The 259578-nt window shown below is 36.5% G+C and overlaps 7 protein-coding genes and 2 long non-coding RNA genes across 20 annotated transcripts; 4 read left to right on the top strand and 5 right to left on the bottom strand.

Moving 5' to 3' along the window:
- Nucleotides 1–7664: 7664 nt before the first annotated feature.
- LOC139777731 (uncharacterized) lies at nt 7665–10407 on the bottom strand. The gene is made up of 3 exons (XM_071715321.1): nt 9125–10407; nt 8773–8898; nt 7665–8604 (listed from the first exon to the last, which is right to left on the bottom strand). The coding sequence occupies exons 1-3, from the start codon at nt 9238–9240 to the stop codon at nt 8535–8537; spliced, it is 312 nt and encodes a 103-aa protein (XP_071571422.1). The 5' UTR covers nt 9241–10407; the 3' UTR covers nt 7665–8534.
- A 4168-nt stretch (nt 10408–14575) lies between these two features.
- Nucleotides 14576–26548, top strand: LOC139777733 (uncharacterized). Its single transcript, XR_011719423.1, has 3 exons — nt 14576–14861; nt 15123–15243; nt 24555–26548. It is a non-coding gene; the product is annotated as an uncharacterized lncRNA (long non-coding RNA).
- A 9523-nt stretch (nt 26549–36071) lies between these two features.
- LOC139777734 (uncharacterized) lies at nt 36072–63007 on the bottom strand. Of its 4 annotated transcripts, XM_071715327.1 has the most exons (13): nt 62721–63007; nt 61503–62137; nt 60723–60918; nt 59211–59375; nt 49616–49743; nt 49365–49490; nt 47938–48292; nt 47283–47454; nt 47075–47174; nt 46583–46757; nt 45863–46006; nt 44286–44528; nt 36072–43388 (listed from the first exon to the last, which is right to left on the bottom strand). In XM_071715327.1, exons 2-13 carry the CDS (start codon nt 61866–61868, stop codon nt 39046–39048), a joined length of 6513 nt encoding a protein of 2170 aa, XP_071571428.1. In that variant the 5' UTR covers nt 61869–62137; nt 62721–63007; the 3' UTR covers nt 36072–39045. The 4 variants fall into 4 exon arrangements, with proteins under 4 accessions (XP_071571428.1, XP_071571430.1, XP_071571429.1 ...); XM_071715329.1 differs by lacking the exons at nt 59211–59375; nt 60723–60918; nt 61503–62137; nt 62721–63007 and adding exons at nt 51536–51878; nt 53721–54275; XM_071715328.1 differs by lacking the exons at nt 59211–59375; nt 60723–60918; nt 61503–62137; nt 62721–63007 and adding exons at nt 51536–51814; nt 53721–54275.
- A 3336-nt stretch (nt 63008–66343) lies between these two features.
- Nucleotides 66344–68140, top strand: LOC139777727 (uncharacterized). The gene is made up of 2 exons (XM_071715315.1): nt 66344–67418; nt 67999–68140. Exon 1 carries the CDS (start codon nt 66382–66384, stop codon nt 67393–67395), a length of 1014 nt encoding a protein of 337 aa, XP_071571416.1. The 5' UTR covers nt 66344–66381; the 3' UTR covers nt 67396–67418; nt 67999–68140.
- A 397-nt stretch (nt 68141–68537) lies between these two features.
- Nucleotides 68538–119146, bottom strand: Syn (synapsin). 3 transcript variants are annotated; one of them, XM_071715314.1, is made up of 10 exons: nt 119060–119146; nt 113811–114250; nt 111613–111952; nt 110960–111213; nt 110520–110655; nt 110014–110118; nt 79917–80122; nt 79383–79647; nt 79069–79315; nt 68538–78263 (listed from the first exon to the last, which is right to left on the bottom strand). In XM_071715314.1, the coding sequence occupies exons 3-10, from the start codon at nt 111880–111882 to the stop codon at nt 78085–78087; spliced, it is 1662 nt and encodes a 553-aa protein (XP_071571415.1). In that variant the 5' UTR covers nt 111883–111952; nt 113811–114250; nt 119060–119146; the 3' UTR covers nt 68538–78084. The 3 variants fall into 3 exon arrangements, with proteins under 3 accessions (XP_071571415.1, XP_071571412.1, XP_071571414.1); XM_071715311.1 differs by having other exon boundaries at nt 111613–111940; XM_071715313.1 differs by lacking the exon at nt 119060–119146 and adding an exon at nt 118598–118821 and having other exon boundaries at nt 111613–111940.
- Timp (Tissue inhibitor of metalloproteases) lies at nt 83444–109887 on the top strand. Of its 4 annotated transcripts, none has more exons than XM_071715319.1 (5): nt 83444–83909; nt 106606–106732; nt 107108–107190; nt 107308–107538; nt 108215–109887. In XM_071715319.1, the coding sequence occupies exons 2-5, from the start codon at nt 106606–106608 to the stop codon at nt 108434–108436; spliced, it is 663 nt and encodes a 220-aa protein (XP_071571420.1). In that variant the 5' UTR covers nt 83444–83909; the 3' UTR covers nt 108437–109887. The 4 variants fall into 4 exon arrangements, with proteins under 4 accessions (XP_071571420.1, XP_071571418.1, XP_071571419.1 ...); XM_071715317.1 differs by lacking the exon at nt 83444–83909 and adding an exon at nt 95928–96088; XM_071715318.1 differs by lacking the exon at nt 83444–83909 and adding an exon at nt 95935–96139.
- A 3329-nt stretch (nt 119147–122475) lies between the features above and the next one.
- Nucleotides 122476–150905, top strand: LOC139777723 (uncharacterized). Of its 2 annotated transcripts, none has more exons than XM_071715309.1 (9): nt 122476–122924; nt 143746–143982; nt 144654–144766; nt 146194–146303; nt 146434–146512; nt 147149–147285; nt 147742–147888; nt 149203–149419; nt 149853–150905. In XM_071715309.1, the coding sequence occupies exons 1-9, from the start codon at nt 122859–122861 to the stop codon at nt 150049–150051; spliced, it is 1305 nt and encodes a 434-aa protein (XP_071571410.1). In that variant the 5' UTR covers nt 122476–122858; the 3' UTR covers nt 150052–150905. The 2 variants fall into 2 exon arrangements, with proteins under 2 accessions (XP_071571410.1, XP_071571409.1); XM_071715308.1 differs by having other exon boundaries at nt 122479–122924; nt 149203–149425.
- Nucleotides 139532–142285, bottom strand: LOC139777725 (uncharacterized). 2 transcript variants are annotated; one of them, XR_011719422.1, is made up of 3 exons: nt 142103–142285; nt 140007–140197; nt 139532–139934 (listed from the first exon to the last, which is right to left on the bottom strand). It is a non-coding gene; the product is annotated as an uncharacterized lncRNA (long non-coding RNA). The 2 variants fall into 2 exon arrangements; XR_011719421.1 differs by having other exon boundaries at nt 139532–140197.
- Nucleotides 150906–151608: 703 nt separating the features above from the next.
- On the bottom strand, nt 151609–202058 carry LOC139777722 (uncharacterized). 2 transcript variants are annotated; one of them, XM_071715307.1, is made up of 11 exons: nt 201765–202058; nt 201220–201360; nt 160633–160999; nt 159956–160240; nt 159253–159526; nt 158770–158974; nt 158166–158350; nt 157226–157421; nt 156495–156707; nt 156016–156246; nt 151609–155326 (listed from the first exon to the last, which is right to left on the bottom strand). In XM_071715307.1, exons 2-11 carry the CDS (start codon nt 201329–201331, stop codon nt 155154–155156), a joined length of 2241 nt encoding a protein of 746 aa, XP_071571408.1. In that variant the 5' UTR covers nt 201332–201360; nt 201765–202058; the 3' UTR covers nt 151609–155153. The 2 variants fall into 2 exon arrangements, with proteins under 2 accessions (XP_071571408.1, XP_071571407.1); XM_071715306.1 differs by lacking the exon at nt 201765–202058 and adding an exon at nt 201475–201750.
- Between the last annotated feature and the right edge of the window lie 57520 nt (nt 202059–259578).

Here is a 259578-nt window from a genome sequence, read left to right as displayed (position 1 = left end):
AGATCAATTCCCTCTTCTCTGTATAATTTTACATTGATTTTCACCGTTCTTTGTCAAAGGCAAGAAGATGGAAATCTTAAAAAACTTTCCTTGTATTAAACCCTTAATTGCGGCACGCTAAACTGTTCTTTGAAATTATTGACTAACAAACTAGACACCGGATAACAATTACATGAATTTATTATTATATAGTATTATTTTATAATATCGGCCAAATCAATAATCAACAAAAATTAATATATTTGCATCTTGAAATTGTATTTGCTACAGTCGCAAAGAATTGAATCCTACCTAAGTGGTATACGCATGTCATTTCACGCACAATTAAACTCACACTCAATTATCGATTCAAATATTTCCGGTAATACATTTTCCTCGTGTTGCTCTCTTAACAAACACCTCTTGTGGTGAATAGATCCAACACCAAGGTGAAGGAATTGATAGGTCGATCGCGTGCCGCCAATATAAAGGGTGTCACGGCTCGGCGATTAATTATCCCGTCGCTTTCGTCCGTAAATTCTTTTCTACGCGTATTATCGTCATTTGAACGAAACCGGCCGTACATATTCCTGTAATTGCGCCTCTCTCCGAGCGTTCTTTCTCATCGGCAATTCCTCCATTCTACGTTCCGTTCGACGGTCTCTAAAACGAGGCGAAGTACGTCAGATAACGTTCGTTTTCTTGTGCGAGATGGAAAGAAAGAGGAAAAGGGGAATCGGGAGAGGGACAAGATTGAAATGACTAACGGTCCCGCGGTTTGCCAGCGATAAAAGGTACGCCGGTCGACTAATTCGACATTTTAATTTAGACAGGAGGGGAGGAGTTTGTTCTGCACTACACGCTGTGCTAATCGTCGGCGCGAGACCACAGGGAAAATTAAAGAACGTTCGCGCGAAGTGGTCAATTCAAGGGAATGAACGAGCTTAAGGAGAGGAAAGGAGGATTTAAAGATTGAGACCTTCTTTTCGATCTTGAACCATCGCGCTGCGCGAAGTAATACCTTTGGCTGACCAGTCGATTGCGAAGAGATCAAGAGATGAAACGATTACGTATTACAAAGAAATTAAGGTCTTGAAATGACAGATGCATAATGCATTAATACACAAACTACTTGTGCCCCTTAAATGAGCAGTTAAGTGACTTTTCAAATCCTTTTTGCTCTTTCTCTTTTTTCTCTTCCCTTTTTTTTCTCTATAAAATTCAGATCTATATCTTTCTCAATCCTTGTTTCTATTTCCGAGTGCAAATGCATTATGCATAGCGCAAAGCTCTGTTGGCATATACGACATTTAGAACCGCGCAAACAATGTTCACTCTCGGGAGAGCACGTTTCGATCAGAGATCGAGAAAAGCCCCGATACACTATCGGCGCATGGAGCGCGCGAGTAGGATTTGCACAATGGACGAGAGAGCGGTATCTTTGTTGGACCGTTCTGATTGGACTGCTAGAGTCCCGTGCTTATGTTAGTTATGCCGGTGCATTCAGCCGGCGGGACAGAACTGCTTTGTTGCTGGCGTATCACGCTGTAACGAGACCCCCGTATCGACGGTTCTATTCTCCGGATCTCTCTGTCTCCCTTTCCTTCTCTTGCTCCTATGATCGTGAATCCGCCGTAGTTGTCGCGAACGACGCGACGGCTACCTACCTACCGACGATTACTGTCTACCTTTGTGTCTGCGAATCTGACAGCGTTATACGTCGGGAAATTTTCCCGATCCCTCGAGGAAGTTTATGGATAATGGAGTTAAACCTGCGATATATACCGCCGGGCCGGGACGCGCAACGCGCCAGAAAGAGCCGGCTTGACGTTATCTTCCTCCGCGAGATATATAATAACAGTCATTGTGATATTTCAGTCGTGATAAAACCGAAATGTCATAAAGTTTGAACTATTTTGCTGCCAATATTTTGAGAACTACACAAATTATTGCTTAATGACATATAGCAGTTGACATAGTAAACTTATTTTAAGATACGTAGAGTTGATCATCGCCAGTTGCAAAGTAGCATCTTCAAATTCCCATTATCATCTAAATTCTAAATCTTTCTTAATGTAAATAATCTTATCAATGAATATTTATAATTCTCTTAGCACTTAGTAATTCTCATTTTTAGTATAATCTCAACCTTATTTTGAGTATTAAAATTTTAAGAAAATTAATTATTTTTATACAGATCAGATTTTACTCGACATATATATGGCGTATATCATATTGCAAATTCAGAATCCCTAATTCCTGCATGTATGTCTCAAACAGAAATCCGTCCAGCGTCCCTTGCAGCACGAAGCTGCGTTTGAATCATTATCATGCGACTCCGAAGTCGCCAACAGAAAGCCCGGAACAAACGCATTCATCTTACGTGGACCATGGCAAGGGACGCGGCATCAGTTTTATTGTCGCTGTATTTGCTCACTCGCGTCGCGTATGAATGCAAATTTGCTTCATTAAGGTATCGGGGATGCAACGTGAATCGAATAAGTTCACGTCTGTGGCACGGCGGAATGCGCCAATTAAGACAGAGCCTACCGCGCGCGAGAAAATGTAAAAGAAGAACGCCGAAGGAACGTTGACGTTTTCGTTTTACGCCCGGTTAGATTGATAACGTTGAAATACGAACACGAATCTTCGGTTTGGACATGCACTTCGATTGGTCCAATGAGATAGAGAGAGAGAGATTCTTGACATGGTACTTTTAGACGAAGTACAAAGATAGATATGATGAAGATGTAATTTTTATTCGAATCATAAAATATCTTGATCGACAAAGAATTTTCAATTAATTGTTTTATGATAAAAATCTTGGGTACAGAAATTTCTAAATGTTTAAAATATTAAGTAATTATATTTCTTAAATGTTAATGGGAAATAAAATTTTATTTAATATTTAATGGTTAATAATTCAGCTACTTGGCAAAGTAAAAATTATAAAGTTAAAACTAGTAACAATTCCTTTTAATTAAATTTTTAATAGACAATTACTGTTCAAAAATTGATCAAACAATGTGTTTTTATTATATTTTTACATAGTTTATCTATACATTGTGTATAATGTATAAACCATATATTCTTTCATATATTTTGTATAATTTCCTCTATTATATAAACCGAAACTATATCACAAAACTGAAAATACGAAGAAACTAGACAACTCATGATGACAGCAAAGAATACAATTGCGGACAGCGATGTCGGGACTTCTCGCGAGAAACGACTGTTGTCGGGAAAACGCGGCTCGCACGCGAGCCTTTCGCGTGCTTCGTGCGCTAAAATAGTGAATGAAAGTCGGTGGGAACTCACTTTGTGAGCCGGCGTGTAAATAGTTCCGCCGCGCTTTCTCGCGTATGCAACAAATACGCAAAACTCATTTACGGTGCATGCAAAGCGAACGTCTGGCTTCCGGCTAATGTAGAACCTGGGTACCGCGCCTGTTTCATCCGTGAAAGGGAAAAAACGGACGTATCCACATACCTACGTGTTAAGATAGCAATGTGATGTTGAAAAAAACGGTAGTCTAAATACCCTCCAGAAAACTAACACGCCCGACGCATTGCAAGCAGGTATATTAGTTTTGCATTGTGGAAGTACGAGATTGGACTAAATTTTAAAGTTACGATTATATAGATATATCTATATGCGGAGTAGGTACCAATTTTATATGTACGTCAATAATACAGATATATTATGTCATTAAATTATTTAATCATTATTCATTTTTTCATGTAATTTAAATTTTTTGTACGAACTTTTTTCCATATTTAATCTGTTAATAGTTCGCGATGGTTTTACACATTTACTGATATCACTGAAAAATAATTTTAAAATTTGATTAGAGATAGTGCTTACTACCATGATGAAAACTTTTTTCCTATATTATCGATTTTCGCGTATGTCGCGATATCACGAACATAACACTTTTAATATCAGTATGATGTTATTATGTTCCTCAATTAATTAGAATTATGAACTATACATAATCGATTGGTTCAGTCCTGCAATCGCCTTAACTTGCCAAGCAGCTTGCATCGACGAATGGCATTAACTTCATTGAAGTGTAACAAGAGAGCTATACTGTGCCAAACTGCAACAGCAACTAGACATGCACTTTGGCAAACATGTACCTACAATCTAGATAATCGCTCATAATTTAGTGCCATGGTAAGATAGTAATTATAGAATCTCCATTAAACTTACCATCAACTATCTGGAAATGCGTACGGGCGTCTTAGTTCAGATAGCGCGCCCTCGGTAAACAAACTTCCAAGTTTGATAGGGACTTCACGAACTTTGCAAAATGGAGATTCTTGAAAAAAAAAGGCGCGAGATGATGTGCTGAACTTTTGAGCTTCTTGCACAACATTATAATAAAACGACGACCCATGTTGCAAACCTATACATACGCTATGTCTACGAACTTTTAAGCCAAGACGTCTTTTGAAGATTTACCTATCTACAACTTTAACGGACATTTACTACAAAAATTACTACTATTATTATTATTAATTATTGACTGATTTGGTAATTTTAATTAGATATAATTATTAATTACATAGATTTTATTTAAATATTGATATTGTTTAAATTATTCCTTTCTTCAATATAGATTTTTCCGGTGAGTAACTCAAATAATGAATAACACATTTTGTGAATTATCTTATATTATCTACTTTCGCGAATACATTAATCTGTTTATTTCGCGTCGCGATGCACAAAGATAGAAACCACAAACCATCGCAGAATGCGATGTTCGGTGAATTGAGCTGTCTCGTAGAAATCGGATGGCGCGGGTTACGAGTAAACCGACATAAACCTGCGAGCAAATACAAACAGGCTGATTGCCCTCGAAGCTTCCCATCCATCCCTAACCAGTAATTAAACAGGGCAATCTGCACTTCCTATCCACGACAGTACCATGAGCGGTGAGAATGAGTCGAGTCCTTCGAGTGAGAACACCCTACGGAATGAAATAGGTAGAGAGGGAAGAGAGAGAGAGAGAGAGAGAGAGAGAGAGAGAGAGAGAGAGAGAGAGAGAGAGAGAGAGAGAGAGAGAGAGAGAGAGCGCGCACGCGTATGTATGTGTCTGTGTGTGTGTATATATATATGTCAGAAAGAGAAGGAGAGAACCATCTGTGTATACTAAGATTATATTTGGCTTGGTCCATGCAAATTCATGAGTTACCCGACGTCCTGACATTCGGCTAGTTCGGTACGGGTAGACGCAAAGCTGTGTGTTGGCAACAGTTTCGATGACTTAGAACGTCGTGGATCGAAATTAAATTATAAATAGCGAATGTGAGCAGGAAGAAGGATGCGCATCTCCGTATCGGAGGATAAGCATAAATATGCATTGTGGATGTAGCTTTGTGGATGTAGAATTGTTACATTTTCATAAGCTTCTGATGTTTCTACAACAAATATTTAAATAGAGACTGTTTATTATAATTTTTTAAATTGCTATGTTAAATAAAATTATTAAAAAATAAATTATGATTAACTTTGAAACAAAATTAACTTTGAAATAAGATATATTTTATTTTCAAAGCGCAAGATTTGTTTTCACATTCATCTTTTTCAATATATGTCAATATATTTTAATATATGTTTATATATATTTGCATGCTAGAATTAATAATTAATTCATAATAATTAACGAATTTAGCTACTGCGACATACTCCGAACTAATAGTCTGCCATAGTTCTTAACAAAGTTTGTTAGCGGTCAGAAATTGCATCTATCTTCCCGCAGCTTGTCCGGCGGAAACGTATACGAAATAAGTATATATCGTCGGAGTACCCATAGTATGCCGGAAGAATTTCTCCTTATGCAGATCCTAATCCACCTTTGAGACACGAAGAAAACTCTCAAATAAGGAGCATCGGTAAACAGAAAGAATATCAAGTTCGCCGCGCGCGAACGCAGAGACGCGTCGTTTAAATTATTGCGCCTGTAAGACGATGATTATATAGCGCAAAGCAAGTTGAAGCGGTACGATAATACTATAAAAAAAAAACATACTATTATTCCCTGGTAGAATAGTATACAGTAAAAAAAATATACACGAATATTATAACAATTTATAAATATATACACGAAACTTGTAGAGAAATAAATAAACATAAGAAGAAATGTAAAGTACGTTGGTCGCATGATTCAATGGCATACGTTCAGATATTATCAGCACGAGGAATTCCATTTATCCGGAATTCTTCGAAGGCACAATTTATAGTTATTGCCAAATATAATGTTATAGAAAATGTAATAAGTTTCAAAAGTATCTTGATAACTGAGCAAGTTCAGATAATCGTCATTTCGAAAACAAATTTATATTACTAATTGCAAGTTATAAAATTAGCTTAATTGTTGGTTCTTTTTTTATAATATTTATTTTTACAAGTTTGTGTATGTATATTTTATACTACTCTTTTTTAGATATATTAATAGAAATAACTATTAATAGATATATGAATAATACAAGTACACAGAAATATATAAGCCTTATACGGTTGGACTGGATCTTTTTTATGCCTAATAATAATAATATTATTTACGTGAATTTATGTACATATTTCTTCGCCTTAGCAAGTCACGCACGGTTACTATTGCCACTATTATCGGCCTTGAAACGCAATCTTAAACTAAAGCTAGAATAATACAATTATATAATTAAATTAATAATAAATTTAGTAATACCGATATTACTACAAATCTAAAGAAGAAATAACAAATTTCTTCTTCAATATATAGTGTTAATGCATTTTATTTTATCCATTCTCTCATTATAACACTCCAAGAAATAACAGCTGTTTGATTTCACTTTCCGACTTAACGACTTTCCAACGATTGTCTCACTTCTTAAATATATAAATGTATAAATATATTTCTGGAAATGTGAGTGTAAGACTGACCATTTTACGAAGAAAAATTGTCCGAACGAGCTAATGTTTGAGCCTTTTGTGATCACGACACTTCAACTATGCCTTTCTGGACTGTTGCGTATGAAACTGTATTATAAGTAGGACATGTTTCCTCGCACCAACGAAAGCGAGAACTGACGAACACGCTTACGAACACGTCGACTATATACCTGCCTGATTACAAACATTCACGACGATCGATCGGCTGGTTAACGGCTGTCCTTTATGGTACGTTTATTAAACTTTAAATATATGCATCTTATTTCTCTTCTCCAGTCGGTAGATCAGTATCTCTAAATAATTTATGTATCTTTAAATAAAAGTAAAGGTTACTTGTGCTAAAATGTATTCTGGCGGATATCTAGAAAAAAAATTTTGGGCCTTGTGAAATCTTAAACTTAATCTCAAAATTGTATTTATCAAGTCTCTATAACGTGCTTTTATAAATCAGAGAATTATTTGGGTCTTCTGTTCGTTCGAATTTGAATTTCTGATTGAAATCGAATGTTCAGAGAATAGCAACAGACTTATGAAGTTTAAAGATATTGATTTTGATTTTCTATGTATTTTCTATTCCAATTACCTTGCAATTAATAGCAAAAATGCAAGACATATTACATATGCTGTAACATATTTTGTGACTGAAGATGATCTCAATTTTAAACAAATTTCACCAAAAATTGTATTCAAAATGTCGTAAGTGAGAGCTTAAATAAAAAATATACATAATAATAATTTTCTCGGGAACATAGCTTTGTACAATAAATTTTTATTCAATATTTTTAAAATAAAAATTACAATAATCACAACATAACGTAGAATAAAATAAACGCTTTTTTAATTTTTAATATATTCCTCAGCGATGTTGTTGCTAGGTTGCTTACCAAAAGCATCCTAGGGAAGACATTTCGACATCAACATATTCAAATGAATGAACAAAGGAATTTAACCTTCCTAAAGCAATCAAATTTAACAGCCTCTCTTCCGACACATTTATTCAAACATTCCAGGATCTACACGAGCGACGTATAAAGAAACGTATAAATAATGGATGTATAAAGAGAATATATTTAAATTATTTTTTTTTAAATTATATATTTAAATTAAAAAGCTTTTTATATTATTCTGTGTTACGTATTGTAATTTTTATTTTATCAGTCCCAGAACTTTTTCATTAGTCCGACCTTGTATTCTTGCTATATAGGTAAGAAAAGATAAGACAGATAAAAATATTTGGTAATTTTAAAGTTTTTCACGTATTTTTCTACAGTTTATCTTTAACGATTTTTTAATTAAACTATATATCTAACATGTAAAGAACCTTTTTTTAAATAATCTAAATTTATTTCATAAATTATTTCTAATTTATGTCTTAAATTATAAAATCGTGATGACAATATTAAATTATGTTATCAGAATTATTACATTTCAAACATACAAACATTATACTAAGTATATACACCTATAAATTAATTACGATTATTATTTAGATAATTATTTTTATGCAGAAAATCACTGCAGCAAGAAAAAAAGGCAGAAAAAAAGAATGGACGTACCTTCTAATATAATAAAAACCTATATATAATATATCATAAAATTTATAAATTTTACAGATATTTTTAATCTTCTGGATAAACTCCTGTATCGAAGAAGTCTAGTATGCATCTTAATGCTTCGTCTGGTAAATGTCTGAAATAAAAATTATAATTTTATTACAGACATACAGAAAGGAGAGAGAAATAGTGATCATAGTACAACAGTATTTATATTATTAACATATTTATAGTGAATTGTCCTCCGGCTCATTTTGTCGTATATTTAAAAATATATATCTTGAGTGTATTATAATTTACGTACCTTAATATCGTAGATAAGGATAGCCAATGTGAAGGTATGCCTTTGTTTTTGTAATTTAGTCTCTGCGCATCAATTATTGACGAAGCCACGTCTCGCGGTAAAAGTCCTCCCATTAATCGTGGAAATCTATATGGGTGAATAAAATTGAATCACTTGCCATTAATAAATGCCATAAATATCTTATTAATTAAATAATATTGTTGATGTATAAAAAGATCTAATTAACAAAAGGTATGATACTATTGAAATAAAAATTTGATTTCGTCCAATATATGGCAGTGCATAAAAGGAATTAACTGCGTGCGTGATATTGCAAGACATTTATTACAATAGTGTATTGTTGTAAATTTACCTAATTTTAGGCTTTTTACTCAGTCCAGTAAGTACGAGAGCCGGATAAACAGTAGTGAATTTAACAGAGGATTTTCCGTTACTTAATTCATTTAATTCTTCAGACATAGCTTCCATTATTGCTGTAAATCAATATTTTAGATAATTTTCAACAAAATTCATGCATTTTCTGGGTATACCATTTTTATTATATAAATTAAAGCGTTCATTAGCTTCTCGTAGGCTAATTAAATATTGTCGAAAACAACATTTTAAAAGACGATTAATCTATGCTTGAAAGCTAAGATTCACAAATAATAACGAAATAATAAACATATAAAACTGTGTGTTATTTTAATCTCGATATTTGTGTAATACGAATACTATTTCTTAAGTAATATATCAAAATTACATCATAAATACGAAGCAAGAAATTAATTCAGAAATTTCCATCAACGACGTCACATGTGGGGTCCAATTTCTTCGATATAATGACAAAAATCAGGAACGGCCAATTAAATTATTACTATTATTAAATGTTGCCATGATTTATGCGTTTCATGAGCATATCGTTGTCATTATATAAATTAAACTATTCATTATCTGGTTCATAGGTTAGATAAAAATTTGCGAAGACAACATTTTAAAATGTTATCTTCAAATTTTTAAGTAGTCTACGAATAGGTAATGACCAGAATTGAAGGTTTGTAAAGTAGTTAACATACAAAATAATTTGATCTGTTTATTTGCCCAAAGTAGGACTATTTTCTTTATATTTTCTCGCATATGTGCGAGATTGGAAAATCCCCATCCCCAATTAAATTCCAATCGCGCACGTTAAAACTCTCAATTCTACGTTTCCCAAATCTCAAGTGATCACTTTGAGGTATGGATTAACAAATACTAAATTGTAATACGGGTAGGTAGGACAACGGATAAAGTTAAGCGTGTAAAAAATGTCCCTCTCGTGGTGTGCCACCTTGCCGTGGTGAGAGGGCTCCCTGTATCAACGATCCACTGGGGCAGTACCTTTGGCTTTACCGAAGGGAGGGCCCGGTGGGGAGGTACAGGGTCTACGAGCACACCGTACCCTCCTCCCAGTTCGCTGGGAGTGAGGGTACAATGGGGTCCGGCGCTCCCGTCGCGTTGTCTGCCGCGAGACATTACGCTTCGCTCATACGGTCCGTCGCGTGTCCCCCCGCCGCGCCGCGGGACATTTATACCGTTCGGTCGCTCATACGGTCCGTCGCGTGTCCCCCCGCCGCGCCGCGGGACATTTATACCGTTCGGTCGCTCATACGGTCCGTCGCGTGTCCCCCCGCCGCGCCGCGGGACATTTATACCGTTCGGTCGCTCATACGGTCCGTCGCGTGTCCCCCCGCCGCGCCGCGGGACATTTATACCGTTCGGTCGCTCATACGGTCCGTCGCGTGTCCCCCCGCCGCGCCGCGGGACATTTATACCGTTCGGTCGCTCATACGGTCCGTCGCGTGTCCCCCCGCCGCGCCGCGGGACATTTATACCGTTCGGTCGCTCATACGGTCCGTCGCGTGTCCCCCCGCCGCGCCGCGGGACATTTATACCGTTCGGTCGCTCATACGGTCCGTCGCGTGTCCCCCCGCCGCGCCGCGGGACATTTATACCGTTCGGTCGCTCATACGGTCCGTCGCGTGTCCCCCCGCCGCGCCGCGGGACATTTATACCGTTCGGTCGCTCATACGGTCCGTCGCGTGTCCCCCCGCCGCGCCGCGGGACATTTATACCGTTCGGTCGCTCATACGGTCCGTCGCGTGTCCCCCCGCCGCGCCGCGGGACATTTATACCGTTCGGTCGCTCATACGGTCCGTCGCGTGTCCCCCCGCCGCGCCGCGGGACATTTATACCGTTCGGTCGCTCATACGGTCCGTCGCGTGTCCCCCCGCCGCGCCGCGGGACATTTATACCGTTCGGTCGCTCATACGGTCCGTCGCGTGTCCCCCCGCCGCGCCGCGGGACATTTATACCGTTCGGTCGCTCATACGGTCCGTCGCGTGTCCCCCCGCCGCGCCGCGGGACATTTATACCGTTCGGCTCGCTCATACGGTCCGTCGCGTGTCCCCCCGCCGCGCCGCGGGACATTTATACCGTTCGCTCGCTCATACGGTCCGTCGCGTGTCCCCCCGCCGCGCCGCGGGACATTTATACCGTTCGGTCGCTCATACGGTCCGTCGCGTGTCCCCCCGCCGCGCCGCGGGACATTTATACCGTTCGCTCGCTCATACGGTCCGTCGCGTGTCCCCCCGCCGCGCCGCGGGACATTTATACCGTTCGCTCGCTCATACGGTCCGTCGCGTGTCCCCCCGCCGCGCCGCGGGACATTTATACCGTTCGCTCGCTCATACGGTCCGTCGCGTGTCCCCCCGCCGCGCCGCGGGACATTTATACCGTTCGCTCGCTCATACGGTCCGTCGCGTGTCCCCCCGCCGCGCCGCGGGACATTTATACCGTTCGCTCGCTCATACGGTCCGTCGCGTGTCCCCCCGCCGCGCCGCGGGACATTTATACCGTTCGCTCGCTCATACGGTCCGTCGCGTGTCCCCCCGCCGCGCCGCGGGACATTTATACCGTTCGGCTCGCTCATACGGTCCGTCGCGTGTCCCCCCGCCGCGCCGCGGGACATTTATACCGTTCGGTCGCTCATACGGTCCGTCGCGTGTCCCCCCGCCGCGCCGCGGGACATTTATACCGTTCGGCTCGCTCATACGGTCCGTCGCGTGTCCCCCCGCCGCGCCGCGGGACATTTATACCGTTCGCTCGCTCATACGGTCCGTCGCGTGTCCCCCCGCCGCGCCGCGGGACATTTATACCGTTCGCTCGCTCATACGGTCCGTCGCGTGTCCCCCCGCCGCGCCGCGGGACATTTATACCGTTCGCTCGCTCATACGGTCCGTCGCGTGTCCCCCCGCCGCGCCGCGGGACATTTATACCGTTCGCTCGCTCATACGGTCCGTCGCGTGTCCCCCCGCCGCGCCGCGGGACATTTATACCGTTCGGCTCGCTCATACGGTCCGTCGCGTGTCCCCCCGCCGCGCCGCGGGACATTTATACCGTTCGGCTCGCTCATACGGTCCGTCGCGTGTCCCCCCGCCGCGCCGCGGGACATTTATACCGTTCGCTCGCTCATACGGTCCGTCGCGTGTCCCCCCGCCGCGCCGCGGGACATTTATACCGTTCGCTCGCTCATACGGTCCGTCGCGTGTCCCCCCGCCGCGCCGCGGGACATTTATACCGTTCGCTCGCTCATACGGTCCGTCGCGTGTCCCCCCGCCGCGCCGCGGGACATTTATACCGTTCGCTCGCTCATACGGTCCGTCGCGTGTCCCCCCGCCGCGCCGCGGGACATTTATACCGTTCGCTCGCTCATACGGTCCGTCGCGTGTCCCCCCGCCGCGCCGCGGGACATTTATACCGTTCGCTCGCTCATACGGTCCGTCGCGTGTCCCCCCGCCGCGCCGCGGGACATTTATACCGTTCGCTCGCTCATACGGTCCGTCGCGTGTCCCCCCGCCGCGCCGCGGGACATTTATACCGTTCGCTCGCTCATACGGTCCGTCGCGTGTCCCCCCGCCGCGCCGCGGGACATTTATACCGTTCGCTCGCTCATACGGTCCGTCGCGTGTCCCCCCGCCGCGCCGCGGGACATTTATACCGTTCGCTCGCTCATACGGTCCGTCGCGTGTCCCCCCGCCGCGCCGCGGGACATTTATACCGTTCGGTCGCTCATACGGTCCGTCGCGTGTCCCCCCGCCGCGCCGCGGGACATTTATACCGTTCGGTCGCTCATACGGTCCGTCGCGTGTCCCCCCGCCGCGCCGCGGGACATTTATACCGTTCGGTCGCTCATACGGTCCGTCGCGTGTCCCCCCGCCGCGCCGCGGGACATTTATACCGTTCGGTCGCTCATACGGTCCGTCGCGTGTCCCCCCGCCGCGCCGCGGGACATTTATACCGTTCGGTCGCTCATACGGTCCGTCGCGTGTCCCCCCGCCGCGCCGCGGGACATTTATACCGTTCGGTCGCTCATACGGTCCGTCGCGTGTCCCCCCGCCGCGCCGCGGGACATTTATACCGTTCGGTCGCTCATACGGTCCGTCGCGTGTCCCCCCGCCGCGCCGCGGGACATTTATACCGTTCGGTCGCTCATACGGTCCGTCGCGTGTCCCCCCGCCGCGCCGCGGGACATTTATACCGTTCGGTCGCTCATACGGTCCGTCGCGTGTCCCCCCGCCGCGCCGCGGGACATTTATACCGTTCGGTCGCTCATACGGTCCGTCGCGTGTCCCCCCGCCGCGCCGCGGGACATTTATACCGTTCGGTCGCTCATACGGTCCGTCGCGTGTCCCCCCGCCGCGCCGCGGGACATTTATACCGTTCGGTCGCTCATACGGTCCGTCGCGTGTCCCCCCGCCGCGCCGCGGGACATTTATACCGTTCGGTCGCTCATACGGTCCGTCGCGTGTCCCCCCGCCGCGCCGCGGGACATTTATACCGTTCGGTCGCTCATACGGTCCGTCGCGTGTCCCCCCGCCGCGCCGCGGGACATTTATACCGTTCGGTCGCTCATACGGTCCGTCGCGTGTCCCCCCGCCGCGCCGCGGGACATTTATACCGTTCGGTCGCTCATACGGTCCGTCGCGTGTCCCCCCGCCGCGCCGCGGGACATTTATACCGTTCGGTCGCTCATACGGTCCGTCGCGTGTCCCCCCGCCGCGCCGCGGGACATTTATACCGTTCGGTCGCTCATACGGTCCGTCGCGTGTCCCCCCGCCGCGCCGCGGGACATTTATACCGTTCGGCTCGCTCATACGGTCCGTCGCGTGTCCCCCCGCCGCGCCGCGGGACATTTATACCGTTCGCTCGCTCATACGGTCCGTCGCGTGTCCCCCCGCCGCGCCGCGGGACATTTATACCGTTCGCTCGCTCATACGGTCCGTCGCGTGTCCCCCCGCCGCGCCGCGGGACATTTATACCGTTCGCTCGCTCATACGGTCCGTCGCGTGTCCCCCCGCCGCGCCGCGGGACATTTATACCGTTCGCTCGCTCATACGGTCCGTCGCGTGTCCCCCCGCCGCGCCGCGGGACATTTATACCGTTCGCTCGCTCATACGGTCCGTCGCGTGTCCCCCCGCCGCGCCGCGGGACATTTATACCGTTCGCTCGCTCATACGGTCCGTCGCGTGTCCCCCCGCCGCGCCGCGGGACATTTATACCGTTCGCTCGCTCATACGGTCCGTCGCGTGTCCCCCCGCCGCGCCGCGGGACATTTATACCGTTCGCTCGCTCATACGGTCCGTCGCGTGTCCCCCCGCCGCGCCGCGGGACATTTATACCGTTCGCTCGCTCATACGGTCCGTCGCGTGTCCCCCCGCCGCGCCGCGGGACATTTATACCGTTCGCTCGCTCATACGGTCCGTCGCGTGTCCCCCCGCCGCGCCGCGGGACATTTATACCGTTCGCTCGCTCATACGGTCCGTCGCGTGTCCCCCCGCCGCGCCGCGGGACGTTTATACGCTTCGCTCGCCTATACGGTCCGTCGCGCGTCAACGCTTACGCTTACAAAGTTACTTAATCGAATCGTTCATTTAAATGTTTCAGAAAATAACGACGCAGAAGATGACATCGGATCAGCGAGGGAATCCTGCGAAGCTGACATCCCGAGCAGCCTGAGAGGAGGAGGAGGCCTAGGATAGGCATCGGGCATCGGCGTACCAACACTTCTGGTAAATGTTACTTTTTATTTTTTCTAAAGATATTATAGAATCTCTCTTTTCGTTTGTGCTTATTCAGTTGCTACATTAAACCGTGTTTCGGAATTTAAATTAGTAAAAAAAAATATTTTGAAAAATTTGATTCAAGTTGATTCTAACGTAGAAACCTTTTTCGAAGAAGTAATTTAAAATATAATATTAATCTGAATAACGAATAAGATGTTCGATGCGCGTGACACGTATTTAATCGATTCGATTATTTTTATGTTACAGAAAATATCCGCGCGGGAAGGAGCATCATCTTCGCATCGAGGGAACACGAGTGACATCCCGAGCAGCCTGAGAGGAGGTGGAGGCCTGGAAGAGGCATCAGGCGCCGGCGGAACAACATGCGGTAAATATAATCAGTACAAAATTACCTTTTTCAAAAAAGGTAAAAAAAGGGCGCCAAGTACACGCGTGGTTGTTACCTCGGAAAAAAACCAAATGGTAGTATCATTAATTTTATCTCACAAAATTGTCTCACAAAAATTGTCTCACAAAATTGTCTGACAAAAATTGTCACACAAAATTGTCTCACAAAAATTGTCTCACAAAAATTGTCTCACAGAATTGTCTCACAAAAATTGTCTCACAAAATTATTAAATTACAAAATTGTTACTTTATTCAATCCAAGTGATATCTATCTTAACAAAATTATTAAAAACAGAAGTCGTTTTTGTTCGACTCAACTGGCCTAATAATTAATATATTTAAACTCACAACGTTTCGAAAAATTATCTCACAAAATTGTCTCACAAAAATTGTCTCACAAAATTGTCTCACAAAAATTGTCTCACAAAATTATTAAAATACAAAATTGTTACTTTATTCAATCCAAGTGATATCTATCTCGAAAAAAACTAAATAACAAGTGGTATCTATTTAAAAAAAAAATATGTGAAATTTTTTAATACTGCGCCAATTACAAAGAGAGAATATATATATATATATATATATACCTTAACAAAATTATTATTATATCACGAAATTGCGTTACCAAACTCAATCCAAGTGATATATATATTTCAAAAAAATATATGAAATCTTTAAATTACGCCAACTACAAAGAGAATATTATATTGCTTTGAAAAATAATTGTAGTGCAACTACTCTTAAAAAATAAAACAAAATTGTGTTACCTAACTCAACCCAAGTGGTATGTATCTTTGTATTCCTAAGGATCTTTCTATCAACCCAAGTGGTAGTAGTTTTAATTCTCCTTGATAAAATTATAATATTACAAAGAATCGTTTAATCATTTTAATCACAAAGAATTAAAGAGGTAACATTATAAAATAAAAATATTTAATTAAAATAAAATAAATAAATTTTTCTTGTAAAAAACTTGGCGCTGCTTTTTTAAAGTCTATCCAGACAAATTTGCATCGCGCATAAACATAAGCGTAAGAAATTGATTGGTTCAGATATATGTGCAAAAGGAAATAGACCAATCCATCTCTTTATGCATATGCTTATGCACCTATGCAAGTTTGTCTGGATTAACCTTAAAAAAGCAGCGCCAAGTTTTTTACAAGAAAAATTTATTTATTTTATTTTAATTAAATATTTTTATTTTATAATGTTACCTCTTTAATTCTTTGTGATTAAAATGATTAAACGATTCTTTGTAATATTATAATTTTATCAAGGAGAATTAAAACTACTACCACTTGGGTTGATAGAAAGATCCTTAGGAATACAAAGATACATACCACTTGGGTTGAGTTAGGTAACACAATTTTGTTTTATTTTTTAAGAGTAGTTGCACTACAATTATTTTTCAAAGCAATATAATATTCTCTTTGTAGTTGGCGTAATTTAAAGATTTCATATATTTTTTTGAAATATATATATCACTTGGATTGAGTTTGGTAACGCAATTTCGTGATATAATAATAATTTTGTTAAGGTATATATATATATATATATATATTCTCTCTTTGTAATTGGCGCAGTATTAAAAAATTTCACATATTTTTTTTTTAAATAGATACCACTTGTTATTTAGTTTTTTTCGAGATAGATATCACTTGGATTGAATAAAGTAACAATTTTGTATTTTAATAATTTTGTGAGACAATTTTTGTGAGACAATTTTGTGAGACAATTTTTGTTAGACAATTTTGTGAGATAATTTTTCGAAACGTTGTGAGTTTAAATATATTAATTATTAGGCCAGTTGAGTCGAACAAAAACGACTTCTGTTTTTAATAATTTTGTTAAGATAGATATCACTTGGATTGAATAAAGTAACAATTTTGTAATTTAATAATTTTGTGAGACAATTTTTGTGAGACAATTCTGTGAGACAATTTTTGTGAGACAATTTTTGTGAGACAATTTTGTGTGACAATTTTTGTCAGACAATTTTGTGAGACAATTTTTGTGAGACAATTTTGTGAGATAAAATTAATGATACTACCATTTGGTTTTTTTCCGAGGTAACAACCACGCGTGTACTTGGCGCCCTTTTTTTACCTTTTTTGAAAAAGGTAATTTTGTACTGATATCATGCATTTTGTAGTGTTACGCATCCTCTTCTAAAAAGGGCATGTCATCCATACTCGAATCTATCGAAATATTATTGTCGCTTTTCCGCAATGCGGATTAGTTCTCTTGTGCTTACTTCAGGACCGGCTGTCATGGCATATTTTGACAGTTGTGTGGTTAATAGTGTAATAGTAACAGTGAAATATTAAAGTTAAATAGCGCGCGCGTCTATATAATATCTAGTCTTATAAAGAGTATATCTTACAAACAGTATGTACAGATTGTAAAGCTAAAGGTGTTACAGGCTATTATTTCTAAGGAAACAAAAATTTCATAATTTGCTTAGTTTTAGAAATAATAGTTTGTAACACCTTTAGTTTTATACCCTGTATATATTTTGCGATATAAGACAATCGCATTCTAACGTGATTAATGCTAATAAAGTGAAAAAATTTCACTACCACTCTCATCGTCTTTTATAATTAAAATATAATCATTGATATGTAAATTAATAAATGAGAGACATGTTGATGCCACATAAAAAATATGTAATAAAATACAATTGAATTTGGTTTAGAATATCACTGCTAATCATGAAAATACATTGCTGGACATTGTTTTTATGTAAAATGTGTATCTATATTTGATAATAGTTGCTTAATTTTTATTATCAACTTTTTGTAAAAATAATATATAAATATTTCTAGCACCTGTAGGCCATCGTTCTTCTTTCGTAATCATTTTTTGTTTCTCATCAATTTTAGTCCAAGATGTCCCTTCTCTACACATACTTGTATAATCGCCATTCTCAATACATGAACCATCATGAAATATAGCATTCATTACTTTATATTGCTGTTTAGCTATTGATACTTTAGCTGTTGATATGCCATTTAAATTAAATTTCTGTGGTATTTTTATTACTTTATTATCTTGTAATGAAAACAAAATTAAATGAATAATAACCATTTCTTTTGTCAACGTTAATTCATTTTTAAACATTATATCATTTCCTGCACAATGTTCGCATGATTTGTCATGTGATTGACACCAATGTGAAAATGTAGTCTTTAATAAATCATTAAGATCACATTTTTTCTTCAAATTTTTAATAGAAATTGGGACAACTATATTGTTATCAGTAATAATAACTTTTGTATTACCACATGATTTGCACCGACTAGTACAAGTAACTTGATGCTCTATCGGAACATAATTTATTCCATGTCTCTTGTAAAGGTAATGGTAAATGAAACGTTCTACCTTTTACTTTTTGTACCATATTTCTATGAGGCAGTTTTTTGTTAATAACAGTTCCCATTTTAACAACAGTTTGAAAAGCTTTAGCTCTTTGTATAAAAATTTTTTCAAACGTGTTAAGAGATGATATTTCTTCGGGTGTATCACGTACAAATCGATTATTTAAAACGCAATACGCAGGCATTAATCCTTTACGGAATTTTCCTGCACAATAACGACATATGTATTGTGGGGTAATGTTATGTTTTTTTAAATGCGCCATTAAATCTCTCCAAATTGGAATATCTAATTGCGTTTTAAGCTTATTAATTTCAGAGACACTTTTCTTATAACAAAGTCTCTCACATGATGCACAAACATATCGAGGTGTGTCCATGCAGCGTTTGGTAAAAGCCTTAAATGCGTTGCTATAGCGAGAAATGATATCGTCATCACTCAAAATAGTACAACTCTGCTGATGTTTGTACATATTTGCTTTTTCTTGTTCCAAAGTTATAATTTCATTTAATGTGTCTAAATCAGCGGAAGTTAAAGCCTTCTGCAGATTTAACATTTTCCGATAGAAACTTGTTATTTGATAAATGAAACGTTTAATATGTCTCACCTTTGGAAAATGAGGTGATAATATTTGAACACAAAGAAACATCGCTTTGCAAAGTTTCGTATCAATGTAACAAGCATGTGTGTGACCCTTTTTATTTGAATTTTTTATCGTACATGTATGAATCTTTTCTAACAATTGTGGTATTTTGTTTAAAGTACATGTACTTATCGTTTGAAGGAATTTTTCATAACGATCGATTAAAAACGGATCATCAATTGTACACAAGGTATTACATTCCCATGATTTTTTTGCTTGTGCCTGCTGCAAAGGTAATACATTCATAGTTTGACCTTTTACGTTCATTACCAAAGGTTGTGACGAAGTAATGTTACGATATGTGTCGATAAAATAATTTTCAGACGAAGCTGTATGTCGCGATATGCCACATAATGCACGTATTTTATCGTCAATTGTAGAGCATTCTTCGGCAAGAGTCAAACACGCTTCTGATTTATTTTTAAGGGAAGCTAATATTTTATAGATCTTGCGGACAAAACTGTCTCGAATATGCATACACCAACGTACGATTCTTTCGGCTTCTAATCGTCTTTCAATATGATTTCTAGCGCGCTGTCCGCGCGAACGCACTGAGCGGCGAGCGCACACGTATACGCGAGTACGCGTATATATGCTGTCTCTTTTCAGTGTAGCAACACTGTCATGGAGGGGCCCCGGGGGAACGCTCGACATGTTCTCAAATGCCATCTATCGAGGAAAAAAGCAACCGTAGGACGACGACGACGTATCTTAATTAAAATTTACCATTTCAGACTTTGCATCGTAATATCTCCGCTCGTAGGGCACATAACGGAAATATTATAAGAGTAACCCCCCCCCTAATTCGACCCTAAGCTATCGATCAAGCCTACTTAGAACTTGATCCGTTCACTCGTTATCGAGATCTCAACATCTCGAGTACTCGCAACCCGTCGCGTCGCGTAAAAGAGTCACGGTCGGCCTCGCTCCGCGTATACTTGGCGCGAGACACTACCGTGTCTCTTGATAACGCAGTAGACTGCATACCGAATTTGCGTCTTCGTTCCTCGTTGCAGAGAAAGAGAGAGAGAGAGGGGTGTGTGTGAGAGAGAAAGAGAGAGAGGAGGGAGGAGGAAGTAGAGAGAGTGCATTATGCGCGCTCGCAATACCGAGTTAACGCGTGAGTCTTGGAAGGCAAGATATTATGTGGTAATAAGGTTGTTGAATCATTCCCGTTGAAGTCTCATTTCGTATTTAGCGTCGCTGGCTTGCAGAGCGTGAGACGCGGAAATTATTTTGCCGGGAAATAATTTTGCTCTGCTTGTAGGTGCAGAGACTCTAAATCGAGATCTGTTCTAAAATTCCGAGAATCTGAAAGAATTTAAAAACTAATCATGACACTGTAATTTATCACCTTAATCGATAAATTTCAACGTCTTTAATAAATTATAATTAAACCGATTTATCTTTTAATATTACTTATCGATTATATAAAACCTTTTTCACGATAAATCAGCTTTCCTAGAGGAAACATAGGAATGTATGTAAATTCGATGACATTATTATGTCTTGAGATATAATCCAGACGTAGTCTAGAGTAATGTTTCATCAACACTGTCCTATCGTAGATATCGATTCCCTGCTTGATACCGATACTGTTTACTCCAAGAGCAAGCCTTCCATTAACAACGCGTAACATCATGACGTTTCGCGATTAGAATCAGATCCGACTTTCCATACAGAAACTTAACTCTTATCGGAGGAATCTTGAATATTTTTAGATATATAGGGAGAAAAATATGTTTCTCCGTTTTGTTACAATTCCGATACGAGACATTTATTCGCGCAAACAATTGACACAAAATAGGATGCGAAGGCTATAAGTTGCGTCAAATATTTACATTATAATGGTATACGTAACTGTGATTCATTGAGTTCGTACCATTCATTATTAATGGCCGCCGGATTCGGTCTCGGCCGGTGCTATCGCCGGCATTGTGTGTCAGTCCTTCTCGTCGTACACGATGTGTGCCCCTCGCATTAACATAAGCGCCGTATCTCGAGCGGTGTCAGGCGGAGACAGGAGACACCACGGCGACTTCTCCTGTTGCACTCGTCCTGTTCCAATATACCGAACCTTATAAAGCTGCTCTCACATCAGAGTTCTCGTGAGCATTTCTATTGATGTTTTGAAAACTTTTTTTGAAAACTTCGGTGAAAGTACTTATCTACTTTTCGCTTACGCGATAATAGTCTCCTAGATTAGGAGACTAATTAACTAATTTTGCAAGTAATTTAAATAAATAAATAATAAAGTAGTTAGCAATTTCCATAATTATATCATCACAGATAAAATAATTTTAAATAAATATATATTTAGAAAAGAGCAGTAAAAAATTTGGAACGTTTTATGGCTTAAGGCTTAAGGGTAAATAACTTAAAATAAGATGCTAACGAATAAGAGGTATTGCTCTCACACAGTACTTCTTATATCAATTTAATTTTGTTACCCTTATGGTTTTTGTCTATATTTAAAAAATAATTTTTAGATACATATAATTTTATAGCTCAAGTTTTATGTGTGGAAACGAACTGATGTGAAACCAGCTTAATGAAGATCGAAAGAGGCTGCCCGTTCTCCTCGCTCTAATGATGACATCGCCGGACCCGTTCGATGCATTCTAAATGCCGACACGCCTCTAAATTAGTGTCTTCGCTTTGGAGCCTCGAATGCCGCGCGACGTCGAGGTTGTTTGACACGCAAAAAGTGCCGCGGCTTGACTCGCTTCGACTAAATATAGGAGTTCAGTGGAAACTCAGTTGTCGCGTGGTACATATCTTCGAGAGCTGTCCGCTTCATCCGCTGCCAGCTTCCTCGAAGAGGAGAAACATGAGGCTGTAAAGGCGAGGAGAAGATAGTCGCGTTCATTGAGAAGCGAGAACGGCGCGGCGGCTGCTTGTGTGCTTAATGTCGTGCGCTTTCGTTCCTTTTGACGCAATTAGTCGAGCAGACACGGCACTCATGTTAAGAGCGACAGTGCATTTGCGTCACTTACGAAATTGAAGTGTCCGCAGTATATTTGGACAGCTTTTCTATATCGCGCGCAAGATTTAACTTTGAGTTGAATACATTTCGGCGCTTTTAAAATATTTATTTAAAAAGAAAACTTACATCTTATTGGATTTAGTAAATGAATATATCAATATGAGAAATCGATAATACGCAACAGATCATATTATTTTAAGTGTATCTGTTTTTAGCATTAATACTGTTGAAAGGAAATGAATATATATATATATTATTAATTAATATTCAATCGAGAAAATCGAGAACTATATCAACAGTACCATCATGTTTAATGGATTAAATGCCATTGATTGATAAAGTTATATCCTGTAATTGACACAAAGCTATTTCCAGGTCTAATTGATTATCACTAACTATAATGATACGTCTCGATATCTCGGCGTTTCCTGCTGGACTATTATTCCAATACTCGCGATCTTATTTGCTTATTATAAGATGCAGAACGGTATATACAAAAGCAGTATACATATAAATAGAATCATTTTACTATTATTATGAGCGTTAAGAGAAAATATGGTTTATATTTAATTCTTCTTATTTTACTAATTTAAAGATTTTGCATTAATAATATAATTGACTATTAGTACATAAAATAAGAGAAAATACTAACGACATTGTTAGACAACTTGTAAGCTATTAAATATCGCAATTGCGTTATAAGCTCAATTACGTTATAATATCGAAAACGGCACAGATCATTCTATTTTACTTCTCCGTAGCTTGAATTGCGTTCCTCTCGTTATAAGATATCTTATTATAGAACACTTTATTGTAAATATTCATCTGCTAAAGAAAATGCAAGTCTGGCGTACTTATCATGCAGAGAGCTATCCTTCTCGAGTTTACGTCGCTTTCAGTTCACGCAAACGGATTAAGAAGGTGGTCGTCGCGGATTTCAGTACAATCGCATTTCCCGACGTGTGCACGTTGCAGTCGTAACGAGTTTGCTCGTAAATGCTCCGAGTGGCTCCGACCATATCGTTGTGAAATCGCCGCGCATAAACGGATGCATGAACGTATCAGAATATGACGAACGAAGACAATTACCTGAAGTACTGAAACGATAGAGAAACTATTTTTATTATATTTTATGATATATAATATATCGCGGTCACTATAAGTTATTCATATTCTGTTATCAGTTCGAGATACAAATGTCATGGTGAACATTGCAAATATCTTGTATTAGAAATAAAAAATAAGAATAAATTTGCCAAAAATTGCATTAATGCCAAGGAGCAAACTGTTCTAAAAATCCGTAGGATATTTATAATTTACATTTGATCAAATGGAAGTTTGATACTTTGTACAATAACTATATAAAAAATGCGATTACTTTTATCTATACATACGTATACAAAAAATTCTTGAAATTTAAGATATAAAAAGTTATATAACATTACATAAAATATATAAAACCCATACGCACATAATACATATAAGTGTGACCTAATGTAGAGACATCAAACTTTTTTATCTCTTTGTAAGATATTGAAATATTTCGAGTTAATCTTGAAGTACATCTTTCGCGTGCGAGCGTCTAGATACGTAAATCGTGTCCTTCCGCCGCGATCTCGTTTGAATGGGCGCGCACGACGAATGCAAACCGTGCAGACGGTAGCGAAATGAGTTAAAACCGTCCATACGTGCGTTTCGAGAGCAGAGGATGCACTCCTTTTCACGGCGCATCCGGCTTTTGCGACGCTATTCGCGGCCGCGGCTTCCTTTGTGCGTTCTGTGAAGACGCAAATAAAATGCCGCGTAATTTATTCGCCGGTGAGCGAGCAGCCGAATGCGCGAATGCGTATCTGCGGCTTGTCCATCTAAGGAAACGCACGCGATTTTCTTTTACTGCGGTGCACTTCTTTCAAGACAGTTGCACGCATGCGGCCTTTGTTTTTTTTAGCAAAGAGAAATAATCTTTATTTAAATCTCTGAGATCTCAATCCCGCGAGAAGATATAAGATAATAAGAGGTTCGTTATAGAAAATTAGGAAGCACAATTTCAGATCCCTCAATGGATATAAAAAGTGGGCAATTTATTGAAAGAAATTCACATTGTATGACAAAGTAAATCTACCTTTAGTCAGTGCTTGAAGTTAAATTACGAGCAGATACCGCGATAATATGCAGTCTTTAGAATAGACGTCCTATTAATCTCTCCCTCCTCCTCTTTATTCCGAGGTCGCGAATTCTACGATTGACATTCCGCTTTGTAATAATGCCGCGTTCTTTTTGTTACAGGTCGTTACGTTCATGGCGATCCTCCTCGGGAGGTAAGTAAGTAGGAAGTAAGACGATCGTCCACCCTCTCTTTGATCCGCAGTAATAAAAGGAGGGTAATCCTGCACGGAACTCGGCAATATAAAAAGATGTAGCTTCTTAGACATATACTTTCCGCGGGCGTACCCGGAGCAAATAGTTTCGGATGAGTTTTCCCCCGCGGAGAACTTCGCAATCCCGACGAAGGAGCTGACGCGTGATGCACGCGTGACTTCTTATACTTTCCTCTTCTCGGTAAGTCCGTCCTCCTTTTCTCTCTTTCTCTTTCTACCTCTCGCATCGTACAAAACGACGCGACGCCGCGATCCCGTGTCGTGTTCTTTTATCTTCCGGTCGGTGGCACTTTGAGTTCGTGCGGTTTCGCGCCCTCTTTCTCCCCTCCTTCACCCACCGCCGCGGGAATTGTTGAGGAAGTTTGCTTTGACCGGATAAAATGTAATTTTCGGGTACCGTCGACCGCTTTTAGTTTGGAGCGCTTGTCAGCGAAACCAATTTCGTGTTACAAACTCTGAATGGAATTGATGCGGAGCGCAGGAAGGAGAGGAGATTTTTACATTCCTGGAGCAACACTGTGAGCTTCATTCAGTCATGCTTGCGCGCATCTTACGTCCGAAAGTTATTTGATGAAGACCATTGTATCAATACAAATTATTGTGCTTCATAAATGAAAAAAAACATTATAATACGATAAGATTTCCTTTTTGAGAATATTAAATATTTGATAAGATAGCTTTTTTCCAGCTAGCGATCTTTTATTTTTTTTAAATTTCGATTTGTCTTTTAAATGCAGTCACACGTTTGCCAATTTTACTATGGTAAAATTTTAGCAAATTTTACCATGAAAAAGAGAAGACTGCACTGCATTCTGCGTAATATACTAAACATAGTAAGTATATAAATCCCAAGACTTGATGAAGCTCGGCCGTTATTATATTATCATAATACGTGTATCATAGAGTGCGCATAGCTTTCGTTATTTGCTAGCTCAAAGCTGGGGCAGTGTAAAAACTCATTTCAGCGACCACCAACAAGCGGACACTACGTTGCGAAAAATGAATTTTCCTTGCGTTTCGCTAATGAACACAAGGGTACACCACATGATCATGTTATACATAACAGGCATTATCAAGCACGTAGCAAGCGCTCTGGTGCGTATTTTACTGATATACCCTTATATGGGAAGTTCATTATAACATAGACAAACCAGATAAATACCGTAAGCCCCCCAGGCACCAAAGACAGTAAGCTCATTAACAGGGGGAACTAACTTTTAACTAAATATAATTTTACTCGTTACAATGTTGGATTATGCGAGATGCACGAGTGAAATTATAAAACACATTTACCTATTCGATTGTTCATTTATAGGTAAACTCGAATTTTATTTGAATAGATGTACATTTACCGTGTTTTGTCGCGCTTTTAAAATTTCCAAGAAAAGAATATTAAGTAAAACTGATTCTATTCAATTTTATCTTATTAGAATTTTATTATTTTATTCAGATTTTTGCTGCTGAAATAATATCGCGATGTTATAATAACCATAAAAATTTACCCATATCTTTTTCTATGAATTGTTACTACGTGCAACGTTAATATATGAGTTATAGAGTTAATATAGAGAATATGAATATAAGGTAGCATATAATTTAGGCTGATAATAATATTTAATTATATTATTTTGAAAATTTTCATCTTTTTTTTTGATGATAGAATTTAGTTGTACTGAATAAGTATTTAGAATAAATAAGTAAAATTTACATGATTTATATGCCGTTTTTATAATGTGCAATTGGTGTGGCCAGCGAATCTTATAAAATTTAATGGATATTTTGTATCCTTAACTAATTTCTTAGATTCTTAGCAATATTTTTAAAAATCTGTAGTTAATGAGATGTGTGCGAGTTACGATAATATGAACATTTTCAACAAAATACAAATCAATATAATATTTACGTATAATATTCACCTAATATTTATCGGATACTTATTCGATATATCATCTCAATGGATTGGACATTCCGTTTTCATTCTGAATATCTCGGTGCAAGTACAAATCAGTATACTTACGGCATTCCAATATGATATACTGCATTATTTGGTGCATGTTTTATATATACATATATGCTTGCTACAAAGAGACAATCTGCCTTTACTGAGGAGCTTTATTGACCGCAGCTTGTCGCGTAATTCGTCGACATTACGAAGGCGAACCGCGTGCGGCGAAAATTTGCATTATTACGAGAGTATGTCGTGTGGCAACCGGTAAGGTAAGATGTAATCAAGGATGGCAGGTGCGCAACTGCATTTTGGAGACAAGCCGGAATGTCCGAATTTCTTGGAGAAGAGCATCATTAGTCCGTGCTCTCGGCGAGCAAAGGTAGGCATTATGAATTTATGTATGCTCGCGAACTCGATACACACATCGCTATTGAAAATGAACTGAAGTATCCGATTAAGTTTGATGACATGGTTAAGTTGAACTCTGAAGATGGTTTCCATGTTAAGAGCATCTTCTAAATTATTACGATGACGACTATATCAAAAGACCGTGTCCAATGAAGAATCATGATGAATTTGATTCAGAATATTTATTAATACTAAACGTATATTTTTGGGGGTCCGTTTAATACATTATATATTGTCGATTTTTTAAATCATTTTGACTAAATTATTTATTTCGATTTTCTTTTTATACATCTTACTATAATATACATATTATTTATAAAAGTTATATGTTTAATTTAATATCCATTATATAAAAATATAAGGAATATTAAATCAAAAAGATTTATTTGATATAACAGTTCTCAATAGAACAGTTTTATAAAATTTTAATTTAAAAAAATGTAGAACGATTTTTACTTCATCGAAGACGTTAAGCAGTTTCGCCACTCTTCTTAGTATCGTTCCAATATATGTAACCAATAATCTATAATATATTCCTGTCAGGTTTCTTTCGTTCACTCGACGACATCGCGTGCTTGTAGCTCACACAGTGTTGCTTACGTGTACTGCTCTATGAAAATTGTTTACAGCGACGTCGTATGCGTACTCGTAGCTCATACATTGTGTTACGACAAGTACAGTTCAAAGGTTCTCAAAAACTTGTATATATGTATACTCTAAAACAGATATGAAAGCATTCTCGAGAAAATAGTTGTAGTGGAATAATCAGGATTTCAAAGAACCCTGATTATAGCCATCTATTGGTTGATGAGAGATTTACTAGATGACACTAGACACTATAATCTGTCACGTGTTTTCTTGTTTATATCACGAAAGAAATCACTCGAAATATCAGTCGTTCTTACCTCGCACATTAATTGTTAAATGCATTATTGGTAACATATTAATTGTTAAAGAGTTTGCTTTTTTCATCAGGCATTGTTTTTATAGAACTTACTTAATAAGATATAAATTACTATTGTTACTAAGCAACGAGTCGAGTGCTATGATCTGTTTAGCAACAGCAGAGATTATTACACAGGATCAGTCTCGCGGACGGCCATGCACTGTGGTCATTCGTTTCACAAGCGGCCACTATAGTAGTCATTCGTCACGAAGGGGTTAAGGATTTTAAATCCGAGTATTTTATTTTCTCGCAGCCATTTAATCATAGCGTAGAGAAAATTTATATTATTATACATTATATAATATGTAATTATATACATAAATTATAATATAAATTATATACATATTTTGTATATAAGAATTTAAAAATTTGCAAATTTAATATTTTTTAAATTTGTGTCTAACAGGTTTAAGTTTGTGTCTAACAGGCTTTTGCCAAAAAAATCTTAAGCTCTTTTGTTATTCCTCTTTGTATCATTACAATATGTCTCACAATCAGATAGCAAGATGACGTCTAATCGACGTTTTAATAATGTATTATTGACGTTAGAGACGTCATTAGAACGTTATTAATATATCATTTGACGTCATTCTGCTATCTAGTGATAAGAATATAGAAGAGAAATAATACATACATATGTGTACATCTAACTAGAAATGCAGTACCAAAGTTAATAATGACCACATTATGTACTTTGAGATAGGTATAAAAGCAATTTTGAGAAAATTGTAAAACAGTTAAACAGAATTTCAGTTAAATTCTGTTTAGTTATCTAGCGACTAAAGGCAATTTCTGTTCTAGACTAAAATTTTAATATATTCTCGCTAGCTATCTCGCTTTATTTTGCACACAAAATCTAAATTATGCTGATATACAATAGCTGATATACAATAATTTTCAGAAAAATTGTATTTATTATATTAGTAAACAATGAAAACACAGCTTGATCGAGCTTGACGGAATTTGCTTTTTAGTGAAAAACTATTTTGATATGTCCGAATCATATATGAGATGTCTTTGGATTATCACATTTCCTTTTGCAGATATAATATTCTAAATGATATAATATAATAAATAATATCGCGGTTATCTGAATGCTTAAATATAAATATTGATAGCAAGTATTGATAACAACCAATGCAATGTCGCGAAATTTAATAAAATTTTCAATAAGTTAACTCTTGAGTATGATGCTAGTACATAAAAGGCTTAATATCAAGCTAATTTTATAAAGTGTACGTTGGTTGATATATAAAATGGAACTTTCAAACATTTCCGATGCTGTCACTTTCCATTCACTAATTAACTGATGAGTTATTTAGGAATGTATATGATACATACGAATATAGATTATCGTTTTACTGATTGTGAGATGGATTTTCTAAAAAAAAAAAAAAAAAAAAAAAAAAAAAAAAAAAAAAAAAAAAACACTAATATTGTGTAGAGAAATTGATGGTAATTATAGAATATTTTTATAAATACTAGGTTTATATAATCAGCAAATTTTTTAATTTAAATAATAAGAAATATTATACATAAATTAATAAAAAAATTAGTTACTTTTATTTTTACAAAATTTTTTTTATAAATTTGTATACAATTTTCTCACAATGTAATACTAATATATTCCAATAACAATATAAATATAAATTAAGATTTATGATTTATAATATAAAAAGATAATTGGAGACAAATAATGTATTTCAGATTTTTTTAAATTAATGTGCGAAGTAATAAGCTATTTCGACTGACTCCTTTCATGATACAAGCAAGAAAAAGCTTGCGACAGACTTATTGTTAGTAACTAGACGATACTAGACAATAAATCACTGCCTGTCTCGCTTTCTCTTGCTTGTATTACTCGAAATAGCTCGTTATTACTTCGCACATTAATTCTTAAATGCATTATTAACGTAACATTTCGTTGAATTTTAATCAGCGCAAAAAAGTACGAAAGAGATTACAAGACTATTATTTTGATCGTCTTGTTAAAAATCGATATATACTTGATTTTGATATAGATTTATATAATAATAGCACCCTTGAACTTTCAACTATTTTGAAAAATAGGAAAATCGAGATTATTATGGGACTACACACACAACGCCATGCGTTCCAAAATCGAGTATTTTGACTTCTTGCAGCCAACGTATTTCGCGTTTCTTTGTGTATGTAACACACATAATTTAAAAAATATAACGAAGGTTAGATCAAAAAGATTTATTTGATATATTTCTAAAAAGAACAGTTTAAAAAAAAAAAGAATTTTTGATTTAAAAAAATGTGGAACGATTTTTACTTCATCGAAGACGTTAAGGCAGTTCAGTTTTACCACTCTTCTTAGTATCGTTCCAATATATGTAACCAATAAATCTTTTATATATGTTTAATTTCTGCTGTTGCTGAGTCAAATTCTCAACGACGTCGCGTACTTGTAGCTTACACAGTGTTGCTTACGTGTACTGCTCGAATCTATGAAAATTGGTTACAGCGACGTCGTATGCGTACTCGTAGCTCATACACAGTGTTGCTACAGGTACAGTTCAAAGGTTCTTTAAAACTGGCATATATACTATAAAACAGGTATGAAAGCATTATCGAGAAAATAGTCAAACTGGAATAGTCAGGATTTCAGAGAATCCTGATTAAGCCATCTAGTGGTTGATGAGAGAATTACTAGACGACACTAGACAAAAAATCACTATCTGTCACGTGTTTTCTTGCTTGTATCACGCATCGATCTATAGTGGACTGCGCGACGCAAGTCGAAAGTGTGTATCGATGTGCAAGAAGGACAGCAGTCGATTACAGCCAATATCTATCTCTTTCTATTCAACACCTTAATACTGATCGAAAAGAGACAGAGATTGGTCGCATATGCGTTCTATCTGACTCATATTTTAGGACCGTGTTTCGTGTACGAGTAAAGTAAGGATTGCACAGTCCATACTATATAAGGGTGCATTCGGGGAGACGCTATTAACGCTATAAACGCAAACGCTATGAACTTCGTTCGAGGAGCCAATAGCGCGATAGCGATAGCAAGCTCCCCGAACGCAGCTGAGGAGACAATAAGTGCCAATAGCATTTCGTGCCTCACCTCGAAAATAATAGCGAAAATAGCGCGAGTGATGACGTCACGCTGCCTTTACAGTGACGTCATCATCGTATATCACAGCGCCACAAAGCGTCTCCTCGAACAGTTTTGGACGATAATTGTGCTAATAGCGTGCTCCCCGAATGCACCCTAGGTCGATGGTATCACGAAAGGAATCACTTGAAATAGCTCGTTCTTACTTCGCACATTAATTGTTAAATGTATTATTTGTCGCCGATATACGTAATATTTTGTTAATTTTTAGTTTTAGGACAGAAAACTACAAAAGTGTGTAATTACGTAAATATTTTAAATCTACGTCAAAGCCGTGTATATATAGACTTTTAACGATCAAAATAATGATCTTATAATATTTTTCGTAGTTTTTTGTGTTAACTAGAAATTAACGAAACGTTACATATCGAGGACCAATAATGTATTTAAGAATTAATGTGTGAAGTAACAATGAATGGTTTTATGCGGTTTTATTCATGTGGTACAATTAGTATCGTAGCAGAATTTGAGAGAACACTTGTCACTTGACTGTTGTCGCGCGCTGGGGCGCGAACGGGTACAGGAACGCGGTCTCTGGCATTGTCACTCTGCCATTGTGCAGAAGTTAGTCGCTCCGCTGTTACATAATAGTTGGACGACTGTGTTATTCGATTGCATAATTCCAAGTCGGCGGGCCATGTAACGCGCACATAACTCGCGTATGTACCCTGTTGATACCAATTGATTGCCGGCGGGCATCGGATCGGCCACGTTTCCGCATCGTTCCTGACTTGTATCAACATCCGGTACAGTTTTCACGAGATTCGTAAACCGCTGTTTACGATTCGTCATGGGTGTATTGGTGAATTTATATAGAGCGAGAGATCGCAAGTAGTTAGTAGCACAATGTGCATTTAAAATGTGTTCGACATTTTTCTATTTATATTATATTAGCATCTATCAATATGTTTCTCTTTGTTTCCCTAAGAGTGGTTTCTATAAAATTGCCTAAATCGAGATATTGTATAATGGTTTGTCACTAGCAACATGAATTAGTCAAAGATTCTGATAATATTAATATTATAATAATGAGTTTTATTAAATTACTTAAATGAAAACCTTCAATAGTTTACTACTCAGAAACCCATATAGGGTTTTACAATCGGCCCAATAATACTGCGCCAGTACTAGTTGTACTGGCGCAGTATTGGGCCGATTGTAAAACTATATGGAAATATATTTAAATTTTTTAAAAAATTTTTATTTTGCTGCTTGTGATATGTGTATTATTTACTGTTTTATAATTTATAATAATATATGTATTAATAAGACAATTTTAAAAAATTTAATATTTCTAGGTTTTATAAGTAAAATAATACAAGACGTAGATAGCGATATTTTTTAATCGAGATATTGGGACACTAAATATTCTTCCATTATGATTTTATATGAGAAATTTTTGCATATCAAAACTAACGTATTTTAGGAATGCAAAGTACTCTCGTACATTTTTTATAAGTAAAAAAATCAGTTCATATATGATTTATATATCACATCGTACAGTAGCGGAATCAATATATTAACTTGGATGCTCCTGTTTTTCATAGAATTTTCGAAAACTAGTTCACCAAACTTGATCAGATGCATGACTCATATATAGGTATATGCGTCTGCACTTTTCCATTATCTTTGAATCAGTATTCCTTCCGTCGCGTACCATTGCATTAAAATGTAGATTACTGTGCTTTTCGTCTTCTGAACCAGAATTTTCTCCGAAAAATGTCGTCAACATTTTTGTGTGTATATTAGTCAGGTTTCAAATGTAAGAAAGAAATAAAACTGCATCTGCCATACATGACACATGTTACTTAATTACGTGAAAAATTAAGAATAATTATATTGCAAATAGAAAAGTTATTCATTTTATTGTTTGTATAAAAGTTAAAAAGAGACGTACTTTTCTTTTCATTTTATCTAATGTAAAATTAATGGCCTAAATGATAATAATATTATAGTTATTGTAATCACGTAATTATCTTCCAAGAAATAAGCGTAGCGAAACAACGTGTTAACGAGTATATGGTGCCATAATTTATAGCACAAAGAACGGAGATTAATGCGTCTGCATTCTAATGTATATTAATACAACCTCCAATACAATGAATATACATTTTCGTGCGACGCCGGAATTCAACGAAACGCTGAAGAATCGCAAGCGGGAAGTTTGCCAGTTTCTTACACATCAGCGGAAAAATAACGGACGAATGAGAAATCCAAAAACGACATAATAACAGGATTTTATTTGTAGACGACTTTTGCGACCTAGTTTTCCTTGGAAACTGCTCTATTTCAGCTTTAGTATGAATTTGTTTTTATTTCATGTTTTAATAGTAATATTTTGAATTAAATTGACGCTTTTACACAAGAACACTGACACTGAATTAAAGAACCGATAGTCACACAATTGTGTTCAACATTTTCAATCCCAAACGACAGTTATACTCGTTTCCAAGCAGTTACGTAATTCATAAAAATTTTGAGTTACCATGGGTGACACTCGTGAAAAGGAGCGGGAGATTAATGTCCCGAGTTTGAAATCCTGCGGAACTTTTACGTTACTACGCGTACGCCGCGAGAAGGAAAACACTAGTAGCCCGGCTCTTAAATCAGGTGCGATCTGAAATCCTCGTTATCCTCGGTCACGGAGCTCCACGACAAGAAACGTCTCGCGTCCTATTCCGATTTCACGATAGGATTCTTGGGTCCGGATTTAGCGGCACCGAAGATGCACTGTTCGACCACCATAATACGGCGACAAGAAACGCGTCGGAAACCAGGGAACCACGGGGTTTATGGGGTGCATATTACCGATGCAGAGGATGTCGTCGCGCGCGCGCGCGAGTCCCGAGCTCATTTCCATAACGGGTTAGGTACATATTACCGTACGTACGTACGTACGTATCTATATGCGCGCTCGAGTTACGAATAGATGCATCACTCGGCGGATGCATCTTGCGAGAGTTACCTTCGACGCGGTCTGGCCTCGCCCGACTCGACGGAAGCCTCTCGAAATCTAGTGATACATTGCGCATTAATCTCGGGAATCGCCGGTCATTGTGGGGTGGCTCGGCGAAATATGACGATGCCGAGCTATGTGAAGGTCGATATTGCGAATCCCAAGAGGCCGACAAAAGCAGCGGCCCACGGGAAATCTTCGGTGTATTAATTCTTTGCGAATAAACGGATTTTTATTATAGTCTCCAACAAACCGCCCAGTTGGTTACAAAAATGATTATTGGACACATGAAATTTAATTCTTTTAAATTATCGAGGTCTATTTAATAAATATACTCGAAATTATATCTATTATTGGAAAAATATAAACTTGTGAAAAAATATAAACGTTCTAATAGGAAATCGATATTTATTGTGTAATTGCTTTTATGTAATATGAATACCGAAAAAACATTATCAGATATTTCAACTCAGATATTGTGAATTATTGTAGTACGCGCAGCGCGATATGATGTTAAAAACGCTCCGATAAAAGTTCCGATAGGATCTCGTCAATCTCGTCATGAATTTGACTATGGCTAAATTGCCGAATTGTCAGTTTGTCGAGTGGATAAATCGCGCAGTTAGATAATATCGTCAAATGGATAAATTGGCTAACATGTTGCGCTGGCAATAACAGGTTCGCTGAAATGTCGAAAAAAAATTGCCGGGAAAAGTGAGAAAAATCAACCAAATTGGGAAATGAAATACAGGAAAGAGCCAGGGTACTGCATGAGTAGCGCATGTAAAACATGATAGTTCATAACGTTGAACTTCTCTCGTACTAATAAAATGTAAAACGTCCCACCGGAGCGCTCGGGGCGTTCCGCGGTCGCGGGGGAGCGGCGACAAAGTACGCTTATCAACCTTTAATAAAACGACCGTGTTGCATAATTCACGCACTAATTTATGCGGCAACTACTCCCGGCCGTAACGCTAGTGGAAGCCCCGTGTTCCGCACCGGCGAGCATCGTCCGGTTCAATCGCCCGACGGGATCGCGGACCGGAGTACTTTCCAATTCGGCGATTATTTGGACGGGTCTGGGTCAAAGGTTTCGTTGTTTGCTTGCCCGTTTAGCCCGCCGGAGCCTTCGTAATCGCGTGTTTGCCAAGGGAGCCGGCGGACATGTAACCCCGGACACCTCCTGATTGGCAAACATGCATATTTTATCCGCGGCGTCCCTCGCGTTCAGATAACGCGCGTTGCCCGTATCAATTATTCGTACCCCCTTTCCTCTTTCGTCCAGCTCTTCCCCCTTCCCCCTCCTCCTCTGAAATTCGACGCGACTTTCTCTCTCTCTAATGGGGACGAGGTTTTAATTGAAATGTAATCCCAATTAAAACGAATCCGCAATCCTCGACGCACGAGTGCGTGTAATCATGTTAGCGAAATGAAATGTCCACTCGAGCACGAGTATGCAACCGTCGCGGAGAGAACGAGCAGTTTTGCGAACGGTAATCGGACCGTCATCCCCCCCAAACGAAAATAAAAGGAAGCACGAGCAAGTATTTTTGTCCATAAACATGGAATATATTATTGTGCACGATTGTGTGTGTGCATGTGTGTGCTTTGGGTTCTACAAGCAATTGATTTTTAACGTAGCACGCCCGTTGCATGCCGAAATAAAAGTACATAAAATTAATATAATGATCTAAAAAAACAGACATAAAAAACTATTATTGTGAAATTATCCGCGAAATAAAAATATTTATTAACAGAGATATTGATCTTTTACAAACATTGAGCAGTAAATTAATAAAAGTGATTGTGAATGAACATTATAAAATATGAATGTAACAGAGGCAACAGTATTGAAATATTTTTGATAGGATAAATATAGGATAGATATTTATTAATCATTAAGTAGACATTAATTAATTAAATATGTAACCCTTCTTTTGCACTTTATAAAAATTAGATATTTTAATCGGAACCCAGAAATTTTTGTTGAATGATAATTAACAGACACACCGTCAATTTCACTTTCTCAATATATTTATTCAGTTTCTTTATCCATAACGACTTATCGTTTTATGCATTTCAAATATACAGTCTTATATCTGGCGTGACTCGCATTGTCACGTATATACAATATTTTCTCAAAATATTACTTAACAATTTCACACGCGCCCTTAATCCTGAAATACATTTCTTTCTTTTTCTAAATCCACCAGACATTACGTAGGATTTGCGTTTCATCATATGCGCTACGCGATACCTTGCTCCAGGCTATGCGTATTCATCTATCGCAAGTTCCAACCGATCTCCATGTCTTGATCCGTACACTGTAGAAAAAGACTATTCGTTTGTATAATATATGTATATTGCAACGTATATTCCAGTAAATATCGAAAAGTATCGATACCAGAAGTTCGAGAAGCTTAAATAACTTTATAACTGAATTAAATGTACATATTGTCAAGCAGTTTTATTCGCAGGTAAATGTTTAACAAAGTGAACCTAATTTTCATGCAGGATGAAAAGTGCGAAACGCGATGCTGACAACTTGTAACGTTAACAATTGTGTTAACGATGAGATTTTATCCACTAATTTACTCGATATTATTTAATACTATTCCCTTATTTAAACTAGCTTTGTATTTAAACGTGCCGTTGCTCTTTCCGAATACAGCACCTTTGCGGATACTTTCTATATTTCACAGGCATCTGAAACTACTTTCGGATTTCCTGATCGAATCGTACGATGTGGTAATCGAAACGAAGTTAGAATACTATATCTTTCGTACATTCAAGTTTAAGTGTACAATGTAGTATAACTAATATTAAAAGATATTCTCGTAAAAGAAATAATTTATGACAGTAAATTAAATAAAATCTTGCCAGAAAAAATGCATAACGTTATGTAAAAAAGAACTTCCATAAATTTTATAGTGCATGCTGAAACTGTTTTATCAATATCTTCTTACATTTTTTCTTATATTGCAATTGACAAATATGATTGAATAAAATTGATGTTAAAAAAGAATGTTGATTGGAAAATGTAGAAGCTTTTGTAATATGATTATATCTCTGAGAAGTCTAACAAGTAAAATGTAAATTTAAATATTATGTAGATATGTGATTTTTTTGTAGATAATACAATAATCAGAATAATTAATACGCACATATATATAATTGTTATTGGCGATAACTTTAATTAAAATTTTAGCATTAAATTATTTTTTAATGCAATATGGTAGAAGATATACAAACTAAATTTTTCGTTAAATTTTAAAATTAGAGTTAAAGTTAGAGCTAATACTGAAGAATATATCTAAATTAATAATTAAATTATAAACTTTTCTGTTAAGATTATGTTATCGTTCTCTATACTATCACAGATGATTGGGGAAATATTCTAATAGACTAATAAGATGCGTTGAATTTTTAGTGCGTTAATGCGATAATTGTGCAGTAACAAGGAATGAAGTACAATGATCTCTTTGCATATTATAAGTCATAGAAGTATTCATTTTATGGTCAAGTAGGCTATAAATCGGATTAGTTAACATGATAAGGAACATCCGAATCGTTGCAATAAAACAGAAAATTATCCCGTGCGAATCTCTTAACGCGATTCACTTCGTTTATATCGAGTTGAAGCCATTTGTGAGCAAGGATTTTAACTGTAACAGGTTCTTATCTATTCACACTTAAGTTACAGTCCAAGCAAACCGATTCTCAATACTGCGATATTATAAATATTTCTTATTAGAAACATCTAAAAATACTACTTTTATTTTATATAAAAAGATTCTGCATGACCTTGAAGTTATTTGTAACATATAGTCAATATTTGAAATTATATACAATCTTCGTTATATCTAATTTGTAGTGCATAATTCGCTTAGAGTTATCACGAATACATATATGATTAAATTTTTCAAACGTACGAACAAATTAAATTTCATTTAGACAATTTATAAATTTACATCATGTCTTGTATATCGTTTTCTTGTTTGAAAGAATTTTGAATTTCATACTACGGGTAATCGTTTGTTTCAAATATATATTGTTTTGTAATAAGAACTACCAGTAGTATGGCATAATTAAAAAGATGCGAGAAGGATATTTCATAAAATCCTTTAGTTACATTTTAATCTAAGTTGAATATAGCGATCGGTTTGGAAGTCATCTCGTAGGAAATTTTGGCATAGTTCAAAATTGGAGGGAATCGAAGGCATTTCATTGTAATTGTAGCGATTGCAATATGCGAGCGTTTCAAGTGCTATAGTGTTCTTCCAATGTTTTTTTTGCGACAAGCCTGTATAAATGCGAGTATTTGAATAATAAGTGCACATTATCTTTTAATGATGGAATAAAGGACAGGAAGCGAGAAACGTGCGGCTGAATATGGGGATTGGATTTATCATTAATCTGCTTTGCCCGGATTTGCTATTTCATAATCGCGTCAATAACGCACGACGTATTATTTCAGCAATATTCCCAAATTTAATTGCGTTCATGGAGATATTATTTCGCGCTTATCGCGATTACGATATAACGGGGCCTGTATATTTATTTTTATGTTATTTCCGTAACGCCCGTATACCTCTGTCAAAACAAATTTGCGTGCCATTTAAAGAAAAGTGTTTACTCATAATTTACCTGGCCGAGCATTGAAAAATTTACACGACTTTATTTTATCTAATTACCTTAAAGCTACACGTTTATTATTAAGTTAAGCTTATATTGTATAATTTGTTTAATAGTGTCGAGCATAACGATTTAAGAATGTTTAGGCGACAATTTAGGCCCACTTTGTTAAAATTCTGAAAATCGATCATACTTTTTGAAATGCATTTGGGTACGCTTCGTTTCGCGTAAAGTATAAGAAATCTATCGAAACGATTGACTAGCGAATATAGATATCCCTTTTTGCAGCGGTGAACCAGCTGTGCGAATTTCCGTGTAGATTAAAAGCTTCGTCACTTTGACAATTTACTGAGCACTATGGTTTCTTCATTTGGCCGAAGTCAGAGTTCTTTGGCGAATACAGACCTAACTTCAGCGTCAATTCTTTGGGTTTCCTAACATTATTTCTAACGGGGAAAGGACTGAAGTGCGTCTTCGGACTCGGTGTGGTGTCAACATTTTCGTCGTCTTTGTTCGCGTTTTCCAGGTTACCGAGGCTCAGGGTCGATTTCTTGTAACAGTTTGATCCTGGTGTATCGGTCAAATCTCCATACTTGTCAACGTTTATTTTGACCGGAGATTCTGGATGTGAGACGGCAGGCCTTCTCGTTTCTTCCGTCAGATTTGGGGAGAGTTTCGGAGTGTAATGATTTGGACTAGAAGAAAAGTATTCATCTCTGAATTGACGATTGGGTGATAGCACGTTATAGTCGCGATGCCTCATCGGTAGGTACGAACTGATATCCGTTTCGGATTCCATCATCGTGTGCGATAACGTACTTAAGGGCTTGTCATAATCTGTACTTCTGTGAGAATAGTCTTTCGATGACAAAGTACTGTACTTATGATGTTCTGCATCGCTGTAATAGTCCCCGATATTCATGCATTTTTCTTCATTGCTGATATATTTCGTCGGCGTAACTGCTTCGTCGTTACCCTTGCCGTAGTAAGAACTTCCCACGTTTAAGGAAACCGTCGATCTGTTATCCTGGCCGGTCGGCCTTGGCAACTCTTCATCGTATCTCACGCGAAATTCCAGGGATTCTTTCGATAACATCGAGCTTTTCAAATGCAGGTCGTAGGGATCGATAGAAATCCTCGATTTCCGTTCCGTGTACTCGAACGTGAGATCACCTGGTTTGTCGTAAGCAGTGTAAGGACTATCCCGTGGCGATAGCCTATCCGGGATGTCGTAGCTTTTGTAAGATTCATAGGTACTCTTCAACGACGTAGTGTCAAACTGGCTTGTCTTCGGCACATATCTCGTCGCAGTGGGTACTTCCGGATAAGTGGAAGTATCGGAAATGTACGTAATGGGGGACAATCGTTTCGGTGGTATTTCTAGACGCGTGTCTCGTAGCACTTGCACATATGAGATCTTGTCGAGCTTCTCCAGTTCCTTGTAGATGTCTATGTCGCTCTTAGGCGACATGTTTTGCTCGTATTTCAACGTCGCGAATGGAAACTTTTCAGGCTGAATTACAACTTCGTGCGTCGGTTCCAAGTCATTTCTGATCTCAATGGAATCATTAGAGGATTTATAGGAAAATACGTTCGTTGAAATGCTGGTAAGATCGAGACCCTCCGTCTCACTTATGTTCTGGCTTGACGAGTTTTTCTCTAAGTTAATCATACTCGGTGGAGATTCCTCCTCATAGTTCGCCAGCAGTTTAGAAAGTTCCTCGTTTATCTTATGATCTATGAGCGCCTCTCGGGTGTCCAAGTAATCGTTCGATATGATCTCGTCTACATCTAAATGATCAATTTGTTCCGTATCGTCAATAAGAGACAGTTTTGTCAATTCTTCGTTGATCTTTGCGTCAAATTCTGATACGCTGGTAGCACTCATATTATCGAAGTCCTTAAAATTTATTCGTGCCAACTCCTCGTTTATTTCGTGCTCATTCAGACCCATTTTTTCGAGAATCGGACTGAATATTTTAGAAATTTCTTCATTTATCGGACTGATGGTGATCTCCTTGGATATTTCTTCCAGATCCGGTAGACGTTTCTTCGCTTGGCAAGCTAGAATCTTGTGCAATATGGCCGAATTCTCTTGAATAATTTTTAACGCCCGGTCGCTATTTCTGCGTCCGTTGTCGCTTTTCTTCCGGGGTTTTACCTTCGTCCACACACCTACTTTCGATTCTCTGCCGTCATCGGTATCGCTATTACTTTTATTGCAAGCTATGCTCTTCAATATACTGTCGCTATTCTCGTCGATGTTGATTTTAGGACGCACTACATAAGATTTCCTACTCTCACTTGTTATATTTATGTCTGGGATTTCTAATCGGCTCTTTGAGAAACCACTCGCCGAATTGCTAAAGGTATCCTGTCGTCTTGCCTCCAAGTTTTTCATGTCCTCCCAGATATCGCTCGATTTTTTCGTCAACATATTAGTTTCGGGCGATCCATCGCTAAGAGCCTTTGCTTCCAAGTGTTTCATATCCTCGAGGATATCGCTGCATCTCTTCTTCGCCATGGTCGTACTGAATTCATCTATCAAAGCCAAGGATTTTAAATCGGTATATCTTTTTTCCAGACTGCTCGAGCTCCTCTCAGTCAACTTCGATCGATCTCTACGTCTGTAATTGTAATTCAGATAGTGCTTGTCGAGCTTCTCGTGCGGCAATTGAGGCACCACATCTTTTTCCGAAAGCGGATCGTCCGCATTGTCATCAGCGAAATCTCCGCTCTTCGGATAGGACTCGGCGCCGATCGATTCGTAAGGGTTCAAATCAGCTTTGCTCTTCTGTGTGTAACTCACCTTCAGTTCTGTATTCAACGCAAATTGCGTCCTAACATACAAATCACTTCTCTCGGAGATTCCCTCGTTTTCCTTACTCTCGATTGACTTTGTTGAGGGATCTAATTTCGTCTGATATCCCGAGAACTTGGTCGAGTCCTTCGAGCTGATCGATTTCGGATCGGGCGAGGTATCGGCGCTGTCCATACTGCATCTTTGTTTGCCTACACCGTACGGCGAAGGTGTCTTCTGATTAGGATTCGCGATAGGATAAAATGGCGAGGTTGCAGTGCTCAAATCGATCGGCGAATCCGACACGTTGTCTTGGTCTCGTTTCCCATAGTTCGTGGTATATCTTATGGAGTTGGCACTTACGGGCGACTGCAGATCGGAACTGAATGATCTCTCGGAAGACTTAGCTTTGCACGGGCTGCACGAATCACTGGAACTGCTAATCACGAATTTCGGGCTCGTATCGGACTTGTTTCTTAAAGAGTCCGTGCTGATCGGGGTCGACGGACTTGATTTTTCGTAAGACGTTTTCTTCGTAATCGGCCTCGAATCGTCGAGCGCGGTATCCGAATCCACAGAATGGAGAACGAGAGTTTTAGAATCCGAGCTGATGGATGAGCAAGCCGATTTGTCCATTGTGAAATCACGGGAATCCAATCTGACTGGCGTTCTCGGACTCACTGTTAGGCTAGAAGGTTTCGAATCGGGACCCATCGTCTCTCCGGAGCTGAATGATCTCGTGCTTTCGGGAGATTTCGGGCTTTTCTTCAAATTGGAATACGATTTCGTTTGTATCATGAGCTGCTTGTCGCTAAATGCGTCTTTCTTTAAAGTCTCTTCAGGACTCGTCAGATCTTCCGGTTTTATCGCGACATTGTATATTTCGTGCGACAATTTCGTCAATTTGTCATCCATTGTTACCGGGGAAATTGGAAGATGGCCTACAACGTATCTCTTGGAATAAAAAGGCTCTGATTCTGTCGCGACATTCAAAGCTCTGTTATTCACAAAATCCGTGTCACTCGAATCATTATCGCCTTTTGAATCCAAATAAACCTTGCTGGAAAATCTTAAGGAGGATTCAAAGGGCTTGTCATTCGTGTCTAAAAGCGTGATAAATTTATCGTAATTCTTATCTAAAGAGATACTGGTTTGTTCTCTGGAACTATCCCGTAGTATATTCGTAGTAGGTTCCATTATATCCGTCTTAAGGCCTGTACTATTTTTATCGCTAGTCCGAACGATTTCTTTTTTCTCTTCTGTGTCTTTCAGTCGATCCGTTCTATGCGTCAGGATATCATCCGTTGTCTCGAGATTAGATTTAAGGCTTAAATAATCGTAGCTGTTCCCAGTCTTCGACGATCTTGGCGCGTCTTCACTCGACGTATAATCCTGCAACTTCGATTCCGTTTCCTTCGTCTGCGATCTCTCGACTGGACAATCATCAATCGACAGCTCGTCGTTGTCGTGCGCGCTCGGTACTTGAGGGACTGTTGTATTATTGTCATCTTCTGCCGAGAGTCTCCGTATTTGATCGGTGATCTTGGCGATCGAGATTTCAGACAAGGGCGGAGACTTGTCGTCACGTTCGATTCTGAAAATTGTATCCGTCTGCGGTCCTTCGGCCATCGATTCGCTTTTAATATACGAGCGCGCAGGTGTACTCGCCGAGGTCGACGAACCCTCGTAAGCGTGCTTTTCATCGTCCGTCGCCATGACGTAAGAGTCGGACGCTGACGTAAGTTCCTCGCTATCGACGTCACTCAGGCGATCCGGCTCGTCGCACAGCTCCGTCGACGTGCTATCACTGTCACTGTCAGCGGTGCTTCGGCTGGGTGACGTTACAGAAGACGTTTCTGGAGGCGACTGTACAAATGCTGTGCCAATGGCGTCGGCATCTGTAACATAATATCAAATAGAAAATATCAATAAATTGACTACACAGTTCTAAAACTGATTAATCTGAGAGACAAAGATAATAATATCGCAATATTATCACAAATGATAATCGCTAGTCGATAAATGGATGTAATTCTAAAAATATTATAATATATATCTATTATAACTTATGTATTAATCTTGACTCGGGAGGGAAATTATTCGCGCGCGCGAATAGAAAGACGACTTGGCTCGAGAAGGTGTGACAGAACCGGATGTTGACCCTATCTGCCACACCTGCGTCAATACTTGTACTTGCTGATCGAACGTGAAGCAGGTGGTTGTATCTACTCTGGAGCATTGGAGGTTCAGCAATTGATAAGCGTTACCATACCCGTGAGTCTTACCATCAGATGGAAGTTCCATCTTACTCTCTGCTGGTACGCTTGCCATGAGCAGGTCAAAACGATATCGTACGTTCAATACAGTTTTCAATATTGATTTTGTAATATATGCAATTTTGTTATTTCCATAAATTTTTATAAAGACTATTTAGATAAAAATAGTACGTATGTAAAAAATCACTAATTTACTAAAAACACATTTTTGCTATTGATAACGTTGCATTTATAATAGTAATTGTGCATATATATATGTATATTTTTTTGAAAAATTATATTTTAATTATTGCTTAGGTATACACATTTTTTGTTATTTATATGTTCGTACTATTTTGTGTACATATCTCGCATTTTAAATGCCTTCTGTACACTTTTAAGAAATAGTTTGCATATTTCTTACAACATTCTCATAACAGAAATTTTTTATAAATATCTTCACAATATTTTTGAATATACATATATTTGTAAAGATTACTCTTTATTGAATTATTTTTTCTGATGATTAAATGCACTTACCACCAGCGTCGCCTGCTCTTTGCTTCGGCCTTTTCGCGTCTTTCCAGTGAAGCGTGACACCTTGTCTGTCTCTGCGATTTTTTGGGCTGTGAAGGGCTGCCGGCCGTAATTTCGATGTGGCAGTGGCAGACGGCAAACTTAATGGTCGATTCTTTCCACTTACGAGGGCATTTTTACCCATTAACAGATGATTCATGGCTGTGGAAGTGGGCGCAGATACCATCGTCTGTCGCGCGCACGCGGCTATAGAACATAAGGAATCAGTTAGAATAAGAATAGTGCTTGTTTTACTATTAAACAGAGTAGATTGAGAAATAGCCCTAACATTCTTACCTTATATACACGCACACATGCAATCTCCAATAACTATAAATATCGAAAAAAGCACTTTGTGCCTTTATTATATGAAATAAAATCTTTGTTATTGTTCTTCTGTTTCTATTTTTGCAATCGTTTTCTCTTAAAAATATTGATTTATAAAAAAATATTGTCACGTTATAATAGAAGGTTTAGACCTTCCTCTTTCGTATTTTTATAAAATTTATATTATTCAAATAAATGGATAAATTTATATTATAATAAAATAATATAATTCTAATATTTAACAGTTGCACTTATCGTAACGCTAAAATTAATATGTTATAATAATATTGAATATTGTTGATTTACATAACTTTTATTTTTACTGTTACATCCTTTGTCCTTATGACTTATGATTCGTAAATTTCTAGCATATTGATTTCTAATTTCAGTTCTGGAAAGTTTTGTCGTATCTCATACGAAAATTTCACCAACGGTGTCGAGTTTATCGGCACATGCCGGTTAAACGTTATTAATCATACAGATTTCACACACATTTACCTATCAAGAAGGTGTATGACGCGGCTATTTCTAATTGAAGCATATCACGCAGACTTGCAACTCGTGATTTTTACGTGATAGGTCATAATACCTCGAAAGGTTACGACGTTGTTATCGTGTATTCTCGCCCGGATCGAATATGACGATAGTGTCTAGCCGTAAACACAAACGTGAGTTTAGTTTCATTCATGAATATAAAATGAGCTAGCTTACTGGCAAACAGAAGACGGTAAATATCGCTGCTAACGTATCGCTACTCATAAAGCTTTTATAACATGTATCATCAAACCTACGCGCACGTTTTTTGATCGTAAAGATGCACGAGGAACGTGCAACCTAATTTTCGTATATGATTCCAACGTTACATGATAACCTTCTAATAATTTAAAGCAATATTGATAATAGAGAAATTGTTAGAAAACATCATTTCCTTTGTTGCAATATAATATGCATACGTATTCATTATATTGTGCATATCACATTTAATACGATTAATTTATATTTTAATAGCAATTTGATGCTTTTGCATTTGATCTAACAAACTTACACGATGCATTTATATTATAAATTAAAATATTCTATATACAAATGTAATAAAATATACTTTGAAATCATGAATTGAGAGTATCGTTTCTAGAATATAAATTCGAGAAAATGCATCTTTAATTTTTATACTATGCAATTATAGAATGCTTGTTATACTCATTTATTATTACCAGAAAGTATTATGTGCGCTTGCCGTTGCCGTTCTCGTAGTTTTGCATATTGTTGCTTCAGCGTACTAATATCTAAAGCGAGGCGTTCTCGATCACTACTAGGTGCCATCGCTTGTAATGCTCCTATTGTCGAAGGTATACGATCTGAAATTGATTACATTACCATTTCCTTTAACAAAGAGTAAATATTGGACAATAATGTTTTAAGCTTTTGTATTTCTTTCGCGGAAAACAGATTCGCAATTTAAGATAATGGTCGCGTTCAGCAGAACAAACCGCTCAGTAGCAATCGAACGTGATTGGCTCTTGCTTTTAGACTCAACAAATCAGCGTAGCGTGTTGATAAGACGACACTCAACAGTTGTGTCTGTTGAACGCGGTCAATAATTGTATCTATTATTCATCTGCAGAGCATCAGAAGTTTGATTTGCATGCTGTCTTTTAAAGTATTCAAATGTTTGTTAAGTTATAGCTAAGAAATTGATACTTTTAATACAGTCGTAAAAAATATAATATTATAGTATTATATCTATTATTATATTATAATTATACGCGTATTAAAATATATTGATATTCGAAATTTAGTTTGATTTGTAAAGTATTATAGCGATTTATATTTATATATTGAAAGTTAATGTCGAATATGGAGTATATATTGCCATTTTTTTTATTTTAATATTGTTGAGGTAGTCGCGGAATTCGTTAAAAAATGACAATCACCTTTCTTTATACGTTGGGCCATGCTGAACATAGCAGCCGCTACAGCCAATCTTTCATCCTCTTCTGTCTCGCTATCATCGTCATCACTTAGCTTACGCGCCCATGGGGTGATGTTATATCGATGCTTTTCTCTCAAACTTGTTACACCATGCAAGGGTCCCATGCTAACAATGTTCTGCCAAAACAATTCGCAAATAAATTATGTTATTTACAATGTCAAATGCATTGTGCTGATCTACAACCTTGCTTTAAAAGATATTTAAGCTCTAAGCCGTAAGAAATTGACCAATCACAATGGAATGTGAGGAGAATACTCGATTGTGATTGGTCAATTTCTTACGGCTTAGAGCTTAAATACCTTTTAAAGCAAGATTGTAGACCAGCACTAATGGATATAATATAATCGTAAAAACAGGACAAATTTAAAATGACAGTCCTCTGGCTGGGTTACATTATCATTAATCAAATTCTATATGAACGATTATACTCAACCTTTATGAGATTGTTTGTATCGGTGAATTCTAGCATTTCTCTCGTGAGAACTCCCATTATGCTGTAGAACTCGTCCGCCGAAGTTACGGTCATTATGCGACTGTAGAAACAATTAATTATTTTATTTGTAGTATATAATCATTAATGAAATAATATTCATAATTTTGTTATATATTTTTAATAAGTTTAATTTAAATTTACAACTCACTCTGAGAGGCCTTCCCAAATAGCGAGTGCCGTTCTCAGGAGTACTTCATCACCTTCGAGAAATATTAGATCCCAGACACGTAGCACTGCTTCCTGCGGTAAACAGTGGCAGAAAAGTGTAAGGAACCATTGCATGGTGAACACATTCGTGAGCGGTGGTTCGTAGCTACTTCCTGAAAAAACGACGTAATATTATCTATCATAACAATCCATAGTAATCAAGAAAAGTGAGAGATGGAATTAAATTAAATTAAATTATTTGTAACTATATTTGTAACTAAGTAAACTATCTTTCATTTATTTCAATTTAACGAATCTTTTTTAAGTACAAATGTCTTATATATATGATGTTTCTATAAAACAGAATCAATATCGATGTTCTAATTATTTTGATTTAAAGATGTTTTTGTAAATTCTTGTATCTTGAAAATATTTACATGAAAGAATTGAAAGTCTATTGTTACACCACACGTGCTACATAAACTTTTTAAGAAGATAAAATTGTTTTAAATTTTGATCCCACTGGGGATATTCGTTCAGCGAAACTATATACAACTCAATCTCCTGCCATATCAGTGTAATATCTCATCGTTATATACGTCTCTATATTTCTTACGCTTACTCCCATAAGTTTTTATTTCATCAACTTGACTTACCTGTCGCTTTATCCTTCGCATCGGTCTGGAGCGCCTCGAGGTGTTTGGACAATTTCGGCAACCTCGAGCGCAAAAGATCTCGAAACACCGCCATGTCCACAGAGAGACCTCGCAGATTATCGGCGAAATAGCCCTCCGGTAAAACACCCTCTATCAAATATATCATCACTTTCACAGCCGAAGATTCCGCGCGGTCCATTACTTGCAGGACGAGAGCGGCCAGAACATTCAGCCCCTGACAGTAGCCCACGGACTTGTTCCAACGGGCGAAACCGAGTAATACTCGACGAAGCACCGCTTGATTGTCCCGGCCAGCAGCACCGCAAAACAGGCTGCAGCCTGTTCTGTGCAGGTCCTGCGAATTGTAACAACTTTTACGTTGCTGAATTAGCTGGAAATTGCTTCGGTAGCTTTCGAGCCTTGTCGAATCAGCAGAATTAATTAATTACGCAGACCGGCGTAATTTCAGCGAGCTTATTCAAAATTTATCTTAGGCTTTCCATTAAATTTCCATAACATTTGCAAATGAATAGATAATTAATATATTACATCGTCCGTTTGATAAGAGTAAACTAGTAAACGATTGAACAAGAATCAAAAAGCGGCAAATGTTAATTTCGGTCGGAAAATCTTGAAACATAATCTACGTAGACGAACATTAATCACAAAAGCAACCAGTAATTATTAGTTTCTTGTCATTATAGTGATGAATGAGCCGAGCATAAATGAACGTAATTAATAATAATCAGGGCCAGTCTATAAATATATGTAAAATTGATATAACTCAATCTGACGCGATCAAATAAGTATTAGATTGCAGATATTTTTAGACGGGCAACTTGTTCTAATTATGCACCATGCTCGCTTTAATCCAAACCGTATTACGTAACTGACGTTTAGCTTCCTATTTTTAGTTTCCTTAACTTATTCTTTTTAATCAGTTGAAACATTTATGTACTACAGAGTAATACTTGTAACTCGGTGCTTTCGTGCCAAGAGTTTTAAAGCACTTTGAAATAAATGTACCACCATCTTCCTAAATGTTCTTGCTCGGAACTGCGCATCCAGAGATGTTCTCGCGAAATTAACCGGGTCGCCTTTCATTTTAGAGATAACTCAACAAACTGAACATTTCGCGCAGACGGTATCATCAAAGTGTACAAGAAAAGCATATTGTTTACCAGAGCTTCTAGAGTATTTGAATAACTTTAAGCAATCTTTTAGAGGAATTCCCTCACCAAAAGATATCACAAAGATATAGAAGATAGAAACATTATTTAATATTTATTTAATATAACGTTAATGAATGTTAACGTTTATTAAAACATTGCGACAAAGAAGACTTCTTTTCATACAGATATAACTATTTACGTCAAAGTTTGTTATGCGGATTATTAGAACGGCTGAATAGTATTGTAGACACCTACTTTCACGATTTGTATGCCGAGTTCTTCGTCGTCAGGATTACTCCACTCGTTGAAACAGACCTTCTCAGCCTGCTTCCAGTCTACGCCGCGTTGTTCCAGATGACGTTCCGCCAACGTTAGCCACAACTATTGAAGAATATCAAAGTTCATTCCTTATATACTTCTAACTTGAATTCTTTGAATTTTTTATACTTTCTATGCTGTGCATTTTTATGAGCAATCCATCTAAAAGTAAATCGTAGAACACTCACTCTTTTTCGAAATTCCGGTGGTATACCTCCTTGTAATTTGGCAACCATTTTCATCGCGTCTAACCATTGTATGAAACCACTTTCCCCCGGTTGCGGAGTCAAACTGAACCTCATTTTTGTATCTTCGACTGAAATTTAGAAGAAAACCCATCAAACACTTTACTACATAATAATCTACCGTTAAAATACACTCACACGACTAACTAACAAGACAACACTTCATAAACTGCAGTTTTGCATTACATCGTCTACGATATAACTCACAGAAAAAATATTACATCATCTTATAGTGCAAATAAAAATAAATGTTTATTTCAATCGAACCAATAGTCAAGAAAACTTTATTGACATAAATGCGTGAATATTTTAGCGAATCGATAATTTGAATATTTTACTCGAAATTGCAATAGCCACTACCATCCTGTTCAATTCGATACAAGTGACTGAGAACATCGCGAAGTGAAGCAAGCTCGCCTTTAACATTTAGAAGGGGCGTTGCGTGATCGTTTCTATGACAACCTCGGCTGAAAAATTGCTAGTTTGAGTAGAAATAATCCTGCAGAAATTCTTAAGATAATAAACAATCATCCACGCGTTTATGTCGCACGTTAAGCCGCACTTGCCAATGAAACATGCATTGAAAATATTCAATTTCCATGCGAACGAATCGCATGGAAACAACAGCAATTTTGCTTATTGTCACCTCACAGTATCTGCCAATGAACGAGTATGATCACGATGGTATTCTCTTAATGGCTGAATAAACACCGCCAGCCTTGCGCTCTGATGTGTGAAATCGATATTATTTCTGCTTTTATAACAATTTGTATTTTGTTTTGTATTGTTATTGTATGAACCGAACGTATTTCGTTAGGATTGCCACGTGTGCGTTACATTTTACATTGTTTATTGTCTTTGTTTTACCATATTTATATTTTTCTAGAATTTGAACGAAATAGCAAACAAATTATTTGCTGTACGTTGCAGTAAAATAAACACAGGCGCTCTTTTTTACGTTAAAATATTAAAATTTTTCTCAATATTTTTGTTACAAGACCGATTCAATACGGCGCTTGCAATTTATATTTCAAGTGGCTTACTAATTATATATAAGGGTAGCCACAGCGCTATAAATTTTTATTGCTACGACGAATAGCATAGCAATACAATGCTCGTCGAGTTAGCTACAAACCAAACATGTTATACATTAAATTTTATGGATATTCTGGTGTTAGCAAACGTGGAGCACTCTAACTTTAAATACGAGTTACTGCGTTTTGTGAAAATCGTGGTAAATGGATTCGTTATAGTTTAATTCGACAATTTTGCAAACAAATCATACACATACGAAATCTTAACTTTACATAAATTTAGAAAAATAATATTTTACTTACACTTAAATTTAATCTCTAATAAAGGTATGGCTTTAACTACATTAAGTACTTAAGTGTCTTAACGACGAGAATACTCGTTTACGAAGTGCGACATTACTATCCAGCCATATTTTATCAAAACCTTACATGAAATTATCATTCCTTAGATATCATCCCTTCCACCTTAATGGCAACAAAGTACATGCTCATTTAATTATACTTTACACTTTATTTCATACTTGGAAATAAAAACGTTTAACTATATCGTCTTCAGTGGCTGAAAACAAAGCATGCTTGAGCTATATGATACTCTGAACTTGCATTAAGTTAACGTTGCAACACTTAGATGTGCCGTAGTCTATGCTCCCCTGCAGCAGTATTTAACAGAATTTAATTTACGAGCATTTAGCTCACACGTAGTCTGCATGTGTGTATATGTATGTGGTTTTACATTGCTGATTACGCTGTGCGCGTGCGACGTGCGACGTGCGACACACGAGAGAGGACATTAGCATGCGAGATAGATTTACAGAAAATGTCGTTTCACCTTCCAGCTCTTCGTATCTCGGGGCAGAGCCGGTAGCACCGGACGCGAGGTTTTTGAGGGAGTTGAAAAATCCGTTCATCCTCCAATTAGAAGCGCCACTCTCTCTTCTTCATCGTTTCGCTTTCATCTCTCACGTCTTTTATTATGTCGCGCGTACGCCGCTCTCACCCGTTCTCGTGATTCATGATCAGCCGTTCCTCGGTTTATTCTTGTGATATTCTTTTTATTCGCAACGAATCGCGTTGTTCCTCTCGAATACACGATGTTTTTACTGTGACTCTGAAAAGTCGGTCGATCCGTTGACTTAATGTGCTAAGCTTTTGCACGTGCGAAACTATCGTGACTGTATTTAGACAAAGCATTAACGTGAGTTTATAATATATATTTCTTAAATTTATTAATCATAAAGAGCGTTGCAATCTGATATAAATTTGGTAATAATGCGAAAACACTATAAAACACATTATATTAAGTATATAGTATTAATTGAGCATAAGAGTGTGTGTGTCTTTTTTCTAACTTGTATCAAATAACATTTAATTCATTAGAGATCCAGCAAAACATTCCTCTTTGTTCTTTCCGCGTCATATGTATAGCTGTACCACCTGTTACAAGTACCACAATGTAGATATCCACGCACTGCAATACACGTGTAATATATATGTGTCTATGGATTGTGAAAGGTTGCTTTATAGGATCTCATTATTTAGAGCATCGAGTACTATTTGTTAATTACATTGTGTGCATTACACTTACAGTATATAATTTAATACACGCTAATTAACGTTTTCGTTGGTCCATGTAATAAAACCCCCGTTCTTGTTCGCGGTAAAATGCAGATAACCACTGATAAGAATGGCCAAGCTGATAACAAAATCGATTTTGACTTCACCAGCGGCTGATGAAACCGATAAAATGCTCGAGCAGTTAATCCGATCGCGACTGGTTACAATGCAATTAAGAAGATGCATGCGGCACTTAACTTATCGTTCTTTTCCATTTAAAGTTGTATTTATACCATCTACGCAATCATTCCTTTTCAATCAAGCACCGCGCCAGACTGTTAGATGAGTTTTAAGTATTGTCAAATATTGTGAAAGACTAGAATTAAGTTAAAAACAGAAAGAATTTGTGAATTAAGGAAACTCAAATGTTATATAGGCTTTTTATCAGATTCGCGATTTTACTCTCGATGCGAACCGCTTGTGCGTGCATACATAAGTGAAAGAGTAAGAAGCATAGGTATCTTAAATCAGTCACGGTTGTCGTAACCTCGATTTTACACGTTGTGGCTTCCGCTTTGATATGGCTTAAAAATGGATATTAAACCGATAAATCCAGCAATTAGAATCGAATCTTTTACAATTTGCCAAAGCCGAGTATAAATGGAACAGTATGAATTATGACGATTAATTATTCTTTATGGTTATTTTATAACCAATCTTTTAGACTATTATCGAAACGCGAGCGGCGAACCTTGAGGAATGTTTACCTGCATAATTTGCCTTCAGAAGTCCGAAAAGACGCACATTGATACGATTTTCGGTAATTTCGACTCCCTGATGTTTTCTTAATAAGATGCTAAAGACTCATGTCAATCAATTTATATTTCACGAATGCTTTATATCCATCAAAATATGATTCAATATTTCTATAAAAATATATGAAGTAAATTGACATTGAAAGGAAATCAATATGGCTTTTAAATGAAATAAACCGGCATGCTAATTTCAATTCGATAACACGCACATATACTTTTATTGCAGAAAAGGATGATTTACAGATATTAAAAAATTAAAAATGCTATTATAGTGTTTTCTATATTAATTTTAGGTTTTATAAAAAAAATACAAAACGTAGAAATTATTGTTTACTCTTGCCGAATAAAATTTAATTTTAATCGAATATGTTATGCGACTTGTTTGCCCTTTAGCTACGCTACTCTATCCCTTTTTTACCATTATTTTTCCTTTGTCTCTTTAGAGCCTGAATATAGATTGTTCTAGAAATCACGCAAACAGAGTCTTGTCGTTTTATATCAAAGGAGATGGACCCAATACGCGGCGCTCATTTTTTCCCATTAAACGCACGCGTTCGTGAAACGACTGAGATTTAAACGTGTACTTCACCGCCGTTTACCAATCGCAATTTGGACCATCGACGACCAGTCGAAAGTCATACTTACTCGAGAGAGACGGTATTAAACAAACGCAGTACTTTAACACTTCGACAGAACGAGATTAGCGTGTCGTCGGATCGTACCATCTTTACCACGAGACTCGACAGCGCGCTATCGGACAATCGTTGTCGTCGTCGTCGTCGTTGATTATGCAGCACGACACATCAATGCACATCAGTGCACGTACCGTCAAGCACGGATGCATCACGAGCGAACGACCTCGACATGCATATTCGTCGCGCGGCACGACTTTGCGGAATCACCCGGAAACGCGGAGACGTACACTTCGCGTAGGTGGATGAGATCACACTCCCGACATTGCTCCGGATTGCCCGGAAATTTCGCGGCGTCGACGTCGACAGCTGTCCGTAGGAGCGTCTTCGTACGACGAATGCGCCGAGTCAGCTGAACGATAACGGATAGGGTAGCTTGCGCGCGCGCAAAACCCCACAACGTAACGACGGCGAGGAGGTCGCCACGAGGGGCGGCTGCCTCCTCGTGGAATCCTGCAGTAGGCACTACCGTCGTTTTTCCACGAGTCGTCGTTTTCAACCCCGTGGCGGCCGTAGCGATTCTACGTGCTGCCACTCCCGTCACAACGCATGCGCTCGATACACATAGCTACCCTCTTCGCATCGTTTCATCCCCGTCCATTTGATCGTTTCAGAAAGAGTATGCCCGAAATTGTTTCTCTACAATTTAGGTATCTCGATATATCCTAAAAAACTTGTCGAGAAAATCAGACTTCTCTTTTTAAATGCATGAATGCAAGGCGACTATGAGGCGACTATAAGGCGAGCTTTTGACATTTTAAAATTGCTGTTTAAAATACTTTTTTTTTCATATCACGTGGGATTACTTTTCATAACCATCCTATGCGTACTTACATGGAAATTACGTAAGTTGTCGGATTAACGTATGATGTTGTAACGTGATGTTGTAACATGTAAATACCAAATTGTTAAATCCGATTAAGTCGAATTGGGGTTCAAGCGTGCGTAGGAGTTTGCAAAATCACACGTGCAATATCTTTACTTACTAATATTTATACTAGAAAAATATTTCTTGTAAATAATTTATTAATCTTTTTGTTCTTGGCGTTATCGGTAATCGATAATTGATAACATGTCAAATAATAAACATCTATATATTATGGTTTTTATACGTTAAAATATAATGTTGTCAATTTGGACAGTTTGAATGTCTGATGCACTGAAATTCTTCAAGCCTCGAAGAGCCTTACTTTAAGTAAAAAATTAATCTTTGGTATCTAAACGTAGTAAATATCGGCATACGATATGGTGGACTACGGGCTATTAAATTTTTATTACACTGAATAGTTCATTCGTGAGAAGATTAATGGCTACAGACCTCGATTAAGTGGAACAGCGTGACGCGACTTTATCTAATGTGTAATCCCGTACGAGAAGGGATTAATATATGAAGCGAACATGAAGATTAAACCTTGAAAATTTCATATTATTATAGAAACTTCATTATATATGTCCTCGCTTATACATATGCAAAATCACTCATCTTTGCGGGAGAGATTATTTCTCAAAATGTAACGCCACGTGTGACAATTAAAAAGTGTGAAATACATTGGGGATCATAATCCCCAATCTCAATATGACAAAGCTAACTATTATTATAAAATTCATGAAAAGGCTGCATTCCGATATTCACTGTCAGTACTGTGAGAATCTATATTTTTTTTATATTTTACGTCACGTATACTATAGATTTTCAGTACTGACAGTTGCTGACAGTAAATATCGGAATACGGCAAAAATATATTGAGCATGCGATTAACTATAAAAGGAATTTATACATCACATAGAATTTGCAATATATATTCATTTATACTTCTTGTATTTAGAATTCTCGGCAGAGTTTATTGTTGGGAACGAGACAGTTGATCGGTAAATAAATTCACAAATTTAGGATTGATATCGTCATTGATTTTACCGCTTTATGGGTCACTCGAAATAGTTAACACCGTTACGAGAAATCGAAGCTCTGACGGATATGTGTGTATCTGCTGAATCGTTTAATTATAGCTAGAACTTTAAACACATTTGTCTAACGTAGTTGTCCAGATAATAAAAATGCATAAACGACCAAAAATATTTAAATGCATGTTTTGATATAAATATTCCTTAGTAATAAATTTCTTTACGTCGTAAACGTGATGTCTGTATTTTTGGATTAGAGTAAATAATATTTTATATTTATTATCTGTAGCATAATAATTATATTTCATGACTGATAATATCAAATACGATGTGCGAATTCTAAATCGACAACATGTTAGTATCGACGAAACGGTGCACTCGCTGATTCAATGCAATTTGATTAAGTTCGATCCGTGTGGCATGCCAAACTCCTGTTTATTAGTAAGACTGAATTGCGGCTTACTGCTGAGTGAGTATAGCTTCGCACACACTTGAGACTGTAATTTTTCATTATAATGGAATAATAGAGTGATATCTGTAGAAAATTGTCTCGTATTTCATACGCAATATGTGTATAAATACAGCTGACGAAACGAAAGAACCAGGTGTTTTATTCCAAATTCTTTGCTAATTAAAAAAAAACAGCAGAATCTTTGTGAAGTAAAAGATAAAAGGAATTATAATTAAATAAGTATTAATTTTAATTGCCATTTTATTGAAAATAAAATTTTCTTTAAAAAAAAGATATATAAGATAATATCGTTTTTTTTTTTAGATTTGTATTACCAAGTTAACCATTTTTAATTTTTCTATACATTTAATATACATTTACAGTTTTTTTACTAATGTACGTCATGCATAAAACTTCTTATTTAAATATTCATGACCAATTGCCTACAATCTACCGTTATAAGCGTTGCATTATGGAAACGCGATTCAGACAATTCATAATAATCGTTTCGATCATCAGGGAGTTTCCACATCGCGTAGTTCATTACGTGTTTATTCTGTATGAGGACGGTCGTTGAGCTTTTAGCGTTGCTGGGTTAATGGCACGGAAAGTTCATAGGTAATATTTGCGCGTTGGCCCGAGATATCGAATTCGTCTTATCCAGCGTAAAAATGATAGGTCGTTCAAAAATACGCGAGATCAATAAATTACAAGCGGCAGAACAATCGGAGGAAACTGTAGGAAAGATAAAAACGATTTGTCAAGTACATACAAATTCGTGAAATGGTATATGACTTGTGCATTTCTAAAAAAAAAAAGATAAATACGTTTATTGACTCCCCTCAGGGTTGCAAGGCGTTTTGTAGGGACGTTCCCAACCCTTTATTTAATTCTCATCCAATACTACCCTTCTCCTCTCACTTAACCCTTGGACCAACGGCTTAACGTTTCTTTCCGAAAGACGGAGCCCCTTCCAGTTTGCTCCGCACAAGAGCCTATCTTGCACGGAGGGCGCAGCTTTCGGAAAAACATTCCATCTTTACATGGCTCTAGTGGACTCGAACCTGGTTCCTCAGATTACGAGTCTGGCACTCTACCACTAGACCACACTGCCGCCAGTTGACTTGTGCATTTCTATTTTCTCTTTTTTACAAGAATAAAACCATATGAAAAAAACGAAATTCAAGAAAAAAAACTATGTATCTTTACGATAAATTTGATTTAAGAAAATTTATCATCAATAAAATGCTATTTAATCGACAAAATAAAACTAAATCGGATCTAAAAATTGGTGCGTTATTTCTATATAGAACAGTTTGCGATCGCCAAACTGAGTTGTCTTCATCGCTAAATGCATGTCTTTGGAAGCAGCAGAATGTGCCAACGCGAAGTCTTTCGCGAGAGAAAAGTCCGACGACAAAATTGCTCCTTTGCGGCTAAAGTATAAGTCGTTTCTTCTCGCGCATACTCTTCATTGTGGAATTTCCTCGAATTCCTCGTACCGGCTAAACGCCGGTAATTCGCTAGGACGAATGAGGAAAGTTGTGCGTATATCCGGCCGGCGGCGGACGCGCAACAGTATCAAAACTTTATCAATGACGCCACGTCGGAACTTGGCCCACGGTATCGTACGCGGAGCATGCGTGCCTCTCTCGCGGCAAAGTCTAATTATTGATCACCGCATCGCCGCATACGAAAGCTCGTTTCTTCGCGACCACGGCAACTTGATGACGCCACGATTTCTTCGCGACACTCAGATAGCTCTCTCGAGAACTATCTTGACAGTTTGATCGGTATACTACATCGAGTTTCTAGCTCAAATTCATTGCACGATATTCGTCGCTGCAGAGATATAAATTATAATACAATACTATGAAGCCGCGAAACGCGCTCAAGAATTTCTGTCACGTATTCTGTTACAATGGTAATGAGAAAAAACGGTGTAATAACAGAAATGTCAGATAAAAACATATAACAAACGCACATATAACAAACGTTTCAATTTAGCTCTCGATCTATGTAAGTTTGTATCTACAGTACAAAATAAATAATACTATTTTTAATCGCGTCTCTTAAGCCTAAATTAAAATTTTTAATAAGAGTCACACACTTGAAAAATTCTAAAATTAATTGTTGTTCTTTGAGAGAGAACTTCGTACTTATACTCTGAAGAGAAAAGTGAACAGAAGGAGTATACCTAAATCTCTTTGATCTCTTGAGATCTGAAGTTACATTTCTATATAGTGAAACTTACGAAGAAATCGTTAGAATACGTAATTTTGAAACTAAAAGAGTAATTTAAGGTAATTATCTTTCTTTCATGGCAATTGAATGTATTTCTCATTTTAATGTGCAATTATTTAAATGCATGATTATTTATTATATCTAAACAAATAAAAAATTCGAGAATGTAGAATCATGTGAACGGCACTCAATACTATATCATTCTAATCTGCAAAATTTTGTTGAATATTCATTAGACATCTCAGCATATTTTCCGGAATGTACTATAAAAATTGTAGTTTTAGGATGGAACGGTTCAAGAAGCATACAAAACACTTTACAGCAATGTTTTTACATATTTTAACAGTTTTCATGGGATATACCCAGCATAGGAGATAAGCTCCTTTTCCCGGAACAATCATTTACTTTATTCCATAAATTTTTAATCGCAGGTAGTATCTTTAAGTGCTATCTTTCCAGTCTTAATAAATGCTATATTATCTGACAGTCTCAAAAGAAGAAGAAGAAGAAAATAAGCAAATAATTTTCTCTTTGACACAATTAAAATATTTTATATAAAAATTAAAAATAATTATATAAAGTAGCGTTTTGTGTATGCTTTCTTTCGTTCACATATTAATTCTTGATGAATATTGAGTAGTAGTGGATCAGATAAATTAAAGATTAGCATTATTGATAAATTATTTGAATTATTTTTTAGTCTTATATGCAATGAAATATATTACAAATGAATTATATTGCGAAACTTAAGTGCGTACACTAAACTTTGCGCATGCATTGATTCTAAATATATTTCAAAAGACGAGGCATTAACGCGAAAGTATTTAAAGCGAAGGGTTTACTCACTTCTCTTCGCGCTGTGTGCTTGTAGATAGGCCGTGATAATATCGCACTGTTTATCACATTTGGCAGCGAGGTAATCCTTTCGACGCAGCTGGCGGATAAGCAGTCCCCCTGTGTGAATGATGTGGTCGTGTAGAGTCATAAGTAGGATCTGCAGTTCATCCTTTCCTGTGTAAAATATTGACCTTCAACAATTTTTTTTAATTAAATATTATCTAAGTATTATTTTTGTGTGTTTTTTAGTTACTAACATATAATATAATATAATATAGATAATTAATATTTATATATCTATATATCGGCGTAAAATAAGCGTTAAATGGTTAAAAATGTATAATTTTAAGAGGAATTTAATAACATTCTTGTTTACGTTAGTTTTTGTTTCGTATAATCGCAAAGAACATACGTAAACCTTCGTTCTTCTCGTCACTGTTTCATTTCGTTAAAACGTGGTTAATTCCTGGAAAATCCTAAAAGCGCGAAAAAGCACAAAGGCGCGCATATTGCAAACACATCAAATGATGCACGTGCACGTTATATCGCGGCAACCGGTTGCGAGTCATTGCATTATTCATAAAGTCAAGAGTTGTGCGGTATCGAGGAATCTTTGAAAGAAATTTGCACGAACGTCGATGATCCGCAGAATAATAATGGCGTTATTAGAAGAGAACAGGAAAGGAGAAATGCGTATAAACCATTTCGCTCTTTTTTCATTTTTCCGCGCATTAATTCGTCGACGTTGATAATCGTATACGTATCGAACATTTTCTTTTATTATTGTAACATACATATTATCTAAAAGAATATCATTTTACTATAGAAACTTCATTGTATGTTAGGAAGAAACTACCGCACATAGAGAGAGAGAGAGAGAGAGGGGGAGAGAACTAATTCAATTGAAATCAGATCGATCCGCTATCTTTTTTATGGTTTTTTTATGGTAAATATGCAGTAATAATTTTTTATATTATAATGTCAAGTGAAGGCTCCTCCAATCGCACGCAGATAAAAAATTAAAAGACGAAATTGCCGCTTTTATTATTCTGAAATATATGTACATAATAAAGAGATGTTCTGAAAGACTTACAGTTCCATTGCTGAATATAGATTCAGCGATTTTTTAAATATTATCAAAGCAATTTATCGACGATTGCATAAGAGAAACTCATCAAATCTTTCTTGTTATTTACAAAAGCTATATAAACAGCAGCAAAATTTTTTGTAGTTTAAAAGTTCAAGTGCTATGTATTTCTTATATAAATTTATTTCTTATATAAAATTAAAGTGGTTCAGATTGAAAATATATAATATTTATAGCTTGTTTTTTAGCATATTATATATAGGTATCTTAATTTTATTGTAAAGGAACATTTATTCAATTTCCATGTTTACGTAGCTCACAATAATAGATCGTTACTTATTACCGGCGCTTTCAATCGTCGAGATGGATATGAGCTTTCATACGACTATTTTTCCACGACGCTTATGCATCCGGCTTATATCGAATTGTCTTACTTTTCAAAAGCAAACGAGTTTTCTGCAGATATTGATGTTGCGGCCACGTTTTCAAGGACGATGCCGTAGAATCGCTTTCCGAGCGTCTCCTGTCACCCATCGGTATACCGTAAATATCTAGCAACAGTTGATCCACCAACGAGGTAATCACGATTTCTTTCTGCAGCGGAAAATAGCGCAGGGGTGGCGGATATATCTAAAATGCATTTGTTAAGCAACAGTTTAGAATGTTGTTTTTTTTTTCTAGATAAATAATGTGAGGAGACTGATTTAAAGTGATATTGAACATATATAACTAAATTATGGAAAATGTGGAAAAGAAAATTATACATAGTTTATTCTATCTAGTATCATTTCGACGATGATTACTTCTACTATTGTTTGATAGAATTACTAAGTTTCATTATAAGTATATCTTTTTAGCATCTATACTCGTAGCATCTGACATTACCGCCCACGTATCGCGAAACGAGTTCGTAGAAAGCAAATTAAAGAAAGTATTCGATTAAGATGTAATCTTCAAATGTGTGTTGCTCTCAACATGTATTTTACTAACAGATAAACTCGGAGAAACTTTTTATCTAAAGAAGACTGATCAATTCCGAACTGACACATATTCTAACTTTTACGACTTCACAGGCTAATATCTTAAATCGATGTTATTAAATGGAATAAGTAGACTTCATTCATATACTATTCATATTTTTTTATATCATTAACTGGCAAATCTTCTTGGTGGAGATTGATTAATCTTGAATTCCATTTTATGCGAACGTTTACCTTAGGTTTCTTGATGGTTCCCGCATTATGGTTCCCGGCATTCTTATAATTAAACGTGATTACGTTCGGCTGATCTCCCATCGACTTGGAACGTTTTTGCCAGCGCGAGCTCGCGACACCGGCACTTCCAGTCAATCGTTTGTTCAGCTCCATAAAATCTGGTCCGTTCAGAGTCTGCTGTATCAGGTTGCGCTTTTGCCTCCTGCATTCTGGCGGAAAAGGATAGCCCTCCGGTCGGTTAACGAGATTCTGCGTCTGCTGGGTGACGTAGACATCGCCGAACACCCGTTCGTTCTCTACCGCGACGCATTTCACGCGGTAAGTGATTTCCGCGTGCTTCTTCAGCGGCGTCACATTATAGCTCATGATCGTCGTTGAAAACGCGGGTACTCCACGTATTATGCGTTGGTTCCACACGATCACCGTCGCCCCGTGTCCAATTCTCAAGTTTCCCGCATCGCACCATTCACACCGGTGAACTTTGCCACGCTACGAGTGACCACGTGCCGTATAGCGCGTTCGATCAATCTCCAGTTACGACTGCCTTTGTCGTCGTGTTTCCCATAAGTTCAATCCGCGTAATGTAGAAACGGCTTGCCATGGCATACTAAACGCCAGTCATCATTGATACGTTTCTGTATTTGTTCGTATTTATAATAGCAATTCAGGTTATATATATCTGCATACGTTTTTATACCGATTTACCGAGAGTTTTAAAGTTTTATTTTTATTCTGAGCATGGACTCAAGATTTTTATATTCGAAGAAATTTGTCGTAATTTAGCGGCAAGCATTACCGACCAGTCTTTTCTTATAAGTGACAGTTATTACGCAATGTTTTTGCACGTCGTAAGATTTATGTGAAACGCGAAACTTTATACATTTGATATAAATTCGTGTCTATAGCGACAAGAATATTGGAAGTGCTATTACATGCTGCAGTTGCAACTGAATACACAAATGAGTAACCTCGGAACTGACTGCAGGATACGAAAGCGTTGATAAATGATAACCTTCTCCATATACGTCACTAGTTACATCTAATTATATAATATTTTTCTCTATTTTCCGCATTATATTCCACCGAATTCGGACTTTATTGTATTTAAATAAATATGACGTAAGTTTCAAATTAATTTATAAATATATTAAAATACATATAAATAAGATAGACGAATATATTTAACAGATTATTCAAATACAAAGAAAATCTTAATACTTTCGTAATCTCCACTTATTGTTTCAGTATACGACGATTAAAATATGACGCTGTATTTATGAACACGCACTAATTCTCACTTCACTATATGTAAGTTTTATCTTTAACGAACTCAGATATCGATTGCGGTTAAAGAAATTTTACACATATATTTTATTTTAGGATAGCTGAGATGAGTGAACATTGTAACACTGCAATTTTGAAACCTATGTATAAATGCAATTATTTATAAGTTCTTTTAGTTTCTCTTGCGCAACGTATTTCTTATCGCTAGTAATTCCCTTCTGGTAGCCAGACCGCAACTGGAAGTGTCGGTGATGATAATCGTTTCATTAAGTCTATACCTACATGCCTGTTGTCACCCGACTTAGTTAATGGAGGTGGAACTGAAAAATGGGACGTATGCCTTTATTTGTATTCCGTAAACATGTAACCGTAGCTTATAAATAAAACATTCTCGGTACTTTTCCGATAAACGTTGTTTCTTCCATAAACAGGAAAAACATATTAATTTATTATGCAAAAACATGAAATGCGTATTTCATGAATATAACATCGGTTCGTAATTTTTTATTTTGTGTAAACCTATTAGAACAAAAATTGCAGCACTCGTGCTGCAATTCGTCTTTTCTTTAAGAAACGATAGAATTTTTTGTCACATTTAACATTTATTTTATACATATATACATATATTGAAATATAATTTTATATGTCACGTTAATAATTATTTTTAAATTAATTTAAGTTAACACTAAATCTATATGTAGTCTTAAATTATAAGGAAAATAAGCCTAACGATAAGTATATCAGTTAACTTATATAATTTTTATAAAGAACAACTCAGTAATCTATTTCAAACAAAGTTGGCACGTAAAGTAGAGACCATTTGTTTGCTTCACAGACAAAGAAATGATTTATACCTATATATTATCACTGCACTCTGCCTTGGTTAACGATAGTTTGCCGTATTTCACCACCGTTGTCCTCCAAATGGTCAGACAGACCATTTCTATTATCAACGGATACGATAATATAACTGGCACAATATATAGTGCAAACTTTGTTTAAATGCTAAATACAGTCCGGTCGCCTTATAGTCATTCACCTGGTAAGTCTGTTGACCCTAATCAGAGAACTGTTAGAGGGGGCCCGTATCTTTGCCTGTACATGTGCATAAATTTCCATTTCCGTACTTGAAACTTTCCTGCAAATTGGAATATGTTTGCCGCATTGCATAAGAAACTTTGTAATTATTACAGAATGCACAAAAAATTATTACGGAACGCATAACAAATCTATACGAATTTTATATAAATTTATTTTATTAATTTACAAAGTTATATTGTTAAACAGCACAAGCGTTAATCTTTATAATTATATTGCATTATACATTTATTGTAGATAGAGATATTTATACGAAAGACCTTCCAATAAACTATTTATTATTTTGCAGATGTTGGATTATAATCTACTACAATTAATTAAATAATGCATTGGATGTGAATTATTAGCATATGCACCCATGATTATACATCATAGAAAGTTAATATAAGCGTTAGAGCATATGTATATTATCTAGCTTTAATTTATTAGACAGAACGTGAATAGTTAATAATAATCATTATTATATGAAATCCTATTAATTTATCACGACAATAATTCGCAATCTGCGTTGTTGGCTAATTATACGATTAAATTGAAACATAAAATGATTTACAAAATTTAAATAATATAGATAGGTAAAAACTTGTAAATCATCTCAGTGTATATACACATATTTACAATTAGTTATATCAAGAGTTATATACTTTTGTAGGCTATACCATGGTGGAAGAATTTCCACCATGGGCTATACTTTCGTATATATACATTCGTGTTTAATCGATCGCGTATATGCTAGTATCGTTTCTACAGCAACCGAATAATCATGGCTATCTTCTAGAAGTGAATTCAAACGCATAGCGTCTTACTAATTTATTGAGGACTAATTGAAAAAATTTAAATTACCATATTAAATTTATCTAATAGAGAAATGGTCGATATACCGTGCTCTTGTGTTGACGAAAAACTTTCGGATTACCAAGACGAGAAATCATCCGCGCTTGGTCCGCGTACAAACGAGGTTTACCGAACCTACAATCTTCCATCAAGATTTATGTATCCAAGTAAGTTTTCCAGAAGATAGAATATTGATATTGTAAAATAACATTCCATCTCAAGTTAAATTCTCTGGTAAATCGAGGTAATTGGAAATCGTTCAACATGCAATGTGTAGAAACAAGTGAATTTCGTTTTTCTCGGACGCAATTCAATGCAATCTACGTATTTACTGCTCTCAAACTCAATATTGCAAATTCAACTGCGTAATACAATGCCACTGGCTCTTTTTTCAATTAAATTGCTATACGTAATCGGATATTCCTCTCACGCGCTATTCATTTAGACATATCTCGCTGCATTTTCAAAGTTCTCTGCATTATACGTATAAACATGAAAGAATAAAAAAGCTACGCATAAATACGGTGATTGAATTAAAATATGTAATGTAATATAAACGCAAAAATAATTTAGTTAAAATTTTATGAAATAAATGTATAGAAAGTATCATGGAAATCACCGACGGCAAGATTGTTTTTAATGCAAATAATGGATAAAATTAGTTGCAGGTACGAGAGCTTTTCTCATACGAGATAATATGTTGTTTGATTATGTGTTCTGGTTCAGAAGCTAGCACGATAATGTTCGGCTATTAATAAGCCGGCGCAGCCGATCACTGCACTCGTCGAATCTTATCAGCCCATGAGCATTTTTATGTATTTCCCAATGAATCTTTTGCAAGTAACTCGTACACAAAGTTAATATATGTGGACGGAGCGGCGCCTGAATCTTTTATCGCTGCACGTTGTATAAAGTGTGAGATCCTGATAACGGTCTTGTTATTCGTCACCGATAATTCTTCGTCGTTTTCCGGTATGCAGATATATTGGCTTCGTATTGCAGAGCATAGAAGATGAACGTTTCCTAAATATTAATTTATTGCATCGGGAATTTTCTGGAGGAGCATATCTACTGAAATTGTTGTGCAACATAATTTTTATTATTTTATTATTAAACTTACGATGCGATAAATTTATTGTGTTGTTTGATAAAAATATTATTATTATTATTCTCAGTAATTTATAGAAAATATGATTTCATGAATATATATAGAAATGCACACTCATAATATGTTTACTCTCACGTCTATAATTTTACAATTACAAAGAATACACCGGTCTTGCAAACAATGCGAGAAATTTATTAATTAATTTTATTTATTACACGTACTAATGGGTGTTAATTATTGTTGATATGTAATTTCAAAGAGCCATTTAAATTCTACTCGCGTTGTCGAAATTTAGTCGGAGATTAATTGAATAAAGCTTTTTCGCATAATTAACTAATATTAAAAGATAATGTTATCTATCATTATGCGAGGCTTCTATAATTTATAAATTAATTATGAAGTCCAAGATAATGCGGGATAGATTATGTGGTAGATGTGCGTGTAATAACTTATCGCTGATATATATATTCGCTTAATGATACTCGCAAACGTTGTGTACGCGAAGAAATTCCCGGTACATACGAGGTTAGTGCACAATCAGCCTCCGAGCACACCATGTGCTTCCTCCTTCTCATTTATCTTCTCTTATCGGCCAACGTCGCGGATGTTTTCACGGAGGACGCCGACTGTCAGGTTTACAACCACCTGTATGTCTGTTTGGAGAATGGCGGTTTTCTTCACAGCGTCGCTTTTGAGGACGTCAACGCTGTTCAGACGATCGAGGATATCGAGCTACATCTGGAGAATCTCGAGATCATTAACATCACCAGGAATGCCTTCACCGAGGTCGGCAACTCGTCCGCTCTCTATGTACGCGACAATCGACTATCGAGTATCGGCCGGCATTACTTCGACACTCTGAATCAGCTTACTTATTTGGACCTGAGGAATAATACAATCACCAATGTAGAAGATGGTGCTTTCGCAAGTTTGAGCGATCTGGAGACTCTGTTGCTGGATTACAACAATCTCTCGGACTTGCGACCCGGCGTGTGGAGGGGTCTTTCGGAGTTGCACGAGCTCTATATCACCCACAACCAGCTCGCGTTGAGGCGGAACATGTTCAAGGGACTCAGACAACTGGAAACCCTGGTCCTGGACTCGAACGACATACCGGAGATACCGATCGGCGCATTCAATGGACTATCTCATATAGACCTTCTCTATCTGTCGCGCAACAAGATCTCGACCTTGCACCCCGACGTGTTCCGTGGTCTCAGCGAGATAAACGAGCTTGACTTGGGCAAGAATCGACTGAGGGCAATTCCCGCCAATGTCTTTCGGCACATGAAGTCGTTGAACTCGCTCTGGCTGAACGGCAATCAGTTGACAGTGCTAAAGTCCGACGCCTTCCAAGGTCTCGACAATTTGCTATTCCTCTTCTTGAACAACAACGACCTCCGTTACGTCGACATGGCGGCATTCGCGAGAATGAAGAACATAACTGTGGATCCCGGCTTCAGAATACGTGGCTCGTTAGTGGGCGACTTCAGAAAAATCTATGGTCGATATCAGTGCATTAGCGTGGCGTACCAGTTACCGTACGACTGTACAGAGATTGATTCATAGATTCCAGGAACCGGCTGGAGCTCGTAAGCGAGATATTTTTGTATTCACGAACATGCGTCTGAGAAAACCGAAAATAATTTAGATTATAGATATAAATACCTTAGCTATCCACACTTATTTTCGAGTCCTTAATTCGCCACACTCCGGTCCGTGAGATTTTGTCGCATTGCCATTTTTATTCTAATTAATATTTTTAAGCTTGTAGAAATAGAAAATGCAGACTCTGAATAAGATGTTTATGGTAATATCAGGTTAAGAAAACGATTTAAATTTAAACTGAAGTTTTTATAACAAAACTAGAAAATTATGTTATTATGTGACAGCTATAGAAAACCGAAAAACGTTCCACTGGACCGGAGTTTGGCGAGCTAGTGTTAACAATGATATACACATAAGTTCTAGTCTCTAGAGATCTATAATGATTTAATAGATGCTCGAAGATATATCGACATAATGATTCTTGATCACAATTTACAGGAATAATAATTTATATTTGATAAAGAGCTATTTTTTCTTTTACATATGTACGCGGGCAAATATTATGATGTATTATCCTAGTCAGCGTTCATTATTAATTATTAACGATTTTTTAAATTTTTTCAGAAATTTTTAAAGGTTACGGTCAAGACAATCCTCCTCATCCTTGCTATTGGAAAACTTCTATGGATTATGGCTGGTACGCGCCGACAATTCATACAGTGCCGACGTCTTATTATCCCCGAAACAATTTTTTCAGCGCCGAGCTCAATCGCGCGGGGATGTACAGGAATTGTTCTCTCAACACAGAACTCGACAAACCGTTGCTTTAAATTTTACGTCATGTAAACTCGCTTGCTTGACATCTTTAATAACTTGATTATAATGATAATATATAATGTATGATTTAAATATTAATCAATATTTTCGTGTTTTCTCTATGTGTGCACTATTCTCTCTCTTTCTATTATTTTTCAAAATTATTAATTAACATGTTTAATCGCTCTTTTTAGACATATATTTGAAAATAAAAATTGATGCTCAAGAGTCAAAGTTTATTTTCATATGTAACTTCTTTAAACTTTTTAGATGTTTTGTATGTTACGGAGATATGACGCCGATAAAGATACATTGGAATGTAAAAGGAAAATGACAACGCGTGTACGTGATTTTTACGCTTATATATGTTTTTATTATTACAGTTCAGCTTACGTATTGCGTTAAACATAATAATGTAACAGGTTCTACATCGGGGCGTCTTCGAAATACACAACGCCCCGTATCTAATGCATATTATAGATGCTTCGCTTGTGACCATTGCTGCATAATATTGATGATTAATATATCGTTTCGTTTACTCTTTATTTCATTATCGAAACGATTCATCTATACATATTGTCTAATAATCATAAGTTGGAAAAAAAACATTGCGCGTACACAGTGTCATGACGATTACACATAAATATTTATAACATTTCGGTATTTTAGAATCCTTCGATACTCGCATTAATTACTACACGAGTATTTTACATTAATTGTGGTAATATATTAGTAATGGTAACTCCAATGGCAACGTAACGTATATAATATATATTTATGTATATATAACATAATGGACATTTATTAGTCGCGATCTATTGTATTAACACATTTAAGAGTAAGATTTATCACAACACCATAATGACTAGGAAATATTGGAATTGTTTCATAACCTGTTATGACAACAAGGGGGGTAAGTAATGGTTTATACACTCATGTTTTTTTTCTTTTTTGTTATTCAGAAAAACTGCGACGCGTTAATTGCTATTGTTCTATTGATATTTCTGTTCGGTTAATTACGAACCACATCGAAACGTTGAACATTCTAAGAAACTGTTACCGTATACGTCAACCATATAGAAATAGATAAAACGTTTTTTTAATAATACAAAAAATCTCATCATAGTTTTCATCCGTATTTGTATCATTAAATCGTTGTTTTTGAAAAAATATTATATATGAATGATAAATAAAAATACTTGCCGCAATGGATTACCATTTCACAGTCGTGATTAACAATCGAGAAGTCTTAATGGATATATTGCGTTTCACTTTAACGATACAAATTTCTTGTACTTTTATCATAATATATAAAATACCAATACAAAAGTTTTACAAAAAGGCGCAGATATGGATACAGTGCGCCAAAAAACAACGAGTCCAATGCCCTTCTAAATTCAAAATTAAGTCGATAATTTCATCCAATTAATCTTCGATATTTATCGGATGTTTCACATCAAACGCCGTTTTTATATAGTATATAGCATATATTAGGCGAAAAACAGCATGCTTCGACTGAGGTATCTCGTCCCGAAAATGATCTACTCTCTACTTCTACATTTTATCTCGTATTGCGAAAAAGATCTTGACGATCACTGAACGTTGATGCTCGCTGCTCATCGCGCTTTTCGCTCTTTCGCTAATAGAAGTTGCTTAAATTGATCGAATTTTCAAACGAATAGTATATTTAAATTTTTATCGGCGTAACTAATTCACGCTTCACATTTTCAAGATATTTAAGTGATATTTCCGCTATCAATCTTTGATCGAGCGATAAATACACGATATCGCAACGATCATCTCGACGTGCACCTAACTATTAACGTTGCATATCATAGGAATAATTACATATTTGTATTTATATATGCGTTTGCATTTATATATATTTGTCTTTATATATTTATATATATTTATATCTATATATATATATTTATATACTCTTTATATATTTTTATACACGTTCTCGTTAATATTGTACTACACTTCTTCGCGTACTCACTAGAGGCTATAAATTTGTATTCTTACATTTGACTCGTTTTATCTTAGAGCTTCGCCAAACTCTGATAATCCTTAGTAATTAATGATGACAGATAGAACTCGCATTTTATGTGTGTGATCTAATTCCTTCCCCATCGCGTTTAGCGGGGAAAAGCTACTTACTTATACAGATTTTCATCGTACGATAAGATAATTTTAACGCGCGCTAATCTACGGGCGCGCGCGACGTACTACACGGACGTTGCTCTATATAATCCGTCCTTCGATTTCTTTCTTCTATTCCGTTCGTTTCCACCCGTTTCCACCGTTCAGGACACGCATTTGCTCTGTTGATTCGTTGTCCTCTCAGTGAACTACTAAAACTACGCTTATGACCTCAAGTGCCGTTATAAGTTTATCGTTAAAAGGAAACGCCCCGCGTCGTTCGCGATTCCTCTCTCTTAGACTACACTCTTACCGATCTAAATTTTTCTTACATACATTGATCTTGCTCTTGAGATCAGGGAGCTGACCTTCGTAGTCGTAGTTAACTTTTCAATCTTTTATTCCAAATTAATTATCGCGGAAATTATCAAATGAGAAGTCCGATCAAATCTTACTATTTCATAAGATGGGAGAATTCATTAATCTCAATTTCGGATAAATTATGTAAAGATATTTACCTTTTATTTTTTAAAATTACCTAACTGACCTTCGATGCAATTAAATCTAATCCATTTGATGGAAAGTATGCAAGTTGCAGTAAACCATAAAATATAAAATAACAGCGACGTTATCGAATCTATTCCAAAATGATATTTAATAAATACAAGCATATTAAAGTTCTGTAATTGGAACAGATATCAAAAAGGCCGCCATTCATTCGGACCCTCAGAACAGCCACACCTTGCATTTATCTTCTATTACGCTCGAGATCACCGCAATCCGTAACGAATCATCCGCTCGTACTCATCATCCATTACAACTCTATCATTTCTTTTTTTTTCTCACGACGATTGAATCGCACGCACTTCGCGCGCAGTAATGTCAGAAGTCATCACCGTTGGTATTCAGCCTCGATTCAAGGTTCGTCGGAACGTCGGCCGCCGCGTGAATGTCAGCCAATTCGAAAGTCACGGCGGTTTTCGAGCACGTGGCGGCCAACGAGTCGATCATGGACCTCGATTCAACCCTTTCTCCCGCGTGGGTGGTCCGTTCGTGGTCATCGAAACGTCACATTTCGATTCTCCCTTCCTCTCTTTGGGAGCATGATCAACGTGTTGCGGTATATCCGGCAAGCGTTTCGCTCGAGAAAGCGCGACGAGCATGGCCGCCCTTTCGTCGAGTGTCTACTAATCTACGTATCTGTTTTGGATTATACGTGTATTATATTTTGCATAATCCAACGCTCTGGTCGATTATGTTAATTTTTACGATCCCTAACGAATCTACATGAATTAGTTAGACCTGTGTGGAAATCCTTCTGAAATCTTAGAGCGATAAATATCCTTAATATATTTTGCTTTTCTGTACTCTGTACCCTGATTCTGTAACTCTTAACGGCAGTGTCGTTATTGTCGTGTTGTCGTTGCGCAGGTATACTACATGGTAAAAAAGCTGCGCAACGACAATACAACGATAACGATATTGTCGTTAGAGTTACAGAATAGGGCTACTGGCACGATAGGCTAACTTTAATTATCATTGTCATCTCATTAATGGCACTGCTGCTCGAGGTCGAGCCACGGCCTCCTGAAGTTTGGCCTTCAGGTCTCTTAACAATAATGACTATTAATGATAACGGATTAAATAACATTGACATTATACCGTACAGTAATGTTACTTATATAGCGTTACGATACGATTACATTTTTTTTGTGTATGCGTGTATGTATATGATGTATGTGATTGGATGTCGTCATACTTGTAGAACTCGTCACTACATACTGGGCTAGCACGCATTGAAATCAAGGAGGTAACGCACAGTACTAGGCTGCGATGTATATATATTTCGTCGCGCCTATACACGCCTACTTATTGGTCGCTATTATCTTCACTTTTCGCGCCTCGAGTTACCATCCGACTTTAACATTAAATTCGTTACACACAGAAATACGCATTGAGTATTATCGAGAGACGAGCCCGTCGTGTAATCGGGGGTAAATCGATGATGCGTACTTTATCCTATTGGCCTACCACAGCTCAGATGCGAAATAAAAGCGTACAACCGCTGAAAATGCGCTTCTTGCCGTTTTCGTTGTCAATCACTTATAAAGTTAAAAATTTTGGTGTTTTGCGCGGCCATGATTAATTGTTTATCGAGTACGTTCCGGAAAATAGCTACGTAATGCTACCAAATGCAAGAAGATAACACAACTTCTCTATCTCTTCTATATCGAGATTTTCGCGTTTTCGAAATGTAACAATCCGATTGCTTAATTTTTAATTTTAACTGTGCAGTAGTTGCATAGAGTCTTGTGTGACATTAGTATGAGAACCAGTTCTCATAAACGTCAGTTAAAGTAGCTTTCTAATTAACGTTATAAGAACGATCTTAACAATTAGCAGACAATTAGCAGAGACATTTTTGTTAATCTTAAGACACCACATGTTGTGTAATTCGTAATAACACACGTATAGATTTAATATATACCTAACTATTCTATCACTTTTGTTAGAAGAGAAAGAGTAAAGGGGATAATGCTAGGATTGTAACGACCCCATGCCACTACTGTTGATCTAAAGCAAACGGAAGAGAAAGAAAGGAGGCACTGAAGCTCAGCGATTGTACCACCAAGATGATATGTACGTAAGAGATTTCTCCTCGATGTACAGTGACGAATGCTCAGAAAGCACAGTGAAGGATATATATATATGTATATATATGAGCGTAATCTAAAGGCGTGAAACATGCGCGAATCCATAACTTATTGCACGATCCTCTCGCGATAATCAAAGGATAATCGTCGAGAGTATGGGGATTACACTATTACGAAACTTGTTTCTGCTTTTTCAGTAAGCTCGCGCTCCCTCTTGGACGAAAGAGGGAACATGGGCTTGCAATTGCGAACGATTTGCGATGCTAAATCGTCCATAATTGCATCTCGTTATATTCACAACGATCGATATTATGGAAATCACTAATTTACTACAGTATCGGTGTAGTGACGTCCTCCGTTTATCGTTACACTTACAATACGAATTACTTCGTAACTGTATTTTTATGAATCTCGAAGGTTAAACGAAGGATCTCGCGTTATCTAACAGGTTCTGATATAGTCACAACACTTTTAGGACTTGCGATCCTAAAAACAGAAATGACGTCAAACGTAGATAAATCCCATCTCTGAAAGATGATTAGAAATGAAATTACGGTGAATTCCCATTAAGGCGATTTTATATGAAGTATAGTATGCGTGCTGTATATGCACACACACACACATATATATTGTAACGCGAGATCAATGAGACCGACTTTAATTTCGCAGTGATGGAAAACGCTATTTATTATCGGTATTTTCACTGTTCGTGCTGTGGTCACGTATACACAGCTACACGAAGAGTATCCTAAAGAGTTGAAGATGCGGTATGGTTACCGTGCTAATCTACGGATATTGCTGGTGCGTTTACTTGAACTACGGTGCAATCGGTGCATTCGAAATGAAAATGAAAATACTGCTGCTCACGACACCACACGGTCACCGTAACTAAACGCCACTGTATAACGCTCTGATAAGTTATGATCCAAGCAACAAAATGCACGACGCTGTATCGCTATTTAATCAAGATCAACGTTGCAATTGTTCGAACGATCGTTTTGCGACAGTTGCATATTGAGCTTACAGCTTTGTATTTATATTTAAGCGTAATATCAAATGATATGTTGCAAATAAAAAAATTTGCTTTAAATTAATTTAATATAATTAAGTTACTAAAATACTCTTAATAATTGAGCTATTAGTATTAGCAAACGCTACTGATCAAACAATATATTTTCACTTTTATGAAAATTTATCACATAATTATAATTTTTTCTAAACTTTACCCAATACTTGATAATAACTGATGTTTAAATAGTGGTATAGCATCTGACAAGTCTTTGAAAATTTTCTTCAAGATCTTTCAACGCTGCGAAATAAGATTTTCGAAGATCGAAAAACATTGAAAATAATTGAAGAGACTCATTAATTATGCGTATAAAAATTTTCTAAGAAAAGCGATCAGTCGAACGAAATACGGACTCAAAATTCTCCTTCCTACAGACAATCCCGAAGATCACAGTTACAAGGATTTCTCCGAACAATCGAACCCTAACTCTATCCGTTCTGCCAATTGCAATCGGCGTCAGTGATTTGACTAGGCTGCATCGCGTAATCATACGCTGCCGCATCTAGCTCCTACTTTTTATCTAGTGCCTAGACTCGCACCCCTGAGATATTCTTCAACCTGTAACCGCGTCTATACGCATCTAGCGCTGATCGATTGACCTCCGCGCAGTGACGTGATTATGATTGTTTGATTGCTCTTCTCCGTACCGTGGCGTCAGCTCTGAAAATGGAATTGAACATCTGTTTTGTGTGCGTCAAACTGTTAAACCTTTCGTGCAATCTTTGCGTCCCTGTTTGACCCTTAATCGCACAACTTTTTTTCCCAATCACAAGACTCGCTGAACGCGAAATAATTTTTTTTCCAGTGCGAGAAAAATGAAAAAGAGACTTCTAATGTACGAATTACATTTAGATATTTCCAAGGATTCGCAATTATGTTTACAGAAATATAACTACGTCAAACTATTTAAAAGAAGAATGTTAGAAGCTAAGACATCTGTTTCACTTGTACGAGATCCGCTGCAGAAATAATTCGGTTCGCAACGTATGGAAGACAATCTACCGTTATGTATTGCAGAATTGAAAATTGCTAGGATCGCGATTGTTAGAATCTCGATGAAAATTATGATACATACAAGAACTTACTTTTATGTAACGTGTTCTTGCATCTCGATACTGCGTTCATGTTGTAACGAATGTAAGCTTGGACGGTACGCACACTTCTCCGCCGCGGTGAACATCAATGAAGAAACAGTGTGTCTCAGCGAATGTACAAATGCAATGAGATCGAGCTTTATAAAAAGTACAAACGAGTCAAAAGTATCACGTGGTAAAGTGCAATGTCTGCTCAAAATACCTACTTCATTCTGCTTGTCGCAGAAATTTACCAACGTCATTGTAACTTACGTCTCCCGAAAATTATTTTTATCCTCTACATTTTTCAATTGTCTTCTGATATCATGAAAAACGTGATACGAAGGACACTTTAGTGTCAAGGCACATGAAAATCAAACTGTCAGTTACTTATTACTTATGCAGTTAGAAAACCGCGAAAGAGATACGACGAAATCGTGTAATGTCAGATTTTCGTTACATAGAGTTTTCTAAATGAAGCGCTGAGAATATAAAAAAAAAATCGATAGCGCTAATCGGGTTCTTTCGAAAGCTAAACAGAATCCGTCCAATTTCGAAAAATTTAAATCCAGAGTTTTGTTTAGAAAATCTAGACGTTTTACTTTTTATATTGCGAATTTTCAGATTACGTATGAATTTTTCTGCTCTGTCACTGTTATTTCACATTAATCGTATTTAATTTCTTTTTATCATGACACAATAATAACTTTAAATTTATTTATTTACTTATTTATTTTACATAACTAATGACTTGATCGATTTATATCGTCAGCGCTTCAAATAAGATTATACTTTCAAATAAATCGCCCTCCTCGTCAGTCATTTAAATTTACGTCCTTTTTTTTATCTCTATCAACTGATTACATATTAATTGATATTTCTCAAATGTTTTATCACATTTGGCAACTGCTTGCGTCAGCAGAATTTCAATTCGCAATAATTATTGCGTAATCTATCCTCTCTTCAGAGCTGAAACCACGGTCGATTGTCTCTCTTGATCTCTTCTTTAGTCTTATTTTATTAAGATAAATCTGCGATCATTCGATGAAAACTGCCTTTTCTTCGTACTGTACTCCGCATAGTTTTAATTATGCTTAACTGGTATACCTCGACGGTATTACGTTCAGCCTGTTTACACACACATATGCGTATATGTATATATTTGCAGATCTATGTGTCGGGATAATATTCTGTTTCGCGTTGCACAATCGCATGCCGGATTTTCAATCTATTCTATTTCGATATTTCGTTTGCTTTCCTCGCGCCAAAGATCCATCGCTTATACGATTCCGGATTTTCGATCTATTCGACCGTTTATTTTCGTTTCTCGCGCCAAGATCCATCGCTTATACGTTTCCGGATTTTCAATCTATTCGACCGTTTATTTTCGTTTCCTCTTTGTTAACATCCACATCCTTTATAGGATATTTCCTATATAGAGTTTTCTTATTGCTAAAAACCCAGCGACCAAATTTTCATGAATTTTCCACCGACGGCGTGGTCGCTCTGTGCAGCACTAATGACAACCCGCGACGTGCGAAAATTTAGGAAAAGAAAATGTCGCCACTTTCAGGATGCGCGATAAATTTTTATCATTATTAGGAAATCTATACACGCTAGATATTCTCGTTAAAAATTTATTAGTGTGCCGCGAATTAATTCTTTATCGTCAGATAAAGAATTCGCGGATCTCGATTTGGATCTGGAAAAACTCGACGTTTCGCGATTTCGAAAAAATTTCGCCCATCCCTTGGTTATCTTAAAACTACTTGTGCGCTTAATAATAGAGACAATTACATATACGTCCTCCCGACTTTTGTAGTCCTAGATGAAACCAAACGACCGCTTGCAGTCTCGGTTAGCCAAATGTTCAGAATAATGCCCGAATCTCCTCTTTTTTTATCGTCTTCGATTAACTCGAATGACATAGGCGTACGAATATTTTTACAAACACTGCGAGATCGCCCAAAAGACGCCCATTGCCTGCCTTAATTTATATCTCGCAATGCCTTTTCCCTTAATGACAATATGACACACGACGATCCGAACGTTAAGCCTAAAAGTGGATGCTCGAAGTAAAACCGGTTGAGGAGATGCCAGGGGCCTACGGAGCGATTCCTGCTTTTATATAGTGAGAAAGCGCGCTTATTGTTGACGCAAACATTTCACTGGATATCGCGGTAGCAATCAACTGACATCAAGCTGACATTAAATGAGTTGCCATCTTCTTCGACCGAACTTGCCTAACTTTTATTTCATTCGCCAGTGTACACGGATTATATAGAACCTACTTTACTCTCCAATGTACCTATACATACACATGATCATGATGCTTTCAATATACAGTACCTACCTCGCTACTATATAACGCGTTAGCTTATTAAATTGTTTAAAGAGAAAATCTTCGTTTTTCAGGTTTTTTTCCTGATTAATAATCATTACCGGCTTGTTCTCCGCTTTGCCTCCGATTGACTTTCATAATTAAAGCGCTAAAAATGCAAGCCCAGGTCCAGGGCTTTAAAGGAATTTGAAGCAAGTACCCAGAGAGTTGCTTTAGAATCCTAAATCATGTGATTCGATCTATTTGTACTTTTAACACTTTAATTAAGAAAAGCCTTCATTTTCCGATAACTTTCTATTAAACTTAAATGATTAGTGCATTCGCGTGGCATGCAGTTTCGCGAGTTTTCTATGACAATCTGCAAATATATAGATATCTACATGCTCCGCGTCAACTTCCGCATGATTGGCGCGTCGAGCATGATGCGCTTCAGTCGTGGAACATGCTTAGCGATCGTCGGAGAATTTCGTGAGTTCGTGCTACTGGTGTCGACGAGGTTGCCGACGAGGTTGCCGACGAGGTTGCCGATGAGGTTGCTGGCTTATTATCATTAGCAACCTCATCGCGAGAGTGCCCGACGTCTACACTCTCGCTACGTCGGCCTATTCTTGTGGCCTACATGTCCCCAAAGATGCCTGCAAATGTCTTTCGCAGATTCTTCATCGTGTCCTCGGTGTCTTCACCCTGGGCCTGCGACTGGCTGCCTTGTCGATGGAACGGCACTCTGGATGTCGGTGGTTCTTCCGTGCGTCGGCTGACGGACGGCGCGCTGCTTACCGTGCTTGATTGAGAAGCTACGAGAATTGAAAGTATGAAATTTTATGTCAAATAAACGTGTCTTAACATATAAAACAGCACTCAATAGAGAGTAAAGTATTTGATATTTACGTGAGGGATATAAAAAAACAAAACAAATATTTTCCAATTGATTGATTTAGAGGTACAATCTTATTACGTATCTTAATGCGCAGTATTTCCGGTTAAAAATAGCAGAATAAACATTCCAATTTTTAATGTGATTTTGAAGTAAGAAATATTCGAGCTGTGCATTCGAAATCTTAACACACATAATAGTTTATTAATAATATTCATCTTTAACAGTTTTGCTTTTATACCACTTCTCTCTTGAAATAGAATAAACGCGAATGTGCTAATTTGGAAAACTTCTATATTTTAAATTAATCAGATTTTGTTGCAATATATCAATTTCGATTACATTACAATTACAATCAACTTGTAATTAGCTATTTAAATTCGCTATTATTTCTATTTACATCGAGTTAGACATATCACACATGTCACCTAGATTAACGGGATGCCTATCTCGGAGGGCAAGCAATACTCTTTCACGTGCGTAGATTGCTTCACACGATAGCCAGAAGTCACGATTCCCATCTGATTCTCCCTGAGAGATCAGGAAGTGGAGACAATCGCTACAGCATTTTAGCGAAGGCTGAATCTATCGATTCGGGACCACTTCGAATCACGACAGATCAGGGGCGCCAATTCGAGTTCCATTTCTTCCGTCAAGTTTATTGTGAATCCGAACATTTCATTCACATTATTTCTGAGAAATTGCAAAAAGATATAAGTATATACCTTGAGAATCACGCCGTTGCAACTGATGATGACTATCCGAGGCGGTGACATCGCTCGTCATCGGTACGGTAGAACCTACGGAACCTAAGCTTCCTATACTGGCCATAGAGCCTATACTTTCGTGGGATCTCAAGGGTACAGCTGGAGGTGCAGTTCGATCTTCTACCGGACTGCCCACCTGACTAGAACTCGACATTGAACCCCGCGAGGCGGTCTTCGTCAACACGCTCGGAGGTCGACAGTAAACCTGCGGATCGGATATTTTAATTGATGGATAGATCCCAATCGCGTAATCGCTCACGATTTCCACGCACCTGCATCTTCGCGGTGACCAAATCCGCGATGTGACGTCGATCCTCTTCCTGAGAGTCACCCATTAAGGATAGCGCGCTGTCGTTGACCTCGATAATGTGCTCCCGGCCGTCCTTGCCCACCAGCAATTCAATCGCGCAGATATCCAATCCTCCAAATAATTGTCCCACATGATCGACCCATGTGCGATGTCGCTCGCTCACGGAAAGCTGTTCCAGCATAGCTGATCCGGTGTTCGATTTCCAATTGCCGCTTATGCTTTTTCGCCTATAGAAATATATTACAAGGATCAATTATTACTATTAATTATTTAATATACAAACAATGTGGCTAAATTCTTTGTAATTATCATTATTAATTAAAACTTAGTAGAGAAAACCTCCAAAAATTTGGAAGAACGTGCTATCTTATTCTTGAAATTCTTTTAAGAGTTTTAAAATAATTTCTCTGATTATTTAAATTTTTCCGGAGTTTAGTTTTCAGTTTTTGACACTTAAAATGTTATGCTCTCTTATCTTTGTATTTCAATGACTTACATGAAAGCCTTGTAATTGTTCCCGATTTTCTGCACGTGCACGTCGTACTTGGTGTCGATGTAGGGTTCCGCCGTGCAATAAGTGTTCGCCATAGCTGCCAACGAAGCGAGATCTAGAAATTCCTGATTTGTTTCCGCACGGGCTTTGCCGGTTCCGCTGTGGGCGTGGCCCAGTTTCACCACGACAGGATATCGAGATGCACTCACCTGCAATCGGAATAGATAATTGCTCCATGAGTCGTTAAGGAATAATTAGGGTGCAAGCATCCTCTGTCATCTCTCTCGTAATTGCTACCATTCGATTAGTAATCTCTGACCAACGTGATATATATTGCCGCAATTCGCTGTATGCATAATTCAAAACCTGAACAAAATCTCAATTATTGTCTGAAGTCTGAACATATTGTCTATTATATATTTTCCGTTACAAATGACAGTGTTTTCACATGAAAAGTTATATTGTTGGATATAAATCTATTTGAGAGAGAGAGAATCGTCAAAAACATATTTGTAAATATATTTATATTTCATACATATTGCTCTCTAGTGCATTCCATTAAAATTTTCAATATTCAAAAAGTTTTCTACTTAGTCATTTAACATCTGTAGATATAAATAAAATTAAATTAACTGAAAAACAAATTGAAGTGGTGGTACAATTTGTAGAACGTCACGAGATAAAAATTCATGAGTGATGTACTATTTAAATGCAATGTTTTTGTAGTATTTGCCCGCGCGCGCGATAATACAATATTCCTTCATTTAGAATAATGGTAGAATAATTTACGTTCATATTTAGTATTGTCCATAAAATGTTATTTGCCATAAAATTTTAAAAATTATGTTCTCATTTATGATATTATTTCACATAAATTTAACATAATTATGCAAGAATAACATTTTACTTTAGTTTTTTCTTTAATTGTTTTAATACATTAAGCTAATCATATTCACTTTAATTCATATTAATCGAATTAGTAAAGAATTTGAAAAGCAAGAGAGACACGCTTCTCAGGGTATCCCGTTAGCATAGATAACTATGGAATTTCTTCATGTGATAGAAGAAAGACATAAAACGCGACAACTTAAGTGCATACATTGCTTGTTAAATCGGATTCGTATGATATTTATTAGATTCTTCGTTTATATTTAATCTATCTTAGGTACTTTCTATTACTCTTTACGTATCTAATTAATTATCATTTTTTCCATTGCTCGTTGAATTATTATCATACATAAAATAAAAACTGACATCAAGTATAAAGATATATGAATTTTATTAAATTTATAGTAAACGAAAGAAATTTTATATTATCATAATTTTGAATCAAACATTACATAAATAATTAATAATATAATGAATAATACACACGCATAATAATAATTAATAAAATTTATAATATATATAATATTATACACATATGAAAAATATCAAGTTATACTAAACTTGAAATATGTATACATTAAATATTACTAGCTAAAATATAAAAATTATTGATTTAAGTCTCCCTTAAAAATATGATTACAGATTATATTTAGATATACTATGTGATTGCATACATCGCAGTTTTGCGCAATATAACGGTTAAATCATAAACTCGATATTTCAAAACGAATTATTGATTTTGGCTCATCTTGCGAAGTGCTATTTCGCGTGAGCAATAATTTTTTTACTACTACGAGAACGGAATCTCTGCTAAAATAGTGCGTATCTCGCCATTAACGATCTGTTTACAAGCGGTACGGACATGAAAGAGGAAGTGGCTGTTTAGTATCTTGCTCCCATGCTAGTTGAACGGCCGTATCCGGACCCAATCTCCGGCGATATATGTAATATTGCACGTGATATGAGAGTGCTCAATCTGCTCGTGTGAGAGCGCATGTGTTCGTATCGGCATGTGGGTGTTAAAGAAGTGCTTTCTGAGCACCGGTTGAAACGCATATCGCTGCACACGTTTGAAAAGAAACGGCTAAAAGTGTGATTGCGAGAAACGAATGGAAAGAGATTTGCTATAAGAATATTAGAACGGTTAAAAAAAGATATAATTGTTGCTATTTATTTAAATATTGTTATCACTATATGTCGATATTATTAGACAAAAATTGCTAAAGAGTATCGATAGAGAACTGCGTGCACGAAGGAAAAAAAAATTAATTGTGATTAGCGGCATGGGATATCGATGAGTGAATATTAGATGGCGAAATGTATATGCGAATATTTCGATTTCAAAAATAATCGACGATAAAGAAAGGATAAGAAGTAAATGCAAAGATGTCTGATCGAAGGTGGCGACTGTTGCAGCGAGGAGATCTCGAAGTGATCTTGAAGCCGGCGGGCTTGACTCTAGGCAACGGATGTAGAGTGCGGTAGGTAAAAGCTCTCTTGCTGTAGCGACGGAGAACGAGAGAGATAGAGCAGTGGACGTCGATAATATAAGCGGTATTCACAGTCAGGACTTAGTAAGCTTAGATGTAATGCGCGTAAGTCTTGAGACAGGCTGAGATAATCGCATAGTGGGTTTTCAAGGTGGCCTTCAAGGTATATCGCGTTAAATCGTCTTTTTTCTTAAAGTCTCTTCTTAAAATACGGCAGGTATATGCGCACTTTCATAATGGCGTCTCTTGAGAATACAGCCAAAGAAGAAGACAAATAGATCCTAAATGTCAAAAGCTTGATCAAGCAAATACGCAGAACTATGAAATTGAAAATGATTTGAGGTCATCTTCAGAAGTGAAGTAACCTTCATGAATCATGCTGTCCGGCTCGTCTCGATTATGAATACGATCGTATGAAAGAGAGACAGGGAAGTCTTTACTAAAGCAGAATTAATATATCTATATATATATTTCAAAGAGTGAACCGATTATTAATAAATGAATCGTGCAATCAAACGATCTACAGAGGAAAAGAGACATCTCATAGATTGGAATAGCTTTTCAAGAAAATCATCCTCTCGTGTTTTAAATTTAGTATATTTTCTTTTTAATTAAAAGAGAGAATATATTGAGAGCTAAAAATATTATCTTGATCTAACGAACCAATTTCCGACAGAAAGTCACGTACGGTACATTCTTCGTCCGTAAACCGCTGCGGGAGACGGATGAATTAAATTAAACTAGAGCAATCGAAGTGACATTGATCGGAAGACAAGGACGAGTCGTGAGAGATGAGGAACATTTGAAAAAGGAAGAGAAGTGGAAAGGTCGAAAGATTTGTAATCGGTAGGAGCAAGAGGCGAATGCGAACGGGAGATCACAGACCATCGGACGAGGATGGTCGTGCCTCGTCGACAGAGTAACAGAGAGAAAAAACAACGAGGACGGAGAATGCCGGCATCAAAGATCAAAAGAGAGAAGGAAGCGACGAGAAAGAGAACGAACGATGGTGAACGAGTGTGTACGCCGTCCACAGTGGAGAGGGAAGGAGCAAAAGAGAGACCACGAGGTAGACGGACAGGGAAAGCCCAGGGTGAGAGGGACGGGCAGAGAGCACGAGCCAGGAGTCCGACGTAAGAACGTAGGAAGGAACGAGAGCCCGGCGTGTCGCTCGCGCTTGCATTGCTTTTCGAAGCTCGCGCGCGATCGGTCGCACGCTCGCGAGGTACATACGTGCAGGCTCGTGAGACGTAGGCGCACACGTGGAGATAGAGAAAGGGAGAGAAAATCCCTCCAGTCTCGTTCTGCGCTTTCTTTCTCTCTCTCTCTCTCTCTCTCTCTTTCTTTCTCTCGCGATCGATGTTATCTCGCGACGAGGATCCTTCTTCGTGCGCGCGAGAAAGTGGCCGGCTCTTCGAGATCAAGATTGGATCCGCGGAAAAGCGCGAGTGCAGTTTTCTCGGCGGTATCGATCGGTTCCGCAGCTTCGATTCGGTGATTATTATGCTCGCTGATCTGTGAGATCTCGAACGCAGAGAAGAGACAGCGGGAAAAGGCGGAAGAGACTGCGCGGAAGAGTTTTACGGAGGAATCAAGAAAGGGGGGTCACCGGAGAAAGGTAATCTGTACATTGCATTGTCGGATTTTCCACTGTAATTGCAAGTACACGCTTTACATTGCGATCATTCCCGTGCAATTTCCGAACGAGTGCATTGCGAATTGTAAAGGAACAGAACTGTTTGGTTTGAGGTTTAATTTATACGATCAAACGGGATGACATTCATAATCAGATTAGGTGAAATTGAAAAATATTAACTCGAAATTTACCTCTCTTTGTAAACATTTGCGAAAATTAGCTAGAATTGAGAAATATTAAACTCTAAACTCTCTCTGCAAACAAGCGTTTGCGAAAATTTAGATATCTGACGGAATGTAATATAAGAGTATTAGAAGATTTAACATTATTTATAACATTATTTAGAAAATACGTATAGAAATGTATTCGAATATTTGATATTTTAATATTATTTCGATTTTTAATAAACACATTTTAATCTTGTTTTTTAACTTTTGACATTTAATTTATTTAGCTACAGTAGAGACATTTACGTATTTGAAATATTATAATACAAATAGTAATCGTTATTCCATTTACTGATATTACATATGATAGATATGGATATGCTATTAAAAAAAGATATATGTAATATTCTATGTATTAAAATTGTCATTCACAGCTCTATATATTTATTAAATTGAGAAAGAATATATCAATTTTTGTTAGGATTTAGCAACTTTGGGAAATATAACAGAAGTAAGATAGATATACGAATCAAATGATTGTAGGAAGTAAAACGTGGCACCCAACCAGGTTGAATAAATAGAACGCTTGAATGTGTGTGGTCAAACGAGTCGATCTTATGAATGTCGATCCATAAAGGGTTGAACGGGACTCACGTACGATAAATAGTACCCCGTGGGGAATCCACATAGTAAACATAGGAAAATACATAAGACAAATAGACGTGCGATTTTTCGATATGTTGTATGTACGAACATTCAAAGAAATTTCATTTTTGATGATATAAAAATATTATATAGATTTTTAACGATAACATCGGCAAATGCTTGTATTTTATAATATTGATTGTATTTTAGAAATGTTGATTGCGATAAGGATTTCACAAATAGTTGTGAAAATTTTTCAAACATACGGCTATTTACCTAATAAATTTTAATTTTATTCGAGAATTGTCTTAATTTTAATTTATTGGTCGTCTTAGAATGAGATATTTAAAAGAACTTAACGATGTGCAAAGAAAAATGCAGATGGAGTGATGCTCTTTTAAAATAAAATCTTTGTCGTTTAAGATCAACTTTGAGATCTACGCTGTATCTCTACGCGAGATTCATAAATAATGACGTCATTTGCAATTACAATTTGCGATGATACATATATATCCATCGTATGAGTGACGATTAACACAACATCTTGGACGCGCGTTTATAGCTCGCGCCAGTTGATGAATGCTGCAAGGATCATTTTCCTGCAATTGATACTAGTAAACGATTAAAAGCCCATCAGTTAGTAATAGAAGCGTAAAATAATAGAAGAAAAATGAAGGGACAACGTAATGCATTACTGCAAATTTTCCATTCGTGACAAACAACCTCTGACATTGATAAATGATCATCGGCGACTATCGCGCGCATTATAGATATTAAATCTTTTTTTCGACGGATTAAAATCGCGCATATATAATAATAACTAGCCTCGGGTTTCAGAACGTTCTTTGCGAAAATTACGATCTCCACACTCTACGCAATTACTTCGCCTGTGATAAGCTGAAATTGAATTGTGCCGTTGATGACGCTGTCGATTGGCGGCCTAAGTTTAGCCCGCTTCTGGGAAAGCAATTTCAATAAACGGGCCGTAGGAAAATATGAGAGCGCACGTTCGAGACCGCCTCTACAAGCTGGTCCTACTTCTAAGTACATATGTACCTCTCTGTTCACAACGAGTTAACGATCGATTCTCCCACGTGAGTCGTGGGTGACTATTTTCCTGGCAACGGTTCTAGCCTACCCAGCATCCGAAATAACGTATTGCCGCATTTCGTGTCTCACGAGACACGTAATATACCTAAGAAAATGCTTTAGCTGCGCCAAGGGATGAGGCATACGCGCGAATACATTTTATGTAATACATTTCCAGGGACAATTTTAATCTCAAAAAGTATATACGTTTTAAATTATACGTATTTAACATATTCAATTTTTATGTTTATATATTTCTATTAATTAGACTTTATTACAAAGCAACATTATGAACATTATTATTAAGTTGCAGTAAAAAGTATACCTGTTTTTCACGACCGAGTTTCAAGTTAAGTCTCTCGCGTAGCGCGATGCGTTGAGATAAATTCTCGGATGGCCGACGTGACACACTGACATATCGACCTTCGCGTATTCCGTGCAACAAGGCAACGAGTGCACCGTGCGTTAATACGCTGGAGGTTGTCCGATCGATCGAGGAACGCGCTCCGATGCGGGCTAAATAATTGCCATTTCCATTCCGGCGCGGTGCTATCGCGCTCTCGCGCTCGAATCTCATCGCGATTTTTCGCGGCGCGACCGGCACTCATTGTGCGATTACGCGTGAGAGCGGGATATAATTCATCGTCGTGGCGCGCCGTAAATGCGCCCGCCGTATCGCCGTGTATAATATTACGTTTATTACGCGTTACTTCTCGATACACGACGGCCGGTGTGGCGCCAACCAGCCGCGGCCACCACGTACACGCCGCACATTCGGTGCACATTCGCGGATGGGTGCTATCGCGCTCTTTGCGCGTTTTATTTCCTTTCAAGGAATACGTAGACGCGGCCGAGATTCCCTCCCCCCCTCGTGATCCAGCGAGATTAGAACTACGGATCGAGTATTTATAGCCGCGGTACTTCGTGATTGCGCAGGTACGAAACGCGCGAGGAATGCACTTCGGGGATCATCTCGGAGCTGCAATCGCGCGATGGATGCTGGCGAAATATCGTGCGGCAAGACTCAGGCTTGCCTTCGCGACATGGCACACAGTCTCCATCCTACTTTTTCTCTAACGACTCGGCTATCGATTTTCAATAGGTCTCGATATTTATATTCGCTTTTCACGATGTTTCATTAACTTTTACTATTCTGTTCTCCAATACCTCTTTCACGTTTTACAATTATTATTATACTTCATTACTTCTCCTATTTTATTTAATGATATTTGCGATGCCAGTAAGATCATTAAGTACAACATTTTACATAGACATTTTACATAGTCTAGTTATCTGTTATTTTCGAACTTGCTATGTTAACGGTACAAATTTCCTCCTATCTCACGGCACAAACGGTATGCATGAGTTGCCTGATAAATTACGGAAGTTGGCTTCAATCCAGTACCTGCTGATACGTCCCGTCTAAAATTGAGATCTTGTTAAGAAGATCTGCAATATAGAAGCTTAATATAATCATTGAACTAACGGCGCAGTCAGTCATACTAATCGCCAAGTCGCACAGTTCGCTCCAGCGACATTATATACAAACGGTGCCAACCATTGTTTGGCTCTCGAGTTTCTTATCGCGCCGAGATAATTTCAATCGTTCCACTCGGCAGCAGTTACATTCTTAGATCGGTAGACTGCATTTCGCCGGGGCGAGCGATATCCTGCCGCGATAAACGCACGATCATTTGCCGGAGATACCGATCGCACGGAGGAGGAAACGATCCCACGCCGCGTAATAAAACGACCATAATGATCCGCGTTCAGTGACGGCCAGTCGGCGCGCCTCGAGGCATAGGATTAATATCTACCTCGGCAAGAAAGTGCGAATGAATGGTGTCGCGTGAAACTGCGCGACCTCCGCGCGTCTTTCCACCCGGAAACACCGCGGGGCACCGTAGTTCCCACAACAATTAACCATGCGGTTCAAGAACCTTCATCGCGACGCTACACCCGCTAATGAGCAGAAAGAGCAGCCGTTAACGAAGACAGTCCTCGACATCAAAGGTCAAAAGCACAAGTTTGTCGGAAAACTGATTATTTAAGAATTATACAAGATTAGAGAGTGCTGAAAGCTGATTTCACTGCTTTATTAACACCTCACAATAATGACAAGACAAGATAAAAATAGAGTTATATTGAGACACAATAGCGAACACTCCACTCCAATAACGTGTCACGAATGCAGTCACGTTGCAGTCTGAGCGTATAATAGGTGACAATTATCCAAGTTATTGAATCAACCAAACAGGTTTCTGTTGGTTAAATTAAATATCAACCTATCACGTCATCAAGCTATCTTATTCAAATACTGGCCACACGAGTAAATATAGAAAAGTAATAAAAAGGCGAATTCCATTGACATATATTACAAAACGATAAAATATGCCGGAATCGCGTGGATAGTTCTCGTAAACGTTAAGTGGCCGTGTCGTAACTCGAGGAAATCTTGAAAATATTTACTATGTGTTAAGTGGCTCTTAACACGAACATCATAAAACGTCGAATTAAATCGCGCCGTTATTAAACCTCAGCGAAAAGAGATACAGAAGTTTGTGCCATTTTATTAAATAATATAAATACATGGACATTCGTATTTTGTGCGAACAATTCGACAGTAAATTACGCCCGCGCGAATTATTATCTGTGACCTCGACGGCGCGTGTAATCCTTTTACAACCGCGAATTATGAAGTCACATCTGTTATCTGTAGTACCGTTATAATATTCCCGGAGGTGCGGACAGTCTCTCTATGTGTATACGTAAGATGAATCTCCGCCGATGCACGCGGTCGCGCAAAATGTTAATAAGTATCCAGCGGGCATTAAGCACTATCACTATCGAGGGCTAGCTACGGAAGTAATGGGATATCTTCTGTAACCGAGTTCCTCGTTAAACAGTTAATGGGCCCTGATGCAACTAAATCCTACATGGAGCTCAATCTAATTTTATCCTCGTGTGTAAGTACAGCAAAATCTCGTTACAACTTCGCGCAACTACAAATTGAGTTTGTGTCCACAAGTGAATTGGCGCGGCCATTGGTCCGGAATTAACTCAATCCTTGTAGAATTTAGCGCTGACAATGTGTTCCAGGTGCTGTATCTAACAGTCCGTTAGGAATTATAAAGCCGCCTATATATTTCTGGATATACGGCGCCACAACTAGGTTACCGCAAACATCATCCGAAAACTAAAGCTTAGAAAGAGTTTCGAAAATTCCACAATATTTTCAAACTTAATCTCTAGCTTGTGCGTCCTTGCGCATAGTGCCGGAATTTTGAGAGAGAGAGAGAAATTCGCGATATTATTAATTCAATCAGTCGAAGATATATGTATATATGCTTTCGTTGTTTAATATTCGTGTAATACCAAGAGTTAAACCCTGTTATAGCGAAATGTTCCACGTACAATAGTGTCGGCTTAGCCCCGGTCTCCCCTATACGGAGGAATTTCATTATAATACCGTGATATATATTCTACGCCGTATCGTATCGTATTACGCGATACACATCGTGAAAACTCGAACGCTGTAAAGGACGCTCATCATAACCCGCTTTGTGGCGGCCTTGCCCAAAAGTCTGTAAGCTTACGAAATACCACGTGGCCGTGCGGCATCGCCGGGGTGTGGTCTCCGCAGTTTCTCTTGTTACGTCACCGCGAGTACACGGCCGGCGTCTAGTCATGCACTTTTCGCGGTGGTTGTCATTCCTGTTCTGCTCTTCCCTGATGCATTCTGATGCCTTCTGCATCGCATAACTCCGCCCTTACGCGCGGAGGAATCATCCTTCCGTGAATTATACGTGGAGCGCGTTATCGCGGCATTTAATTGGCATTCTCACATATTACTTGGCAGATTCGCCGGAAGGCAAAGCGATTGCATTACATGATGCCGATGTCTTTCGAATGCATTCTGCTACAGCCTCCTTATTTATCAGATACTGTTGCATATATCGCTCATAATTGGATGGAAGCTTGTCATTTATCAGATTGGCATAAAATTGGTGTACTACTATACTATATATCTATATAGCAGTAATTATAGAAGCAATAATTGAAAATAGTCAAAAATATTTATCGTTAGATTAATGAAAACGGCAGTTAGATGGCTATGCTATGTAATTTATATTTGCTATAGCGTCTGTCTGTCTTGTCCTGAATGTATAATACGTCACTGTCTTAATGGCAAAAATTTGCATTTACCGTGCGTCGAATACATCGTCAAAAATTACGCGTCTCGTTCTTATAGTTAATTGGGTATGTGTTCAAGGCCCGATAGCATGAGTAAAGAGCATGCTATAGTTTGTGACATTAGCTATAGAATATGATTGCAGTAATCCATTAAACAATGTGTTATGCAAACCGGATAATTACTATTATTATCGTATTAAGATCCATATCTCAACAGGACAAATTACATTCATATGATTCATATGATTTTTGAAAATATCTTTTATTACGAAGATACGTGCAATTGATTTAAATTAAAACAGACAATATAAAAACATCGGCAGTTTAAAATACATAGTTATATCATTCTATGCGATATTATCTTATTACAAAGATTGATGTCATAATTATATTCTTTTGTAGGCATGTCTTTCAGAATTATCTGAATCTTTTTTTAGAAATAATAAGGTAAATAATGTGAGTTATTTATAAAACCATATCACTTCATACAGTATTCTTAGGAAAGGAAAATAATTTTTGATTTAAAAGCGTCAAGCATTTGAATGAACTCTCGGCTTCGCAAATGCGCACAAGATGAGCCATCGTTCCGTATAATAATTTCAATTGCGCGAAAGACCGTCTCGCGATTTTAGGCCGTCTTTTTGCGGCGTGTGTCAAATGATACCGCGCCGGCCGGCGGTTCTTTAAAGCCGACGACAACGTCTGCCGCCGCGTTCTTTCGTGACCTAACTAATGCGTGGCTCTACTACGTATGACTCAGCAAGCAACAATTTCATTCACCGAGAAACGAGAATCGTGATAAGCTCGTATAAACGCTTTCGCAACGTCGCTTCGGGGAAGAAGAAAATTTCTAGGATGGGAAAGCGTTTTGCTAATTGGAGCCATTCGCTAATCGTGCGATATCTCGCTTTTTTCTTCCTTCTTCTTTGCGGTGCGTGTTCGCTATGAAGACTTTTACTGTGCGTAATGGGAAGCACATGATACTATACCAGTATCCAGTTAGGAATAGAGAATTAAAAGTCGGCAATATTGAAAGTTAAGACTTGGCGTTGACAGTAGATAGTTCAGAGTTTAATTGAAAACCGAGAATTAAAAGCTAACAATTTAGAATTAAATGATTGAGATTAATAATTTGAAATTTATCAACTTTTAACCTCGATCATTTAGTTCTGAATTTTCAACTGAGTTTTCAACTCTTATTCAGTTTTCAATCTTAGACTCAATTTATCTGTTGTTAACGCCAAATCTCAAGTTTCGATTTCCGACTTTTAATTATGTATTCTCTAAGCTAACAATTCAAGTAGAATTGAAATTAAAGTAATGTTGATTGTGCGCTAAGAGCCGAGATTTGAAAGCTGTACGGACCAACTAGCTTTCGAAATTATTGTATTTAGACTTCCTTGGTGAAATCAGTCACGCAAATAGTACATGTGCGTCAATGGTGTTTCGGATTGGTTTCCATCGCCCACTCTTACTCGTACTTAGAAGCGGTCGCAGCGTAGAATGCACGGCACGTCGTGCGAGAATGATTTCATCCACTATTTCCACGGATTCGTGGATTCTTATAGTGGATGGCTGATAGCTTTATTTTCGAAAATGCTTGATGGGACATTATCCCGATACGGACGCGAGATCGGCCTATCAATATCAATTATAATCAGAAAATGTAACGTCGCCCGTTGAATCTCTGTCGCTCGCGTTATTATCAGTTAAACGTGATTTTCGGGAAACGAGGCTTTAAAGTTATATTAATTGTGATGCATGATGCTGATTCGCACAATTTATGGATTGCCAGTAGCATGAGTGGGATCTGCGCCCGTTTTAGAAGTGGCCATTGATCAATCCGCGGTGACGTTGTGATTTATGTTCCATCACAGCTTCGGCATTATTCGAGTGAAGTGGAAACCATCTGGGAGTCCTTCGCACAGTTACTTTGCACTGCAAATCAATTGTTAGCCCTAACCGTCGCGTCGTACCGAAAACGGAAATTTCTTTCCCGCAAGTGTCGATTCATATTTTTAATTAATACCATAACGATCAATTCTGCAGTTCGACATTTGTAACAATGTTTGTACCTTGTACCACGTGTCGAAAGGATAAAAACGAGATTTCAAATAACGCATACGTTATCATTAGGCCAATGCTACTCGATCACTTCATCAAGCTCTTAAAATATAGGATATAAATAATAACACGTTTGTTGGACATCTACTGTTACATTCCCTGAAAGACACCAATAGGACAGATCGCTGCTCTATTTTCCCTTCTTGTCGATATAAATAGATTCTCCGATACTTCGTGACTCGAGACTTGGCTGTTGTTTCGAGTAATTTTATTTTTATTTTTTCCGATGCCGGTGAAAAAATATCTGACCGTCTATTTCGGTTCTTCAGCAGTTCTATATTTTCTTACACACATCGTACGATATCCAAACATTGAGCAGAGTTTCTCGTATATCATAACACACGCATCGAGCAATTGATACTGGCTTTCCCGGCGACAGGATTTAATATTAGCGCATAAACTAATTGGTGCTTTTCCTATATATAAATATATTCAAAATTTCCTTTAAAGTACTGATTTTGAAGTTGACACTTATTAAGTACTTCAGAAACACGAAAATATATGGATACTTCGACTGTCTTATAGTATCAGAATTAGCAAATCTTTGAGGACACATTGACTCTGTATTGTCTTATCAATTAAATCACGACACGCTCCAGATTCACTTCACAAGAATGTCGACATTCTCGGAATGCATGAAGACGTTACATTCCTCCGAACACCCGGTGCAGACGCAGCGGCTAACTTCTTCTGAAGTGGCTGACCACAATTTAAATACGAGAAAGAATATACTCGCACAGTTGCGGTCGTGCGACCTCGCATGGTGGAAATTACAATTTCAGAGTTTCACATAACACACAGCGCGCGCGCGCTTAATTGTTCCCTCACTGGCGAACGCGTACAAATACATGAGAGTGATTAACATCCTGGAACCGATGCTTCGTATATTTTCTTTATACCGCAGGCGGCTTCAAAAGCATTCGAACTCGGTGTCCACCTGACAATTAGGATAGATATTAAAGCAGCGTGGACGACCGCAATCGTAATCCGATTAGTCTCCTGTTTCCGTGTCGGATTCTACACGTAGCACTCGCAGAACAATTCACATTGTATGAAATAATTCGAGACGAGATATGTTCATGAACTTGTAATCTTTCGATTTCAATGTCCTACGAAGCCTTGTGTTCACGATACTAGAAATCACTCCGAGATCTCGGACGGAGAAAGAATTAACCAATTACATTGGTCAATTGACCGAATTGTTTAAATGTGATTGGTCAATTTTTTTTCCGTCCGAGATCTCGGAGCGATTTCTAGCATCGTGGACACAAAGCTTTTTAGAAATATACCGCCGTGAATCTTTTTTCTCCATGGGATAGTATCTATAGATAATATCTTAAAAATCAAAGCAGTATGAACGGTGTAGCATGGCACCATTTTCGTCATAAGCGATCGATAGCCAAAGATAATTTCCACGAAGGCAACGGATAGCTGGATACTTAGATACTACTGCGAGCGAAAACAATATGGAGTCGTCGATAAAAATAAGTTTTGTTTACATTAAGTGTAAATCGGCCGGCGAAACGATGCGGCCGCCCACGTCTGACATAGTTCCGTCTGCAGCTACTGTTTTAAAGATGCAGTGAGGCCTTGAATGTATGCGTGGTTAAAAAAGCGTTGCGTATTTCTTATAGTAATATATAAAATTAGTAACAAGCGAAAGGTCAAAGACTCGTAGAATGGCAAGTTTAAGGTTAAATAGTTCTGAGTTTCTCCGCGTTATGTATGTTAAGTTCAAGTCAATTCATAAGCGTTGCACTTTCACTTTATATATATTAAAATCATATATAACCGGTATCCTATAAGAACATTTAAGTGTGAAATCATCGCGCACGATATGCATTACATTTGTCGCTATTTGCATAACAGTATGATGATTCATACTGTACTGTAAATATTGAAGTACTTTCGCAGATAAACGGACCATCTGTTCTTTAATCTCGTTTCATCAATTTCCTTGTTTGAATATAGATTACGTGTTTCAATACGAATTTCAATACATACCTAACTTTGAACGAGTAACGTAAGGTAATATATAATCGATTTCACAGTATATTTTCTTGAAATCTTTCATAACATTAATTTAACATGCATCATAGATTATTACCATATTTTATTTATTAATAAGACAAATTGTGCTTCATTTTATATTTGGCAGATCTAATCTGTCTACAAGTTTTTCTCAAGATATTAGAATTAAAAAATGTGTTTTTCTTTATATATTTTTTTATCGCAATTCAAACGGGAGTTTTCTTAATTTTGTTCTTCGAGATTGAATATATGTATATGTTCTTGGAATATATGCAAATGTTATTAGCAATGGTGTCAGTCTTCGTTGGTTTAATTGGTGTGCCGGCTTGATTTCATGTACATGTAACTACGCATGTAACGTAACGCAACCACGGGTTTATCTGATGCGCTTCCGAGCATGACGAGAAGCTGCATGACGCAATGTCCAAATTTATGATTAATCGAGCTTATCCACGCGGCTCGCGTATGTGCCTCTGGATTCGCGACTTGTTTTCTACATCTTTATCTCGCGGAAGAGGACAAATATTATCTCAAACGGACAGTGGCAAGTTATTAGAATTTTATTAATAAATTATTCAGTGCCATTAGACGGATTGAGCACGTTTTCTCATAACTTACTTATGTGATTTAGTAACACGAGTTGTGTACTTCCTTTAATTCGCAATTTAATTCACCATTAATTATTTTTTAACCTCTAATTTTTCAAATATTAACTTTTAAGTTAGCAGTTAAATTAAATTTAAATTCTCGTAGAGTTTTACTTAAAATTGAAAAATATAAGATTTTGTTATGTATCTAGGTAGATACAAAAATATTAGGCGATTAAAAAACAATAAAAACTACAGGTATACATAAGAAAATATAAGTGTAAATTACATGCAATATATTATAGAAATTATAAGCTGACATAAGTATGCAGATGTATTCATTTCCGTTAATTTTATTCTCAAAATTTTATTGATCCTTCATAGAAATCGCACTTTCTTTAGCTAGATAAGATATCTCCCTATCTCCATAATAAACCTACATTTCATTTTCACCTTCGCGATACGCAAACACACATATACACACACTATTCATCTATCTTCTTTATAACGTGATTGTTGACTGATCGCCCGGGCGTTAACTGACCCGCTTCGACCCGTGAAATGCAAGGTAATCGCTTGCTTATCTGATGTCTCTCATCCGGATTGTGCTATGCGCGACAATCGAATTCGTCACCGCGCAGGCAATCATCTTTGTTAACATTCATTTTTTTTTATCGAACGAATATACATCAACTTGTTAATATTCTCAAGGCTGTCGAGTGTTTTATCACATCCATCGTTTCAAAACACAATTGAAACGCGTGACATTTTAAAATAATTACAAGCACCATCGATCACCTCTCATCAAAATACGCGTGAGATCGATTATTTAAATTCTCGTAATAATCGTATATCCGTCACACCTGGAGATCGATTTGTTTATCGACGATCCGATCTTTTTGCCGGGAAAAGAAAAGAATAAACGCACTCTCGTCGTTCCTTTCGATTCATTCCCGGGCGCAACGACGGGATACATGACGCAACGTCCGAAAGTCATGATTAATCGAGATTCGATGCGTCTTTGCCGTCCTCTCCGCTCCGCTCCGGGTCTTCCTGTTCCTTTTTCGGAGCACACGCACCGCGCCGGGGAATCGCGAGTGCGCCGTATGCGTGCACCGACGCATCACGCCGCACGCAAACGGCATATGAGCTCAGAGGCCTCCGTTCACGCGTGCACGCATGTTCGGATACTGGCCCCGGCCGCGGAATATAATAGCGGTAATACGATGGAACTGGGGCAGTCTTGCTTTGACGCGCGTCTTAGGAGCTTCCACCTGCTGCGTCGCGCGAGTTTCGGTCACGTTTCGCTCTGACCGTTCTCGAGGTTAGTGTCTCGTTAAGTGACAAATGAAAATACATACGCTTCTCCGTCGCCGTAAGTAGACCTCGAAGAAGAATTCTCCGAATTCTCTTGTGTGCCCAAAGCGTTACCCGAGTACCCGATTAGTGCTCTGCGAACGGTGTTTCGCGAAACAGAACGGTGTTGCGCATCTGTTCGTTGAATGCTCACGTAATTTTCAATTTTATTCACGGATGCCTTGTACTTTTTTTAACCTAATCACGTTTTTTACAATTGATGAAAATAATTATTACATTTGTTCTGATCTGTTTGTTAAATTTATCAAATTATTTCGAATATGTCGTTTTTCTCTCTTTCTCTCTTTCCGTCTACAATGATATTTAAAGCAGATTGAAGACTAAACAACCTCATTCGCCACAACAACATTCGTTTTAATTTCGAATTACCGATCATTATCGAGAAAGATGTTAATTCGCGCGAAAGTGATGTTAATTAGCGCCGTCGTGTAACCGTCCTAATGGATTAATTTCCAGCCATAATGGACTGTAAATAGCGAATGTATTGGGTTGCACTCAACTCGCGCGGCATTACTGTGATGAGCAGAGATACGATGGCCCATTAAGGAGTAAAATACTTTTCCGCTACTCTGTACGCCGCGGCCGTCCACATTTGTTCAATGAAGATGATATGAAGTAAATTTTTCAAGTACTCAACAAGCCGTTTTTATAAACAATTAATTAATATAGTATTTAATTTCATGTGTTATATAATAATTGTGTATCTGCATAAAATTTTCCGAGACAGACACATACACATTCAGTTAAATTCACTTTTTAGACACGTATGCATTTTTCGCGATGCGATCTACTTAAGGGAAAACGTATCCTCGTTTTGCACAGTATATTTTAGTACTCTAATTAATTTTCTGGGTATAACTAACCACCATTTATGGTGTCAGATCGTGCTTGCATCGATCGCGCAGATATTCGATGCATCTGATGGATTGAATATACATATAATTAATACGCGTCTGCATATTACATTGGCGTCGATATCTCACGCTATATAAATTTGCCAGACATGTTCAACATGAACACATTTCCAAAATACCAATTCGTATATAATTTAAATATCTCATACTATATAAATTTGCCAGACGTGTTCAACATGAGCACATTTTCAAAATACCAATTCGTATATAATTTAAATTTTTGCCTCAATTTACAGCTGTCGATTATATAATAATCGTCGAGTTTCACGAAAAGGACGCAATAAATGACATAATTCTATTATTATTGTTAAAATTCATTATTTCAATATTTTATTGTAGATTAATATAAATATTATCCGTGCTAATGACAACATCGATTGGCTCAAATTGTTATAATTTATTGCAAATAATCAATGCTTGTAATTGTAAGTTTTATTTAATAATATATCGCATTGTGTTTAAAAAACACAATGCGTAATTAGATGGCATATTGTTATCTTGTCAAATATAAACATATTCGTCGATCATTCTTGTTACATTTATCTCTATATGTCACTAATTACAATTATTTGGCACGAGTATTAATGATAAACGCGATAACACGACGAAACCTTGAAATCAATATTATGGCCCATCCGTTGGCACATTCGTGTACTTCTATTACGTAACAACGCGGTACGACTCTCGCAGTTCGCGGACCTGTATGCTTATCGTCTGATGTCATAGTTACAATTTCACAATGACTTCAAGTCTGAGGTCTAGTGCGGCGCGTTGCCTAGTGCGGTTTCGGTCTTTTGCGGTTTCATTCAAGAAATATGATATCACTGGTTCTGATACGGAGCGTATATCGATCGGTTTACCTCATCGCCGAATTATCGCCCTTCTTATCATACTTTATATTGTCATTGATTCTCGAGCTTTATTCTCAACGTACATTAGTTTTATTAAAAATACTTTTACTAAGGCAACTCCAATTTGTCCACGTTTTTATTATACAATATTAGATACTTAAAAGCAACGATACATTAAAAGATTTCTTGTAATTCTTGATTCATGGGAAAGAGGGAATACTTCGTTGAAGAGCCTGAAAATTGCGACCGCGAGAAAGATTTCATTTCTACGTACGTTTTTAAGTAATTGCTAAATATACGTTATCACACTATATTCGAAGAAATCGTTCTTCAAGAACAGTTCGGGCCATGTGCAACTTCGATTCGCTATATACGGCGACGGCTTTCGCCAAACGCGATACCGCGGCGTAGACAAAGATCGCACTTGAGAGCCTCTGTCCGGTATTTAGTCTGCGAGATGATAATTACCGACAGCGTAATTGCCATGATTCGCGTGCTCTCGTTAGGTGTTGTGTCCATGCACGCTGGAATTACTGCGCTTCGTGAATCTCGCCCGGCTACCTATAGATTTCATGACACAACCTGCATTTCGGCGCTGGTCTCACGCATGAATAATTTAATGTAATCGAGGGATTAATATAACAGTATTATAGTGGAACAAGCGACGTTTATACATGAATCCTGTGTTTTGCTTATTATTGTTACTATTTATTGTTAGTTATTAGTGACAGTAGAAAAGTCCTTATATTATGATAGAGCTCTTTTATTACGAACATATTAGAATATTTTTATTATTGCTGTCACTATTTGTCTCTATTTAAATATTCAATATTATTATTATTAATTAATTATTTATTTATTTATTTATTTTTTGTTTACACTGATAGCTTCACTCTTGTACTCAATACGAATGCTAACTTGTTCCATATATTCGAAAGGAATTCCTTTTATTCCCCTTCTCGATTGTAATCTCGCGATAACACATGTTTCTCCGATCAAACTAAACTGCATTATCTCTAATTGATTGTTAGACACGGCCGTCAAAACGTTATTACACACCACGTCTACAATCTATTCCGCAAGTTTGATACGAGATATGCTTGACCATTTCGAACAACTGGTTTATTTCAGCTGATCCGGCGAGCTGGTTGCGATATATGCTCCTGAAAATTCGAAAGTTGGTCAGGCTGATTTCCATGCATATAAATAAATACGCGTGCTCTCGCCGGTGATCAAACCGGCACCGGCGACGATGCGCCGAAAGGAATAATCGATGCCGGACCGATTGACGAGGTTGCTCGCTAATTCATTGAGAAAGATTTAACCGCGGCGTGTATACGTATAGAGGGGAACGTTAATGCGATACAAGAGCGCGAGGATTAATGAGTATGTAAATGCGTCCGGGACGAAAAAGGTTGATCGAATAAAGTATATAGGTAGTACGTGCTCGCCGATGCCATCACAAAATAGCGTCAAGCAAAACATGAGGCTTGGAACGCGCTTCTCAGAAGCGTAGGTATTTAAGAAATATGTCAAATATTTATATTTTTCCAATAATGTCCTCGTTTTCCATCGATTTCATGTGTCTCAGTTTCATCAGAATGGTAGCCCAAATTGGATAGAACACAGCTTAATTTAAATGGACACTGAAATAATAGAAAACTGATGTACGATTTCTACACATTTATTTATTGGTTTACTTATATATTATTATGTCATTTCTTACCACTTTCTTAATATCTTAGTTATGAGTTTGCAAGTAAATAAATTGAAATAAATTTTCAAAGTAGTAAAGTTTACTTGAGTGTGTAAACGAATTTATTAAGATTTTATTACTTAATTGCATTCTGTATAACCTTTCAGTTTTAATTGCTTGTAAATTGATGCCTCGATAAATAAATCAGAAAAGGATTGACACCAATATTATAGCTTATGGATTTGTAATTAAAATTTAAATCTATGGTTTAGGCCGTTTAGGGTTAGGGGCTTCCTCTCTATTTGAAAGGTCCAGCAAAATTTGTAATTTAAATAAGTATGCACACTGTTAAATATTAAAGGATAAAATTTAAATCAATATTTTGAGTTAAATAATGTTTCGTTATTTTTAACTGTTATGTGTGTCGAAATTTATTTTATTTTAACACAAAACAATATTATTTTAACTCCATTGGTTTAGTTAAATTAACAACAGATTGAGTAGGAGTAGCGGCGACTTATATAAATAGTTAAAAATGACTCAAATTGAGTATTTGATACTACGACTTTAACAGTGTAATACAATATAAATCTGCTTCTGCGAGGATTAATCCCGCACCTTGTAATTACAATAATTACGACTATATTGAACGTTGTTCACGAGTCAAACCCGCCTGACCAGAAGATCGCACGAGAAAGGAAAATCCTTTGACGCAAAGTGCACCGTGCACCGTGTAAATATGCAAACCATGCCAGCAAGCACGATATTCGACGGTACAGTAATTTTGGTTTACAGAGCGAGTGAATTTAATCGTGATGCCCGCCCATGTGTCGACAATGAGGCTCGTAATTCTCGTCGGGTGAAGGACGCCCGTTCTTTCCGATTTGATGGGATTACCGGTCGACAGGACCGAATCCGTGTCCGCTTCGCGGAGCATGTCACAATGGCGAGCCGTGTTGTGCGCCCGCCGTGACCGTGGACCTCGAAACACGAAGAATCGAGGATTAAGAGGAATGCTATCGTTGTTCGCGCACGACAATCCGAAGCCATAAACGTACGTGGCTACCGTGAAAAAAAGGGGGAATATTTTCATCCGTATGTTTAATTCCAAACGTGCCTCACTGAATTCCCTCTCGATGGTCCATTCAACAGCGAAATTCCACGCTTGACGTTTGACGTCACAAACACAGTTCAAAATTGTCCATAAATCTCGACGAAACGTGCGGGGATTTATATGCGTGAACGAGAGAATGATGCCGAAAGGCGTCCGGATGGCGTTTACGTACCACTCGCCCAGCAGGATGGGTGTTCTCACGATTCGGACAAGTAATAAAAATCGAGCCCATGCATTGGATGAGATTTTAGTGCGCAATCAAACATTAGAGCCGTCTGTGATTTCTTAATAATGAAGAATCGCTTCGGAGATCATCAGCTCGTAAATATTTCGGTATTAATGCGACGTCGTTACCTGTGCGTTTACGATTTCTGCCGAAACACGCGTAAATCATCGGCCGCTATAAGACGGAGCGGGCGAAGGTTGTAATTTTATTTTAATAACTCGTGATATATAATGTTTATAGGGGGAGAGGCGCGCGAGAGACCGCCATGCCGTGGGATACATATTGTTGCCGATGAAAGGAGTAACAAATGTGTTTTACTTGATCACGAGTTTAGTGAATATAATTTTACATTGCGCGCGCGCGATGATAAATAATGTTGTCGTGTTACGCGCAATTAAGAGAACCCGCTTATCTTGCGTCGTGCGTTTTGTTGTATTTCTTTAAGAAAAAAGTGTAAATTGAACAGGTTTTGTTATTTATGGATTTCATCTAGACAAACAGATTCCTACATTATAATAATTGACATTATCATTATTGGTAGAAATCGAATTTCATACGTATTTTTTTAAGTTTACATACTAATTATATATATATATATATATATATAATTCATTGGCTATATATATATATATATATATAGCCAATGAATATTAACTGTAAATTTTTATATCGTTTGTTCTATTCTATTCATCTGTTTACCGAACATTTTTCCATTTTTTCTTTTTTCATATATCTATAGGCTACGTTCCGATATTCACTGTCAGTACTGAAGTTTACGTCACGTACACTATAGATTTTCAATACTAGCAGGAATATCGGAACGCAACCATAGTTAAACAACACTAATTTAATAATACGTGAAAATGATGTGAAAGCGAGTTGAAAAATAACTCGTAATGGTCGCGAGGTATTTACGTAGTGTCTGTATTACGCAGCTTATGGCGGATGTGCGCATCGGGTTACAAATTTCTGCTGAGGGAATCCAATGAGGAAATGTCCAAAGTGCAAAATTCTTCTCGTGCCGCAAGGTGCTGAGTTTGGACATACCTATGTATATTTGATACAATAATGACGCAATTGTGGAATGTTAATGCAGAATAAGGCTGAATTAGCAAGAGAAACAGGTCTGAGGTAGTTATTTTTTTTATACTTTGCTTGAGAGGCCACATTGTGTAGAAAAGAAAGCTGAACAATGCCATACGTATTAACACGCTCATGAAAAAAAAATAAGAAAAATGAAAAATTAATATTTTACGCGAGTAGTTTAACTGCAAAAAAAATTGAGAAATAGACTGTTATAATTTTATATATTTTTACTTATTGAAAAACATTTTAAATAAATCTCAGGGATCCGCTACTCTAAAAGTTCATAATTTCCGCCACGCACTTAGATTATCATAAATAGGAGATATATAACGCGGAGATATAAAGCAGCCCGGTAGTCGTCGACGATAACGATTCTCCACTATAATCTTTCCAGAGTTTAAGGTTAATTGGTGCGGCTCGCTCACATATCTACAATCTGAAGGTTAAAAATCTGTGCGACGGATAGAAGGAAAGAGAGAGAGAAAGAGAATTATGAATCCTAAATTACATTGTACAATTTATCGGATTGCAGCATTATATATAGATACTTCAATACATTATATATTAGTAAAGTAATAACTTCATCTTACTTGTAAAATGACGTGAACTGTTTGATTGCGAAAATTGACTTAATTGACCGTGAGGAATATTGATAATGCGATAACTTGCACTTCGAATAGATTTTCTATCTACTATCGAATTTATATTTAATAATCATTAAATGTTATAGGAGTGCAAAATTATTTGAAGACATTCTTGGCTAGATTAATAATTATTCATTTCTAAGCGAATAAATTTAAATTTAATTGTTCTTTCTTTAAATTATAATTTTCCAAATAAGGATTACGCCGATCAATTAAAAATTAATTGCATAAATTACTCATGATCTTTCATGTTACATAATTTTCCAAATAAGGATTACGCCGATCAATTAAAAATTAATTGCATAAATTACTCATGATCTTTCATGTTACATTAGCCAATCTAATTCTTCATATCTCTAATCGTGAAGAGATCTAGCGGAAAAATGCGCCGCACTCAACATCCATTCGCCACGCGATTTCGCGCGCGACTTTACTCCACGAGTGAAGGCAAGTGCGCATTACGCATACGCGTATAATCGTGCGTATGATTACGATGTTCACCGCCACCATCGTCGGCGGCGGCTTCGCTTATGGGGTCGCGAAGTGAATCCTGAGGCGCGTGACGAATCGCGCGACACCGTGTCATCGCGATGCATCACGAGGCGTGGAACACCGGCAGACGTATGCCGTATTCTTACATATGCGCGCATACATATATACGCACCGTGATATTTATTGTCGCAAACGGAAATAAAAATAATGCGAGTGTATATACAGCATCGGCCGCCTGTGACATCAGCCCCTCAATCAATCCGTTTTGCATGATGATGCATGAAGCGCGTTCGGCGAACGTCGCGCGAGGACACTTATCTGGGTGTGGACGCGGCGAACGTTGCCCATATAAATCCTTTCGCCAACACCGTAGAATCCCGATAATCCGAGCGGTTTAACGGTATGTTCGATCATTACGCTCAATCAAACGTTTAATTCTGGCATCTCAACTCATGGAGAAAAGCTATTCACTTTAAATAGATATTATAATACGAAGAAAATTATCATTTTTAATTAAAAATTTTTTTTATTTTACTGTAATAACGATATATAATATTGTATAATCATTTTTCGCGTCAAAATACAATTTAAGAAGAGTTGACCATTTATAAAATTATCCGCCGTTAATTCTGCTGATTAAAGTAAAGATAAATCTTGCGACATTGTCGTTCGTCGTTCTCATGTATATTTCTTCTTAGAACTCGCATTGATGAAATGAATACGAATCTTTCAAGTGAAACTGTTTCAGACCGCTATCGATTCATAACAAGGCTATCGATGATCCTATGCAAATGCTGCAATGTGAAGGCCACGTTTTATTTTCCTTCTCGCAACTATTCGTGATTCGCGATTAGATGAATATGTTTGTGAGTCTGAAAGGCAAATGTCAACCCGCGATTAACTGAAATGACTGAATCAATTAGAAATAAGTTAATCTTATGAAAACGATGACTAACAAAATTTGTTACGTTATGCTTAGCTATTTTCTTAGATATTAATCAATAATATTATATGTATTACAGATTAATTAATATATTCACATTATTTAATCCATGCTATCAATTATAGTATAAATATATTTAACAATTTATAAAAATAAATTGTACCAAAATTATACTTTGATTGCTTCAAAAATATTACAAAGAAAATTAAACAATGGCATAATAAATTTAATCTATATATAAAATGAATTATATATTTATTAACAAACAGTTATGATTTATTTTAGAAAATAGAAAATATATTTGTTTTACTTTTGAACAATTATCTTTATTGACTCCAATTCTTTTTGTAATTTCTTTTTTACGGATTGATCAAACTTAAGCGCGATCAGTAAGCCTTACTATACGCGATCCCGCTATTTAAACGCGATCGGTAAATTTTCTTGCGGGCAAACCACTTTGGTACATTACTGTAATCAAGAACGAGTCGAGATAATAAATTCGCATAAACACAAATGATGATTACCAGGTCTACGACATTGCGCGTCGCTTAGATCCGCGTACATCGCACACAGAGTGTATCAAGGAAATCGCACATTTTCTTTCGATTATATATAAGCGCGAACTGAAACAAATCTATTTCAATTTTGAAGTATTGTGATTGCTGTTTCTTTTAAAATATAGGAATATATTAATGCACATGTATAAAAATCTGTTATAGTTATTTCTAATAATCCTGGCACTGTGACAAACGAATATATAAAGATAACGCTGAGGGATTCTCAACGATGATATATATCGTTATGGTCGCGGATATACTGGGTATCCCTACATGTGTCTTCATAGCAATAACTGCGCCCTTGTTTCTTTACGATATATATCGCAGTGGATCTCGCAGAGATTTGCCCGAAGAAAGACGAGCGGGCACAAAGCTTCCATGCAAATTGGGTCGGTGTGAAAAAGCCGAAACACCATAAACTCGCAGAACTCGGAATATAAAGCGCCCCTGATATATTCATTCAACCGACTCGTGCGTTTCGTCGTTTATAGCGATTCTATATCTGAATATTGTTACATTTGTTGAACGCACGATGTTCCACATCTCGCACATTTTAGTGTATTTGTGGATTTGTATTTGTCAAATCGACAAACATTTCTAGTGTTATCATACTTCTATCACTCTATCGGAGAATCGCTTCTTTGAATCTTTTTCATAACAAGAGGGATAAGAAAATTTTGATTTATGTATAATTACATCTCTCATATTACATAGAAATTTTTATCCTTTATTATGCGGAATATTGGCGAATGTGTCGTATTCGACAATTTATTTTAAAAAGTGTAACCGTTTTTAATTATAATAATATTGCATGTCAAAAGATTTTTCAGTATTGATAAACATAGCATAGATATCTCTCAAGTGTTATTACAATTAATAGTTGGTACAAGCTGTTCATAATTCAGATTCTTAATGTTTATTTTCATTAAGACGGTAGAGAGACGCATCTCAATGAGACATTTTTGGCCGCGTAAAGTGTTTCTAGATCGCGTTCGACTTTGGTTACCGTTTTGCAGCTATGTTTAGATCAGGTTCAGCTGGCGACGATAAACTAGGTCGGATTAGCGCACTTCCTTGTGCGAGTTCTCCATCTTTTATAGGAAAGAGGATCTATGTTATCTTCTCTCTTCTCATATACTTCATAATTGCCGAGGAATTATTGGATTTCACCAGGTGTCAAGTGAAAATGTTATAACGATTAACGTTTCATTACAATTTTCATGCAATAGTAATATTTAATATTTATTGCATATTGTCAGATTGATACAGACACGGTACAAATATGTTATTTATTGGATCAAAATCTTTGCAATTTAATTATAGTATGTGTACTTGCATCTTGAATGAAAATAATACCATGTTTAATTAATTGGAACCGTTATTTACTGATATATTTATTTAAACGTCACATGTTGAAAATCGTACGCTCGTATGTATGATAATTTGAATATAAAGCTGTAAAGTTCACAATAATATACCGCAACACGATAATTGATTGCTAAATTCCTCGTGATCAGGATGGCTTAATTAAAATTAAATAATGATAATTAATATTACTTCTATGATAAAAGTAATTAAAAAATACCCCACCTATTGTTTATAAATTATCTCCAAGTGAATTTCACTGTGCTTTCAAGAGTATCTTTCGCCACATAACACAACCACGGTTGTCTGAGTAACTTGAATACCCGTAACCGGATTTCGCAGATAAACGGATTTTCCGCATACACAACAGTTTCATTGCGTCGCGTTACGTACGTTTCATCTCACGGTGATTAAATTACATTTGCATTACCTTGACATTAACTGCCGTATACGCGTTGCACTCTTCAAAATTGTACGCAATTGAAGAAATTGAGCGATCAAAGCAATTATTTCGACGTATAATCAATGCGGTTATTTTATTTGTTGTAAGCAATGTATTTCTTTAATTTTCTTCAGATGGGACGACTACTCGTGTGGACGCACTTCTTGCTGCTAACCGTGCTGTTAGCACCGGTGCAGAAAGCTGCGGCATGCAGCTGTGCGCAGGCTCATCCTCAAACCAAGTTTTGTGAATCGGATTTTGGTACGGCAGTAATTTCACGGTCAATAATATCTTTATGATATCAGTTCTTGATATCATAAAGATTATATAGTACGAAAAATATAAAGTATATATTTTTATTATCTATTATCTATTGTGATACCTAAATTATACTTCTTTAACGAATTGTACTACTATCTTATTCTCATAGATATAACGATATTTTAGTGACAGGAATGTTAATATTCAATTTTATGTAATAATTATGAGTTGTACGTATTTTTAATTATACTGACAGCTAACGTATCAGTTTTCTTATAAAATTATACGATTATTGTGCGCTAAATAATAGCGAAAATCACTTTCTGATCTTCGTAAAAGTCGTCGGCCACAGTTAATGATATTCTTTTCTCGTAGTCGTTGTGGTGAGGGTGAAAAAGATTCTTCCCGTGAGCGACTACGAGATCGCTTACAAGGTCAAGATAAACAGGGTGTTCAAGGTGCGTATTATGTGCCGGTGAGAGACGTCATCACGCACGCGGAGAAACGTTCGTCGCGCGTTCATCGCGAAATGCAATCTAGACTTAACCGTACGCCTCTGCTTCTTCCTCCCGCAGTCGAACCCAAAGGCCGACGTGGCTCTGATGCAGAACCTTTTACGGACACCGTCCACGGACTCGATGTGCGGAGTGACATTGAACGTCGGCGATACGTACGTTCTAAACGGAAGAATCGTCTCGGGGAAAGCGTTCATATCGTACTGCGGCCTCTCGATAAGATGGGCCGACACGACTACTAGGCAACGCAAGGGATTGAGACAACTCTATCAACAAGGCTGCGTGTGTGACGTAAGTGTTGGATTATCTTATCGGTTGTCACTTCAAATTTATTCTCTCAATTATTAATTTCCTAATATCGAAGAATATATTAGTATTAAATTTATAGTATTAAATTAGTATTATAATTATTAGAGATCACAAAATGTTCTAATACTAGGCGGCAGTGCTTTAAAATTTTATTACTGAAGATGATTGCCGTAATCCTTTGACAATATTGCTTTTTTTGTGATATATTACATTGTTTGATTATAGCTATTTTGAATTACAATCAAATTTATTATATGGTTAGAAATTAGAGACAGAAGAATTTTTAAGAAATAAATTGGATTGAGATACAAATTTTATCTGGTCATAAATTGAAGAAAGACTTAAATCATACGAAAAATCAAATATTTTCTCGACTGATTCCGTGAAACCGACGCTGACTCACTGTGTGAAGGGTTTAAGGCAATAAATCACGTATGGTGTAAATCTCTGCCAATTTTATACGGTTCGAGAGTGCTTCTCAAAAAATCGAGTGTCCTAAAAATACGTATCCGCGACCGAAGAGTCTGCACACACGCGCGGATATCCGCCCATTTGTTCAATCACGGCTGACTTTTTTCGTGACGCGAGTTTACGCGGCTAAGAATACGAGATCGCGAGAAAGGGCGCGGAAAAAAATGGCCTGGTTTTTGTATCGCAGATTCTGTATACACACTGGAGGCGCAAGGGTGCCGTGCTGGAGTCCAGCGGCGGGAAGAATTGCCTTTGGGAAAGCACACCAGGCCCCCAGGATTGCCAAGAAAAATACGGCGTGTGCATGGCGTCGCCCAGCGGCTGCTCTTGGGTTCCCTCGGTTCCGTACAAGAATTGTATCAAGGAATACCAGCGTAAACGCGAGCAGCAAAGGTCGCGGGAACCTTAATTGGCACTTTCGCATCATGCTCCGCATCGTGTCCTCGTGCGACGGAAAGCAACAGAATTTATCGGGTGTAATACGACGCGGCGTGCCCGCCGGATAATTTGATGACGGGCACGCCGCGTGATCGAGTCACTGAGAGACGAAATAGTTTAGCGGTAGTTTGATGAAAAACTGCATATTTGCAGCACGTGAAAAAATGCACGAGATCCGAACCACTACTATATATTACATGGAATAATTGAGTAACATCAGGATAGTTCAATAATTGGTTACCGCATACACATGGATGCGTGAGGCAAAAAATTCCCCGTTTTTTTAAATACTTTTATTAAAAGCGATAACACTCTGCGGTTTTGTAAACTGACTTTTAGTAGCGCTTTCGAATAAAATCGAATTTATCTAAAAATGACAATGCGTTAGATTTTTGAAGCTGAAAAGTAGACTCCTAAGCTTGTAGCATTTGTGAGGGACGCAATTATATGTATATTAATTATTAATGATGACCTTAATTTTCGTGCTAAATTTTTTTATAGATTTCTATGCCGGGCAGAAACGATATCGAGGAATCGGAATAATATTGTAACAATGCAAGTTAAAAATATGAAATTGTCTAAATTGTTCGTGACTTAGGTTCGATAGCAACAACGTTGGCTAATTTTATCCCGTAATTTATAACGGCAGTTCTGGTTTAACATTGTGGCTATAACACAAACAGAAAAAAAGTATTAGTTAATTATTGGTCTGACCGGCGTTGTAGTGGAACCAACCCTTAATTATTCGATTATTATTATTAACGAGGGGTAAGTTTGCATCGCTTAGGTTTGAAACGAGTGAATATGCATCGCTGAAATATATATGGGTGACCTACTTTCACACGATTATTCTCTCTCTTTCTCTCTCTCTCTCTCTTAACAAGTTGTATATATATTATATATTGTTAATGTATATTGTGTATCGTTAAATTATTCCAATTATTATCGTTTCGCGTTGTATGTAGTCTTAGATGTTGTACAACTTCACTCGTACTTTACTTCGTAATATTTTATGCGCATTTTTAGATCTAAATTAGATTATAGCGTATATATTTGCGTATATATTTGTTGTTTACGTAGATTAATATTCATAATCCGTAAACTATTTTATCAAATGAGAACACTGAATATGCGAATCTATAGCCTTATGAATATATGTAGAAGATTTTGGTGTTGCATTCACATTGTTTCCACTTCTATCATTGTTGCATGCGATAATATAGTTTATCGTTAAACGGAAACATTTTATTTGGATCGAAATTTGGTACAAATTACTAAAAATTTATATGCACGTGCACTTTCGAACGGAAAGAGGCGAACTTTTTTACTTATAATTTAGTTTAGCTCTTAAATGTGGTACTTTTGTAAGTGTTATGTGACATGTAGAATAAAAATAAACGAAAACAGTTGTTCTTATAAGCATATCCACTATTATAATATGCCACATATCATCCTGATAGTATGTTATGATGGTAATTGTTAGTTTTTTTAAAGAAATACGAGGAAATGGAACTTCGAAATAAATATGTGCCGATTGATTTTACTCACCATTTCGCGATGATTGGGGTAATAACTCTGTTCGATCAAGGGGAAGTTGTCTTTACCTAAACGACGCTGCAGTCCCAGCAGGTGAGCAAATACCCAAGGTTTATCCTATTTTATAGAACACGATAGCAATTACCGAACGGTTCACTTATATCGTCGATAAGAAAGACATGCATAACAAAATCAATAGAGGGTATTACATGTGAAGAATCTCAATATATATATACAATATATATTTAAATTTTTATCATCATCCTATTTAATTTTTGTATTTTAAATACAAATTAAATTTTGAAAATTTTTGATATAAGTAAAAATAAAATAATGTTTTGATATATATATATTATATGTATATAAACAAATATATTATATTTGTTAAAGATTCTTACTTATTTGCAGATGATTGAGATTACGAAATTCTTAACAAATTTTATTTTCTGTTTTACATTTGTTTTGCAAATAATTATTAGAAAATTTATAAAGCAGATAATTTTATTGCAATACGTTACCTGAAAGTTGTAAATTGCTGTGAGATTGTTAACGCTGGGTACACCGCCGTACATCAAACCAAGAAGAAGATTCCTGTAATCTTCTCCAGCATCCCGCAGATTTTGACGTATCAATACGAAATCAGGTTTGAAGGATCTGATAACAAATAACAATATCCGTTGCTTAATATTGCTTTAATATTTCGAATTAAATTTTTATTTTGACTGTTTTATTACATTGTTATATTTGTCATTCTATTTAAAAGTTGTTTTATGCATTACGTGCCAAATCAACCTTGTAAGTTTCCAAACTACCATTTTAACTTATTTCTTGATATTTAATTTAATATTGAAATCTAAGATGAATATAGATATAAAATAGCAATGCATTTTAGTTTAATGCAGAGAATTGCTAAAATTGGAATGCAGAAACGCATTCTTATTCTCCAATTTCATCTTACCGAATAACTTTGGTCCCGTTACGATAGACAGCCATGGACACAACGGTGCCCGCCTCGCTTGCCGTCAGGGACAGTTCTCGAAATTCCGCCTGCTCCACGCGGATCTCATAATCGCCATGCAGTCTGCGCCCTCGGAAGTATTTGCTCCAGTCGGTGTTTTGGTCATCGATCACCAGCAGAGTGAAGCATCGGTCTTTGCTGTATGACGAGCCTCTGGTCGCGCCAGATACCGCCGCTCCCAAAATAGAAGCACCCTACGCATCATTTTAACTGTCACACGTTATGACATTCTCGCCTTGCATCATTTTAACTGTCACACATTATGACATTCTCGTCTTGCAACATAGTAACTGGCCAAATAGAAGATTGATTTTTTAATTAAATACTCTATGAAGTGCACGAAAAAAATGCTTTTGAGAAAGTCAAATTTCAAAGTTTCAAGTTTTGCTCTTAAAAAACGTACCTAATTGCGAGATATTGAGAGAAATATTTTGAAATACTATACTTATTCAATCTGGATTATTAATAGCTATATTTTTATCCATAGTTGCAATAGTGGTTAAGTGATGAAGCTATTACTTTTCATTCAAACCGATTTCTGTCAAACAGAAAATGTCAGATAAATGTAGATAAGGAGGATGAAGTCAACTTGCCTGGTCGCGAGCGGCGCCGGTTAAGCTCTGCACTCGCTGGAGCAAGCTCTCCCTTGTCTTCGCCGGCGAGGATGGTGCGCTGGTGGTCCGCGAGCTGGGTCTCAGGTTGAGACTGAGTTCACCGCCGATGGGCTGCGGCGGTCCCTGGGGTGGCGCGCCCGGGATCGGCGGCTGGGACGGCGGCGGTATCGGACCCGGTTGGGATTGCAGAGGTCGGTCCGGCATCGCTTGATACGACTGAGACGAATCCTGTCGGCCCACGGGGGCCATCCCAGGATCCGCGTTGGGCTCATCGTCGAGTTCCGAGCTCAGGTCCCCTGATGAGAACCTGGAAGACAAGCTATGGTGGTCGTCGTGACAGTGACAATCGGTCGGCAGGCCGCGCACTGACGCTGTCGTGTCTGACTGCGCTAAATGCACATCGATCACATACGGTGCTGATGGGATGAGGAGCATGTAGATGACGTCGGCGATGAGGCTGGGCGGTCGCTAATCGGCCGGCGCTGCATGCGTGACGCGGATCTTACGTCTATTTCGGTTGCGAAGTGGACGACGGTCGCTTCAGTTTGAGGTAACATATCCGTTCCTTTTTTCATCCATTAGATGCAATCTTTTTTTCCACTCAAATGGTTTTAAGCGTATTGAATAAAATGAGTATCTAGACGCGAACAATGCCGGGACATCCGCACGAAACCATGCCTTTGCGCATTTACGTCATCATCGATTTGCATTATCGAGCGTATGTGTGGTTATTCGTAAATAACAGCGAGATTTACGTCATAAATAAAAGCGAGAGATGAAAGATGCGATATCGCTGATGGGGGAGGAGAGGTGGCGTTATACTATAACGTTACCGTGTGTAAAACAACGTTAGCGCGATGACTTGATATCGTGACGTGCGTCCAGGCTACTTGCATTTGGGGCAATGCTGGAAGCGGTATTTTTAACGAGCCGCATGCACACATCCATATTTGTCGAACACGGAAGACTTGGAATTATTAATAACAACATTACTTGTGCTCGGACTCTCTGTACTCATTTTAGCGCGACACTTTCGGATAAGCAGAGGTTCCCAAACATCTCGACACGATTTTTTTCGATATTTAAAAGAATCCCCTCTCCTCTTTCAATCGATTAACAGTATTTTAAAGAATTAATTTTAAAGGATCGAAGTTTCGATACTGTAAATATGGAAAAAGTAAAGAAAAGTTTCTTTTGTGTGAGCTTATTATTAATAAAATTCAAATTTTCGCACATCACTTCACATTCACTAGTGTGGGAACCTTCGAGTCGAGTAATTCCAATTTTCAATATCATAACTTTGACATATTATTGCTTGCTTAATGGCCGTCTCAGATAAGTACTTGTGTCCGACTAATTGGACAGAGGAATCTATTTTCTCTTCTCCGGTGTGATGGGGAGCCGTTGAGAATGCACGGAATATTGAGATACCCCGCGCGTCGTTTTAACGGCCGATCATTATCGTGCACACACTAGTGTGCGTAAATTGACTCCGTGTAAGAGCCACTCATAAAAGCAGGATTCAGCTCGGCGATGTGATACACGAGCTTTCATCGGGTATGCCTTTCAACAACGTATTCACTCTCCAGATAAAGCGACGTTTCGATCGAAATGTTTCCATGCCGGATTTTAATTATAGGAATCTCTGGATCCCGTCCGATAACAGAATACGACCAGTAATTACGTTAAAAGCGCATTAAGCGCACAATATAACAGAGTATAGAAGCGTTATTCGCAATTATAAATTATTGCTTACGTGTACACGCATAATGACAGTAACGAGAGAAAGAGACATAAAACACTGAGTCACGTAGATTATTTATTTTTATCCGCAGATCTTTTCTAGAGACTTGTATCATCTTAAATGCATTATCGACTCCATGCGTTCAAGAAATATTCCATAGAACCAATCTGAGGATCGGCAAGTGCTTATGCAATAAAATTGTACTCTGCAGTACAGTTGTATACTGCACAAGCGATCTTGTTCCATGCAGATTCAAGATTCGGGCTGACATTTTTCAGTACATATGCGTCAACAAAATTACGGAAGATATGAAGAAGATAATTTCAATTCTTTGGGCGTATAAACGAGCGCCGTAGATGAAGATCGTTAAATTAATAGGCGCGAGATCAAATGTCAGCTCCACAGTCCGACGTGCATGATACCGGCGACTTACCTCCGTTTCAGGTAGTTGACATTGGAGGTGAAGGACTGACGAAAACTGGAGAATGAAATGTTGCCGGGTGACGGAGCTGTACCACAGTACTTGGCGCAACCGCCGCGGCCGGTAATCTTGATGGTTACACCGGGCTCGCTGCTGCGATGAAACGACTCCCGGTTTCGTTGCTCGGGCTGTTAGCGATCCGGAAGATAACCCGTTTCAGTTCTCTGCCGTTGAGATAGTCCTTGCGTTGCTGATGATGCGACGTCGTCGCGACGCGCGAAATAGGTCGTTCGTTGTGGGTCGATGGATCGTGTCGATAGATCCCAGATCGTTGGGCGGGTTCTCTCTGCTTTGATGCGTCACGGGATAAACTTCAACGTAAGGTAATCCGAAAGGAAAGGATGAAATAAGAGAAGGTGAGGAAGAAGAAAATAAACAATCCAAGTTGAAATCTGTAAGTAAAAGAGAAAACACGATTTAAGTGCCGAGTAATTATTGCCGAGTGTAAATTGTAATTATAGGATTCTTATTTGCGTAAATAAGGGCCTGTTGGTAAACTACCTAATAGTTAAATCATATATATACGTCTTTGTTTATCCTTTACATTAGACAAAGATAAATATATGATTTAACTATTAGGTAGCTTACCAATAGGTTGGAACAACCGGCCCTAAGACTGTAAACGTATAATTGGTCGTATTATTAGCAAATGCATCGAATAATTGTGACATTTTTACGATATTTTTATATGAAACATTTAAATATAAAGATTATTATTAGTTAATGTTTTTCAATATTTGAAAAGATTAAATATAAATATAATTGCACATAATTCTCTAAAGTATATATATTTTACAATTTAACATCAGTCAAAAATAAAACTTATTAAATTTCATTTCTATGGTATTTTCGAATTGTTCAAAACAAATTAATTAGCTTTTTAATCTGAAGATTTAAATTACTACATTCAATTTACTGTAGTCTTTAAATTCTATTAAAGAGACTAGTCAAATGTGCTAATATATCAGATTTCTTAAAGCTCTAATTTAAAGAAGTTTCCCTTTAATTTGAGTGGCTTAAAATAAAATAACCTACTTGTGCTATGAACGACACGCTTTTATTGTCCAAAAGGTCTTTTCATAAATGGTTTCTCTTGTGTATTGGAAACAGTAAGCTAAGATCATAAAACTGGCTTATGTCCTGTTATTTTCTTTATGCCATGCTTTGTGAATGCTTGTGCACATTATTACGACAATAAAGGTTGCGTCAAAGATACGAGATTTATTTTTTTTATGAATGATTCAGACCAGGCACTCGCAGAAGTATGAAAAAAATTCCAATCCAAAAGAAATTCAAAACTCACGAAATAGGTAAGACTACCCTTGCAATAGTACAGCCCATTATAGCTATATAATTAAAAAATCCTTTCTTGAATTTTCTAAAAATTAATGATAAAAAATTGCCGCTCTTAAATCTGCCGCTGGTCATAAAGAACACTTCGAAATCACGTATTGTGCATTAAGGAAATTATGGATGTAACCGGTGCGACCAATGACTCTCGTAATAAAAGGCACGCGAAAATCGATAGTCGGAGCGCGATTTTGCTTGGAATTTCTAAAATGCTTCACGGCATCGCGCGAGTTCACCGGCATTTACGTATTCTTGGAACATACGCGCGGCACGGAAACGCTACTTCTATGGCTTTCTCGTCGATCGTATCACCGGGTAGAGCGGTGATCTTCCTTGAAGAGCTCGCGGGATAATTCTATGCTCACACCGTAGGAAAAGAAGAGGAGATGAGAGAGAGGGAGAAAGGGAGGATAAGCGTCGAGGAAGCAATGATACATTCCGACCGTCCGTATTTGTTTCTTCCGTACTTCTCTGATAATAGCGACGTCCGTGTTTCGCGGAACTAGCAAACTTCGCGTGTAATTTTCAACTTTCTCGGAGCATTGCTCGAGAAGAAAACCTCGCGATTCGATTTGACGATGCAGACAAACATCGCAATAGCTCACAGAATTGTTCCTACACTAGACGTTACACGTCAAACTGAGAGCAAAATAGTTGGTCCTTTTTGTACATCAAAACATTTTATAAGATTTATTATATAACATTGAAATTTAAGAAAAATCTGTTGATTTAGACGCTATAAATATAATTCAGCATTTTTAAATTAAATTTTAGTGGTGAGTTTGCATCAAGATCTTGCGAAGGGAAAATTCTAAATTTACCATAGACCTTGCGGCTGAATGGATATCTGGGTCGTAGGTATTCCGTATTTCATTCCGAGGTTATTCTTTGAAGTCTTAATTCGAGTCTTTGACTTTTTTCCGATATTATAGTGATTTCAGCTTTGTCTTCATGTTTGTTACTTCAGGAGATTCAAATCGCGCAAAGGTATAATTTATATAAAATTACAGGGGAGGATAAAGTAGATGAACCAATGAGAAATAAGTTAATTTCTACTTATAACGACTTCCATGTGATAGTATTTCGCAATTTTCAGCGGGTTAGTGTAATACATTGCATAGAATTATCCTCGCGCCGCGAATAACACCTACCTATTAGACCGCGAAGTGGTAAACGAGTCATTACGTGTTGATGAGTTACGCTCGTGGATACAGCCCATCAAGCATTTTACACGCACAATACCGTTGCATGCATCGAATTCCTATAATAGCTATATGTTACGTACGATCAAGAGAGTCTCAACAATAGCCTGGTATGTGTAATAGATGATAAGTTACCTGATACAAAGTTTTGTAAAGTTAAAAGTTTAAATTGGGATTATGACAACATTTTAATTACAAAATGAAATAGCTCTGGATTGAGATATTTAATCATTATTCTAAAACATATGAGAAAATAATTGATAAATGTCAAAAGAAATATAGCTCATATAAAAAATAATAAAATATTGATCTTAATATTAGGTACTAATTGAAAGTAAGAATGACTATTATTCATTTATATTTTTTATTACGATTCTAAATGAAGATTGTGAATAATAATCCTTTATAAATCTAATGTTAGAAGAGTTACTTAAATACTAGAATCACTTAACGTTAGCAAGTAGGTCACTGTGTAATTTTACACATCCTAATAGGTAGTGTAGGTGGCAATATGATTGTACAGATAATTACAGTCCAATCCTATTCCGACACATTTAATCATCATTAAATTACAGATGGTGTAAGAATCAATACATCCGGCTTACCCAGGTTCTATCCAATCAGACAAACGTCGAAATTTGACACGAGATTTATTCAGCGAAAACAATAAAGTATTTTCATTGTTTTTTATAGAATAAACTTCTGATACAATTATAAAATATTGAAACAGGATATTTTGATCTATATTAATTAAAAAAACATGTTAATTAAAAGTTTGCTACAGCATGATGACGTAAGTATCTATTCATGTGAATAAATGTCACGGATGTATTTTAATAATGTATTAAATTTCGCATTAAATTTAGCGCAAATATCACTTTGTGCATCATATTATAATTATAATTATATCCTCATAATACATGTCCTCATAATTTCAAATGCAAATATACGAGTATTGTACCACCGGTGCTGTCTGAATTCGCGTAATTACGAAGATTTAGATCTCGTTTAAAAGATTGCCGCGTTCTGTCTGTTTTAATCTCTGCATCTAACTCACATTGGAATCCTAATGAAAGTTTTGTTGAAAATTAACATGTCTGAATATATCTATGACATATTTTTCTCAGGTTGAGATAAAATAAATGTTACAGAAAATTGCGTAACAGGAAGAATCTCCACTAATCCGTATATATAGTGTCTTAAAGCTGAAAGATGCAGCCAACTACGGGTATCGAATTTTTATTTAAGTACTTTCAAGACTAATCGATAAACTTGTTGAAAAATAGATGAGTCAGGTTTTTCTTTATTAACTTTTATAGATCGCATTTATTATGTATCGCAATTGACATTTTATAGAGATGGATAAAGACAGATTGTTGTGCAAGATTAATGACTGAATTCATCAGTATTGATTAAATTCAGCAACTTCAAGCTAATCTCCATTCTTTTCCTTCTTTTGAAGCTTTCTTGTAAAAAATTTTAGCTTGAGAAATTTTTCTAGGTTTATCTTCTATCATATCGCGAATTATGATCCAAGTCCACGATATTAAAGACAGTCACTTTTAACCATTCTTATAACAAAGATGAATTTACATGTATTAATGCTAGAACCAGTAAAGGAGCGAATAACGTTTGTAAAGAAATAAGTTTAAAGCGCATAAAGAAAGAGGAGCGCTATCGCGCAAAAGAATATTCTCGTTTACGCTGATCGTTAAGATCCATCCCGGCGGCCATGACTAAAACTTTCTAAGAAAAAGTCGTTTTTATTAATGTCACGACGAAAGGAGAGATCGGGAGAGGTTCGCCGGAGAACTTGAATGTAAAATAAAATTTGTTCCTAAAAAAGAAAAATCAATGAAGGGGTACCGCTTCGTAAAACACACACACGCACATTCGCTACTGCTTTATCGTCTCCCGAAACTCGGGAGTGTGTCACTCCTGCTAAAATTATCGCATTCGTTTCTCGTTTCCCCGGCTATCCCCCCGACTATTTATGACTGAACATCGATTGTACCCCGTCCGACCGAGACACCGGAATCTTGCGCAATGGACGTAAATCCGAAAACTGCACTTGCGTACCAAAATATACACTTCTCATTCAAGGTAGATAACGATCCAATTTATCAACGACCGCCCACACACGTCGACTTGTCGTCGCCGTCAATACGAGAGCGGCGGTAATCTTACCTCGGCGATCTCGCTACGCAAAGATGGTTAATTCGAGCTTTCGCTCAATAAAGCGATCGCTCGTACACTCTATCGCGTTGATTCGTTTACCGTTACGAGGCCCGTGGCGTTTATTGCAAACGACGTTATTGCGACGTTTATCTGCGCGTCTTATCGACAGCCTTATCGAGCGGACTATCGAGAGCGACGTTGAAACTACCCCGAGAGAGGCATCGAAACTACCCCGCTCGGCGAAGACAGCCGTCACGTGAAGGTGGTGCGCGCCACCAGCCTGTCACCTTGCGTACTCCACGGGGCCGGAACCGGCAAAACGATATTTTACGAAAAGGCGTGCTTCCGAGGGAATCGCGACTTTTTTAGGCGGAATCGCCGTTCCTCGGCGAGATCGATATTCCTACGGGGCACGGAATTTGAAAATCTCGCCTGGACTCGTGCGGACTCTCTCAAACTACGGTCACTTACCTGTGTCGCGTGCGTGTACTACCCACTAGTTTGCCGATGAAGCAGTGAGGCTCGGCGGAGAATCGCGAGGGTGTCGCCCGGAGGGCTACCCTGGTCGATATGCTGGCGCCTGCGCAACCCCTTATCATCTACCAAGTACCCCTCGCGTCCCCCTCGCGTGGGGTTCCCTCGCACAGCCCGTCGCGGACGCGTACAATTCCGTACGCGAAGAATGGGCCAGGGTGGGGGGAAACAAAAAAGGAAGGAAGCAACCCCTCGCCTGCCTGTTGGTATTTGTGCGAGATTGTTCGGTGCATGTCAAACGCGGTCCGCCTACTTGCCGACTGGAGATGAAACTTGCTTTTAACGTGCTCTCGCACTCTCTCGACGAGTGCGACTTTCACGTCATTAAGAGCGTCGCCACCCCGAGGAACGAGAGGGCGATTTTTGTAGCGAAAGTTATTTTTTTTTTTTCTTGAAAGCTTGCGAAGAGGTCGAATCGATGACGTAGGAATGACGTTTCTTTTTCAGAGGGGGAAGAATCAAATAACTCGCTGGGAGCGTGGGCGAATGTATGACGGGATTGAATACAACCCCGGACGTTATTAAGAACGCGGAGAGTTTGACATCCCTTGTGAGATTCTATCGACGCGATATTATATGAAGCTATGTTTGAGAAGAAATTTATCAGCGACAATGAACTCTTCGCAATATTGATGTACCTGACAGAGAGTTCTTATTGAAAAGTTTCTTATTGGAAAAAGTCGACACAAAAGAATAACTAAACTGATATTATTAAGAAACGTCTTTTAAATAAAAGATAATACAATTTATTTCAAGAGTAAAAAAAAATATTTTAAGCGAGTAAAAAAGTAAGTAATTGAAAGATGCAGATATCTTTTAGACATTTTTTAATGCTGTGTGCAGCAATATTCTATAATCTCTCTCTATAGTTTACTAGATTGTACAATTATTACAAGGTAACCGATATTATTTTACATACTATGTATATAATTGTGATCGTATCTTTATATAAAGAAGCTCGTCAATAAGACTATATACCTAATACTATATTTGGACTATATAAAGAATGTCAAGGCGATATCATCAAGAATATAAAATTTGTATAAATATTTTACAAGTTCTCTACGGATGAGGAGAGGAGGCCCTATATAACGCGTTCACATTATTTGCATTTAAAGAAGCGTAACCGAGACACTCCCGTTCGTTTCAAGGAAACTTCAATCGATACGCGACAAAGTTCCTCCTCGAATCTCTCGACGAATTCACCGGATGTAGATGAAAGAGCAGTAAGAAGACTTTGAGCTGTCAAACTTCTTATCACGTTGCCAGTAATCCGATAAAAGATCTCACGGATATAAGATGACGTTGCAGTAAATCCACTTCTTTAAATCAGTATTAAGTAACTTTCCCCCCATGTCCAAATACCCGGATACAAAATTAACAAGATGTTAAGATCGATTAAAATTTATATTACGCATAAAAAATTAAAACACGAGAAGAAGAAAGAAAAAGATATACATAGAATTGTTACTAGAATATAAAATATTTTTATAGAATCAAGAGGCACGGTAGTGTCTCGCGCCAAGTACACGAGCAGCGCGAGACCGCCGTGGCTCTTTTACGCGAACGCACGAGTTGCAAGTACCCGAGATTTTGAGATTGTTATAACGTTAACTTACGCATTGTTAATCGCGTTGTACTGTCAAAACCCACCTTTTAAATTGCTTGTTAATTTTATTATCAAAAGACCTTAGTTAGGTATCCATTTATTTTAGAATTATCTTTATTTTATTATGATGCATAACCAACAAAAAAATATTATTATGATACAATAATTTAAATTAAAACTAATCAGTGTCTTGATGTTAATTAAGAATAAAACAATCAGTATTATGAAACTTGAAGTTAAAATAACCTATTATTAATATCTGTGTGCTAAAAGAATTATAAATATCATGTACGTTCATCTTTGAAGTCAGAGAAAAACATTAATTATATAAGTAACATTTCTCATTCGCAGATATTGATGTGTCTACGTAATACAATTGATATTGCAAGTCTCAGATGACAATATCTGTCACTGCAGATTGAGATGTATCGCCAGTATCGCATATTACTCGCGAATGATTACATGCCGCTTCTATTGTCTTGTACGAAGTCTTTGTCTGTAGGTACACTGTGACGTTTTAAATATCGCTTTGATGAAGAATCCGCGACAGCAATACATACGAAACTACGAATAATAGATCGAAATCATCGAAGCCTGTCCTAGAATGTCACAATGCGGATTTTTTAAAGGAAGCCGAGTGTTATCTTCGAAACTGATAGGCACACTTGAAAGATCTGTACGTCTCCTTTAATCACGATAGGTCGAACCAGTCTAGGTCGAGACTCTGCACGGGTCGTTCATTATAATTTTTGAGTCTCTCCGAACCGGTTTTAGTAGTTGTTGCCAGTAGTACGCCAACGTTGTTGTATGTTGTTCTATTTGTTTCATTGTTTCTGGCGTGTATACCTTTAAATCACAGATATCCTGATTCCATTACGTCAGATTTGTGTAATTTATATTTAGCCAATCACGTTCGATACCTAAGTATTTATGGAAGACGATCTGAGGAAAAGAGTGAAGGCAATATGTACGAAAATGCCAATAGTAGTCAAACCAAGATTAATTAAAATCCTCTTCTGTTGGTTAATTAAATAATTAATAAAATAAATATTGTTACCATTGTTTTAAAGATCTTTGAAATATAAGAAGCGATTAATATTAACTCGATGAATTATTAAGTAATTAATTTAGTATTGAATCAGCGAAATAATCGGGTTATTATTTTACGAAAATTCTATACAATTTTCAAGGATTATTAAGAGCAATTTAGCAACCAGACATCTGCAGATCGAAAAGATTGAACAAAGATCTTTTTCTCTCTGAATATAATGTACTGAAAAGATTAGCAAACATAAAGTGGCACAAATTTTTTTAATAACTCGATTCGAGTGATTAGAAGAGTTGTTATTAGCATCTTTTTTTTATTGCTTTTACAATATTACTTAATTGCTTTTACGATGTTATAATATTATCTTGACAATTGTCTAAAATTATCTAAAAATGCTGATTTTATTTTTTGCACGTTGTTGCCGGCAATGCTAACTATACTAACTCAAGAGTGCTAAGCCTAACTTGCACCAAGCTCAACAGTGCTAAGCACCTCGCTGATACATCAGAAACCGCGGTTGCCAACCACTTGCTTGCTCCGTACCGTCCTCTCACGACGGTACCAGCAACCATCCAGCAAGCTATGCTGAGCTATGCTGAATCCGGAGACATGAATGCCCGCATCGCGTATACAGCGGGTCGGATGAAGAGGGAATGGCCACTACGGCCACTTCCATCCCCACCAGAAAGCCGAACATCTGAGCGTCCCTCGGAGTAGCTCGGCGAGCGCAGTCATTATTGCGCCAGTCTAACACCCGCCAGCGATCATCCTCGTCGCCGCGGCCGTGCCGACTTTCCCAGGCGATTTCCGAGGCTACATCGCGGTACCAACGCGTCAGCAAGGGCGTGCGTGCGAGAGGAGAACGGCCTCGTGGCAGGTCTCGTGGTCACCTCGCGGGCGCGCTGAACTATCGCGTCACGGTACCTCGGCGGATACGATGAGACTCTTCTCGGAGAACGAGGAAAATGTGACGTGAGAGACTGGCCTTCGGCTTCGGCGGGTCCTTCGACGAGTGCGACACGCTCTGCGACGCAGTCAGTACGCGCGGGCGGGGGTCATCCGGCAAAATAACCGTCGCGATGAGGAGGTTGCTGCCGACGGCGGCGGTGTGCTGCTGGCTCCTGGTGGCGTTCGATGTCGGCCAGGTAAGTACGAGGAAACTGTTATTCCGAGACAAGAATTCTCCGCAGTTTTCAAACACGCCGTTTCGAACGCGCCGGAAACCGCGCGTTTGCATGCGGATGTGTTGTCAAACAATTCCGCGGGAAACCTAGCTGCATTGACTACCTAACTCCGACCAAAAAACAAACTTGTCATGTCTGCTCCAATGCTTCCATATTTTGAAGCACTGACAGACGAAATTATTTTTACAAATATATTTATGTAGAAAAATTTTGTACTTTATTAAAAAATGATTTTAAAACCATATAATGTCTTATTATAGAAGATAAACAATAATATTGCAAGATAAAGAATAATAATAACAATTTAATATATCTTATGCCGTTTTCTTTTCAATTATAAAAAATTGAGACGTAGCTATAGTATTTCTTAGCATCTCGACCGCGTGAAGAGTTCAGTGCTCAGGATATGTATTACGACATGACCGCGAAGTTTGATCTGCCGGAATGATTACTGTCATTCAAACATCCGGATTCCTGAAGCTGAAGTATTTTAAAGTGTTTCCAGTTTCTTTCGTAACTCTCTCTTTTTCTTTCTTTCTTCCTCAATGTTTTTACTAATTTAAAATTTGATTTTTTCTTATAATTTTACTCATGATATGAATATTGTTATATATTTTTATTATTTTATATTTAAATTAAAATTTCTTTTTCTTATTAAAATCGATTTTAATGAAAGTTAACTAAAAACACAAAAAAATGTTTTGTAGAGAATTTGCTATGGTTTGATTATTTAATATTTTATTCATCATGTTCCGTTACTAAAAGAATTGATTGTAGATTATGTAAAACGTTTACGCATGAAAGAAGATGCAATAAACCTTTGTGATAGTTTTTATATAAATGTTTTCTTAAAGAAAAATCTCATTTTTTACTTTCTTGAGTTATTGAATTTTTTATCTCATGACATAATATTAATATAAAATTGAAGAGCGAATATAAATATCAAGTATAAGTAACAAGTGCAGGTTTAATAAGGGAAAGGTAGACAATATTTTTCAGTGCACGTATATTAATCAATTCGACGAAGATAAAGACCACTTGCTTATAATACTTAAACGAAGAGGATTGATGCTATAGTAAAATATCGCGTGATTAAACATATAGAGAGAAATTTTAAAAATCGTTTCATGATTTGATAAGTTCGTACTGTCTCGTTATTTATCTTCCTCTTGTTTGCTCGCTTTGCTAATATGCATAATGTTTAACGTGACATAGAACGAGAAAGAAAATCATAAATACATAAATCATCGAACAAAAAAACGGCATTCTACAACGCTATGTGCCATGCTGACTCAAATTACATGCAACCGCGATATATCAGCAATGAATATGCAAAATCAATTTATATTTTTGCAGATACATATATTATTCATCAAATGTAGATATCCATCACGATAAAAAGAAGCGAAAATTATATTAATATTTAAGATACTTGATATATAAAAAATATATAAGTAAATATATATTATAATAAAAAATTTAATTATAATATAATTACACTAAATATATACACATATATTTCAGTATTTTTTTTCTTACATTTTGAAATATACATTGCATTTATGCTTTATATATTTTTATTATAGAGCTGATAAAGAATTAGGGAAGACGTATCCAAAATAAAATACCTAAGAATAGTTTGTCATTTTACACATTTTTATTGTACTTAACAAATGAAGAAAGGAGAGGAAGAGATAGAGGGAAAGAGAGAGAGAAACACGAATTAAATATCCGTAACTATTTATGGACGTCACATTCTTCGGCGATTTCCATCGCGTGCGATTATATCGCCAACGAATCTCTGTGCTTAATGTATATATTTACGGCTATACCATCTCTAACTTATTACATACAGCATTAGCAAGACTGCTAATTGCTTCCCGCAATCTTTATAAGAATGCGTTATATATGACTTGATCATTACGGAAGTAGCCGAATAATACGTATTATACGCTACAGTTATTGTAACATAAATTCATTTTCCATTATCTATTATTAATTACATCTTTCTGTGTTTCCGTTTTTTTATACTCCGTCGACACTCTCTGATGAAGCGTTTCATTCGTTGAGACTCATACGAGCGAAGGGAACAATTTGCATTAAAATGTATAGATTTTTCTCATCTTTTCGAACGGCCGGAGCTACATGCCGTTTCTTAAGACGGCTGAACAGGCCACGGATGCAAACTAGTTTCTCGATTTCATCGTCGTGCAACAAAAATATCCAGACGAGAAAAATCGCGATAACGTGAAAGTTGCTATTGCTCGAAAGCGACGGAGTCCTTCGCAATTTTACGAGCACGCGAAAATTTGTCTGACACGCAAATCCTTGAGAATATACTTAAGATATTTTTATATCTTGCAAACAAGAACGCATCGTTTTTTATCATCTTATGTGTGTGTGTGTTCTTTGGCTTCAAGCTGTTGAATAATTTAAAACATCCATGAACCAGGGAAAAAACGTAGAAAAGTAAAAATTTAGAAAAATAAAAAATTCACATTTATCTTTTATCTTTTACAATTAATTAATATCTTTTCCCAATTATGTAATTTTAAGATCACTTCCTCGTCTTTGTCAAGTTGAAAATAAATCACTTTGCCATCAATCAAACGCATTGAGAGGTGAACGCTTCGCGTCGTTCGACTCTTTCGCTCGTTCCGAAACGTATCACGGGACGAAAAGTTCCAGACCTCGGAGTCCGCCTATTACGAGGAGGAATGCACTGGATCCGCGTGTGCACGTGTGTAAGCGCGTGTGCGTGCGTACAGGCGTGCACAACACGTGCGAGAGTGACCACCTGCCTCAGCGCGCCGCGCGCCAGTCCCAGCTTTATATATAGTTAATCAAAAAATCTAATTAACGAGTAGCCGCTCCCGCTTCATGGGCGGTATCCGCATTGTTTATCGCGCATCCCACTGATTACCATTTGTTATCACTAACGTTGCGACCTTTGCGCGCGACCATCCCGAGATTCCACTTCGCTAAAAAAAAAAAAAAAAAAAAAATGAAATGAAACAAACGGTACGTTGCACGTTTACTGCGCGTTTATTTCGCCTGCAATTCGCAGCGTGTTTTGAGCGAGGCAACGAATTTAATATTTCCACCGGGCAACGTGCAAATTAGGCTAATAAGCTGGAAGTCGTCTCGAAGCAAACCATGAAACGAACAAATCTGAGAATCTGTTAATTGGCTGATTTTACTTTGGCACATTTATACCTCATGTTCTCCTTAGCAATAATCATAGTTAATTTATATTCCCTTTTAACCTCTCCTTGCATGCCATTTAATATGCAAAGAATAAATTTTTTAAATGTTTTCTCTTATATTTTTTAGGGTTTATTAACATTACGACACAATTTACTAGATAATTTAGTTGACTTTATTTTTTCTCGATGTAAACTTTATGAAAAATAAAAAGAAATTAATATAAATAAGTTGAACGGCAACAATCATCAACGTAAATATCTATTACGTTTATTTTTACAAATGGAAGACAAATAGAGGATTGTCGCCGGTAGAATCGAGAATTTTAATTGCAAAGATTCGAGCCGCATCTTGAGAAACGCGCTCACGAATTAATTGAGAATACGTGTATGTGAGTTTTTGTGCGAACTCTTTTCCCTTTCTAACATGTCCCTGCGAACAGCCGGAGGACATTACGTCGGGCCCTCGATAGTAGGCGGCCTTATTGAGCGCGCGGCCTTACTCCGCATAGTTGCGCTCTTATACGCTACCGTATTAATATTTATGAGGTCCCCTATGGCACTACGGTAAGATAGTGTGTGTCCTATATAAAGCGACGCGAGAAAGTGATAAATTCGGACCATTGCATAACTGGCCACACATATATACGTACGTACACACTTTAGCGTCGTCTTACATAAGTCGCGACTGCGTCATGTATTGGAGAAAACGAAAGAAATATTCTTCACAAGCGTTCAATGGTACATTATGTTAACTCATCATACCCCGTGCTATTGATTGTAAATAGGACTGTGGGTAGAAGGAATTTGTGGCAACTTATACATAATTTTGCGCGTAAAACTAATAAATTAGAAAGATGTTACATCGCATTTATGAACAAAGACAATGTTATACAAATGCCAGTTGCATTCCTTCGTATTTTCACATCAATTCGAAGTAGATTTGAGGTAAAAAATGGTTGGAAAAGGTTTGCAGATATATAATGTACATGTAAAGGCGTTATTTATATATTATTAATATTTACGTTTTATCATAGCCAACTGAAATATATTTTTTTTACATCCATACTTTCATCTATTATACAAGTAAGATTCGCTGTATAAGAACATTGCTCGCTGCCGCTAGCTTACATTGCCGTCGTCAGTTCTAAGCTATAGCGCACCGGAGCATCTGATCTTTGACATTGTAGAATTGCTACGTTGCGGCGGTTATTTTAGCTTCATTCTTGTATCACGTGAGCGAGATGTAACGTGGCTTTTGACGTGCGTGAGCAACGTCGGATGATCTAGTCATAAACGTAGCTCCTCAATGATGACGCATCGGGACGACGCGCAAGGTAAAATCAACCTAGATTATTTAATTCATGCTCGCCTTGCACATGTCTGCGGTTTCGCTATGCACACACTCGCCGTGTCCCCGCGTGCGCATCGATCAAGCATATAGAAAATCTTTCCCTGCGTCCCGCGGCCTTGTAGCGCACGCGAATGCGAGAGTTTTAAATGTGCACCGCGCGTCGGTCCTCAATATTTTACGAGATGATACTAAATCAACGGATAAAACGCGATTATCTTCGAGAAACATCCTCCTTTACCTTTACTCACCGCTCATTCGTAAATTACTGCTACTCCGGTAGCCAATAAATTACAACTATAAATAGTCACGTTTGCTACTTTTCCCGTGAATGGCGAGATCATTTCTCTTTTGGATAATTTTTATTTCCTACGAATGTTTTATGCAATAATATATGAGGGGGGATAATAATTGTCCTCATATATTTTTCGTTGGTAATATTTTATTTAAGAAAAAAATCTTTCGACAATGAAAGGATTAATACGATATCTACTCTAGTGCGTATGTTAACGGTCGCGATGTTACTCCGGGCGGTCTTAGAAATAGTTTTGCAAATGCCGATTGACATGTTCGAACATACGCTGCGTGGCACGGTACTAAAACTACGTTTAGCCAACATTAGCGTATCTCGTCCCGCTTTATTTTATCGCGTCGCGGAATTTACTGTCGGTAGTCCACTCATTAAATCCGCCACGGCGATGTGTAAATATGTCCGCGGCGATGGGAGAGGTACCTTAAGTTACAATCTATTCAACGTGGAACATAATGTCGTAAATCGACACGGACCGTAGCCGCAAAACATAAAATAAAGTGTCTTTATCACAACGGCCGTGCCGTGCTAAACATATGGTAAAATACCGCAAAGCTGCGATCACAAAATAGCAACTTTCCGTACGTTGGATACTCTCGTTTCCATTCGAGTCGAATACGCTTCGCGTATGTTACTGCGTGGACTGCAGCTCGTTCTTACGCTTTGCTTAATGGAAATCTTTACAGCGTCTTTACCAAACTGATTTCTCTGCCGCGTAAAGTATTAACGAGAAGCCGCAGCAGGAATTATTCTCTATTCAACCGGATAAATGTAAATTGCTAATCCGTTTAACCATATATAGAAATATTCTTGCGGACAGATAAAAATTATTATTGAAAGCATCAGTTCTGTGATTATTTATTTATTATTACGAGTGAGATCTACAAATGATGTACAAACAATAAAGCTGTATTAATTTTTTTCATGTCTACAAAACTTATATATCAATATATATAAGGTACAATGAAGAAATAAAAATTCGCTCGATTTCGTTTCATATTGAAACTTGTGGAAGAATTCTGGATGACGAAACTGAATTTATATATATGTATATATATAAAAGACTGCAAAATATATAATATTGGAATGATATCGGAAATCACCCACGCGTACAGAATCGTATTCGATCGGGAGAGCGTGGCATCAGTGTTCGCGACGATCAAAGAACACTACGCCCGCCTCTCTTCCGATCTCCGTCGTGTCCATTTTCGGAGAACGACTACGGACCAGATAGTTCTGCCTACGCCGCGCGCCGTGCGGCCGCGGCCTACGTGCGGCCGCAGGATAATAAGTCTTTTCTTTAAGGTTGCGAAAGTGCAAGCGGGTATGTAATATCCCGGCCGATCGACCGTTGCAGGCACGGTCGCGGTCGTGCCCGGCGCGTCACTCGTCGCGGTATATCGGGAATCGATAGCGAGAGCACCGCGTCGCGAGACAAAACCGTGAAATATCGCCCCCGTCTGATTTCAGTGTTTCCATGTGGCTTGGTCTCCCCAGACCCCAGATGAGATGAGTAAACTTTGCGGTTTATTCTCGTAAACGTGACGATGCCGATCGAATCGGTGCTCATATCGGCATCCATGAAGCCTGCGAGCTTTAATAGTCGAGAAAGTCTTAGAGTTACATCGATCGAAAGCCCACGAGATTTCTAAGTTATAACATTTCTTTTGCATCCAGTGATATTTAACCAGCTTTAAGGAAACATAAATTCGTGACTGCGGAATGTCAAAAATGTTTGATGAGTTTATGATACACGCTTTCCATTTGGTAACAGAATTGTACTTTTTTGTATGCTATGATAAAAAAATTTGTTTAATCAAATAAATTGATTAATGAATGAAATGTTATACACGTATGTAATATAAATTTTTGCAATTTTTATGCGTTATTTATTCAAGAGTTAGTAATTCGAAGCGTGTTTCCGGAAAGAAACGTGTAGTTAAAATGGCGATGAGTGTGTATTTGTGGAGGACCAAACGAGGCATGAGGCAAAAGCTACGGGATCAGGAAATGGCTGCCTATTCTTGCGGCTCATCAAGCATTGCGTTACGTGATTTATGTATGCAGCCATCCAGTGGTGACGCGAATCGTGGACTGTCCCAGCATTAGGCATTACTTCTTATATGCAGAAATCAACCAGCTGACTAATCATTTAATTATATTTCCAAGATCGACCCGCCTGCACAAATTCCACGCTTAACAGTCATTCCGATTCCGCTACGTCGACATTATCGTGCATTCGGAGAAATTCACATTTACGACACTTGCATACGATGTTATTTTTTTATGCAAAGATGAAAATTTTTACTAACTAAAATAAAGTAAAAATATGATGTAATTTTATGTGCGTCATGATGATATAAAAGCAAAGTAGGTAATTTCTGCAAAAAAAAAACATGTGTGAGATAGCACTGAATTAATGTTGAAATTATTATTTCGAAAGCACAAATAACAAGAATAAACATCAATATAAATCGAAATATTTATTTCCAGAGATTTTTATAATTTGATCTAAAATATATTTTATATACATATACATACTTTTTATAAGAGCACAATACGCATCGTAAAAATATCTTTATAACATCATAACACACGTAGTTCCTCTATCATGTAAAAGTACCCAGAGCAATGTTTGATGAAAGTTAATTATGAACATCCTGACGTGGGGGGGGGGGATAAATGCTAGAAATTCCACATGATGGAGATTGATATGGCCGCTTCTTCTCGCGAGATTTCGGAGTCAGCGAGGCGAGAGGCTCCTGGCGAGAGGAAAAAAAAAAGAGGAGTGCAACCGTAAGAATGTTGGTCTCGCTCGGCGAACGCGTGTAGCGTTACTCGATCCGCGTCGGAAAAATCCGGAGTGCTACTGGGAATCACGCATCGCTTCAGCGATGGTTACGAGTTCTGTGGCGTATCAGAGCAAACGGAAACGGCGTTAATGATGACGCCGCCGCCGCCGCCGCCGCGCGTTTCGACCGAGGCGCGTATTACGCGCCGCATAGTACGCCGATCGTAGGATGCGCGTGTATACAATGCGACGCGATTTCACCGCGCTTTCATAGCTTTTTCATCGTATTATCAAGATGTTACCTAAAACCCTCGTCAACGAAAGCGAGAACGCGCGTAGATCGGCGAAATGCAACATGCCACCCGCGCGACGATTAGGGAGAAAAAAGCGTGCAGTACCCGTTTTTATCCCTCTCGATTGCACGGTATATAGATCGTGATAAATGTTGTCGGTTGGCGAACACGCGTGCAATAAATAATAATGCAATTTTGTCATTGCATGACTCGTGGAAACGAGAATTGTACACTCGGTTGGGGTACGAGCGCTACGCGAAAACCTCGAGATACGACGAATGCAAATTCGAATCGGCGATCGAACCTTTCGAAAATCCGCTCGATCTCATAGCAGGGCCTCTTGTTAAGCAGTAACTAATACTGGTTCAGCACCTGGACCGTATATACTTTCCCGCGTTACGTCTATATCATTACAATATAGATGAAGAAAACGATTTGTTTAATGAATACTAATGCCCATAATTTACACGTGAATACATATTTATTACAGATTTAAAACGTGTTAAAGTAAATGGTCGGCGGCGATTATTGCCGACGTGCACTTTGCAACTTTGGACCGCGACCGGCCGGAGTTGGAAGAATTACGGTATTCATGTAGGCGAACGGGATCGCGGCGTTAAAAAGTTGCGTGAATAAAAGATCGATCGCGATTAACTCTCCCACGGGGGAAGTGTGTAATTTCGAGAAGAATAGCACTGAATACCGTGATTATGAATGCATGTAGGGCGCGTGAGGACTATCACACGTGCCGCACAATTTACGCATTTACGCATGACGGTATCGTCCGAGCAAAAACGGGTCTACCACTAGCGTGAACGCGCTATTGAACTATGGTACCACTCGACGCGTCTCCTCTCCTCTTTTACAAGCACAGGTTAAAAGGGAATTGCTTTGAAAAAGGTGTGAACTCGCGCCGAATAATAATAACGTGAGATTTTCTACTCGATATATTTAATTCTGTCCTCTGGAGTTAAATTCTTTCAAAAGGTATTTTTGTAGAAATTACACAAACTCTGAATTTTTATAAAATTTTGGAATAAACCCAGATTTACAATCTCGAATGATTAAAAGAACTAATTATCTCGTGTTCGTACACAGGGATTGTTTCATCTATTTCTCTTTTTGTTATTATATGAAACTTGAAATGTTCTCTCTTTTTGCGAGCTGCTGCGACACTTTGTAATAATATGAGTTGTTGGAATTCTCCCGTAAATGTACATATTGCTTTCTACCGGATCTAATATTGGATCATTCTATTGGGGATTGGGATTGTTTTACATCTTTAGATGTTAATACAATACGTTAAACGGTAACGTGAGTATCTAATATATACTCACTACTTTGGGTAACGTAGACGGATATTCCTATGACATTTAATTGACATAGTATTGACTGGCAAGCACCCGCGAGAGTAACCGAAGCGGAGAATTGGTGGCGGAGAGATCCGGCCCCGAAGAAGACCTTCTCGTCCTTGGTCTGCTGACAATTCATGGCTCGCTACGGGAGGGTTAAACACTTGACATCGTATGATCTATACAGAGCTTATACCCGGTGTATATGCCTATGGCAGTCGGCAAATCAGGTATGTCAGTGGTCAGTGGAGATCGTGATTTATGTCCGCGGTTCGGCCGCGGGCGAGATGTCGAGACGAAATTGTCGAAGCGTTATTCACGCTCCGCGCCGCGCTGCATCGCGCTAGAGATAGCGTTGTCGTAAACGCGCGCGCGCGAGCGTGCGCGAAAGTTAGGGCCGAGTGGCGAGACCGCAAAAGGAGAGCGTCAACCCTTAACGGCGCGCACTGTCCGACTCTTTAACGGTGAGAAAAATGTTTCGAGACACACAGAATGTCAGCGTGACGCACGTATACTCGCGAACGAAAAGATTGATTTCTTTTTTATTAGTTTTCGAGACGCGCCGATATTGTAAAAGTGCGAAGCGTGATACCATTATTACATGGCGCTCTAAGATGTTGCTATACGGAAGATGTTGAAGTTATGTAGGTACATAAGATGTCCTAAGAAATTTAAACAATATTTTCATTATCAACCCTTTCAGTGATTCAAAATAGCGCAAAATGACATACAACTGGCATAAATTTATAATATATTATATATATTATAAATTGTCATATTATATATGCAATTTGCATAAATTGTTTTTATTCACTTTAGTCAATAATAATTTATACTTTTTATTATTATAACAATCTATACTACGCATTACGTAATATTTTATAATAAAATATATCACAAACAAACCTCTTCTTATAAATAAGCATACAGTCATTCCCAAATTCTGAGGTGCATATTTATTTTCTGTGTTAAAGAAGGTATCATTAATTAAAATTTTAAGAATTCTTCGAATTTTAAGTCTGAAGGCTTAAAACATAAAAAATCAAGTTTTTTTTAATAAAAATTGCTATATCTTTGAAATCGGCGAAGAGATATTTATATCTTAAAGAAACTTACTATTTAAAAACCACAGACTACCAGTTTGCTCCAACAATACGTTTGAAAACAATCATTATTTTAGGAGCATTCTTGCACAGTTGTTTCCGCGAAGGATATTGTCCGCCGTCTCACGACAATGTTGCACGTATCCGCGTGGCAGGCTCACGTACCTTTCGCAGTGACGGCGAGGCAAAATTATTGAAACGTTCTTCACGCTGTGCGCGAAGAACGCACACGCACAGGAGACGCACGTATACGCAATATACGTGGATGCGTGCCGCGCGCACGAAATGGCATTGTCGTAAAATCGCGGGCGTGTATGAATCCTATCTGGAAGCCGAGGCGTTGTAGCGAGACCACAAAGGAAGAGAGGCTCGCGCATCAGGAGGACCGGACGGGTTAAGAGTCTGCCTGGAAGATCCATTGTCGCTCCTGGGATACGAGAAGAATAAGAGCTGCTTTTCGAACAACGAAAGAGCTGACCTTCCCCTCGTGATTTATGACATTAATATTGAAAATAAGAAAAATCTAGACTTTGCACCTATTTGAAAAGGGCTATTCTTGCTGCGCTTTGCAGCAGTAATATCGCAATTTTAGCGGCAATTGTCAAAGTACACTGGATAGTTCGATAAACACTTCACTTACTTTCTCATTTTACTATTTAAACTTGTTAAACAGTTAAACTATCATCGCATTGCAATTATTGTACTGCTTGGAAAAGGGAAAAGCGGGACTCGGAGTTTACATAAAAAGATGTTGAAATGAGCACATTGATGGCAGTAAAGTCATCTCGATGAGACTGTCGGCTTCTCTCGGCTTTTTTTTTTAACATTGTACTTTCACTTTTCTCCGTGAGGTCTACGTAGCTGCGGTCGTAACACGCCATGAATGGAAAGGCTCGCATGCGTATAAGCCATCTTTTTCGACGCGCAAGAACGTCCCGTTAAAGAAACGATTGCACAAGAGCGAAATTCCAGGGTTGCTGCTTTATTTGCGCGCGGCAATTTGCGTACCGTTGACGGTATTACGATCGTGACGGCAAGATAATTCCCGTTTTTGGCGGTGAGATAATTTCCGTTTGCGCGTTCGAGACCTGAAATCTGTGTCGAATCTCAAGGATAATTTCCCATCATTTGAAACAACAATAGAGTTACATTTTTAAAAAAGATTTAAATACAATTTCTCGAAGAACTTTATTTTTGTTGTCTTGATTATATTTTTAATAAAATTTATCAGAGAAATAATTCTATTGCTCATATTTTTGCTTACATTGAGATTATGCACAGTGCAGAGAAAATCTATAATTTTAAATAATATAGTAAGTAGAAGGATTTACATTAAACGAAAATTTACGAAAATTAACGGCGTTAAATCGGTTGAATTAAAATAATATTTTTCCATTCAATTCAGCAGCACGAGAGATTTGTGATAGAATAACTGTAAAACAGTATCTATTCTTGTGCCATTATGCAAACACGTTGCTACCGGAACATTGCGCTCTTTACCATTCCTTACGGGACTGTAAAATCGACTCGGGAGGGAAAACGATTTGTTCTTAAATTATGTTGTTCCCAGAAGTGCACGCGATCTATGTAGCGTCGACCATTCGACCGTATCTGAATCCATCACGGCGCGGCGCGGCGCGGTCTCGGTGCACGGGCGGCTCGTTTCAATGTTGTTACAATGAAAATTCCAGTCGCGGGAATAATAAATACTCTAAGTAGATAAGTATACTGCGGAGAGAGAACGTTTGCGCGCGCCCGCAGGACCGTAATATCCACCTGCTCGAACGCCGGGCATTATTCTATCCCTCTATCGATTTCGACGCAGGTGGTGAAGGTAATAAGTATCGCCATCCTCGTTCCGTATATATAATCGCAATAATTTAATGCGATTCACTTTCGCCATTCAATGACACATCCGCGCACACGCACGCACAGCTGTCCGATGGTCGCGGAACGTATGCGCATTTCGCGTTATTATTCCTCGGACAATCGGCTAATTTTTATTGCGCTTCATGGTATCTAAACAAACTGTCTACGGTAACTAAATTGTCTAAAAAAAATTTAGATATATAGAATTTCTTTATAAAATATTAACTTTATATCTTTTTTTATCTATATATATTATTTATATATTTTATATTCTCTTTCTACTGTGACAATATATAAATCATACAATTATAAACTATTGTGTGTGTGCGTTATTTGCTTTTATCTGATATTTTATTCTCCGATCGCGCGCATTGTTTCATCTCTTCTATAATATGTTTCGCGTGTAGGCAGGCGCGACCCTTTGCCCGACGCATAATTTACATTACACTCGAAAAGCAAATATCGCGTGGAGGAGTTGAGATTTATGGGCGCCTACGAAATTGCAGCGCGCGCGCAGGGCTGAGAAATTATTTTCTTTCTCGGTCGTTACGTTTCGGTTAATACGTTCCCTCTTTAGATTATCAAGTCGGGCAAACATACGGCCGTAAATGACGCGCGCCGGGAATGCGAGGACAAAGGAGCCGAGGGAGGCAGCATCGGCGAAGTAGGATTTCCTGCACTCCGGATGCGCGCGCGTTTCGTGCGCCGTCATTCTACGAGCGCGCGAGAGATCTTCGATAAGCCGGAAGATAACGCGCAAAACGATATCGTTCGGCTATCCCGCTTTCCGAGTCAGTCGCGCGATCAACTCTCTCGCGGCGGTTTAATCTCTCTCAACTTGGTTTATTAATTGAACGGCCTTTATATTAAAGATCCAGACACCTTTATATCATAACTGAGAGAAACAGGCTTCTAAAGCTTCTGCTTGGGGAGAAGAATGTTACAACATTTTTGTGCCACAAGAATAATTCACGGTATTTTGTGCCGCAAGGGTAATTCACAGTATTTCAAGCAGATTAATCTACTTAATTGATTCATTAAAATTTAATTATTACTTGGATAATTATAGTGTTATATATAATTATAGACATTATACATAAATTACTTTGTGAATTTAATAAAATTTAATAAAGATTTATATACATATATTGTAGGTACATGTATAGTTTTTTTTTATACAATCTGTATAATTTCTGCTTTTTAAAATACGCAATTACTTAGATTATAGATTGCGCAAATATATAAGTGCAACCAGTGCAGGAAATAGAAACTTCTCCTGACTTTTGCACTGAACGAAAATCAACTTCAAGCAGACAACTCTCTTTTTAAAATGCAATGCAGTAAGACGGAGAAATTGTCTGTGAATATTTCAAATGTACGAGACTTCTCAAAATGCCCGCAATTCGGAACAGTTAGAAGGAGAATTCTTTTCGTGCAGTATAGCCGTACATTTCTCTCGCGATTCTCCGGGTGGCACGGCAACTATCTCTTCATGACGTAAAATGGAAAATTATTTTCTCCGCTGCGGAATGCGAGCTTTTCAATGTTCTCTTTCGCCCACTTTTTCTTTGATAAATTTAAAGATGGATTTAACACGACCTGGTAAATATCTCGCTTTCACTTGCACGCTTTCGGGTTTCGAGAGATTGCTGCCTTCGCAAAAGTGGGAGGAGATGAAACGCGAGAGCCCATCAGATACCGCAGAAATTTAATAATTAATTAACGCACGCTGCATGATCTGATAATGCGGCGCAGACTTATTAATCACTCCCTCGGACCATATTTCGTACGATTAATTTCTAACACCATGCGTATCGAGCTTCGTAATTAAACTTCTTTTAATTACTCTATTCGAAAGCATAATGCTCCGCTTATGTATTAATTTGCTCGTACATTTCCAAATGGCTTTGACAATAAATAGCATAATTGTTGCGTGGGAAATAATTATAATTATAAATTATAAAGTATCTTATATATCGTAGTAATTTATAATACATCAAATTACATCTAATGTAATTTATTATTTATATATCTTATAAAATATATGTGACATAGAGAGTGTGTAATTAAAAGAGAGAAATTACATATTCATACACCAGACAACTCGAGAGAGCCATCAATGCCTCAACATTAAAGCATACCTTCTCTGTGCGGGCAACGCCGGTTTTCGCGGTCGAGAGAAAGCGGGCGACCGGGCGACCGCCGAGACACCCCGCATATTCGTGCAAACGTAACAAACGTAATTATCTCATTATTGCATAAAGAGGTATTTTTCGAAGGACGCGCGGCAAACCGTAAAACTCGGGAACGCGAAGCTGGCGATGCGATGCGATACGATGCGATGGCGATGGCGATGGCGAGATGGCGAGATGGTCGTAAATTGCATACACTGTGAACGATGCACTTCTGGCAAAAATGCCGCAGGGTTCGGTTACAGCGGCCGCGCGCGCTAAAAAAGGACGAGACGAGCGGTTAGACGAAGGAACCCGAACGAGAGCCCAGGGTCAATAACATACGTTTTGACTTCGGCTTCCTTTTTCTTCGCGAGATAATTCGAGGGCGGGCACGCAGCCTCCGGGCGAAGAATGCTCTTTCGTGCCGACGACGCGTTGCATATATCGTATCCTCTCGCATCCGACGAGAGATACAATGACATTCAACTGCGTATACCGTGACACGAGTAATTGCCCTCTCAATTATTGAAGAGCGTACCCTGTGTGTGCAGTACGCGCAAAATGAATAACACGATCGTTACTATAGCGCAATTATTTACGATCGGGGCTCTCCGAGTCGCGGCGAGAAAAGATATGAATGACATTAAAGCACTGTATATACCCCTACGTGTACCAAGCAGATAAATCACCAACGTTTTATCTCGTACTGGTAGCGGTTATTTGAAATAATGACTCACGCGGAGCTTTCCGCAAATCATGAAATTATATTTATGTAAGTAATTTAGATATGGATAGGCTATCACGTGAAGAAGAATGTAATTAGAATTGTACACTTTGTAAAAATAAACCAATGCTGTCGAGAGAATAAGGAAATTGACAAGATAATTTTGCTTTCGGAATAATTTAAAGAGCATTTCTATACAAATTTACTTCAATAATTCCAATTAATTTCAGTTAAACGTTTGACTGTTATCATTAATATCTAATTTCGTTAAAAATACTTAAATTGCGTAATTTGAATAACAATATCTATATTATACATCTTTCCTTTTTTTTTTTTTTAGAACATACCTGCATCTTTTTCTCAGACTTTAAAATGTTCATAAAATGCTCTTGTCAACCTCATATAGGCACCAATTATTATGTCTATAGCGCTTAATTGGGAAAAGATATGAGCCTCGACTGTAATTGCACCCTGTTGCTTGTCTTTTAACAAATGAGCATCGAACAGCTTTCAGCATTGAAGGAACGGACGACTCGCGTAAACAATTATTAATAGCCGCTGCAGGAATCTTGCTGAATCAGGGAAGACAATTGTGTAACGTAGATACCCATACTATTTCTCGCGTTTTGCGGGAGTGACGCGGCTGCATTGTTCCTCGAGGACGTGACTTCCTCGTGCCTTTGTAGCCTCACTCGCACCGCACCGCACCTCACACGTGCTGCGTCTCACACGCGATGCCATTCGATGCGGCTTTCGTTTGCTATTCTCGTTACCTCGCGGGTAAAACAATCGCAGGGGTCTCCCCGATAAGCTCGATCGGCTCAATGCTAAACGTGACCGGTGATAACTATCTGCATTTTCGATGTACTGTCCTACATCTCGTCCCTTGTCCCTCGTTGAGTTAGTTGCGAGGCGAATCCCCCTGAATCTATTATCCAGCCCTCGGTCCGGATGAGTGGCTGAGAGGCGAACGACCTTTAGAACGCAGATATAATCCGCGCTAAAAGAAAAATTTCTTTAAAAAAGATATTAACAGATGATATTTATTAATCAGCAACTAAATCTAATTTAAATGGTACTCAGTTACAAAATGCTAATCAATAGGAGATTTAAAAAATAAACGAGCCGCTCAAAAACGCGCTACTGAGATGATTTCTAAAAGTACAAAGGCCATACGTTAGTGCTACAGCGTGGTTTATCGTATTCGATTATCCAACGTTTCTAATGGTAATTAACTGCGCTCATTAAGAGATAACGTATACTTTATTGAAGTTATCTTTATTAGCAGCGATACTCATCGCGAGGAGAAACGTATCGGGGAACGCGAGAAAAATGTATAAACGAACATCTGCGAAGGACATACTGATTATTATATATTATGTACTGACTATTATATGCACACGTTGCACTATATGGGAGCCGAAGAATACGGAATTTATATCATTGTACGAAATTAAAATATTGCGACAAGATATTTGTTTAGCTTTACAATTTATTACGCTTTATAGTTTTTTTTTTTCAAGCCGATTGTGTATTGTGTATTATCGGGATTACCGGGATCTTCTACCGCTCTCCGACACGCAGCATCTATTTGTTTCATCCTTCGCACCTGTTCTCTGGTTGATTGCTTCTTGTAGTTATTTTATTGTTGTACTACTAATCGGTCAAGCGTGATAATTGAGACTCCAGGGTTAATGTAATAATGAAATGATTCTTCTCAATGATAAAAATCATATTACTTGATTTTATATTTTTGTTAAACTTTCTTTTTTAAACTTATTGTATAATTTTTCCAAAAATGCTGAAATGTATATAATGCAGAATATATTAAATTTACAAATAAGTATCAGTTGTGCGAAGCACAGACGCTTACTCGTTATATCTTTCTCCTTGTCCCTTACATTTTGTTACGTCTCGGGCCTTATTTATCGGAAGACACGCGCGCGTCGCCGACAGCCGAAAGTCTCCGATTGCCAATCCGATGGGGAGAGAAACGATCCTGCTGTTCCTGTTTCTGCGGTTCGCGCGCACCCGGGACGACTGGGTGTGTGCGCTCGGAATGCGCTGAAACATTGCGGCCACGAGAGCGGCCGGGATTAAATCTTGATGCATTGCCGTTATCCACGCGTGAATTTTTGCGCGCGGGCATTAGAGCCGCACGGTGAAAAAGTTATCAATTTATTGCACGCGCGGCGTCGATACGCGATAGCGCTGCGCGCACAACCCTCCCGGCGAATTATTAATTGCTAGCCCGATCGCAATTGTTGTTCCAAACGAGTTCCCCCGCGCGTCCTCGTTGGTTGTTTGCGTTGTATAACTGCGCTTATCGCGATCGGCCGCCACGGTGTCGTTGGGTGTATCTTAAAAGCGTTGGTACCTTCGTTCTCGCGACGCGCTTGCAATAATTCATTAATAAAATCTACATTTTTATATAAGCGTCTCTTTCTTTCTCTCTTCCCCCTCCTGAGTTTCCCCCCACGTCGAATCTTGATATTTCTCTTTGCCGTACAATTATTGTCCGTCCTAAAATATCCCCGCGACTTTAACGGAATGATAAATTGCTTACGAAAGATTGGGAGCCACTGACATTCGCATTCCATTCGCGATATTTCCACGTGCCGTCGATTTTTGTCGGACCAGTTTCGTGCGGAATTCGACGTGTACGTTTTATCCGACCGACTCGCTGGTAAGTCAACTAATGTACCGTCTCCTATTGTATGCGTTGCGATTACATGATGTCATTCTGTACGTTATTTCAAGCTTATCCATTCATGCCTCGTATTTTTATGAAAGACCGCTGGCATGGATGGCGATTAAACGACGGAAGGTTACCGCGTGTCCAGGCTAAGCTGTTTAGCCGCTGGACAATAATTGGCGCATGCACGATAATATTTATAATATAGAATACTTCAGAGATGGAGAGGATAAGAGTCTAGTTTAACAGGCGGAACTGATGTTTCCGACCGCGGCGCGCCGTTGCATCGACTATAACTTTATGTAACCGTGCATAATGCACATTATTGCACTAAATTATTTATTTACCATCGCGAGCGAATGTTTATTGTTCGTGATATGGATACTCTGCAGGAAGTTCGAGCGCGCAGTTCTACATTTTGCCGATTAAATGTCATGCAACAAAGTTGCGAATTACACGAATACATTGTACGTTTTAACCATTGCCATATTTCAAGCTACCGTTGCTCTCGAAGCGTTACAATATTAATGTGAATATTAAATTCAGATTTTATTTCGAATACTCTGCTTTATTCCGGGACATTACTCGAGTTAAATAATGACGATATCTGAGATGTTGTAGATTACAAAATATTTTTCCTATGCCATAAAAAATTTCTGAAGACGTAATCTAAAGTAGCTTTGTTTATAATAATATATTATTTTTTCTATTCTTGTTACATTAAAATTTAATTTTTGCATAAGATGTAACATAATTTAAATTATTGTTCCTAAATAGAAGTAGATTATTTTGAAAATAAATTTTTGAATAAAAATGATACGTACATTTATATGATTTCCATGAATTAAGTCTAGTGTTAATGATAATTATTATTTATGTAGTGTTATTTATAAATTCCATTCGTTAATACAACGCTGGAAGATAAATAGGAAGATGAGCATTTTGTGTAATAATCTGATCATTGATATATCGGTCGTTCACGCGTTACAACTCCGTATTGGCCTTTCATATTCACTTGAGCAGTACCACGCTATTAATATGCGCGAGTTGAAAGATACTTCTTTATACGTAAACGCTACGCACTTGGAGATATCGCATAACAGTCGTACAATTTCCGTTCGAGACGAACAAGCTTTCGAGCAACAATGAACGCTATTAAATTGTACGCGCATAATGTCATACGTTGTGGACCGCCACAGGATATGGCTCGCAAGGTCTTGCCCAACGGGCCCAACGGCGACCACGATTCTCTCCGTTCGTTCGCTATCGTATACCTGTCATCGCACACGTAGACAAAGCATCCGCCACTAATCGAGGACCGCTAAGCCGCCTTTCTTCTTCGGCGAGCAGTTCGCTCGCGAACGAGAGACTAACGACTGTTGCGAGCGAGCCTCTTCCTCGAATAACGTCGGAGCATTTAGGACTCGTCGTGTCCTTGCCGAACGCTTACACGTGGATCTTTGTCTTGGCTCTCGTGCCCCGGGCGATGTTGCTAGAGATGGTAGAATTGTGCTAGCTATAGTACATTTAATGCGAGAAATACGTTAATATAATTAATTTGCAGAAGACTACAGCTTTTCAAGATCAACAATTTCGAGATCGAATTTTTGAAACATTTTTTATCAACCTGAATTCTTAATAATTCGTACAATAAGACAATATTTAATAATTTAATAACAATAAAATTTATTATACGTGCAATGTATTTACATTCTGGAAGTCCAATTTAGAAACCTTAAATTCAACTTTCAGTATCGAATATTTTGATAAATATCAATGTCTTATTGCAAAAAACAATCATTATATATTTTTTAGTTCAGCACTTATAATTTTGAGATGTCCCGTGTGTAATGTAATCGACGGCGAACTGTTAATTATAAACACAAAAATTCATGAAATCAATGTAATGCCGTCACTTTCATTACGCCGTAATAGTCATATCTACATCCACTCGGCGATGTATATCAATTCGAGATTAATATCAAGATTGTGTCATGGATATACGTCTCATCGCGCGTCCCTGACAGCGTACGAACGCGCGTTATCCGCGTTACAAAGCGGTCCAGCCGCATGAAATTGAAAGTTAGCGTGGGCCGATAGCTACCGCCCAGACCGGTCTAAGTTTACTCGTACATTAAGTCGGTGATCCGGCCCGAGGAAATATCATTGGCCTGTGCGCGTTCGTCGAGTGTTCCTTAGCGGGAGTAGTAACGGGGGTGGAGATCGCTCCGAGTCTCGCAACTCTCGCACGGCCCGCGATATCGCGCGAAAACAAGCCTGGCAAACAGCGTTGCAAAGAATGCAGATACCTCGCTTCGTTTCGCGATCGATATAGCGCGACTCGAGGTAAAGGGGGAATTCACGTATTTATGCGGTTTTCGCGGAAAAAAGAACGGCGAGTTAAGAGAACCTGACTAAACGCCCCGTTGCAAATGGCATTTCGCGACGGCAAAAATGACAGGCGAATTCCGACAGGTTTTACCTTCGTAATGGAGAGCGTATGGGGCTCTGTTGAAGTTCGTTGGGTGCTACATATATTTTTACGTCCACGTTGACACGTTAAAAGACCCGGTTAGCTGTCAACTCTCGAAACCGTCTCTCTCATGGCAATCGGCATCATAGTTATGGGTCGTGATCTGGAATGGCAATCGCCGGGCGGAGTTAGTTAGTGCCGTGCCGATGCTGCTGTTGGCACAGTACTGACTCTGATTTAAATATTTACGAAGGTGGAAAGAGCGGTCTCTTGGCGATGATGTTCCTTAGGCGCGAATCGTTAATGCGGAGGACGTGTCGAGGAAATTCCACGACCGCGTTGCGAGGAGTGCTCTTTTGCTCTAGAATGCGATAATTGCCTCCGCTCGTTCGGGGGCTTCGAGCGCTGCACTGGGTCTAATTCCCGTTCTCGTTCTGATTGCAGGTCGCCGGACAATTATTGGACACGGAGTTTCAGCCGACGGTGACGGCGACGTGCAAGGGCGGCTACATGACGATTCGCGTGAATCTCAATCAGAGTTTCGTAGGTGCGGTCCATGCGCGGGACCATCGTACCCCGCAGTGCATGGTATCGGGCAATGGCACTACGCACGCTACCCTGGGTATCAATCTGTTCGCGTCGCAGGACAGTCCCGAGTACTGCGGAGTCCTCGTGAACAACGTGAGTCTTCGCTATGATTATGGAAATCGTGGTACGCGCGCGCCAACGGCGATGGAATCGTAGCCGCTTCTATGATTCGCGGATAATTTGTTTGACTATTTTATCCTAGACTATGTGCACTACGAGCCTTAAGTGTAATTTCAAGAAATCAACTCATTACACGAGTAGCTTTGCCTTTGCCACGTGTAAAAAAAAGAAGATGTTCCGCCGCCCAAAGGGCATTTACGTTTTACACGTTTCGCGAGGATGAGGAGAAATTAGTATTCGCGTCTATTTACATGAGAAGTTCCAGAAAATTAATTGTTTTGAGAAGGTTACGGTTAACGCTGATTTACATACTCGGCCACTGAAGACACCTCGAGAATAACGTGAGAATCCATCATATATGGAGATTATACGATTTGCATTTGAATCCCTCTCTTTCCGCCGAGGTATTATTTGTTCTGCAAGTGTAACGCCTTGCGGCCGAAGACTTAAAGTCTTCTCATCTCACACATAAAATTTTCACATACACACATAATTAAGTTCACAAAAAGTTCTCATAAATTTATTAATATTACTCAGAAACTGAAATTGGTATTTTAAATGGAAAATAAGCGTAATAAGCGGCATGCTGGATTGTACTATGTTCTATTATTCTTTACATTTAAATATGGCAATGTATATTACAGCACACGGAAGAACGTTCCATTCCTATCGCTGTTAGGATACACAAAACTCTGGAGCTAGCGGACGACAAGTTTTATGTCATTACGTGCGGAAAAGCGGGCTTCAAAAATGCCAAGTAAGTTGAAGATTAATTATACAATAATACACGATATAGGCTGCGGTCCATTTGATGCTACAAATGCTTCGAAGCATTCTTCTTCTCCTTTCTTTCAATGAAGAAAGAAGAAGAAAAAGAACGCTTCGAAGCACTTGTAACATCAAATGGACCGCAGCCATAATAATACACAAACTATAAACAATACGTTATAGCAAAATTTGTAGTAATCAAGATTAATAATTTTAAAAATAAACTATTTTTCTAGTTTAAATCTTTGCAATTATTCTCTGTAATTCGTGGGTATTTATCATTACACGGCTTGCTTGTAGTTTCAATATAAGTAAATGCCAGTAAATTGTCAGAATGGCGGAACTAACTGCTATTGATGCTGTACCTGAGTTTACCTTATTTATGAACTCTCGCAGTGCTATCGTAAATAATCAGTCTATCCTGGGTTTTTCAAACGGACGAGAAATAGAAATATCTCGCACCATTGGCTGCTTGACACGCGTGAAAAGCGCTATCTAAACGGGAAATACTATTCGCGAGGCTTTTAATCGGTCATTAGAGGCTCCGTGTTTTCTAATCGATCGTTGATATTTGCTATTCGGCACCACTTAGCCATGCATTTCCGCTTTCGCAGCACGTTAATCGTACACAGAAATACTTCAACTTACAAGAGTGATCAGTTTAGAGTGTCAATACCTCGCACGACTCCGAATACCACAAGTTTTAAACAGTTGAACATTTTCTTAGAAAATATTAATGTTCTGCAATACTAATATAATAACTAACGATAAATAAAACAAAATTTAATTTAATATTTAGTATACGAAGGTAATATTGCGAAACGTCTTTTTGGCTCAAAACACCAAACGCGGCTGATAAGTATTCAACGGTCATTTTAAGAGTCAAAAGATAATTTTACGCATATTAAAATATTGCCGTTTAATTACACGCTGGTCGGCGAAAAAGCTGCCCGGGCGGTAATAAAATTTAATTAGGCATCCAGGAATTAGATAAGTGGAGTGACGAATCAGTAATTAACATGCTTGCGACGCTGCGGTTTACCGCAAGTCTTTTTTTTTATTCTGCAACGAAAAATGCGGATGACAATTGGTATGCGACTGTTGTCAAATGGGAGTATCCCGCAAATGACAAGTAGCTTCTTTGTCGGAGTAACATCATATACCTTCTGAATAAATTTTCTTGGTTCAAGGCACTTTGGAAGTCGATACACATGACCCTGCGCGACTCGTTGGTTTTCTTATCACACGCGTGTATCGTCAGATGTATTGACTTGTTGACATGTTTTTTTTTTACACATTTATCCATTCACTTCGATCGTAACCTCGATTAAACTTGCATCACGTATCATTTCCAATGATAAAACGTGCTGCAAAAGAAAAGAAATGCGTACTCACAAAACAACGCTTTTTGCACAGAAATGAAACTTCGTTGGTTTCCTTGCGCCTTTTGGACGAAGGTGTGAGAGTGCAAGAAGCTATATACGGTCACAACTATACTCTGCGTGCCGAGATTTCACGCCCAGACGGTTCGTATCTTATATCCCATTCCGTCGTTTGCTTTTACGTCCGGACGATACGGACAAGTCCGTTAGCCGCGGTTTCTTCGTGAGATCTTGCCGTTCAAAGCAACTGATTCGTTGAACATTCAATTTGCAGGAATGTATGGGATTCGAGTCAAGAACTGCTTCGCCTTCAACAAGCTCAATTCCAGCGTGCAACTTATAGACGACAAAGGGTAAGATCATTACTTTGACGTAAATTGGATAAATTGATACGATTTGAGTTAAGATTTGTATTAACAAATTTAATATTTATCAATCTTGTAAGCATTTATGTACGCTATAAATAAATATATTAAGTGTTTGAATGTTATAGTTGAAATACAAAGGTATTCGTATACTTTATGTGATATAGTTTGTTGAATATTTTTATTCTCTATTAATGCTATTTATTATTAACTGTCTATTACCAATATAGATTCTACGATTTATTATCAATTCATTTTCAAGTTGATATGACGATAAAAGTGGATAATTTCCTCTAAAAGTTCTATATTGAATACATTTTCATTAAAACTTGTATTGCCAAGTTCTTTATTACGCATAACGAGAAAGTTTCTGTTTATTATAAGTTTCATTCTTTGTTGAAGCGGATTTAGAACTTCAAAGGTTCTAATTAACGTAACTTTTTGGGAGCAAAGCGTTAAGCTAAGAGAAGTTTAAATTAATCTTAACTTTATTTTGATGGATCAAAAAGATTTATCCAGAAATATGATTATAAAAGAAGACGCGCAGTTTACTATTATTGTACTCCATAGTCGCTTTGACAATGGAAATAATCCACTAATTGTGATTTATTTTGATTTGCAAAGCTGTCCCGTGAAAGTGCGAATGACGAAATTCATATACGATCGAAGCACCGGTATAGCGGATGCCACATTGTTTTCCATGTTCCGGTTTGCTGACAGTTCAGAGGTGCATTTCCAATGCGACATCGCCGTGTGCAGAGGTAAAACTCATCCGGTGAATGATTTCCCATTAGCATCTCGTTACGAATGTAGGTTATAAAATGGCATTCAACTTTTACGACTCGTTGTTTTGTTGCGACATTATACGGCAGATAGCGATTCTCGTTCATTTTATGAGGAATTGCTTTTTACATCCCAAATCGTAAAAGTTACGATCCTTTTAGAATAAAAGTTTTAACAATCACCATCATGCTGATTTAGTTTCACTGTCATATTAGATATAAAATTGCGTGTGCAGAGTACTATTTTAAAAGCACAATATTGTCTTTTAATCACTGCTGCTCTCCATCTTTCTTGTTTTTCATAAATTATTAATACTTTCGTGAATTAACGTGACGTGTTTCCAACATATAATTATTTTATAATTAATCGAGTATATAAAAACTTGAATAGAACATTTTTCGTTGCGATAACGGAACTAAAATTGGCGTGCTTAGGAAGCTGCGGTACTCCCGTATGCGAAGGAGACAAAGAAGAGTTGGTAAAGGGTGGCTCCTCCACTAACGGACAAAGTGTTAGTAGTGAAGAAGGAGTGCTACTTGCCGGAACGAGCGTTTTTGTTCTCCAACCAGGCGAAAAACGAGGTAAGCCAAGTCCATGCACTGTCGACGAATTATAACTGTTTTTGTCACTATTATATATATTATTATCATTATTCTTAATACGTCATTCTATCTATTCTTCTTCATCTTATAAAGGAAAATTGAGAGTCAATTTCCAATTCATAAAATTCTTGATTCGTCTTTTTCTTGTAGACTCATAATGACTTTGATTTTCTACTGTCTTTTTTTTCTCGTCTTAAAGAAATTTCTTTATCAATACTAATAAAAAGTTGATAAAAATACACAGTACACGATATATTACAAAAGTACATTTTACAACACAATTAACGAAGAAATACTTAGCAACTCGCAATTATTTAGAACTTAGCAATTATTTAGAAAGTACAAAGTGAAAGTAAACTTTTAATTATTTTTTAAGAGAAGTTGCGCTTTTTTAATCGGAAATCCGTTTGGTTTAAATATGCAAAGTATCTCTCTCTATCACAATTTGATAAAGAGATCAATGAAAATGACTAGATTAACGTCCGCTGAAGTTTTTTACAGCATCTGCTTTTCTCGGCAGTTAATTTTGATAAGCTGTCGTGACTTGAAAAGTATGTTGCCATAGTATGTAGTCTGGAATGTGTGCGGTCTTCTTCTCTCTTTGCTCCCTTATTGCTTCTCTTGCGTATATGTCCCATTTACGTCTTCTTCCCGTGCGTCGCGAAATGGTCGCCTGTCGTATCTCTTCGTCATTCTGACCTGCATTTGAATCGCTTCGACACGCAACTTGCCAGGGGCTGTCATCAAATTATAATGTGTACTCAAGCTGGCATAAGTGATCTCATTCCGCTTATCACACTTCTGGACTTTTTCGTCAGTCCATCCGGCATACAATCCCACGCTATAATTTCCACAACCGGTCGTCAACGATATCCTCGTGAATTTATGTTGTTAAATTAATTATACTATTTTAGAGAAATAAACTGAATAATTTCTTATCTCGGTAGATCCCGTGTAAAATAAAATAATGTAATTTTCAACAAGAGAGATAAAACTAATAGCTGTATTAAAATCATTAAAACAAATTAGAGTTAAACGACATTGTCAAAAGTGAAATTTATCGTTGAAAAATTATTGCATCACACACGTTTATATATTTCAATTATCCCATTTGGCCATTTACTTACATAAAACTTTTCTTTCATTAAGTTAATTGCTATTTGAACAAATGGAACTTGTACACTAATACTATAATTAATGGTGTTTCCATTACAACGCACGTACAAACTTACAAATACACGAATGCCTGTACCACGATACGAAAATTACATAGTAGTTCCTTCACGTTCTCAGTTGTACAAACATTGTACGACGACGGCAGCGTGCACCCGCTGTGGCTTCTGTGGCTGGCGGTGGCACTCGGGATATTATTCCTCATCATGCTCATTATCAACATATTCCTGTGTTCGGCGATGACCTGTAGCTGCACCCGGACCGACATTATCGAGAAGGAGCCGTCAATCATTGAGGATTACGATCCGTACCGCAGCTGGCACGGTTCTCAATACGGGTCGAGGTTTGACTTAATTACCTATCTAAAAGCGAATCGCGTGACTTGCCGACAAAGTATCTCTATTAATTGCGCCAATAATATGTGATTACGTATAACCGTACGGCATCCACCGTGCGGCGTGATGCTTACTTAAGTGGCTCGAATCGATTATTAATAAGCTAATGAAATTGCCGTCAGATTGCGAATTAATTGATACGTATATGTGTATGTATATATTTTTAAAATAATTGATTATAAAAAATTCGACAATCTGAAGATGTACGATCAAAGAATCTTAAGCATAAATTGCTCTCGGAAATTGATCGTGACCTTTCTAAGTAAAGTAGTATTTAACATCGCAGAGTCACGATAACGGCAATTAATATTTCACATTACACATCATGACATCATGCGATGGCGTGCCTTGAACGAGACCCCTTCTTGTGTTCAGGTATTCGTTAAACGGAAAGCAAGGATACGCCTCCGGGGGATCCACCATGAATTCCACGAGGTCGATATCGACGAATAGCGATCACTACGCGATAGTGCACTCCCGACCAGGAAGTAGATACTCCGGTCCTGGACAGAAGCATCATCATCATCACAGAGGGCCGCCATCCAACATCGGTTCGCACTACTCCGGAAAGTGACGTTTCCGTTAGCTTCATTTATCAAAAAAACTAGAACTCCATTGTTTTTTTTAACGTTACTCCAATTAAAACACAAGTTTTATGTATATGCGTCGCTATGGCATTATCCCAACCGCACGAGTGACAGGCATTCGGTTCAACCATAAAACTGCCGATGCAACCTTAGAAGAATTTAAAATATTACATAAGAGGTATAAAGAGTATTGAACAATATTAAACAATGTGTTAACCTTTTTGACTACAAAGGATTATTTGAAGGATTGACTTACGCCATTTACCGCTTTGTGGCTAAAAGTAAACTTGCTACATTTGCCGTACTTGAGATAATATAATAAAAAGAAAACTGTTGCTTTAACATTAAGATATAATAAATTAATAATAACAGTTAAGAAAATGTTAATAGATCAAGTTCAATATCACACAATTATCGTCAATTCTCTTTCAACAATTTGAAAATATTTTGCGGCGAATGATGGAATTTGTATAATGCCGAGTATTATGCGTGTTTCACCGTTTTTCTCACGGAGACCTTTTTTATACTTTTGCACTTGTTAATAATATCAACGACAATAAACACCATGATAGATTCGGGAAACGCGGATTAAGTATACATATTAATGAGATAAATTTTCCTACGGATAAGCACGATATAAAACGATACGTATTCACACATTGGTATTTTTATATTTAGCTTTATCATTCGCGAAATGATTCTCGTGCTTTAGACTGCGTATGTATCATAATATAATAGTCATAAGCATAGACACTAGAATTTACAAAACTGTGCATTGATCTTAAATAAGATATATTAGATATAAATGCTTTTTGTACATAAATTCATTAATCTAAAAACACACGTGTCTTTTATTTCTGTCGGCAAATACCATCGGTAATCCGAAATTATGCGAAACGTACCAATTATAGTGGAAAGTTTCTTTCCTAGAGAAAACATCGTTGCTTCCCACTTAGTTTATATAATATCCAACTACAAATTTTATGCAGCCATTATTTATACCGTATTTATAAAATATTTAGAATAATTTTTTATTAATAACCGCAATGATGTCTTTAATACACTTTCTACTAGCTAGTCACATTCGAATTTATGTATTTCTTTCCACGATGTAGTCGACAATCATAGTTTGTACAGTATTTGCATAAAATTATAACTTTTGTGAATGTAATAATAATAATGTTGCTTCAGTAACATGCGCCGAATGAGAGCACCGTGGCCGTTATTAATGCTAATAACGCATCTCATTTTTGTGTTCTCGTTTTGCCAGAACATCTTTTTTTCTACTTTCATATCCGGCTACTCTGTTATGACCTTCTAGGTGGGCGGGCTATGATCACATAAGAGTCATCACATTTTCTTGGCAAAATATGCTCATTACACCCACTCGGCGAAGTACAGTAGTTAACGTTGGACATCTATAAAAACTTAGAGTCTTTATGCGAAAATTGAGAAATAGGTTTGTTAGAAGTCTCCTCTCTTCTTCTAAAGAAAAGCAATAATGTCGGCATGTCTATAATGGAAATGTAAAAATTATTAAATAGTATTTTTAAAAACGATTTATTATTAAAAATACATTTTTATTATAGAATAAAATACGATTGAACGGTCCGCAGCAGTAGACTTGTGCATGCGCCTACACAAATATAACTCTCGTTTAAATACTCCATATAAAACACGAAAACTCATATGCTTACGGATGGTAACTGACAATATTTATACGGGTTTAGTTACATGAATAATTACACGGGGACAGGGGAGAGAACTGATATTACTAGCTATGTGAATACCGTAAAATTTTCAGTATTACAATATTTACAACGATCGCTGTACCTGCTCGAAAAGTTAATCAAAATAATTGTAGTTAATTTCTTTTACTGTAGCTTTTAATAAAATCGGAGAGATCCTCAAATTAGACAATTTGCGTGAATACTTAAGACAAAATGTTTGTTTTTATCTTCAAAGACTATGGTTGATAGGAAAGAGTTTTAGCGAAATTAATGAAAAATTATTCAAGACGCATAGGAAACTTTCATGAATTTCTCTGCAGTAAAAATATTTGAACTGCACAGCCTAAGAAATGAACATTTAATTTGTAAGACAAAGTAGTATTATCACATATATTGTTATTTAGCTACCCTCAAAAGTTTGATTAGTACTTTGTGACTTTCTGAAAATGCGATGTGCAAACATAGCGTTAATACCGAGATATACATGACGTTTCCGAATATTAAATATAATTGTCTAAATGGCTTTTAGTCTTCAAGCCTTTAGTCCAGTAGTTCAATCTTATAAGATCTACTAATCAATTATAATAATTAACAGATTCATCATTAAAATTGCCATGTATCGATGTTGCAATTAATCTGATTAACCTTAACAATACGTAACACAATGCGAATATTATGATTATCTCCGTACTGAAGATGGATTAGCTCGATTTAGGTATCTTGCATTCCTCATTGCTTGCGAATAATGAATCATGATTCATCGTTCGACGATGAAATCACTTTGTTCATCGTTGCGCCATGAGTGAGCCATTGAATTTTAGATTCGCTTACGAGAAAATGCAAAATCAACGTGCTCGTAATACATTTAATTAAACGGCAGGTACGTTTCTCCTTGATATCTCTTTTAAGAGCTATTTCCTATTAAGAATAAAATGATTATACAACAGGTTTAAAAACACAGCGTATATTTGCTATCCCACAAAACCGTTTTATCCGCGTCTATTCAAATAGATCGACACATACTGTCACAGTCTCCGAAGCCGACCGACTCGATTGATAGTATAAAAAAATACATCCTTTCGCTCTCACATCGCGGATTCGCATTGGCTTTTGCACGGTCTTTAAATCGTGCTTCTTAATCCCAGGAACGTTCTCCTTTGCCGAGGCGAGAAAGCGAACGGCCGACTCGAGAAAGCAACAACATCGGACACTCCGCACAACTCGATAGTTCAATGCAAAAGGATTACGATTTAAAAAAAAAAGGATGATTTTTCAGTTGGTATTTTTTTCGCGCTAACGAGGAGACTTGTGCTATGTAAAATTACGTTTTTTTTTTATTTACCTTAAGCCTTAAAACTAACGGTTTATGAAAAAATATCTCTATATGTTAAATGGCTATGTTAAATTACTTTTTAACTTTCTTTTATTTTTATGATAGTTGGAAAATGGATTTTCTCATTCTTTCCCTTGGCTTGGTAATACCAACTGAAAAATTCGGTTTTACGCTACATTCCTTTTGCATCAAGCCGACATGTTAAGTACGTTTCACGATTACGCTATTGAATGTTTTGTATCTCAGTGATTCGAATGTATTTAGCGAAATGTACCAGGAAAATTTTATCTACACGTATAAGGCACGACATACACGCGCGCGTGCGATTATCTCGCGTATCTAAGAGTAGTGTTTCTGTATATGACCGAACGATTTAAGCGTTAATTGTGAGTTGCGTATAAATGTATTTTCTATAGAAAATTGAGGCACCATGAATAAACGTACAGCTATTATTGCGCCGTATGCGTAGCGCGATATACTAATGATAACGTGTCAGCCTGCATCTCTGTGTCTTCGCGACAGATCAATTTGGAATATCATCGAATTTCGAAAATGCAAATGGAAGGTGTAAAAAAAAAATAAATATTAACGTATTGATATAACCTTGCTGATGTTGCCTCGAGAAGAACGCTAGTCATTAACATCGCGATTTGGACCTTGGTACGACATGCTCGAGGTTTTTACGTAAAATTTAAGATAGCCGCGCCGATATTACACTAATACTTTCATCGATTTAATTTTATAGGCTGACAGAACAATGACGAAACGCGCAATTTCGGGCATAAGCGCGAATTCACTTCCTAACTAAAAGACTTCTAGGAGCCTGGATCTGTCGAGGGAAACTCGTCACCATTTGTAGTCACGATTAATCGCATGATACATCTTCACACAAAGTTATTATATCTCGTTATTATTTTCTCTCCGGCTTTAAACGACGAACAACGTGAAGCGTACGACAAAATGTAGTCACAAAGATGATTAAAATAATAGATCAACGAAAATAAAGTCAAACAATTTACAGTTAATATTTAGAGTTAATCGTTGTAAGCTTAAATAAATATTATGCTTCACAAATGAAAGATAATTTTTATCTTTGTAAGTAATCGTTTCAAAGTTGATATAGCAGGGTCCTTAAATAATTTTGATAAGTCGCGGATTCCGTGATCGTACAGATCCAGCCTGTTGGAAGGGCATTTATCCTAACGATAATCCTCCGCCTGGACCGCCATCACGGCTTCTCGGCGATGCCCCTCTTACGCTACGTAACCCCGTTACTCCCACATTAATATCTCGTTAAGTATAGTGACTATTTCTACATTATTTACAGAGCGTTACAAACGTTAGCCAGTAACGTTTGTACGTTTCCCGTCGAGATGCTTCACTCGCCACATCGGCATTCGTGGATTCGCCATTGCAGTTACGGATATAAGCCTTACACATCCTGTAGATATTTTTCGAATATTTCTAGAAGACATGCCCAAAATATTTTCGACATGTTTTACAGTGAAATTGATGGTGACAACTAAATTTTAGAATCGTGATTATAAACGGCAGTGAGTGACAAGCAAGGATGACGCGTAATAGACATAGCATAAATAATAGTGATGGGTGAAGCATCTGGAACACAATAAATTATCAACTGCCGCCAACATTATCTCTCAACGTTAAAGTTATTGTTACCTCTGAGAATGTTCGTCGTTTCGCGATGCCCAGCGGGGCGTCGATCGCCTTTTATTAACCCGTTGCCTCGCGAGTCTCCTCAACATCTGACTTTCCTCTCCATCGTCTTTCTCGCTCTTATATAGCCACTCTCGCGAGGCAGCGGGTCGACATCCGTCGGATTCCTCACTCGATCGATCGCCGTTCTCGAGCTGAGAGCACGCTCTCGAGAACGGTTTACGAGGTTGCATAGTTGAAAAAAAAATCAATATTACAGGCTCTCTACTTTACAGGAATATGCTACAAGTATCGTATGGACTTTGGAGCGTCTCTCCCTATCTCAGTTTCTGAGCTCGTCGCTCACACATTAGTGGAGGAACGGGTTCAGCGACAGCGGTGGCGTGATGGGTGGCAAATGGTCACCGCAGGTCGGGAAGTTCGGCGGTATTGGCGGCAGATCCGCCTGCGTCCCGACGTGCAGGATCAGATTCATGCCGATCAGTATGTGGAACAAGAAGTGGCAATGGAACAGCCAGTATCCTATAAAGAAGCTCGGCGTTAATTTCTGCTTATAATATTAAAATAATAATTGACGTTGATTATGATGACTATTTTACACCGCAATAGCCTGTAGTGATAAAATTTATAATCAAAGTAATAGTAGCTTTAGTAAATGTTCATAATTTAGCAGCAATACTTATTAATTTTATCGTCAGAAGTTTGAATTATAATAATTGTAATTTAATTTGTTATAATTCTAATTAAATTTATTATAATAATTATTAATGTTAGTATTAATACCATAACGTATGCTTGTGAAGCAAATACAAGATTAATCTTGTATTAGTTTAACAAGTATGTGGCAATAATTTTGGTTAGTATAAATCTTAATATTTTATTATGCGATATAATCTATTTCAAATACCGGAAACTTTTTTTATTAATATGAAATTAATTTTTATAACAAAAATAGTTCTGCTAATAGCTTTTATTACCCAACCAAATGTTTATTTGCGATAAATTACTTCTAAAATCGCCAAGTACGAAGTGGACCGGATATTTTAGAGTATAGTTGAACAAAACGCACAACAGAGGTAGGTCAGTGCATGCAAATGTGTCGTGACTGCCGTGCAAACTTTCGCAATTATGCGAGCAGCTACGAACGGAAGCCGCTTTGCATCTCATCGGACTATCGCGCGAAAAGTTTTCAATTGTCCTTGTTAACTTACCCGGATTGTCCGCGCGGAAGCGGAAGATGACGTAACCGTTGTTGGGAACAGCGATGGTGTCTTTAGCGGGCGGCAGGTTGAACTCTCTGTGCAGGAGACCTTTCTTATCGAGATCGAGGGCGTGCTTCAAATTGATTTTCTTCACGTTCCTATCGGGAGAACGGCCGATACCGACTACGTTGAACGCGTATCCGTGCAAGTGGAATGGATGTGACAGGTTGGGTTGTTGTACTGTAATCAATCATACACAAAGGCTTAAAAAAAATTACGTAGCTTCATAAGATTAATGAAAACAGATTTGTTTCACGATCAAAAAATTGTGTTGTAATAAAAAAGAACTTATAGGATCAGAAATATAAGATTTGAAAATTTTGCGCTCCTTTTTAACGCAATTTCTTTGAAGTGCATCTTTTTATTCAATACCGGAATAGTCTGCCTGAAGACAGCTAGTATAATCATAGTGTATGCGGTGTGCATACCTTCGTCTACGAGAACCACCTCGACGACCGCGTTATATGGAATGTCGACCTGATGTGTACACATACAGTTGGCGCCGCAATCAGCTGGTCTATTATCACCGTTACAGAATTGTTCAGGTGGGATGTCGTCGAGCTGCGAGATTGGAGGCGATGGCGGGAACGTGAACGAGATCTCATCCACGAGGGAAATCACGTGGTCACCGGTCGGCGCAACTGCGGACATATCGGAATTATACGGTGAATCGTTTCTCGTATATTAAATCAATGTAAAATAAACTCTAAAGTGAAAGAGCTTAAAAATCGTGTAAAATGTTACAAAAAGTTATATGTATATTTTTGTTTAAAAAACTTTAAAACCTCAAATTAATTAAAATATATGCAATTGAAAAACGCGACGATGGTTCCGGAACACTCCGTACGTTTCAATATTACAAACGAATGATTTGTGCTTTATTCAGTTTGTTATATTATCGAGTCTCGAAGAAATAATACCGCCGTAGCAAATGTATTTTGTGAAGTACCTAGCGAAATACCTCGCGTAATTTTTGTAGCTTTAGGGATCGCATGGTGTTGCATGCAACGCGTACCTAAATTGTATCCCTTTTCAAATAGGCACATCTTTCTAAGAAAGCCTAAGAAAATGCAGCGTCTACGCCAAAATCATACGCAATCATCGCGTGATGCGTTTGCTTCCTTTTTGCGAATTAAGATAGTTATTAGCGCTTTCTTACCGAGGAAGCGATTGTAGGTCTGCGGCTGGAAGACCTCTTCTGGTCTGTACAACAGGAAGCGGAACGGCAGGAAGATCTTCACGTCAGGGCGTTGCTGCAGAATACCCTTATCGATGTGGCGAGCGTTCTTCAGTTGGCTCACGCAAATCGCATCCTCGCGCGGTCGGTTACAAATGGCATCCAGAGGATTCAGGACCTGAAGAGAAAAGATGCTTGAAGGTTCGTTCCTTGCGCCTTGATCTTTATTAATTTAATAAAGGGTATTCTTAAGTCTATAACTTCTAACAACTAAAAATTGTACTAAGCTCACATCGTGAGCTTACAATTAATTTTTTCACACTTAATATCTAATACGAAGCGTATTCTATATTACAATATAAAAGCATATTACTTCCTCACTTGTAACATAGTCGCGTTAATCCTTTCAAAAATGTATTCTGAATTAGAATTTATAACTATTCAACAGATTTTTCTTTTAAATAAAAAGATTTTGAATTTAAAGGGATTTCAATTCAATTTCAATTTATCAGAATTTTTCTTCTATACTTAATATTTTTAAATGTTTTACGCACATCTTTTCTTCTATAACTGATATAGATTAGGAAGCTCTCTATTGTATCGTTTGAAGATAATGTTCAAATCTTTCTCTGTTACGTTTCGTTCATATATACAAGTCACATTAAAATTGATGCTTAGTTGAAACGTACAGATTATAGTATTTAAATTTAAATAAAAAATTAAAGTTTTTTTTACGATCTATGTTCTTCACTTGTCTCATTCGCACAGATGGCAATGCATACTGAGAAAAAATTTCATAAGATCACAGAAATTGGATGTATTTTAATTTTATGAGAAAAATTTAATTTTGTCTACGTCAAACGAAGAGCTATATATATGATACGTATACGTTTGATTTCTTAATATAGATAAATATACTTACAACGCCCTGAGGAAGACCAAAGTCATACGTAGGCGGTAGAGTAGATGGTTGATAAGGACCACGAGCATATCGCAGAATACCCAGCTGCTGCGCTCGCTGAATTCCGCATTCTCCAAGAGAACGAAGCTGAATCCAATAAGCGCCGACAGGCTGATCGGCATTTATGACGAAATCGTAACGTTCACCTAAGAGAGAGTACAACTGTATATGCCACTTGGTGCAGGATTGACAATGGAATCAACTTTTAATCAGTCTTGAGAAGAACGCACTATTAAGGCGCTGATTGCCATGTGTTCAATCAAATCTGTCATACAAGTAATTTTCCTCGATATTATTATTTAAATCAAGCATTTAACTGAATTAATTATTTGCCAAATGACATTTTAACTTATTAAGTTCATGCATTTACAACATGCTTCAGCACGCTTTAGTTATATATATATATTTTTTGTGATCTATATATATATAATTGTTCTAATATAAAAAAAAATTAATCATCTTTTTAATAGTAATTTTTATGCTTGCCTTGTTTCATAAATAATTTATTCAATAATTGCTTAATTTTAATAAAAAAAATTTAATGAATTTGGATTAGTTGCTTTACCTGAGAATGAAATTATGGTATTCACTTGTACTGGCTGCACTGCTTCACCATCGGTGGCGATAACAGTGAGAGTGTGACCCTCGACTGTAATTTGGGAGGGACATACTGATCCGTAGGAATTAATCAATCGGAATCGGTAACGACGGCCTGGAGTTATCGTGAACACTTCGAGAGGCGTGTTCGTCATGAAACCGGTATTAGGATCCTGCAATAAAAAAATACAAGCTGTTAATGCAACAAAATATTAGAAAATAAAAAATATCCGTTTGGTGATTATAATATAAATTCATTTTTTTACAATAATTTACACGTTGCATGAAATGTCTGGAAAATCGTAAATTTTATTCGCAATTTATATTCAGAAATATAAATCTGCTTGGAAAAAAATTTTGTCATAAATTGTAAATTAAAATCTGCTTATCTAATAATGTTATATAATATTGTTCTCTGTTCAGTATCAATTAATATCCATAAGTAACGTACCCTGAATTGACCTTTCCCGTTGATCAGCGCGCTTTCTGGTGCTTGACCAACGTTGACTGCAAGGCGGCCAGGGAAACGTTCGATAGCGCTCTCGTGGAACCAGTCACTGATGAGTACTACGTGCGTGGTTAAATCGTAATCGTACAGATTGCTGTTGGGATCCTTGCTCGGTGGCTGTCGGATTATTACGCTTCCGTAGAGACCATCTATTTTTTGCATGCCAGTGTGAGCATGCCAGAAGTGTGTACCCTCATTTCCGGCTGTCCATTGATACCTTCATATGCCATATAATTATTTTATTTTATTTTATGAATCATAAAATTTTTATGTAAATTTTACAATATATACATATGTTAAGAAATGTGTATGTTGTATATTTATAAAGCTTAATTCAAATTTTGAAAAGCATTTATGAAGATATTTCTTCGGTAATCATTATATATCATTTTAAAATAATAAAAGCTTTTTAAATCTTTAGACAAGTCTTTTTTTAAAACATCAAGTAAAATTCTCAGTTTCTTCGAATTATGACAAATTTAATAAAATGTTTTGTCATTTTATTAAACGGTGGTAGATAATCTACAAAAATAAAAAAAATTACATGCTATATCAGCAAATAATTAAAACTTACACAGTTTTTCTTCAATAAACGATATAAATTTGTTATAAAAAATATATATTTGCTAAAAGTAAGATTACGTACCTGAACGTATTACCCAATTGAATAGGACACTGCGTCACGAAAGGTACACCATCGTAATATTGAGATCCTCTTTGCCATACGCCATGCCAGTGAATCGTGACTTCCATTCCTTCTATACGATTTTCTACGTCAATAACGACTTTGTCACCCTGACACACCTGAATGCTCGGTCCAGGGATCATCCTGTTCGTGGTTAAGATACCTCGTTCCACTCCGTCCGCCAAGACACACTGACACTCGCTCCACACGGAGTTGGTAGCGTTCGGCGTGCATATTTGACACGCTCTAAAAATTTATGTTTACACAATACTAGTTAAAAAAGTTAAGCAATACATACATCCTAAAAAAATTGCAACTCTATATAGACATATAGAGCAGCTCAGTTTTCAACAATATTTTTGTCAATAAAAATTAATACTAATTTAAAAGAAAATCTATTTTTCTAGAAAAATATTATTTGTGTAAAAATTATAAATTATAATTTGCTTTGCGGACCATAGGTACAATAAAAACAATATTAATATTACTGAATAAAATAATAAAGTAATTATGTAAATAAAATAATTATTAAATAAAGTAATATCATAAATATAAAATAATATAATAAATTTTTTTAGTCGTTTTACAGTTTCTATCGTTAAAAGTTAATCGAAAATACTTGGTAGAGATGTACTTACGCGCCGAGTACGGTGTAATGCTCGAGCGTGAAGTGATAATAGCATATTCTGGGGGGCTCGCCCTCACGGCAGGCGCGAGCGCACTCGTCAGGCGATGAGAGCGACGGATTTCGGCGCAATTCGGCGGTAGAGCGTTCATTATAATTGAGAGGCCGCGTCCTCGGCGGCCTCATCGTCACTCCCCGAGTGCCGAGGTTGTCCTCCCCGCCGAAACCGCTACGGAATACACCACTGGTCGGGTGAGTTTGCACCAGGCCATGGGCCGTAGGGAAGAAAGTCCCGCTGTCGTCTTGAGAGAAGATATTGGTTGATTTGAGGGGACTCCAGAAGGACGACACTGACTGAGCCGCTGTTACTTGATCTGGAACTAATATATGACATTCGAATAAAAATTCGAGAGAGAATTAGCCAGTATTCAATTAAAGAAGAAACAATAAGAAATAGATTAAAATGTAATAAGTGTAAGAAGCAGGTCCATTTAAGCAAAGTACATTTTAGGAATAGTTAACATGCATTTTACATATGAAATGTTAATTAATACACACAAAAGTTATGTGGGTGTGAGCTTATGTCGTTCTCATAGGATTATTCAAACTTAATCTTTAATTACTTTGACGTATAGTGAGATTGAAAACAGACAAAATGCAGTTTTATCAAACTTCAGAAAAAATAAACATTATTAATATTTTTTTGATATTTTCTTAACGTTATGCATTCGAGTTATTTACAGAATATTGCAGAATATTATTTCTGAGAAATTTCATTCTTCTTAATTTAGTAATAACTTGCGTAAAACGCAAAGTCTTGTTAGCTTTCCGTTTCACAGATTAATTCAATTGCAATAGAAAATAGCTTTCCAAGAAAATTTTAAATAAGAAGCCATAAAAGATATAAAACAGAACTCGTGTCTAGGCATTTATTCTTCTATTCGTAAACACACTGGATTTCCAACTTGCGAAATAGTAGTCCCTTGTTACTCGCGAATTTTTGTACGACCAGCGTGTGATATATCATTATTTTGTCGTAAGTTACGAACGGTGGCGTAACTCTATCATTACGAGCTGTCTTTCTGTTTCTATTCCGGAATTGATTAGTCGTGTGAGAATACGATGCAGAAGAAGCAGGAAAAGTTTGACTACAGTAATTCAACTCGTTACGTATCACGTTTAATAGAATTTCTTTCAATTTGCAACAATTCATGAATAGCTACGTATACATCGAAGTCGAGACACCCGAATCGAACATTTTCAATGTAAATTGATATTCTGCAAAATCTTCTAAAACTTTCCATCGCGATTTGCAGTCCCGCAATGTTTATACATACTTATTACGTTCGCGGACAATTGGTTCGTACCTCAGAAAATCAGAATATCGTCCGCAGAGCGGAAATGATTTTCGAGTAGAGTAGAAAGCTGCCTTTTTCGCAATACTGTCAGATTTAGATTAGGTCTAATAAGTGCACTTGAATACAAGACGTGAAAGTTCGATGAAGTCCTGACATTCCTGCGCAGATATAAAACGGCATTCTTGTTTAGAGAGGTATATTCCGATTGTAATTTAAGAGATCCTACGCGTCTTCTTAGTCGCGAATTAAGTGATTTGTACTCGCAATATTTTAAAACCTTCACAGGCTTTACATATTTTCATTTTTATCGATTGTAAATAAGTGAGTATATTAAACTGTAACTATATTATACATCTTTGCATTGAGTCTAACTTCTACTTTTCGTAAACAAGCATATTTCTTTAAAATTGATGAGAAATTAAGAAATTCTAAAAAATTATTTCGTACTTCCAATCCAACTTTTTTAAATAGTATCTATACCCGAGACTAAATATCTGAGATTGAAATTTCTATGTAATTGGATGATCGTTATCGGATATTGCTATTTTCAGAAAGTACCTTTATTAATTTCATCATTGCATAACAGATCAGATTAGCTTCTTCGACACAGAATTCCATGAATCGAAAAGAAAGAGAAAACTATTTGCGTATTGTAGTCACGTTTGACGTCAGCAAAGGCATACCGCTATTAGTAAAGATCAGCTGCCGTTGTCTGTTGTGAGATCTTCAGATCTATCTCGTGGGATTTTACAGATATAATGTTTTACCGATTGATCGTAAATGCTCGATCGGATAAGTGCAATTCAATAACATTCTAGTTTATATGATGTAGATCTAGAATTATATTGCCCGAGTTTTACATTACAATAATTAATATTACATTAATTTTAATTAAGCAATATCTTAAAATAGTGAATATAAAATTGTCTTTTAAATCAGATTTTACATTTATTTCATATAAATTTTACATCTTTAATTTGGCCAAAAATAAAAAAATTGTATTGGAATCAAATATTATCTCTATGCTGAGCGAATGCACTTCGTTAATACATTTATATGTGAAAAATCAATGCAAATTTATAATCTTTGTCGACAGGAAAGGAAAATGGCGTTTTTCAATAACTGCAACAAGTTCAGCGTGATTATTACCGTAACACAACTTTGTGTCGCTTCTTTGCGGTGGCACCGACATCTCCCGTTCTTATACTCAAGCGAAACTATTTTCTTACTTTTTATCGAATTGCTTTCTTTCAGTGTAATGATTTGCAGCGTCTCTTTGAGATTGTTACTGAGATAACCGCAGAAAATTTCTGCAACATCCTTGAATACACATCACTAGCATATTATGTACACAATAGATTAAAATAAAATGTTATAAGCCAATAAAAGAATATTAAAATAATTTAATAAAATTTTTGAAAATTATTCGTTTGCAGCGAATTCGGGATCAGATAGGTACGATTGAGAATTAGTTTTGTGTGTGACCAAAAAGCTTTTATAATAATATAAAAGTAACAAAACTACATAATTTATATTATTTCGAGATATTTGAAGTCTTTAATTTCAAAAGAAATGACATTTCATAAATCTAATCTATTCAAAATGTTATATAAATTATTTTTTCCTTAATTATTGGAAGCTTTTTATATTTATAATTGTTTGTCTGTTTTCGATGACATAAATCACTCTGGATTGTTCTACTCTGATTCATTCTGTGATTACGTAGACGACTTAATGTGAGCGATTAATTCTGCGATCGGTCGCGTTTCGGACCCCGCGAAATTGCATCGGGGTACAAATGCGCGGCGTGCGCTAGTTAATTTTTTCCCATCAGAATCGTTACGTGTTACACGGCGAGTGATGTAACGAGGCACGTATTGAATTACGAGTTCCTGCGATCTGTCCGATCGAGTTGGATCGACGTCGATCTGATAGACGTCGAAGTCGGAGTTTTCCGGCCATATCGCCGGCCGTAACGCACCGCGAGAAATACCATTCCGACTGCCGAATGATTTATACCCCGATAAAAGTCATGGTGCGCAGCACCACCGTGTTGCATTTCGCTATTTTGCCGCACGCCGATTCTACGAAATTTATCCGCCAGTCGACAAAATAACGACTTACTATGGTCCAGTTCCGTAAGTCATGCCTGTTTGTCCATATAAGAATTTTTCATCCGCAAGTTATCGCCTGGGAGAGTCTGTAATCCGCGAGAGTTTGTATTGTTGAGAACATTATTTATTGATTGATGCTTTCACGTTGATTATATACGTTTTATAGGTGTATGATACATTTCCGTATGATATAAGATTGCAAAAAAATTCATTTTGCACTTAATATTTGCAAAACAATAATGGAAACAGAAAAACATGCTGTAAATCTTGTTACGCACTTGGATTTAAAAATATATTTTAGAGTCACGATTTTATGTGTGTGTTGCTCAAAGACAGTAGGTACATGTAACATGTACACATTTTATACATATATATTTTAATAGAATATACGATATTTTAATTTTAACAAATAAACAGTATATAAAACTATGAATTTAATTTATATTAAGAAAATATATAAATTACATCGCGTGTCAATCATAAATTCTGCGCTGAACTTTTTAGTATGTACGAAGGGCCAGGTTTCTTAAAATGTTTTTTTAAAATATTCGCGTTTCGTTAAAAAGAAGTTTTTATTGAAGAAAGTCTGAGACAAAAGATTTCTGAATCTTTGCCGTGAAAAATCCACTTGCGCGTCCGGTAGGAACCGTCACATGGATGCTCGCCGTGACGATGACAATGCGGCGATGAAGCAACGTCGTGCTAGCTCGGTCGCGTCATTTAGAGCGAGTGCATAATGCGGGCGTGTAACGACTAGCCCTCGCGACTTGGCTGTTTATTATACCGGGCGGGATGGGTGACGGCGTTGTTGTAAGACGATTTAGTCGTAAGTCACAGTTGTGCAAGGAAAAAAAAAACAATGAATTAAGTAAGACAAAATCACGCTTTCACGCTGCCCCGCCGCTCCTTTCGCGCGGCAATTAATTCGCCACACTGCTATTTTTACCGCCTGCCACGATTGTTCGACCGGTTTCCGAGTAACGGTACATCCTGAGGCAAGACCGATGCTCTCGCGATTGTCCCTATAATCGCTGCTGACGTAACGAGCGACTTCTGCGCGCTCCGTCAACTGATATATTCTACATTTTGATATATTCGCTTTTATATAATATCGTAGAGCTGGTCGGATTATGAATAGACGTACCAAAGCAGAACGTCGAGAAGTTGCAGGTTCTCCGTAGCAAATGTCGCGAAACGCAAACGTCTCGATCGTTTCTACTGAAATTAACTATCTAAATTTCGACAAGAAAAACGTTACTTTCGAGTTAATTATATGTATTCTACTATAATTCGAGCTTTCGCGAGAATATTGATCATCTAACTTGACGTCGAACGTCGAACTCGTGTAATGACACAAAAAACCAACACGGCACAACGTGTAATTTACATAATTTTCTCTTCCGCGTGCTTTGGTGATTGGCATTGATTTCTTTTTTTTATGTTTGCGCCAGAAGAAGAATTAGAAAAATCGGTGAAAGCATTCAGAGAAAACCCATCAAATTCGACAATTGAGAGATAAATTCTGAGCATCGCATATTTCTCTGTACCGTGCTCTTTGCAATTTTCATTTTTACACCAGCAGCAATTTATATATTATGCATGAATAATATATAAATTGCTTACTCTTCTATTTTGCTTGTTTAATTTACACCTGTAAGCTATAAAGATTGTTATAATTTTCTTAAATCGTAGTAGTTGAAAGATTTAAAAGTCCATTCATTTCTTCTCTGAATGTAAATACTTATGCTGTCAACATCAAATTTCTTTCTGTTTCATTCTGTATTGCATTAATAAAGCATACTATTTTCTTTATTTCATACAATACTTATATTCAATATATTCAATTTACAATCTTACAAAAGAAACGTCATTTGCAGTCAAAGATTTAACGTTGTCTTTTTAGTATCGAAACAGAAGTTACAGCTCATTTTCGGTTGATTGGCACGCGATCTCGCGTGTCCGGTCAGTCGCACTTTCTTCGATCACTTCACATCTCTTTCCTTTTCTTTCACGCAATTTGACACCCTGCATAATAATGCACATTTCTGGCGTGTGATTAAGTTCACGCCTGGCAAGACCCTTCAGAGACGTCGGTATCCGCCCCCATTAATTATCTTATGTTACTTTAACAGCTTTAACTGAACGGAACCGCCTTTCATCCAACTCAGTTTTTTACAACTCAGAACAGACAGTTCCCTTTTCCATATATTTTATTTTGTTTTATTTGGACCGCTTTTGATATCTGAATGAAATTGGACCATCTTTTCAGCGTCAGAGGAAGTGTTTCAAGACTACATGTACATTCGATACGTTTAAAAACATTTTTGAAAAAAGTTGTAAGCAAAAATACAAGACAGAGCAAGAATTCGTGATATTATACAAAATGTCACAATTATTAGTGATTGTGTTTTCGTTCATTGATACTTTACAGGCAATAAAGCATTATCGTTTGCAAATAAAGAAAATAGTACATCGACGTCTTCTACGAAATCAGGAGCGACGGTCGAAGCGAGCATAATTAATGATCTCCCAGTAGTTAATTCAACTAAATGTCAAACAAGACACGTAAGACACCGCAGTAGTAAGATATCGCAGGATTTGAAGCGCACGTAACGGGTGTTCGCGTTGTTTCTGGAAAAGTAAATGTGAACGAAGTAACATTAAAAATTTTTATTTTAATTTATTTTAAATAAAATTGTACAAATCCTGGATAATACTATAATTTTTTTAACGGATTAATTACGATAGTGATTTCTTCAGTGTGATCTTAAAGATAAGAAGATGCAAAAGTAACGTTTACAAACGGACAATGCAATGCGCGAGGAAGTGAGAGCGGAATCACGGAATTGCGTGATAAATAAAAGTGCACTTTCGTTTCGAGCAGTTAAGTGCTCGCGTGCCAAATTGTGTGAAGGATAAGGATCTATGCGAGCTCTCATATTTACGGAACTATTGATTCATCGTATCAGCGAGAACGAAAGTGTGAAGTGATTAACACCTGCGTGAAGAAGAGATATGTTTCCGAAGATTGCGCTACAAGTTGCAAAAAATCACGAATGAGAAAGATCTCGCGTCATTATCCGCCTTGAACGCTTCAGAAGGATCGGATTTTCTTCTCACCATATATGCATGTTATTGATATTTACCGTGGGAGTCACTAGACACCGAGATTGCGATCCGTCTTGTGAAAGTTCAAATAAAATGCCAGCAGTCGGCTTATGATGCGACGGTATCGAGTCGAGTACGCTTAATGTCGCATCTTGATCGCAGTCCTTCGACCTCGTTTTGCAAGCAAAAAATGTACAGAGGATATTCGCAAGCTTGGTTCGCTTAATTCAATTAATTTACTATTTCATTTAAGAAACTGATTTACAAAAAATTACTAACCTGAGTGTATATATGTAAGAATTTTATTATTAGATCTGCAGCAATTATACAAAAAATAGCTATATATATGATAGTTATTTTTTCTTTATCTAAAGTTCTTATTACTTATTAAGTCAAAATTCTTACATTAATCTAGATTTTATTGCCATTAAAATTAAAAAACCTTTCTGTAGATTTGATAATGTATTTTTTAGCGAATTTTTTTCGCGAAATTCAAAAAATAAAAGGACTCGATTACAGTGGAATTGCGAAGCAATCTGTGGTTACTTGAAAAGATCTAGCTGAGAAGTACATAAGCCGGAGGGAATGCAGATGGAAAGTGTGATGATCCGCTCACAAACTTGGCCTTGTCCTTGCCCTCGTCTCATCTTACGGAACGGCTCGAAGAGTTGCTCTCGCCGTTGCAACGCCGATACATGCTTGCGCGAAAGGAGAGAGACGGAAAAAGACTGAGAAACGGGGGGAGAAAAGAGATTATGTCGACGTGACAAGAGGAGCGGTCGCGTTAAGATCGGTAATGACGGCACGTAAAGGCCGCCTCGATTGCGCTAATGGACGTAATAACAACGATTTGCTCCGCAAATCGAGGGAGGGTCTTTCCGGTACTGTGCGGAGTTGTGTGTTTCAAATTACAACCTACGACATACGGAAAGTTAGTCGCGGCCACGTGCATCGTGATAGGAGAAATTATCTCAGGGAACGTATTCATCATTAGCGTACGTCAATTTCCAGCTCGATCGGCGCATTATTGAAAGTGCTCGCTGTGGAGAACCGAGTGTGTTTCTCTTATTAAACCGAAGATCAAGCGCGCGAGAGAGAGATATTTCTCCTCATGATTGCCGTTACGACTTGACGTGAAAGATATCCAGGAAGGCTGGGAAAGTGTCGAAAAGTGCCCTTTTAACATGCTGCAATTGCTGATGGAAGATCGCAACGTTCTACGTCCGCGTAGTCACACCAATCCAGACTGATTTAAGAGATCTTAATGTGTCCAGAATGATAGAAGACTCGTCGCATATTAAAAATATGCTCTTCCGTCTATCATCCATTTATCTAAACGTTCATCTAAGTTGAGATCGAAAAGTACTTCGCACCTTTGCTCTCCTCTTAATTGCTCATCCGTCTTCGAAAGTTAACGTTTCGTTTCCACGTGATTTATCTCCAAAACAAGAATAAAGTCGTTACCGACTTACCGCTAGAACCACTAATTGTAAGAACCGACCGATTTCCTGCGGACCTTGAGATAACGCGATTGCCTGACGCCTTACCGCGCGGCTCGGCTCGGCTCGGCCGGGCAATTAATCGATAATTAATACTGAGCGTCGGGGCCGATGTTCTCGCTTGATCTTCATCGTCGTTCGTAAAGATCCTTACCGCGATTGCGTTAGCCGCGGGCGAACATCTGCTTTCCTAGCGCCTCCGTAGTGCAAATAAGACGATCGCGGGACACTTAAATAAATGATTCGCTTGAGCGATCGTTATAAGAGAAAGGCTTATTCCGCCACTGCGTCGTCGTTGCCGCCGGAAGTACCTATTTATACGCACACGCACGGGAATAAATTTCACGGTCAGCAATATCGTTAGAATCTACTAACTCCTGGTTCAAGTACCAAGCCAGCAAGTTTCCTCCGATCGTCTCCCACGCCGCAATTTATGCTCGCATGAGCAATTCGCAATAAAGTACTTTCATTGGCGATCGTGACACAAAGTTGCGACTCCACCCTCGGAATCGGCCGATATATCGAGGAAAGAACAGAGAAGTTCTTTTTTCTACGCCGACCAAGCGGCTGACCGATCCGACTTGGACGCTAGTTCACGCATTGTAATTTCCGCAGTACCGTAATTATCGGTACCGCTCGCCTAACACGATATATAGATTGCGATCGTAAAATATTCCCATGACTTTCCCTTCTGCCGATGAACGGCAGTGTTTCTGATATAATATTCGGCCATTATCGCGTTCGAGCATCTCTCGACGCTTTTTTTGTCGCTTTTCGGACGTACGAGGACCGATAATTATGAATTATATGGTTGTTATAATTATTATAATTATTACAGGATAATAAATATAATTAAGAAGCCATTCATTTCGACGAGTTAGTTATCATATGAATGAGAGATAAGATCTAAGCATATTCAGTAAACGACGCAGATGATGTAGATATAAACAGATATAAAATAGCGTATTGCAGAACAAAACTTTTATGCGCACATCAGTTATGTGTTCATGCGATACACGATATCACCAATCTCAACTTTGATTACTAAGTAAATTTATTTGAAATTTATTATTTAAAATCCGTACAAGAGACTGAAATCCTCGATGTTGTCAATGTTACATAAAAGATTTTAAAAAATTGTATAATTATTCTTTTTAATTTTAATATAAATTTTAATATAAATAAGATATTTTATTTCCTTGATATGCGTCTAATCTTAATTCCAAGTTTCACTAAGGCTGACCTTCGTTTTTGCATGTTCTGTTGCGATATAGAAAAAGCAGAGTATGCTGATCGTTACGAGGAGTTAGTCATGAACGTGAAATTTTCCCGACAATCTGAATGCAATCGTACTTGAGAGGCGTGTACGTGAAATGCAATAACGAAATAATTTGATTGCAGTAATGATAAAGATCGGGTCATTACGTTAAGGCCTTTTGTTATTAAGATCAACGGAGAAAGTGAAATTTTAGTAATAACGCGTACATGGCACGCTGCAAATTATAACAGAAGGCACGGTCAATCAAGATACACAGTTTTCATTCAATTTTTTATGTCTCATTTACCTTTATTAGTTATTTAATAGCATAGTTCGAGACACTCTAGGCTTTCTAAGTTTTGAATTCATTGAGTAACATTTTTAACGTTTATTCGAAAAGATGCCTCTCAGCTTTATATCTCCTTGTACATATAATTATATATATATAATTTATATATACATATACATATATATCTATACATATATATAAAGCGAGAAAATGTCTAATGCATTCGAGGGTTAATGTCATCGCGCTTTATAATTCTAGCCTTTAAATAAGTTCAACTGTAACATACTTCTTGAAAGCAATCATATTGCGTAATGTTAGATAATATTACACGTTTTCATTGGGTAAACATGTTTCGTTTTCCACGCAACGCCACGATCTTGATATTCACAACATGTGCATAAATTACATATCTCTATTTGCGGATCGACCTATGGAGAGCGCTTTGAGTAACCGGCCTGTGCCGCAACATTGTTACATGGCTCATAGAGAGATGCTAGGTAATTGCCACGGAGAATCACGTCACGCTCGCAGACCCCCGGCAAACACCTAGACGCCGAAGGTCTTGGTCCGAGGATACCGCTGCATCACGATGCAGAGATGCACGCGTCGCGCTGCACGGTTGTTTGACTGCACGGCTAATGCACCCTTCTGGTTGGTTCAGCCGATGCCTGGCGTCTTTATTGCAGGCGCATCAGTAGAACCGGCCAATTAACGTCAGCCGTGCTATTGCGTTACTACATTGAACTTTATGCACCGTTCGTTGCTCTTTTCGCTTCTGTTCATTAATCAAACAAAACGCTGTAGAAAATAGAAATGTACGGTTCTATGGTTCTAATAATTCAAATATGAGAGCAGTATAAAAATCAAATTAAATTTTTAGGTTTTATTTTATCAAAGAATTTATCGTTTAAATATGATCTAACATTCTAACTAGAAGATTGGAAACTGTCTATGTACGAATGAGCAGAACGGTAACTATTATTAAATTTTTACCAGGGTAAATCACATTTTGTTCAATTTTGTTTAATGAATTTTGAAATAAAACTCGCGATGTCTTGTAATGGGTAGTCACATTCTTGTGGAGTCATGAGAATTTAATCTCTACTTGTGCTGATCGAGGTAGCTAAATAATGCTTAATGCTTACTCGATGGCATGGTTCAATATTCCTGTGTTACGTTCACAAAGTCGTGATAAGATATTATTCGTTTGTTTATTACGTTTAAGATTTAGTATGGAACATTATTTCTTCTTTTTGTAACAGCAGTGCCTTTTATATAAATAATATAAAGAATAAATTATATAGGTGCGCTGAAGTATGTATATAATATAATAAATTATTTTTATTAACAAATATAAAATAACACATTAAAACGCATTCACGCCTTACTACAGTCATTACTGCTCAAAATGCGGTTTGATATAGAAAATCTAAAATATCCTCGAAAACTAGAAAAAACTTCATAAAATTTATAACTTTTTATTAATACGAGATAAAAATAGTTTATTTATTGTATAAATTTATATATATAATTTTATAAATGCGATTTGAATAGACAATTATTTAAATTAGAATTCCAAAAATTTTTATATTTTTATATCATGAGACAAAAATAATTATAATTAAAATTAATAGCAACAGAGACAGAGACATTGCTCTTATATTAAAATTAATAGTTCAATATGGGACATAAGTTGATTTTCATGTCCCGATAGAATTTACAAAATTACTCATTGTAGAGGTGCAGGAGTATCTAGGACATTCTATTATCGCTATATTATAGTTATTAATCGTCATTAAATTCGCACTTCAATTTAAGTCGAGAGTGCGAATGTTATCAGTTAACGGAACGAGAAAGTATCGATTACAATCTTGTAGAACTATAATCAAACGCTAATATCATTTATTATCGACATTTTGCTTTTTCCTCTATATAACGTTTTCTTTTTGCCCTACATTGCGCGAAATTTTTCATTCTGAATTTCAATGAGGTTCTCATTTGAGACCCTCATATAATTTTTATAAGATCTTGATGTTAAAATGTAATTTTAAGTAGGATTTTCGATGTTCGAGATTACTTGCTAAGAAACTTATAAATTATAATATAAATTGCATAAATGTTAATAATAACTTTTGCTAGAAGAAACAGAGATCCAATCCATATTTTATTGCCTTGGATATTGAAAGAATTCATTCTTGCTGTTTATTAATTATTATGTGCTGCTTGTGTGTGTCTATTATTTATTTTCATTGAATCATTACGTTTTTAAAATCGTGTACTTAAGTAACTTAGGTGCATTCAATGGTATTTTAATTATTCAAAACTGTTCTGCAAGTGATATTATTTGGCCTAATCATTGTATCTATTCAAGAGCATAATTCGCTGAAAGGTATACGGATTATGCGCTCTTATCGGGTATAAGATCTCCGAGCGTATGTATGAATTATATATCCCGTAATGGCATAGTCCCGTAATGACGTCTGGGTCATTGCCACTTGTCGAGAAAGAGAGCTTGCTCTGCTCCTTTCTCCCCTTCATATTTTTTTCATTTTCATCCGTCGGCGAAACGAGCGGTATATAGTTCGATCGCTCGCTTGTTTCCGCTGAGATTACATTTCGTCCTTTGTCCGCGAGCGAACGGGTCCAGTAGAGCCCTGATTATAGAGAATTATGTGTAGCCTTGCGTTACGCCGTATCATTTGCCCGTCTGGAACAGTTCCCGAAGCGTCGTACATCATCGCGTTATTTAACGCGATTGCGAAGTTATGCAAAGGCAATCGCTTTCCTGCTCCTTCCCATGGGGGAGAAGTTCGTAATTTCATAATAATGGTTACATTGTCTAGGTAAGATGTTATGTAATGGAAACTGCGCGGAGCGGGAAATTACGCGAAGTCGATTGATACGATTATTGGCGCCGGCACAATTTTTTCTAGGCGATCGCGTAATCGATCAAATTTTTTGCGAACTAAAATGTGCTTTAATTATCTTGAGAAGACACGCTATCTAATTAGTTGCTAACTTTGCTAAAACTTTTTATTCAACTATTGCATTATACATATATTGCTTCATATATAAATCCAGTTCTTTCTGTAATTTTTTTGTGTGAAAAGATATAATAATTTTTTATGTTGGTCAATTATTATAAAATATGTATATAATATATAAAAAATTTCACCTTAAAACATTTAATTACAATGCCACCGTGTATCAACACTTTCGGAACCACTTTTTGTCAGTGAATAAAAAAATGAGAGTACGAAATTGATCTCCCGAGAATCTAAATTAATAATATTACCGATTTTAGGTCAAAATTATAATGAGTGAGTGTCTCGCGATTAATTTCTCGTAGATGTCAATATCATTTAGTATGATGAGCAGTTTCTTTGTTCTTCTCCTTATAATCTGATACTGATTTTGTACACCTAAATGTCAAGCGACATGCGTCTTTTGTAATACACACATTTAACGCATTGATCAAATAGAAAGTTTCGATCGTGTTGTTATGACATAGAAATGCGTCGCAAATGGAATTAACATCCATTACTATAATGAGAATATGCTGGATATTCTTTCATCTATACACGGAGAGAATTTTTTGTTATATTTTACCCTTAAATTCACTACAAACTTGGGACAACTTGGCAACCAAGGAATTTTTAAAATATACAAAAGACATTTTACAAACAACGTGATAAAAATTACCAAGCAGATTGGTAAATTTTGAAAAATTATTGAAATTTCCTAGATATATTTTAGTAAAATTAATCAAACATATTTTATATTTTAATGTAATTGATATTAATATTTTTTATTATGGTAGATATTAATCAGAATAGCTCGCATAAAATTCTTGGTGGTACATGTTGTCCCACAACTACCATGATTTCAGGGTAAATTTTAAGAGAAAATTCTCTCCGTGTAGGTACATTTTTTTACTAATTTGAATTTCTGTTTTTCTAAGAAAAAAATTTCTAAAAACCCATTATTTTTTTACAGTTTACACTGTACAAAATTATCTTGCTAATTAAATCTCAAATTTTAATTTAAAAAAATACAAGACATTTAACTTAAAATTATACGTATTAATATTTTGTGTGGTCCGTAACTTTTATTTTTAACCTATTATAGTTTGTTATTGATAAATCCTCCGATATTTCTTTAAGCAAAAATCGTATAAGAAAATCAGATATAAGCAATCAGAAAATATAACATTTCTCCGAGGAATTTTATTGTTTAATATTTTATAAGAACATTAAACGTGTGTCAAGCTTTTACAGTATGTAAATTACAGAGAAAGAAAAAGGTCGTACAAGCGTAACATGTGTATAATTAATTAAATTCTTCTAATGTACTGTCACATTTTTAATTAAGATAAAACGAACACAGGAATACGCTTTAAAAACGAATCTGCCCTTTCGCAGCTGATATACCATCACGTAGACTCATTTATCATCTGCCCGACTTATAAGTACGAAGGATCATCTTCGCAGTAGCCATCGGTGTGTTGTTCGAATTCAACTAATGCCATGCACACGGAAGCACAATTCTTTTTATTACGATCAGATTGCGCTTGATGAACTGCCTGCGCGAGATATTTGGACCCACGCAGGAAGACATCGATCAGCATTTCACATTTTGCACTGCAGTAAATGCGAAACTTAATTTTGATAAGATTTATATATATATATATTCTGTTATAATATTTATATTCTGTTTTTCTAATTTCAATAAAACTTTAGTTATACGATATATAGTCGTTACTTAGTTATTTAGCAGTCGTTATTGTCGTTAGATCATATTCATGTAAAAGAACGACGAGTTATATAAATTATTTCGCGAGATGGTTGCTTTAAGGTAAGTTAACATTGCGTTTTACAAAACTGATGAGTTCGTCTCCGAAAGATTCCATTTAAAGGCGAGTCATAACACTCGCTGAAGGCGACGATCGGTTAGCCGCGCCCGCACAAAATCGATTTTGCTTCTATTTGACCGATTGTCTACGTGCCGGCGAAGTGATGCAGAAAGCGTGACACAGTTTTCAACGGCTGATGCCTGAGACAGCTGCTTCGGAAATAGAGAGTGGTCGGTCTGTTTCGCACACGGAGATCCAGATAGACTTCCTTGTTATGTCTGCATCCATGATGTTTTCACCGGCGAAAATTACCTTTCGCCTTCGCTTTTACGAATCGGAGTACGCGTATTGCTGCGGTCTTTCGGTAATCAATTAATAATAAGATTCACGTTGAATTTTACTCGCAAAATGTCTAACTCTCGAAATTGTATTTTTCTAATTGTACAATGACAAAAACACATATCTTTGTACAATAAAATGTTGTGTTAAAGCCAAAGCGTGAACGAAGAAAATAACCATATTCTTTTTATTTTTCCAATTAATTGGAAAAGACTTTTAAATAATGTCTTCAAAAAATTCCTCAAGACACTTTATGCATAGCTAAATGTATCGTGTTAAGATATAGTTCAAGAAATTTAAAGGAATCGTATTATATTAAAAGCAAGAAAGAGAGAGAGAGAGAGAGTTTGGCAATTAGATTTTTGATAATATTTTGTCAACTTCTCATATTTCTAGACCTTTCAAAAATTATTTTACATCCAAAGTGCTTAGATTTTGAAGAACTTTGCGCACCTTTATATTAAAGATAGTTTTTCATGGTTTTTTAAAGTAAATTTTTAAATGGCAATTACGCTTGGATGCAAATGATTACAGTATCTTTATAAGAAACAAGTAGTTCAGTCTGCAGGTTTTTTGATCAGCGCGTGGCGGGCGTGATAAAAAAGCGGCGGTATCTTTCGACCTTGTACGATATATATACTGCTGTTCTTCGACCGATAAAGAGAGGATGGCATTAAGCAGTCAACGACCGGCTGGAAAGCCACCGGGCTAGTTTCGTAAGGCCGTATACATCGGGCGCGCCGCGCTGGTCTCGCCCAATGTCAAGTGCACGCGTTCAAGGTACTCCGGCTTCATCTCGTTTAACGCCGACTTAATGACCCGCCCGGAGTGCGTGCGATCATTACGTAAAGAAAAATCTGACAGGGTCATTTAACTTTAAACTCAAACAAAAGCGTAAAACGAAAAATATATACGCACGAACACGTAGCATGTACGAATAAACGTACAATATACAATGTAATTATAGTGTTGCATAAATGAAGAAAATTTGATAACGCGTTATGACAAAATTCTGAATTTTATCTCATTTTATCTCATTTTAAATGTGATGTTTTAAAAGTAAAAGTAAATTCTAAGAAAAGAATACGAGAAAATAGTCTAGCAGCATGTTGAAGTTTCACTTTTTGGACCGTGTCATTCTAATTGTGTTAGACTGGAAGTAAGATCAACATCATGATAGTAACGATATGTCATATATAATATTAGTTTAGATAGGCAAGCGTGCGTATCGACAGCAGCCGAGGCTCCCTTTACGGGAATGCGAAAGAACGCGAGTCTCGTAGCAATTAAGCTAATTAACGGAGTCATACGGTTAGTGGCTCCTTTCTCTGCGACCTTACTAATTAGGAACCTTGGCCTGCACGAATTGGCTCGCCCTGCAGATCACCGGTCACGAGGATGCATCGCGCTTGCAATCGTTTGCAAGTATGATTGCTAGTTATACATTCGGTCGTTAATTGTCAATTCGTATGTTTTACGAACGGCGAAGTCGATCCGGGGCTCGATTCTTGAATTTATTCGCGAGAGAAACGTATGCGCAAATTCTGTTCTTACAGAAACATTGAAAGATAATTGGTTAAGAGCCATGCGATAGCCAATCGACTTGCAACTTTTCTGTAAGAGCAGAATTTGCGCATACGTTTCTCTTGCGCGTGAATTAAAAAATCGAGTCCCACAGTTGATATAGAAGCTGTATTAAATATTATATTATAAAATTTTTATAATATTCTTTTCTTTTATTGTAAAACTTGAAATATATGTTAAATAAAAATATCGTGTTGACGAAAGAAGCGTGTATTCTATTCCTGCGAAAAAAGAAAATAATTAAATAAGAGATGTTTAGCTCATTTAAATTACAAATTTTTAAACTAATTTGGAAACCGTAATATTGTATAACGGAGACGAGTACTTACGAACTAAGATGATTTCTAGTATATTATATATATGGCTAGTATGTGTTTTCATTGTGACTATAACTTTCATTACAAATTACTTGTAATGTATCCTTAACTGTTCACGATAAGTCGACGAACAGCTTGTGACGATATATATTGTCGCAACTGAAAAGATATCGACTTATGAAAGATGTGAATATCGTAAAAACTTGATTTCCCGTGATTCGAATACTCTATATAATTTCACAAATCTTTTTTAGAGATATGCAAGGTACCGAGAAACATCGCGCGTTTTCTTTTATAACGAACGATAACGTTAAAGGTATATGGAAAGTTTGTAGTCGAGAGATTTAATGTTTCAAATGTTTTGTATAACTGATTACAAATCTGTTTTTAATGTAGCTCGGGAAAGTTTACATCGCGCGCACAGATTAGGAAAAATACATAAATTACGCAAATTCAAAAAATAGTCAATTACTTAAGGATAAAAAGATATATCCAAGGTACTTTCTTGATTAAAGTGAATGCACATAAGTCTGCTCCATTGCTCGGTATCGTTTTTCACATCGGGCGATCGAGTCACCAGCGGAAACGGGAAAAAAATCCACTAAAGGAAACCTATACCGATCGTTACTTCGCGCACTGTAAATCTGGTCACGATTTAAACGAAGGTAATTGGATTTAATTAATGATTCAATTCAACTGCTATTTTGATTTCTTATTTCCATTCATAATGTGGTATTAAACGGATAATGAGAGGAAAGTTTGTGTAAATAGCCGTAGTTTATGGAAATCAAGCAAATTTATCAGCAACGTGCATCGAAGAAGTAAATGCTATATAATATATAATATTTCAGTATTATAATATACAAAAGTGTATACTCTATATTTTATAATATCAAAAATTAGAACCATATAAAACACACATATATAAAAAATAAATAATTTTTTAAATAATTGAATCTAATTATTCGCTAGCTCTTGGAAGAATTGTTATTGATCAATATGTGCACAATTATAAAATATGAATATGTATACATATATAAATATATATATTGATATTGTTATAGCTTATAAATACTTTCACATGTGATAATTTTTTCTTAACTTCCTTAACAATTTTATAACTTGGCTATTAGCTATTATCATATTTTAGAAACTTCAAGATAAACACGCTCGACCTACATGGAGCATAATTTATCATTGTCAAAAAGTAGCAACACTGTCATTTATCATGAAACTTTTTAGTTATTTTAAGAATTTGTGTAAATAGCGTTCGCGCAATAAGGTCGTAAATAGAAGCAGATTTTTTTTATATTTTAACGGTCAATTTATGCAAATAATTATGGAATAATAGATCGGAAGCTCTCAACAAGTTTCTATCCATCATCTTATTTCGTTGATGCGCAAATCTATCTCTGCTAATAGCGTTATTACATAGCCCACGACTTCATTAAACTGACACGTTGTGTCACTGCAGAATCGGATGATTAATCCACGAAGACACACAGCTAACATTTTACAAATGTATGTGTGTTTACATACTTGTATAAGAATTCGCTCACTTTTCTATGATGCTTGCCATATTAACAACGTGACATAATTTTTCTGCTGCTTTCTCTTCTTTTTTGTATTTTTGATGCATTTCTTGTCGATAATTCTCGCGCTAAAATAATTTTCAGATGAAATACGAAAGGTCCAATAATCACGTAGGTAGATAGTACATGTGCACATGAAGACTCATGCTAGATACAGTCCCTTTTGTCATCGTATAGATGTGCGAGTCACGATCTTTCTTTCTGGCTCTATTATGCCGGGCCCCTTCATTTTACATTGCACGACCTTTAACGTATACCGGTTGAACTTGCATTGGTTCACTGCAGAGTAATAGCGATTGCAGATATATTGACACAATAACGAGATCTCTTAAGATGATTACTATTAACTACCAACGCTCCATAGATTAAGATTAGGTAATACTAATTTAATCGTTAACAGTTTTAAGTTCCGTAGACTGCTCTGGAATTGATATTTCATACTAATTTATTCGCGTATATGTATATAATTGTAGGATACAAATGTTAACAAATTAGATTAAATTAAACATTAAACAATTAAAATTTGACTAACTAAAAAAGAAATTTATTTCCGATCAGATTTTTAAAACCATTTTTGAAAAGCAAATGTTACTTTAATTTGTTAATAAAAGATTATTACATATTATTATAAATTACGGCAGTCTTGTTTTAATCAAGTTTCACAATTAAATTTATATAAAATAAGCTTTTTTTATAATTGTAAGAGATGTTTTTTTGTATACTTTTTAAAAAATATTTCTCATTATTTGTAAATTAAGCATCTGTAAATAACTATTTCTTGTACTCTCTTAAAAATTATCATGGTATTGTTCGCAGAAAACGATCATAAAAATTCAGATAATTAATATCTTCTTCGGTTAGAAAACTTGAATGTTGTGCACGTCATGGACATAATGTTAAACCCGTACTACATTGGCCAAAATTTCTCTGTTGACCATGCACGATTTATATTTATACTATCATTCACGTGAGACGCATACTAATCTCGGTTCATTTCTTTTTCTACAGTTCAAAGACAGAGCTCTGAAATGTGTCCTGTTATTAAATATTTTTACTGCATTAATTAATTTTTTAAACTTATGTCATTGATTTATTTTACCAAATAATTTCTAATGATTATGTGTATGTATATAACCGATACCAATTTGCGAAATAATAACGTATAGAAAAAATACGAAATGGTATCGTGATTCTGTGATTCTGGCGCGTCTAATGCAAACTTAAATATCCCGAAGGGACAAGATTATAGGCACCTATATCGATTCGATGTCGTTGCCTAATTCAGACGGAGATTTAGCCCGCAGGCTGGACGTTAATCCGATTCACGCGTCGCGTGACTTCGTGAAATTGGTTCCGCGATACTATAATGCCCGTACGATAGCCGCAAAGAAATCGCGCGCATAATAGCGCAAGTAGTTCGACAGCGAAAAGCAACGAATGTGTGACGCGTATTAAAATTCGCCGACCTCCCATCCTGTAACACGAATCGAAATAGTATGCCTGTCGGACAAGTAGAAAGTAGGAAAGAAGCTGTGCGAAGTAGAAAGAAAAACATACATTTTTTATTAATTCCTGGCGGGATCGCGATTAACTTTATTGACGTCCGTTCGCGGATTATACTATCACGAGTACACGGGTCGATTTCGCGAGTACTGACCACGCTAAGCACCGAGCACTATTGTGCGGCGATTAGCATGAGCCGGGATAAAACCTGGGAAAGGTGGACTTTTGCCATTCTCAGCTAATTCCTATTCATTAAGACGCAACTGGTTCATTGTGCGGCATGAATCATTGCAAATGCAACGCGATCGCTGCAAAAACGACACCGGTCACTACTGCACGGTGTTTATTCGCGCGTGAAGTACCTATATAATCGCATGACAGGTGAACGCAGATTTTATGAAAAAAAGAGAACTTTCCACTTTTCGATATAAATTATATAAAATCCTTATTTTTTCAATATGTCTGGTAAAACATATGATTAATTGGATTTCAATTATTTTTATTTTATATTTTTCAATTTCAAGAATAACTCATTAACATGCGATAAAATTCAACGCTCGTAAATTATCGATATGCGGCACAAATCGATTTCACGTTTTCAAAGCTTCCTTATCGATTTTATCGATATAAGATAAAAAATCCAATTGTATGATACAGGATAGTTAAAGTATTTAACCGTGAGAATTTCTATTAAACATATTTGAATTTCCGTAAACATATTAAATTTTCTCGAAATCATTTGAGGATTAATATAAAGCCGTACAAATTGATGTTTTATACGCGGCTTTACTAATCCAACACATCATTACCACTATCTACTGAGAACCATGTACGTTGTAAGTAGTAGAAGAGAATGTATTCGTGTCTATCAGTTTCTCTTCCCTTCAACGAGATACCTAATCCCATTTCGCTGCCTGCAATAAATCAGCGAAATGCACCGCCGCGCCGCGCCGCGAAAACGTACGCACGAGCACGTGCTGCAAAGGCCGGTATTCTCCCTTGCGTTTACTGATAAAAAATGAGATAATCATAGCAATTACATTAATATAATTAACTCGTACACGCTAGCTTACTTTGCCGGTTTTTCTTTTTAAAAAAGGCCTGTAAAATCAAGTCGAATTACATTGCTATCCCTTTTCCATGCTGATTAGTACTCTCAGTGTACGGTATGCTCGATCACTTCGTAAAGTGAGAAATAATCGCGGAGGACAGCTCAAATGTTAGGATTAGTAGCATAATTAATATCAAATAATTTTCTTTAAAAGATTAAGAAAATTATACGTTTACAAGTTTGTCTCAAAATGTTTAACGTGTACCGTGAGTAATTATCATCACGGAAATGCATTTTAGCTAGTCAAGTGTTGATGATTAATAGCTATGTATAAAATTCTTAAAATGCAATATCTACTATACAAGTGTTGTCAACTCAGCGAAAAAGCCTTAAAGAGACGAGATTGATTTCGTGTGTACCATAAATCGAAAGTGTTGTTCAGTCAACTCAGTCAAGGTTTTTCCATCATGCCTTCTCCAAAGCATTGTGTGTTTAAAATTGTTGTTGATAAGGAGCAGTAAACATCGTTACGCAAAACTGAAACTGTTTATATGTATATAAGCAATGTAGAATATTTATACTTAATTACTACTTAATTATTAATTTATAAAATTGTCACAAAAAAGGTCGATATTCCGAACTGCAATAAAGATATCGGTCTTCATAATTCCAGCATTTTTTTTAGCTTTTCGTATACCGCTCTGCGATAACAAGCCGATAGCCGGTAGTAGTAATTTCATTCGCATCACTTTCATGTTGTTTACGAGGGAAGAAAGAGTAATATCCTCGTTCGCAATCCTCGCGAGCCGAAAGAGGAAAGCTGATGCGTCAGTTTAATGAGGCAGCGACAAAAGCTTCGTGAGCGATAAAAAATTCTCGCTCGCGTTCATCGTCAATGCGCGTAGTCGCGTGCGATAAGAGAGATTTCACCCGGGCGCCTGTGTCCGGTGCGCATCTCCGAAGAGGCATAATCACCTCCGGTGAAATGCAATTCACGACATGTGTTGTGCTTGCCGGTACAGCGCGGAGCGAACAATTGGATAAAATGAATAGCTACGTCACACTGATTTGTTGGGAATTTAATGCCCGAAGCAATTAGTCATAGGAATGCTTAAAGTGTTTAGGTACTCAAGGTTCAATAATACAACGCATCCTGTATAAACTATGTATAATATGTGGAGGAGAGAAACTTCTGTTGTCGTGTTCTTTTCTTTTATTTATGGATTCTTTTTTTTACTAATTCGTCTTTTTCAAGCAGAAATAAACTATTAAAATTATGAACAGTATATATTATCTCAATGAAATTGAACGACTTTCAGCCAATTAACTCCGGAGTCTATTAAATAACCGTTAATATTTTTCATTGCCGATTAATATATTTTACTTTCATATCTTATGTTAACATATCTTTCTAGAGAGTAGTAGAGAGTGAATAAGTATCGTCACTCAAAGGCTACGAGTATCCTGATACCTAGAACTAATAAAGTACTAACATTAATGCATCTTGTATTAATAAAATGCTCGTCTTTCTTATTTCTTTTTGTAAGAGATCGATGATATCGAAAGATACTTTCGGCAATGAAAGTATCAAGAAAATATAGTCTCCAAATGAGAAATCTGTGATTAGGACCTGTGATCGTCCTAAATTTTACCTCACTATCTTACATTTCGTTGCCCGAACAAGAACATCGAATTCCAGTGAAAAATGTCGTATTTAAATTTATTATTTCCGAGTCCCAGTTTCGCTAGTCGCTTTCCTGCGCGATCCTCAGACACGGATGTATAAAGTTCCACTCGAGAAAGCTCCCTAAGTCGCTTATACACTGCTAAAGCATTGTCCCGGGTACAAACACGTCACGTTTCGCTGTGTCACCGACACCATGTCACTGGTGACATAGACGTAATAAACAGTATTACGGATATCTAGATCGCGTCCGGACCTAGAACGAGAAGATTTACGACGCGTCAAAACGCATCGCGCATTCTAGAGCATTCGAGCACGAGTCGGAACTAACAGCCTCTTGTAAACGCATGCGTCTAATTAAAGGAACATGGCTCTCCTAGCACGATGTACAAGGATTTGAAGACACGACGAACGATCTGATAGTATTGCAAATGTAGCTGACTTCCTAAGCTAAACTAATGGACATGTATGTATAATGAAACGTATTCTCCATATGCATAAGCCATATGCTAATTTCTAAAAGAAAGGTTTTCCATCATTTTCTGAATATGTAACTTGTATATATTTTTATAAATAATTTTAAATATATTTAAAATATATATTAATAATTTGTTTGAATATTTCATATTTTTCGCTGAAAGGAAGTTGCATTATGATATTTACCAAGTGTTGCATGTTAAGATGTTACGAAATTCGGTCGTGAGTGCGGCCTGCGTGGTCAAAACAATGTTGTTATACGCTCAATAAAAGCAGATTTATGCAGCATAATTATTCTACAAAAATTCTCACGAGCTGACTCGTTCTTTAAGGCAACGTTTCTCATCTAAATATATGAGCAACCACAACGGGACTCGTTGCGTGCGCTCGATTCATAACACATCCATTCTTAAAGCAGAATAGAGCAAACGACCGTGAGTTGCATGGCGTGTGACACGTTTTCCCTTACCACCCGCTCTTTATTCGTACCATTCGCAGGTCCACTTTTCCTGAAACGTATTATAAACAAATTCTGGACGGTAAAACTATATTTTTACCACTCGCTTCGCAATTTTTTGTCGTGAATTTGTTTATTTACATTAAACATGTATTATATGATTTTATGTATGTTTATTTTTGACAAATCATGTTATGTGACGCGTCAGACTTTAAATTATAGTAAGACAAAGCATTACGTAAAATGTTATTAACTTTTAGAGATAATTTTTCAATATGTTCAGTTAAAATTTGAACAACTCGTTGATTTAGGTTACGATTAATTTTACTCAAAATAAATATAGGAACAACATCGATTTCACAACCAGAAAAGGGAAAAAGAAAGATTCGAGGCGTTAAAGAGTCGGAACTGACGTGCTCGCGCAGCAATTTGGGCGATATATTTTCAACGCTATTCGGTGAAAGATCTTATCTTTGAATACATTTACGATCATTAAAGACGGAATTCTACCGTTAAAATGCAATAAACTCCGTCGAACGCACAAGGTTTTCAATCTTTATCGAGTTAATGACTTCATTTGACGACGCTCCATTCGAGGAGGAAATCGCTGAAACTTACGTATATACTGGGAAGAGAATTCAACAAAATAAAATATTCCTGCAAGGCTTGCTAATATCTGTTTGTTTAAGAACAGTTAAGTTACCGTAATATATTAACAGTTAAGTTACCGTAATATATTAATTGAATTATCAAATAAACTCTGGAATAAATGATATATATAGGTATATTGAATGGAAATCGAAAAGTGATCTAGTCAGGCTGCAATACTATCGGCAAGTTGTACTCGTTTATCTTTCTGTATATAAGAACAGTTTATATAGCTGTTGATTGGCTACCGAAATAGTATCGTAATGCATTGGAATAGTGAACATTTAAAATGTGAGCATTTTTATGTTAAAGTTAATAATGTATAAGCGCAGATATTTCAATCCTCTGATATCGATTTAGTTTCTTTCAAGACAAATTTATCTATTTTAAATAAAGGAGAATAAATGTAAAAATATTATTAAAATAAACAACTCTCTTAGTCGTTTTAGAATCGTTAATTTCAATTGAAATGGAAGATCGTTCGCGATAGAAAATCTTTCAAGACTTGATCGATGCCGCGTGATTCCTCGTCTGCGTTTGTGCTTCAATTCAATTGTATAACACGCATAAAGAATCGTTGATTGCGCCGATCTGACGCAAGTTAGAGAACCTGTCTGCACTTTGACATATCAATACGAATTACGGAAGATGCCGTGGAGTGTAGTCGCGCGGAGGGTGTGGTGAAGCACACAGGATTAGATTACGGCAAGAATCGAGAACGGCAGGTCGGCACTTTCCCGACCTCGTCACGCCGCGCCGTCGTCGCCACGCTTTACACGCTCCTCTATTCCTGCGGAGGATGCCAACTGGCAAAAAGCGGCTTCCCGCTCCCAGACGGTGTGGGTGCCGCCACAGACAATAAACCTCGCTGGGATAAGTGGTTTTCGCTTTCTGCCTCGTCACGACTGATCGGTATGTTAGGGACGAATTTCACCGTCATTCCGTGCTGCGAACGCTCGCTTTCCGCGGGCCGATTTTTATACCGATCTGGGGAAAATATGTAAACTTTCAAGAAAGCATCGTTGGCAGGCTCTCGATATTATTCTCTCGCAATTTCAATAATTGAATCAGCAATTGTTATAATGATGATACATTCTTCGTTCGCGTCGTTTAGTTGTAATGTACGATATATGGTGCAATTAAAATTTTATTTCGTTAAAAATATTTACAACCTTAAAGTCAAGTAATAATAGCCAAATAACCGTATGACATTTTATTTATTTGCTTATTTACTTATTCTGATTGATGGTATTATGCTTTCTGGGCACACCTTATTTTTTTAATGGAATTTCTTTATATGAATGGATTACATGTATATAATATATATATATATATATTATATGAATGAATTCTATGAATGATTAATAAGACGGGATTATAGTATGCGATGGAGATAGTTATCGTATCGTATGCTTTAAGTACTTTCTGCTTGGAACGAGAAATCACGAGTAAGCGTAGGCAATATGCGCATTGTTCCAGTGCAGTGCAGCGAAGCAAGCTAGGAAAACACGATCGTCAATTATGTCGGGAAATTATATATTTCAGAACTTACGTTCTGCTGTGACGCAGTCACATTGAATACTGAAACTGTAAGGCTATTTCCTTTACATAAAATAAATCAAACGCCTCCGCTGTGCAATAAATAAAATAATGAAACTCTTGAAATTTAATTTTGTTAAATATTTTATAAAAACGTCTTTTGTTACATAAATAAGAGAGCGCCGCTGCTTATTATTTTATTATTCTTCAGGTTGTTACTCATGCGAAAAGAGAATAACATTCGCAAAATTCCACGACAATTATTTCTTGAATTTTACAGTTATTTCTTGATTTTAAGAATGGCAAATACGACAAGAAGTATCTCACGTTACAGAAAGATGTACGAGAATTGCAGTCGTATCGTGGACGGTATTTCCTGAATGCACTCGTCTCGCGTAACGATATTACAATCGTTATCGTACATTGTGCGAGCAAAGTCTAATATAAAAATAGCGAGACAGACAGAACACTCTCCTAACGCGTCTCTCATATTGTAAATTATACGCACGCATTATATAAAATTATTATTAAAAAAAATTATAACTAAGTAGACAATTGGAATTATTTGAGTATTAACAACTTCAGGAATCAATGCCATAATCTCTAATAAAACAGCTGAATGGCAAAACGTAACGAGCTATACAACAGACAGATATTGGTTATTAATAAAGCAGAGATCTATTTCAATCCCGTTGCTATTTTAAAAGTTCGCAAGTTTTTTTCAGTTTTATTTGTTTCATTAAATAGATTGCGCACGGTAAAAAAAATATCACTCTTTTTCTCATACTTTTTTTTTTCGTAAAAATGAAGAATATCCGTTCATCTCCTAAAGTTAAGTAACCATCGGCGGGCGTACCAGCTACACGTAACAACAAGCTCATTGTCAGAGAAACGTTGGCAAATGTCCGCGCAAAAAGTGGCACGGTTTCGCAAGTCCAAGAAGATCGTGACGTGCGAAAAGTAACGAAACGAACGAAATGTCACAGCAAGTCGTGCGAGCTGTTGCATCGAAGTTCCGGACGCACGTATCGCGCCCAGGGATTGCACGCGTGATATTATATCGTCGTGGCGGCGCGGCGTATGGTGCAACTTATACGAACGGTGTCCCATTAGGTGCAGGAAGTGAGGCAAGTGCGCTACGAGAGCTTACGGTTCATAGGATCGTAGTATTCCCAGCATCACGGCGCGGTTTGGCCGACTGTTAATTAGCAGGCGGACGGTATTCGTGCGTTTTGAGGTTTCGCGGACGGACAGGGGACGAAGATGGCATAATGCTTAATTGGCTCGGGATCTCAGGACGGCTCTTTATTCTTCTGACTTTCGTGTCACGAAAAGTGCGAAAATTCTAGCCGGTGTGAATTTTTTAACACTAGGGCGGTCGAGAGTTTCTGATTATCGAGGAGAACAGTTTCCCATTCTTTTTTTGTTGTACGTAAGAAGGTGGAGGAAAAAACAAAGACTATGAAATAATATTACGTTCTTAAACATAGAATTAGATTTAAGATAAGTAGACAGCACACGTTCATTATACTTGTATTTATGATTTATATGGATCCCAGTGTTGCAAAAAAATAAGTTATACCTATATAAGTTATTTTATATATTTAAAATTTTTTAAATTTCCCTAAAAAGATTAAAACAACATATTGGTAATTTTACGTTATATTTGTACGTTATCTCATTATTGTCATTTTTCTTCTTAAGAACTGGTTCTTTGTTATTAGAAAATATATTTTCAATTTTATAATATATATCACCTTTTAATATTAGATGAAATTTAACATAGTCTTTACGGTTAATAAAAAAGTATTGCACTTAGCAGTCAAAGTAATTGGTTTTACTATTTTATTTATAACGTGCGTATATATAAGATTAGAGCACACGTGCTATGAAATATTGCGGAATAAGTATAATGGATTGAACTGCCCTCTAAAAGATTTTGTAATACGTATGATAATAACATTATTGTTGATCTAATATCTATATGGTAGCATTATTGCTGGCATCCTTGAGGTGTTAATAAATTTTTTATAACCAATTTTTTAAGAAAACCGTAATCAGCGCTAAATTAGAGTTACTGACCACTATCAATTATTTCAGCTGAGCGAATCGGATACGGTGCAAAGGACTCTTCTGCCATGGCAGTGGGCAAAGCAAGGTTCATAATAATTTCGACATTCCAAAGACAGCAGCCACCGCGGATTCTCGATAATTATTGTTCGAGCGCTGCCACCTGTTCTCACGGTGGAGTTAATGGTATTATCTCTTTGTCAGATTGTCCGTCGGCATTTGTTTTTATCGCGGGTCAAACGGTGTATGGTATGGTGTGGCGTGGACTGCCTTTCGCTTTTACCCCGAGCGAAGTCGAAGGCTCAAGGTGATCTTTCTTTCTGAAGCGGTCCACGCCGCTGCATCTCGTAAAGATTCCGGACTGATAACTGAACTTTTATCGTTACTGATCTTCAATTCGAACAACTTCGAAGAACTTTACTCCTTGACTTCTTAGCGATGCGGCGTGCTAAATTGCTCGATAAGAAAAATAAGAAACGCAAAACAGAAAAATTACAAAATTAATATCTAAATTTAACAGTTCTCATTAAACTTGTAAAACAGAATTAAGAAACCTTTCCTTTCCAAAAATGTAGATTAATCTTCCGGAGTGGAAGAATTACCTTTTACATACTTAATATTTGCAATTCTTTCCCCATCAAATCGATAATAATAATTTTACATTCTTTTAGCAACGGTCATAAGTAACATTACACGTTTCAAAGATTTCAAGATGTTGCGCTTGAATGAATCACAAAAAATATATCACGTGGCAAGAAGGCCGATCAAGGCTCCAGGACGCAAAGATTAAACTGTTGCTTGTCTGGGAGACCTTTCGTTTAGAGTTTAGACTTCAGAGATCACTGCTAGATGCACGTAATCACGTTTCGTGCTGTGCCACTCGCTTTGGACCACGTTGCGTTCAGCTTCGACGCCTTTAACTTCGAAGTTCTGAGACACGCCTTTCGCGTGCAGCTCGTGGCAAACCAACTCCTTTCAGCATTCTTCGACTTAGATACGTTGGCATAGCAAATACATACGTATTGTATCCCTTTGTGCATTATGTCTAATTGCAACCTAACGATTCTCGAGACGTACGTATATATTCGTACTCTACAATGAATTTGCATTTATCTCGCAATTATCACGGCAGACATATGACTGCATCTCATTAACGACTATCTATCATCCTGACGTGTGCAAATTAAATTGACCGAGAACAATTCAGTGAAATGATACTTCGTTGGACGGGTATGCTCATCGTAAATAAAATTGTACGAATGGATAATTACTCGAGAATAAAATAAAAATTGACGGAACAAAATCAGAGGAATAATTTATCTTTTCAATATGGTCAATTTTGTTATTAAATTAATTGTTCTTGGTTAATCTTGCTTTCAATCAAATTTTTTCTACACTGAGAGAAATGTTTTGTTGAAACAACCAAATTTGGTTACAGTAACAAAATTTGGTTGTTTCAACAAAACATTTCTCTCAGTGTAGTTAACTATTCGCATCAAATTATTTGCGTTTTTAATTAATCGTAGAAACATAATTATAATTAGAGGTATAACGCGTACCTCAAATATAGTAGATTAAAAAAGCCAGTGCTTATTGTAGTGCTCACACGCAAGAAAAATGAAACGTATTACGAAACGTGGATTACAAAACGAGTATTCTGACATAATAGTAAATAACGTTAAAAATTCATGACGATAGTGTGCCATTAACATAAACCGGAAGCCAAAGTGGAAGGAAATTATTCCATCCCGGCGTTCCGGTTTAATAACTTAAACGATTACACGATATATCTATTTTATATATCGACAAAACACTTATTAGACCGGACGTATAGCATAACGAAACTTATGATAGCTATAACGGGAAGTATTTTGTCTGTTTATCTCTATGCAAGTACTTGCACGGAAGCTTTGGCAACTAGTTAATATAAACGATACAACAGTTGCGGAAACATCAGCAGTCAAAGGAAAATTGCATCTTCCATTAAAAAAAAGAAAGTTTTTCAAAGGTTTATCCTTGAAAATTTTTAATCTTTTGGTGATATTAAAAAGACTAAGCAATATAAAATAAAAATATATGTAGACTATAGTTTGCACCTTGACATACAAATTAATGCTGCAAACAAAAAGCTTTTTAAGTAATGTTAAAATGTATAAACAAATAATTTTATAGAAGATATTTTTAAATTGCATCATCATGTAATTATATATTTGTTATATTTTACATAACCGGACGTATTTAGACATAATTGTTTTATGTAAAATGTAACGTGCATTCTGTCGAGGTGATATCCTGTGGTTTACAAAAAATTTGAGAAACAGGATGCAGGAAGACGGTGCTATGCTTTTTACCGGTAGCATTGCACACGCCGGAAATGCCTTTTAACGCACGCGAATTCGAGCGCAAAGCCGTCGCGTAAGCCGGGAAATTCCTCGAAAGTTTCAGACATGCGTTTACGGCCCGACCGAAGAGAAAAAGGAAAGCGAAGAGATAAAGCGTTAGATACTCTCGATTCTTTTACGTATTGCGCCTCACTGTCCGTCGACAAGACAAAGATGGATTCACAAAGCGTGGGGTTTGGCGAGAATCACGGGAATTTCTCCGGTTTCTACGGGTAACACATTACGCACTGCTAACTTTTATGCACTGCTAATTCGACGGTGCTTGCGCGTAATGCGACTGTCAAAAAGTTTAACGTCAAGTTTAATTTTCACATTGATGATGTAATAAAGCTCTATTTTCGCTTTATTATATTTTATGATTATTATATTACATATATAGTTTCAATTATAACAATGTTAATCTTTATTAAGTTGCATGGTTTTGTTTAGAATCAAATAAAGTAATCGAAACGTTTTAATAAATATAAACAACAAAATAAATTTTTAATAATAAAAAAATTAATCGTTATTTAATAATTTTATAACAATTAATTTCAACATTGAAAAATTATTATTATATTTAGCTTCTTCTACCTTTCCCACGATTTCGACCTAATGATTTCAATTACTTCATTTGAAGTTATAATGCGACCAAAATTCGTAAATTTAAAACGTTTAAATTTTTTACATATTAGAAAGCATTTTAGACACGAATTTCTTTCGATACAAAATTGTTTTTTTTAACACGAAAAAGATCAGTATTAGAGGAGTTTTTCGTCCTTTTAAATATTATAGATAAAAAAGAAAAAAAAAACAAGTTAATTGTGTATCAAAACGATAACTCATTGCGGCTCACCACAACTGGAGTTCCGGAAAAATGCAAATAAGCATGAAAATCACGAAATATAGAAACCTGCGAATGGGGTGAAATCAGCCACCGATGCGGAACTGGAATCCCGCACGTGGTACCTGAGAGCGCGGACGCAGACGTTAGCTTCCCGATACATTGCGGACTTTCTCCCAAAAACTATTACTCACTCACCGACTCGGAATCTTGCCGACAAAAATAAAGAACTTATTTTTGCGTTGTTAATTCCGATCACTTAGCTGTTTCTTAACCTGTAGACCTTGAATGTATTGGCAGAAATGAAAAAGCTATAATCGAGGTAACGCTTGCGAAATTTCTGATAAAGGTATCAGCAAGTCACCGTTTGACAGCCGAACGAGACGGTTGTCATTTCGGATCAGAACTATTATTTATCTAATTATTAGTATCAGTAAGTATTAGCTTGCAAAATTTCTGATACAGGTATTAGTAAGTATTAAGAGCATTAACTTAAGGTAAATTAAATTTTTGGTTTTTACTACTAAATCGTAAAATAAATGGATTTTAAATGCAAGAGAAAAACTTGATCTGTTGAAGTCTAATTTACATGTAAAACGCATTTCATTCTAGACCGTATCAGTGCCAACACATACTGGAGTCTATAATTACATACATCGGTAGCCATTAGGCAGGTCTGTATGTAAATGCAGAATTTTTTACTTTACTTTTACGCACATTACGCAGATAATATGCGAAAATGTTCTGATCGTAGATAATTGCTCATCCATCAATCTGCCGTTATTACTTAAAATTACTTATCAAAGACCGATTAAATGTGATCGCCGACAACGATGAGCCGACAAGGCAGCCCGAACGGTTGCAATAACGGGGCAGTAAAATTCACAATTGCTATAATAAACTTAAACAGCTGCAAAATAACGGTTTCTTATTCAGCGATACAATTTTTTTACGATTTTCTAACAGGAACATAAAATGCGTGAATCATTAAAATGTGAATTGTAGGACCAAAATAAAACTTCTTCCTTAATACTAAAAAAGTTTTTTATAAAGATAATTTACTTAATTCTTTGAAAGAATTTTAAAGGTATTATTTTATTTTTACACTAATATTAATAATTATTATATCATTTGAAATAATTTTACATCATTCAAAATAAAAATATAATTATACTTAATGCAGAAAAGTATTATACCTCGCAAATTTTTTATTTTAGAAATTCGAATGAAAAAAAATCGTGTTATAATAATTAACCCGGACACGCGCCAACCATCGCGACTAAATTGATCGCCGCAACTTCGAAATCTGCCTCTTAATGAAACCATGCACCTCGTAAAAAAGACCATCTGCCTGCTGGCGATTTAAGTCTACTCGTTGCAACAAAGTACCCTTCTATAACGTTAATTGACTTGATCGATGAAGGTAAATTGATTGACCGGCCACGCCAGGAGCGATCACTGTGATTCGATATTCATTCACATTGATTGTCTCGCTCGTTATGTCCTGAAGAATCGCGGATACTGATTATATCCGCGTGCTGAGCTCGCAATTTCGAAATTGGATGTCGTTAAAGTCAACTACGCGTGTAGCACAAAGCGTGAGAAATCTCTTGTTTAGGCGGCAAAACGTGAAACTTCTCTCGCATTCATTCACGACTATTTCATTGCAATTCATATATGTGTGAGGCACATCCGATTTTTTAATTGTTTATTTCTTTTTTAATTGTTTTTTAAATCTTTATTTCCACTAGAATAATAGAATTGTTTAAAATAAAAACGTTTTTATTTTAAACAATTTATATATTAATAAGTAATTAATTTTGAAAATATTTATTATTCTATTTGAATTCCCATTCATTTGCTATCAACTCGAGTATCGTCGATTTTACATGTCACAAAATTCTCAGATGTATTTTCGAATTCATCATCTGCTCGCGATCGACAATTGTGTCATTAGTAGATATTCGCGAGCATCGGTTAAAGCTGAAACGTGATTGCTAATATCGAAATTACTCCGATATTATTCTATACCAACAAAGAAAACGTCCTTAAGTCTCGATGATCATGCGGAACTATAAAGGATTAATTATTGTACATCATATCCAGATTGAAATTTAATCGTGATTTTCTCAAACGCCGGTTCTATATTAAAACTACTCAGAAGTGTCGCGCTCGACTGGTCGTATCTTGTTAACGAGAGTCGTATAAATCCAGTCAATTAATCTAGTGTCGTTTAAACGGCGGATTGAAACGCGTACGTGAATTACTTCGACACATAAATGTCGTGCTTTTAATTATCGATACGGTTGCATTTATTAGCCAGTTATTAATTGTCATTCGACCGTTAAGAAAGGCAAATGAGAGCTGCACGAGTCAGAACGTCGGATGCGCAGTTCGGACTATTGGTACGCGTCATACGATATTGCTACAATTTTACAGCTGTTAGAAACAATTTTCTTCATTTATCAAGCGAATACTGTAAGCGCATTCTGAGTGTTTGAGTTTGCTTCGTGATTCAGCCGATTATTTATTGCTCTCTATATCTTGACAGGCAATTATTTACCGTTATTTTCCAATTATCTGCATTGCTACTCGGCTACCCAGTCGTTCAGTACAGATAAATTACGACAAAACTTGCTGCACGTCAAAAACGGTGAATTGTTAAGTCATTAAAAGCGAGTGAATGTTGCTAATTGCAGAGGAAAATCTGTTTCAATTTAAGAGAGTTTCTTTAAGACTCTCCTTTCAACTTTAAACATTTTACACAATATAAATATTAGTATATTTAGAAGGAAAGTTTTAAACAATAATAATTTTGGAACTAAAATTATACACATGTGAGCTAGGATCTCATATATATCAGTTAAAGATTGAATGAAATTTCCTATACTATCATTTCGACGATGATGATTACCATCACAACGATCGGTTGATGCGACATTCATGCTAGCCGACAAACGTGCAATCGCATTACTAAATGAGCCACGAACGCGCGTTGGTGATGCGTTACTTTCAGTCGTTCGGGGTACTCGTCCATAACTATCTGTGCAGAATCCCCTCGATCGACGATTGATCTGGCGCCGCTCTGGCAGGGAGATCGCAATTTGAAATCCATTAAAATCGGTTTTCCCGGATGGAAATCAGACTCGAGCGCGAGATACGCGTGACGTATCTGCGGCACGTTCGCTCTTAGCAGTTTCACCGTGATTGCGATCTACCGCCGCGACGAAACGCGCTACGATGAAAAAGAAGAAGAAGACGAGAGCTCGATCGTTGATCGGAACCCCGAGTGTTTAGAATTATAATACGAGAATACGAAGTTTAACCCAGATTCTCTGACAGACGCATTGCGGAAGAGCAGCGATTTTGATGACGATGACGATAACGACCGCAATGATACCATAGCGAAAATCGGTCGGCGACTCGCGACTTTAGCCGCGATTTCTATCTTATTCCCGCTCCGCGCGTCTTACACGGTCGTTATCCCCATCCGTCTGTAACGATACTGCTTGTTCGGTGCGTGGAGAGAAACGCAGAAAGAAAGAGAGGTAAGAGAGGAACCGGTCCCCAGGTTCAGTGACGCACGTATTTCGCGGGGCTCGTTTGTCCGTGAAAAGGAGCGACCGCACGTCATCGTTGTATCGCGCGGATCCCGAGACAATATACTGGTTTTTAACTCGGCTCGAATCGTTATCGTTTCACGGCTCGTTTCCTCGTTCGAGCTGCAAGCGACCGGTATTGAGTATCATTAGGTTTCATATCTAATCTAAGGCTGTTTCATGTCTGTTAGCGATCGGGAATCTCGAAATTGATTTCAACAATCAGATGGCAAACGAGGAAAAATATAGACGTACATGTAGAAGTCCAAAAATCTTATCTCCCTCTCTGGTACTACAATATTTTATTATAATAATATAAATTGGTTCGCGGGCATTTATTTGTGGGCAACAGCATGATTCACGATGATGTGGTGGAATTCCCGAATTCGAACGATCTAAAATTGCAATGAGTAATCAAACCCGAACGCAGATTTAACTATGAATAACTCTGATAGCTTGTGTAATGTTTATTTCTTCAGACACTGTAAGTAAAACGACATGCAAGTAAAACACACAATAACTCTTTTTTTTATGGGCCACTAATAGATATTAATAAAAACTGAATTTTGTAATGTATTTCTTAATTGCCAAAATACGTTACGTTCATTAAATTCACGTAGCATAGTGCATAAAAATACAAAAACTTCAATAAGTTGTTATTTAAATGCAGCGACTATATCGAACTATTAAGTATAATCGAAGACATCGACTTCAGAATAAATCGGTTTTCTTTTTACGATGGAAAATTATCTTGTAAATCAATCAATCATTTACAGTTATAGCCACTGATTACGTATAGTATATCGACAGCCATATATAATAAACAAGCCTTACAGAATAGTTCCTAATGGGTGGTCTAACTGGAAACACGTAGCATAAGAAATTACATGAAATACTCTTAAGGAAAGCACTTCAACTTGGACGTGATCTAATAAGTCAACAAAACTTGTTACCGGAACGGTTTATGCTTTAATACAAAAGAACTAGAGAACAAAGGCAGAAAGTTACGTAATGTACTAAAAATTAATTTTCTTTACGAATGCCTATGCTATTTTTTGCGGATTGAATGTAAAAATCGCGAAGTATACAGTTCTCTGTTGTGTCACATGTCACATATATATAATACTGAAATAGATATTTACATAAATCAGACTCTATTATGTGTTTTTAACATTTTGTATAATTTTGAAATACAGATGTTGTAAGAGATAATAAAAATAAACTATCTCAATGATGGCGTATTTAAAAAAAATCCGTTCTATATAAAACATATTTTTTATATAAGAATATGTATGTACCTAATAAATAAAATATTTTAATACGTATTTGCTGCGAAAAGTCTTTTCACTTTCATTTTTCATATAACAACTTTAAGCTAAAATTTATTTTTTTTTTCTTTGAAAGTTAATTAGGCAATTAGTTATCTGATAAAATGCGATTAAATGTATTTTTCCGCGAAGAGACCGATTTCACTTGTGGCTTCTCTCAACTCTAACATAAATTTAGTCACTTGTGTAGCGGGGAAGAAGTCACTAGTATGTATAAATTACAGAAGACTTACGAATGTTATCTGTCGGGAAAACCGGTCTGTGAATAGTTCGGTTTTACAATTTTCTCCTTTTACGATTTACTGATAAATATGTTAATAATTGAGAGTCAAGTTTATAAATTGTATTAAAATAAAGTGCACTTATACAAGAAATAAGATTTTTTGTCTATTTCATCTTCAAACATCTTTTTTAATCAAATATCGAAACAAACACTATTCTTCTTAGTTTAACTTGCTTTATGAATTTCGATTATGACAATTTAAAATTTCTTTGCATGCTTTATGATGCGTTATTAAGATAAGATAGTGCATCATAATGCAACATATAATATACAATTATTCATCTTAATAAATCTAAAACGGAATACAGTCACATGAGACATGTAACACATTGCTCGTACTTTTAAAAAACATTTTTTTTTGCGTAATCGAGCAATTCGATCTGTAAACAATAATCGATTTTGGCGTACGTGCTGACAATCGTTCGGCAGTGGAGATGTAAGGCGATAACGGAGGCGCGAGCGGAAGGATTCCGCGGCGTGTGAATGGCTGCTGCATGTAGGTGAGCAAGTTGCTTAGCCAGTCCCGCGGTGAACTGTTATATGCACTGGCATGCCGCCAGTCGCTCGTTGAAAAGCCATTTCTGGTGGCAATGCCAACGACGAAGGCGCTATGCTATTAGAAAACACTTACAATTCCACGCGCCGAACTTGTTTCGAAGGCCCCGATAGCGATCGAACGCATTTGAGAGGTTCATGGTACATGTTTCCAAGTCTGGGAAGCAGTCGTAATAGAGGCACCGAAAACGCCAAGTCTATTTTCAATTTGGTTCGCAGCAACGCAACAAAATTTACACTTAATTTATTCACTTCAATCTTTACATGTAAAAATGACTAATTATTATGCACTTATTTGTATCTATTCATGTACTCATATCTCTTCTTGCAACTTTGCAATACTTGTCAGATAGCAATATTCTTTTTTTTTTTATAATATTAGTATACGAGCACGCATAATTTTTTACAAGCGCAAAAAACGCGGTCAAATCAATTTCAAAAATGAAACTTTTCGAAAGTTATAAAAATTTCGAAAGTTTGCATCAGTAGTATACTCAGGTTTTTATTCCAGAATAAAGTAGCCGTGTTAATAAGCGTCCAGAAAATTTTCGATTTACAGGTAAAAGTTGTACGCAGCGACAGCATAATTAAAAAATTCCGAGTCAGCGTTTCGCAGGAAACGCGTCCGGATTCCCAGGTTAGGAATGATCGTTCGTCAATCGTCGTCGTTCACGTTCCGCGGTAATCGAGATCGGCCAATTTAGGATGTATGGACCGCCGTTGAATCAATTTAGCGCTGTTCTATTTAGCCAAATGTACGAGGTGCACTGCGCTTAATTGTGGAAAGGAGCGGACCGATAACGAAGTAACGAAATATACCGACAGCTCGAGGGGAGAAACTGACGTGTTTCGGTCACGATTTTGTTCTCGGCGAACTCACCGTGCAACGCTCGCATATATTTCCTTGATCGAACTCTGATATATGTCGAAAGGTCGTGAAATACTCACATAAGGTCTGATTCAAATTAAGAAACGATAGCGTTTCTTTCTCTTTCCTTAAAGTTTCATTGATCTTTTTGATAGTCGATACCGAAAGATGACGAAAAAATTTTATTTTCTTTATCTGAATAGCAAATTCGAGTTAAAGACATATCTGTTTCTTAAAAAATATATTTTTTTAATCAAGAGATAAATTGTTTGTAAAACATTTAATTGCTATTTTTTAGCAATTTTAAATGTTACATATGTAATTTCTATAATATTATATTATCACAATATTAATAGTTTTCATATTTCGTGCGTATATTGTGCGTATACAGATAATTATTTTCTCAAAATCGAATTGCTCAACTTATAATAAGTACAGTTTTTTTATTTCAATAATTCCTATTAATTTCTGGTAATATCTTAATCTATGATCTCAAATATTTTTAACAACACTTATTTCTTGATTTCTATACAGAAATAGAATAATAATTTTATTGTTGATAGATTTAATGTAATTGGTGAAACTAATAATTTTTTTCATAGTGCTATTAAGTGAGCGTAACAATTACAACAAACGGCTATTTATTTTTAAAAATGTCTAATATACAAAATGATTTTCTCGATTAATACAATGGTTGTCATTTCACCCTACATTAAACGCGTTGGAATTCATGTCTTACTAAAGATGTGCGCGTAAGAACTCGTTACTTTCTCTCCACCATTCTCCGTCATCATCAATCTCTATCAGTTAATTGCAATTGTCACGCAAAGCTGCAGTATCGATGTTTTACCTAGTTTTGTATTATATAGGACATGTCGAATTCTTTACGATTGATCGCGTTAGAAACCGAAAGTAGAACTTTGTGTAGGATTCACATAAAATGCCTATCAGAAGAAAGGAATAATATGCGGATTAATCGTGGCTGAAACATGAAGAGAAGCCATCAGCGTCTGTATAGGTTTGAAAAATAATTGGCACTTGCGCATAGCGATTAGTCACGCTTACTGTAATCACAGTAATTATTTTCATAGGTGGTGATCGTGGGTCGTCTGGTATATTTTACAGTTACGACGCGTCTAAATTGGCCTTTACAAAGGATAAGGCATTGCTTGAAAATCGACCACCGACCCAAATCTTCGCGGAAGCGCCATTTTCAACGAGAATCTATGTCGAGTGCTGTTAAACTTCGAAATCATGTCGTCATAATTCGCCGACCTAAACCGTGAAGGAGAAGCAGCTTGGCGAAACTGATGGACGTAACGGTGTAGTATTACGTGTCACACGTGCCGTTTTGTCACATCAGTAGATTTACTAGTAGAATTCTTTCGAGATAAAAAAATGGATAAAGAGACTTTAAGATGCTTAATAGTCATAAACTATAATTGCATTTTGCGGAACTGTGTAGCCTCAAAGATTTGATTTATCACAGCTAATCCATCCGTTTCATTTATTTCGACCTATTTAAGACAGTAAGTTTATAAACATTAATTTTAACTTTTTAAAATTTTTCAAATTTTCTCTTTATTTTTAAAATATGTATTTTGTAATAAAATAAAATAAAAAAGCACAAACATATTTAATTATGAACATATTAAGATTTGTAGCAACAAATGTGTGAGTCATATAAATTGTATAAAAAATTTTTATTTAAAAATTTTTAAATTTTAATGATTTATTTTTTGTATACGCTGAAAATTTCACGTACATAAACTCTCGGTCTAAGTACCGCTATTGCGGAGGACGCTCTAAGAATCAAGATCTGCGATATATTTCAAGATTTCCTGCGTAAAAGTAACGCTACAAAAAAAAAGATAGTAACTGAATCGTAACTATATATAAAAAGTACAATAATATATATACTTTTCATACTAGTTAAATTATAACTATTTCCTTTCGTATGTGGAATATTTTTGTCGAATAATTTTATAGATAAAAATTGACTTTTAGATTTTTTCCGATCACGCCACTTTCTTCAAGAATACAAGCCAAAAATATTAAATGTATTTTTCTAGTGCAAAAAGCAAATCGATAGTGTATCTAGAGCCGAACGTATTAAGTTATCGTTTGCAGTTTTTTATCGTTTGCAGTTTTTATTTTTGTGCAACTTAATGCAGCAAATCACATGTAATACGCCCACTGTAATACGCCGGATTATGTTAGCTTCATTGTATTCTTCATTATACTCTGTCTCGGGATATTCAACTCGCCAATCAATGTTCAAACAGACACAGCACCGTGATTCACTTGCGTGTTTGTCTTCCTACGAATTTTGCACAATCCAACACTTCACTTTATTTATCGATGTGCAACCGAGAGTACTTGAATGTCTGATATGATCACGACACACGGCTTAAGCAGAAAGTTAATTGTTAAGAAAACAAATATACGAGAAAGCAGAAAAAAAAGAAAGCGCAACAAAAGTAAAAGAATAAGAGACAAAAGAAAAAAAGGTCAAACGGTATCTTAATTCAATACTCGATGGGAAAAGAGAATAAGAAAAACTATAAGCAAAAGGAAAAAGTAGAAAAAAAGTTAAAGAATGTAGATTAAAAACTTTAAAAAATAAAAAAAATAAACTGAATATGAAAAAAATACGAAAATATAGAACAGTCATTTAAAAGAGCAAAGAAAGATAACAAGGAAGTGAGAAAAAGGAAAATAAAAGAATAAGATGTATGAAATATAATAAAGGACACATTTAATGTCTGAGAAAAAGTAGAGTGTAAAGAAGGAGTCAAGATATGTGATAGATTCGACAGCACGTCGCACGAAGGAGAGGAAGAAGTAGACGGCGAGACGAAGGATGCGTAACGAGCGGCGCGCGAACGTGGATAAAGGTGGAAGGGGTCAGTAAGGCAAAAGAGGAGAACATGGGTAAGTAGCGAAAGCACGAGACAAGAAGAGAAAGAGAGAGAGAGAACCAGAGCGAAGAAGATGACTTACCGCTCCTGCCGTTGGCCACTTGTTTTTTGTCGCGTGCGGCAAACGTGCCGGTCATGTGGGCGAGAACTGTCGCGAGCACGACGAGTGCCCGGTAGCAACCGTAGGACCTCATGGCCGCCCTTTTACCGAGGGTTTACCGAACTAGAGAAAAGAGAGAACGGTAAAACGAGATCGTAGGCGACTCTCTCAGGATTCTCTACCGCCTCGAGCGGACCTGCTGAGCGCACTGCTAGCTCAGCGTCGACTGAGACGTACTTTGTGCTCGCCGCTCTATCAGCAGGAGGACCGTCACTCCTCTCGGTACGTTTCACACCGCGGCCCGTATGTATCCCTCGGGTAGGAAACTACCACCACAACGAACGGACAGTGAGTGCCGGGCAAGTGCTACTACCCGCCGCACAATGGGCCCCCACACTCTTATCACCCGAATTTCAATCCCAGGCGGTGCCACCGCGGTATCGGTCACCGCCAACTTTTTCTCTCGTATCCACGCACGGATCCTGCACATCTATTTAAAACCTATCGCTCCACCTCGCGCTCCTTACCATTGGCTCCTGCCCCAATTCTTTGCCCAATGGTACTCTCTCGCGCGCGTTCACCTCCTTTTCAGATCGGCAACGGCGGCGGTGGTAGCGGACGCGGTCTCGGGTAGAGAGAAAGAGAGAGAGAGAGAGACAGAGGGAAAGGTGGCAGATGGAGATCGGGTGGTGAAGTAGGCAAGGTAGTAGGTGGCGAAGTCCCCCGATTTTGCCAAGGAGGTGAATACTATTGTCGGGCAAGTCCGACGGGCGCCGCGCGCGACGGTAACGAACTTCTCGAGTTCGTGAAACGGTGACGTTGAAATTTTCCCCCCTTTTGCGTGTTCGCGCGCGCCGATCGCAGTCGACGAAGGTGAAGGGGGTTTTAGGTGGGGTTCGCGTGCGAGCAAGCCAAGATCGGGCTGCCGCCGTTGCAGCCGCTGACTCCGCTCGGTTCTCTCCCGGTTCTCTTTCCGCGTCTCTTCGCATAACTGGTCTAGGGTACCGCAAAATTGTCCAGCTGTTTGTCTGTGTTTCGTTACGACCGAGCAAAATTATGAGCGTTGTGTGGCTATTCTTAGGAAAGATCAGCGTGGAGACACGACTTCCGCAACACAACTGGATTTACATGGGAAAAACCAATGAGGAACTTTAATGTATGGGCAAGATTGAGGTGAAAATTGGCGAACGCCAATCCGCTAATCCATGACATGCGGTGTTACTATTGCAATTCTATCCGCACCGACATACGAACGATAATAGAGTGAACAAATGCTAAAAATACAGATAGGCAAATATGGGCTAGCTAATAGTACCATATTTTTGAAGATGTAATGAAAGTATTGAGCACTATCTTGTGTTTGAACGATATATATATCATATTCTTCCAAGGAGAGAAAGAGAAAAAAGAGGTAAAAATAATATTATGACAATTACTATTGCAAAACTATTTATAATATTTCATTTCAAGTATCTAAAATCTAAAGAATATCGGATTAAAAAGTTTTACTTATTTTATCAGGTCTGGACCTAGTCTAGAGAAATAGAATTATTTTGAGTTAAATTCATATTTTCAGTTTTAATTTATATATCCAAAAAGTTCATAAAAATATCAGATAATCGACAAATTTGCAAAAGGCAAAACAGCGTTATAGATTGTTTGTTAAAAATGAGCATAAAACATTTCGTAATGGACACACTGATAAACATCGCTGGTAAACGCTGCAGTGGAACCCATCCAAGGCTCTTTCGGCCGCTGTACCGTTTGGCGAACGCGTGCTCCACTGCGCGTGCACCGCGATATGGCGCAGCCATCGGCACATGCTGTGCAATATCGGGATTGCGCACTTTCCTGTTCCTACCTTTCGATTTCATCCGCGTGTTCAAGACTATTTCGATTATAATCGTCCCGACACACCCCGACTTCAAGTACCTTGACGTACCTTGGCAATGAGCAACGATTCACTGGCTCCTTAGATTGTCTTACCTTGGCACTTCCCTTTCTATAGCTAGTACGATGCCGGTATTTCGCGCTTGCGAAAATCGCGGCCGACTTTCGATCGGCAGTGTCGGTCGACAACTGTCTAATCTCGCGGTGATGTCTTCACGACTAGATGTGCAAAAAAATAGTCACTCTTTCAGACAACTTGACCAACTTGAGTATCGCATCGACGCTTTCTTAAGCAGATTGTGATGCCATTGGTTTCGTGTATTGATGCTATTTTAATATTAAAAATGATAATAGTCTATCTATCTAGAAATTATCTATCTTATATTATTTATATAAAACGCACAATTATTTGATAACAGAATAACATGATAAAAAAAATAATAATATAACGATAATAATAAGCGTAAAGTTACTACTCAAAATTACAAATTACATTCAGAGTTATCCTCATAGTTAAAATTTTCATTATTGTTTTTGTTTCCCAAAAGGGACTAATTTCAAATATTTTATTGTCATTTTAATCGTTTGTTTTAAATTTACTGAAATAATGTTGCATAAACATTTTCCGAATAGTTCCGAAATAACTATTCTTTTTTCAAAACTTGTTTCCTTGAATCATTTATACTGTCACGCTATCGGCAATTAATAATACAACGCTGTTTAATTGATTGATCGATCAATAACGATTACGCGAGATTACAAGAATCACATTTGTTCAGGCGAGGCTAATTACAATAGAGACACGGCGACCGTAGTGTACGCCTTCGTAATCGATTAATGTTTTTAATCAGCTGGTCGCACTCGCCAGGCAAAATACGACTGCACTGTACTTCGGTAACAATCTCAATTGTTCATCGTCCTTCAGATCTTATTAAGCATCGACGATGAGTCGCTCGCGCAACGCGGAAGCTCGCCACGCTTGTCCGTGGGCCCGAGCGTGTCGAATGGATTCGTCATGGCGGGACAGGTGTGACGATGTTGTGTATTCATTGGCGTGATCTCGAGTAGCAAAACCGTCACACATACTGGAACACTTTCCCCCGGGTGGCCCGTCTACCGCGACGTCGTCGTTGACGGGAAATAGGAAAAGACGGGTGCGCGACCGCGCGAGAAAGCCGACGCGACGATTCGGTCAAAGATTCGCTATAGATAACGGCTCGATCGAGTCGCTTATACAATCGGCAGTGCATAGAAAAAAAAGTGATGTTGTATTAATTATAGCTGTTATTATAACAATATTATTGTCAATTCAATAACAATATTAATAAAACAAATACATATCAAGCTCTTGTTTTAATAAAATGTTATTTGTATTAATACTATTATTGAATTAATAAGATTATTTTCAATTAGACTGGCTGTCAGCTGATGTTGTTAATACATCACTCTTTTCCGTATCGAGTTTTACGTCTTTAATCTATTTAATGTTTTGTTCGCAAGACGTGAGAAGACAGACAACACGTATAAGAAGATAGAGCTGTCCATCACAGTAATTATCGTAAAAAAGCGAGTTCATAAAAAGGGATATGTACCTTCCACAGACACATTTAAGTCGAGAACATTGAAAAAAGTTTCTGTTATGTACACAAAGAACACCTGAATGAGTTAAAAACCTATTTTATTAAAAGAGCGTTATAGCTTCTCTGGCTTGACGTATGTACGACTTGGCAAGCATTACTAGAAACGGGAAGTAACGGCGAGAAAAGTACGCTGCTCAGTGACAGACTTGTGCCTCTACCGAGACGAAAGCGATCGATTCGATCGCGCATCTTACGCCGAGCGTATCAGTGAAATGTGTTTTGCACCGGCACGCGACGCATTCTAATACATTCGCACTGGTCTCTTTCTCCTTGTGAGGATTCTCGAGATCGTGCGGTTTCCGCCTGTCCGTTACCACCGCCGCCTCGTTGCTCCGCTTCACCGGTATCCGTGATTCCTGATAGAAATTGAAAGGGAATTCATTAACGTGCCGAGCGGAACGATGTAGATTGCCTCGTTGGGGTTTTAGCCTGTCGTTCGTACTTTTTAGCCGGTCATTCGGCCGACTCTGAAAAGTGCCGGGTTTCGTTTGCCGGTCGCACGAAGGTGTCGCGCGAACGGGTGAACGGAATCGAGCGGCGCTGCTCGATAAGCCTCGATTGCTTTCCCGATTTTTGTCACGCATATCTTGCCGTGCAAGGACGTCGTCTATAGCAGTGCTTTTCAAAGCGGTTGCTGATCCCAGCCAATTGTTAGAGGAAAGGAAAGAAGAAATCATATTTCTTAAATAGACTACAGTGCTAAAGCACTCTATTTTAAATCACCCTAAAAATATAATAAATATATTAAAGAGTAAAACAAAAAAGAAGTAAAAACGTGAGATAGAAAAATTTGAAGCATCAGGCTGAGTGTGATTTTAGTTTGTTAATAAAAAGGTATAAAACCGTTTAATATGTAATGGTCTAGAGTCTAGACGATTTGCTAATATCATCGAAACGCAAGGAAGTTGGAATTTATTATGTATACGCATCAAGAATTGATGACATAAGTTAGATGGTTTGAGAAGCACTGCTTCAATGCTGGATTTGTTTATCAGGAGAGCGGATAGTTTTTGCTTCGAATTTGAATGTGTTCCTTATCCATGCGAACGAATCGTTCGTTACGTGCACGCACGTAATACATGCATATATTCATAAATAAACCCGTCGAAAGGAAAAGCACTTCTATTCGTGTCTATGTGAAAATAGGGCATTTCAATGTTTCTTGTCTGCATAAAAATAAATAACTTTGTGTTTATTGAATAAACAGAGTTATAACTTTTACCAAGCGATAAACATGAGCGGAGATTCAAAAATAAAAAATACAAAATTTTTCAATTATATATTATAATATATCGTATATTAAGGAGAGGGAGGCGGCAAAATTTTGCCTTATATGTCAACGTCGGTCTTAATTACCCATGTAAGTATTGTAATTAAAAGGCCTGCATGGGCCCGAAAGCCAAAGTGACAAACAGTAAAATAGAGTCTAATTATTTTCTACATTTATATAGCTTTTAGCTGTATTTTTCTGCAATTTACTCAGATTAATAGTACTGAAGTAAAGTAGTTGCAGAAGTAAAGTACATGTTTTTAAGCGCACTTATTAAGCAAAGACATGTGTGGTAATACACACATTGAGTCATGTAACATATGAATTTAAAGTCAATTATAATCATCCCAATCTTATCACGGATATTATTCTATTGGGATAACGGTTACGATAATAACAAAAAGCGTAGTTTTCGTATCATATAAGAATTTTTCTCGAAAGACATAATAATCCGCTATAAATGAAGAAATTGGGGAATAGTTGAAGAAATCACGAAAGCGTATTCGGAAAAATCACTGCGCCGATTTCGTTCTTACGAACTACGAGAATATAAAAGTGAGTAGTTAAGTCAAATGTACACGGATACGTATAGCAGCACTACGAATCAATTAGTACTTTCACTGATCCGAATTTCGTGAAAAAGTGTTTCGCCGCCTCGCTTCGGTTTATAGGCACGCTAAGTTTTTGTTCGCGTGAAAGTTTAGCAATAAGCAACGTCTTTCCTTTTTTTTTTATCATAGCGCGTTTAATTGCTAGCTTTGGAGTGACATTCGCGTGGTGAGGAGAACTGTTTTGCCCAAAGGGACGCATGATTTGCATAAAATTTATGATTGTTTTTTATGAACAGTTAAGTGAAGTTTGAATCACGAGATTTTATCAAACAGTAAATAATATTATTATTCATGAACAAAAAAGTATTTTAGTTAATCCGTGATAATCCATTTTAAATATCTAATTGTTTTTAACTTAATAACTAAATGAATTATTTATTTATTTATTCAAAAAAGTTAAATTTATCTTAATTACAAAGTTATTAGTCAATCAGTATTTAATGGAGTACAAATATAAAAAAGGTAAGATGTTTCAGATCGCTTACACTTCTTTTCATCTGTTGACAAACTCAAAATTAATGTTTCGTTAACCGTGGAGGAAGTGCAGAGAATGCAAAAAATATAATTAATGTGAGAACTGCGGTATATAAATCTTTTTTACACTAATTAGAATTGTAATTAATGTGCAGCTATGAGTTGCGGCTATATATGCGTTATAACTAACACGACTCTGACCAAGATAAGAGATGATTATCGACCATGATTGTTATAATTAGAGCTGCTAGAGAGTGATATAGCTACAAATGTAATTTTGTGTGTACACGGACATAGACTCAGCATTGCTATTATACTGGTATTTGGCTACTTGAATAATTTTACAAGAGAAGTCATTGATTTGCGAGGAAAGACTCGCTATAAACGAGTCGCTGAAATATCAGAGGATGCCATTAGGATAATTATCCTCATTTGCAAGCGTGGACTCTATTGCTCGAAACGATAAAAAACCGCTTTGTTTAGAGGACAATGGAAACCTGTTAAATAACAGGCACGTTGCTTAACGAGGCATGCCAATTAATCGCTATAATTATATGAGAGCTAGCTGATATAAAGCTAGCTTTAAAAATTGGCAGTTTTAAATTATACGCAGTCGGAGCTTAGCGGAACTGAATACCGATTTTCGAGCATCGACGCGACATGGTACCGTTAAGAAATACTGCGATATATTCGAGATTTGCGTGAATGCTGAGTAATCGTTTTCTGTGCTACTTTCGAGTTCTATATCGAATCTTCGCATAAGAGGCATTTTTATTCAAAATAATTCTTTTAAACCTTTGATATCAATCATATAAGAAGCTCAATAATTAAACAACAAGATCAATAAAGAATTAATTAATTAATAGTAAGATTAGTATAAGCCGTCTTATCATTAAGATAAGTGTAGAATTTCGCATAAGTTTCAATAACTTACTCGTGTGTATATTAATATTAAAGACTTTTTAAAAATTCCTTGTAATTAATTGATATTTTAACCGTTTAATTCATTAATAAATAAGGTAGTTTAATATAACTATAACTAGTGTAATATAACTATTATAACTAATACTAGCGTAATAATCTCGTTGCTCAAGATAGATAGTTTCTTGGAAAAAATCGCAAGAATCGCATACCGATAATTTTAGTGTGCCACGACCTTCATATATACGAGAGAAATACTTCTGGTTGTGTGTATTCATGGCGTTCGTTTGCGTGATAAAAGTTTTGTCCACCTTCCGGAGACATTTCTTGTGTACAGAAACGACAAACCGTGTTAAATCGATCTCCGGTCAGGCATGCAGATTGAGGTAAGAACAAAGAGAGACACGAGTGTCGTAATCTCGGTTAACTGAGCGACAAACGGCTATAACAAACATGGAATTTGCCTGTTTCACGAGCCAAATAAATCTTTCACCCCCTATTTTTTGCATTTAACACAAAATAACGACATGTCAATTGCGTGTCCCTGTTCACATTGAATGTTTTACGCGTTATATTATGTAACAAGCGCACAGTACAGTAGAGCTTCGATTATGCAAATCGATGGGAAGACAGGATAACGAATTTTCAGTCAAATCGACAAGTTTTAGCATGAAGAGAAGCCATTAATTATATATTCATTATTTTTATATTATTTTATTTAGAATGTTTTTAAAGAAGTTTGCTTCTTTTGACAAACGTATCGCTTGAAAAGAACGAACGGCGGGAATGTAGATCATGAATAAAATGTCTTCGGGGGAACTCTGTTCACTTAAATGACAACTAAATGAGAACACGAGAGATACTTGAAGAACGCAACGATAATTACCCCCCTCACTTGGGTGGCGCAGATTAAAATGCATCGCCACGATGCAGCTGCGGGAACCGACGTCTTCTCCCATTAATTTCCAGCCGTTCGCACAGTTCTTTCCACGCATGATCGGCAAAATGTGGGAAGACATGCGCACAATTTACGTTTACATTGTTGCCTCTTTCCTATGCTTCCCCAGGTAGCACATATTAGTTTCATATACGTTTTTTGAACGTATACATAGTTTCATAACCGTAAAGAACCATTAAGAAACGTTTGAACAAAAATGTTTTTGAAACCATGATTTAAGAAACGTATTTTTTACGTTTCTACAGTTAACAAAAATACCTATTTGTTAAATTTTTCATGTCAAAATTATAATTTGCTTTATCTATATATATAATAGCTTTAATAGCCTTTTTTGAAACATTTAAATTTATATTGCACTAATTATTATTGCACAAAATAAATTATTTTATCCATGCACATATATATCCACTTATTTACTAAAATTAATTTTGTCCTACCGGTCTTAATCTATTTGCCATCGGACAAATCTGAGCTTAGAAAACTTCCAACAGTTGCAAAATAAACGTTCTGCTGAAGCCATTGAAAGAACATTTATACGTGTGTTCCGTTTTGAAGAACTTCTTGAACTAGTGCACATCAGTAATGCAATTAAGTTAGAGTGAGACAAGTATAATTTTGTTTCACTTTAACTTATTGCACGAATGTGCACCAGTTCAGGAATTTCTTCGAAAAAGAATAGACGTCATAGATGGTATATGCATAAAGCTTGTAGAACATTCTCACGCATGTCTCAAAGACGTTATAAACACGTTCAAAAGACGTTAAAAGTAGGAATTTTAAATGTCTTTATCTAAAATGTCCTTATCATTAAAACAAAACGTTTCTATAATAGTTTTTTAAACGTTATTTTATCGGAAAAGAAACGTTCCTTCGAATGTTTTTCGAATGGACGTTTTTACTCATGAGAAACGTTTCTAGAAATCGGTTATAAAACGTTTCGGAAAAACGCTTATAAAACATTTCTGAAACGTATATGTGCTACCTGGGAAGTGGATACCCAGGTAGCACATATTAGTTTCATATACGTTTTTTGAACGTATACATAGTTTCATAACCGTAAAGAACCATTAAGAAACGTTTAAACAAAAATGTTTTTGAAACCATGATTTAAGAAACGTATTTTTTACGTTTCTAAAATTAACAAAAATACCTATTTGTTAAATTTTTCCTTTCAAAATTATAATTTGCTTTATCTATATATATAATAGCCTTAATAGCTTTTTTGAAACATTTAAATTTATATTGCACTAATTATTATTGCACAAAATAAATTATTTTATCCATGCACATATATCCACTTATTTACTAAAATTAATTTTTTCCTACCGGTCTTAATCTATTTGTCATCGGACAAATCTGAGCTTAGAAAACTTCCAACAGTTGCAAAATAAACGTTCTGCTGAAGTCATTGAAAGAACATTTATACGTGTGTTCCGTTTTGAAGAACTTCTTGAACTGGTGCACATCAGTAATGCAATTAAGTTAGAGTGAGACAAGTATAATTTTGTTTCACTTTAACTTATTGCACGAATGTGCACCAGTTCAGGAATTTCTTCGAAAAAGAATAGACGTCATAGATGGTATATGCATAAAGCTTGTAGAACATTCTCACGCATGTCTCAAAGACGTTATAAACACGTTCAAAAGACGTTAAAAGTAGGAATTTTAAATGTCTTTATCTAAAATGTCCTTATCATTAAAACAAAACGTTTCTATAATAGTTTTTTAAACGTTATTTTATCGGAAAAGAAACGTTCCTTCGAATGTTTTTCGAATGGACGTTTTTACTCATGAGAAACGTTTCTAGAAATCGGTTATAAAACGTTTCGGAAAAACGCTTATAAAACATTTCTGAAACGTATATGTGCTACCTGGGAAGTGGATACCCAGGTAGCACATATTAGTTTCATATACGTTTTTTGAACGTATACATAGTTTCATAACCGTAAAGAACCATTAAGAAACGTTTAAACAAAAATGTTTTTGAAACCATGATTTAAGAAACGTATTTTTTACGTTTCTAAAATTAACAAAAATACCTATTTGTTAAATTTTTCCTGTCAAAATTATAATTTGCTTTATCTATATATATAATAGCCTTAATAGCCTTTTTTGAAACATTTAAATTTATATTGCACTAATTATTATTGCACAAAATAAATTATTTTATCCATGCACATATATATCCACTTATTTACTAAAATTAATTTTGTCCTACCGGTCTTAATCTATTTGCCATCGGACAAATCTGAGCTTAGAAAACTTCCAACAGTTGCAAAATAAACGTTCTGCTGAAGCCATTGAAAGAACATTTATACGTGTGTTCCGTTTTGAAGAACTTCTTGAACTGGTGCACATCAGTAATGCAATTAAGTTAGAGTGAGACAAGTATAATTTTGTTTCACTTTAACTTATTGCACGAATGTGCACCAGTTCAGGAATTTCTTCGAAAAAGAATAGACGTCATAGATGGTATATGCATAAAGCTTGTATTAGAACATTCTCACGTATGTCTCAAAGACGTTATAAACACGTTCAAAAGACGTTAAAAGTAGGAATTTTAAATGTCTTTATCTAAAATGTCCTTATCATTAAAACAAAACGTTTCTATAATAGTTTTTTAAACGTTATTTTATCGGAAAAGAAACGTTCCATCGAACGTTTTTCGAATGGACGTTTTTACTCATGAGAAACGTTTCTAGAAATCGGTTATAAAATGTTTCAGAAAAACATTTATAAAACATTTCTAAAACGTATATGTGCTACCTGGGTCACTTCTCGCGACTGCGAGGTAAAAGCGCTCGTAATGCACGCCCGCGCGCGCTTAAGGCCTGTTTATTTCCTATAGCGATCTTTGTGAATGTGAATCGTGACTGTTCTGTATCGATCCTACGATGCCGGCATACACGAGGTGCACAAATCAGTGACGTAATGCCGTAAGTGATTGCGCAGAACAACGGGACAAGATAGTCGATTGGATATAGAGCACCCGGATGGGCGATCTATGACCGATATTCATAGTCAGATCTTATATTTAAGATTGTCCCAAGTTTATCTTTAGATGTACGACTCGTTTCGTTGGGGGAGTATCTAAAGATGAACTTAAGACGATCTTATATATAAGATCTTATATATAAGATCTGACTATGAATACCGGCCTATGATATACATCGATATACGAATTCATACGATTCACTTTCAACGATCGTCGTTGTTCAGTAAATTTGAATCAGCACATAGCGCACTCTAGTGTTGCACTTATTTTGTTTGACAACCGTTCCGAAAAAGACAAGATGGCCACGGCCGTGATACGAGACGGACGTCATTGTAAGATTCTCTCAATAAAAGTGAAATCCAGTGAAATACAGTCCACTAATCAATCCCGTAACCAACAGTCGTAATAAATCGATTCACTTTCAACGATGAAGTGAATACGCTGAATGAACAAGTTGTTTGGATAAGAGTGTTTAGCTCCTCTTACGTTAGGAGTTCCTCTTAGACTAAACTTATTTCTGTACATATCTCCTTATAACTTATATAAATTTACTTTTCTTCCACAATTCTTTTACTTTGTATACTGCGAAATAATATTTGAACGTGAAATAATGTTTGCAAAATAATTTAACGTTGTTGATACTTGAACATTTGTTCTAATATTAATGTCGATTATTCAGAAGTTATTTTATTGCTATAATAATACACGGTACGATTTTATTTGCCATTCAATATAAAATCATTTTTATAAAAATATGCCTTATACAAAAAGTTTCCTTAATGTAGGAAAAGCGATTTTACATATTATAAAAGAGTCATGTTCATTTTAAGAAGATGCTCTGATTTATTAAAATTATGGCAACAAACGTAAAAAATCAAATAAAACTAAATCTTTATTTTTCATAAAAGATAATGCAGATACTATAATAAAATTTGGCTATAATAGTTTACACAATAAAGTGATTATAAGTTACCAGAGAAATTTTATTATTTTATTCTTTACGGCCTCTATTTTAAATCTTCTCCGTCCCTCCAGCAAAAAGAAAAGAAAAAGAAACAAAAAGCTATAAACGCCTATGACTATGAGATGATGCAGCGAAAGCGAAATGCAATGTTTTTGTCTGCCGAACATCGAGTCGTCGAATGTAATCTGTGAGTTTTATACGGTTATACTCCGTAGATGTTCCGCGGACACGCCTCGCGTGAAAAAAAATTTCATTCGTCATGATCCGTGATATTTGACGAGGGATGAGCCACAATGAAACGGTTGTCAGACACCGGCCAGCATTATAGTATGCTAGCGCATGAAAGCGAGAGTAATGCGTACATTTGATTGGCACATTTATTGCTGCGATTTTATTCTACGGCTTCGTATCTTTCATATGATTAATATATTCTTCTAACGTCTTTCATTCGGGAGAGAGTACATTTCCCATGACAATATCATCGAGATTTTTTGTTTGTACGAATGTGAAAAGCGAGATTGTTGACAGCGACGCTCAATGGCTCAATAGTGGAGCAACATATTATGGGATCCTATAGCGAAGGCCGAACTTCCTCGATGTCGATAATGTCAACATTTATAATTCTGTTTTCTCTATATCTGTCCTTGTCTAACTATAGATATCTGTCCTTGTCCGATCGCTGTGTTATCTCTTGCTACACGCAATACTGCTTATCCTATCAACCTGCATGTGCTTTTGCACATATAAAAGTTAAAAGCATGCAACTTTTTTTCTAGGCTTTTATATCTTATAATTGTAATTGCACGATATTGTTCTTCAATGTTTTCCCTAGAGGGCTTGTATCTCATTTTGTATATAATATAAACTGCAGTATTTTTGTATAAGCAAATATTGTCGTCAGTGACAGCTCTATGTGCCCAAATTTTTAATTTTTTTTTGTTTTTGATGTAAAATCGACCCTAGCCCTCTACATTTTTGTGCGTACTTTAATTCTGTAAAAGAATTTTGCAATTCCGTAAAGCCAATTAAAAGTTTAATGTATTTAACTAAATGTCGGTAACGACTGCCACTATAGGATCCCCTTAATTAGTGCGTTTGGCTTCGACTGTCCGACAGGATTACGCTTATGTAAATGGGCGGAAAATGAAGAGCCAGCTCGGTAGCGGTCTCGAACGCACGAACGTTTCCGGAAACGTCGGTAACTTTGAGTAAACATTCGGGGAGCGCTTGTGCAACAGTTAAATTACTCTTGGCAAACTAATGACATCAATATACACGCGGTTGAATACTATCGCCCGGTTAAATCTCGCCTCGGTTCGACTCGATCGATTAAAAACACATTCTGAAGCGGAAAAAAAGATCCTATGGGCTCTTAAATGATTTCTCGCTCGCTCGATTCACTCCGCGGATTTCACATCTCGCGCTCACGTAAACCGCAGAAACGCACCCACGGGGAAACCGCGTGCGTGAGCAAGTGCGTGTGTGAAAAACACTTTCTTCTCGCGCGGAAAACCGTGTTACCGCGCGGTTTCTCTCCACTGGCGAATATATGGGCGGGCGCCTGTAAATTTCGCGCGCCCGGCATAATTCAAGGCGAAGCGCAACAGTGCTGTCCGCCCGCGAGCGTTTCTCTCAACACTTCATTAGTGCATCGAGTAATTTTATTATTGAGTAGTTGTAATTTTGTAATTAAATGGATATGCGATTGGAGGATGTAATTGAGATTTATGGAGATACTCCTAAAGGCAATGTGTTAATAAAGTGCTTCGCACTTTCTATATTATTCAAGATATAGCACTATCGCACAATTAAAAATATATTAGTGTTTATTGAAATTGCAACGAATGCTTGCAACGTTAAAGCTTTCTACCTCTCATAAAATTCTTATCAAGAACAAGATATTGGTATCGCGTACACCGATATTAAAAAAAAAACTATAAAATTTAAATAATTTGTGACCAAAGCAAAAATATCCTTAATAATATTCAAAAATTCCTAATGATATTCAAATATTTCTAATGATATTATAAAAAACTTACTTGACATAATTGTTTTGCACAATTCGTGGGAAACGTTTCGCTTCTGGGCAGTTGTGAGTTAAGATCCCTGAAAACATAGACGTACATGAACCATAAACGATTAAACTTTACAAAGTAACGCACAATGCGATGTTCGCGGCGACTAAATGAATTCAGTTACGCCGGTAGAATCGCATTTGCACATGTATTTTATACACGTGCGAGTTTAGTGCGTTTACAATCGTCGGATGGAACTATTCAGAGAAAATTGCAGGCAACGTTTCTTTTTTAGGAAAATTGTGTCATTCTCAGGAATCCTTCGTACTCATGATATATGTGGGTCAATGTATAAAAAATGCGAAACATTTCGCGATAAATCGCAATTTTTCTGTTTAGCTACGAAACAAATAACACTTGATACAAAGCCATACATGTCAATGTAACGCGAATAAAATAAAAAATAGTAAAAAATTTTAAATTAATTTATAAATGTGATAGTAATAATTTTGGTTAATTAAAAGCGACATTAATCAACTAAAAATGAAATTAGATGCCTTATCTCGACAGTCTTCTTATTAATAAAAAAATTTATTTTGACAAACGTGAAAAAAGAAAAAGAAATCTAAAACGCTTGAAACAAGAAGAAAATTGAAGAAAAATTAAACATAACTCGGTCTTATTCATTTTTTAAAAGATAAAAATACTTTTTGCATTACTTACATCTTAATATATGTATTGAATACATAAAGTAGGATAATAAAAGTAAGAATTTATTTCATCTACAATGTGCGTATTTACGTTAGCCATATTTTTCCTTTATACTTTCATATGATAATTATATGTGGACAGGTATGGTGCAGAAAGAGAAGGTTCAGACATCGTTACCTTTTTCTCTCCTATCTCCCACATGCTTCACCGATCAACAATGCTGAGGTGGGCCGTGCATCGTATATCCGCGTTGTATCTGCAACATTAAAAAAAAAAGAATTCCGATGAAAGTGATAACGTCGATGAAACGTTTCCGCGCTGCGAAAACTCAGCCGCCAAGCTTCCACGAACGTCGCCGTAGACACGCATCGTTAGAATACAATTTTCTCGCGAGACACTGATATTAATATCCCGCTGCGAAAACAACATTAATGTCACGTATGTCGGCGGTGTGTGCACGGCCGCGACGGAATGATCACCAGCCGACACAAGCCAATTTTCTCGGATAACGCGAAACAAAGTCTTCGTTTCCGAATCCCTGCGCGGAATTCTTTGCCGCGCAGAGAAATGCAGCATAAATCGACGCGTGACGGAGAAATGCGGAATATACTGCAGAATTTACTGCTCTAATCTGTTTAGATATCTATAAGATTATATTTTCTTTAATATGAGGCACGCTTGACAGAGGGAAAAAAAGAGAGAAAACGTAGACTTTTCATTCTTTCAACACTTTCGACATACGCTGTACCCCTATACGCATATATTATAGCAATTAAATCGACAAAAAAAAATTACCGTATTATTTTTGAATATTTAATAGTAGATTGTTATTCTATTTTAAATTAATAATGGAAGACAAAATAATGGGAAATTATAATAATCGATATGTGGCTTTTTGTATGTGCTTTATCTGATGATCATAATTGTATAAAGACGCAATGATGAAATATTAACTTGATAATACATTGGCCTGAATTTACTTCAACTGACATTTTGACCAGTCTACCGAGGGAAGACATGAGTTGCTAATTTTAATAGAACATTTAAATTATTGGTTATTACTTATTGATTTGTGTACCACAGATAGTGTTAACAATAGTCTTCGTTCTCCATAAGAATATGAAAGCCAAAGGTTTTATGTATCGATATTTTATATATCATTTTTTCTATATCGAGTTATTGAACCTCTATTATAGTGAATCTTTCTACTACTTTCTAAAATGGCTCAATAACTATACTTTCTAAAATGGCTCAATGGCTCAATATTAATTTAGCAATTTAGCTCATATCAAACGTAATTCAATTAGTAATAGTCGAGATTTTAAAGATACTTGAAAAATTAAAAACAGAAGTTCTCTATTATATTCATCAATGATTTATAGTCTTGATTTGTGAATATTTTTGCTACTTAATTTAAAGATTATCAGAGAATAATTTTATTGCGTTTTAGCGCATCTTTCAGTATAAATAGAATACGAAAACGGTCATAAATTATACATCCTCCATTACGTATGGGTGCTTGGAAGTCCTTAGTCGAGATTATATTTATTGCGAAAGACATGACAAATGAACGCAATGATACCCGTGCATTTGTATCATACGTAGATTAATAAACTGTTACGCGCAATGCCAGACTAATCGAAATCAATATTACACGTTCTTCCTCTCCGACGGTCATACTCAATTAAAATGATTAAAGCATCGGCGCGCGATAAAACAGTATCAATTAAGCGCTGTGACTTAGCGAATCATGAGAATAGCTGCACAGCGTGAAAATAAAACATGTCGGAAACATTAATTTCAGCAAGTCGAGTGCGCTTATAACCGCGCTCGACGCGCCTGTTAAATAATCAATCAGAGCCTAAACGTGCTAATCGGAAACTTGAATGAAAGAACGGTGCAGTAGTTCTTCAACGTAAATTTTGTACTTATGCTAATGATCGTGTCATTAAACACTCAGTATTATTGTATTCATATATATATAATATACCTAATATATTTAATTGTACGCACAATTATTCTACTGCTCTGATAAGAGAAAATATGTGGAGCTTCGCTCACAGCGACAAGTTCATAAATAATTATTTATGTAAATTAATGTTTTACTAAACTTTGTATGAGCGTATCGATACGTTTCCAGGAAATTACGTCTGCAACGAGAGAGATGCTCGTTCCTATTTACATACTCACTGATGTACATGAAGATGAAAGTCGCGAAGCGACAAGTGACCGGCGTGTATCACCCCTGTCGTTTATTAAAATATTGCAGTCAGGACAGTGCCGCTTATGCAAGACTTACGCGCTGGTATAAGTGGCATAATTAAGTACAAAAAGTAATTGAGTAAAAAATCCGCGATGTCTATGACTGTATCGATACATCGGCGTCGCATCATTAAAGTCGCGTCGATGTTATTAGTAACTGATTTCCGCGTTATGAGGCAGTCCGTTACGCGAAAGACCGCCTTTAAAATTTAACTGCATATCAGTTGATGACGCGTTCCAACACTGTTAATTAGAACGTGGTTCTCTTGCAGACTAGTGCTTCTTTTTAAAAAGCTATATAACGGCGCGAACTGTGCAAGGATGAAGTGATTATATTATCCATCGTAATAGGTGCCGAGCAAATTCGAGCACAACTTGATGATTGCGTGTGCATACTTATAAGTAATTTTCATTGATATTAAAATATGGCAATAATATTTATGAGTAAATCTTTGCAACTGCACCGATTTATGTCACAACAAAGAAACTCCGTACGCATATAATTCATTATACGTATGAATTATTACAAAATTCTAGTTTCTTTGATTTTTTAAAGAAATCTGACTATACGCGAAATATATAATCTTTATTTGAAAGTATTGGCGTAATCTGTTACGTTTTGTGAACTCCGCGATTTCTTTCGTCTTATTCGTGCAACTTGAATTGAGAAACCCCAATATCACGTAACTCCTTCGATTTTATATCATTATATTGGATGTGCAGCAAAAAGTCGAAATTATTAGAATTTAGGGAATAAAATGCAAGTATTAATACTAACGTATAAATTAGGAAAGACTTTTCTTCAAATTACGGAGAGTGATGAGATTCATAAATAAAAGTAATACTCATGAAAATGTTAACTACATTGTAGGAAAAATATCGAGGCCTTTTGATAATGTTACAAATAATTAGCACGTTTAACCAATGGTGTAAATCTAAGAAATGTATTGCTATTAATGACACTCATAAGTATTAATTATGAGAAACCTATCTATTTGGACCTATATGATATGATGTCGTAATGATATGTAACCCCTCGAAATTCTAGTTGGAATTATGTGTAAATATCAAACGTACGATTAATAAATTTTCTCATTAATGTTTACATAATATTTAATAATTATTACACACACATTAATCACATTTATATTATATAGATATTATCCTGTCAGAATCAACAGTACTGAATAAGAAGAATTACGAATAAAATCAATTTTTTTCATTATTTTTCTTCATTTGTTTCTATCATCACAATGCACAATGCAATACTAATTGCACATCTTAAACAACTTCATCTCTCTGGAACAGAAATATATCCGATATATGACACGCTTTGTTTCCTATTTCAGGTTCTGTCAGCCATAAATCATTCTTTCTTGACAAATGGAATTTCTCGTGGGAAATTAACAAGATCAGCGATCATACTTGACAAATTTGATTCTGAAGTTGACAAGATTTACAAGTTATTTATACATGTGAAGAGAATGATGGACTTTATATGCAAGCTGACATAAATAAGACTATTTATATTTTGCAACTGTTTCGCTGAGTAATGAGAAAACTTTTAATCTGGGCGTTGCGCTCGTAACCCCAAACAGTCACAGGTTAAGGATGTGAATTTGATAATTATAGATACTACGAGACATTGTGCAAAGTGCACTGAGAGGCAGAGGTATAAGTTTTATATCTAATGAGTCATTACATAGGCATCAAATAGCTGTGCGTTTAACTCGATACTAACGAAACTGGTTTAACGAATAAATGCACGTTTTACGCGGATACCGTCGTTGTAGAGTCTCAAAACAGCGTTCTAGTTGATCGTGATATAAGAGGTGCTGCCGTTGTAGAATGGCCAGGTGGCATTTCACGGTACATTTCGTAATTAGATTGAAAGCGTGGAATGACTTTTAAAGATAACACACAAAAAATGCGCTCGTAAGAACTAATTAAGATCTTACAAATCTTTTCGAGCAATTATTTGACATAAAAGAAAGAATACAACTCAAAAATATGCAAAATGAGACAAGTGTTCCTTAATTTGTGTTACAATATTTTTTAATATTAGCCAAGATAGCATGAAACAATTACATATTTTTCTAGAAATTGTGCTCAAAACTCGTAATTAACAATTTAAAAAATTGATTATAAGTAGAACTGAAGTAAATATTCATTTCGAAATGATTTTTTAATACTAATTTTTCCTTATGTGTAATATCGAATGTGTCAATTCCGTAGTTTCTTGACTTTTACTCATATATTCTTTTCATGAAGCAAGGCTATTAGATTAACTGGTTTCATAGCGTTGCGCTGAGATATTATGAACATTATGTGGTTATCTAATACACAGACGGTCAGACGATAACCTAATTAATGACATTATTTTTATTTAGCGAATAACATTTTATACCCTATATTGGGATCCTGTTATCAGTAGCGTTACGAAGAGAAAAACGAAAAATAGAATAAACACTTGATTTATTTTTATAATGTCTAGAGGTACACATGTACGTAAGCACACGCGATATTACGTAAATGCTGGCGGACACAGGGGATATTAGTATCTACTCCTGATATCTCTTACCGGTATTTCGAGTATCAAAGAGGAAAGGACAAAGTTACTTCGCAGTTCCTTAATGAATTTAACGAGCGAGTTGCGTCCCGTCTTTTGCGATAAGAATCGCGACTCATCGAGGGCGTTACCGAATGCTTGCTTTCGGCTAAATTAAATCAATTCGGAAATAAATGGATATTGATTACTTTGAAGTCCGCGTCCGACACTCGTCTTTTCTTTTGAATATGATAATTTTGTGCGCTTATATATACATAAGAGGTAAATCTCTCTTTTTAACAATATATCCGAATAGGAAGAACTTACTAAAAATTAAAAGAATTTAGTATAAATTTGTAGTAAATAATTAAAATAAAGCCACATGTATATATTTTAGATATAATTTTAGATAAAAAAAACACTGATGTATTAATTATTTCAATTTTTATTTTTATTTTCTTTTATACCTTTGTGTTTCGTTTGCTATAAATAACTTTAAAAAGAAAAAAGGTTAAACTGCTAAAAGTTAGGTTGTAAACTTATCATTGTTTCGAATTGACGGAATCGCACGATAATAATCAATTGGCATCGCGGAAAAGCGAGATAGATATGCCTTTGAAATTGGTTTCGTTCAATTTCTGTTAATGTGAATATGATTGATTGACCCTGTCGCATAATGGACGGTATTGTCATACTCATTGAGGCAACTTGCGGCATGCAGAAATCACAGGGGATCGTCGTGAAATGGGAGAGAGATTTTCAAAGGGGCGATTAAGTGATTGCCCGGCGCAGAGAACCGTCAATCAGCGATTGTTCGCGCTCCCACACGTGTTCGAGAATGATTAATTACGATTTTCACTCGAGGCGCCCGTGCGTAGCGTCAGCCTCGAACGTCGCCTATACAGTACTTGTGCAGTGCATTTCGCCGATGCATTTTGGCGATGCACATCTAGCATCGTTTCATTCGTTAAGTAACATAGATACAATATTTAGAGGAAGAGATTTTCAACAATTTGATTTATGTGAAACGTAATACTGTGTTCAGTATCATGAAACATATTCATTGTTATTTTATGCCATAAAAAAGTGTACATATAACAAATACGAATAATATAGTACTAGTAGAAGTCAGTTATAGGGTTAAGCACACAGATATTAGGCATGAAGGACCAATACATTTCTCATTACCAAATAAAATTTCTATCTTTCAAACGAAAGCTGTTAATTTCATTAAATAATAAATTTAAATCAGTAATGATAAAAAAATATTAAAATTAAATGAATAATCAACGCATACATAAATGTCAGTTTTACTAAAAATAATTGGTTTAACGAATAACATGAATAATGATTATGGGCTATTCCTCTTCTTATTTTTGAGATAATAATGTTACGTTGTTTTATCTAATAGTGCACATATGTAGACGTTAGAAGTAATTATTCTAAAATTTTGATACTTTGATTGATGAGTTATTGTATCTCTGAAAAGTACGACGCCATATAGTGGTCTTGAAACGGCTATACCTATATTTCGATCGCCGCGAAATTTCCAAGGAGACGTAGACATGCATTTGCTCCGGTATGCAAACGCCGCCGATCGGCATAATTGGCTTTCGGATCTTTATAGTGCGCGCAATATCGGGCTCTCGGCGGAGACGTACGAGACGCGAGATAAAATCTCGTACACGTGCATAAGGGTTTGCTATGGGGAACGCGGCTTATGTTGTCGTCCTCGTCGTTCCCGCCGTCTATCGTTGCATTCCACAAGGCGTAACGCACCGCAAAAGCCGCGTCACCCGCATTATACAACGCACACATTCGCCGATCTTGTGCTCTCCCGCTCGGCGTTATCGTGGGAAGGTCATGTTGCTTTCCACGTGGAATTCAAACATGTAGAAGCAATAATGTGAAATTATCTAGTGTGAGGAAAATAATACAGATAAAACCTGGGAAAAATGGAAATAACATTATCAAATCATATGTTTGGAGCTGTATAGGGTACTTTGATACTCTGTAGAAACCGTGTAACATAACGCTCATTATTGCTTTAAATGGCAAATTAGTATCTATAGTTCGGAAATATTCTTATTCTAAACTTCCTCGTACTTATATAAAGAAATTTAACAAAATACGATAATGTCTGCTAGTACAAATAGATAATCATTGACTATAGAGAGAATAAAATAAAGACAGATAAGTAGATACTCATTTATAGGACAATTGCATTTTGATAGCTTACTTGTATCCTCAAATCGACAAATTCAAATAAATTTATCAGATTTATTACGTCATTTAAATTACTTCTCTTTCTTCTTCTCTTCCTTACTTTTTTCTTTTCTTCCTTTTCTAATCAGCTTAACTTTTTAATCAGAGTTAACGTGTACGTTAAATTTTCCTTTTTTATAATTAAATCTTTATTGGTTGTGATTTGTTCTGCAGGATTAGATATAATTATTTATTTAATTTATTCATTTTTATTGCGTTTTACGTAAAATTTACGTTTTCCACAAGCAAGTGTTTTACTGCTGGGTCAGGCGAAGATAAGTTTTCAGCAAGCAGGGACACATGCAGTAGGACAGCACGTGCTCGCGGACACGAACGCTCTGCATATATATTGCGGATAAGCGCAGCATCTCTTCGTTTTCTCCGCCTGCCCGCCACCATGATGTAAGCACGTACACGCGGCAATCCCTCTGCGCGTAACACGCAAGTCCTTACAAGGTAGCGTGCATTCCGCGATGGTGGACACCAGCGGTAACGAAGTGCCGCCGCGCCGCTTCGAAACCGTTTCCCTCCTCGACAAGTCCTTAGTTACAAAAAAAAAAAGAAAACAAGAGAAAAGGGACAATAAATGGGCGAGTTTGTGAGTGTAAAGGCTACTGGCAGCAAGGATGTAAAATGTGTTAAGAAAGATGTATAGCTTTATTTAACTTTCTGGTGTCCGATCAGTTAAAAATTACAAGATTACGGCAGAAAAATCGTGTAATATATTTTTATATTACATATTAGATAAATTGTAATTTAAATTTTTTCTTTTATTGTTATATAAAAATTTTCTTAATTGTCAATTGCGTACAATTATTGCAGATGTTTCTTTAACGTATTTTCAGCTAAAACATATCGCGTTTGATAAATCTAAGTTTCCAGTTCGGAGATTTCTTTATTACTAGGAATTGTAAAAATACGCTGCAAGATTTATTCAGGAAGATGTACAAAAGTGCAATGCGTGAATAATAGCATGGTAGGAAAGCGGAATGTATGTTTAGTACGTATTTTACCTGTAAAAGTATAATTAGCAGATACACAACAATTACATGCACATCGCGTTTATTGCTGCAAGCACCTTTAAAAACTCAAGTCACGAGAAAGTGCACGGTCTTCAAAAGCGATGAAGATATCGCTCGGTTTAATGACTTCTTCAGCGCCTGAAATTATCAGAGTTGCAACGTTGCCCTCCACATGCAAGGATCATTTTACTTATCTCGTGCGGATATAGAACACATTTTTCATTTAATTCACGAGCTACACTTACGTTTGCATTGAGCGTTATTAATTCATAATTCAGTTTATAAATATCATACATTTTTAAGAGGCACGTACTTTGAAGGGGATTGCGTGCGCACGCGCGGCGCATTCCTCCGCACGTACATTCGCAAGTACATGGGAAACGGATACAGACGCCATAAAAACGTTACGACTTTCTTCTATACGTTCTCATACCAATACCGTATATTTGAATATGGATCAGGCTGCGAAGTTTTGCAGTTGCACGGCGTGGCGTACGATTCGCTGATCAGATCGCATTACTTCCGGCGAAAACAATTTTTCATTGCTCTCCTCCTATACGTGCGTTTTTGCATACGCCGTTGCATAATCGGATTGCTGGCACGCGGTGCGTTGCACAGATTATGTTTTTATTCCGCGACATTTGCGACGGACGGTATTTGCCATTTATTATGCAATGCGGCATTTCGCAATTTTGAATTTCGTCAGCTATGTAAATCGGCTTCACGGACGTCAATGCCATACTCGGTAGAAGAAAAATTGCATATCGCATATCTCATTTGCGATTAGTTTGGTTGACATTTTAATTCGTACGTTAGTTTCTACGTTAACTACTATCTTAAACACGACTCACTTCGTAGGCTTTTAATGAAATGCGTCGAAGGTTTTTCGCCATCGGCGATCAAAATGTAAGATTGCAACTCAGGCACACTGTATTTCAATGATGGCTATAGTTAGCCGATATTGATTCTAATCTACAGAAAAAATTGGCGAATGATTCAAACTACAGTTTTATGTTATATGTATATTGATACAGCTCCGAAAAATCACACATAAATTTTATTATAGTATAAAATCCGACATACAAATTCTAAATTTCATTCCAACACCATTCTAGACATTTATTATCAAGGTTTACTATCCTATTCATTACATCGATCCATAAAATTCCAAGATGCTTTCTTTTATATTGCGATCAAATATTTTAATTCATTGTTTCCAAATGTTAAATTCTCCTCATCCATTACAATCAGCTGTTGCTCGATTTACTATTTTATTTTTCTTAGTTTGAAATAAAAGTCTTCATAAATTCATGTTTATCTTACTTTTTTGTATCTTTTGTTTTATTTTATTTCATTTATATTTTTTTTACTACAGTTAACATATTCACCGACATTACAGTCACCGATGACCAGCACTGAGCATTCCGTTTATGTCTTGTCGGTCATCAGTGAACATCATGAAGCGATAGTCAAATAAATACGTATTATAATTTTGTGCAATTTAATAGTATAAATTTATTACTATTTTATTGTTCTTTTTAGTAAAATAATTCAATTGTCGTGAACGAAAACGCTTGGCGGTGAACGTGTTAAGTTATAATAGCAATATTCTCGCCTTTTGAATGTATCTTTTTCTTCGCTTTCGTGTATACATATGTCAGTCTTGTAAAATATCGAACATGCAATAAAATTATTACTAGTATTATTTATTATTAATATTAACGTGAACGCCTTTTGGTCATTTATGATGAATTTCCATCTATATCTATTTTGATCTGCAGTTTCTTTGAGACTCCAGCGCTGAATACTAAAGAATGCTCTGTAAGAAACCAAAAAGGTATCTACTTGGCGTGCTGCCAATTTTATGTCAAGCCAGACCAATTGGTAAATACATCACATATATACGCGATGAGTAATTGCGAATTACCGCGGAAATCGTAAAACCATCTGCGAGGCTGTTACATTTACAGGAAGTGACCAACATCCTGCATTTCTAGTCACCAAACATTAAGATAACGAGTTGCTATTGTTTTTCCTTTCACAAAAATTTACATTTTATGCATCTTTATGCGTGTAACGGGCGTCTTGAAATTATTACTAGTATTATTTTCTCTCTTGACATAGATTCTTTGAGCAATACATTAGTAATGTATCAAACATTTATGTAATTAAAGTTAAGATTAAAATTTTGTCAAAGATTATTTAAAACTGGATGCAACATAAAATTGTGCTGTTAATTCACGTTTTTAAAATTTAATTTGCGGAAAAACTCAAATTTCTTATAAAAAGATCTATTTATAATAATTTTACGCACGAAGAAATCGGCTGGAAGTAAAAGAAAATCGTTAATGAACATTCTTGTATAACTAAGCTTACCTAATTTGCACTAATTTGCATTAAATTAGAGAAATAATATATAAAAGTTGTTTCTTTTTTGGAAACTTAATGTCACTAATCGTCAATTAGTAGTCCGGTTTCAGATTTATTCTGACTTATAATTATGACTTTGCGACATAATGTTGCAATATAATTGCAGACTATATTTCTAGCGATAACTTTTCAGCGGTAATGTCAGCTCAGTTTGTCAATCAACGAGCTAATAATTGTGCCTCATGCATTTACTTTCTCCCTCTCTTTCCGATCGAAATTTTTTGTATATTTTACTGGACTCGCATGGTTCCGCTCTATATACATACTCTATACATATACATATGCACGCAGGTGCACTCGTGCCTACGCGCACGATTGCATTTACGTAAGTGTTTCCATCGTGACGTCGACCCGCGAGAAAAGGGTCGTACCGAAACGGAAACAATTCGGCAGTTCTTTCGCTCATCAGACTTTATCACGCGAAACAGAATCCGATTCCTATATTATAATTATCGCGTAATTACACTAAATATGTAAAACATCGATAAAGCAATAAGTTTAATATAGTCGTGCGAAAATTTAATATTCTGCGAACTTATTAAATCGGTTTCTATTTCGTAATCGGCTGAGACTGTGAGAAACCATGCGATAAATAATGGCGATACAAGCGAATGTGTGGGCAAGATATTCCATCATCGCTACCCCCAATAAATAATTTGTAGCGGTTCTTATTTCAATAAAAAATCTAGTTACTCAGAAATTTAAATAGAGAGAAAATTAACACAAATGGCCTTTTATTAAATTCTTATTCGCAAAAAGTCAGTTCCAACTTCACTAAAAAAATTCGTAATTGAAATGTGCAATGGCAAAACCATGTAATCTGTTGTAATGTACGCATACATCGAACGGGGTTGGACGAATCAAGACCCAATATGATAAGCGCGGCTTGCGTTGTATTTTTCGTACATATATATGCGTCGGATAACTGGTACGTTCTCCGAAACGGTCGAGAGTTGCAATTCGTTTCGCACGAGCGAGCGGCCGCGCGATTTTCGAATCTTTCAAGTAGTGCTAGCTGAACAAGTCGTTTTTTCCGCGACAACGTACGCACGACTTGGGATATTAAATAATGTCTCTCAGGTCGATCGCTTTCACCCACTCTATACGACACGCTTTGCAACGCCGTGGCGCCGTAGCACTTCACGAGCGTTCGGATAAACCGCGATACATAGATCGTGAATAGTTGTTCCTGCACGCAAGATGTAAAAGTAGATGCAGCGGTCGACGCATGCAACTTTGATGCGTGTAATGCACCTTTAACGAACGCGACTGTTAAACCTCGGTTAACAAGCTCTCTCAAAAAGCCGGAAACTTTCGTTCCTTGCGCGCGATCCGATCTTCTCGCGGGGTCGTGCCGCGCGCCGGGCCGTTTTTCCTATCAAGTCCAATCCGAGGCTTGGCCCGGTGCACCTTCGAGGCAGATATCAATACCTGATCGATATTACGAATCTCGTTTTCCTCCTGCCGACACGCGGTTATCACGATTGCAATTGTTAACGGCCGGTCGTGGTAATTTCGGCCGCACTTCCTTCGGCGATTCGGTACGTGCGCATGATTCGTGAGATCCGCCGAGAGAAAGTCCCAGGCGAAAACAATGCGCGGTTCTTTCTCTCCCTTTTTCTCGCCCGGCCGATTTAATGCGTGTAACGCGGGACAATAATTAAGGAGCTCACCGCGAAATATGTACAACGCACGAACCGCAGAATCGACCCGGTATATAGGTGCGCTCGGTGGATGCGTTCACCTCTCGATCGTAAAGGCAAACTTACGCAGTTCACTCTCGGCGAACTTGGTCGTGAATTACCTGAAGCGAATTTTACTTCTCAATGTTAGCAAAAACTGTGCACCTTTATATGCTTCATTACGTAACACTCTGTACTCATAAAGGATCTAATTCATATTTAAACGTCCAGGCCAAGCATTGCAAGTTTCCATTTATATAATATGTTACGTTATAAACGTTCATCAAAAAATTGATCAAAATCGAGAATTTACTTATCTACCGATGTATCGCTCATTTAAGTAGCTAATAGAGTGACATTTCTTTTATCGCGTCGCACAATACTGATAGCAAATTTTTCGGAAACAATCATTTATTAAAACAAAATTATTTACAAAATATATTCTTCCTCATATCCCCGCGATCAGCATGAATAACAAAAAAGCGAACCGTGTAAATTCACTTTAACCCTTCCACAATGAAGCAGCCCACGCGCCGTACTCGTCCCTCTTTGTTGCGATCTTTAATTTATCTCCCGCGGCTCTCGTAATAACCACTATGCGCAGCATGTCCTTGTCGCGAAGGATACGATTTATTACACACCTTGCACACAGCGACTGTGACGAAATGCTACCCGGTCAGCTTGCGTGAGTGCCCTTACTCGACGCGTACGTATATGCGAGACTTATATAAACTTCTAAGCGTATCCCGGTACGCTGTCGTTTTCTATTAAATCGATATCCTATATGATTATATACGGTTAACTCATGCTTGTACCATATTGTGCTTATACCTGGACTGCTTTCGAAGGGTTTTTTAATCGTATACGTTAGGAATTCTTCTTGGAAATATACGAAGATAAATACGAACTAATAATACATATCTTTTACAATTTTGCAAAGAAAATGAAAATAGAACTTTGATATATTATCGTATTATACTCGGCTTTGGACAAATATACTTTATACTTAGAAAAAATTACTTTACGTAGAATTTCATTAAACTTATGAATATGAAAAATGTGGATATATTTTTTATGAAGGGAGAAAAATATCTCTTTGCCATGTGCAAATGCTTGCTACAACTATTCTTTATATAGCTATAATATTTCTATTCTCGACATGAAAAAATACAAGTTTCTTCATTGCACCTCGATTGAATAATCAAATTAATAATTTTAATTAAAAGCACGTAATCGGTTGATCTGACAGCTTTCACAAATTATTATATTTAACGTATTTTATAGCACGCGCGCGTTGCTAAATGATACGTTTATGCCGTAAGAAAACAAGATTTTAATGATTGTAGGAACGTGCTAAAATACACACACAAATACGCACACAAATACGCACATCGTGAGATATAGATTGAGATAGGAAGATAACGAAGAACGTACGTTTCTCATGAAAGCGCAAACGGAAAGTGGCAGATCCGGAACAGGTGTAGTCCGAATCAAGATAAAGTGCCTTAAGAATACTATACGCTGTCTTTTGTATAATGTTAAATCCATTCTCGCCACGCTACTAAATGTCACAATACACTTGGCTACAGACAATTATTATTAAATTTTGATGCGCTTATATGACAATTTTATGATGTAAAAATGTGACATTCGATAAATATTCAAAAATTATAACGTCAAATATCCTAAATAAAAATTTAAAAATTATTATACAAAAGTTTAAGTTAGGGATAATGTCGGAATTTATATATAAATTGACATATATTAATGAGTTTAATTATGTTTATGTAATAATCTCCTAAATAAATATCAATAAAGAGAGAGAGAGAGAGAGAGAGAGAGAGAGAGAGAGAGAGAGAGAGAGAGAGAGAGAGAACAGAAAAAAAATCAGAAATTAATCTAAGTATAAAATTATAAAATTTAGATTAATTCTCTAATCTAAATGATCAAATTTTAATAATAATATGTAAGTAAAAGAAAGTCAGTACAAGTCCACTTTCCGGTCTCTACTCAAAAGTGTACATTGTTCATTGCGGCTGCATAATTTGAAAAAATGAAAGGCACACGCGGAATGTCACCATACATCCTGTCTGGCGATCTAGCGAAGTAGACCGCGATATTTCATTTCGTATACTTTCACCGAAAAATCTCACTCACATTGTCCTGACACCGATTTTTCGCCGCAGTAAAGTGTCATTTAATAAATGACCATGTACATCATATTTTAGTGGCCTCATCATTTTTTTTGAAGGATATTTCATAAGGAATTCTTAAAGAATACATTATGGATATATCACCTTTACTTAAGAACATGAGGGTTGTTTATCCTTCCTGGATGCTGCTTTCAGATTTCACTCTTTGTGATATTCTTCAAAAATATCACAATAAAATGAGTGTCGCGTTACCCTTAATATTATTTTGAACAGCTTTACTATTACGATATTAGACTCCAATCATTTTTGACAAAGGTATTTTTATCCAATATAAAAAAATACAGAAAGTCTAACATCGAAAAAAAATTTTCATATGCCATAGCAATGACATTAATTATCTCACGTAAAACGCTGCTACATCATTTGCCACTACGTCAATCCTGAAGCGAGTTTACGCGTTTCGATTGAGACAGATTACTCGGCGTAAATCAATACATACAATTCGAGTTACATCAGATGCACCACTACGAATTAAGGATAGATTAATGATCCAGATCATGCCAGCCGAACCGTATACGGTGTAAGTTCGTCGATCGACAAGTTTCTTTTTGTACCTTTAGCATGCTTAAGAGCTCTCGTGCGTAATTGGCAACAATTACACTGCTTATACGTAAACGGCTGGTGACACGTACAATGTTAAGTTTTCTTCCTACATACGATAATTGCTTAAAAAAACGTAATCGAGACGATCAGATTACCGATTAAACATGTGCACGTGTGTAAATTCAAATTGATACTTATATATTTCCCCTTGCAATCTCAGAAATTGACTTCCATTAGTCGTTCTTCCTCCTTTTTTTAATCTGTCCTGGTATATTTTTAATATAAAGCAGTGAGAAAGACAATATCACATTAGACCGTTTATTAATGTTAACTACTAGATGTGTATAATAATAATAATAATAATAATAATAATAATAATAATAATAATAAAATAATAATTACTAGCATGTCGGATTTTTATAAATACGAAAATATTTTTATAGTAAAGTATACAGGTTACGTAGCAACCTAGAAAAACCGATGTAATTATAATTTTCATAGGGTGTGTTTAATTTATATATGAGTTAATCATTTCACAGTGGAAATATATACGTTTATCTCCGCCGAGCTGATTTTCGAATATACGTTCGAATAATTTTTCTCCGCGCTTATTACCGTCTGTACCCTCGGCCACAATAAAGTCGAAAAATTCTCTCAATCCCCAACGCTCGTAACAAAAAGATTGTTGGCCTTCGGTGAAAGGCACGCTTCCTGGAAAATGTATGAAGGGAAAGGGATGGTACACACATTCACGAAATTACCGAATGACTGTCTTGGATGTACCGATCTGCAGACGTACGGCAAGAAGAAAGCCCGAGTTAATGAATGCCGTGGAAGGAAGGATAAAGCCTTTCGAACGGGATACAGCTTAAGATTTGCAAAGTTCTTTTTAACTAACGTAGAAGAATACATATTATTTACTATTTGTGAGAAGTTATTGATGAGAAAATATATATTTTTTATATACATACATTCAGAATGGTTAAATTCTTCTGATTTAATTCGAAATACCGATTGCACTGCGAGTTTTCTCATTACATTTGCGATACTTCAGGAGAAGAACATGTATTAAAAATTCATTTCGTTTATACCTCTTTTTTATCTCTCTACATAGTTTACATGGTTGCAAGTATAAGAAAGTTGTTATTACGTAATGTCGAAAATAGAGCGTATGGCGGCGAAGTTTATGCAGCGCACAAAATAACGTATGCAAAATTTCGATACCCTTCGCGTGCATTTTCTGCACGAAGAAGCAATTTCCTTCCCCGCGAATCATTGTAATCTTACAACAACAATAACGGTAATCGCGAACCGTAACGAGTGCGCGCTTGCAAATTCGAGTGCCGGTTGTAACCCGTTAGAAGAAATGTTGTCAGTAATGCTTGTTAAACATTGCCCTGACGTCAATAGCATTTTTCATAAAAAGAAAGAACGGTAAATAAGTCGCATGGCAGTACAATAAATCATATAATCTGATCATATTTGTTCCCCTTTCTAAATTTAAGAACTACTCCGTGCTCTCCCCCCAAAGTAATATATATTTTCAATATCTTATGATTATTTGAAATTACTAATCGATTCAGAAAATACAAAAACTTATATATTTATCGTGAGTTTATTGAAGAAAAAGAAATGTATCAAGTATCTGCTCGAATGACTGCACTTTTGAGATGCAAGATTAGCTTTTAGCTGATTTAAATACTTCCGTTTTTTTTTCTATATATTTTTACCGATAAGTATTTATCGGTAATTATAGGATAATTTCATGTCAAGGTTGTAGCTTACTCAATCCATCACGTCAATAAAATTAGTTAATCTTGTAGATAGAAGAAAGAAACTGCTGTTCTTGCTCACAGTGTTGCAATTGTGTAATAAGTACTGTTCAAACGCATTGACCAGCGACAGTTTGATATTAGATTACGGAGATGTTTAATTTTCGCAATTTCATGTTACGCGTTCGTTTTTCATCCACGTGCCAAACGATTGCCGAAGATTGTGACGCGTTTAAGTTATTAGAGTTAAGTGCTGCGTTTACGGGGCGCAATTTTGCTTCTGTGATGGGTTCCGCGCCGGGTTCGTTTTAGTTTCGACGGAAGGGAAGAATGGAACAGCCGGCTGATAAAGACGAACGCGAGGCGAAACAGGTTTAAATAATGATCCGGTGGGTCGGCCTTGCAACCATATTAACGCCAGAACGCGTAAATTATGCTCGAGGATTATCCAGTAATGGCACGTCCATCAACACGCGATATTATGATTCGGCACGCGGCATGCATATCGCATAACTATTACCGAAATTATAGCAGGTAATTACTAATTAGTATGCTTTGTTCGCGAGATCTTACGGGGAGTATACGTACCGTTACAAGTTCTGACGTAAGAACTCTTACTTTTTTTTTCGACTATTTCGCGTTTTAGGTTCTCGCATTATGATTCTTGTGCAAGAGCGAGTACTGGAGTTATGTGATCTGCGAGTTTCTTAAGAAAATGCATACTTCTTAATGTTATTATTTTCAGATTTTCTCAGCGAGAGAAAGATGTTGATGGTTCACAAGACAATTCTTTATATAAAAATAATAATAAGTTATTATTGTACTTCAAACTAACCGAGCAATATGACATAATATTGCTATTTAAAAAACGAACATTAAATAATATAGTACAATTAAATATTCATGTAACTGATATAAAATTATAATTGTACCTAATATTACATGCGCTGGATAATACGAAGCGAAATGATAAAGTATTTTTTTTTAATAAACTTGAATATTCCATTTAATTTTTTACTTTATTCGTAATGTATTTGAGTAAAAAAGTATAAATAATCTGCATGCATTTTTAAGATGTTTTTATACGAGCGGGAAAAGTAATCAATAAAATTCGCTGCTCGATTATTATATTTATATTACTAGACACTACAGACGCGCGCTTCGCGCGCGCTATTTAGCTTTAACATTATGCTATTACTATTACACTATTAACTCCTTGATACACACAACTGTCAAAATATACAATGACAGCTGCAAATGAAGTAAGCGCAGCAAGAGAACCAATCGGCATCGCGGAAAAGCGACAACAATAAACTTTACATCTCTTTTTTAGATATGGACACGCGCCGTGCTTATCGAAATTTGAATGTATTCTCAAATAGAAGATACACGACTTTTGTTTCTTATTCCTTCTTTATATAACTTCTTCAATTTACTCATGACACTGTGTGTGAATAATAACGTTAGTTTTCTGTCAGTTTGATTTCTATTGCAATATGAACGTATAGCCTGCGTTCGTTTATTCCCATTGGGAGCTATTGAGAGAATAAAATATATAATACACGTAACCGTGTATTATAGATTTTATTTTGAGACAAACTCTCTACTTAACACAAGACAGACTTGACAAATATGACATTATTCGACTCGTATATGTAGATATTAAATGTGATCCGTTTTACGGCTCAGAACAATATAATTGCGTGCAATTTCTGTATGCAATTTCCTTTTTATAAATAAAATTGCGTACCGGAATTAATCGCGCAACTAATTACTATTACGTATTGTTGAAGGAATACGACTCCTGTCACAAAAGGATATACTGAATTAAAGTTAAATAACTTATTTAAAATAATAAATCGATATTGCAGTATAATGCACATTTGTATAATACTTTATCATGTATTACGATATCAAAATAAGAAAGCATATTACGGTAAAACACGTTTCATGATACGTTTACAAAACTGATCAAGTATATCCTTCTCAAAAACATACAGTAATATAACATTGCTCGTGAAGTGATCTATAATCTTCGCGTGATGCAAAGCGACTCGTATTTCTAGTCGGCCAGATCGCCTTATTAAATCAAAGAAGTAGAAATATATGATTAATTTGTACTTGGTTAGAAATCACATAATTATATAGTATAAATTACAACTAAGCATATTACATCATTTAATTTTATTCACATAACATATATCTACGACGTGTATAAATTATAACATATTATACATAAAGTAATAAAAGTGTTTTCTCTTATTTCATTTTTAAATAGTGATTTATATATAACATTAACGTTTTTTTATTAATTTTATTTTTTATTATCAGCAACAGTTTACCTGTAAAATATGTGGTATAGAAAATTTTTGCATAAAAATTTTTATGAATAATGAAGAATCGTTCAGTTAATAAAAATCGATGTTAATGCTATGGAGGAATGCGATTGTATAAGCGTGAAAGAAAAATTGCACGTCATTTTATTACAATGGAAATTGAAACCATGAAGTTTTGCAGATCAAAGGATTCCTCCTTCGCATAATGTCGCGTTGCTATAATGGGAAGTTTGTTAAACATGGGGCTTACATTAATCTTTAATAGCTCCTTAACAACGAAGAATAAAAATGCAGTGGGCGTGGTCAGGCGTGGTTTTCTACAAATCCTCATTATCCGTCGAATGTTTAGATAACGGTTGAAAAACCGGACATGTATCATAGTTTTGTAAAGCAAGCGGTGGCATAAGCGATCTATGTTTATTTATCGTGGTCATGCTGACAGTTTTTCGACATGCATTTTCACATTCGATTTGCCGACGGGAAATTCACTCATCTAAAAGCGAGCATTATTTATACTTCCATACTCGCTTTTTACTTAGGAAGTTATTATCGAAGTAAATGGACACTTAAATTATGTAACATACAATAAAAGAAGTTCAGATTTTCTTCTGTTAAAAGTCAACTTAAAATTATTTAATATTTCCATATGTATAACATTTCCGTGATTTTTTTTATTTGAAGTATTATTTGTTATAAATATTTTATGATATCTTAATTATTTCTTAATTGTTATTTTACAAATTTATACCAAGAAAAGACTGCAATAAAGCTGAACGTGCGTATGATTTTAATATTTCTAATATATGATCTATGAGGTATTCTAAATTTATATTTAAAAAATGCTAGCATTAAATGTGTGAAGAAATTTATAACTGTGGGAAAATACATGAATTTCAATGTAGATAGTATGATAAAGAATAAGTATAATTGCTCTTTTTTTCTGTTAAAATAGAGATCTAGCCGGAGTAAATACTTTTCTCGACATTGATTGGGCATATTAAATACACATTAGATGCCGCATTAGATAATTTATTTTCATGTTCTTCATTTAAGTACCTTTCCGAGCAATTAAATTTGAAACATCGACAACACGCGGTGAGGCAAAAGAAAACTCGCTCGTTCAACGGTGAATTTAACGTTTAAATTGTTCGAAGAATCTGTTTGTTTTAACAGTTAAGTAATAATTTAATTCAGTATATCAAATCTAAAACAACATCTCTCATAGTTTGCAGATTAATATAATCGTTCACCTATTTTCAAAAAATTATTACGAAGTCACAGTAAATATTGACAAAACGTTTTATTTAGCTTTCCATTTCAAGTATATTAATTGTTTACTAAAAGTGTACAGTATTTTTGAAATAATGAGATATATTAAGTTACATAAAAAATTATAGAAAAAGCAGTATTACATGAGAAACGTACTTGCGAAAAGAGTTTTATTAAAAGGAGAAAATACGAGATCTGATTTACTAATTTCCTATAATTAACTTGCGCTTTTTCTGAGGTACGTAACTAGTGGAATTATAATGACATTAAGCCTTGCAAATTGAATATAGAAATACAATAATTTTTGCGACACACGTGAAAATGCGTTTCTCAGTAACACGTAATCACGTGAAAGTGTTTTCCACTGAAGGAATGTACAACGAAACGCTATAATTTCAAAACTTTTGATCGAATACACTTTCGTTTTTCATTTTTCTTCTTTTTTGCAAATCACCATATGATTTTCGATATGCGTGCGGATGAAGCGAAATATCATGTAAAGTATCTTGTGACGCAAATAACGCTCCATAGATGTTTCACTTTGCGTGGGCGAAACTAGCGTGCATAATCATTATTCAACTTATATAATTTCCTGTTTGTTGAGTGACGAATTTTTTTGCACATAATGTATTTAATAAGTAATTATGTATTCACGTTACGTTTCTGGCGCATAAAATACTCAAGAATTATTTCTGTAATTCCTTGGCAAAAATTAATTTTCCTTTACTTTAATTAAACATTATCTTATCGCACATTTCGACAGATTAGATAACTTAGCAGTTTTAAATTTGAATTTTATTAAAGTAAAGTATATTTACACAAAGTTACAAATAAAATATCATAATCTACTTATTCTTTTTAAGATTTCAAGATATGAATTAGATGATTATATAATTTGTGTTAAAATTTAGAATAGAATTTTATTCATAATTTTACGTATTGTATAATTATGTAAAAAACATTTGACAAGTCAGAAATATACAGATATATCTTCAACAAATAATCATTTTTCCAAAAAATATATAACATATATTTTTCATATTTAAACTGTCTTTTATTTTAAAGAGAAAGACGCATAATAACGTTGTGAGCTTAGGTCTATTGTTAAATCTAACTGATATTACCACATGAAAGCTACTGTCTCGTGCTGTCAATGGCCAAGTACACCAAGCGAGCTATTTTCATGCACAGTAAAGCAGTGCCCGACATAGAATGCTGTAATAGAAATGTATTCGCTTAGACATTCCGGACAGACGAGTCTTAATGGTTCTTGTCGCGGTTCGGTATGCGTTGCGACTCAACCTTTGCAAATGCACATGTGATATAATGTGTTATACATGACAATTATAGAAATATTTAAATTACATCTTCGTGCTCGTAAACATAATTATGTATGATTATGCTGTGATTATAATATAAATACACAGAAACTTTGATAATAGTAAAGTGCGCATTGCATATCTTTCCCCATGTAATTAATTATTTCGACTTTATTATTTCTGTATTTATTTCTGACTTTATTATCTCTATATACTTAAGATAGTGCGACATCAAAAAGAAACTCTTCTGAAACGAATAGACCGTAGATTTTTCATTAAGAATCGATAAGTAGAGAAACCCCGCTTCGAGTCAGACAATGGTTTTCACGGAAGTGCGATTAATTCGTGTTACATATCTTAATGTAACTATTAGAGTATGCTATATTTATCATAAGCACAAGAGCAACAATAGTATATCATAATAAATCATATTATTCTATCTCATATATTTTTCCGCGCACGTAATTCAGTTATACATAATGCAATTAATGCATTTCACTCTGAATTTGTTTATAATAAATTGTGCCGTTTGACATTATATACAATATAAAATTCCCAACGTAGAAGTTCAATTGAAGTTCAATAGAAATAGGACAATGTCTATAACAAGATTCGCATAATTTTACGTAATGAACGTGCATTCAAGCCTGTGAAGATTGTGCGCGTACAGCAAAGTGCGTAACAGATTAATTTACAAAATTTACCGTGCTATTCTGAATAAACTAATTGGACATATTAATCGATTTCCTAACGTATATCGTGAAAACTGGCTACGGTAACGATTATTGTACAAGTTCCAGATAATAAATCTGTGCTTAAGTGCAGCGGGTAATCTTCTAGTGGTCATATATATCGGTCGAACGTTTATGTACTTGCTATAGAATAGTCTAAGCATCAGGTACGGAGTATTCAACCCGTGATTTATGTTCCTGAGGGGAAATCTTTCTCTCATCCACTATGGTACGTCGCTTGTGGTCTAGCATAGTGAAAAGCACGACGGAATTTCGCCGCGCTTAAGAGTAACTTCCAGTGAATGCAAAAGCGCATTGTTTCGCATTGTGGTGCAGCTCGCATCCGTGGATACTATGTGCTTAAGCAGAATTATTTGTAGTAAAATTGTTATCGAATTTACGCAACCATGTAACTTTCAGTAAATTTATTAATACGAAAACCATACGAGAAATTAGGGAAACGTAACTATTAGTAAGTTTATAAATCTGTGATTGTAATTTAGTACCAGTTGGATATTTTATACTTCATCTAGAATTGATCAGCCTTCAAACTTCGTATGTGGTTTTCAACTTTCATCATAGTAAAACAACATTCACTCTTAATGCGGATTCGTGGATTTATGTGCAAAATTAAACAGGTGGCTTTTATAATATACAAGTAATATGAGCAGAGAGAAAAAGGACGAGAGTACTTTATATTTTATCTAGAATTAGTAATTTTAATTTCAAGAAACGTAAAAATCGCGGATAATCTTTCATAAAGCAATGCTGTGTGATCCGAAAAAATGACATTGTGTATTATACTAATTGATAAAAATATACGTATACAAAAATATAACGGCTTATCATCACAGGACATTATCACTGAAGTAATATCTACAATTTATATTTGTAGAACGATGTGTACAGTTGACTTTCCTGCTGGCATTTCCTGTGCAGCTGCACAGACTGGAATTATCGTGACATTTAGAAACTGGTTGAACCACGCATATAGTTCGGCAAATAATTTTATAAGAGTTTTTCGTTGTATCGGTGTATAAATATCTGTAATAAATAGTCGAAAGGATAACTGTCGATATTCACGCTTCAAAGAGAATTGCGTTTGAAGAGATGGTATCGACATATTGCTTGTTTCCCATTTACGTTCCGTTCCTAGAGAAAAATACTCGTGTATAACTATGTATCACGTGATACATTTCGCGCGTGTCACGCGATATATTTCGTACGTTTTGCGCAAGAGTGAAATTCTTATAAAACGTTCCTACGCGTTAAATTCATCGTGCAAGAGACACGTTACACTTGCAATGCCCGCCTTATGTAAGTGTTTTGCGCGCGTAGAAGAATTTCCCTCCTTAAATTAAAACTAAACTTTCGTTAGCGCCTATAAGGCAAAATATTTAATGCATGTGTTTTATTCCGCAACAGTTACATTTCCTCACATAATAGACGCTTTATGTATCACGCTTATGTATCACGCAAGTCACCTAACGATTTATAACGACGATTTACATCTAATCGCCGACGTGGTTTTTATAATCGCCGTTTGTGCAATAAACGACGAGCCATAAAAAGTATATCTGAGAAAGAAGTTGCTAAGTACCTAAATTTCTCAATTCATTAAATTGTTGTTTCAATAAGCACACACAAATATTTTTTCCTTGCTTTGCGATAAATATATATAAAAGCTGGAAAATTCTTCGAAAGGCTGAGGATTTCTTTCCGAATAAAATTATCATATCGATGTGCGGCTTTACCAATTGCATTCGTTGCAACTAACACGGCCATTACCATATCTTTCCTCTCAGATTCCTCGCAGATATAATCACATTAGCGCAGCTTGTTTATCTGTTACGTAATGCGTACGGTCTCGTTGCAGTCGTTGCCGTATTAGAATCAATGATATGTAAATAGATCAGCATACTTTTTATTCTATTTGACAAAACTTTCACCGATATTCATTCCCAGACCGTGTAGCACGTTACTCGAGGACCATGGCGAGTCCACGGTACTAAATCGCTTTTCCTACACCGTTCGAAAGCGATTCCGCTTTCTTTTTACATTGCCGCGCGCAAGTGCGTCGATTTCGCGATACGCGCTTTGAATGACAGAGCTGAATAGTAATAACAATGATTAAACAATTTTATAAATAATGTGACTTCGTAATTTTCTAAAATTGAGATACAAAATATAAAATGGGCAGTAAATTAGATTATATTATATTGCAACTATATATATATATATAATATGAAACGTAATAATATATTCACAGAATTTTCAATCATTTTATAGATACTAATACTTCAGATGTTGCGCGGAACTTCCATCAGAATATAAATTTATCCATAGTTACATGGAGTTATTTTTATAAAATCAAATTTTAGTCAAAACATATGACTAAAAATCATCTTTAATTTCTAATTGCATAATTATTACCTAAATAATTCGACTGTTTTGATAACAACGTAAATGAAAAAAAAAAGAATTAATGCGATCATAGTCATTTTTATACATTTTTGTGACTTTATTTTAATTTTTTATTAATTTCGTCGATCTTAACTGTTTTACCATTTTTTATACTTTTGAATTTGTTATTTTGTATATAAGACATTATACAATAACTATATTCGCATTGAAATCTGTATTAAGAGCGTGAACGAAGCAAATTAGTCCATCAAGAGAGCCATGCAATTATTCTTAATCATACGCGCGATTAATTACTTCCACGTCCTGCCACAGTCATGTTCGTTATGCTTTGCGCTCGCGAGGGTTTGATTGTGACGCCTAATGAAAACGTTTAATCCAAAACCAATGTACAATTAACCTTGATTTATGATGAACCGCGGAGATTCGATCGTAATGAACTAAAATTGGGTCAATGATGTAATTTGGCAATAGCGAACAACAAACTTATATATTAGTTGGCACTTAAATCGACTAAATGGAGGCAAAACCAGATCTATATCTTTTCAAACGGAGAGTGAACAAATAGAAATAATTCTCTATCCAAACATTTTAATGGCCAGAAATGCATCGCGTTGCTGAAAAGCGAGATACAAACGAGATAGAAAATGTAGACATCTAGAAATGATAATGTAATTTAGTAATGAAGTTATTATCACATTAACTAAGGTATCGCGAGAAACTGCTACATAAGCTAATTACTTCTAATTAAATTTCTTTTGAGACAAACAATTACATTCGCACGGTCTTTGAAGGCCAATCTCTGTTTCAGTTGCTAATCATGGCACTTTGGAACAATTCGTTTTTCCGCGCGTGTCAAACATTCTCGGATCTTGCTCGTGAATCTGTGCTAGCATTCGTCGTTAAGGCACACAAGAATGCACGTTCTTGCGATTTCTGCGGAGCTTACGACCCATCTATTACGACCGAGAGAGAGCCACTTAACTGTATACTTCACTTTAATGTCGATACGATATTCAATCAACGCGCTGGTTCTGGTAATTGTGGAACAAAGTCGTAAAAGAGAAATTAAGCACCGGATGAGTATGTGTTTCATGTCACTACGTTTCAAGGTCCAGGTTCGCAATAAATCATTTTGAGTTCCGTTAATGGCGAGATCAGAGGGTCGTTTTAGTCATTAATCATTATAGACGTTATGTGTAGAATTTTCAAGAGTTTATCAAAATTTTTGAGGTAGTCTTATTAAAAAAAACTAATTTACTAATCTTGAAATGCAAAGAAATATAACAATGTAAAATTTTAAAATTATATAATAAGTAAACTTGACCGCTATGTAAATAATACGAGTAATAGAAAATTTGCCTTATCAGGTTGGGCTGGATCTTTATGGTGTGTATAATAATATTTTTGCATAAACATTTTTAAGCTCAGCAAACTACGTACTAAGTAATGTCGGTCTTGAAAGGCAGTCTCAAACTGAAGCTGGAATAGCATAATTAAATTGATAGTCAATTTAATAATAATAATGCTAATAAGCATAGAAACAACTGCAAAGGATTTATTGCGAAAAATATCACCCCAGCATTTCGAACCTTGGACCTTTCTACTACATATATATAATTTTTAATGTTTAATTAAATGTTTAGAATATGGCATTATACTAACTAAAATTGAAACTAGTAATCATAAAAAATTGTTTGATATTTCAATAAATATCAAAAGCTTTGAAATAATCCCCTAAAGAAAATCATATATTTTACAAAAATTTTTTAACGGCTTCTGTAAAACGCATAATATGTATCTATATTTTCGCATTTAATATGAGAAGTATCGCAACAATATTTGAAGTATCGCTCTACGAAATTTCTAATACGCCTCCACGCAAAACCAACAGAATTCTGTATTGTGATCGTTTACAAGCCACTATCAGAGCGTATTATATTCAGTGACTAACAATGGTCACGCATGGTATGATTGATCTGTTCCATTTGATAATATCCAATTAACACGTTTCGACATCCTGCGAATTTGCTTGAAATGTGCGAATCGCACTTGACACACGCAACCTGATGTGACGGGAAGCATTTCGTATCCGATTATGATCGGCATTCTGACAGCCGCTCCCAGATTTTAATTCAAAACAAAAGGAGAAGTGTACCGTTCAAAATTAGGACTAGAGATTGAGTGATCTGACGTTGAAATGTGCATGCCAACATGTGGTCACATCGGCATATGTTATGGTTACAGAAAACGCAATGCTAGATTGCATCAACGACATATCTTTCAACAAATATCTCAGCGAGTGTCTCAAGGCAAGGTGTCTCATAAAACAAATATTAGTTATGACAATTTTGTGCCAAAAATGTCAATACTTTAGAAAAATAATACAAAGAGTAACTTATAATTTACTTTAAATAATAATATTTTTACATACGCCAAATCATTATATCTTAATATGCCAATGATGTAAAGAAAATATTCATCGCTTTCAAATTCATCGTCTTTATTCTCTCTACACGAATCTGCTTTCTACCCAGATCGTGAAAGATAATGCAATTCTTTCTTTGTGTGAGAAAAGGCATCTTCACATCAAACAGTAATGGTCGTAGCGAGCACTCCGCTATGAATAATCCGATACTATTGTGCATCTCCCGGGGCTACCACTTTATCTTCGGGATTTCGCCAAAGTGCAGGATGCATCGATCGCGTCGCGGAAAGCACGAGATTTATACGTAAGCAAATCCCGCGAGCAAACGGAATCGATTCTCATAAATAAGCGCGAAGGTGGACCGAACGTTTACTTTCCTTTCTAGAGTAGAGCGCGAAGGCGTACAGACACCGTTTCAACTGCAATCCCTCGTCGGCGGCGAACGGCCGCCGCGCCGCCATAGGAAACGGTACTTGCTTTATAGCCCGCCTTCCTCTCGTCGGTCGGTCGGTTCCTCGAAATTCGCGACCGTTACTTTCCCTCGCGAGACAGAAACGATCGACTACGGTTAATTGACGACGACTCCGGGCTACGAAAACCGCACGGTTCCCGAGGGAGGAAACATAAAGACATTTTATGTTACAAGGAGTGAAGTAAATTTCGAATGATGGAGAAAGAGGATCAAAATTTGATCAAAACGAGGGACGAGTTGGTTTCTTATCGCGCATTCAATATTTTTTCAGTAGTAGAGAAAATAATGTAAAATTGTCTACTGTTATACAATTGAGAAATAATTTTGCGAAATAAATAAGTCTCAACTTTAACTTTTTTTTAGCGAGAAACATGTTTCAGTTAGCTGAATCGTAATCTGTGCTCAATAACTGTAGCAAGAAGTGTCAATTCATTAATCTCGTTGTCCTTTAAGACTAAATAAAAATCTGCAATAAGATATGAAAGTAAAAATAAACGCAATAGTTGTAATTTCAAGCTGCTCAATAGAAAATCTAGTCATTGATAAACTTGTTCTTGCAGAAAAGAGAACTACTGATATAAAGTTATTGACACTTTCAGCGATTATAATTTGCGCGGAATTGGTTATCATTAATCAAACGAGTTCTTGCGGAACGTTCGCGTGTAGATCTCATTATCCTTATTACTCTCTATGATACGCGGAAGGTCGATGATATGGACAAGATGAAGAACAATACCAAGATCCGAATAATAGAAAGCCGGAATCGCAAAACAATGCCTCGTTGTGTTGTATATCAAGACCTGCCGGTGACAAAGCATCTTTTTCCAAGCTTTCTCATATGCCTAATACATCCGTACGTACATTTGGCTGCCTCATGTATTCGCGTTACATGGGCTTGTGTAAATACATACAGTAACCGGCTCATATCCTATTTTATCTGCATGATATTCTTGCATAATATATACATAACCGATTTGCTCGAATAATTCTGATTCGATTAAAATCGATAATTCGTGCAAGCATATACGTCAATGTTTATAATAAAGTATAGTAAAATCGAGAATGTAGATATTAATACCATTTTTAATATAACTTTTTCTTAATCATTAAATCGTAGATATTAGATAATATGTTGTTATAATAAAATAGAGATATTATTAAAAATTACGTTATTTTCTTGATATCGTTAATTTGATAAAATAATGTAAAACTATTCAAAAATATCGATCGCTATACTTACTAATTATTTGAAACTAATTTAATGATATTTAATGGTATAATAGTCCCAAGAGTACCCTTAATTACTCATTGCAATATTATAGTTAATAAAAGCTCGTAACCGAATTTTTGGAAGAAACGGTAAAGAAGAGAAAGATGTGAGAGTAACTTGAGAATAAGGTCGTCTACATGTCGATCGAGAAATCGAGGGGTTCAGTTTATTATTTCAGAAACTGAAGTCATATATGTACACCGGAAGCACCGTTCTCTTACTATGAGGAAAGGAAGAGTGCAGGGGAAGAGAATATCATAGTTTGAAGTGTGCGTACATTGAGATACGCGATGCATTGTGCATCGCGAAAATGAAAATAGATGTTCGGCTTACACACCACACGAGGGATTTCGCGAAAGTGTCCCGTGTGCAGTGAAACTTCATTAGCAATCCGGTAACATTGAGATTAGATTGCACTTATAATCAGATAATTTTGCATTAGAAATCCTTTGTTTCGTTCCGGATCCGTCCATAACGAAAGCAGGCGGAAAGAATTAAATCGACCCAGATCAAGCCAATTCATGACATTCGAACTAACTCGCAATCTAAGTTCTTGATAATAAATTGGATTAAATATCTACGTTAATTATATATTTAATTAAAATGTAAGTTTACTTTTCCAAATTTTAATGTTTCTAAAGTAAGATAACTATTTTCATTTAAAAAAATAATCAAATTTTGCTTAATAAAGATTTTGGTAATTAAACAAATTATGTAGTACTTTAAATATGTGATTTTTTGAGATATTTTATGTACAAGTTTTCCTCGATAAAAGAGAAAGTGATAAACGCATTGTAAAAATTCTATATTGAGTAACGGAATCTTTCTACGAATGTAATGACATATATACATATATATAAACGCATATGCATCGAACATACAAAATAATTGGAATATATCAGGGCAGCCAATTTCCGTATCGACAGAGAAATCGTGTCGCGAATTCATGTAACTTCGAAGAATTCGCCAATTTATGGAGAGAATACAAAGTGATTCGTCCGAGAAACCTTGTGCAAAGAACTAAAAAAAAAAGTATGTTCACGGAATGTCTGTGCACACGGTTGCGGCCACCGGAAATGCATCGAAACGGGATCACAGCACATACGTACTGCTGATTCTATACGTTTGAATGTAGAGATCTCGAGGCGGTAGCGACTGTCAGCTTTCTGCCAGCCGCTCCTTAGTTTTTTATCCTTGCCCGAGATGACGACGGAAGGTCTGTGCCGTTCTCTCGCGAAACGACCGCGAGGAAAATGACGGCAAATGATATTCAAAGAGAAAGAGAGAGAGAGAGAGAGAGACTAGCGTTTTGTTCTCCAGTGACCTCAAAAAACCTAAACTCGTCGACAATGCGCTTTTGACGTCGAATCGAAGTGAAGCGATTACGAGATCGTCCGCGATTTATCAGCTCGTAATCTGTGTTCGCGTCTTGAGTTGTGTCCCATTTATCCGCGATATTCCATATAAGAATTTTTTCACTTAAATGAAGGTTGCATCAAGACGCGCACTGGCTATTAATCATTCGACAAAGAAGTCTTTTCCGCTAAATAATTGATTTGTGAAATTGCCCGGATCTATCTGTCTCGTTACAAACGACGATATATGTATATCGTTTTTTGACATCTTTTAACGACGGTTATTAGCAATGTTGCGCAGATGGTTCAAGTTTTATAGTTCAAGTATTTATGAAGAACAATCTTTTTTTCTTTGAACCCGAAGATAATTTCGTTATGTAATCCGATTTTTAATCAGTTGATAATAGTATCTACTGATTCCGTGTAATTATAATAAGTCAAACTTCGCAAAAAAAATTAATTATTTTAAACAGCTATAAATATTTTTAATTAAGGTACATAAAAAAATGGGTTTTCGCTATATTATTTTATGTATATCAAGTACATTTATATATGAATCTTGTTCTTATCCCTATTTATTATTTTTAAATTAAATTAAATCTTCCTTTAACTTTTCTTCAAATATTTATCGCACTATCGCTTATAAAAAATGTATATATAAATGTATGTGCGTATCTGTATTGAGCTCAGGTCCGTGGGTTTGCTAAGCCTAAATGACTGTACGGTTCAGTCATCCCAGCGGAAACGCCAAAAGTAACGCGATCAATATCAGCTGTTGCCATTTAAATCGCTCGCATAAGGGTAGAATGTCCGGATCGACTCCAGTGGTTGCGTGCCGAACTTGCAATATCTGTCAATCTGTCGATCGCTGCACGAAATATGCATGTTACATGCACATTACTCATTGACAAGATGCTGTGAACTGACATGTGTCACTTCGTTTTACATGGCCACGTCGTCAAAAATTTCTGCACGCGTGCACAGATTCCTGTCACGCGAGATTAATTTGATAAAGCTGTTTCGTAGATTTTACGACACAAGCGTTTCTCGAAAATTTATTTAAAAATGAGAATATCTATATATAAAAAAAAACAGTATAGCTTAAAATATTATCAATTTTAGTATTATTTTATGTTTATTATAACTTAAGATAAATAATATTTATTGCTTAAGAGAATGTTTATTGTACATTTTTTTAAATTTTAATATTTTTAATATATCTTGATAACTATTTTCATAAATAAAGATATGTCTAAAATCGGCGGAATAGAATGTAAGATTATAGTTTTTGAACGAATTGAATAGTTTTAAAATCTATTATTTCTACTACATATATAGATATGCTTCAATTAATTATATGATAGAAACTTCGTACACGGAACTTGTAACAAATTAAATTTTCTAATATAGAAAGTGAAAAATCTTGGTGAAACGTAATACGTATAACGAAGATTCAATTTATTAATCTCAGAAAGGTTATCGATATAAAATGATTTAATCGCAATATCCGACTCGTGCCGACAAAGTGTCATTACGAGGAAAAGTCGATACAGCCGATCATACTAAACGAAGGAATATTAGTCGAGTGTATCATTTAATGCGATTTCGAGCACGGTAATAACGAAGGCGCGTAAATCTACGCCACAGTCTGCATTCACCACTGTTTTCGCGATTGACGCTACACGCGATCTTCATTTTTTTGCGCGTCACGATAATTATTTTGCAGCGCGTTTCTCGCCGGATTACGATCCCTTCGCGCGAGCTCCGTCTATTTACCGCATTCGGATATCTTTCGCGGCGATACTAATGATTGCGGCTAATTACGTACGTGCTGCCGGGCGGTGACCCCTTTAACGAACGGGGCAATAAGACAATTCGCGAGACTTCGCGCAGGTTTAACCATTTCTGCCATACGTGGATTCGCCATTAACTCTTTCGACATTCAAAAACAATGATACGTATTCTCACTGCACGTATCATCTTAAGTATATCTATAATATCTAATCTTCATCTAATGTCAGCGTTAAATAGATGAAAGAATAATACTGAGTAGAATGATAAAAATTAAAAAGATTATGATATCTCAATGATATAATGTATCAAAATCTTTTATCATAATTTTCTTGAAAAGATATATATATTTCTTTTGCTGCAGTGATCGCAAGATTTTTCGCTACAATACGGCGAACTTTCGTTAATTTATTAACAAATATAGCGATTACTCGTTACAGCCAGTGTGAAATTTAATACATACTACCCTCAAGATAACATCACAATGATAAAATATTGCGACGTTTGCGAAACATGCGAATGTCATGTCATTTGTTATCGTTTTTTTCTCTGCAATTATTGATTACTTTGGAAATCTAGATCGAAATTTACGGACAGCGTGATGTATTATTGTAGCACATAATGTGTTCTCCGGTTTCATAGCATTTATTCTTGTCCAACGTATAACGCGATTAATTATATTGCAGCTCGACTTTGTTTCGACAGGGATTAGTTACAGAATATACAATGCGATGCGTTTAATAAGCTATGGAAACTTTGCTGCATGGTGATAAATGCCGACAAATACTGATAAAATGATTTATGAGCTTAATTATGCAAATACGCAATATCTTACATTTATTACGTTCACGTAGTTTAAATATAGGAGACTGTTGCAATCTTTTCATATTAAAAATATAAATTTTTCTATGCCTTTTTTTTCTAAGGTGCCAACTCTTATCGCGTAATGTTGAAACTACTCGAGACTTGTCATCGTTACTTGTTTCTTACCAAGACTTGATTACAGAGACTTGATAGTTGTTGAATGTGTAAAATAACTAATAATGTCATTATATATCGCTTTTCCTCTCACTGAGATGTCAAATTACATATTCCGAGACCTTGCGTCGTGGACAACGCCCCGCTCGGTTGTTTCGTAAAGTGTAAACTGGATTGCTCTCTGCTAACCACATTACACTGAACGTGCAGTCAATGAGCTATCTGCATTCGCAATTCAAGGCCGCAGTTAAAGAGAAATTCGCGAGAATAATTTCTAAGTAACTGTTACAATGCTAGCGTAAATATACAGGAAAGATGCAGCAAAGAAATTGCTACACAATAGTTGCTACACAATTCTTTCTTGCGAATTATGAGAGAACGAATCATTAAAGAATCGCTAATGAACGGACAATTAATCGTTGCAGAACTAATGATTTGGATGATTAGAGACCTCACTTGGTAATGACTAATTAGCGGAAAACTTAAAGGTCAACGAAATTATTGTCAAAATAATTAAAAGTTTAACAAAGTGAATCATCTAATTGTTATAAAACTATTATCAAAATCCAGATATCATTAAATTATTAATTTTTTGATTAATTAATTATTGTAGATTTTAGAGAAACGATTATTATAGAATTAATATTGATGATTAATTTCTGTAAATATTTATGTCTACAAATAGTGGGGACTCTATTTCGATGTAAGACGCTTATTACATCGAGAATCCATGCAACCTTCATTCCGCTACACGGCAATCAGTAGGAATGCGCTCGGACTGTTGCGTCAATTTAAATTGAAACTAGGTCGCACTGCGACGTTAGAACGATCAGGAAACTTAAAATCTCTTCTCATCGATTCGCCATCGTTATCGTTTATCGTGATTCGCGATTCGTAAGTTTGAACAAACAAATCTTACGCATTGTGCAATCGATTGCCAGCATAAAATTGCTTAATTGCTTATCGTGCGCCGAGTATGATTAGTCAGCGGTCCAAATGTTCTATTGAACGGCTTATTGTACAGATATCTAGTCCGTGATTTAGAAATTACTAATTCTCCGTGTCGCCCGAAATAATTTGAAACGTGCTAAATTACTACGTATACGCAACGGTAATTAGCGTAATTGATACACTATGTTTTTAGCTGCAACACGTAAATATATAAACGTCTGTCAGCAAATTCTTTAATAATAAATAATGCGTTACATTTAACCTTTCACTCTCAGCGTTTCCAATTATGTGTAGACATATTTCTCATATTTATGATATACAAACCTATAATTCTCTCAATCTTTAGATTCTCTCAATCTTGTTGACTTAATCTAAGAATATATTTTATGTAAACGTGTTTATCATTAATAAGTCATTGTCAATAAAACAAATATTATAACAGTTATTTAAAAATTTGTGAAGCTCTTGTAAAAATAAAAATAATGCATAAAAGGTTTAGATCTTTCTATTAATAGATAACTATTCTGTTATATTAAAATAATTAATAAATATGTAAGTATGTAAGAAAAGATTCCGTATTGAGAGAAAAATATTTGGTATTGGACGACTATAATTGCGGAGTAAAATTATTATAGTAAGGGTTCTTATTTTTATAGTTATTGATGCTATAATATTAGTAAATATATTTACTAATATTACTAATATTTACTAATATTATAGGAATAATAACTATAAAAATAGGAACCCTCACCATAATTATTTTACTATGCAATTATATATATTTTTCTCTCAGTGCGGGATAATCTATGCGCATCACGTTTCTTGTGTCGTAAAATGCTATTGCATATTAAGAAAAATTTATTCACACATAATGTGGCTATGACATAAATAATTCACATCAAAGCAAATAAGCAATTTGCACGTGCCTTTTTAAAAAACATAATAAAATGCGCATAATGCGCATACGCGACATGAACAAAATATCTATTTTTGTTGAGGACATAATAATTATGTAACAGCAGCATTTATTACTCTCGAACGCGTCACTGATCGTTCTTGGTGCATTTCATAATCTAATCACGTTTCACGTGATATTTTCTTGTGAATAACGGATATCTATTACAGCAGATTGCAAGGAGAAAGAAGTTTGATCAAACTGCACGGTTATTACAAGAATTAACGAGCCTCACGAGTACCCGTAGGACCTGCCTCGAAACTAACTAGTTATTGAACAAATACGATGTACACGATGTTTCACGAATTATTTTTCAGCAAATTATCTTTTTCATGTCGTGCATGTGACATTATTATATCCGTGTGTTTATAACGACAATAATTTATATAAAAATATTAACAAAAATAGTTTAAATAAGAAATTTTAGGCCACAAATTATTTTAATATTGCGTATAAGACATCCGTTTTATTGCGTGCACAGAGGCATCTAGGCGTTGCGAACAACAAGAGAACGACGTTACATCTTCTATTATAACTCGTGAAAGTGCAGCATGTGCGTAACTGCTATTTAGTAACATTTTTTTTATCTTTTCATAATGTTATTTCATTATTGAAATTATACGAATGTTCGGGCCAGAATCTTCTTAACGCTTTCGGCAAATTCTCACGATCCTCGCCCTCTTTATTATAGCATGTCTCGCCATTGTGTTCACGTAATCATGCGTGTCACAGAAAGTTATTCGCTCTAATTTTATCAAAGCATTGTTTCTATTTATTTAAAAAGATCTCGGCTTTGAGAGAGCTATTTTTACGCGAAAAATGAAAATGCGATGCGTGTGGAAATTCATAGTTTGCATATTGCAAGTGAAGAAAATATTTGTCTGGGTTACAGTATAGGCGCCGGAAGCGAAAGGGTATGTCTTAGAGAGACTTATTACGATATATATATGTATACACGAGCGATGAAAGAAACGGGAAAACTCCACAAGTGCTAATTAAAAAGATTTACGATCGTCAAGAGCATTAATAAAGTTATAATTGGAGTATATCTGACGTTAATATGTGCTGTTAAAAAAAAAGATCACATTGATATCGCGATGCATGCGATGTGTCTCACGCGATTGCGTAACGAATCGTCTGCCCTGTGCAATACAGAGAGAGAATTCATAATAGTCTCTTTTCCCGGTTCGATCGCTGCGAAAGCTCGGCGCTCGCTTATCGAACTTTCACGATCGATCCACACGTCTGTTTAGTCAAATTGCACGTTTTGCATTTCCACGTGATACACACATAATGCAAAGTCATACAACACATAATGGCGACCTTAGTCGAGGAAGTAGAAACCAATTTCCCAAGCTCAAACATCCACTATTCGCCGTAACTGAAGTTATTGTCCAGATTCTAATTGAACTTCCTTGATGGCTGTCATACTATATTATCAATGTAATATTGCATTCTGGTAAAGTAATTAAGGTAGGCATTAAGTAGTTATAGGTTTAGTAAGGCATTAAGTAATTTGATCTTCAAATATACAAGAGAGATTGTGAGACAAAACAAAAATCGATTAAAATATACGTAGTAAAATGGATTATTCTCTGAGTATTAAAATAAATATTCTCTAAAATTTAAATAAATACGCAAATTGCCAAATTGAAATTAGGAAGGTGCACCGAAATTATCATAAAATATGTACATTTGGAGCTTCTTTAAAAAATTCCAAGATGCAAGATTTCTTTGCAAAATTTTGAGAAAATCGAAATTTTGTAATCTCGAAACTTCTGCACATAAAAGAAAGATGTTATGAGAAAGTAGACAAAATGTAAAATAAAATAAGCAATAATAAATTCATCGCGATTACATGCTTGATTATAATGCCTTTGTATTTATCTTTTGTTTTTTTATGAGTTATCGCGATTTGATGGAGATGAATAAACCGCTTACACAATGCAATATTATCTTTCAAAATCTCTCCTGTGCGATCAATCTCTACTTATCTAAATAATCATTCTCCGCACGTTCACAAATAAAAAGTTTTTCTAAATGGAGAACGCCCAACTTTCGCGGCAAATCGTGCAAGAAATTCTGTATCGTAACAATGAGAATGCACGCCGATTGGAATGCATTCTGAATTGAGAGAGTTCTCCTTGCAGTATTATTGCGTTCTCACGATTAATGCATATAATATCGACAGGTGTTTTACGCTTTTGCGTGTAACCGCTGAAATATAATGTAACAGTAAGATACAATGGATGTCGTATCATGACGATGCATTGATCCAAAGAATATCGTGGTGTAACGTGTAATTACTATTAATGGGGTTTGTTCGCAATGTCGCAATTGCAGTATTACAAATATCATCAAGAATAATGTAAATTTGAATTAAGTGTTAAGATTTGAAACGTGAAATATATATCCGAAATCTCTTTGAAAAAAATTCAAAGATGTAAACTTCGCAAAATATGGAGAAAATTGTAGTTTTGTGATCATAAAGCAGTTTTGTGCAGTAAAGATAGTAAAGTCAGTAAAGACAAGAAATTAGATATAAAATATGAAATAAAATAATCAATAACACGTTTAATGTGCTGTTTTAGGTGCAATTGTTTAAAATATTATTTAAATCTTATTTAAATATTATTTAAAACATTACTTGAAACATTATTTTAAATAAGAAAAAAGTGAAATAAATTACAATAAAATTACTTTTTGCTTTTGTAAGTAAGATAACTCATTGTGAAATAAGCAGTTCATGCAAGCCATAAACTGTAGGTTTACGTATAAACAGGTGTTAGGGAGAATCCCATATTATACATATATTAAAAAACCAGTTTAATTTATTATTAATTTAAAAAATTATTATTATTATTTGTCAGAATTACATTATAGCCTAAAGAATTTACATATAACAATCTTTAAATCTGATGACATAATCAACATTACTGTATCGCGTGTTTATCTTTGAATTTGACGCTCTAATTGACACTTTACAAATAGTCCTGGAACATCTCAATTAGTCATTTGCGTCTGTTACGAATGTCTCACGCGTTTATCTTTGAATTTGACGCTCTAATTGGCGTTTTACTAACAAATCTTAGTTCTGCGAACTCCTCAGTTACTCATTTGCGTTTGTTACGAATGTCTCTCCCACGTAAAGTCGGTGCGAAACATGCGATGTAGTACGCGATATTTCTTGAGTCGACAATGAAAGCGGGCACGTGTTGCCAAAGCCTCTATTTCGGACGGTTAAAGGAATACACCAGCAGATAATAACAGCAGACTCGCTTGCTAATTAAGAAGATTAACAGTCACCACCGGTACATATCGGTAAATTTGTACAAGCGCAGATGAGCGCGATTTAACGTAAATCATTAGCGAAGAATGCGAGAAAAAATACATTTTTGTAGATCATTACCCTTTTAACTTGTAAAGAATGTGTCTTCATAAGATGCAATACATGCTTGTTATGCTGAAAAAGTATATATATATTTTCTCCGAAAGTAAAGTTTACAGAATCGATTCTGATGACGATAATTTGTCGAGTGCAACAATTTTATGCTTCATGTATTATAGAAAAATAAAATATAGGGAAACGTGAAAATTCCCTCGCGTATTAAAAACAATTATTTGTCGTAAAAGAGATGCAAATTTTATGTATCAACAGTTTATTAGAAAGGGTAACTGTCTTTTAAGTAAAACGTGAAAATAAAAAATAAAATAACAGTATTATTTAAATTCTTGTCAATCAACTGAAGTGAATGTATACAGGTATATATATAGGTCGACCGCTTTACACACGCGACTACCACCCAGCGAAATGTCGCGAAGTGATCGTGTATCACTAATATAATTAGCACTTTAGATACAAAATTGGAGATATTGAAAAATATCAAAGGTAAGATCTACTTAAGAATGTTCATGGAAAACCTAACAGCGATTTCCAAGCTTTGAAAGAAAGTGAAACTGAAAAAAGTTCTGATAAGTAAAAGAATAAGAGTAAAGACATTTCGCTTATAAGTGTATGCAATGTGTATCCGGTAATCTCTTTTTATTAGCTTTCTATGGTAATGTAAACAACGAATTTATTCATTTCGTAAAAAGAGAAGGTCGGAAAATGACTTTCATTCCGCTCTGCACGATTCAACATCGAAGATTAAAGAGCAAATCGGGCCACATTAATATTATGACTATATATCACAATCGAAATAAAGCAACGTTCAATGTAATGCAGCTATATATAATTGTAGATAATAAGCAATTGCAGTATTAGTCTTGAATTGACAGGCGTAACTCTCTCCTAATAAAACATTAATAAAATGTAAATATGATTGATTAATATCATATATTTTCTCTTGTATCCTTATAAATCTAAGATATACTAAATTACAAAGAAACATCTGCAAGATTACTTGGTCGTGAATGCTAAAATACAAACATTTATGCTTGCGTTGTACAAAAAATTAGATTAATAAATAAAATTAATATGTTGTATAGAATAGCGTTATTTGAAAGTTGTGCTGATTGAGAAATAAAACGGAAGCATTATTATCCCGCATTTTTGACATTGAAGTAATTCGTACCACGCCTAATCAGGGTGGGTGTGGCATTCATGACGTATTTAATGGGCCATACAAACTCTTGACTGTATATATTCATATGCACTCATGGCAAATCGTAGAAAATTTAAAAATTTACACACACTGACAAGCGAAAGTATACGCATTTCTATTCGTCACTACTCATTGATTTTCAAGCAAGTGTGTTTAACGTGTAATTTTCGAAACGCTGTACTTAAGATTTCAAAAGTTCAATTAAAACCAGAGAGAGATTAAAAAATGTAAAATCAAAATTTAGTACTTAATTTTATTCTAAATATTTAACTTTATTCTAGCAATTTATATCATTTCTTAATTTTTGTATTATATTTTCATTATATGTGTAACATAAAAATATATTATACTATATTATATTTATATTAATTACATTTTTATATTATATAATGACAATATATAATACAAAAATTAAAAAATGATATAAATTGTACAATATGATTGCTCATGTAATTAGAATATTTTACTGACGCGATGTTATATGACAATGTCTGAAATGTACACAAAATTCACTTTATATCTATAACAACATTTAATTGCATAATAATACAACGCTTACTTTGTGTTATTATACAAGATTTTTATATCAAATACATTAATCTAGTTATTATCGACATATCAATGAATGGCCATTAATTCCACTAATTTTATTATAAATTATTGACTTGCAATCATGTTTATTAAATTCTCGAATATAATTATATTTCAAAATAAATCTCGAATTACTATTGCGCTTTATAATAAAAGGTGGCTTTATGGTAAGGTTATGGTAAATACTTTTCGTAATTGTGGGTTTTTAATTTTTTTATAGACTTCAAAAAATCTTTAAAAATGCGTTATTGCCGCGTTTAGTACAAGATAACTGATGATTAGACTAAATCAAGTCTTTTCAGTGACAATGAGTGGCGCGTTGATTTAGTAATTGTTACAAAAAAGAACGATCTTCAAAGTAGAGAACGACATCACATGTCTTGCTTCTACATGTTCTATTTCCACGAAATTGATCCGCGAAAGAAAGTTAAGTGATTTATCGAATAACAGGAACTCCACTACAAGAGGAAACGAATCCTGGATCTTCTAAATTGCTCCTGATAGCAATTATTTTAAAAGCCATTTAACGACAGTCACTCTCTTCGAATAAGAGTTGTTTTGTGACTCACCGATCTAATGCCTAACAACAGAGTTAACCTTATTCTCCCACAGGTTGATAAGGATTGTTGCAAAAACACGAATAATTTAAAACTACACTTGAACTATAGTTTACAATACGACTATTGTGCGACACTTTGCATTTCTGAAGTAAAAACCTAAGATATAATATTCCATTATGAAGACTCATTACTCATTACTCGAGCTGATGTTATACTGTGAGTATTACATTGTATGAAACATTTACCAGATATAAAACCGCCATTTCACCGTTATAAATTATCGTATAAGCAAATGGCTGGTTATTATATATAATCATCGTAAGATATATTTTAATGTTTGAAATTGGATTTTGAGGAAAAATACGAAGAATCATGGAACGTTCGCGCTGCATGCTATCTGTTACAGCCTTTAATATTATATATAGATACTGTGCAAAGTTAAAAGAAAAGTAATTCTTAAGAAAATATTTTATTTCATATTTTATTTTAAATTTAATTTAAATACTATTCAAAGGAATAATGTAATTATTCGATAAAAAATATTGAGTAATTTCCTAGTTCTATAGAAAAGTATATGTATGTGCATAATTTTGGACATTTATAATTAAGATTTAACAAAAGAGTTGCATATATAATTCTACAATTTAGCAGTGTTGTATCATGTATCAAAAATTTTAACAACCACTTTTTAGTAAACAGCAATGAAAAATAAGTCGGTTTTAATGAACAAGAAACAGCAAAATGACCGTAATAGAGATTGACCTTTGCGGGCATGCTAAATTCCTTCTTCCCTGATAGTGTCTACTTTCAACTCTATAAACTAGAGAAAGGGAAATGATTTACGTGGAAAAAGCTATAAGTGAGATGCTAAAACGTAATAATAAAGTTGTTCTTAGATAATTGTTATGTAATTATTTGCTATTCTTTTCATGTAATAATTTGTTCGTTCGCAATTATAATAATATACATAAATATTTCAATATTGTTATATAAAGTAATAAAAAATTTAAATTAATTATTAAAGATTTTGTAATAGAAAATACAAAAAAAAAATTGACTCCTCTATTTATTACTACTGTCAGATTCATATTATCATTTATATTATCTAACATTTAAGAAGTTGAGATTCAGTCAAATCACATTTCCAAATGTTGATTAAAAATAGCTTTGCCACAATTTTTTCTGAAAGAAATTATTATTTAAAAATTAATATTTTTTCTCTCTTCCTTTCTCTTTCCTCCTGATTAAAAAGATTACTTGGCACGTAAAGAATTTTATGTAGATTGTTCTTTTGTCGAAATTGCATGAATTTTTAGTAAGTTAACTATTCAATGACATTGCTGTTTTTATAAAATTGTCGCGCACACCGCATCTTCATCCGAAATCATTATCTATTCTGAAAGCGATCAGCGACCGTTTAGAATGCAATCAGCGGAGACTACCGATTGAATCCTTGTAAGGACGACGCCAATTAAACCGCATTGCACGCATGACGAGACTTGGTATTGCGCGCGTCCGAGAGACAACACATAGAAGATTCCCTTGATCTTCAAGTTCAGGGCGCGCGTCTCTCGGCGTTATAGCATAGGTTGGCGAGAAACGTTTGCATCATCGAGTCTTCACCACGAAGGAATTACGGACACGTCTACGAGCAAGCCGGTTACATCACTGAGGATCGTTGCACCTCGCGAGCCGTCCTCGGATCGAGCAAGATCACGGATCGTCCTCGAGACACGAGCGCGCAACCTCCTCGACTCTTCCGCACTTCATTCAACGTTTTCTCTGAGTCACTCGCGGATCGTGATTCCACGTGCTCGGAGATCAAATTATTGAATGTTACCGCTTTGCAAATGCACCGAATTACAAATCTTTACGATACCAACGTAAACTGATTTTAATTTTGAATCTCTATATATATAAAGCTAATTTATATGCACGATGTGCGTTAAATACATTTTTTTGTTCTTAATAAATTATTTACATTTTAATTAATTAAAACTTTTGTATTTTTGTAAATTTTAATTACCAATTCTTTATTCTGTAATACTATTAGGAACGATTGTAATACATAATTCAAACAACTTAATTGAATAAAACTATCTTAGCGTTTCAACATTAATAAGATTAAACTTAATTTTATATTATTACTAGAAAAATCAGTTTAATACATACATTGCCTAGAATCTTTACTGTCAAAACCTCAAACGATTATTTCCGCCTTTTTATTGATTTTCCTCAATACGAGCGATATACCTTGCAGTGCCAATTTTTTGAGCGGTTTAACGATATGATTGTTTATTATATTAACACACTCATTTAATTACACTCGTTAAGAGCGTTATAACTCCTACGTGTTAATAATTGTATAACTCCTAGCTTTATCAAACGTGAGATCGCGGCATACCTCATTTTCCGTTCGAATTATCATCGATTGGATCTCGACGCGTCGCGGCTCGCTACCATCAAGGGAAAATTGGGGGCAGATAATCAATTAAAACGCACCGCCGCGCCGGCGAATAAGTATCACCTATCTAACAATCGCGAAGTGTCAATGTTTCGTAAAAGGCTCCCTGTGAAGGCTCGCTCGCTCGCGCTCGCTTCACGCCGCTTAATGGCTACTTGCACGTCGACGCGATATAAACCAGGCCGCTGGCATTGATCGCTAGATATTTCATAATCTGTGCTCGCTGGCCTGTTATTTTCCTGCTCCTGTAGTAATTAGATTCCGCGACTACAAACCGCCCGTCCGAACCCGTTCGTTCCGGTAGGATGATGATCAGCCGAAAGGGAAACCGTTGATAAGTATACCTGCTCGTTTCTCGTACCTGTTTTCCGCACAATTATTCGTCTTTTTTTCGTTTTAAACGGCCGTTTTGAAACTTAAAGAGCGTGCATGCACGATCAAAAAGTCAAGTACGGTGTTGAATATAATCGTAATCACCATAAATCGCGAGTAGATCGTGCACCTTGTAAATCTAAATGCAATTTAAAATTACAAAACAATATTGAAGATAAAACAGAAGTAAATGCAAGGAAATTCAATTTTAATCTGCAGGGAATAAATTTTTACTAGTTATAACCTTAACAGATATTGATTACTTATAAGAATAAAAAAGAAATATAA

This window comes from Temnothorax nylanderi, unplaced genomic scaffold (assembly GCF_030848795.1).
Source record: "Temnothorax nylanderi isolate EJ_2023f unplaced genomic scaffold, tnyl_v1.0 TNYL_tig0159_pilon, whole genome shotgun sequence".
Lineage (NCBI taxonomy): Eukaryota > Metazoa > Arthropoda > Insecta > Hymenoptera > Formicidae > Temnothorax > Temnothorax nylanderi.
The sequence above is the reverse complement of the archived record's forward strand: the minus strand, read 5'-3'. Positions and strand labels throughout refer to the sequence as shown.

Excerpts from the sequence above, each read along its gene's own strand:
- LOC139777723 (XM_071715308.1), top strand. The coding sequence starts at position 122,859 with ATGAGGAGGTTGCTGCCGACGGCGGCGGTGTGCTGCTGGCTCCTGGTG. Across the intron at positions 122,925-143,745 it reads TGGCGTTCGATGTCGGCCAG|GTCGCCGGACAATTATTGGA; the intron begins GTAAGTACGAGG and ends TTCTGATTGCAG. Across the intron at positions 149,426-149,852 it reads GGTTCTCAATACGGGTCGAG|GTATTCGTTAAACGGAAAGC; the intron begins GTTTGACTTAAT and ends TCTTGTGTTCAG.
- LOC139777734 (XM_071715327.1), bottom strand. The coding sequence starts at position 61,868 with ATGAGCTATAATGTGACGCCGCTGAAGAAGCACGCGGAAATCACTTAC. Across the intron at positions 46,758-47,074 it reads ATACAAACAATCTCATAAAG|AACATTGTTAGCATGGGACC; the intron begins GTTGAGTATAAT and ends TTGTTTTGGCAG. Across the intron at positions 43,389-44,285 it reads AAGAGCAGGCGACGCTGGTG|ATGCCGACGCCATTGGCACA; the intron begins GTAAGTGCATTT and ends ATTATGTTACAG.
- Timp (XM_071715316.1), top strand. The coding sequence starts at position 106,582 with ATGTATTTCTTTAATTTTCTTCAGATGGGACGACTACTCGTGTGGACG. Across the intron at positions 106,733-107,107 it reads GTTTTGTGAATCGGATTTTG|TCGTTGTGGTGAGGGTGAAA; the intron begins GTACGGCAGTAA and ends CTTTTCTCGTAG. Across the intron at positions 107,191-107,307 it reads AGATAAACAGGGTGTTCAAG|TCGAACCCAAAGGCCGACGT; the intron begins GTGCGTATTATG and ends TTCCTCCCGCAG.
- LOC139777731 (XM_071715321.1), bottom strand. The coding sequence starts at position 9,240 with ATGGAAGCTATGTCTGAAGAATTAAATGAATTAAGTAACGGAAAATCC. Across the intron at positions 8,899-9,124 it reads AGTAAAAAGCCTAAAATTAG|ATTTCCACGATTAATGGGAG; the intron begins GTAAATTTACAA and ends TCACCCATATAG. Across the intron at positions 8,605-8,772 it reads TCCTTATCTACGATATTAAG|ACATTTACCAGACGAAGCAT; the intron begins GTACGTAAATTA and ends TTTTTATTTCAG.
- LOC139777722 (XM_071715307.1), bottom strand. The coding sequence starts at position 201,331 with ATGAGGTCCTACGGTTGCTACCGGGCACTCGTCGTGCTCGCGACAGTT. Across the intron at positions 160,241-160,632 it reads CATTACACCGTACTCGGCGC|AGCGTGTCAAATATGCACGC; the intron begins GTAAGTACATCT and ends ATAAATTTTTAG. Across the intron at positions 158,975-159,252 it reads ACGGGAAAGGTCAATTCAGG|GATCCTAATACCGGTTTCAT; the intron begins GTACGTTACTTA and ends TTTTTATTGCAG.
- Syn (XM_071715314.1), bottom strand. The coding sequence starts at position 111,882 with ATGGCCCCCGTGGGCCGACAGGATTCGTCTCAGTCGTATCAAGCGATG. Across the intron at positions 110,656-110,959 it reads AACGGGACCAAAGTTATTCG|ATCCTTCAAACCTGATTTCG; the intron begins GTAAGATGAAAT and ends ATTTGTTATCAG. Across the intron at positions 79,648-79,916 it reads AACAATTACAAGGCTTTCAT|GCGAAAAAGCATAAGCGGCA; the intron begins GTAAGTCATTGA and ends ATATTTCTATAG.
- LOC139777727 (XM_071715315.1), top strand. The coding sequence starts at position 66,382 with ATGTGCTTCCTCCTTCTCATTTATCTTCTCTTATCGGCCAACGTCGCG.